The following is a 288,358-nucleotide window of genomic DNA, read 5'->3' as shown; positions in this document are numbered from 1 at the left end:
GAAAGAGGAAAGACTAGAAAGCATATCATTCTTAAGGCTGTTAGATGACTGAAAGGAATTTACATCTTTAAAGAATCTAGGACATAGTCTTGTTATTGTGGGGAGAATGCACAAACAGGTAGTTAAAATTTAAAATGGTAATGCAGCCAATGAAGTCTGTAGCACTTTTATATTATTTTTATAAAAAATACTGAAAACAGTATCTCTAAAGAAGAATGAAGTTCATCTTCTGAGAGGAGAGTATGTGTGACCTCAGTCCTCAAGAACTGCAAGTTTTTGGAAATCCATTAACCTCAGGATAAAATACAAATTCCTTAACTCAGACAATGAGAGACTTTGTGACTTGGCCTCTTCTCCACCTCCTCAGCTTTGCTCCTGCCATCCTCCCACATCTGCCGTGCTTTCTTCACTCTGGGATAGGTACGTTCTTGCACATTTTTTTCCTCTGTATATTTTTGCAAATGCTAGCCTTTCTGTCTTCTTGCAGCTCATTGTTTCGAGGCTGAGCTCAGGTGAGTGCCACTCTGTACAATTGTAGCATTCTGTATAATCTCCATCTGATAGTTTTCAAGAGATTTTTTTAAACATATTTGTTTTCCCAGTGTTAAGTGAGCAAGTGTGCCTATCCCTTTATCTGTAATAATCTGGTGTATAGTTTTTTACTTATAAAATATTTCCTAAATAAATAGTCGAGTGATGTCAAGGTTAGGAAATTCAAATGAATAGAAACAAAACATGTGTGCCCAGTTAATGGGAGTTACTTCCTTTTGTTATCTGTGGGGTGCCCTCTGTGTCCCCGCCTATTACTGGTTGAAACAGAATTCTTTCGATGTCACAAGAAAAGGAATTTCCTAAGACTCCCACAAGAGAATGAATGATACTTATTTCTGTGGAATTAAACCCCTGGATTTCAAAGGTCCCATCTCCCTACACCTCTGGCCGTGGAAAAAGTTCAATCTTGTCTTCCACAAGGCTAGTATTAAAGCCACTGCCCAGAGGTTCCTCTCCATATTAAAGCTCAGCCCAGTCCAGCATCTGGCTAGCTTAGTTTGTGTTCCCAGCTGCAGCCCATTGCATGTGGGGCGCGCATGGCCGTGGGCCATGAGGCTGCTAAGGCCACATGGCTATGGAGGTGTATGGGTTGGTGCAGCACATGGACCAGGAGAGTGCGAGGGAGCAGGGGCAAAGCAAGAGAAGGAGAATTCTCTGTCTGGGGATTATAACTGGGAGTTTAACCAATGAACTCTTCAGGATTTGGCTCACTTGCAATAGTTCTCCCCCTCTAGCCAATTATCTTTTCCCCAGGTTAGACCGATAGGCAAGCACCTTCCCTACATCACCCTAACTTCACTGCACATGCATCTGCTCCCCCCTTTGTTTGATTCCTTCCCCCAGTGATCTACAGGGACTGGACTGGTGATTCCCTGGGGAGTATGAAGTTGCAGCTTCCTGGTAAAGCTGCTCAGGTGACCATACTTAGAATGTCTGACCTTCCCTTTGCCCTCTTCCTATTATAATATTAGCTTGCTAATTATAACAATAATGCTTTCTCCAGCAGATAGGTCCTCCCCTACCTTCTATGAGCATCTTGTGCTTTTTCTTTGAAATGTTTTCCTAGGAAAAAAAATCAGTTCTATGAATACTTTCTTGTGTTCAAACATTATTCATAACAGAATGGTATATAGAGTTTTACAAACTGAGATGTCTTTGTCACACCCAGTGATATCAGCCAGGCTCACCTATGACATCAGTGAGTTTACTGTAGTTCATTTTCACATGGATGAGTCTAGTTATGATATTTAAGACTCAGGAGGAGTACAGACATTTTAGCAAAACACAGATGGAACAAGATTACAGGGCCTCACATCAGTTAATATAATCTGTGTTCTTACCAATGAGTTTTAACTGGCCTCTGTAAAATTGGTATTTGCTTACAATTTAACCAGGAAGGAGACTGGATATCCAGGCAAATGTTTACAGTGGACCAGCTCCTCACTGTTAATTATCAGAGTTCTCTTCAGACCTTTCAATTGTTGTTTTTATTAAAATGATGTGACACATACACCATGCCAATATCTATTATCATGAGATTTATCTTTCTAGTCAATCATTATTAAAAAAAGCTAATTCATATTAAACTTTGGCTGAAAAATGCATGGTTTCTATTTTTATTGGAAAAAGCTTCTCCCCATCCAGGGATGGGATCCTTTCATTTGTATTTTTAACACTTCCACATAAGAAACTTTTAATTAAAAAAAACAAAACTCACAAATGAAAAATTTTAGAATCCTGGCAGTACTCTGATTTTAACTTGCTTTACACTAATTTTTAATGCTCCCTTACCTATGCATTTCATATGAAGACTTTCAGGGTCATGTGATTAGAATTGATTATACTTCCAAAGGGAGGGAAGATCTTAAAACAAGACAACTTCAAGAGCTAGGAAATCATCTTGATACAAAAATATAAAATATACACAAATCACTTTAATTTGTGTCTATTTACCCTACCTATAATTTGTTTTTAATTGATGGATTTACCTATTTAGGAAGAGACCGTACTCTCAGTATTAAGCTTGATTTCTGCTTCTTCCTTTGACTCAGTGAGCTTAAAATCAAGTCACAGAACCTCTTTGTTTTATCTGATGTCATCATCCCTAAAGATTTTTATTTAGAAGTCTCTGAAATCAGTGGATTATACAATTTATCAGGTAGATTAAGTTATATTTCCCATGAGTCGTTGTAAAGACTCAGCTATAAAGCAATTTATTAAATTTTAGTTCTGAGAGAAATCTGTTCTTTCCAACTGTGAGGTTAATTTAATTCTAAACTTGAACATCAAATTCCACAGCTAATGAAACACATATAATTATGTTCTGATTCTGTGATTCTGACTTTATCAAGTCCAGTCTTTAGATTGGATGTTATTAGGTCCAATCAGCTGTATATGTTAGAGTCACATCATGGGATACAATCATGTTTAGAATTGATCATGACTATAATAAAAGTAACTTTGCAAACAAGGCAGTCAACTCTGAAGTTTCAGGAGCAGAGGAGATATCTGTTTAACTTTAAGGTTCTCAGCATAGCACCATTGGCAAATGGAAATTTATAATATAATCTTGATGGTTAGTCATTCAAATTTTATTTATTTATTTATTTATTTATATTTATTTATTTATTTATTTATTTATTTTGAGAGAGGAAGGGGGAGAGAGAGAGAAACATTGATTGCTTGCCCCCCACACATGCCCCGATCAGGGATATGTGGGGTGTGCCAGGTGTGAGGGATGCAGCTGATCGATGACTCTCTTTCATCATTGATGTTTCTGTCTCTCTCTCCCTCTCCCTTCCTCTCTCTAAAAATCAATAAAACAATTTTTTTTTTTAAAAAAAAAGAAAAGCAGTGTTTTGGTGTACTCTTTTTGAGTCTTTTTCAATATCTTCAGAAAGTGTGAATTCCTCTTTAATGGGTCTGATCATCTATACATTAACAATTTGGGGTGCTTGCATAATTTCCCACAAATTTTTAGGTGACCCTCAAGATTATGATTCCGTAGGTTTGAAGTTGAGGCCAAGAACTGCTTATTTTGGCACTATCGTGGAAGATCTTTCAAATAAAGCTTGGCTACTGTGTTTAGGTTCTTAAAGAATGTTGTTTATATCTCATTACTGGGCTTTATTTACTCACATGCCTGTTTTCCCTAGTCAATTATGAACTTACTGGGGGTCTTTTATCATTGCAAACACAGAACCTGAAACCTAGTAGCTAGTTAATACATGTTTATTGAATAAATGTTTGTTGATAAAGACACACATGAGGCTTGTGCTTCCTCTTTTGTTTATAAAGCCAGCATTTTAGGATATTCTAAAAGAACACAATGAATATATCATTGTTCCATTAGATGAGCTCATTATTAGCTTATGAGCAGTCCAAAATTCATGTTTTTCAAATTGTGTAGCTCTTAGCATATCTTAAAAAAATTACTACTAAACATCTTTTTTCCATGCATAATCCATAATTGTACACTAAACTATCATAAAGTATTTTTTTTAAAAGAGCACGTTAAAATAAGTAAGTCATAATAGATCCATATAATACATTTGCTTTATTTTTATGTGAGGTTTGTCCATATCAAATGTTCTCACCTATCCTAGCTTTCACTTGCATATATTTTCATCTGATCACAAGAGCATGTTTGCTGGGCAACAGAAAGAGAAAAGCCTTTCAAAACATAAATATATGAATTTCCCTAAGAGAGGAAAAGGCAATATTTGCTGCATTACTTAGGGAGTACAAAGAAAGCTAGAAAAGTCTGATCCACTTCTTTGCAGCTATGCTTTGCTATTCAAGACCATACCTGGACTAGGTAAAACTTCTTTGATTATAAACCTTTGGCTAAAAGGAAAAGTTGCTGCCTGTAAAAGCAGATTATGTCTTTGGGGATTTGTTTTGGCTATTTCAGTATTCAACAGATGCAGTAGCTTAAGCTTTATATTCTGCAAATAGCATGAAACATGTAGAAGCATTGCATTTCTTCTTATTGAAAAGTCCCACGGTGAATTTGGGTGTTAATGTATTTAGAAGTTAGCAAGGTGTCAGCTAGAAACATCTCCTTAAATCTCTTTGTTTTGTCCTAAAGCATAATTATTGTGGAGGTATGTTATGAGTGTTGTATTTGTATATTCTAGTTGCAAAACTGATATAATTTTGCAAATGTTTTACAGTCTCAGCTTGGAATACAGGCATATTTTTTCAAGTCTGAATTATCAAATGGCAAATATTTGTTGTAATAACTGCTTCATTTATATATAAGGTATACCCTGAGGAGAAACACACACAAACACGCATTCTTTACTTCCTTAAAATAAGTCCTCCTATCAATGGTGAAATAATTGTCTTCCTTTTATTAAAGTTTTATTAAACTGATAAATATTTTTGTGGCACAGTATTCATAGTTAACATTGTTAAGATAGTTAAATAGTAGTTGAACTACCTTCCTTCCGTAAACATCCATTGTCTCCACATGAAATTGAAATATGATTTTGATCAAAATGTTCTAGTACACAGCCCTAACAAAAAATATTTAAAGTAAGTGCTATTTTAATGGCTTTGAGTCATGTAAATTGTTTTTCATATCAAATGGCAATACTAGAAACTTCATTAAAGTCATGGTGATTCCCATAAAAATTATTTTTTAAAGACAGGCGCTGTATTTTAAAAAGCCATCCAGGAAAAATTGTCAAAGTAATTGTACTTATATTGCCAACACTGTCAATTTTTTCAGTTACACTGAAAATTAATTCTCTCTGGAACTTGTGGTAAAAAAAGAATATCTGTTGAATTTGCTAAAAACTGTATTATTATTTTGATTTTTTATGAATAGTAAAGACTGAATAAAACATTTCCTAAATATTCTGGGAATGTGTCAATATAATCATTATTAACTTTAATTAGAATAAGAATTTTTAAAAGCTTAATAGGTGAGCTCCCTATATCTTTAAAGCATTCTTTGTAGTTCTTCAAATAGATTTATTTTGGTGATCATAAGAAAATATTTTTTAAAATACCTGTCATGTGAACCGATTTTATTGGGTCTTTACAAGTAATTTGACAGAGAGGAGATCTGGTAAATAATTGTGAACACATGGACCATTTATTGAGGACTAAAGAACACATGATATAAATTCTTGACTAGTAACCCTGGTGAACAGTACCTGAGAAATAATTGAGTGATTGATATTGTTTTCTCAAATACAAACTTGCTTTTGTTAAAATAGATTGTTAAGATATCAGGTCATTTATTTATTGATTTAGAGCATTTTTCAAAGTTATGTTGTATATAATAAGTACTGTTTTCCACAATTCATAAAATCATATTGACTCTTTTCATTTATCATCTTATATTCCTTTAAGTTGAAAGCACAAATTATTGTCATTGAAAACAGCTTTAATAAGAAACTTAGAGGACTTGAGTTTATGTCCTGATTTTGCCGCTAACCAGATGTTGAAAATTTATAAATAAAGTGTAATCTCTTTCAGTCTCAGTTTCAACAACATACAAGATTTTATGGACTATATAATTTATAATCATTTTTTTCTTAAATATTTTTCAATCAACAGATATATGTATTGAATGCTTACTATGGGCCCGGTATCTATGTTCTGTGAGGCACATCCCTAGATACTGTGACTATGGTGATAAAGAAGATTAGATTCCCCAGCTATGAAGTTTACGTTCTTCTGGGGTTGACAATAAACCAATAAACAAATAAGTATATGATTTTAGACAGCAATAATTGTAACAGCAAACAAGGGAGAAAATAGCAAGTGACTGGGATAGGGTGCTATTAAATGGACATTTTGTCAAAGCCAGGTGAGAAGGATCCAGTCATATAAAGATAAGAGATTTCCCTGCAGGGGCCAGAGAAGTAGTTTGGGTTAGACGATGTTGCATTTTGGTAAGAGGTTTTGATTTTATTTTAAATGGCTATGGAAAGCCATTGTAAAGTTTAAATAAGAGGTGCAATGTGATTGAATTTATCTGGCAAAAAAATAATATTGTGACTGTGTGGAGACTATTTTATACTACATGTTGTAGCCGAATAACTAGTAGATACTTATGTATAGACATGTATGGATAGGAATATGTATATGCATATCTATATATGATGAGAAATCAAGTGAGTTATTGAATGATTAAGTCAAATTTGATTTGATAAATTAAATCAAAATGGTTCTGTAAAAGCCTCTCTCTAATAATTAAAAAAATACATCCATAAAAATCGAGTTGTATAAGAAGGGCGTTCAGTGAAAACCTAGTTGTTTGTGTAGGAAGATGGTGAGGTACTGCTCATAGTTAGAGGCTGGGTATTTGTCCGCCCGGCTTTGTAGGCAAGCAGAGATCACTAGTCATGATGAAGAGAGTGAAGATGACTATTTTACCAACAGCAAACGTGTAAGATGCTTTTATTCTTTTGAATCAACCAGGAGATTGAAGTTTTTAAGAGAACTAAGTCCAAACAACTGGAGTAAGCCTGTTTTAACAGAAGTCATAAAATAGAGCTATCAGGTCTCTAAGGAAATTTTCTATTCAGCAGCAAAGATGGCTTGATGCAACACTGCTGGTAAATGTTACTGGGACATAAGATCGCTTCATGTTTATAGCTGAATGAGTTACACACGCTTTGATTTTAGGTTATACATAGTTCTAAGCCATGTCAATTCTTTTGAGAGAAAGTGATGCATGAATAAGTAAAGTCTAGCTTCTAGTCTCTTGGGGTTTTGTGTTTTTTGTTATATGCATTAAATAATTTTTTTTGTAATTAGTTGTAATAATTTAGATTTACTTCAGAGGAGTGCTTGTCCTACTGACCTTTTTGAGCCTACAGAACGTGGTTAGCGGTATGTTTTTAAACCACCCCAACTCGCAGTGTGAAAGCCGCTCTCACTATTGTTCTCCCCAGTGTTGCTCCAGTCCCTCAAATTCCTTTCCACTCTCTCTTTATCTTCCTGTCTTACGTGACTAAAGCTGTCATTGAGTTAGTTTGGGCCCACATCATCTCATCTTTGTACAAGTGCCACCCAAGTGAGAGGACCTTCTATTCTGGACTGTACTCTTTAGAGAAACATCCTCTGACCCTCTGCCAGCCAAGCCCACATGGCTGAGAAATCCGCAAAGCTAAGGGAAATGTGCTTCTCTGGACCTTGTGTCCCCCGCTCTTCTAGACTATATCCCAAGAACCTAGGCCTCCTCTTTGGGTCTGTCTTCCAAGGGGGTGGGTGGATATCCACAGGACTGAATTATGGCCAAAACTTCTTTTTTCTTGGATATTATGGAAGTGGGTGGTGATGATAGGGGATGATTGTTTTTTTGTCTGAGGTCCCTTGTGAAGGAGACAGTTGAATAAGGGAAAAGAAGAGAGGCCTCCATTTATATCCTTGCTCTTGCCTACAAATGTTAGCGGCGGGTCTGTCTGAATAAATACAATCATTTCCTAATTAACCTTCCTCTCTCCAGTCACTTGCCTCACACTTCTTTCTCTAACACTTTTTTATTTATTTAAAAAAACAGATCTTTATTGATTTCAGAGAGAGGAAAGGAGAGGGGGAGAGAGAGGTAGAAACATCAATGATGAGAGAGTCATTGATCGGCTGCAGCCCGGAACCCGGGCATGTGCCCCGACCGGGAATCGAACCCGATCGCCTGGATCCCAGGTCGACGCTCAACCACTGAGCCATGCCCGGCTGGGCTCTAACACTTTTTGGAAGCTTCCCTTTAGTCACCGGGAAAGTGTAACCTTCGTGGATAGACATATAAGGCCTTTATATTATGTCCCAACTTTATCTCGTGGCCTCAGTATGCATCTCAATCTCCAGACATTCTACTTTCCATCTCTTATAAGAGTCATATAATTTTCCATATACATTATGCTCCTTCATATCTCTATGCAAAAAATGCATGCTTTTTTGCACTTCCTGGAAGTTATTTCCCATCTCCCCGCCTTTAAGAATATGTCCACTCTTTAATGAACACAGTATATTTTCTCTGAGTTTGAGTAAGGGGTGTATGGTATTTTTAAAAATAATTATGAAGTAAATCAGTCCAGTTCTCACAAGTATTAGTCAAATTAAAAAACAACTCATTCTTGAAAAAGGTACAAATGTAAAATTTTGAAAAATAACTGGAACTATGAGAAGAATGTTTACCAGCAAGTTCATTATTATTTTGGATCTTGAACTTGTGTTTTGTTTCGTTTTTCCTTAAAAATGATCTGTATATTGCATTGTGTGCCCACCCCCGAAGTAAAATCATCTTCTGTCACCATATACTTGGCCCCCTTTCCCCTTTACGACTCCCCAACCCCTTCCCTCTGGTGACCACTGTCCTGTTGTCAGTGTCTATGAGTTTCAGTTTTATATCCCACATATAAGTGAAGTCATATGGTTCTTAGCGTTTGGTTTTGTTTTCAATAGTGATCAGAATGGCGCAGTACTAGGAAGGCTCTGGAAAAGGATGCTGATTTTACTTTAAAGTGAGAATTTGGTGTTTATTTTATTATTTTCAGTAAAACTTCCTAAGTGTTTCAAACTTTTTGAAATAAAAAAAAGAATATGCTCCCTTGTTTCTCAGGATCCAGGTTAAATACAAACCCTTCTATGAGGTTTTTCTGTTTCCTTAAAGCTTGATTCGTGCTCCTCTGTACACTTTCCCACTTTACACCTCCTTTAATTCTAATACTTTTTATATTGTGGTGATTTTTTTTGGTTGTTTGAACATCCATTTTCTTTGCCAGAACCCTAATTATTCAAAGACAAAGGTATCCTTTATCTTTCTAAGTCTTTACACTGTCTCCTCCTCAGCATGCATCCTGGTTCCTATAGTAGAGGCTCACTGTATGTTTTTAGGAAAAAAGGGGAAGGAAGAATGGTTCATACCCCCTTTTGCCCTATTTGCCCTGTTCAGGCTATTACTGTTGTTCATTTTTTCTATTTCTTTGATTTAAATCTATCAATGTGGTCCTTCATTTTATTAATGGAGATGGAGTATGGCCCTGCAACACTTCTATTCCATGCAAATTTAAAAATAATTAAATGTTACTTTCTTAATACTCTCTACCTCATTTGTCAGAATTAATAGGTATAAAGAATTATTATGATGTAAATAACATGTGAATTAGGTTTTTTTGATAAAAGAGAGAAAATATTATTTGCCAGACTTTTTATTTTGCTTTGAAAAACTGTATACTATGCTCAAGAGCACAACACGAAATTTCATTTTTATAGTTAGTCAAAATTGAAGCTATAAGGCAAAGAGTTTCTGTATCCTTTGACCTTAAATAGAGATCCTTTATTGTGAGATGGGCACAGCAAACTCTAGAGACAGCCACACATTATTGTCATGTACATTCTGTAATTATCTGGATATTATTGTATTAGTAAAATAATCTGACAAGTCCCTAACATGCAAAATTTGAGAGAGTTTTAATATAGGAATAGATAGTTCCTAATTTTCTAAAGTTTTTGAGGTAAAACATACAAGAAAGCCATTATTAAATAATGGAGATATTAACTTACCTTCTTTACAGTTTAAAAATTTATGGGGAAATAAAAGAAGGCAAAAAACAAAACAAAAACCATGGGGAAACTTAGCAAGAACTGAGGGAACTGAATTTAGCAATACCTATGAGGTGCTGTATTAAGTTCTCTGCATGTTATTTTATTATTTCAATTCATCATCATTTATTATGATGATGTTATCCCCATGCTGCAGTTTAGAAAGTGATTACTTGAAGAAACTAAGTAATCTGTGCAAAATCACAGAGTTAGTACTTTTGGTATCAAGAGTCAAAGGTTATTTTACATGGCTAAGAAAGCCTGTTTTTAACCATTTTACTGTAAATCTTAGACTGCAGGTAGTAACACTACATGTAAGCTACACAAGTGTATGGGATGCTGAGAAACGGTTAAAGCAATCCGAATGTCTTCAGCCTACAAAAAGACAGATCATCCATCACCATTTTCTCTTTGAAAGCTGTTAGTGTATCTTAAAATAACAAAGTTAAGGATACTTCCTGGGGATTAAGGGCTGGCTAGAATTAAAGGCCAAATGCTTTCAACAACTTCTCCTAATCACAGATAAATCCTCAGGAAATGGCTTGTATCCTCATCATCACTGTTTAATTGAAAGTTCCTTACTTGAGTTTAATCTATTACCTCCTTAGGCTTTTAAAAATTATTAATATTGAGGCCTCCATAAAAACTAATCTTTCTCTGACTTAATATCCATATATTCCTCCCACTCCCACATATACCTTCCTGGGGAAAAATTACTTAATCCTAAAATATGTTATAAAATGTATATATTAATTCTTAATTGTAAAATATGACAATATTAATTTGTTACAATGGTATTTAAAGAAAAATGTGATATTTATACACTACCTCCCTTCACGCTATAAATGACATCATTGCCTAGTGCAGTGATAATATTAATTTCCTAATCATCTTGAATTTAAATCACTTCCCGTATATGATTTTATTTATAACTGTAATACAAAGAACTAAAAGAAGACAACAAGATTATTTACTTTTCCTTTTTTGGTAATTAAGCTCTGCAACTACTGAATGATTTGCTTTTAGTTGAACACTGACTGAAAATTCCATGCATGAGGAATGGGAATGCCTTGTTTTTAAACTACAGACAACCAGGTATTTCTTTCAGTCTCTCAGCAGCTAAATTTTCTTTTGGTATTTAAAAATGCAAGGCCATCTGTAAGTGTTTCCTTTGCAAGCTGGCTCATGTGAGAAGTGCTAACACAAGGGAAGTAGTATACATATACGGGTTGTTGCTTCAGGGTATCATTATTAATCGCTGCCTTTTATATGTATTCTTTAAAAAAAAAAGTAGGTTGTAATCCCTACCAGGGAATCCTGGGAGTAGATAAATAATGAGGCAAAGCTCAGGAAATGTCCGAGGAAGGTGCATCCTGGGAGTGTTAGTCCATCACTTTCAGGAAGTGACAGTCCAGCCCTCTATCCAGTTGGACTGCTCGGGCTTTCTCAATGTGGCAGGCTTCCTCCGATTCATGCTTCTGTAAGTAGTTATGGCTCAAATAGGAGGGGCTCCTCTAGCCTTCAAACTCCCCTTCTAGGAAAATGTTTCCATCATTCACCATTTCCTGCAATTGTTATACCTCAAGCTGAAAAAGCTGGGCCTGGCTGGGAAAAGGCGGGATTCTGGAACTCTCCTTTTCCTGCCTATCACCTGAATTAAAGCCAGAGGGAGGGGAAAGGATTTTGCACATCATGACATGTCCACTGAACATGGAATTTTCCAAAAAAGTTTTAGAAACGTACAGCTAATACCTGAATGGATGCTTTAACGTGTGTAGGCATAGAACCAACTGGGGAATGTAATATTTTCAAAATTCGGTTTATAGTGTTCCTGAAATGCCTTCCTCCACTCTGCCTTTTTACATGTCACACCATTCCAGGTCACTTTATTTGAAAACGACTGAACAGAGCTGGAGGAGAATGAGTCTTTGTTTTTCCTCTTGGTTTCCTCTTGCCAGATGGAGCCTGCTCAGTGCTGAGCTGATGGCCAGCTGCGCGGCCCGGTTTGGACACTTCCAGAGAGCGCTCGCGCGTTCCTCGGGCACCCGTAAACTCACTTGTCCTTTCTGCAGTAATTCGCCTCTAAATTCTTCCTGGTGATCTGCTGTTAGAGGAAGTCGCACAGGCTACTTTGGGGACATTTTTCAAAACTCTAGTCCCCAACTCCTATAAGGAAACCACACTGTTACGGTACCCAAGAGGAAAGGACTTCTATTTTCCAACAGTAAGAAAATAGGCTTTAAATCAAGGATGACCCTTGACCTAATGCCAATGTAAATATATAACATCTATGCCTTCTATTCAGAATAAAAATAGAAAATGATATGATTAAAGATTTTCTTTTTATTTTCACAGCAAGTGGAGATTTACTCTTGTTAACGTATATTTTTTTCATCAGCAATTTTCACATGTGGGCAAAACTTCAAAGGTCATATGTTAGTGTCCCTTTTTGAAAACAGGAAAAAAAAATCCTTCTTTCTGACTAATTTATACATTCAGTGTTGAGTAAATTAGAATTACCAATTATGCAAAAACATCAGAGAGAAAAATATAAACTTACTGATAGGCAGTTCTCAGACTGTTTTTTTTTAAGTTAAATATGGAAGCAAAAACTAATGAATGCTTAATAGAGTTATTTACATATTTTTTCCTTTTGCCCACAGCCCCATTTTCTTGATATTTCAGAGAGAGGATTAAAAAAAAGTCATTTGTCATGCCTCTTGTTTCCTTTCTTTCTTTATAAAATTAAAGTGTTTTTCCACACAAAGTTTTTCTGTTTAAGCCATTCTGGAGGGAACTTCAGTAGCTGTGATGCAACTCTATTTTTCAATGGCCCCTTTCTGGTTTTTCTTTAGCCACCAAGGAGATCCTCCAGGGTAACAGCCAAAATTGCTGCCCCAGTGCAACTGTCCAGCAGGGCGCAGTGGTTTCTTGGCTTTTGTTTTAGTTTTCAGGATATTTCCTGGCCTCATTGTGAGCACTTTTTCATTGTCAGCCAGCTCGTGAACTCTCAGGCACAGACATCCTCACAAACAAAATGACATTATGAAAAACAGGCCCCAGATATTGGCACATCAGCAAAACAGATGGGGAATTAGGAAAGAAAAAAAAGAGGAGGGAGAGAAAACTTCTTTGGAAAGGTTGGCATGGCTCTACTGTATACACAATGTTGATCCATTTTCTCCCACCTAAAGCTGTACAAATGTTAACCTAAACAAAGGAATTCTAATGTAATTACATTAAAAGAGAGCATAATGTATGAATCTGTGCAAGGAATTCAGTCATAGTATTTTAAAGAAGCTGCTTGGCAAATCTGGATTACTGATAATGAATTTATATTAGGAACTTCAAAGCTCAGTAAATTTAAGCAACTGAACCAAAAAATTTATATAAGATTTGTTTTATATATTAAATATTTATTTTGGTTAAAATCCTTAGTTTTCCTAATTAACCCAAATTTAGTGAGATTGCAGAATGAAAATGATAAAATTTCACCTCAGAGGTGACTACTTTCCTGTGGCTGATGTGACAATTACCATAAAATCGATGGTTTAAAAATACAGAAATTTATTTTTGCAGTTCTGGAGGCTAAAAGTCTGAAGTTAAGGTTATGGCAGGGCCATATTTCTTCCAAAGGTTCTAGAAGAAAATCTATTCCTTGTCTTTTCCAGCTTCTGGTGACTGCTAGCAATTCTTGGCTTGTGTTGACACATGTAATTACATGTAAGGTCCTGGATAATCCAGGATAATCTCCTCATCTCAGAATCTTAATTTAATTGCATCTGCAGAGATCCTTTTCCCAAATAAGGTACATTTACAAATTCCAGGCCATTATTCACCCTACTATAAGGAATCAAACAACTAAAGGTAGAATTAAAAAATGAATAAAAAGTGCTACAAAGAAGGGAGATATTTACAATGATTTTAATAATAGGTCCAGAGAAGTTATGGAAAAAAAGGGAAGCCAACACTTGAGGTGTTTTAGGCTGGTCATATGACAGTCTCTTAAATATAGTTTACCCTTTAGGTGTAAAGGCCATTCCTTAAGTAAGTGACCATTGCTTTCCAGATTTAACTTTTATTTTAAAACAGTGATCTCCACCTTTTTTGTGAATCAGGAATACTAGGGAATTTTTAAAAATATAGGCTTGTAGCTGACCAACTATTTCAGAATTTCTGAACATGGGTGGAGGACCTGCTTTTGTGAGTTCCCCCTTTTTTATTCTGATGAAAACAAAGTTTGAGTTTTTTGAAAGGTTGTATTTCTTATTTTAAAAATATATTATTTTTGTCATATTTTGAATCTTCAAAAATCTTGATTTATAGAGAACAGCTTTTCACTTAGAATTTGAAAATTCTATTATTATTTTTTTCCTTAATTTTCTCAATTTGCTGCATTTGTCCAGACTTACTTTCATCATATTTTTATGTTTATATACATTTATATATCTGAAATATTAATTGTTTTTCCCTTTAATATGTACCTCTATCTCTCTTTCATTTTCATTTACCTTAAAATTTATTTTATGTTCATCTACTTTTCTTTTCTGCTATGTTATTAGATTATAGGAAATAACACCTCACATGATACATATGTGAACATTTATATTTATTTAATGATAATAATGAAAGTGGAGTATGGAAGAACAAGTACATGGGTTTTCAGTATTTTCAGTGTATGAAATATAAATATATAAAACAAAAAAATGACTAATTTACTGTGTTGCTTCTATAAGTATGGCTGAGGCATGGAGTGGATTTGATTAATGGCTTTTTGGTTAAGAGACCGAACAGTAAGCAAACATTTAGATGGTAATATAAATGAACACACAAAAAATTCCCTGCAAACAAATAAGAATATCTTGAAAATAAAATAAAAAATTGGAAGAGATGGAAGTGAGGAGATAAAATGCATTTTCAGCTGAAAGTTAGCTGAATGTTTGCTGACTCCTAATCTAGCCTAAACCCATGCTTACTGATCCAATAGGCAAATAGAGAAATACAGTGTGATAATAATTACACCAGAAAAGGTTAAAAATAAGTGACTATAAAACAAGATTCCAGTTATCTTCTATCAAATATACAAAGATTAAAGTAAATGACTATTTAGAATTTCTAGTTATGAAAGCATTTAAATGAAATAAATATTGAAAGGCTCACTCCTACTTTTTGGCAGAAATATTATTGATACAAATTAGGGGGCAAAGCAATAATATGTATCTGTGGGGGAGGAAAGAATTCTCTATTCTCTTTGGGTCTCTGGTTAGACCTAACAATTAAACTGACATGAGACAGATGAACAAGAGAGAAGCATACAAATTTTGTTAAATTTTTACATGTACATGGCAGCCTTCACAGAAGAATGAAGACTTGACAAAATGATGACAGCAGGAAGCTTTTCTACCTTTTTGTCAACTTTGCATAATTCTGCATGCTCACTGTCTCCTCCCTGCCATTGCAATGAGAACCTATGCCCAGGTTAGTCCACTGGTGCCTCCAAAGCAGAGAAAATTACCTCAACTGAACTCAGCTAGAGTTCAGCAGAGAAAATTATTTCAACTAAATCCAAAGACCCTTAGCTGATCCCAAGCAGAATGAAAGAGCTCAGGTAAGGTTGTCAGAGCTGTCCAGCCGTGAGCTACTGAACTCTGGGATACACAAGAAATAAATGTTCATTGTGGATTCTGTTGAGTTTTTAGGTAGTTTATTATACATTGAAAGTGAAAGATTAGAAACATTTTAATAAGGAAATTATTCATACATTTAAGCACAAGAAAGCATTTTTTTTGGGGGGGGGAGAAAGCAAATAATTAACTGTGATTATTTTAGCTTTATAAATATGGGCAACTTTAATATTTTTCTTTATACTTAACTATATTTTAAAATATTTGTACAATAAACATGTATCATTTTCCATAAATAGAATTTTAAATAAAAATGATAGATAAAAATGTTATTTATCTTCTGTCATTACAAAGAGAATAAATTGCTGTAGAAACTTTCTTGTTATTAATCCAAATGAAATTTCTTCCTAAAAAATAAGGAATGATTCCTGAAAAGTGATAAGAATAAAGGCATATAAATCAACTATTCAGGATTATAACCTCTCAATTTAGTGGCTTTTACTGGTTAGATTTTGGGCATGTAAAAATATCAATGTAATGCTGTATATAATTTAAAAACAAACTTTAAAAGTAAACTTTATGTTTTCTTTTTCCTAGCCAAAATGTGAGTAATATGTTTCTTGCCTTTAAAAACTTTATCCAACTTTTTCATAGCTAAAGATCGTTTCCCAGGGACATTCTCTTAGAAAAAGTTAGAATAATATTTTAAATGCTCCTATGGTACTTGCTGAATGATATTTGAGACAAATTAGAACCTCTTTGCTTTTGATCTAAAACAGGCAAGATTAATTCATCTGTAGGTTTAAAAATTACCCTGGAAGGCTTTTAGGCTTTGTGGTAAGTTATTTTCACAAATTATTATTTCAAAGTCTGAGAATATTAGAAATTTATATTTTAGATTTCTCTTTTCCTCAGTCCCTACATCCAATCCATCAGCAAGTCATATCACTACGTTTTTGCACCTCCACTTTTATCATTATACTGTCAAAGTAAAATTTTTAAAATTAGATAAGGGACTTTTTTACAAACATCAAATGAGCACATGCCAAACATTTATTTAAATCATTAATGAGGGAATCAGCAGAAAGGTAAGTGGTTGAAGGAACATTTAAAGAAGAGAGTTTAATATAGACTGTTAAAAAAGGCATGCTGAAATAAGTTTGCAAATTTAGGGACAAAACTGGTTAATATACTCCGACAGGGCAATAAAATCACAACCTTTGGGATTGCCATTTTTCTGGAAAGAAATTATTTAGATCCCCAATAGAAAAACCTACAAGTGAACATGTAACCTTAGCAATTCTTATCCTTAATCAATAGTAAATAGCAAAGCAAGCACAGGTACCTACTCTAGGGATTTAAATTATCCTCGGGTGATCCTGTGAGACAGTGCCCCGATATGACACTGAAATTATAAGGAGCTATTCTATTGATTTAATGCCATTTTGGACATTGTTTCTTAACAGTTCCCTTTTTGATCACAAATCTCCAAAGAATCTTCTTCACAAAAAAGGCTGGTCTTCTTGTGTTTTGACCTGATTAACTTACACAGGTTAGTAGAAGGCATTAGCGAAGCATAGACGCTTCTTTATAATACAGTCAGTAAGTCTAGAGCCATTCAGTTTTCAGCAATTATTTTTGCCAGAGAATTAAATTCTATCTAGAGATTGCATAAGGAAAACATTAACATACCCAAAGAAATTGCATTAGATAAAATGTGCCCACGAATTCTTTTCTGCTTTTTCCATCAAGTCTTATTTCTTTTTAAAAAACTTGGGTTGGTCTTGTGACTTTCTTTAACTAATAAAATTCATCAGAAATGAGTGTTATGTATCTTTTCACTACTGGATCTCATTAGAATCATACCTATCTCAATAAATATTTGCTGCACAAATGAATAAAAACCCCTAGAAATTCAACCTGACCATATTGTCCAGTTGACAAATGAATTGTCAAGTCACATAATTTTCACTGAAAGGAGCTGGGTTTTTCCTCCATACTAAGGGGGTTCATTCCGTTTGCTTTTACCGTCCTGTCCTGCTGAGCGTGCCCTCTCCCAGGTCAGAATTCTTTGTGCTCGCTGCTCACACCACGGCAGCGGGTCAAGGTGAGTTCTTAACTGGTGGTGTCCCATCTTTTCAGAACCCTTCCTCATTTTTATTGCACCCCTCTGAAGCCCCAGAGCAGGATGCGTGATGAGTTCATCAGTAAGCCAACCTCTGCCTCAGTTTCAGCTCTGGGAGAGGAAGCGCGGAATGAAGATCATGGGGTTTGAAGTTCGACTCAGAAACTCTGTCGTGAGCCATAACACTACCCTTTAGCTAATGGCTGTGCGAATTTCTTTTTTTCTTTTACAATTTATCTTTATTGTTGAAAATGATTGTATTACACGTTCCCTGTCTCCCCGCATCGATTCTCTCCACCCGGCTCCTGCCCCCCAGGCCTTCGCCGCACTGCTGCCTGGGTTACGCGTGTATGGAAATTTTGATGGGCTATTTCTCTAGCCTCCATGTCCCCATATGGAAATTGGGGGAACATAATACTACCAAGTGAGGTGGTTGTGAGGATTAAAAGGAGCAGTGTATAGATAATTCCTATGTGTCAGCGCTAAGTAACTGTGGCTATTGTAAGCAGTGATCCCCCCCTCCCCAAATGCCATATTGTCTTTTACTAGACGTCTCCAAAAAATGTTGAGGATTTTAATGGTGAGACACGGGAGAGATTTGGGTTTAGGCGGCTTTTCCCTAGATAGTGAGCCATCTCCATCCCTTTCTAGGGCAAACTCTGCTTCCTTTAGAAGGAGACTCTTCAAGACATAAATGTTCAATTAACTCATTGTGGTTGACTAATCCCAGCCGAACGATCAGCAGAAATTTTGATTACTTTTCCAAGAATAGCTGCAAGTTTTGAATCTACAATAAATCATAAATTATTTAATTTGAAATTGCTTTTATGCTAGATATTTTGCAGTTCTGCTTACACTACATTGAAGCTTGATAGAATCTCTAGATATAATTTTTTAAAAAATGGAGCCTTTACCTCTCAAAGAATTTCTTACTATTATGTCAGTTAACATGTCTAAGAGAGAGTTAAATACAGGTTGTGTTTATAGAGCACTTTTTAAAACAATAGTTTCTTAGGCATTTTGGAAATGAAATACGAACAGGCCACCTTGAGTAAGTGAGGTGGAGATGAAGATGCTGGATAAGGGGTAATTTAAAGCATGTTGAATAAATAAATAGCAGAACAGGACAGATAATATTTTTTGGTCCTTGGGAAAATGTAATTGTAAAAATATTATTTTCAATTCCTGAAGTTTGTATTATTTGAAAGTGAACTAAAATCCTAGAACTCATTTCAGGTGATTTGGTTCATCTACCCTCAGCTCAAAAAGATGCTCTCACTACTTTTTCAATAGCAGATAAACACCTAATTAATTGAGATCTATATTCATAAATGGATGTTCTTTGGTCAAAGTCAGCTTCTACAAACTTTCAGCTAATTCGTTTATTTCCTATTATTATATTCTACAACTAAGAGCTTAATTTTAAGATTAGGTTTTATAGATACATACACATATTTTTAACCTTTTTAAAATAAATTTCAGAACATAGTTCAGCAGCACATTTGAGGTATTTACTATGGGAGTATGTTTACTTCACTTTAGAAAGTACTTCAGGCTCTTTGTTTTCCTGGATTTTATTTATGGCATTAAGGTTATGCTTTCATAATATAAGAGGTTGTAATTAGAATTAGAATGAATATAATCAGTGGTGGTACTCAGATCAAACTCATGTTCTTTCCTCAGTTATTTAGGGGGCTGTGCTATCCTGGAAATCACTTAACTCACCCCCTGTATTTGGTTTAGGAACAGCCTGGCATTGTTTAAAAGAGCATACCTTTAGAGTACTCAAATTTTCCATGAAACTGAATTTGCTGCATTTAAAAGAGTCAGCTGTTCTAGCTTTGTTTTAGCCGTCCTGGGCTGTGCTTACCCTGGTGGCAGGAATCACCTTTTAAAGGTCACTCAGAGCCAGTAAAATCCATTCAGTCAGTGCCAGTGGTATTTTGGTTCCTCTGTGACCTATCCCATCATTACTCAGTGCTATATTCTTGAAATCCATGATCCATTCAGTAATAATATCACATGGGGGGAGGGGTATTTCTTTTGGCTTTAACTGAATAGATTACAATTTATTGGTTTTTCTGTAACTGAAATATATTCTAAGAGGTCCATGTAACTAGGTTAGCTTTTTATCACTTCATCAACCCACAGTCTTCATGCATTTGCAGCATATGTAGTTTATTCTCAGTCATTGCTTATAGTTTTATCAGATCTTAAATGTTTAGAAAAAGTTATTTGCTTAAATTTCTAGTAAAAATGCTAATATTGTAGTTGAATCTAAAAGTTTTCTGATACTTAAAATCTAGTCATAGAATGAAACTATGTTCCATTTTTTAAAAAGTGAAGCCAAAATGAAAGAGGTAAACTACTAAGTAGAAGCTCAAGGTTGACTTTAGGGGAATTTTATTGACTTCCTAATTTCCACTGACACTTCCCCCTCTACCCCACCCATGCACACACACATACACACAGAGATGACTTCATCAATAAAAACAATTTACCTTTCCTTTTCTTGTGTAAGATATTAGGCAAAGGCAGCAGGAAAGCTAATCTCCTGATCTCATCCCCTCCCTAATCTGTTCCATATAAACATTTGGCAACTACCATTGATGTTACCCTCAAGTTCCTTGCATATGTTCTGAAGGTGTTGAATTCGATGAGAGATGATTTCTTACACCTTTAAATTTCTATACAAAATATCTTCATACAGTGGTATTGTTAAATATAAATATTAAACTATAAAATTTTCTTCAAATAGAATATGTATGTTTGTGTAGGAAGTGTGTAGCTATTATTTCAATGGTTTCTCATCATTGAAGTTGGCAGGAATCTCTTCCTAGATGCTGAATACAAACTAGTGTGCAATGTAATAAACATAGAAAACACAGTCCTTTAAGGATTTCACTCTCTTCTGGAGGAGAAAGGATAAATACTGTACATTGGATTTAGTAGATGGCAGTCAACTGGGCTGATACATATAAAACAGAGTTCCTGTTACATAATAGACACTTAATATGTATTTGTTGAATTATCTAATCTTTTTCGTCTTGTCAAAAATTTTTTGAGATATAATTGACATACAACATATTAGTTATAGTTGTAATATAATAAATGTCTTTTCTACTTACTTGTACAGAATATTGCACTACTCCATTGTTACAGTCATCATATTACAATTTGTTATATGTTTGTTTCTTGGTATCAATGACTAGATCATAACTCTGTGAGAGGTAAGAATCTGTTCTGTTCAGTGTTGCATCTTCCACACCTAGCCTGATGCATGTTATAGGCATTCAATCATCATTTATTGAATTGTTATATATAGGGCAAAGGTTGGCAGACTTTATGTAAATAAAATTTTATTGGAAAGTAGATAGGACCATTCGTTTATGGATTGTCTACAACTTTTTTTTTAATTTTAATTTTTTATTTTCACCACAACAGCAGACATGAGTAATTGGAGCAGACATTCTGTGGTCAACAAAGTCTCCAGTAATTGCTCTGTGGCCCTTTGCTGAAACGTTTGGGAATACGCACGTTTTAAATTTTTTCCTGAGTGAGCTTTGGTAATTTGTGTCTTTCATGGGATTTGTCCTATTAATCCAAGTAATCAAATTTATTGAGAAAGTTGTTCAAAATATTCCTGAATTACCCCTTTTAGTGTATGAGGATCTGCAGTGATTCTCCCTTTTTATTCCCGATATTGATAATTTGTGTTCTCTTTTTTTTTTCTTAACTAATTTGGCTAGAGATTTATCAAAAGTCTTGGTGTTTTCAAATAACCAGATGTTAACTTTATTGATTTTCTTTACTGTTTGTAAACTCACTGATTTTGGCTCTTTATTATTTTATTCCCTTTGCTTCCTTAGGTTGTAATTTGCTCTTCTACTTACAGTTTTTAAAGGATGTTTTCTTGATGAGAGTTCTCTAGGCTTCTTTGATCTGTGGTTTGTTGCTTTTCATTAAATTTTGGAAATTCTCAGACACTATTTTTTCAAAACAAATTTTTTTTCTCTTTTCATTCTGGGATGTCAACTGCACATATAATAGACCATATGATGTAGTCACACAGTTCTTGAATGTTATGTTCTTTTATCCCCCCCCCTACTCTTTTGCTCTTTGCGTTCTTTTATATTCTATTAACATTTAAATGAATAGACTTTGAGTAAAGCATACTTCCATCCACAGTGTAGATGGGTCCAATCCAATCAGTTGAAAGCCTTAAAAGAAAAGAAAACTGGAGTCCTCTAATGTAGAGGGAATGCTACTTCCAGACTGCCTTGGGACTTGAGCTACAATATTAACTGTTCCCTGGGTCTCCATATGCCCTCCTGCCCTGCAAATTTAGGACTTGCTAGCTCTCACAATTGCATGAGACAATTCCTTGAATTCACTTTGTCTCAGATACAAGTGTGTGTTTGTGTGTGTGTGTATCAACTATTGGTTCTTTTTCTCTAGATAATAATAATATAAGACTTCACACCTACCACCCAGTCACCAAAGCAATGTTACATGTTTTAGCTGTTTGTTATGGTAGCATTTCATTTCCAGTACCAATTTCTGTTTTATTTACCTATTGCTATATTAACAAACCATCTTAAGATTTAATAATTTAAAACAATACCATTTTTCCCCTCATGATTCTGTGTGTCAAGAATTTAGGTAGGACATAATCTCTGCTCCGTGATGTCTGAGACCTCAGCTGGGTGGCTCAAATGGTGATCAGACAGAGAATGGTTTGATAGGGGCCATGTGTCTGTGATCTCAGTTCTGAATGTTAGCTGAGTTTCTTGGTTCTCTTCAGCACGATCTCTCAATCTGTCAAATTTACACTTCTTCATAGCACAATAGTTCCAGGTTACTAAGAAGCTTCCAAAACACAAGCACTTCTCAAGACTCTGCCTCATATTTGCTGTGTTAGGCTGCTAGGGCTGCTATAACAAAATGCCACAGACTGGGTGACTTCAATAACAGAAATTTATTTCTCACATATTGGTGGAAGCTGGAAGTCCAAGATCAAGGTGCCTGCCAGGTTGGTTTCTCATGGAGACTCTGTCCCTGGCTTGCTGATGGCCAACTTCTCATTGTGTCTTTCCATGGAATTTTTTCTGTGTCCAAGATTCCTTGTTGTCTCTTCCTCTTCTTATAAGGACACCATTCCTATTGGATTTAGGCCTTCCCCTTATAACCTCATTTAACTTTAATTACCCTTAGAGGCCCTATCTCTCTATACAATCACATTGAACTTTAGGGCTTCAATTTGTGAATTTTGGGGGAAACACAATTCAATCCATATCATCTGTTAATGTTCCACTTGGAAAAGCAAAATACTTGATCAAGCCCACAGTCAGCATGGGAAGGATGACAATGGGACAGGAACACTGGAGGCATGATTCAGTAGGAGCCCACCAGTTGTCTATGAATTGGGGAAAGATGTATTTACAATGCAGAGAAACAGCTACTCTCTGACAATCATTTTTATTTTTATTTTTTACATCTTGCTCTTGTTGTCTCCTTTTCTATAACAGATGTCATTATGGCCTAGGTTACTTACCTTTTTTACTGTTTAATAAGATACACGTTAGTCTTCTCAGAGGTCAAAATCAGTTTACGAAGCAATTTATATAGAGAGGGGAGAAATGGAGGGGTTAATAGGTTATTTAAGGCCAAATTAAAAGCTCTGTTATTGCTGCTACAGCATTATGGAGATGGAATACATAAGGCTTAACATTTCATTAGCAGAAATTATCCTAAATGATTTAATCTAATGTTATGCTGCGGAAATTTCAGTAATTCTTATCAATGTCCTAGCCTAAGTTCTAGGAACTCATCTGTAATTAAGCAACTTGGGTTTATTAGTCATACATTGAGGGAGAATGCACACTGTGAGGGTGATGGGATACCGTGGTAATAGGGTATTGAAAAGGACCTGTTTTAGGATTGGGGCTTTGGTTGGGTGATTTTGGAAAGGATCCAAGGGGTTGGGGGTTTGCTTTAGAGTGGCTGTTGTCAGAAAGAGGAGACGATTCTATGACTGAGTTCCAAATAAATCTTATCTTTAGGGAGGGTCGAGGAGAGCAAGGCTAAAGCAGCTCTGGTAAAGCGCTCGCATTGGCTGGGAGTGGGGAATGTTTGGGACTTTGTGCTTGGACAGTGTTCATGTTTTCTCTGTGCTCAGATATGATCATGGAGTGGCCTTGTTTTTGCCTTGACCCATTATGGTCACAGGGCGGCCATGTCTGGTAGTGATGTTCTGTGTGATTGTGTTCTACAGGACAGAACCAAGGCAGTGCTGTCAGAGCCACAGCCGCTGCTGGGTGTTAGGGGCTGCTTTTCCTTTCTAGTTCTTGCTCCTTCATTCCGCCCTAGTTGGGGACATCATACTCATAGAAACTTCTTTTTCAGTATGTTAAAGTAACAATGTTTTCTATGACAGATAAGAAGCTCTTTGGAGACTACCTGCATTAGTTCCAAGTTTTATTCTCTTAATTCCTTGGCCTGGGCACAGAGTGAGCTTCATAGGATCCATGGAGGACATCCCTGTGCCTCTCTCTCATTCTGCAAGCACCTACACACATCTCCCCAGGTTTCCAGGAGGCAGACTCCGCCTCTGAGGCTCCACCCTCAGCTTGTCCTTTTGTGCTGAGTGCTGGAGATCTTTCCTCCTTGATTGCCCATCAGGATATACTTGCCCTGCCTCATTTCCTCAGTTCCCACAGCTGCATTAGAAATTTGGCTAACAAATCTTTGTGAAAGCTTTATTACTTTTTTAACACTTCATGGCAAATCCTGTCTCATTGTGGTTTCCTGGAAATAACCCTTGACTTCAAAATACTAAGGCTTTCTGGGACTGAAAGTTGTAGAGTTATGCGGGGCCAGATAGCCCTTTTCTCCCCCTCAAATTTCCCAAACAAAGCTGGTGGTTTCTACCTTGTTAGTCCTAGTCCCAGACCATTCCTCTTAGAAAGGAGAATGCTTCCTTGGTAATGTTCTGCCAGGCCTTAGGAAGCATGAACACTAGCAGCCTCATTTTGGGAGGGGTGTGGAGGACACTGTGCTTTGGAATGCCAGTTTCTGATAGAGGAAAGAATGTTTCATTATTTTAGTGCTGATTTTCCAACAATAGCCTAGCTCTCTCTAAATTACAACCTTTGATGTATTTGAGATAGGGAATTATTCTGATTTTAGTGCGAAGTCCAAATAGTTACATAACTCAACAGATGGTTATTATCATTCTCTTCACCAAAGATCTAACCCCTCATCAAAACGTAAGTGTACTGTGGAGAGAATTCAAAGAATAAAATCTCAATATTTGTAGGGAAATTAATTATTTTTATCAATATGCCCTAACATCAAAGAGGATTTCATACTCTTTCTGAGAGTACCACATGACCTTCATAATTGTTAGGTTTCTTCCCGGGGATGAAAAATTTAAATAGTTTTACTGCTAAGTAATGTATTTAGCTTGTGTGCTAGAATGATTTCCAGTGGCTGTTACAAGTTATCTCTTTGCAACACCAATGCAGAAAAAGGCTTTCAACGGCTGCTGCAGTAAAACAGATGAGGTGACTCCCATTACTGGAAATGTTGGCTTTATTGAAGGGTGATGGCTGGGTAGCTAACTATCACAGGATATATTAAAACATTTCATGTAATTCCTGGCATTCCTAGGAATGTCAGATGCCTTTACCTTTATAAAGAAACTTCCAATAAATAAAAATAGAGAGTACAGGAGAGTTAATTACTTAAATTTATTTTGAGTTTCAAAAATTTATTTTATTATTAACGAATGCAGTAAATCTGGGCAGTTTACTTAAGGGTGAGAAAATACAAACATCATAACACATTGGAAACAAGATAAAGCTCAAAACTAACCTCCTAGAAAAATGTGTGATGCCATGTAAATACATGCCCCAAATGCAGGTATGTCCCTATATTTTTCACTGACTTCAACAATATCAGTGTTACCAAGAAAAATCTGTTGATAAGCTTAAGAAGCTCTAATATGTCTCCTGTTTGAGCTTTATAAATAAATAAATCTAATTCTAGGGCAAGATAACTTTATGAATTGAATTTTGTGCTTCCCATAATCCATATGTTGAAGTTCCAACATTTTGTACCTCAGAATGAGACCTTGTTTGGAAATATAGTCAATTGTTGACATAATCAGCGAAGATGAGGTCATAGGACCCAAACCAGGACCCAGATGCTTTCTGTCTTGGTGCTCTTCCTGGCCCCTGAGGTTTGCCAGAGGTATGCAGGTAAACTAGGAAAAAAAAATCCCTGATTTGTGGTATTTGCTGATTTTTTGTTGTGAATACTCCATAATAGCTGATTTTTAACTACCAATAATTTAACTGCTGGTTTGCAAAATTCCCCCAAATTTAACACTGAAAATTTGGCATGAGCTTAGCTCCAGGACAGCACTGGGTGTTGCTGTCACCCCATGGTCACGCTTGTTCACCAGCAAGGCCACAGTCAGAGCCAAATGGCCCTTCTCCTAGCAGTGTGATCTGATGTTGCTCACACCATTTCTATTTCCATTCTACTGGCCAGAGATTAATCACATGACTACACCTAGCAGATAGATAGTCTAGAAAATATTGTCTTTATTGTGCTTAGCTGATTATGTACCTAGCTAAAAACCGGCTTGGTCCTTATGGAAAAAGGGAAGAAAGACATTGGTCAATAATAGCAGATTTTGCCACAGACATGCATTAAAATTTAAAAAAAAATAAAATTTTTTATTGATTTCAGAGAGAGGAAGAGAGAGAGAGAAACATCAATGATGAGAGAGGCATTGACCAAGCCCGCAACCCGGGCATGTGCCCTGACCGGGAATCGAACCCTGATCGCCTGGATCCTAGGTCGATGCTCAACCGCTGAGCCACGCCCGGCTGGGCTTAAAATTTTTAATGTTATTAATTTATAGTCATGACCATGAGAATCCCAATAATGACTGTAAGTTTATGTGAGTTAATATATGGCAGCTGTTCATTCAAGAGCTTTCCATTTCAACTAACAATGGAATGAGTAATGACCACAGTGTCTCATTAATTACAGGCAAAGAACAATGCAATGCTAACTTAAAACAATGACAAGGATAAATCACTGAGATATCTGAAACTAAATATGATCTTTGCACTAATCCATTACCATTACATATTTTTTCACAAGGTGGCCTGGTGGAGTTTTTAAAACGTTATTAAAAATTACATATTAATAGAATGGATTAAGAAAAAGTTGAACTTTGAGAAGTCTTTTCCTCTCCCCAGCTGTCTATTTACGTAAATAAGACAACAATAGCAATTGATAATTTTATATTCCTAAGAGTTCAGGTTAAAGAATGAGTAATCTATGAGAAACTGCCTGTAAATTACAGTTGAACAACTCGGCTGGGTTTGTTTATAAAGAAAAATAAAGGTGTCCACGGCAGCCAGTGTGTTTCAATAAGATTCTAGAGTTCATATGAAAAGCATATTTATATTATGCTCTTCAGACCACAAATCAAAATACCACCTCTATGCTAATCAGCGATAACACTCCTTACAGTGTGTTATACCCCTGCTTCCTACATAACACCGCCTGTCAGTCCTCTTTATGTTTTTCAGACAGAAAACATAACCTGAAGGTATGGCTGTGCTTACCTTTCCTTAGAGAATTGTCATAATTCTCAATCACATCAGATATTTGTTAGTTTATCTTTCAATTCTCGCCCCCCCACTTTATTGAGGTGTAATTGACAAATAAAAATCATATATATTTAAGATGTATGATATAATGATTTGGTATATGTATACATTATCTATACACTATGAAACGGTTACCACAATCAAGCTAATTAACATGTTCACCACCTCTCATTGTTACTGGTTTTGTATTTTGGTGTGGTGAAAACCGAAGATGTACTTTCTCAGCAGTATTGAGTATCTAACACAGTATTATTAACTATAGTCCCCCCCTGAATGGTAGAGTTGCCAGATCTAATTCATTTTATATCTCTGTTTTAATTCTATATTATTTTTAGAAAACATCATTTTTAGAAAATCCTTTATCACTTTTAGACACTTTATATCATATTTTCACTTCCTGTTAAGTGAATTAAAGCAAAACTCAAATCTTGCTCCTAATATAAAGGATTGATCCTAGAACAAATTTTATGTAGATAAATGTAAGATTTCTCAAAGTTCAAATTTTATGTAGATAAATTTTATGTAGATAAATTTTTTTGTGTATGAATTTTCTGCACTCCTAGGTTTTTATCACCCTGGGCCTATTCTGAGTCATCAAATTCTTATGGTTACCATTTTCTTTTAAATCCCCCCCCACGGCCTCTTTTCTATCGAGTGCCAGATATTGTATATGAAAAATGTTAGATGTGATGTTATGTTTTTATATCACATTATCTTTAGAGATGATTTTTCTTTTGCTTCTGGTAAGTAGTTATATTGTAGCTGGTTCAGCTTAATCCAATCAGACCCTGCTGATTCACCGGTGGTCTTGACTCCGTGAGAGCTAGTTTATTTATAGCTCACATTTACTCCTAGAATGTATTGCTTTGGGAGTACAAACGAAATACTCAGGCCTATAATAGGGCTCCTCTATCTTGGTTGATTCTGGGATCTCATTTTCATCTTTGGTATTATGAAATTACCCAGCTTCCTAGCCTGTCAGGTTTTTGTTCTTTTACTTTCTCAGACGCTGTTGCAGAACAAACAAATGCCTCCTTGGGATATTTCATCCACCTCATCCTAAACTCAGATCATCTGCTGCCCATTAATCCTCTCAGCCATTATGTGCTTTTTGGGATACTGAGAGGTAGAGGAGGGTAGGGAGAAACAGGAAATCTAGCCTCTGTTCCCTTGCTGCCTGGGAGAGTGTAAAAACTCTTTGAGGCCCTTCTGTCTCTATACTTCTCTAAGACTTTCCTTTCTCCTGCTCAGGAATCATGGTATAAATGGTGGTTCTCTATAAGACTGTAGTCTCTTGAGCAATTTGGGATGCTAGGCTACAATTTGCTCTGCTCTGGATTCTTTCAACCATATGAAGGAGAGATCTCTGCATCAGGGTTTCATTGTCTCAGTTAATGTCAGAGCTTAGCCTAGAGTTTATTTAGGCCATTAGGTTCATTCTCAGACTCATTAGTGTTTACAGTCCAGCTGTGTTCTCAATTTTCCCTTCCTTGCGCACTTGTCCAAATCTTGCCATGTTAGGACAAGGGAACAGCTCTATCTCCTCACTTACTCTTCTCACTCTGTGTTTTATGGGTTAAATCTATGTTCTATGTTCACAAATACTTTCACTCTTTTTTTCTTTTCTTTTTTTAATATATCTGTATTGATTTCAGAGAGAGGAAGGGAGAGGGAGAGAGAGAGAGTTGAAACATCAAAGATGAGAGAGTCATCACTGATCGGCTGCCTCCTGCACACCCCTGACTGGGAATTGAGTCCGAAACCCAGGCATGTGGCCTGACCAGGAATCAAACCTAAATCTCCTGGATCCTAGGCTGACACTCAACCACTGAACCATGCCCAGCTGGGCTCACTCTTGATATTTAAAGTCAAGTGGTTGAAATCACTAACAATATACAAATAACTTCTTTCTCTTTCAAAATCTCTTTTAATTGGAACACAGAGCTTTGAAAATACAGTCTGTTATAGTTTTATAAAAGTCAACTTAGGGGGAACAGTGCTCCACTGCTTGTGAGGCACTGCACTCTTCTAATATGTGAATTGTATTCTCTTGAATAAGGGACATCAAACTTGTTACTAAGTTGTATAATTATGTCCTTTGACAGTGTTGGTGATGAGATGGGACCTGAAGAGAACTGCTGTAGATTCTAAGGGCACCTCCTTGTTGTAGGTGCAGGTACCCACTGATCTGTTTTGGTTCACTGCTTCTTCGACCATTCTTCAGGATCTGTGGTAAGTTTCTCTCAGATTTAGCTTTGCTTATTTTGACTTCTGAGCTCTTCATGTTCGTCCTGTCTTTCCAGGACATGGGAGACTCCATATTTTCACAGTGAAACTTAATGGGCCACAACATTTGGGTTTGTGGCTGACCTCATCTTCAAGTTACATGCCGTTGGGAGGTCCTGACAGGTCTCAGGATCTGTGCACAGGCACCCAGAAACAGTAAATCTGGTTGAATTCAGGAGGATTATTTCAAGGGAAAATAGTGGGTATCCCTCAATCTAAAGAAAGCAAGATGATAGCTCTTAGAGGCTCACAAAACCTCTCGGTAAGTCCACAGTATAAATCATTGAAGGACTTGAGGAAATAAGACAAGAAATTCAGACTTTTTAAACCAAGGACACATCAAAATCTAAGTAGGCACAAGTCATTCTATGGAGAGCTATTAGGGTTCTTGAAACAAATACTAGATCTATTGCTAATGAGAATCTTGGAAGCCAAAGCCGAAAAATTTGTGGGCATATGCCAAGCACTTAAGAGGTGATCAAGTGCTTGCCAGCTACTCTAAGACTGCCATGCTAGGATGAGTTGGTTACAGAATGGGTTAGATCAACATGAAGTCACTTACTAACATCAATAAAATTTCCATGCAATGAGGTACACTGTAAAATACCACAAAAGCCCCAGCCCAGCAGCACATCCCTCTTTGGCTCCAAGAGACCCAAAGCTTAGCTAAAAAATGTGATCCTCAAGTATTAAAGAATTGAGCATACCACCTTCCAGAACACCTGCTTACTTTATGTCCAAGAATTATGGTCCTGGAAACTGTAGATATCTGCAAAAATGGCAAAATTTTACTAAGACAACCTAGAATTACAATGGCCATTATGGAGAAAGTTCTAATTAGAGAAAATCATTCATTTAAAAAGTGCGCTTGAGCCCGGCCAGGCGTGGCTCAGCAGTTGAGCTTTGACCTAGGATCCAGGCGATCAGGGTTCGATTCCCGGTCAGGGCACATGCCTGGGTTGTGGGCTGCAGCCGATCAATGACTCTCTCATCATTGATGTTTCTCTCTCTCTCTCTCCCTCTCCTTTCCTCTCTGTGAAATCAATAAAAAATATATTAAAAAAATAATAATAAAATAAAAAGTGCACTTGAGCAGTGAAGGCCTGGGCAGGGATGGGGAGCAGGGTGGAGGAGGTCAATGGGGGAAAAAGGGGGACATCTATAATACTCTCAACAATAAAGATAAATTTAAAAAAATTAAAAAATAAAATAAAAAGTGCACTTCAAAGTAAGAGTTTTCAAGTTAAACAAACAATATCTATTTTAATTGGCATGCAGAGGCCCCCCAAAGGCTTCAAGATTCCAAAATAACTTCATTGAAAGATTCTTAAAAAGCACTAATCAAAAAGTAAGGACTCAAGAGGTACCTAGAGATGGCTGGGCAGAAATGTGGGTTGCACTCCATTTGTGGCAGGGATCTTACCAAAATTTGCCAGTTCTCAGGGGAATTGTCTAAATCTTTCTTCCTTTTGACTGTTTTTGGGTGTTATCTCTGGATCATGCAAGGGTAGTGACTTTTGCAACCTCTTTGAGATACCTCTTGGTTCCATGGGGTTGTTCAGTACTGCCAAGAATATTTACTGTTCGTACCAGCTGGAACGTGACAAGATATTTGGATTTTTAAAAGTAGCTCTATGATCAGAAGTTGGCCAAACTGGAAGCTGATATTCAGAACCTGATAGAAACTTTTCTTATTCTGCTAAACTAAATGTAGTCAGAGGGAAAGAAAAGATTTCAAAAACAAATATCCAAACCTAGAACATAGGAATCTTTTGCTTTCCATCTTAAAGATCTCATCCCTGTTATAAAGAAGCAAATTGAATACAATGTAGTTGAATGGGTTGGTCAGTCCCTTCATGTCAGTCTTTGAGGAATTAAAAACAACTGTCCTTGTCATCAATTGAATCTTTGCTAGAATACAAAAGTAGCTCTAGCAGCAATTCAAAGCCCCTCTTATCCTTTTACCAATCCCAAAGGAAAACCTATCCATCTCAAAAAGGCTTGTAGGTATTATAAAAATTCTGGCCTTAGGAAACATACTTTCTTCTTGGAGGAACTTGTATTCTTTTCTTGTGCCTTGAGATGTAATTGTTTTACCTGGTCTTCTCTAGGAACTCCTATCTAGGCCATCTCCTTAAAATGCAGACTTCTTATTAAATGTCAACTGTAAATGAAAAATAAAAAAAGATCAAAAATACATAAGTAAAATGCAAACTTCAGGGAGGTAATTCTTAGGAGGAAAAAAAAAGGAAAAGGCTATTTGGAAATAAGACAAATGAAACATCTTAAGACTCTTCTCCATAAATTAGTAAAAAGTTCAAGCCATCTGAGCAGGTAACCCTAACTTATTCCATCTCCCAGAAACACGGTTTGGGTCCAGCTTTTCTTTTATTAACTAGTGAGTTTTACATTATTATACTTGTCTCATGGCTAAAATTTTAAAACAATAAGATCTCTGTTTACCTCTGTATTTTTATTTGTTTTGTATGTGTTATAAATGTGTGATTTAAAAAAATCACCAGATGGTATTGCCAAAATTAATTTGTAAAGTGTTCTATTTAATCAGCTTAAAGAAAATTGTTTATATAAATCAAGTAAACTCTCAAACATAGAAACCTAAATATTTTTTATGTTCACATGATCTAGGATAATCTTTGTTAAATAAAAGCTAGTTTAAATTTGTTTAATAAAAAGAGACATATTTAGACTTCGTAGCATTAAATATAATACTTCTATTCTACATAGATTTGCTAAAAATCAAATAAGGTCATGTTATCTTGGTTAGCTGTTGTTTAAGATGATGGTTAGCTGTTTAAGATGATGATTAGCTGTTGTTTAAGGTGATGGTTAGCTGTTTAAGATGATGGATAGCTGTCTCATGAAATTTTCATGGATGATCTAAACATAATTGTTAAGAATAAATAAATAGAAGTAAGATAAAAGTTTATAAATAAAATTTTCTATGTATATCTACTTTATTTTTTATAGGTTGGAAGTTTCTGAAGGCAGGATTTTAAAATTTTATTTTGTGTTTGTTACTTTATTTGTCGTGGTAAATCCTAAATAATCACTTGGTTACCATTCATTTCTATCCTTTCCCCCCCCCAAAACCCAAACTTTTAGATCACTCTTGTTAATTATTATCATGTTTATTTAATCTCCTTTATTTTGAATTGGTTCTTCAGCTTTTTACTGATTTTTGTGACATTGACAGCTTTGGAGAAGCTGCCTTCATTGTGTGGTTTCTGGCTTTTTGCACCAGAAAATACGTTGCCTAGGCACTTGTTGATTGACTAGAATTTCTTTAAAAGGAAAATCAGGGCTTTCAAATAAAACAACTGCAGGTAACACTTAATAGTCAGAGTTTACTGAGGTTAATGAAACATGAATAGAAATTTATACTATATTTTAAATAAATAGCAGAGAATATTTGAATTACAAGTAATGACATGAAAGAGACAAGAAAGACCAAGTTAATATTGAGAGTTAAAAGGGAAGACTATCAGATAATAGGGGGAAAGTTTACAAAATTTTGTTTTTCACAATTTTACCTGGGACCATCTCTGAGAGTCACCATGGTCCATATGTTGAAATAAAGGTGCCGTATTTTTTTCTTTTTATACCTGTAGATCAGGGCAGTGAGACTTATCATTTACCTCTGAATGACAATCAGGGCGATTTCCACCTAACTGTTCTTTCAGGAAGCAACTTTGCTTCATGGTAAACTATATAGTATAGAAATATAATATCAAAATATAAATTCAGGAACTGAATTTGAACGAATGCCAGAGTGGTATGGGAAAGAATGTTAGGATCAGACAGATGGAGGGACAGCAATAATAATAGCACTAATAACAGCGATTAGTAGAGTAATGACTATTTGTGAATCTTTTGCTTACATGATCTCATATAACTCTTACAACTCAGGGTGGGTTTTATTACACCTGTTTTCCAGAGGAGGAAACTGAGGTTTATAGAGGGTAAGTCAGTTACACAGTATCACACAGGTAAGAAAGGAACAGAGTCAAGATTATGTCATAGGTCTGTCTTACTCCAAAAGAGTCTCTTTACTACCAGACTAATATTGTTTCTCAGATGCAGCTCACACCAATGCTCTTTTTATATCTTTGAGCCTCAGTTTTCCTGGTTTTAAAACATAAATAACAATCCTCACAGAATAAAAGAATTGTAATGCAAACGGACTGGCTCATAATAGCCATACAGTATATCGCTCGTAACCTAGACTTCTCATTGTTAGTCTATTGCTAGAGAATTTTAACAGTCAAACATATTTAACTAGAGTGTATGTCTTAGGTATCAGAAATAATAGTCTACAAAATTTCCCAGCATGAACTCTCTATAACTTATCAGTGGACAGAAAAGGAATGTGTATTCAGTGCTTGATACTACCTAATTTTACCCAGGTCTCTCTTTGCTATTATAAACTCAGGATAATAATTCGGCCTTCCCCTTGAACTTTGATTTTTTTTCTTCATGTATTTTTAGGCTTCTGAATTAACTGGAAAATAATTAGTACAGTTTCTCTTCTCCACAGCCCTCATTTTGTTCACATTTCCTCTTATACCACCCATCTCCCTAGAAACAAAGCAAACAAAGGAAAAGCTCTTATTTTCAAAAAATTAAAATAAAAAAAAATTAAGATAAAAGTTGAGGAGTAAATGTGGGTTGTCCTGTCAGATGCTTATGTAACTAAGAAGAAAAACAAAGTCACCTCCCACTTAAGTTCTTACATTTCTACGTGGGCTGCTTGCCTCTCCAGGAACCTCCTGTGTAAAGCTGACCCCAAAGGCCTCGGCCGTGCGGACATAAAAACAATTAACCTTTAATTTTAAACATTTTTCCATTACACCTTTCTTTATCTTCTTTTTTCCTTTCCTTTATGTGAAATCATATAAGCTGTTGGGTTAAAATCATTTCACGTATTTAAAGTAAACAAAACTGCTCACTCTAGTCAAACATCCCTCAGAAGTTTCTTCCAAGGAAACACCGAACTGGAAAACCACACACCTTTATATGAGTTTGCAAATTATGATCTTAATACGTTTGCAATGATTTATTTTTCATAGTTTCTAAAAATTTTCTTAAAAAGATTTGGCTCAACTCAAAACATCCCTGTTATAATTAAAAAGGGAAGAAAGAAAAAAATACCAGTGAAGTCTGTTAAATAAAGTACCAGTTCTGGACTAAATCATTAGTCAAAAGTGTTCAGCAGATTTTGTTTGTAAAGCATGGTTATTGGTGCTGGGGGTGTAGCCGGGGCATCTGGAGTCATCAAAAACGGCTTCTGCAATCTATGCTCAAATTACAGCAATATTTCTTAATATCCTGGGGAACTATTTCTTTGACCTTTGTGTAGTATTAGAAACCTTTAGCTGTTTCAAATCAAAGTTGGCAAAAATAAGTCAGGGAAACAAGAAGGCCATAGTTGCTCTTTTACAACAGGACAGTGGCCCATATATTTTAAGGTTAAACAAAAATTTATTTTTCAGTATAAGAATAATGAAATCCAAAAACCACAAGATCAATTAGAAATTTCATGTCATAAGTTTGAAAAAAAAAACCTGTGATGGATTTATCATTTCATTACACAACATATTTTCCACCTCCAAAAACATTTCTTCTTCATAGCCAATTTGTAACTTACCCATCACTCCAGCTATCAGAAGAAGCTTTCTTCAGGGAACCACTATATAATTATGTTATGAAATGAGTATCCTGTCTGTAGTCAGATTGCATTTTACGCACATCTGAGGCTGGAAGGTAATCCTCTGATTATACATATGTATCCCACGTGCAACCACAAACTTCTACTACACCCTGGCTACAAGAGGCCAGGCTAGTATGCCCAGGTGCACTAATACTGGAGATGGCTGCTGTTTAATGAGCACCTGTTATGTGTCAGGCTCTGCGTAAGATGGTTTATAAACATTTTTAATTAGCTTTAAATATTGAGTATTGTTTTTCTAGTAAATATGCGAGAAAATTAAAACTTGGGAAGGTTAAATAATTTGCCAAGAATACAAAACTATTAAATGGCAATCCTGGGAGGGCTTGGCCACAGGAAGACCTGCACCACCGTCGCCTTCACACAGGTTAACTCAAAGACAAAGGCACTCTGGCTAAGCTGGTGGAAGCTGTCAGGACCAATTACATGGCTTCCCCTGGCCTTCCCCTTGGTAATGCAGCGGGGAACGCCCATCCTCCGGCACAGGGCCGGCAGGAAGACAACCAGCTGGATGGGTCCACGTCGTGGGCAATCACCACCAGCTGGGCCTTCTTGTTCTCCACCAGGGTGGTGACCGTGTTAACCCCTGCTCGAAGGACAGGCGGCCTCTTGGTGGGGACATCGCCTTTGCCAGCAGCTTTTTTCTCAGCCAGGGCCAACAATTGCTGCTTCTATTCTTGCTTCGTCTCTGGTCTGTACTTGTGGGCCAGCTTAAGCAGCTGAGTAGCTGTTTGGTGGTCCAAGGCCTGGGTGAACTGGTTAATGGCAGGAGGCACTTTCAGACGCTTGTAGAGAACAGCCCTTTGCCGCTGCAGCCCAATGTAGCGGGGCCATTTGACAGAGCGGGTGAGGTCCCTTTTGGGCTGGATGTCCTGTCCAATGCCAAACCTTTAACCTTTATCTGTCCTGATTTTATCTGTCCTGATTTTCTATGTAAATTTAAAAAGAAATTCAAAACGTTGTGATTATTCCGAGTAAGTATGAAATAAGACTAAATAGACTATTTTCTTCTTCTGGAATGGAATTACTGAAATGCTCACTGTAGAAAACAAGCATTAGCTCATAACTACATGAAAAGAGAGAGTTTTCCATGAACCCAATAACCCAAGGGAAGAGAAATATAACTGTAAGTCAAAGATGATGACATCTATTTAAAGTGATGCTCTCCAGTGGAAAGATCCTCATTAAGAATGAACACAATTTCACAATATTTCATGCAATCTCTATTTCTATTAGAGTTAGCTTTTCCTGCCTACTTTAGCTAATGTTGTGCTAATCTGTTAAACAATGTGTATTATCTGGAAGGTATTTATATGTGAAATTGTAGGTGATAAGTAGAGATTGCCCTTTGATATATTATGAAAATATGCAAATTTCATTATGTTTTTATTTTATTATTATTATTTTTTTAATCCTTACCTGAGGATATTTTTTCCATTGCTTTTCAGAGAGAGTGGAAGGGAGAGAGACAGAAAGAGAGAGAGAAACGTCGATGTGAGAGGAACATATCGATTGGCTGCATCCCACTCACATGCCCATCAGGGCCAGGATTGAGTTTGTAGCCGAGGTAGGAGCCCTTGGCTGGAACTGAACCTGGAACCCTTCGGTCAGCGGGCCGACGTTCTAACCCCTGAGCCAAACCAGCTAGGGCATAATTACATTTTTAAACATTGGGAGATATTTATGGTTGCCAGCTATGTTATAATATGCCAAGTTAAATTTGAATTTCAGGTAAATAATGAATAATTTTTAGTATAACTGTGTTCCAAATATTGCCTGGGACTTATGCTAAAAAATTAATTGCTCTTCATTTAAAATCAAATTTAACTGTGTATGCTGTATTTTTATTTGCTAAATCCAATAACCCTATATGCATATTATATGCTAAAAATCATCTCAGAGACAACAGAAAATAGCTTTAGTTTCTATTTATTTCATTAAATCTTAAAATGAGCAGTATAATGAAGAAATTCCCTTGAGAGTTAATATTCTCTTATCAAAACATAAGAGTAAATGCTTTATATCTGTCCCCAGTAACAGGTTAATATATACATAGTGAAGAAAAGTCACAAGAAACTTAAACTTTAAATAGATATGTATCATTATGTATGGTAAAGGAAGGACTCTAATATTACATATCTTTTGTATTGTAAAAAGATGCCCTCTAAAAATGAAATATATTTCAGGATTGAAGTTCTGGGGTCAAAATATGTTTGTAGGTAGAATGTAAAACCAAGGAATAAAGTATTGGAGCACTGTAGCACAACTAAACCGATCTACAATGATTATGTTTAAATTAGTAGCCACAGACCTGTCCTGATATATGTATGCAGAGAAAGGGAGAAAAAACACATTGGGTGTGGAGAATGTTAAAGGGCACTTGGGAAATGAGGGAGAGGGAAGGGTGAGTGGGCAGGAGAAAGCCTTTGCGGTGGAAAAGTAGACTCGAGGAACAGCAACACTTAAATTGGCAAGTTGGACTGAGAATGTTCCATTTGGCAAAAAAGGAAAGGATAATTCATAGAGTTTCTCCAGGTTGAAGAGCCAGTTAAGAAAGGCAGGCAGAAGGGTGAGGGAGGGGAGGGAGTGCAAATTCCAAACGGGCTGTGTAAGAGAGCAACACGGGGCGTGAGAGCAAAGCGTGCCGCTGCGGGTATGGTGGTTAGGAGGCGGGTTTGAGGGAGTAACAGGATGAGCTGAATGTGTCTTAAGCACACACAGCGTTAGTTGTTAGAAATAGTTCAGTAAGAGTATGGGATTGTTTTGGTCAGTTGACAGTTGCTATGTGTATATATCAAGTAAAATTGTTCAATGTGCAATAGAATATGAGGCTTCTCTAAACTGCATCTTTGGCTCACCTTCTTGCCCCTTGTTTGGGTGAAAGAAGGTGTGAGGAGGTTTTCCTCATTTATATACTTACTGTTTGTAGAAGAGGAACCCTATCTTGTAACCCGAATTATTGGCAATTGGCCATTTTGTTGTAAAAACATCTTTTGGACTCGTTCCTAGAAAAGCCATTGTACAGGTACGTCAGAAGACACGCACAAGGATATTTTAGTATCATGGTTTGCAAATAAAAACACCGGAAGCAAAATGAGCACTAACGAAATTAATTGAAAACCTGTGGTGTTTTCACAAAGTGGAGCGCTCGCAAAATGAATGACGTACTGGGCAGGGATGCGGCGGTGTCTCAGCGACTCCCCTTCCCCCAGGGCCCCGTCCTGCGGCTGCCAGGAGCACCGGCTGCGGTGGGCAGTGGCTGAAGCCCCCTCGGGGCTCACCCTCGGTCGGCACGGCGCTGTCCACGGGGCGGCCCACAGGGAAGGGGCTGCGACGGCTGGCTGCCTTCTTGCGGCTTCTGAAGGGTCAGCCCAGCTCCAGGCGTCCCCTGGCTGAGCCAAGTTCTCTCTGCAGCTCAGTGTCTCCCCTGCTCAGTTCTTTCCTCACCGCTTACAAGTGGGGTTCCTGACGGCACCTCCAGATGAACCACTTTCACACAAAATTTTCTCAACCTGTTTTCTAGGAACCTCTGGTAAATCTTTAGTAGGGGATAAATTATTGAGAATATAATTTATATTAAAAATGTACCTGTGCCCAGCTGGTGTGGCTCAGTGGTTGAGCATTGACCTAGGATCCAGGAGATCGCAGTTTGATTTTCCCATCAGGGCACAGGCCTGGGTTGTGGGCTCGAACCCCAGCGTGGGGCAGCCCAGCAATGACTCTCTCATCATCAATGTTTCTCTCTCTCTCTCTCTCCCTCTCCCTTCCTCTCTATGAAATCGATAAAATACATATATATTTTAAAAAATGCCTGAAACAGCAATTACCTAGTAACTATGTTCGAAGTATATGTGTCTCATCACAATATTTGACCAGACTTGATTTACTGAGGAGCTGACTAGTTAATCATGACAATGGTAGGAAGTGTCCCAGGATCAGAGACTCTTCCAGTGTCACTGTAACTTCTACTAAGTGTTTCATCTTTGATACTAAGTACCTTGTTTGTGATAGCTTAAGACTATTTCTTGCTCCAGGCATAACAAACAGAATTCCTGCTCTTCTTTTCCAATTCCTTAGAAGAAAGTTTCTTAATAATACTCTTTAATTGTTTAATAAACGAATGCTATTTCATGTGAGAAAGCCTGATTTATTTATAAAATACACTAGCCTCTGTTTATGTGATAGTTTAATGTTTAGTTGGGTTTCATGTTGTAATGAAATACTTCTGCTTTAACACTTGACAAAATTCTAACTTTAGATTGCCCTTATTTACTCCTTCCTAGAATCTACCAGTGGATAAAAACATGACCTTGTTTAATCATTTTTCAAATGGCAAAGTTTAGTGGGGATTGCACACTGGTGAAAAGCCCATTTGGGAAATGAAACCGATTGTGAAAAACCTGCCACAATTTGTTTTAGGCTAATGCCATTTCTTTATGTATTTATTTATGTATTTGTTTATTTATGTAACCCTCGCCCTTGGATGTGTTTATTGTTTTTAGAGAGAGAGGAAGGGGAGAGGGGGAGAGAGAGAGAGAGATCCATCAGTTGCCTCCTGGACATGCCCCAACCCCCAACCCAGGGTGGAACCCACAGCCTAGGTATGTGCCCTGACCGGGAATCAAACCCACAACCTTTAATGTACAGGATGGCACTAACCAATCTAACTACTGGCTCAGGGCTAGGCTAATGCCTTTTAAAAGTGAGGACTTTAAAACTGAATCATGTAGCCCTGGCCAGTTTGGCTCAGTGGTTAGGGCGTCAGCTCACATGCCAAAGGGTTGCGGGTTCAGTTCAGGAGCAGGTACCTGGGCTGTAGGTTTGATCCCCCCACTCCAGGCATGTGTGGGAGGCAACCACTCAATGTGTCTCTCTTACGTGATGTTTCTCTCTCTCTCTCTTCCCCTCTCTCCCTTCCACTCTCTAAAAATCAATGGGAAAAAAAAATATCCTTAGGTGAGGATTAACCAGGAAACAAACAAGTACAACTGGATCATGTAGATCCATTCTGAACTTTATTTATGGGAGGGTGAAATAATCCTACTCTGTGAGCCAGCGCCAGGGACTATGTAATATTAGTCTTTTAGTCACTCTGGCCCTTATTTGTCTCATTTACAAAGCCGGAAAGTGGGACGACATCACTTTCGTGGGTGCTGCAGCTCTGTGATTCTCTGATTTGCCTCTTTCTGCTTCATGAGTGTGACTCCAGTACGTATAAGCAAGAAGATATCAAAGGGATGCCCCATGTGCAGAACACTGTCAGCTCCTATAAGTTAATTGAATAAATAAAGGAGTACTTTAGAAGGGAATCAATGTAAGTTCTGCCTCTCTGTCTTTGAACTTGCTCTTCCCTTTGCTTCGAATTCCTTCCCCCAGTTCTTCATGTGACAGGCTCCTCATCACTTTTACTGCAGGTCAAATGTCACTTCCCCTATGTTGTCCTATGTGACCGCCTGTCCCAGGGATGTAGTGGGAAATCCTTTATAAAGGTCCAGTTTATCACTTGAGAGATAGGTTTGTAAGACTTCTGTAGGAGATTTATTTGTGAAAAGTTATATAATGATCCTGTTAATTATAAGCACTTTATTTTGACGTAATGAGTTAAATAGTATACTGGGGGGAATTGAACATTCAAATATAATGAGTTTAATTGATTAAAAGAGTGTTCTTTTGGGATTAAGCAATAATTGCAGATGTTGAGTTTACTGCTTAAAGTATGGGCTGATTCAGGGGACTTAAAATTGAAAGCATTTGATTAATTATTAAATACTGTAAAAATATAAAAAAATAATTGATTCATTTATTTTTTTGGTCAGACATGTGGCATTCATAAAAAAGATTATTATATCAGGTAAAGCTCTATTAAAGTAATAAATTTACTTTATAAAACTGGGGCAGTCACTGTGATAGAGTTAGTATCCTCTAGACTGCGACTTTCCTTGTTTTTGATGACTTTGGCAGTTTTGAGCAAGAAATTTTGTAGAATATCTCTCAATTTGGATTTGTCTAATGTTTTTCTCAGAGTTAGACTATGATTATGGGTTTTTGGGAAAATGGCCACTATGGTGAAATGCCATTTTCATGAGCTAGAATTTTGCATTCTGTTCATGATGATGGGACATCACTCTCTAATTATATGAAATTATGTTATACAGATGGTTGATTGAAAATTTGTTTTCTCTGTTTTGTTATTTTCTTTTGATAGGAAAATTTTGGTTTACATATTTATTTGTTGAATGTCTGCCTCCCAACAAAATAGAAGGTCAGATCCATGAAAGCAATTATTTGGCTATCTTGTCCATCACTCTATTTCTAGAGTCTTAAAGAGCATAGGACATCTAATAGGAGTGTGGGAGTGGATGAATATTTGTTGAGTGAGTGAATGTATTTGTGTGTAGGTAGCGGAATCCCATCTTAACTCCAGTTGAATGCTGTGGCTAATATATTGAGTAACACATTAAAGCAAGACCTCTAAATTTGGGTGTAATGTCAAGACCGAGTCACCCTTTGACCTTTAAACTATTATAAGTGGATAGATAGTAGTTGAGATTAGTCATCTACAGCAGTATCTTAATTTAAGAGATGTTCTTAGATTGGAGGATTCTCTAAATCAAGTTAAGAAGATCTGAATTTACTTAAATCCAGTCATGGAGACCACTATATTTCCTTTGGGAGGTTTATCAAGTCAGTATCTAACCAGAACAATGAAAAGAGAGGGAACATAATGCTAGAAATTGACTACTAAGATGTTAAAAGTTTGAAAAGGAAAAATATGGGTGTTAAAATTAGGAATAGCAGGATGATGCTACTCCATAAAACTGGAGAAGCAGCAGAGGAGCTGTCGTTACCTGTAGCCCATGGTCACTGTGCCACGGGGGCTGCTGCTCCTGGAGCTGGCCGCCTGTGCAGGAACCCAGGATTCTGCATTGCCTGTTGCTGCTTCTGTTTCTGCTGTAGCCACTGCTAGAGGCACTTTCAGAGCTGGAAAGATGGTCTCTTCTTTCTTCCCACCTTTCAATCTTCTGTCAGTGCCTCCATTGACAGGTAGTCATATCTGCAGAGGGAGTCTAGGCAATGTATTTATAGGCTTTTCTTGCCAGGACTAGAGAGAAGGCTTGGTTGAGAGATACCACAGAGGAATGACTAAGCTATAACAGATTTTATACTGTCATAAGGTCAGTAAATTTCACTGAAAAACTATTATAAAGAAGGTATATAAACGTATTGTGCTAAATGGAAGACCCAAAGTGTATACGATATAAGCCCTAATACTATAGGAGTTATTATAGTGGGAGCAGACATATATATATTGAAAAATATGCAAGGCAGGTGGTAACAAATATCCTACTAGGAGTATAAACAAAGTAGTAAGCCAGGGCAAGGAGAAAGTTATTAACTTTAATTGGGAGATTTCTGATGAAAAGGGTTGAACTAGGTAACTTAGTTGGCTTTGGTTCTTCTGGCTTTTGTTCTTGGTCTGGTTCTTCTGTCTCCTTTCGATGTAACCTTAGGCAAGATTTTCAGTGTCTTTGTTCTTCACTTTCTTTCTCCATGAAATATGAATACTGATGAAAATTATAGCACCAACTTCAGCAGATTATGAGAGTGTGATGGAGCCACTTACACAAAGCTGAAAGTAAAATATTATAACAGTCCTGGGACCAAATAAATATTTATAAATATAAATATAATATAAATATTTAGTTGTTTCTTATAAATGTTTTGATTATAAGAAAAAAAAAAAGGGCTTGGGTATTTTCCAGTCATCTGTGTGCTTCTAAATGGCCTTTGGACACAGTGCTTTGATTATTAAACCCAAGTATTCTACATTCCTGATTACTATAAGATTTAGTTTGTTTATTAGTAATTTTTCACAGCCCTGGTTTATAGAAATTATTTTACTTTCCCCTATTTCAGTGTGGGTCTGTGTTTTTCAAAAGATTTAGCCTGTTCTCTGCATTCAAAAGTTTAGTAATTCAAGTACATTTATTATTTTTTAAAATATTGTTGTGCACATGGGAATCATGCCCCATTAATTATTTGTTTATATTTTCAACATAATTGCAGTGAAAAAAGATTGTAAAAACTCTCACATCTCAGCTAACCTACATCTTAAATCTTAAACTCAACAGTTAGTCACAGAAATTAGTAGAGTTCTTGGAAATGTAAATGGAGAAATAAGTCCATTCCATAAAGAAAAATTCATATTTAAAAAAAATTAAATTTGAGTATCACCCATTTCAATGGTATTCGAGAAGAACAACTTTCAGTGACTTGGGACAGCATTTATAAGCAGGAATTTTTGGCCTTTAAAATATGAAGCAGTAAGTGAAAAAAACAATCACTGAAGGTTTAGATATGCTTAGCCTATGCTCAAATAAACGATTAGTGAAACAATGAAATAATGCTCTTTAAGGGGAATGGCAAATAAGCAAATACATTTATGAACAGGGTTGACTAATAATTCAAGCGTCAGCCCCTCTGCTAAACCCCCATGAATACTTTCTTCGTTGACTTGCTCAAGAATTGGAAGGTTCGCTTCTTTGTGATACTACCCTGCTTTTGAATTACCTCCAGCATACCACTTACCACATTTGTTTTATTTACTGTCTCTGCCTTCCTAAGGAGATCATCAAGGACAGATGTCTTTCATTCATTCACCAATTCACCCATCCATTTAAACATTCATCTGTTTTTTCTTGCATTCAGAAGATATTTTTTGAGTGCCTACAACAGACAGACCACTTGAGGCTGATTATGAACACTTTGTGTTTGAAGTCTCCTATAACTTACAAAATAGGTCCCAGGAAATAAGTATGGGAAATATATTTCAAGTAGTTGATCCATGACCCTCTATTTATATGTCCCACAGGTCTGGGTCTTAGGGAAAACAGTGGCCTCCATATTTCCTGAGATATACACATGCTAAGCTTCACCTCTACCTTCTGTGATTAGTTCTACCTTAAAACCACATGGGGAAGCTGTTCAGATCCGTCAACAACTTTGACACCTAGAATTCAAAACACAAACACTGGCTATAGAAAGCTTTTTGATATCAGAAACCAAAGGAATTGTTTATATTATAAACCTGGATCATGCCCTGCATTCTTACCATATGTATCTATTTGCTCTCAGAGCAAGAGGTTAAAGAATTTATACCAAATTGCATTGAGCATTTCTTTATTAATTCCTGATCTTGTCCTGCTGAATCTCATCTTCTCCCACTATGTTAATGCAGAGTGAACTCTACATTTTCTCATGCTCTCTCCTTCTAATATGTTGTTACAAATTATGGTGTCCCTTTGAGCTCCAGGTGCCTACAACATCAGTCAGATATAATGAGTGGAAGTAGCAATTTGATTTTGGCCCAACACTGAGAAGTGTGCCTTCAAAAGCACAGACATGGTATCCATAACCACCTTGTATAGTCGGCATAGCTGTATTTTATCAGACAAAAAAAATCTCATACATAAAGCCCCTAGACCATTAAATATCCAGTGGTTTCAGTAGATGTTAACTATAGACACTTTGTCTCCTTCTTACCCTTTTCTACTCTTAACAGAATGGGCTAATAGGCTTTTACAATAAATGTAGGAATTTAATTGTACCTTGGCCTTACAAGAATTCAAAAACCTATACTACCCCAAATCCTATCCCTATATAATAAAAAAAAACACTCATGGCAAAGAGTAGAAGGAACTTATTTTACAAAAGGAGACCTATGTACCAGACACTGATCTTAGACAAAATAAAATGATCCGTTTTGTGAATGAAAACGAATGGATATCAAAAGCACCTTTGAAGCATGGAGGCATTACTTAGAGATGTGGTCTCATTAAAATGAAACCTGGGAAATAAAATTTAGGACAATTCAGATAGACTAAAAAGTTTAGAAACCGCTGATAGATATTGAACAGAAACTGGCATGATTTGAAATGTTTTAACTGGGTTAAATGTAAGGGCTAAGGAACTATATGGGGAATATTATAAAATTATTAGTATAATCCAGATCAGAGCTATTGTGAAAAGTAGTTGGATTCTAAATATATTTTTAAGGTAAACCAGGTTTTGCTGATATACTGGATGTAAACATAAGGGAAATGGAAAAGTCGAGAATTACCATAAGGTTTTTGGCTTATGCAACTGGAAGATGGAGGTACAATATTTTAAATGGAGAAGATGGTGGAAAGAGAAATTTGGAAGGACAGCTTAGGATTTCAATTGTGAACTAGTTGAGTTTCTTACACAAGTGAAGATGTAAGTAGGCATTTGAATACAGGAGTCAATTTCAGAAGCATATTCTGGACCAGATATATAATATGAGAATTGCCAGAGTATTGGTGGTATTTAAATCCATATGACCAAAAAGATCACCTAGGCCATGACTGTAGATAAAAATAATTAGTGGATAAGGACTGATCCCTGTAGCCCCTCACTACTTAAAGAGAGGTGAGAAGAAGTCATCAAAAGTGACTGAGAAGGAGCAACCAGTAAACTAAGAGAAAAACCAGGGAGTGTGATGTCTCAGAATCCAAGAGAAGAACGTTGTCCAAGGAGAAAGGAGTGGTGAACTGTGCCAAATGCTGCTGTTCCATCAGGCACAGTGAGGAGAGACTGGTTCCTTAAATTATAATGAGGTCATCATTGTATGTCTTGAGAAGAACATTATTATAAGATTTAAACAACACATACCTATGGACAATTCTTTTCCATAGAATGAGCTATGATCTCAACAAATCTTTTTGTCATTTTCAAATATTCTGAGTAAGAGAACCTCTTTAGATTTTACTACAATCACTGTGTAGACTGTGGACTTGAGCTATTACAGTTAAGATTTTGTGTCAGAGAACAAACCTGTGTCTTGGAGAAAACTGCATTAACACAGTTTGTTTTTATCTGGTTAAGTTACAAATTGCAGTAACATGAAAAAGAAACACATTTGCTTGAAGGCTGACAACTGCATTTTTCCAATTTGCTGTAAGAAATATTTCTCTTTTAACTATTTTCCCTATGAACTTTAAGTTTCTTATAGTCCAAATTTATACTCAATATTCCCTTAGCAACTATTATAAATACAATTAGATAGGTAACTTTTTTCCTAACAATTAATCTACAGTTACATAAATCTGATTTATTAATGCAACTTTAAAGAAATCATTAGGTACAATTTAAATGGCATATTTAAAAATAGAGACACTATCTAGTGTATTCACTGCTATTAAAAATTTTTTAAATTATATGAAACAGAAAGTTATACAATTTGAAATTTAAGGGAAAAATCACATTATTTTAAATTTAATTTTAAATGCCAATTTTATTTCAGATTTTTAGTTTGTCAGGGCTATATTTATTTATTCAATCACATTATTAATAATAGATTAAATACATTTTCTTGTTTTTAGCTTCTTCTTTGGAAGACTTGGCTACAGGTGGAGAAATGAGTCCCTTAAATATTTTATACAAGAATAATATTTGTAGCCTCAAACAATGCTAAGATGTGTTTACTTTTAATGTATTATCTTATTTTTAACTTCTCCTACATTATGTTATCTATTGAATAATTGTAAGACCTAATAAGTGTGTTTCTCTGGGCAGCATTTTATAATGTTCCAGTTGACATTTGATTTTAAGTTCATCACCGGAGAAATCAATCTAGAAAGGTAAGGCCTTATCTCAGGGCTCCACCCAAAGCTACTGATGATTACATTTCTAAAGATTTCCTCTGCAGATTTTCCACTGCCCTCCCAGGAGCTCTGAAGCACTTGGGATGAGACACCGTTTCCTTTAGTTACGGGAAGTGTTGCTAAGTTGGGGCTTCTATACTTACCATGACATTTTGGTTCAGAAAGATAGGAGAAAGAAAAATAACCAAGGCTTTTGGCAGATGGTTTCTGCATGATTATGAAATGGTTACCTGAAAAGTGGTGTGTCCTAGGGGAATAGCAAGAGTGAAAACAGAATAATTATCATTGTTCCTAGACACTCTCGGCAATTTTTTAAATAGAAAAATTTCTAACATTATTTCAAATGCTATTATTAATAATACTATAAATAAATTATCACATAAAAATATGAGATTAAATATTAAATTATGGCTTTCTATGAATAAGACATCACCTGACCACTCCTAATTTCAGCTACTTCTGAGAAAGGCAAGAGAGGTCACTCAAGAGTGCAAAACTGACATAGCAACAAAGTTAAATTTCTCCCCTTTTGAATTCTTTATTTGCCCTAAATATACATAGAAACATTTCATTGCTTCAGGAAGAACTTCTATACAGAATTTGCAAAACCCAAGGCTAATTCTTTTGTTTTGTTGTGCACATGGTTTGTCAGCACATGTCAACACTATTTAGGTCACATTTTTTTGCCCAGGAAGCCATTTGGGTTTAATTTTGGGATTTCCAAAAAAAATTATTAGTAACAAAATAAACAAATTGGGAAATGACACACACTTTTTCTCATAAAAGATTAATGAAATTAGAGATGACATTTTAAATAGAAATTCAACTCATATAATTTTTATAGTAACATGAAATAACACTTATATTTTCACTGTAATTTTACTAAAATTTAAACATAAGTGCTAAAAGGGGATGATTGGGTATTTAAGTGGATGCTTACTTATTTAAACTCTCGATCAAGAGTTTATCCAAGGTAGCAAAAAAAAATGGAATTAGATCTACATAGGATAAGACCAGATTTTCTTGAACACAACTGAGTAATTATAGTAAAATGTAAGTAATTTTAAGGAAACCAAATGGTTAGAAATATATGAAGACAAAATAAAATTACTTATGGGAAGGACTACTTTATATGCTCAAAAACTTATTTTTTAACTTCTCCTACACTATATTATCACAGATAAGGTAAAATAAAATTTAAATCACAAAAGCATTAAGACAGAGAAATGATTCTTACTTAACTCAAGAACCAATGGAAACTTCTCGGCCATCGGTGCGATGAATGATACATTTGGCTAGAGATGGGTTACCTGATGAATTTAAAACAATCAGTAAAGTATCAAAATTGCCAGTTTATAGAGATATCATGGCCCTGAATTCATAAATTGATATACTTGGGAGAATTTCTATGGTTTTAGGAGCAGTTCAGGTATGTCTCAAGGGCATACTGGAAGGAAGTTTCATTCTCTTTTTGCTTATAGCATTTGGGTTCCCTTTTGCTTGGAAGGGAGAGATTCCTGACATACGCGTGATTCTCTCCATCATTTCTACTTTTGTTTTGGGTTTCATGACTTCTTTCACAGATTCCTCTGAAGTCTCCCTACTGATCTTTCCTATCCGTTCTGTCTTCCACACAGTTCTCAAAATAACACAGATTTGACTGTGTCCTGTCCCTGCTTAAAACATCTTTTCTGACTAAAGAATAAGGGCCACCATCTTTAACCTTGTGTGTGAACCTCTGCAAGATGAACCCCCCACCTAGCTCTATGACCTGATTTACCATCTTTTTTCCCTTCTCTCAATATTTGTGTATCAGTAGCATGGAACAGCAAGTGCATTAAATGCATTTCTGTTACACTGTGGTGTTTTTCAACACCCTCCCTATAGAATAGAATACCCTTTCGCATTGCTTGTTGCTGAGTCTAACCAGTACTATTCATCCTTTTGTTAAAAACCAAATTACCCTTATTAAAATCCCCCTGACTCACCTGGTGCTCTTTTAAACCTAGGGGAGGTGTTCTTACCCTTTGCTTCATTGTTTTTCTCACTGTATTAACCATATCATATTGAAAGGATGTGCTCATCTCCAATCAACCCCCCTTTCAGCACCACCATCCAACCCACTTATAAGACCATGTCTTATTTTTCTTTGACTCCCTAGTACCTTTGTAAGTTCTTAGCAAATAATGCCCAATAAATGTTTACTGAACAAATGACTGTATAACAGAAAAGCACCACCTTGCTACTTGGCTCTGACATTAAACAGAGACTATGGAAATATATTTCCATAGAAAACAGTATGAAAGAGAATGCATATTTCAGTAAACAAAGTACAGGATCAAAATAATTCTTTGTCAGGCTCATGGGTAAAAAACATGATTGCAGCCTCTTCTTTCAACCGCTTCAGAAACTGTGATATTTAATTCTACAGAAGAAGAGAATTTGGTGTACTCACACAGTGGGACAGAGGTTGAATTTGCACATCAACTTAAAAACCAAGTTTGCACAGACTTTCATTGTAGATAAATATTTCTTCAATATCCATCAATTAAAGTCAAATTGACACTTCTGTTTTCAATTCAGCTAATGTATTGCATTAACATTTCCTAACCTCATTATACTTTACTGACAGCCTAATGACTGCTGTATATCTCAATTTTGCAAGAACAGAAGCCTATTTTAATTTTTATTTGCTGTTTACGCCTTTCCATATGGCTGCAAGAAGCGCTTTTTCCCCTATTCCCCCAGTAGGGATTTTCCTCCCTCTTCCTCTCTATTTCTTTTGTTCACAGCAAAAACCAGTGCTGCCATCTCCCAAGTTTGCCCGCACCCTGCCCGTAGCACATTCAGTCCGTAGCCTCTCCTTTTCTCCGCGTTGTTTCGGCGCGCTGCAGACTGGGGTCCAGTGTCGAAGTTCTGGCAGGTTCCTGGGTAAGGTGAAGGAGGGAGAAACGCTTTGTGGTCGTTGTCCCCTTCTGTCCAATGCTACACCTCACTCTGGGGCTCTAGTTCTCTGCATTTTGATTTTTAGAAGTTTGTAGATGGATTAGTAAGACTCTTAAAGTCAACTGAAATCAAAACATCATTTTTTCCCTTTGACGTTGCAAACTAGAAATTTAGTCCAGATTCTCTGAGCTAAAGAAAAGTTCACCCCTGTGCCTTTTCCTAGCTGCTCCCTTTTCTCTCCTCACTCCCTTCAACAGCTGTCAAAGCATAGGCTCTGATCTCCTCTCCTTTATCTTTTATTCATTCTTTATCATCAATTTTATTGTGAGGTACAGCTACACAAAAAGAATGTAGAAAACATATACATTCATTTTGAAGAATAATTATAATTATAATTACCACCTCCCAAGTCAATATTAAGACATTGCCAAGCATCCTGGAAACTGCGGGTGCCTCTCTGCAATCACAAACCCTCTTTCTTTTTTTTTTTTTTTTTTTAATATGTCTTTATTGATTTCAGAGAGAGGAAGGGAGAGAGGGAGAGAAGGAGAGATAGAAACATCAGTGATGAGAGAGCTGTCATTGATCGGCCGCCTCCTGCATGCCTCCTACTGGGGGTCTAGCCCGAAACCCAGACATGTGCCCTGACCACGAATTGAACTGCAGTTTCCTGGATCATTGGTCATTGGTCAACTGCTGAGCCACGCTGGCCAGGTCCTTCTTTTCTTCTTAACGTTATCCACAAGTAGACTTTTTTAAAATAATAATTTTGTGACTTTATATTAGTTTTACGGCCTTACATAGATACATAAAAATATGGCTTAATTTTGCATATTTTTCTATTTTATACATATACAATCATAGAGTATGTATGTGTTTTTTACTCCATATAATGTATGTGACATTCATCAACATGTCTGCAAATATATAGCTATATTTGTTTATTTTTGCTTCTATACATTTTACTAATGGTAAACAAGGTAAATGTTCTTGTATATATTTCCTGCTTTATGTGCAAGAGTTTCTCGTGATTATTTACTTAGGGATAGACTTGCTGGCGTGTACCTGCTGCCTTCATAGAGAAAAACAAACTGGCTGTATGAATTCACAATCACACCAACACTCTGAGAGTGGCTGTTGCCAAATCCTCACCAGTACTAGCTTTTATCAGATTATATAACTTTTGCAAACCAACATTTGAAAACTAATGGTCATCTAAATGTGTTCCTCTTACTTCTTTCTCTGTGTTTTAATGATAGAAACAGAATCCACAGAGAATAGGAGACACAAAGCTCGGGTAGTGGGTTGAATTTTCTCCGCCTCAAAAGATATGTCTGCCCAGAACTTGTGAATGTGACCTTATTAGGAGAAGGGTTTTTGCAGGTGTGATTAAGGCAAGACTCTCGAGCTGAGGTTATCCTGGGTAGCATGGGCTCTCCATCCAATAACAAGTGTTTTTATAAGAAAAGAGAGGAAAAGGGGAAAAGACACAGAAGAAAAGACCACATGAAAACTGAAGCAGAGATAGGAGTTATGCAGCTCCAAGCCAAGGAACACCCAGAGCCATCAAGCAAGGAAACGTTCCTTTCTAGAAACTTCACAGGAAGTCCAGCAGTGGCAACGCTTTGATTTTGCACTTCTGGTCTCCAGAACTGTGAGAGAATAAATTTTTCCTATTTTAAGCTACCTAGTTTATTTCATAGAAATAAGGAAGCCATGCGTATTCATTTCTATTGCGGTTGTAACAAATTACCACAAATTTAGTGGCTTAAAACAGCAGGAATTTATTAACTTACAGTTCTGGAGGTCAGAAGTCTGAAATGGTTTTCACTAGTTAAAACCAGGGCATTAGCTGGGCTGAATTCCTTCTAGTTCTAGGGGAGAAGCTTTCCCCTTGGCCTTTCCCACTTCTAGAGGCTGCCCACAATTCCTTGGCTTGTAGCCTCTTCTGTCTTGAAAGCCAACAATGTCCAGTTGAGTCTTTCTCACTGAGAAAGGGAAGGAGACATGGTTCAGAACTAGCAGAGGAAATAACAGTGGAAATGTAAAAAGGCAGAATCCACAAAAAAAGAAGTGAGCCTGGGACCATGTACCCTGGCTGGAACCCCCCCCCCAACTCTGCTCCCCGCTAGGACCTCACACCCTCCTGGCTCCTATCCCAGGCTGCTGGAAGCCCTGTTCTGCTGCATAAGATCTGCCACCTATGTTTAAAGTAGTCTTTGTTCCCACTAATTGATTCCATGAAAATTGACTTTGAAAAACACAAAATCTTGTAAAATTGCTTGCAAATGAGTAAAAGAAAAATTACTTGCATACAATTTGTGTTACTTCTCTAAATCTGCAGTTCATACTTTCCCGTTTCAAGTAATTACTTCAATGTGTTTTATTCAAATGTGGGTACACGGCTGGCTTTGGTGATTTAGCTTAATTTGGTTCTTCATAAATTTCTTCTTTTCAAAGAAATAGAAACCTAACACATTCTGGATTTAATCGTCACAGGTTGCGTTGTTATTACCTCTAAGGATAGGGATAATTAGTGAACATTGTACCTGGGTGGTTTTTTGTTTGTTTGTTTTTGTTTTTCCTTTTGAGACATGAAACAAAAAATTAAAGAATGCTATTAGACCATAATATTTAATTTGAAAATTTAAACTACAAATAAGTATATAGAACAGTAATTGATGGAAGCATGGATAATGAACTCTCTAGAATCCTTTTGAAAGCAACCCAAAGCACAGCTGTTTAAATGAGTCACTGAAAATACACTCTGTAGCCGTATTTTCTTTTTATAAAAGAATGCTAGCAAGGAGGCAGTGCAACATAGGAAAAGTTTTCTCCTTACAACACATTTACACACATAAGATGCTTTGTCATGTATTATCTTATGGAATTCTCAAAGCAACTCTGTAATGTGCATAGAATACATAATATTGTCCTGATTTTATTAAAAAGAAAATTGGCCCAAGAGTATCCTAGAACTCAGGGAGATATCTTTTAAACCTTTGATTTCTGTGGTCTTTTAGACCATAATGTTTAACTTAAAGTGTTAAACCACAAATAAGTATATAAAATAGTAATGGATTCAGATCCTGACTTTGTAGATTTGAAATCTGAAAATGTTGGAAAAAGGGTATACCAGAATTAACGTAGGAAAAATGTCTTCCTTTTTTTGCAAGTTTTTGTAAGTTGGGGGTGGAAGGTACCTTTGAATCAAGAGCATTCACATGTGAGAACAAAGTAAGTGTGAACAGGCCATGGGGGAAGCCTTCACTGGCTATTCTCCCACCGGCGTCATTATTACTTTTTGCAGAAATGATACCTATACTGCAGGGAATGCTGAGATGCGAATGAATCACCTCTCCTGCCCTCTCGTGAACTAGGGGGAAGTTACATAATGACCCTAACTTGTCCTGCTACACTAGGACCCATCTTTTGGTGGGCTGGCCTCCATGGACCTGGGAGGCTCAGCCAGTGAAACTAGAGAGATGAAGAACTTGTGATTGCCAGAAAGCCAGTGTATACTCCCACTTACCCCCATCTTCCCCAGCACTCCCCAAAAATGTGGAGGAGAAAGAAAGATCTGTGTCCAAAGGATCAGTGGCAGTTGCTCAACTTGGTTAGAATTTAAAAAAAAATTGCTGAAGATAGAGCCCCCACTATAGACCTGGGTTGGTGGCAGAAAATCCACTGGTTCTTAGAGTCAATGAATACTAGAAGAGTAAGACATCAGATCTTTCGAATTCTAACTTGTTTTTGTTGTTGTTTTTCTACATTCAAAGGCTTTTTACACTATACAGAGTCTGAGGAAGATTATGTCTGAAATCAGAGGGAAATGAATATTTATACTGAACTAAGTAAGCCCCTGAAAATCAAGGATAACAAAAATCCTTTGGCACTACATTAAGGAACCAGTAGCTAATAAAAAGATGCACTGTGATAAAATCAATAAGGAGATTCAGAGTGAAAAAAGATGCAGTCTATTCAAATGATTCAGCTGCTCCGAAGGTCCATGGCATCAGGGATAGTAGATAAAAGGGAGTACAACCCTGGCTTTTCTCTGTCCTAAATATTTCAACAGGCACAGACACAGGGAGAATATTAATGTGGCTTTGACAGTAACAAAATGTGCTCAAGTGATGCTATAGAAACACAATTACAAGAAACTTCTTTAACAGCATCACTGAATAATATAGATCTGAGGATTCTACAAGTTTAAAAATTCATGGCCAGAAGTTTTAAAAGTTTTAATTTATTTTACAGTTCTTATTGCAATAAACATACTATATTTTCCAAGTCTTTTACAAATCTCATTCTACATATATTGACTTTTTAAAAATCCTCACCCAAGGATATTTTATTTTTAGAGAGAGAGGAAGGGAGAGAGAGAGAGAAAAAACAACAACATTGATGTGAGAAAGAAATATCAGTCAGTTGCTTCCCGTACACACTCTGACTGGGGATCAAACCCAAAAGCTAAGTATAGCTCTGACCACATTCAAACCCACACCTTTCCATGTACAGACAAAACTCCAACCAATTGACTTTTTATACCGCAAAATTTCAATCCTGTATATCATTACAGGATTAGAGAAATAAAAGCTCTAATCCAACAATTTGGAGAAAGTATTAAAATTAACTAGTATTGTTCTGTTTTTAAAAACTGATATTTTAAAAATAAAATTTTTAAGTAACAGAAATTAATTATGAGTAGTGGTTAAAAAAGTGTTATTTATCATTTAAGATATAGTAATATAAACTTTCTTCATAGGGTATCTATAAAGACTCCTAATACTCTTGACTTAGCTTCCTTTCTACTTGGATGATTTCATGTATTTCTTGTGTAGGCTACCGATATTTCCACTCTAAAAAATCTAAGTGAGTTCTTTTATCCTATATTTTTTTCTAGCCTTTCTGGAAAGTCCTCTCCTTTTCATCTCCTTCCTCATCTTAGCCCTGCCTTTTGCTTTTTCTCCACAAAATCACTCAGCTATTTGAAGTTCAGATCAATTTGTAGTTATAAAGTATTCACTGATGACTCACAGTTGATTTAATTCAACAGTAGTTGTGTGCACATTCTGTAATTTATTCCCTAATTATATCCGAATTATCACCATTTTATACCATCTTGCGCAGTGCTATAATTGTTTCTTGTGCCTGTACATCTTCTTTTTCAAATAAGATTATAAGTAATTAGAAGTCTGGGATTAAGTTAAGAACTTACCATGCATAGATAGACTCCTGTGTGATTTTTATATTTACAAATGTGCTTAACATATTACAGGAAATTTATTTTATACTGCAAGTGGTTCTTTATCTGTTCTGTGCTTCAGAATAAGTTCCTGCAACATACTAAAGAACATACTTTTGTAGAAAATTTATTTAGGAGGTAACATCAGAAAGATGGAAGAGTAGGAGATACCGGTGGTTGTCCTCCCACACAGAAAAACAACAATGAGACAGTTATTCATAAACAAATAGCCCCAGAAGGGCTCCAGAGTCTAATTAAAAACCTGACATCTTACAGGGGAACAAAAATGAAGAACAACCACACGAGAATGATCGCTGGGGTCATCAGCACGCTGAGACATCCGGAGATGGCTAGTAACAGAACAGGCGGGTGGGTGTCAGCAGTAGCCAGGCAGTGGATGGCACTGCAGTCCCAGGGGCCTGCGAGCCTTTGCTGCTGAGGACCTCAACAGCCCCCACGACAGCTTTCACAGTGGAGGACCCTGCAGTGCGCGTTGGCAGGACACGGGTGGCCTGCTGCCAGAGGACACCTGCAGCTTTCTCCACTGGGGTAACCAACAGCCATGCTGCTGCTCTCCCCCCCCGAAGACACTGCTCTTGCACCATCATGAACAGGGGCTGCCAACCTTCTCCCAGCCCCATGCGCCACCTGGGCCCCGGAGCCATAGCCACCCCATGAGCACCTGAATTACAGACCCTGGCTCCATGGTCGTCCCATGTGTGCCTACAACTGAGACACTGGAGCCCTGGCCGCTGTGAACTAGCCTGTATCCCAAACCTCAGGGTTGCTGTTACTCAGCACGTGCTTGTACTCTGGAGCCCAGCTCTGCAGCCACTCCACGGGTGTCTACGTGCCGCTCACTATTAGCAGTGCTGCAGAAAGGGCACCCACAGGGGAGACCTCGGGGCCACTGACAATGCAAGCAAGTTCACGAGCTGGAACCCTTGGAAATAACAGATCAGGGCAGAAATCAATGGAACAGAGGCTAGAAAAGCAATAAAAGATCAACTAAAGTAAGAGTTGGTTATTTTGAAAAAATAAAATTGACAAACCTTCAGCTAGACTCACTGAGAAGTAAAAAGGGAAGATTCAAAGCTATAAAATCAGAAATGAAAAAGAGGATATTTCAGCTAATACCACAGAAACACAAAGACTCTGTATATGAGGGTGGCTTACCTATAAGTCTTCATTAATACAAAGATTTCCATCTATACTAATATCATAACCCAATTATTCAGTCAATATTTTAAATTTTTATGATCACAGCATAATTCATCACAAATAACTATCCAATCATTGTATTTACTTGGTTTGTACATTATGCCTACATGTATATGTTAGAGATATTTTATATTTCTCCTTAAATTTTTCATACAAATATTATTTTACACAGTGTCTTCTGGGTATCTTCTTCTGGGTTGACAGTTGAAGATCATTAAAGAGCCCATTGATAAATATTTTGAGACCTTGTTCTTTGGTAGAATTCAGAATTTTCTTTTCTGCAGACTTGTGCACAAAGACTCCATCTAACAATTACTTATATTTTCTGACTGAAGGTTTAAAAGTCACTTGGCTATATCAGAGCATTTTCCTATAATGTATTCCAACTGTGAAAATGTACATGGCTATGGAATGATCTACTTAAAAATGTCACAAGTGCCCTGGCCAGTGTGGCTTAGTTGGTTGGGAGTCATCCCATGCACCAAAAGGTTGCTGGTTCAATTCCCAGTCAGGGCATATGTCTGGGTTGTGGGCTCGATCCCCGGTAGGGGGCATAGAGGAGGTGGGGACGTGCAAGAGGCAGCTGACCCATGTCTCAATGCTTCTCTTTTAATCTCCCTTTCCCTTCTTTTCTCTTTAAAAATCAATTAAAAAATCAGAAAAAAAAATCACAAGAAAATAATATCTGTGAAATCACAACTGTAATGTGCTGGTCATATTTTTAATATACACTAAGTAAATATAAAATTAGCATAATAATGTTCCTCCTTTTATCACCTATAATTATTTTACTTTTATTTCTATGATAACAGGCATGAAAGTTTGATAATTTTATTTCTCTGATAGCTAAAGAAATATGATGTGCTCACTGTATTCATTCAGTATTTCCCAATGAGACGTTCAAGCACTGTCCCAGTGATAACGTGGGTTCAAAACTTAAGAGAGATGCAGAATCAATCACAACAAGGAGGGCTTAGAGGTACCTCATCTGAGCCAGAAAAAGACAATTTTGCACTCCGTTTCCTTAGTGTCTTAGTTACTTAAGCTTGGTGGAGTGGCCTGCTATAAACTCTGGTTTGAGGGATTTGAGGACCAATTAATACTAAACTATTTGTCCCCAAGATCCATATAATGGAGCTGCTCCAACCCATGTGGACAGACAGCTTTACCCTTAGAGTGAGTAGGTAATGAAATATAAGAATGTGCTGGGTATTTTGGGAGAATGAGCATGGAAAGAGAGGAGTTTGGAAAAGTGCAGGATGTTTTTAAAGCTTTGGGACAAAATGAGTGCACTGTTTACCCTGGTGTAGGGGGCGGTAAGGAGGCCAGAAGGGGACAGGGAGAGCCGCTCAGATGAGCCTGACCTCGGGCTGGCTGCAGATCCTGCACCCAGGGAGCGCTTCTTTCAGATGTCGAGGATGCTCATGGTAGGCAGCCCAGTCTCTTCATGCTGGGGCTCTACAAGGGTCACAAAACTATCAGTGAGGGAGTGGGCACAGGCCCTTCTAACACGCAGATGCCGTAGCTGGAACAAAGCCTTGTACTGCTTGTGTCTGGAAAATGTGTATTTGTCTCTCTTTTCCTTGGCCAGGATAACCTAAGTCCTACACTGTAGATACCTGGCATTTCAAAGGCATTGGTGCTCTACTAGTACAGTGAGTTCTCATGGGAAAAGCAAAACACGGGCCCGGGGAAGGAGAACAGCCAGAGAAAATGATTACCAACTATTGTATCACCCTCTGAGTCAGGGAACAGGATGTCACATATGCGCATATACAGTGAAATTTGTATTCAACTTAAGCATTTGTTCCTTTATTATTTCAAGCATACAAACAGTAGAAGTTCATTTGCTTTTATTTTGCTATGTAGCAAAATATACACAGAGATTACTGAAAAGAGATTTAATCATGTAAATGTACTCGGGCAAAGTGTCATTAGAAATTTTGTTCCTTCTGAAAGTATGAGTGCAAAATTTTAGGAATTATATGTTGGGTATATTGTACTGGTCTTTGATATCTGAGTACTTTAAAAAGTATTTTCATGGTGAACAATGGTATTCATAATATTGTTTCCCTGGTTGTATCAAGAGCTTTTGTGCTTTTTTTTCTATGAGGTCAAAAGGGTCAACAGACTTTCTCTTTCAGTTTATAAAGTTGTGCATGCAGACTTTCCTGTCACTTAGAAGGACAGAATAACAGTGAATTTTTTCAGTTGAACCGAAAAAATCTTTGCTGAAAAAAATACTATATAGTGATAATGGTGACAATTTTTATAAAATTTGCTTTATTTCCTAAATACTTTAATTCCTAAATATTTCCTATTTTTGTTTGTGTGTTAATAATTTACTATAATTTATGTGAGCAAAGTATTAATTGGCAACTGTGTTCTGATGGCTATAAAATGTATGGAAATTCATTTTAGTTAAGCTTTTTAATTTTAATTTTTTGTTTCAAGAAATTAAGTCTCAGTAATTTAGGATATTACAGTTTTGTTGGAAAGATATATATATTTGAGAGAATATATATTCTATGTTTGAAATGAGTTTTTAACAGGTCTGTGAGTAGTTAGCTCTGTACGGAGCAGAAGGAAAAGCATCTGACCGAAAGCAGGGCTTCTACCAGAGGGTGTAGGAAGGTGAGGCGAGAGAAGCCTGTACAGTTAGATGATAGTCAGAGGAGATGAAATGTGTTCATTACATTTCGAATCTAGGTGGTCAGTGGCAATTTGAAAGAAAGAAATTTCTTTGATAGAAGAAATGTAGAGACATGATTCGAGGAAAGGAGATATAGACGATGCATATAGAAAACTCAAGAAGTTTGACTATGAGGGAAAAACAGATGGGAATATGATTATATGAATTGTATAACTGAGGAAGGTTTTTTTTTCTTAATGAAATAGGTGATACATTTTATGCAAAGGAAATAGAGACAGTAAAAAAAACAAGCAACCCCAAAATAACAGTGAAAAAGAAGAGATCATTTCAATTCTTTCAAAAAAACCAAAAAAAAAATAAACCCAAAACAAAACAAAACAAAACAAAGAACTTATTGTCTCACACACCACCAAGGTGGTCCTGGCTGCAGGAATGGCTGGTTCCAGATGCTCCAGCCGTGTCATCTTCTGGCTGTTTTCCCCTGAGAAGGCAACATTCTTAATAACCATGCTCCTACCCCTGCCATGAAGTGGTCCCCCTCAGCTCCAGGCTTACATCACCTCCCACATAAAGAGAACTGTTTCCCACTTTTTCCAGCAAAAGATTTGGTGCTACGTCTCACTGACCTGTTTGGGTTACATGCCCACGCTCGTGAAGTGAGTATACCCCATCCTCTGCATCTGCCCCCGGGGCTGGCCCTGGGCTGGTGCCGACAGAGCCACACAGGGTGGAGTAGGGCTGATTCCCTCAAGACTAACCAGTGGGCCATGCTGGAATGAAAGCAGATGAAATTCTGGGCCAGCCAAGTGAAAGATGCCCAGAAGAGATATTTAATAGAGCAAGACCACTGAGGCCATGGGAGGGGAGGGTCATCTGGCAGAGGGAAGAACAAGGCAGTGGGGGCCCTGCAACCCAGCCCTTGGCTAGAAGGACTGGACAGAGGTTGGAGAGCGGGCATTTGCAGCTGAGGCAATACTCCCGGCCCTGTGCTTGTGCAGTGTCACAGTGTGACAGTCCTTTGGTGGCAGCAGGGTGGGGAACTGCAAGGAAAACCGTGCCTTCTGGGGTTCACTTAAGACAAGGGTTGTGGGCAGCACTTTCTAATGAGATAAGATTAAGAGGCAGTATTTATGCTGAAATTAGCATCGGGAGAGCACCATGAAAAATTTTGAGAGGGAGGAGACTTGTTCATAAGGGGTACTTCTGTTTTAAGTTTTATTCTGTGAAGCATCATTTCCAAGTTCAGAAACGTAGGTGGCCTCTATTGTTATTAATTACCTCTTGAGAGCTGTGCCTGCTTCCTCCTATTAAGCGTATGTTTTTCTTGTGCTACTCTGTTGCTTAGACTTTTTTCCTGTGTTTCTTTCTAGTGCTTTCTCATTGAATTTTCTTATCGCTTCTCACATTTGTTTCCTTGTGATAGAGCAGGGCTCAGTCCTCCCAGTTTCTTCTGTAACTAGCTACACGATACTTCTTTCACTAAAGCATTCTTGTTTTTTTTAGCTGGGGGGAGGGGGAAGCAAAGAAAAAGTGTAAAAGTGTTTCTAGAGAGAGGGTGTGAATGGAAATAGTGAGGGCTGTATCAGTAGACCTTTATCACGTGTCATTTTCTTTCCTGCAATTTCACTGATGACATTTTTTATATCATTGGCAAAAGTTTAATAGACCTGTTTTTCCCCGATTGTTATACTTCAGTAAATTACTGGTTCAAGTTATATCAGCAATTTTCAATGGATGTGCTGCAAGAATTTTTAAAACCTGCAATACCTGACTATTTAGTCAGGGGCACTGACCTCTTTTCCCTTAGATTCTCAAATAAAAAAAATGAAAACAGCCAACACAACAATAGCCATCCAGTGTGAATGAATCAAAATTATAACTATTTTTTTGTAAGATCAGAAAAAAACAATTTTTTTTTGGTGTGCGGCAGAATTTTAGTAATTAGTTTATGTGTGTCATGAGATGAAAGAGGTTGAAAATCACTGATTATCCCATAGCTTAAAAAAGTTAAAGGTAAGGACACAATTCCCTAGTAAAGCCTGGGAAAATATGAAACCTTAATTTCAATGCCAAACAGGAGTATTTTGTGTGTGAAATAGGCAAGAGTTATTCTGTGACATGCAAAAATGAAATATTTTATATGAGCATGTCAAAAACCAGATTTTATAATAATAGCATAAACATTATAACATAAGTAGAGTACAAAAATATTGTGAGAAAGGTCAATGCCAATTAGAAATCATGAAGAAAGTTAACACATCCATGTAGATACTCTATTTCACTACTTTAGAAGATTCAGAGAAGTTATTTGATTTTGATTGTGTGGTCTTCCAAGAGCAGATGGGTGGTTTGTTTTGGAGAGTAGGCAAGATTTTATTACAGTGTCTCTCACAGGACATAATATAAGCTTTTTTTTTTTTTTTTTTTTTTGGTAGAAAAATAAGGCAATTCTTTAATAGAGTATATATTTATTTGAAAGTATCTGCAATTCTAAGAGTGACTATATTTCACAGTCATATAATATGTCTATTGAAAATAGTCAAGAAAAACAAATAATAATAATAATCCTCGCCCTTCTTATCACTTCTATTGCAACCCCTCACCAGATTCTTGATTCTCTAAAGAAGAGTGCTCTGATTTATTTATTCATCTTCAACATTTGGCACAGTGCCCATGAGGTAATAAATTTGCAACAAATGTTTGTTGAATAAATGAACGAAATTTGAACAAACTGTTCTAATTCAATTTGGCCAGTTCTAAATAGAAATTTTTGAGATTTGATTTTGAGCCTTGGAAAAAACTAAACAACTAAAACAATCTGTTTTCAAGTTTAATTTGAAAATGCTAATTACATAATTAGTTCCTGCTCAATTCAAGAAACTCCCTATTTTACCCAACAATGGTTACTTATTTCAAAAGAGGTTTCTGCACCACTTCCCTTAGAGTGAAAATCCTCACTGGCTGTTAAACTTTTCCTCCCTATGAACAATGTTATAACAATCACTGTACATATACATCTATGTATATGTCTCTTTATATTTCCAAGAGATACAGCCCTAGAAAGAGACTCCCTGGAAGAGGAGTGTCACGGATTAATGCTTTTAATGCACATGTAGTTTGCAGGGTCACTTTCTTTGCTTTTTCAACCATAAGGTAAGGAGGGAAGGAACCTAGAAGAAAGTTTATTACTGTCTTTAGGTTCTCAGCTAGAAAGTAGCACCCATCAGTTCTGCTCTGAGCTGCTGCTAAATTCTATGGTAAAAACTTGTTTGCCTGGACATTTCTGTTTGTATGTTTTTAATAGTGAATAATCCGCAGTGTGATGGGTTTAGAATATGGGTAAAGAATAGTACAAAATGGTTTTAATATATAAGAGTTATAATTTAAAAACTGAACTATTGTTATTAGGCTCCTTTTATAACTTTTCTTAAGTGGCTAAATTATCCAACTTCAAGTTTGTAGAAGTCTTCATGAAGGAATCCTATATTATTATACCCTTATATAGGTATTAATTACATTAAATGTCTCTGTGAGGAATATTTTTTTGTAAAAATCATATCAGAATGAAAATAAAGATTTTCATGATTTCGACCTACAGTTTTTTGACTTTATGATTGTGATGAAGCGACAGCATTCAGTAGAAACCGTATTTTAAATTTTGATCTTTTCCCAGGCTAGCGATCTGCGGTACAATATACTCTCCTGTGATGCTGGGCAGCAGCGACGAGGTGACTCTGCCCAGCGGCAGCTCCTGGAAGGGCTCTGGGCATGTTCGAGGTGGGCTAAGGCTAAGCTATGATTTTAGCAGGTTAGGTGTATTCAACGCATTTTCTACTTACAGTATTTCCAGCTTATGATAGGTTTATGGGCATTTAACCGCACTGTAAGTCAGGGAGCATCTGTAGTTAAAATCGGTGAAAAGACGTAGAACAGAAAGATGATTAAGGACGGTATGTCCTGCTACGCGTTACTGTATGAAATATGGAGCCATGACTCCAAGTACACTGGTGTCCCTTTATGCTTTCATGTTTCTCTTTGTAGTTGCCTTCTTTAGAGCCTCAACTAGTACTCAGGTAAATTAGTGCAAAATTACTGAGCGAGACAGTTTTATGTAACTCATGTAGCTGAACTTTTTTTCTTGGTATAGTCTGTTATTTTCACAATTTTTTGTAAATTTTAGCAGTTCAACAGGAAAGAATAAGCTTTACCACATTCAATTGAAAATAGAACCATTTCTAAATTAGTTTTTGGATTATTTTTACTGATTTTAATGAAGCACAGATTGTTCCTAGCCACATACTTGGATAAACTAATACACACAGCTCCATAATTAAACATTTATGGACAGATACCTTTGGTAATCAAGTTAGACTACAAAGTTTAATTTCAAGTGTTAATTTGTTTTCAAAAAATGTCTGATGGGTTTTTAAATCATACTTCCCACAGAAATCCTTAACATATATTTTATTGACCAAACAATAACATGTAATAAGTTTTTTATACTCCTATGAACTTTGTGATTATTAATTTCTAAGACTATCACACAATAAAAAAGCATAGTAATCACTCACATTCAATTGTTTCCATAGTATAAGGTCTTACTAATTGTTTCATATATGTAATAAAGATAATTAAGTTGGGTGCTTTTTGAATTTATTTTGTTACCTTATGTAATTTTTTTCAAAGAGGAGCAGGGAAACAAAGGAACTTAATCTGTTCCCTTTTCTCTTGTAAGTAATGAAACAAAACAGAGGTGCCGGGTGCAGCTAGGCAGCGGACGGGACAACGCAGCTGTTCCATCCCCAGTCACGTTGCATCTCCAGAAAAGACGCTGTGCGAGCTGGCGTGTGAGAATCCGCTGCAGTCCTCTGGAAGTTTTAGGGAACAAGCACTGTGTCACTTCTGACTTCCCAGGACAAAATGCCAAATACAGCCAACAGTGTTTGGTGTCAACCCCTCAGGAAAATGAAGGAGGAAATTTTGATGATAAAAGTATTTATTCCTCCAAATTATATTTGGGATGACAATAGGCATGGGGATAATATAAAAAGTTTAGAAACTTTGTGAAAGAATGTGGCTTGTGAAATGTTTAAGTCCAAAACTGTCAATTATATTATGATGTGAGACTAAAAAAGAACAAAGATATTATTTGATAGAGACATTACGCATTAATCAGTCCTGAAATTTAGTGTTCAAATATTCTTTAAAAATTTTTTGAAAAGAATAGAAACTATCAGAGTGCATCTTAGAAATAATATTACAATATTTTGTTTCACACAGATAGATAGATAGACATAGATATATAGCCTGGGTTGTAAAATAAACTATATTTTTATACTGGGTACTAGTTTAGTAGTTTAAGGTGTCAGAAAAAATTCAATTGATAATTTGTTTCATTTATGCATATACATATCAATTCAAAAGAAAAAAAGCTCATGTATATCACTCATGTGTTTTATTTATGTGACGGGCAAGCAGGTGAATTATGGCGTTTGCATAGAGAAGTGGTAACTAGTGTGGCAATCCATCTGTTCTGAATCCCAGTTTTATCCCTAAACGTAGACTGTCATACTGAGAGGAAAGGAAGAGACCTGAGACAGTCACCTTCATTATTATAGAGGGGTGGGCAAAAGGAGGTTTACGGTTGTCCACATGGAAAATAATACAATAATTAATAAATAGTAATACAGGAATAAACTCTGTGTTTCACATACTCGCAACTGTAAACCTACTTTTGCCTACCCCGGTAGAGCAGAAATCGCTCCTTTTTCTTACAAGCTCACATTCTGGTTCCCCAAAATATATACTTACATTTTATGTAACAGTGAAAAGACAGGTTGTTATACCACAAAAGGGGACAAAAATAAAAGTGTTTTTCAGAAACTGTTATCAAAGTTACTGTTGAGAGCACAATGCACAAACGGACAGCTTCAGGCTATTCGCTGTGACACGAAAGAAGGCCACAGAGAAAAAACAATTTACAAAGACGGGGCGCTTTGGAAGTTTAGAGTATATCACACTTTTTTGTTATTCTGGAGAAAAGAATGTACAACTTCAAAAATTGAAAAATTTAATATTTTGAGTCTAATAGAGTGATAAAGACTAAAGATGACATGCAGTTTTCTTGTGAAAGGAAACATTATTTAGCAAACTTCCCCCCTCCTTAGTTGCTAATGCGTCTCTTTTATCAGACAGGGAAGCACAGCTTACTGAAGGGTTTGCCTATTGGAACTGTTAGCTTGCTAGTGGTCTTGCTTCTCTCTCTCTCTCTCTCTCTTTTTTTTTTTTTTTAGAAAATACATAATTGTTACCTAAACTTGGAGCAATTAGAAAAATTTATACTGAAAGTATTATTTTTTAGAGAAAACTAATAATTTTGAAAATGAGGTATATCTTGTGATTGTAGACTTTCAAGGTCTCCACTTGAAATGGTTTTAATCCCAGAAAATACTGTCTTTCACACATAAAGTATTTCTGACCTTACGTTTACAATGTTAGTGGTAATGATAATATTGATTTTTATATTTTTAGCTATGAAATGGAGCATTTTTTTTATAAGAATAAATTTTTCCGTCTTCTGTTCCCAGTTGAGTAGTGAACATTGATTTTCAGATTTTTAGCTATGAAATGGAGTACTTTTTTATAAGAGTACATTTCTCCGTCATCAGTCCCCAGTTAAGTAGTGGCTAATAAATGCAAATCATATCAATTGCTGTTCTTGAGAAATGGGGGGGAAAAAAAGAAAGAAGTAGAAATCCACTTTTGCAGTGAGTCACTGGCAGAACTTAAAATTGCAACATATTAGTGATATTTCCTAATATTTTATGAGTAATATTTATTGTCCTTTAAGAGAAGTGTTTATTTATTAATTCTATACCTAAAATAAAAGCAATAAATTCCCCCTAAAATTAATACTGGGTACAATAAATTTCTTTTCTTTCAAGATAAAATCATGACAATTATGTATGAAATTTACCAAAGATAAAGAACAGTTTCTGAACCTCAGAAAGAAAAAAATGTGTTAAGTTGAAAAGGTAGCATGTTTAATTAGATGGCATTTTCATTTATAATTTAAAATCAAGTAAATAATGGTGGATAAAATTTAAAACGATGTAAGACAAAACATTATCATGCAAGATTTTAATCAAACCAGGAGACTTAAAGTATGGTGATTGGATATTTTTATACCTTACAATGTGATCACCCCAATAATTCTAGTAATTATATGTCACAATGTAAAGTTACCATAATTATTGACTATATTCCCCTTCCCATTTTCACTTCTCCCCCACCCCCTCCCTTCTGGTAATTCTCCCCTTTGTCTCTGTTTCTATGAGTCTGTTTTTGTTTGTTTGTTTTGTCTTTTTTTTTAGATTCCACATATAAGTGAAACCATATGGTATTTTCTTTCTCTGCCTGACTTATTTCACTTAGCACAATTTCCTCTAAATCTATCCATGTTGTAGCAAATGGCAAGGTTTCATTCTTTTTATGGCTGAGTAATGGTCTGTTGTGTAAATATAACACATCTTCTTTATTCATTTATCAGTGGACATGTAGGTTGCTTCCACATTTTGGCTATTGTAAATAATTCTACAGTGGACTTAGGGGTGCATATATCTTTTCAGATTAGTGTTTTCATTTTCTTTGGATATGTACCAAAACTAAGTAAAAAATAGGTTGTATAGTACGTCTGTTTTTAGGTTTTTGAGTAATCTCCACTGTTTTTCCTAGAGACTGCACCAGTTTGCAGTCCCACCAACAGCGCACAAGGATTTCATTTTCCCCACATCCTTGCCAACACATGTTATTTGTTGACTTTTTGATAATAGCCATCCTGACTGGTGTGAGGTGGTATCTCACTGTGGTTTTGATTTGCATTTCCCTGATAATTATCGAGGTGTCCCCTTGATCAAGGGAAACCAAAGCAAAAGGAAACAAATGAGACTACATCAAATTAAAGAAGCTTCTGCACAGCGAGAAAGAAACCTTAAACAAAACAAAAAGAAAACCTATTGAATGGAAGAATATATTCACAAATGATATTTTTGATAAAGATTTGATATTCAAAAATTCATGTAACTCAATAACAACAAAAAAATAAACAATTCAATTAAAAAACTGGGTGGAGGACATTTAAAAAATTTATTTCTCCAAAGAAGACATACAGATGGCCAATAGATGTATGAAAAGATGCTCAACATCACTAATCATCAGGAAAATGCAAACATATTATTTTCCAAAGGAGAGAAGCCTAAGGAATAATAGTGAGTGGGAATCAAATTATTACTTTATTCTTAGCTAAACCAGTGCCAATAAACCCCATCGCTAAGCACTTGTAGAAATAGAGCATTATATATCCCAACCCAATAGCCTATAATCACCTCTTCTTACCACTCCAAAGTCAATAGAAAAAGTGAAAAAAAATCCCCCAAATCACAAAGAGATATTAAAGTTCTCAAAATGAAACTCCTTTGGATGAATTTGCAAAGTAACTGGAGTCCATTGTTTTCCTCTCCCATATTGTCTTATTTTGTTCCTCTGAAAGATTGTCACTCCGATGTCTGGGTGGTCTGAATTCTTTCTACAGCATTTGCAGCATGGACACATTCATTGGAATGGGTGAACCCTTTCTAGTACATCCACATTTGATACATTCAATCCCTTTTCTTATGCTTTTTCACATTTCCAAAATTTCAAGAATACCCAGGTTCACAAAAATATGCCCATGCACAATAAATTTAAATTGCACCAAAGATAATATAACATCGTAGTAGCTAAACTCCAGCTCCATTATACCAATAAAAATAATGTACTCAGAGCCCAATTACCATGATGTTCAGATCCATTGTTGGTTTAGTCAGCTACAGACCACAGCTAAGGGTCAGAGTTATTTGGAAAGAGGAATAAACAGGATATACAGAGGACATGTAAAAAAAACCCTCAAACCCTAAGAGCTTCTTGGATTTTGCCTCTTTGGGATACTAGGAAGTCCATAGCAGTTGTCCAAAAGCCATAGTTTGTGGATTTAAACTACATTGGGTGCAGTCTCTCTTCATAAAGCTGATTGTCTTGGTATAGAAGTTGCAGGCTCTCTCAGCTTCATAGTGAACTCCACAGGGATTTCCCAAACTTAGGGACTCAGAGGAAAGTCCAATGAGAAGTAACATTAGCTCTGGCCAAAATCTTTCCATTTTTTAGGGTTTTAATCACCTGGGTCCTGATTAATTTTCACTATAACCATCTTTTTCCATCATCTGTTTGTTTTTTTCCTTCAGTTGCAGGGCCTCATTTTCAGAGAAAAATACCATTCCTCTAATCATATATAAATACAGGAAAAAAAAAAGAAAAAGGAAACAAGCAAGAAACCATCCAAAGCAAACCAATTTTGGAGCTCCCAATCTTGTGTCTCATCAATTTACATCACTGTAAAGATGCTTGTCCACACCTCATGAACTAGACTTCTGCTAAAGATTACTTCTTTAGTCTTAGTGGATAGCCCCATTGTTGAGAACACATTTGATACCTGTATTTTAGTGTGATCCTTCCTTTTTCTAGCAAGGCCTTTACTTCTCCACAAAGGACTCCAAAGTCCTGGATAAATGGAACTTCCTTTATTATCAGAATCCCCAGGCATCTAATCTCCATCAATTATCTTTTACTACAAGTACTAGCTATAATTACACCTGATAATACTAGCTATAACTCAGAGCTACTAAATACTTTTGAGCTTTAAATATACTCACGTAGCACTAGTACCCAGATAGTAGTCTCTGAATATCAGCTTTCGAGGTGCGCTCTTTCAGGGTCGTGGTCTCCACTGATTGCTTGGCGCCAGGGCAGGGGGTTATTTGTCAGTGTAGGCAACAATAGCTTCGCTTGTCTGGCTTTGCTGCTTTTCTGGGCCTGGAGCTGAAATACAACTGAGGCCTATATGTTATCTTTAGGGAGGAAAAGGTCAGGGGAGTCTAAACCACATGACTAGCAATATGAAAAGTCAGGGGTTCAAACCACATGACCAGCAATATGTTAGGGGAGGAAAAGTTACCTTGGGGGCAAGGGTTTTGTTTTCCCAGTTTTGCTCCTTCCTAGGCATCTGGGGCTTTTTGCCCTGGGGCTTTTCTGTACCTGGCCCATTGTTCTTGCTCTGCTCATGTCTGTCTAATGGCCTGTAACAATTCTGTCTTCCACATTTTTTAATAGCACTAGTAACAGAAGCTGATTTTGTTAAGGCATGTCTCTGTCTCTGGGAGGTCTAGTTGAAGCTACTTCTTTTATTTCCCTCTCTCTTTCTTTGAGCTTAATTACTATTATATTGACTCCCTTGAATTTGTATAATACTTAACAGTTTGCAAAGTATTCTCTCATATGTTTACTTGGTCTTTAAAATATATTTTGAAGTAGGTATTTTCTTTTCATTTTCCCAATGAGAGAACTAATATTACATATATAATTTTCCTTATAGTTTTTCCATATACATTTAATAACTTTTCCAAGGGCAAAAGGTACCTAATCAAGAAAAGGAGACTTCAATCCAAATTTTCTTAAGCAAATCCCAGCCTCTGTGTGTGTTCACTGAAGAAAGATCAAAGGGCAGCTGGGGGATTCATTGATGCCTGCATACTACCTTCAACAGAAATCTCTCTCTCTATGGAATTACAACTTATGAAGAACCAGGAAGGCTTCAGGATCCAACCCACTCATTTTACAGACAAAGAAACTGTTATAAACAGCTTGAACTGCATTACAAATATATGCCAGGGGGACAAAAATTTATTTTCCTAATTTAGTACATAAAAATCTAAGAAAAAACAAATTGTCCAATATTCTGATTCTGGTATATGACTTCTCTATTTTATAACTACAGCATATTTTAAATAATATATCATATATAAAATGTTTCTTAAACTTTAGTTATTCTTATAATTAGTAATTATTATTTTAGCTGATATTTCTAACCCTTCGTGAGTAAGTAAATACGAATGGCACTGAAGAAATAAAAATAAAACAAATCCAACTAATTATTGTAATTCATTGTGTCAGCATGCCAGTGGTGAATTCAACCCCCTTTTTTTCCTGGAGTACTTACTTGCAAAGAAGCTTAGGCAAACAAATAGGAAGTAAGTGTTATATGGAGTCAAGGCAGCTGGCATTATTAGTTAACAGTATTTATGGATCATATTAAAGCCAGTGGGAAGAAATGAGGGGTGGAAAAATGTCTTTTTTTCCAGATGGCTTTTGTAGCATAGCCTATCAGAATTAAAGCCTGATGATGAAATATGAAAGTGTACATTGAGGCCTAAGATTACCGAAGCTTTGAGTGGATAGGAAGATGTTCCTTAATAACTGGGCCCATTCTTTATATCATTTATCTAAGGAGGTATTATACCAGTTTGGGGAAAAACACACAGAAGTTAGCATCAAAATATTTTGGTTCCAATCTTCTCTGTGTGGCCTTGGGCAAGTGCTTTAACTACTTTAGGCTAAGCATCTTAATCCATAAAAGAAAAGAAAGAAAAATAAAACTAATAGAAATAATATATGCCCAAGGTTAGATGGTGGTTGTGAAATTACAAACTACTAATCATTTCCTAAATTTTAACTTAGTAAATGCTGTATATACAGGTATATAGTGAGTTAATATCAAGGATGAGTCTTTTCTGATCATTTTAAATCTATAATGGTAACTCCTGCTTCTGAAACTGAACAACAATGGGTCCAGGCTGCCTATCACTGCTTGAGCCAATTAAGCAGAGGCAGGGTTGAATCGTATATGAGCGTTTGTTCCAATACTGCAGGCAGTATGGGAGAGCAGTAATGGTCATCCATGAACATCTGCTCTGCCACCCCCATAAGCCAGCTGCTTATATTGGGTAGAAGGACAAGATTACATGGGAAAGTAGGAATCACAGGCATGGGGAGGTAGGCAAGGTATACTGGGGGTTGCAAAGGACAGGTGCCTCCAGGATTCCATTATTTTGGGAAGAAGGTTGTTAATCTTTCCATGATGATAGGCAGTTCTCAGAAAAGGAGAATGGACTGCACTCCAAGGGTAATTCCCATGTCCCAGGGTGTACAACTCCTAGCCAGGTTAGAAAGTGCTTTTTCTAATTAGAACAGAACAATCACAGTTAACAGAACATGATTAATGTTTCTTATAACTATAGCTAACAGTCACGGTCAACAAAGCATGATCATCATCTCTGCCCTAACACTTCTAGAAATAACTGAATAGCTGGTTTAAGTAACCCATTATAATAATTAAAAAGCTGAACTAAATATATGAAATAAATGTTCAGATTTTGAACAAAAAATTGTGAAACTATGATACCTTAGAAAAGGAAATGATTGAAATAAACTACAGAATAGTCAGTTTTCTGCCTGGAGGCACTTTCTGGATGTCAACACAGAGGGGGAGTATGGCAATCACGCTGAGCAGACAAAACAGAGAATGGCCATTTACATCTACAGAAGTGACTGAAATTGGCGGGATACCAGAGTAAAGAGAAACAACAGATGAACAGAGAGTAGGGAGTATTCTACCATTGACTTTATAACTTGCTTCAAGTATTTAAACCAATCACATACTATACGTGGAAAAAAAATCTATTTGAACAATTTTCTATTTAGGTATCATTGAAATATTTTTAGAATATCCAATTTTTTGATTCCTTCTGGATTTGGAACATCTAAATCTCATACTCCTCTCTCCTAGATTGACCTTAAGAAAATCTGAAAGCATTGCTTTAAAAAGGGATGCACAGTGTAAAAACACACACACCCAAAACAAACCCTAAGACATGTGTCCAAAGGATGGCTTTATCAATATGTTAAATAATCAGAATTCAGACATTTCTTATGAAAATACCCAAATTCTTATTCTTCATGTCTCTTAATGATACACTTTTGTGGAACAGTACCTAATTTATGTCCTGAGAATGAGTGTCATTACAAATGTCTGCTGCTGCTAATCTTTTATATATTCACCAGTCATAACACAAGTTGGCAAAGCTTCAATGGAAATACTAAAAAGTGGAATTTTTTAGCCTAATATATATATTCTGATTTTTCTGTTTTTGAAAATTTTTAAAAAATTTGAACAACTTCAAGTACAACAAAAAGTAAAAGAAATAACAAAATGAAACAAATTATGTAATACTGTGATTAAGAACAAGGCTTGAAGAGACAAAATGCATGGGTTCAAACTCAGTTCAGCCTTTATTTACTGTGCAATTTTGGGCAGCTTACTTAACTTAATTCCCTGCCTCAGTTTTTATTCTATGAAATCAAAAGAATATGGCACTTTTCTTATAGATTGTTATGATAATATATTCAAAGGACTTAGTGAGACTTTAATAAATAGCTGTTTATTATATATAATATTCAGTTTTGTCAAATCTTTCTATTTGGCTATCTTTGCTTCAGATCTCTGTCTCATTTTTTAAGAATTAAAATATGATAAGTAGTTCAAGGTCCCTCAATTTTTCCTCCTTTTTTGTTTCCCAGAGGTGATAAATAAAAATTTGGCTTTTATAATTCTCATGCCTGTTATTATAATTTTTATATATTTATGAAACTATAATTAATACATATATTGTTTTATATACTAAATTTAAAATTTCACATGTAATGCCAAGTTTAATGAATTAGGATGCTAATATTTCAAAATGCGTGTTGTTTAAATCACCCTTGAGGAAAACAATTGTGCAATTATACCTTCTATTGAACAAAAGTCCAACCTTTTATAATTTAATATATCAGATAAAAGATCAGACAAATAGCCTTAAATTATTTTTCAGAGAATATGTTATATCTTTTCATCCGTTAAAATATATCCCACAGTTATACAGTGATTACACTCTAAACACAAGGATATTGTAAATAACAACATAGTGCCTTAAAACTAAAGCATTTGTTTATAAATAAACTTGGACTAATAACAGTCGATTCTTAACAAGCCACAAGATGGGCTTGGGCTTAGAGGTGTTCATGAGGAACTGATGAGAGATTCAATATTCCTATGTGTAAAAAAAAGATCAGTAAAATACTATAATAATCTTAAGGAATGGCTGAGAGAAAAGGAGAGGGAGGGGAAGGGAGGAATGGGGAGAGGAAGCGGGAGAGGGAGAGGAGAAATAGCCTCAGTGAGCCGACCCAGAGACATCTTAGCAAAGGAGCTTCTGTTACTAGTGCTGTTCAAGATGCAGGGGACAGATGTCATGGGAGTAAGGCAAACAGTGCCTGAATGATGCATCAGTTCCACTTGATGGACCCCTAGGGCTTTCTTGTTCCTGTGTGAGAATGTGCTTCTGTGTCCATTCATCAAAGGTGGTGCTATAGCGTTTCATCATAACAGAAACATCACATTTTTCAATCAAGCTCTCATAGATTCTGTTATAAATGGTCTCTTCATAAGACACATATGGTTTTATGTTTCTGTTTCCAAGGTGTTCTTACGTAACTCACCTTGAATTGAATTTACTCTACTTTGCCACAGTCATGTTAATTGTCAGAAAATAGTTGCCTAATGAGGTCTTATGAATCAAACAATGAAATCTTACAGCCAACAAAGGCATTTATTTTCTCAATCCCATCCTATTAAATAATTGCTCAAAATTATTTTAAAATTAAGTGGTAATTTTGCTTCCTTCCATCTCCCCTTTATTTCCTTTCTCACTTTGTTATTTTCTGAAAACTATTTTGGACAAAGACCTGCACTAGGAAATTAAAGTGATTAAAAATAAAGTAAGTTATATAAATCATGTATTCAAGTGTATTTTAATTTAGAAGGTTCAGACAAGCACAAAAATAACTGTATATACTGCTTAAAGATGCTAAAAATCTTACCTTAGAATAAACAAACTCTTATGTGAACACTGTGAAGAGATAGAGCATATGCAGGAATAAATTTAAAAATTAAGAACGAAGTAAAATTAAAATAGTGCAGAAAAATTGATAGAAATTCAATTCATGGAGATGGAAGAGAAACAGAAACATGCATGATGATTTTAGAGGGGAAATGAAATCCATTTTGGCTGACATAAGAAATGTAAGGAAGGGTAGTCAGAGAGTAAAATAAAGGCAGGTCATAGGGAATCCTGAGCACCCAAAGTCTGAATTTTAGTAGGCAATGGGGGACGCAGGAAGAATTTGAGTAGTGTCATGCTATTAGACAAGCTTTAGGAAAATCTGATTTGAAAACACTTGAAATTTTCTTTGTGTTTTCTAAATTTGGCTATGGAGTTTTGTTGAGAGGTCTGAGTATTTTGTTCCTTATGTTGTTATTAATTTCTGGTTTTATCACATGGTGGTCAAACATGCCATTCTGGTCACTCACCTTGCTTTGCATTCTCCATTGTCTCATTGAAGATTCAATGTACCTTCTAAATAAGTCTCAGTTTTCCTCCCTTTGGACCCCTTTTCTAATTTCCACTCTCATATCATTCTCTACTTCAGTCTGCCAGCAAAAGTAGAGAGAGATTCAATATTAAAATGTTATTTGGATCATGTTACTCTTCCACTAATAATCATTTAATAACTGCTCATTGCTTAACTGCTTGTAAGTTTAAATCAACATTTTTTTTTTAACCAATAATTCAAGAACCTTTAGGATCAGACTCGTGCCCCTTTTTTCAGCCTTATTTTCCATGTCTCTCAGAATTTTTTGTCCTAATGTGAAGAAATCATTTCTTTCAGTGGAATGCCTTTATGTCTTTGAACTTGCCATTGTTTCTGCCCCAAATGTTTTAATCTCTTTATCTGTTTTTATATCTCCTGTTCTTCCTTAATAACACACTGTAAGTATCCAGGAAGAATTTTTTCTGACTTCTGTAGGCAAAATTACTTAACCTTATTCTATAATTTGTTCATATAACTCTCACCATTTTGCGTTTTGAAATGCAACAACTTGAGGCCCAATGTATCTGTTTCATTAGACTGTACATTCTTTGATTCAGTGCCTTCCTTACCACAGAATAGTATCAGGTATAGAACAAAAATTAATTTCTGTTGATTGGATGAGTGAATACATTATTCATCTTACAGAATAGTAATGAGAAGATAATAAAAATGAATATCTGTTGAGTATATGAATGGATAAATATCCATGGCATATTAGGGTGGGGTTTTTTTGCACATCCTCAAATAAGAACCTTACATGTGTTTATTATAATTAGTATATACCTATTTATGCTTTTATCTCAAATTCTCATTTAATTATAGATCATTTCTTACACTTGGCACAATTGAGGTGATCATGGAAATTGGATAACTTTTATTTCTACCATTAATTTAAATGTGGGCAACTACAGTGCTTCATCCTATAATTGCATATATCCAGCCTACTTAAATTTAGTAGAAATAGCAACTATTGCTATAGTCAGGGATATAAAAGGTGGAAGCACTAGAACTTAAAGAGTTCATTCTAGAGAGAGCTAAAATTGATTCATTGCTGCCAGGTCAAAATCATGGTACCTGTAGGTCAGAAGAGGGCAGCAAAGTGCAGTCCAGGTCAGAAATCTGGACCAGACAAAATGGTCTGAGAAGAGATGAAGAGCATGTCCGAAAGAACTCGGGAGGCTGAGTGCATAATTTAGCGATGAAAAAATGCAGGAGACCCATAAAACTAACCTAACATCTTTGTACCCAGCAACAGTAACCAATATAATAGATTAAAAAAAGAATATAACAATGGCATTGTTATTACCCTCATTACACATTTTAATCTTTGAAATAGTACAGCATAGTGGTTAGACACATGCTTTACAAAGTGATCTCCCTCAGAAGACTGGTACCCAACTGGCACCATACACAGTTATTAGAATATTATTGACTATATTCCTTATGCTATATTTTACATATCTGTGACTATTTTCTAACTCCCAATTTATACTTAATCTCTTCACCTTTATCACCCAGCCCCCCAAATCGCCTCCCATCTGGCAACCATCAGTTTGTATCTATGAGTCTGTTTCTGTTTTGTTTGTTTATTTTGTTCTTTAGATTCCACCTATAAGTGACACCATATGGTATTTGTCTTTCTCTGTCTGACTTATTTTATTTAGCATAATGCCCTCTAGGTCCATCCATATTGTCACAAGTGGTGAGATTTCATTCTTTTTATAGACAAGTAATATTCCATTGCATATATGTACCATATCTTTGATTGTCTACTGATTGGAACCTTGGTCTTAAAGAAAGCAGGTGCTGAGAGGCCTCATCTACCCCCCAGGCCTATCAGAAAATTGCCAATGCAGGGAATTTGCAGACTTTCTGCCAGTATAGTCACATTTACACAGGGCACAATCGGAAGGCCACTCTAGAAAGTACACATCGTAAGCACTTCCTTACCCATCTTCCCTCCTCCGCCCTCATCTTTCTCCTACTCTCTTTATTTTTTTGAGGCCTCATAGGCGGAAGACAAAATTTATTGTACCAAATGAAATTGTGATCATTTCCTTTTTACTCATAAACAAATTTTTCCTTGGCCTACATATAATATAAATATTTACTTGCTATTTGAGTCACATTACGTGCTTTCTAATTATTATTATATTTGTTTATCTTTTTCTATTTTAAATGTAATCAGTGTGTATTGCACCCAGTAAAGCAGCACATCTAAATCTTATTGGTACAAAGATCAAAAATTAATGTTGCTCAATTAGGAGATATAATTCTGTAAATACCTATAATTTCCACTTCTAGTATCTAAACATTGAAAAAAATATTTCCAACTGGAATTAAAATATTTTATACTTGATTCCTAACTTTTCTATAGAGCATCATATAGTAAAATCATGTTTTCTATTTCAGAAATACATAGTTAACATGGAAAGATAAATTTAAATGAAAGTTAAAAATTGACCTGAGGAATGAAAAGTATCCTGAAGTTTTTTTCATTTACATCCTTCATAGAAATTTTTAATTTTTTCTGTTAGTAGGAAAAAAATGGGAAATATTACAGATGTCATGTTGATATTACAAACAGATACCCATTCACTGCAATGTGTATTATTTTTAAGCTTTGATTTAGCAAGACTCCTTTGTATTTTTTCAAAAAATCATTTAGAATATGCGTCTGGACAACAACAGCTCCATTTAGAGAAAACACAAGTGGCCACCGAAGAGTGCTTTTTTGTGTGCACTAACTGCATGGCAAACGTCCAAAAGCAGCAGGCCTTTCTCATCTGTTTGCAAGCTGCCCTGGACCGCTCGATTCATAGAAATTCCATTTTCCTTTGGCAAAAAGCACACTTCTCCACGAGTTGAAGAGAAATTTTAGTGGCACTCAGAGGAGAAATAGCTACACAATAGTAAACCTAATAACAGTTTTATTTGGTAATAAGAATTTTACTTAAGAAAAGACAACCACAAATAGAGAGTGTTACTGAAGAACTCAGAAGAAGAAAATAAAAATGACTAATGTGGACTCATTTGAAAGCACAGTATCCATGTGATAAATGGATTACAAAATATACAGAGGACTCATCAACCACTGTCAACCTTTTGGAGAGATGTGCATGCACATGTGTGTACACACACACACACACACACACACACATGCACACTTCCTTTCACAGTGGAAATATTGTCCTTGTATTTAGTAACCAGTTTTATCCTATTGTTTTTGAAAACCAGGATGTGATTCATTCTAAAAATAGTTTTCTCCAGTATAAAATGTCTGAATAAAAATAGTTTGTTGTTGTAGTATTCAGGAAAGTCTAAAGACTGTATGTGTGTGGTGTGTGTGTGTTTTAACATTAAGCAGCCTCATAACATTGCTAAAGAGTCACTAGGCAGTAGAGTACTGTACATGGAGAAATCATTCGGTCTCTTGAGATGTTAAGGACACAAAGAATATATTCGTCCTCAGATACAATGATTGTCAGATTTAAATGTCTTTTCTGTTAACAAATAAACATAGTTTGCTTCGTTTTATGTAATACTTTTTAATAATAGCAACCTAGTCAGATTTTAAATAAATTTGTAAAATTTCATATATTTTTCTCTTTTAATGTATAAATAATATTGTATATTTTAAATGAACCAACATTCCACCAGGGAATGTTTCTACATTTAATGTTTTTCATTGTTGTTGTTTGTTGTACAATTTTGTAATGATTCTTTATTTTCAACAATTTTTAAATATAAGAGAAAAGACTTTACGGCAAAAAAGCGAAGAAATTAAATGAGAAATTGCTTATGTTTGTGAGTTCTTGTTTTTGTGTTGTTTTACTTTTTTGTTTTATTATTTTTTTGTTTATTTTTTAATGTTGACGTAATTACAGATGTCCCCTATTCCCCCCCCCCGTGTTCCCCCTCCACCCAGCCCCCCCCCCCCCCCCCCGGGCCTTCATCACACTATTGTCTGTGCCCATGGGCTATGCATATATGCATAGAAGTTAAATGAGATTGTACTTCTACATTATAGGAACAGAAAGTTTTGAGCTTTCTTTTCTGAATTCAATACTGTTAAGCAAAGTCTGAATGATGTTAGTTAGATACAGTGTCCTTGCAGTGGGAGTTTTAATAAAGTTTGTCATCTCACAGCAGTAATTATAATTTTTCTGAAAAAGACTCAACAAAGGTAATGAAATCATTGATGCCATTAAGATCTGAGAGTGTTGACAATGAAGCTCATCTTATTTTTAATAATTAAGAGTACACTAGTCTAGCAGTTTTAAGAGAATACTTGCTGATATTAACACAATAAATTATATTTGTGAGTGACAGTGCAATTCCAGAACATTTACAGGAATTACAATTTCATTCCCTAACCATTCATTCCCTAAATATTACAGAATATTTGAGACTAAAATATTTTGAGATTAAACTTCTTCAATGAAATTTATAATTGCACCAGTTCATACTCTTTTAACCATTTTTCTTGGACCCGTTCACAGGGAAGTTTTCTTTCATGAATTCCCTACTAGTGTAATTCAATGTTCAAGAATAGGAAGCGGTCATTAGGAGCAGGCCGAACTCTGTTATATATCAGAAGACCTGAAGTTTTCCTTGTCATGCTATCTTTGCAAATGATGATGAATATTCATTGTTAGAATATTCCTTAATCTAGAGAAAGATTTGCCAGGTGTGAATCTTTGCAAAGCACTTTAAGCCAACAGGAAAACAAAATTTATAAAGGCTCTATTTGTGTGTATCATAGGTATAAAGAGAAGGAACTAGGGAAAGTCTTGTGAGGGAGAAAAAGTGTTCTAACTCATACAGTTTAGTGGAATACTCACATAAAATTTTGATTCAACATTTTTATACCATTGCAACACAAGGAAAAAGTATCAATTGATAAAAAAGTATAGAGTTAAGCATAACACTGCATCTCTGCTTTTAGAATGTGAAAAACAAAACAAAACGTCCATCCTGGAATGGCTTTATATGGCTATTTATAGCTAGTATTAGTTTCATTGATATTTGTATTTTCAAGAACTACAGTTCGTCAGATTATCAGGGACAGGAAGGCATTTTCCTCTATTCCCCTTCCATTTGTCTGAATATTTAGGTACACACAGCCTTTGAATGTCCAAAATTAGACATTCTCACGGTCTTTCTTGGCATTTCCATGCTAGATGTAAAAATATCGACAGGAGGTATCTGTGTTCTTAATTTAACTGCTCTTTGTTTTGGTATTTGCCAAATCTCTTCCCATATACTTAAAAATTCATACAATACAAACATAAGTTGCCTCTGTGTTATGTTATGTCGCGTTATGTTGGTAGGGGCTGGGCTGCAACCAGAAACGTGACTTCTAATCCCGTTTTCATTTTCTGTTACTTTAAATAGTGGACATTTTCTCCACTCCAGATGCCGGCAGGATTCTCGAGCCGTGGTGTGGGCCCTAAGTGTACTTCACTAACTTTCACAAAGTCGGTACCACATACTAATAGCACAGGCCCCAGAGGACCTCCATTCAGATGCTGAATCTGTTGCCTCTTCATCTCTGGAAACCTCTGGAAAATACTTAACTACACTGTACCTTCTTTTATGCATTGATAAATGAAGATCATAATACTGTGCTCACTTCACAATGCCCTTGTGAGGACTAACTGAATTCATGTATGTAAAGTGCTCAAAATAGCTCTGGTCTATAGGAGCACTCCACAGAATGCTAGCTAGACCATGTCTCCGACTTCTGTTGTTGAGCCCGTGGGTCATGCGAGAACAAGTTAGGGGATGAAATTGTAATATCAGAGACACTGTGAAGATTATTTTGTAAAGTATTTAGAAAAGTACTGATATATAGAACATATTAAATAAATGTATTCACCTAAATGTATCTTTTCCTTAGTTCATAGATTTATAGAATATTTTTATTGATGAATAATTGACATATAACATTATATTAGTTCTTGCTGTACAACGTAATGATTCAATATATGTATATATTGCAAAGTGACCCCCAAAATAAATAAAGTTAATATTTGTTACCATACATAGTTACAAAAATTTTTTTATAACTACAACTGCGTTTAGATTATTTGATTATTTACTTTTTAACCAAATGAGCACAAGCTGAATGGCAGAGCGGCCAAGAAACTTGATTTTTGTAACTATTTGAGAAAAGTCTCTCAACTTTAATTGATCTAGAATTTTTTAATATATTGAATGTTTCTAGCCAGTCACATCCGGGATGAACGGTAGGTAGCTCTGCTGTGTCCTAACTAGCGATCCTGGGCAAGTTGCAAAAGCTCTGTGAATCTCAGTTTCTTCCTCTGCAAGGTGGGGACATAAGAACTGAAAAATGTATTGTGAAGATTAAAAAATATTTAGAAAAACGTAGCATGATGTCAAGCACACAGGGTACCACTAAACAAATGCTATTAACTTCTCTCTAATTTTTCCCCTCACAGTACAAATTATAATTTACTGTCCGGTTGGCCTCAGCTTTTCTTCTTGTTCTTACATGGCCATTCCTTTCCTATCAAGCCAGAGGAGGTGACATGCACAGTGACAACACTGGTGACACAAAATGCACTATACACGTGTTATAATTTTAAAATCAGCATTGATAGCATCTCCACTATGACTACTATCACGTTTGACCTTAGACCATCTGTTTTTCTTTAAATGTTCTCTCCCTATCCCTTCTCTTGTATGACTTCAGCAATCATCTTTCCAGACCCTTGGGTGTGAAATTTCAGTCTTCTGAATCTCTTTCTCTCCCTGTTTTCATAATTAAAACCTTGCAAAATATTTACCCTCTTCATCTGAGAAAATTTTTATTTAATTTGTCCCCTTTTATCTAATCTAGTAGGATAATTACTGATGAAAGTTTTAATTACATCATGCAGTTTTCTTTCAAGTAAATGCTGGTTTGTTTTTGGTGAAAACCCTGCCCCTAACCTGCAGATTATTTTATTCTTGAACTTTAAAGTTCATTGCTGAGGACCTTAAGGTCCTCAGATTCCTCTTTACCTATATGACTTTTCTTTTTCTACTTCAGCACACACACATTTTTCATTTAATTTATGTTAAAAATTGTATACTTTTAGAGTTCATTTGAATTATTGGCCATTTTGAACAGTAACAAGTTATATAAATATTATTTTAATTTATATTATTGAATTAATAATATTGTTTTGAAAATTGAGCAATATAAAACCCAACAATTTTTTATTCCTTCAAATCTAGCAAGTTCTAACTTGAGACATAATCATTAAAATATCATTTAAACATGTCTTAGAAACTGTTATCAAGTATAAATGTACATAGATATATGTATAATAATGTAAGAGCCATAGTTTTTAAGCAAAAATAAGTTATTATTTTAATACACATAAAAAAAACACATATACAGAAGGAAAGATGTTTTCTGGCTACATGTGTGTTTGTTTAATTTACTGGACAAACAGTGGCTAGGAGAAAGTACCATGTGATCTGTGACTCCTTTAAAATTGGGAGTGATTCCAATTTGATGAAAGAAGAAAGGAGGCAGGGGGAAAAGGAAAAGTTTAAAAAGATTATTCAAGGGACATTTGTCTTCTTTGCTAACATCCATAAACTTATGACATTCTGAGTTGGACTGAATTCAGCTGTTTAGAGGAAAGCAATTATGATTATTGTCTTCAAGCCAAGATAACAACACATCAATTGTGACTAGCCAAGAAGCCTGGATTCACAAACCGCCTTATATTTATTTATTTCTTCATGTTGGCTGTTTCTCAGGAAGTGACTTCAGTAAAGAAGAGCTGTGGTTCATTTTTCAAGTAAACTCTCAAATTCTGAGAAGGATGGGGTATATGCTATATTATAAAACTGCTCTTTCAAAATATGTACATGTGGATGCTCATTGCATTTAATTTGACTGACACTTTTTCAATCATTGTGCAAAATAAGGTCTTGATGACATGGGTAAATTTGATTTTTAATCTCACAGTTTTTGTTTCTGAAACATCATATTGATGTATATATAATACCTAGCAGCAAAGGATATGTGTATATTTAAAAATTTTTTTTTCCAATAGTAAATTTAATGATAATATAGAATACAAATTATCATTTCAGGCATCCTTAAGGGCAGAATTCAATGTAAAGTTTATATGAACAAACTGAAGGCAAGTCTTGATTTAGATGCTTTCGATAGTTGTAGATCTAATAGCACTTTCCCACAAGTTGTAGCTAATGCTAGAACTTCAAAATGATAAAGAATTTCTATTTTAAATGCTCCTTTACCTCTATTCCAAATACTAAATAAATATAGTCAGCAACACTTTTAAAAGCTAATTATTTTTTAAACATCCTGTTTTATTTTATACTCTATCTTTTTTTTTTTTTTTTTAATTTTAGTTCCCCAATGTACTCTTAATTATTGCCTTGGAATTATTTCATTTCTGATCTCATTCTCCCTCTCTCTCACCTGCTTTTTGTGTTCTAAAACTTTTGGGTAATTATAGATTCCTTGGAGAATCTAATGAATATTGTTGACGCTTTCTTCTAAAAACAAAAAAAATACTGCAAATCATTTCATGTCCTAAAGCCCATTCATGGTGCCCATATGAAGAATCCTTGTTTTTTCATCTCGCTCTTCTTTCTTATCTGTATACCTAAATGCATTTTAGTAGGAAAAAATGATATGAACCATAGTGTAAAGGGACGTGACAATCATGTTCACTGGAATTTACTTGACGACTATGCTTTTGCTTAAGGGCTTCTGTTTTACAGTCCTGGGGTGAGTTTTATGTGTATATTTACACTGCTGTGGAACATGTTACTTGGGGGTTTTCTATACAGTATTTCTAATACAAGTTTATTAAATTTGTGAAATTTGCTCTTTCCTCAAGATAGACAATGTGGTGATGTAACTGCATAAATAATATTTTCCCAATCTCTCAATCGACCCTTTAAAGCTTTCACACCTCACTCATTAGCTATTTTAACTACTGAATTTCCTAACTTCTTTCTTTTTTATTATACATAGTATACTGATTTCTATTTTATAGAAAATCTAATTTTTTTATTATAAGAATTTTTTGCAATACTTTTTAGAATTACAATGCTTTGCAAATCTCTTGGCCAATAGGGACCTAATAATAGAAGACTATAAATGCTGTGAGGACAGGCACACTATCTGTCTTTATTCACTACTGATTGCATCTCTTGCACAGTGCCTTGCACAGTATAGGGGCTTAGTAAATATTTGTTGAATAAATAAGTAAATTAAAAGAACTTGGTTACTAATCAGGAAGGATATTGCAATTGCTATTGAGTAGAAATAGATTATAGTAGTTCCTAGTAAACTCAGTGTTCCTAAATACAACCCTTTACACTTGCAAGGAAGTAGAACAGACAATTTAAATACCTACATCTTGCATAAAACTTCATCACTAAAGCTATAGATTTTATTCTCTAAGAGAGGCCAAGAGATTCTTCCTTGAGGGATATTTATTCTTTAAAACACAATTACAACATACTCATAATTTTCAAGCCAAATCATCTTTTTAAATTATACATGAATAGACTGTAATTTGTAGATTTAGCAACAGCAAGAGAAGCCATAACCAGCAATCTATCTTGAAGGCCTGCAACACTGAGACTAGGAAGTGTATCTAGAGTAAGAGATGGCATTTATGCTGATGCATCTACACATGCCTGTAAGGGTGCATGCAAAGTATATTAGTGATCACCATTTTTTAACATATAAAATGTTTAAATAAATTATTTTAAACAATTAAAATGACATTAGGTTTTACCTAACATTGGAACTAGTATAAGTTATTACTACACTAACCACTGTCACATTAAGCTGGAAAAAAAATATGAAATAATTTTAAAAGGTTTTTTGAATAAAATTTTCACATGTAAATGTTCATTTATGCATGCATAAATTCAAATTATTGTACATTTATTATATTAGGGATGGAGGCACAGATGGATAAAACAGTGTAGTGGAAAGACAGATACCAAAATCAATTACTACTGTTGCATGTAATCACTGATATAATCACTATGCGAACATGAATCCTTTGGGTGGGGAAAACCCAAGAACAACTACTTGCCTGAGAGAGTGAGGACAGGCCATGAATAAAACACTTGAACTGGCACTAAATGATGTGCAGGAGTTTGCCAAGAGGAAAAGATGAAGCAGAGTGTTCCAGATACGACGTCCTGAAAGCATGTTATGTGCTCCGGGTACCAGGAGAAGGTCAGTGTGCTTGACATAAAACTGTGGAGATGGGAGGCAAAGGTGGGTAGAAAAATAAGTTGTGGCCAGGTAACAAAAGACCTAATTAACATCCTGTGCAAAATATTTTCAGCTTTATACTACAGTAATAAAGCAGAGGTCTTAGGTAGAAAAATGAAGTGATTCAATTTGATCTGGGTAAAGACTATGACATGTTGCCATTTGGGACAACATGGATAGATCCAGAGGGTATTACGCTAAGTGAAATAAGTCAAGCAGAGAAAGACAAATACCATATGATCTTGCGTATAAATGGAATCTAAGAAACAAAATAAATGAGCAAACAAAACAGAAACAAACTCAGAGAGAAAAGATTGATGGTTGCCAGATGAAAGGAGAGTTGGGGGGGAAAGTGAAATAGGTGGGGGAAATTAAGAAGTACAAATTGGCAGTTATAAAAGTCACAGGGATCTAAGGTACAGCATGGGGAATATAGTCAATAATATTGTGATAAGTATGTTTGGTGTCAGATGGGTACTAGGTGTATTGGGGTGGTCACTTCTTAAGTTACAGAAATGTCTAGTCACTATGTTGTACACTTGAAACTATTATAATATTGTATGTGGAATGTAGTTGGAATTTTTAAAAATTATTTTTTTAAAAAATATTAAATGTTGGGAGCAGCATGTGAATAATTGCCTAAGAGAAAGGAGAGCTCAGCAGAAGGAGGTCAGATAGGAGGAAGAAATAATGCTCCAAGTGAAAAATTTTGGGGTGTGAACTAAGACAGTGGAAGACAGAATGATATTCCTGAGATATTGTGAAACAAATTAGGGGGCAATGGAAATTAATTCAACATTGATAGCCAGGAAAAGGAGTGCATCAGAGGATTCTTAAAATCTGAGCTTAAGCAAAGGTGGAAGATGACAATGTCATTAAATACAGAATACTAGGGACTATCACAATGAATAGGCATGGTAAGTATTCTACTTTAGACATATCGATGCGAGATGATTGTGGGATATTAGCTCCATATTTCCAATAGCCATTTTATTTTCCCCCCTCCCTCTCTCTGTTTCTCTCTTTTCTTCTTTCTTTTCTCACCCTCCCTCCTTCTCTTTCTGATTCTTCAATATAAATGTGACCATTGAAGCCATAACAGATTGATATCACCCAGAAAGAATGAATGTGATTGGAGAAGACAGTTAAGGGCTATCAGTAAATAACTTACATTTAAGAGATGGTTAGAAGAACAGTGGGTAAAGGTGATAGAGAAAAAATGATTGCAAAAGTAGGTAGGGAAATAAAAAATAAACAAGGTCTTATAAGTTAAAGAGAAAAGTTTGAAAAAGTCAACTTGTCAAACTTAGCAAATTCTGCAGAGGCTGAGGAGTAGGAGGACATTGGTGCCCTTGGTAAGAGCAGTAAGTGTGAAAGATTTTAGTTAATCCATTCATTCATTTATTCAAGAAGCATTTTCAAAGGGCTTGAGATACAAATGTACATTGAAGTAAAATAAGATTTCTATAATATCAATAATTTACCAGCAAAATAGTCCATTATAGGTAGATCATTATGGTCACATTTGGGCTTTCCATTGCAATACTGTCTCTAAGAATATTTCTATTAAAGATGAAGTTCATTATATGGCATTTATCCCCATCTGGTCCATAACTTCTTTTTAATGAATTAAAGACATGAACCAAACGGGGATTTCTATCAAAATGATTAATAAATATTTAGTTAATTGAAATAACAATTCTTTAGAAAATTCTCCCATTTATCCCCACCACACTCCCACTATCATCAACCACACATCATTATCTAAAATCCTTGGATCAAATGGGAATTGTATAAGTGAACTTTTTAATTTATCAATTAGAAACACAAATATTTCATGCTTATCTTAACTATTACTCTTAGAAACAAATTATACATCTAATTATAAACAGTATAAAAGACATAATCCTTCACTTTCTCAATAATGGTCACATGAGCCTTAGACAGATTACTTAATTTCATTTCAACTCTACAGTAGGTAAACTAGAAATTAAAATAGTGGCCTTGCAACATTACGCATTATGAAGAAACGAGTTAATATAAAAGAAATAGCTAAGAAAGAATTTGGCACATGGAATTTTCATAATTTATAACTACTGATATAGCATAAAGTATCTAGGAAAATTTGCAATACAAAGTAGCTATTTTACAAACCTAATCCTCAAATTGTGTTCATTAAAATGTCCTCCATTTCTTAGTATCACCCTGGACATTATAATATTGTTATTTTTGCCTTCTTGCTGAGGAGCAAAAGAAACAAAGATGCAGCAAGTGATGTGGCTAAGGTAGAAAATGACAGAACTAGGGTTTGCACAGTCACCTTTCTAACTCAGACTCCTGAGCAAGTAAACATTTTATTACATGACCCAGCCTGTTTCTTTAAATTTCCCCTCACTGCTTCCTCCATCTTCTAGTTTAATTTCTTTTCTTACATTTTTCATTTCTCATAAATTGTGACCAGGCATTCAGAAAAGCAGTTGATTTTCTGAAACTCCTTTAGTATGTGCTTGCTCCCCACATCAATACCTGGGAGGCCTCAGCTTAGTTTCACAAAGGGATTCTGTGCTGTAAATCCCCCCTAGGGACATCAATGATTTTTATTAGATTTATTAAGATTTTATTCATCTAACAGTTCCATCTATTTTCAACAAGACTAAGATTTTCTCCCTGACAGACACACGGGGTTATCTCTTTATTTAACTGAAAGCAATCTCCCTAAAAAGTTATCCCATGGGTAAGAACACATGAAATGATAATTAAAGCAGGAGTTAATAATGTAAGTTTCCATTTTCTTTTCACATGAACGGGAACAATCCAAGGCTGCCATCATTTACTACTTAATAAGTTCCTCCTCCCTTGTACACTTGGAAAAATTAGAGAATAATAGTTCTAGTACTTTCTGAGCTGCTTATGCTCTGAACCAGCATAAATCTTGAAATGCCTTAGAGCTCTGGAATGCTAATGAAAGCTTTCATTTATTTTGATTTTTAAAAAAGGGAAACTAAGAAATCATTTTCTTTTATAGTTTAGCATCTATATTTCAGTCATCCTCCCTGTTGCTTTTTCTGTCAGTAAAAAAATGTTTCTCAGTGAAATGACCCAGCCCTTAGCTTTTGAAGAATCTAAGTGGCTTCTTCCTTGGGTTCTCAGATTCTAAGTGCCTGCAGTCAAATTTGGCAGGACTTATCTAAATTCGATTTATTAAACCTAGTTGATTGCTGATTTTTCCACATATTTAGTGATGTAGCTCCACTCTGAGCTCCGGCAGCTGTCCACTATACTGAGAATATTGTTTGAGTAGACACATTTCTTTTTACCTGGCACACACTAATGCTGTTCTCCCACCCCTCTGACTCCCTTTATGAGCATATATCACCTCTTCTTTTAATATGTAAGCTAAGCTGGAATGAAATGGTTATATAGGCAAAGAACCTGTGTACACTGGGTCCAGGAGAAAGGGATGATGTTAGAATTCAGAATTGGGCACCAATTTCTAGAACATAGTGTGTAGGAAATATCCCATGGACCATCTTTTTTCCTTTCAACTGGTCTGTGCATCTGTCTCTTCTTTCTGCTAGGAAGGGTGCTGAATGTATAATCTAATCCATTAACACTTACAGATATAACTCAGGAACAAATGTTAATGAAAATTCCACAGTCACAAGGAGAGGCTATGCAACAAGAGAGTTTATCACCATACAACATTTTTGCCTGAGAAGAAATAGACATGTTCAGAGAAAATTAAAGATGCCAAAGGCAGGTAATTTAATTTGGAGCAAGACTAACTCTCAATTTTAAATGCAAAATCAACCTTCAGCATTTAAATCAATTATAGATATAAAGATTCCTTCACTATCCATCAGTTCATATCAAGACCTATATAATGGGATTAAAAATTTCCATCTTGGACAGGTTTCTGAAAATGAATATGAGGAACAGAATGAGTTCTCTATCATCACACTGGATCATTCACCACTCAGATGCGAGTCTTCACAGGCCTGGGAGACTTAGGGACACATTGAACTTTGAGGGATGCAAATCTGAAAATATTAAAACTAGACTATGTACAGCATCCATTTCAATCAAGAGACAAAGTGTAGCAAAGTAAGTAAGAATTTATTGGCCACGGCAAAAATATACTTAGGAGAGTGAAACAAGGAAGGGCATAGAAGTAGCAACAGGAGAGCCTAGGTTGAGCTGCTTTGGCTCACTGGGAAGCCAGAGAAAAGGGGGCCTTGGAGACAGGTTCAGGGGGTTAGCCTGGAATGAGCTGCTGCTGCCCATTGCGCCCCTGGTTGTAAGTCTCCTGGGGGTCCGTAGAGGGCAAAAGGGGGAAGGGAATATTTCAGGCATGCTCCCCTGGGGGAGAGCATATGTTGGGTCCTTCATCCTGAGCATATTTATCTCTCTCTTACAGGTGGAAATCTTAGGGGAGGTCTCAGGGGAGTGTTTCTAGAATATTCCTCAGCTTCCCAGGTGTGCTTTTTCAGGGTCATGGTCTCCACTGATTGGTTGGTGCCAGGGCAGGGGTGTCATTAGTCAATGCAGCTGGTCCTGAGGCAGCCATAGAGTCACTTGTCTGGCTTTGCTGCTTTTCTTGGCCTGGAGCTGAAATACAACTGAGGCCTAGACGTTATCTTTAGGGAGGAAAAGGTCAGGGGAATCTAAACCACATGACTAGCAATATGAAAAGTTGGGTTCAAACCACATGGCCAGTAATATGCTAGAGGAGGAAAAGTTACCCTGGGGGCAATGTTCTTGTTTTCCCAGATTTGCCCCTTGCCAGGCATCCAGGGCTTTCTGCCCTCGTGAGTTTCTGTACCTGGGTCATCGTCCTTGCTCTGCTCATGTCTGTCTAACTGCTTATAACATTTTGCCCAGACTGGCTGAATCAGAAACTCTGGGGATGGGGCCAGTAATCAGTGTTTCAACAAGCTGTCCAGGGGATTCTGATGCACACTCAACTTTGAAAACCATCGCTCATCTAGACTCTGTGTTTTCACTATTTTGTGCATTTTTGACCTGTTGGTCTTACGATGAAGCCTATGGATCTTTTGTGAGAATAACATTTTTAAATATCCATGACAAAATATATAGATTACTAAGGAAATAGGTATCATTTAATTTCAGTCATCCAAATATAAAAAACAAATTAGTGATACAATAATACATGCGCTTCTTTATTAACCCATACAACTAACAAGACTCATGGGGGATTCTAATAGCTCCCATAGGTATAAAATATTGGTGATCAAAAAAGTTATTTCCAGATATCTGCAAGAATCATAGTGTTATATGACTATAACTGTGATTTCTATTGGTGACATAGTTACGAATATTACTAATACTATTGTGGTTTATGCCTACATTCATGATTGAAGGAGATATTGAATTTCATCCAGCAGTTAATGAAAATAAAATTATGAGTTTTCTTTATTTCTAAATTCTTGCATGCCTTGAATTCTACCCGCAAACCACTAGGGAAAAAGAAGCCTTACCAGATGGGTGATTTCAGCCCATCTAAAAGATGCTTATCTTGTGATCTGATAAATATGATACAATGTAAAACAACATAGGAGACAGGATATGAATCAAATATGTTCTGGAAGCCATAGAATAAATTGCTCTCCTCCAGAGCACCTGTGACAGTTATAGCACAGTTGATTTAATTGTTTACTGGAAATTACCAACAGTGCTACATATTTTCCTGTTTAATCATACAAGACTTTCATCTTTATGATATTTTAAAATTTCTTTTAACATGCTTTGTAAATCTTTACCTGTCACTTTGTCTATTAATTTGTACTCCCAATTCTTCAGATCCTCTGAGAAGCATCTCGTTTTTAACTATTCTCTTCATGTTGTCACTGCGAGCCCTGTTTGAGACATGGATATTCAAAGATCCCATAAACAAGTCAAAGTCATGGAGCACGATTCAGGGCCATGACTCCCACTCAGTTCCACATTTCCTTTTCTGTGTCCTGGCCACAGCTGCAGAGAGGCAGGGAGCCAATGAGACCTGGCCTGGTCCTCATTTGAGATAAATGTGTGGTGATAAAGTTGAATGAAAAGAACAAAATAAAAAAAGGGTTCTTTCTATTTTAGCCTCTGATGGCAAACTATTCAAACCAGAAATAATCAGAGTATAGGCTCCAACCAGTCGGTGGAGACCACAACCCTGGAAGAGCGCACCTGGAAAGCTGATGAATATTCTATTGAGACCCTCCTCTGAGACCTCCCCTAAGATTTCCAACTGCAAGAGAGAGATAAATATGCTCAGGATGAAGGACCCAGCATATGCTCTCCCCCAGGGGAGCAGGCCTGAACCTTTCTCTTCCCCTTTCTGAGCCCTAAGGGACCCCCAGGAGACTTGCAACCAGGGGAGCAATGGGCAGCGGCAGCTCGTCTCTGACTTCCCAGGGAGCCAAAGCAGCTCAACCTCGGCTCTCCTGTTGCTACTTCGGTGCCCTTCCCTGTTTCACTGTCCTAAGCATATTTTTGCTGTGGCCAATAAATTCTTACTTACTTTGCTACACTTCAAGAAGACAAGGACTGAGGTCTTGTCACCTCCCTGGTAACAGTTTCAGAAGCCATTATTTTAAAATCATGTCTTTGCCTTTCCTTTTATTTGACAGATTTCTTTCCCCAGACTCTGACTAGCAAAGGTCAGTAACAGGTCTTCTAAGGGGCTTTCTTATATTTTCTTCTATGTTGTCTCTTATTGGTAGGAACAGTCTGATACCATTTCTACTATCAGACACTGACACTGATTTTTATTTATTTTTAATTTTTATTTATTTATTTTTTAATGTTCAAAATATTACAGATGTCTCTTTTTCCCCCTATTGACCCACTCCACCCAACCCCACCCCCCTCTCCAGTCCCTCTCCCCACATTGTCCGTGTCCTTGGGTTACGCATATCTGCCTATAAATTCTTTGGTTACTCTCTCCCCTCCACCCACCTGCCCTCCTCCATCCCTCTGACATTTGTCAGTCTGCAGTAGCTCACCATGATCGTACAGTGGTTAGTATTCTGCATTGTGACATTGATTTTTAGTCTTAACTTTATAATTTGGAAAGAGTGTGACATTGGCATCAATTTTCAAAGACTCAGTTTTATTAAAATCAGTTGATAATTACATTTGCCCTATTAACTCAAATATATTTTTAATAGATGAGAGAAGAGGAACAAGTATTTATTGAGTGACTACTAAGTGCCACGCACTCATGATATAGAGGAAGCAGTGTGATACAGAAAAAGAGGGTAACAGAACCAATTGGGCAGGTGGAGTGCAGCTATTCAGGGACCCAGAGGCTGGCAGTGACACGGAGACCACGGGAGGAGGAATCCACGAGCTTCTTAGTAGGATGTAGACATCTGCGAAAGATTAGTAGTAGCAGGAATCAACCAAAGTATTTGGTTAGAAGTGATGCCGCTGTAATAAGTAGTTATTAATAACAGGAAAGGAGCCAAGGGAAGGCCAAATATTATAGGCATGTCATTTGGGCAGCTTCACCAGGAAGCTAAAGCTTTACACCCCCGGGAGCCACCGGGCTGTTCCATAGGATCGCTGGGGGAAGGGACGGGACAGGGAGAACAGACGCAGGCCCGGGAAAGCTGGGGTGACGTCAGGAAGGTGCTTGACTGTCAGTCACACCTGGAAACAGGTCATTGGCCCGAATGGGCATGGCCTTTGCAAGGGCTCAAAATATGGGATATTTATTCCCCTGAACAAAGTAACTCACTCTTGGTTTCTCTTGGAGCTCTTGGCATGTTGTGCTTGACTCCTGGCCAGGGGGGCTGTCCTGCTCCTGTTCCCCTGCATTCGCCCACACGGCCCATGGTCCTGTGGACCCCCCCCCCACACACACACACAATGGACTCTAATGGACTGCAACCGGCCTGATGCTGAACGGGCCCGGCTGCAACATGCAAAGGAAACTCTGGACGCCGGCTTTGCTTCTGGCTTTGCTGAACCCCCGGCCACACTTCTTCTATGACTGGACTCAGGGAAATGGGCCTTTGGAAACAGAAGGATATGTCTGCACGAAAATAAAAATCACTCTTCCTCCCCTGCGAGTCTCAGAAAATTATTTTTCTCAAGATATCTTAAGAACTCCACCCCCAGCACCCAGTGGGGAAGAACACACCCCAGTTTCTCCGATGGCAGGAGGAGTGCTGAGTTTTCTCCTTTACCTTTTGCTTGGAGTGTAGAAATGTCTGCAGATGGAAAGTATAAGAAAGACGGAAGACAGCGCCAAACTGTCTAATGTGGAACAAGAGCTGCCCACATTTTTACAGGACAAAGAGGGAGGACGGTGTTTTCTGTTTTTATTTATCACACATAATATCACGTCTGGAGAGCTGAAGAAAACCAGAGGTGAGGACTTACACGGCTCTGTGCGGAGGGAGGAGCAGGGTCCTCTGCCCGGGGGCTCCGTCCTGAGAGCCAGTGTCACCAGACAGAGAACTGCCCCACCAGCCCTGCCGCTTCATTCAGTGTTCAGGAATGCACGATACTTACTATCACGTTAATGCCAGGAAATAAGGGATTTTAAATGACCTTTAGAACAATGGGGAAGCTGCTTTTAAAAATGTATCCGTGGAAGGCGTTTATGACTCCTGGCAGAACCCTACTGCAATTCCACTTAGCAAGTCAAAGATGAAGATGGTGAATTACTTTCAGGAGTGGCTAATGCTTCACAGGACCATGCAGGTATAAGATCTGATTGGTAGGGTTATTAGTATAATACTAGTGAAACTAGTTGTGTTCATGGTTACTGCTAAGATGTGACTGGTTGAAAATAACAGGTAAATGTGGGGTTCAGTATACCTAATAAGAGCATGAAATAGATCTATGGCAAAAAATGGAAAGGAAAAGAAAGACTTAACCATTTAATATGTACTGTTATTGGGGCCAGGGAAGTTTTAGAGTAGCACTGAATAATAGAACGTATCATTCATTATCTAAGCCAATACATGTTTATCTAGAAAAACTGCTCAGGTTCCTCCGTAATATCTCTGGAGCCCAAGGCAAGAGTACAAATTGAAACCAATATACTTGACATATTTCCAGCATGTAAAAGAAGCCACAAAATTATTAAGCAGCTTTCTATTTATATCTTTACAAATAAATATTCAAAATACCTGAGAAGATTAGTTTCAAATTTAGACGTTTCAGAATTCTCAGAGCCCTCGGAGTTTTGTGCAGGGGCATGCTGGTATGGCTGAGCTGTGCCTGGCCCCCAGCAGGCCTTTTTTATTCACCCTCAGCTCTGCCTTACCCTGCCAGGGCCTCTCATGTGGATATAAGTGCACATTTCAACTTGCGCATCTGAGTTGGTTCTGTCCACTTCTTAGTGTAAGCGACCACCCCAAGGCCACTCCCCAAAACTAGGAGTGGGCATGGAAGAGTCATGGCCCATCATCAGAAATGGCAATCTGGCCAAAAGTCTTACACAGGTCCTGGGTATACAAGCATATGGGATTTGGGCTGGATGCTCTGGGGTCCCAAGGTGGCCAGGATATGTGTAGAAAGGGAGGATTCAGCTTTAGGTGAACCTTTTTCTTGGCTCAAATAATTCTTCATCACATGGAAAGGGGTCAAGTTAGAGGAAGGCCAGAGTTGGGAGTCTCTAAAGTACCATTGTTATCAGAGAAATGCATGGATGGTCTTCCTCTGTTGCTAGTGGGAGTGGGGTCCTCATGATATTGCAAGGAAACTAACTTTCTGAGACTGGCATGGGAGGATGAGTGACATTTATTTGCATGGAATTACATCCTTGGGTTTTCAAAGTCCCATTTCCTTTAATCCAGTCCTGGAAGATGTGCCGCTGGGATTCAGCAGATCTAGAAGCAAAGCCAGCGTCCAAAGTATTTGTCCTGTGGTGGAATTGGGTTTACTTTAGCATTAGGCTAGTTGTAGTCCATTAGTGCGTTGTGTATGGGGTCCACATGGCTGTGAGCCATGGGAGCAGTTGCAGGAGCCTGAGAGCCCCGCAGTCAGGAGTCAAGCGCAACGTGCCAAGAGGCAAGAGCCTAAACCAAGAGAACAAACTCCTTTAAGTATCTCAAATCTTCCAGCGCTTGCAGTGGCCACATGTGCTCTGGCCAGTGATCTGTTCCCAGGTGTGACTGACAGACAAGTGCCTTTCCTGTGTCACCCAGACTTTACTGGGCTTGCGTGTGCTTTTCTCCTGTCCAGTCCCTTCCCCCAGAGGTCTGGGGAGAGTGGACCAGTGGCTTTATGTCTTCCTGGCAAAGCTGCACAAAAGAGTATAATACTTGACCTTCCCTTTGCTCTTTTCCAGTAATTCATAACTAGTTAATCACAACGGTATCACCAGGACTAGAGCGTAGCCTCGTTCTCATGGGTCAGAGGACAGTACTGCAAATGCTAAAGTGGAATAAGTGCCAAGACAACAGGCAATGAACCTGACTCCTGAGCAAACTGGGATGTGTGGCTACCCTAGATTCTGTGGAGCTCGCACAGCCTAGAAAAGTGTCCTGAGCGTATAGACCTGAATCAAACAGGTTTCCTGTAAAAAGAGCTCTTTGTATATCCTTGGAGATGCAGAGCATTCTTTTACAAACTTTGTGTGAGTGAGTAACAGTGAAAACAAGAGACAGATACAGCTGAGCAAACTTCCTGGACACAGAATCAAAAGGAAAGCAAGTGACTCTGGATGAATTTGGTACGTGAACACAAAGAAATACGAGTTTAAAGTGACCAAGGTGACCTCTGAAGAGGGAGAAGTTTGAAGTTTGTGAGGAAATTGGATGTTCTATGAAGAAAGATAAGACAGCCATCAGCAGTTGTCTGGAAATGGACACAAGCAGTAAGATAACATTCGTTGAATTCTTATTTCAGAAAAGGTAGCACTATCTAATTTACGGGAGAAATGTAAATTTTAGTTTTGTTATATTTTGTTTGCTTTATTATGGGGTAATAGGTAGCACACAGAGATCTTCTAATAAAATAATGGAGTGTTATGGATTGAATATTTGTGTCCCTCCCCAAATTCATATATTGAAGCCCTAACCCCTATTGTGATAGCTGGAGATGGAGCCTCTAAGGAAGAAATTATGGTTAAATGAAGTCATAAAAGTGGGCCCTTATCTGATAATATTCATGTCTCTATAAAAAGAGATACTTATAGCTCACTCTCTCTCCGAGTCCTCAAAGAAGAGGTCATGTGAGCACACAGCAGGAGGACAGCCGCCTACACGTTAAAACAGGAGGCCTCAGAAGGCAGGCTTTGATCTTGGTACCTTGCTGGCACCTTGATTTTGGACTTTCCAGGCTCCAGAACTGGGAGAAATAAATTTCTGTTGACTAAACCACCCAGTCTATGGTATTTTTGTTATGGAGCCTGAGTAGACAAAGACATGGAGTAAACAATAACAGGCTGGGGATTAAATATGTTAAAGTGTTTCTAGAAAATGTAAGACAATAATGGAATGGAATATAATATGTAGCCTGAGATAAGATAAAAAGAGGTCTGCAACTTCTACCTGGTTGTTACATGTGTATGTTGATTTGTGTACATTTGCTTTGTATGTTGCTACACTTCTGAATTCTCCTACGCTTAGGCTAGCACTCCAGGTGTGTCCATTCTATCACCAGAAAATCTTCGTAGTTTCCCCCTGCTTTCCATATTTTGTACCTCTATTTTGTTTAGTTGGATATTAAATAACAGTGGTGATATGTAAGCATTTACATGTTGGTCCTAACTCTAGGGACAAAGCTTCTAGTATTTTTCTACTGACATGATGCTGACTTTGGGGCTGAGGTATCTTTTATTATGTAAATGAGGTATCTGTAAATTCCTTATGTATTTTTATTTTTGAAAAATTAAATATATAGTTTAATTTTGCCAAATGCTTCTTCACCAACTTTGGAGATGACGTTTGACTTTTTAAAATTAATGTATAGTTGACATACAGTTTTGTATTAGTTTCACATATAGTGACTTGACATTTATATACCTTAAAATGTGATCACTACTATAAGTCTAATAACTGCCTATCATGCTAAAAAGTTATTATGATATTATTAACTAGATGCCCTGTGCTATACATTAAATTCCTGTGACTTATTTATTTTATAACTGGAAGCTTGTATCACTGATTCCTCTTCACCTTTCTTCACCCATCCCCCACCCCCTCCCTCTGGCAGCCATCAGCTTGTTCTCTTTATCTATATATTTTTTCCTTAATTCCATCCATATGATGTATTAAGTTAATAGATTTTCAAAACATTGATTTATTCTTGCATTCCTGTAACACATTTTACTTGGTTATGAAATATCTTTTAATATACATTGAATTCTGTTTCCCAGTATTTTATTTTAGATTTTTATCTAACATTATTCATAATATATTAACAATATTAGATTACAAATTTGATTTCTCACTTCATAAAAATAAGTTGGAGGGTTGGCTTTTCTCAATAAGTTAATTATGTCTTTTTCTTTTCTGATATTTTTGTCACTTCATAATCGTTGAGAGAGGTAAAGTTTCCTACTACTTTTGTGTTTTTGTCCAGTTCTCCTTATATCTCCTATAATTTCTGTTATATATTCATAACTGCACAGATTCATAAGTGTTATGCAATCTCTGGGACTTGCACCCTTTAGTATTATAAAATGCCCTTCCTTTTCTCACTTGATACCTTTTTTAGAAAACCTAAATTCCTCCCTGCCTAGTGTTAAGATCAGGACCATTACTTTTTCATTTGTTTGTTTGGATTTGTCTGGTATTTTCAGAGTTTCTTAATCATGTGTTTAGGATTGTATTTTGTCTACCTCAAAAAGATGCTTTTACTTGTGGTCCAGTTTGAAAATCTATTAATACATAAGTTAAACCCTCTGCTTATATGAACCAGATGCATTATATTTAATTCTGCCAAATTATTTTTGTCATTTTGTTCTATTTTTTATGGTTATTCAAAAAAATATTTTAAGATCATCCATTTCTCTGGAACCCACTCAGATCAGGATTTTGTCTCAACGAGTCCCCTGAGACCGCCTTTGTCGGTGTCACTAATGACACCCATGTTGCCAGAAACAATGACATGCGCCTGTTCATTTTGGCTGAGGCCTACCCGCATGTGACAAGGCTAGCTGCTCTGTCTGTTTTGAAACATTCTTTCCCGATTAGCTTCTGAGATAACTCTCACCCGGTGCTCCTTCTAGCACACAGAGTGCTCTGCTGAGCCCTTTTCACTGGCTTCTCTGCCATATCCCACCTCCTTAATGGTGGGGAACAGGACCCCAGAACTCAGGCCCTGAGTTTCTTCTCTCCTGTATTTACTTCTGCTTCCTGAGTGCACGCACCCAGTTTCAGTGTTGTCAGTGCTTTCAATGTGTCGACAACACTCATGTTCACACCTCAAGTCCACACCTGCCGCCGGGTCTTCAGACTCATGGGCTGAGCAGTCTGTCACACACACATCTCTGCATCGATACCTAATAGAATATGAATCTTCTATGACTAACACCAAGCTCTTGATTTCTCCAACCAATGTGCTTTGTCTCATTCTTTCCTCAGTTAATAAACAGTGAATGTGACTCCATTCTCCTCAATGCTCAAGGAAACAGAACAACAAAAAACAAAACAAAATTGAAACCATTCTTGACTCTTAAATTTATATCCAATCAAAGACCATATCCTGTTGGCTCCAGTTCTATGTATATTCAGAATTCTTTGACTTCCCACGACCTCTGCTAATGTGCTATTTTAAGCTCCCAACATCATCTCTTGCTTAGACAATTGCAGTAGCCTCTTACCAGTCTCCCCGATTCCACCATTTCTACTCTGCTTTCACTCTCGCCACCATCAGTCAGAGTGAACTTTTTAAACAGATATCAGATAACTTCACTCTTCTTTCCCAAGCCGCCCTGCTCTAGAGAATAAAATAAAAAATCTACACCTTGGCTTTCAAGGCCCTGCATGATGTGGTTACTAGTGAGCCTCTGGCTTCATCTATTTCTGTCCTCTCTTTTTATAAAATATGTTTTTATTGCTTTTTAGAGAGAGTGGAAGGGAGAGGGATAGAGAGATAGAAACATCAATAAGAGAGAACATTGATCGGCTGCCTCCTGCATGCCCCCTACTGAGGATCAAGCCTATAACTGGGGCATGTGTCCTGACTGGGAATCAAACGGGTGACCTCTTGGTTCATGGGCCAGTGCTCAACCACTAATCCACGCCGGCAGGGCTCTGTCCCCTCTTTAACTTCCACTCCACCACCTTCTTGAGGTTCCTCCAACAGTACTGCCATGGAACCTGTGTCCTTACTGGTCATGGTGCTAGTAATGCCTCCCATCCCAAATAACCACACAGCTCTCTCATGTCTCTGCTCAAATGTGACCCCATTGGGAACCCTTCCTGTTACCTGATCTAAACTAATACATCCCCTAAACAATAAGTATTTGCTGAACGACAGAATGAATTTCTTCGTAGATCTGGGGTTCAGGCAAGTTTTTTATCTCATCCCATGATATTTAAAAAAAAAGAATAAAAATGTAAGAAGAAAAAAATAAAGACAACCCCCTGGTGTTTGAGTTGAAATAAGTTGCTGGTTTGCTGGGTGTATCCTGCTTTTGTTTAGCACAGATGTGCAGCCAGAAATGTGGTGTTTGTGAAACCCTCTGAAGTGGGCAGAGATGTAGTTCCACTGTTAATGCTGTAGAGCTCTGGCCACACACGCAAGCAGAGTTCATGCTCCATGTGGGGACGAGAAGAGATAGAGGTGACTTTCTGTCATTGTATGTATTTATTTGGATCCTTTGTTCCTTGCACGCTGTAAGCTGTGGTAAATGTTTCTCGCTATTTAGCATAATGCTTACAGAATTTTTGGACTAAAGCAATGAGGAATTTTGATCCAAAGGATGAGTTGTCTCTCTGGGTCAAAGCCTGGGATGTTTTGATATAGTCTCCAATTGGAACATAAAAAAATTTATTTCGTACTTGGGAGAAATGATACCAGATTTAAGTCAACACTTTTTAATTCTCCATCTGCTCCTGTGAGCTATGTTGTAAAATTATTTGTGTAGCTTAAATTGTAGCTTTCATAGATTTAAAGCAAAGATTATGCAATGCAAAGTATTTAGTGGAGGCATGTCTATTTGAAAGTAAGGTGAAACATATCAGATTTTAAAAGTCTATTTAAGTTGCAAAATCTCTATGGAGGGACTCCATTTTATACTGCAGTGCTCCTAGTATTGTGCTTTTTAAATAGATGCTCAATATATCTTGTTGATTTAAATTTATTTTATAATGTATTTTATTCTAAAAAATTACTTTAAAAGACTCCTTTCTTTTCCGTTTTTCAATACAAAACTACCCAACGTAATATAATGAGGAAAGGAGGCAAAGCCTTGTACATTTCCCTCTTTATGGGAATCCCTTTCTTTCTGTCTAGGAAGGAATTTGCATACTTTGTCATTTATTTGGAATTTTCCACTAAGAGAGCAAATTCATAACATTTTAAAATAGAATTTATGGAATGACTTGTGGGTATATTGGAGACTTCAAAGAAGGTAATAGAGATACAGTCATTGATTTTAAGAAGTATGTCACTGATTGCTGTAAAGAATTATGTTTATAAATTAGATTATTGAGCATCGCAGTGAACATGAGTGAAAACCAACTTAACTCATAACTTTAACATTTTCATAGAATCGAAATATAGAGATATACATTAAGTAGGCATGAGTTGTTTTAATTGATCAAATATCTTAAGTATGTTTTACAGATAAAAGAAATGATTGTTTCTATTAGCAGATTAAAACCAAGAGAAAATTAAAACAAGTTCACATTTTTAAAAAAGTAGTAAGCAATAAAAACAGCACTTCAGCTACCACCAATTCTATGTACACTGGATTACATTTGAACAAACACTAAATTACAGAATAGATATTTTATGAACAAGTGCACTGGAAAATAACTTCAGAAAATAAAAAATGACAGATTAGAATATTCAAAAAATTACAATGTGAGTTTCACAAGCACTTGCAGAAAAATAGCAGGTCTACATTGTAAAAGTTAGAAATTCCCAAAATTATTTTTTAGATACCAAAGAAGTTTACTTTTAAAAATATCAATTTTAATTTTACTTTATGAGTAAGAAACAAAGGAAATCTTAATTAGAAATTCAGCTTTCTAATTAAGAGAATTCTAATATTTAAAAATAGTATCCCCAAAAAATATGGGTACAAAATTAACACTGATTAATTGAAGACTGTACAATAGATAAATCCTGGACATAAAAGAAATCTGATCTAAAGTTAATAAAATCACAATAAAAAATACTTGAAAATTGTAGTATAATTTTAATATAATGCTAGCTTATAATTTGACATTTTTTACTGTCATTTATGGTTGAGACTGGACAGTTTGTCTAAAAGAATGCTGAAATATGCAGTGTCAACAAAGGGTTCGAATCTGTCTTGGAATAATAAATAGCTAAAAGTGAGTTAATTTAAAGGAATTTGTATAATTTAGGCAGTAGATTGTCTAGAACAGCCCATGTTCCTTTTTCTGACAACTTGCTGTGAAATCCACAAATTTGAACTAACTTAATAAAAGTTTTACATGTATATGGGTAAACTATAAATGTATTGGTCAGACCATTTAACATGTTAATTCTTACAATTTTGATAATTATCCTGGAAAATTTCAAATGACTTCTGAACTTACCATCTATTGATGGTTTAAGAAACAACCCATGATGACTAAGTCACTAGTGTAATCCACTGAAAGCAACTGACACACTGTAAGCACACATACACATAGTGATGTCTCCTCCCAAAATGGACTTTTGCTAATTGATGGTATTTTGTTTGTCATAAATCAGGAAAAAGTAACATTAGGAAACTGAATCCCCATTTAACTGTCACTTTAATTCATTAGCAAGGCTTTCTTCCATCTTAATTCAATTATTCCTTAAACATTCTGACAACAATTCTTCCTCAATGCTATATTAAAATCTTTCACTGATTTCTATCATCATATATCGTAGCTCTATTAAAAGAGTATTATACTCTATTTGATATATATTGCATTCCTATAGTTTTTAAATAACTTGAAACATTTCAAAAGACATACGCCTTCATATAGTATAAGTCAGGAAATTAATATTTTAATGTGGTAAAAACCATAAGAGTAGCGAACTGGCATTTATTACAGTAGGAGTTGCTTAAATTTTCTGAATTAGAATGCAAGTTCATCGTCAAAATAAAAAGAGAAATATGTCAAACATACCGATTAAGTATGAAACACCAAAGTTAATATGTTCAATAAAACAATGGTCTTGAGTTTGTTTTTAATAAATATTTTACATCTTTTATAGATATTTCTGTTAGTTCTCAAACTTCTGATGCTGGCATCTGGTTGTCTTTAATATCTTTACCAAATATAAAATTCCAGACTCTATTTTATTATAAAATCAGCCCAGACACAGTATCAGATATTAGGATGCATACATTGTTACATTATGTATTTGTTTTTAAAAATCTTACCCAGATTGCATGTATCTGATTTGAGGCTATAAAATAGAATAACAGAGTATTTACAAGCTCATCTTTCACAACAATTTTTTTTACAAACTCCAAAGGAAATAAGAAACTCTTCATTGATATTCTTTATGTAAAATACTTGCTAATTTGTCTACACAGTAGAATGGAAGGGGCAACGTTTTTATTTACAGATACGGGGAAACTGATTCTCTCCCACTTATGTGGTAAGATAAGAAAGTAGCTGATAAAGTGTATTGTAGTATCAAGCAAGATGTGTCCCTAATGATACCAAAGTAGGATTCCATGTCATACATACTGTTTATGTCATAAAAACGGATATGACACAGGGTATGTGTGATGTGTCAGCAAATGAGTACCCAACAAGAATTCTGCTCAGATGCCTTTCTTGGGAAGGAGAGGGTAAGCCAACAGGAATAATCATCCCTTTATCTGGTCCATTTGAAAGGGTAAATACAAAAAGAGCTAGAATGCTCTCTGAGCAAAAAAAAAAAAAAATCAACTTCACCTATGAATATGTGATAAAGTTTTTAAATAAACAAATGAAAAGTTAATTTTGCATCCATTCCTATAGGCTTTAACTAGGTCTCTTTAGGCAACAAGAGTAGACTTATGCTGAATGTGTATATGAACTTTTACAGTCTCATTCATTTTTTAATGCATGCAGTGTGCTAGAACTGGTTGATTCCAACCACAAGAATTGATTGCGGTCACCTTTTTTTAATTCCACATTCAGTGGTGTCAAACTCGTAGCTTGAAATCAGCCATGGTAGGACTATTTACACCATAGAAACTGGCACACATTACAAATCAGAGCACCTCCCCCCCATAAAGCTAGTTGTTAAACATTGATCAACAAACTACTGAATTCATGTGAGGGACTCTTTGTGGCAATCAAGAAATTCACTTAATATTGAATTCTTCTGCTTATAAAATCATGGATCAACGTCCTCAAGTTAAGAGTGGAACAATATAGTCAAACAATGTTGCCTCTATTATAAAATATAATCACTCAACTTTTCTGGTTTTAAAACAACATTTTCAATATCATGGGTGCTTTTTCCATTTAAGTGTTCACTTGGATAGTCATTACTGTAACCTGTACCATCACTGACGGAGGACACTGTGTAAGATGCACTACGAAGAGCATCTGAGTGGGAAAAGCCGTTTCCAAACTGAGTTCTATATTGCTTCCAGTTTCTTCTTAGAATTGCTTGAACCTATCAATCAAAAAGAAACAGAAAGGACAAGAGCAATCCATTATTTAAAATGAAGATATTGTATAATAAAATAAGTTATATAGAAAGACTTTTTTTTTTTTAAAAAAAGGCATTGATATTAATTAGTGAATAATATTGCTTTTTAAACTTACTTTAAAAAATAAATTGAGTGAACCATCTTTATATTAGGAAATCCATTGCAATTACTTTGTAATTTTTTTTTTTTTTTTAGTATATCTTTATTGATTTCAGAGAGAGGAAAGGAGAGGGAGAGAGAGAGAGATAGAAACATCAATGATGAGAGAGTCATTGATCGAGCCCGTAACCCGGGCATGTGCTCTGACCGGGAATCGAACCCCAATTGCTTGGATCCCAGGTCAACGTTCAACCGCTGAGCCACGCCCGGCCAGGCTGTAATTTTAGATTCCATTAATATTTTCCTTTCCATGCCTTGTTTTTAAAGCTTTAATAATTAATATGAATGTATTGTAAAACAAATAGTTCATTCAAATGCACTTACAAACTTTTGTGTGCAACTTTGAATTTTATATCAATATCTTTATAAATAGAATGTGATGATAAGAGTATTAAAGAAGAGGGACAAGAGATAAAAGAAAAAGAGGTAGGGGTACAGGGGATATAAATCATCATCATCATCATCATCATGAGCAGCAGCAATAATAACCTTTTATTGAACAATTATCATATGCCAGGTATTGTGCTACATTCTAGGGGGCAAAAAAGATCAGGGTTTTTGTCCTCATGGAGCTTACTACCCAGAGGGAACAAAGTCTTGAACAAATAATTGCAAATGAGATGAGTATTAAGAAAAACTAGATAGGTAATAATATGGTGGCTTTGGTTTTAATTGAGCAGAAGACAATAGGGTGATTTTCTTTGTATTGAGTCAGTGGGTGCAAATGAGAATATTCAATTACACCTCCCACTCCATAACCTGGGCATTTCCAGGTGTCTGATGAGTGAGGAGACTGGCTTGGGGGCCATCTGTGTCTTGGTCAGGAGTCTGTAGCCACATTCCTGTAACTTGATCCGTGTCTTTCCAAAGCATGTATAGCTTTAAATTGTCTTCCTCAAGCTCTCTATTGCTCTTTGACCCTTTAATTACTTCCTCAAAGAGAATGTGAGCATCTAAAGGCAAATTTCTATAAATTTATGTACTATAAACATGCTCGTGCAATAATTAACTTTCTACTAATTATATAGAATTCCTCATTTTTTTACTCAATATTAATTTAAAATGGGGCTGGTTTATTTGTCTTTTCATTTTCTTGTTTAATAGATTAAAAAAACTTAATTCTCCTAATTACAATCTGTAGCCAATAGATATTCCCAGGTTGTCTGCAGCACTGTGGGAATCTTCAAAGTCTTGCTAGAGTCTCCTATACTCTATCACAATCTTATTTCATATTTTAGCATGTAAAAAACCAGAAGAAACAAATATAAAGTTAATGAATTTCTTTATTCAGAATTTAAATTGAGTTAGAATTTCCTGGTAGCCTTTCTCTATTCTGTAATTCACAAATTATATGAGAAATGCAAAAAATTGGTTTTAAAAGTTTTATTATTATGAAATTAGAACTTCAGGATTTTCAAGCTTATTTCTTTAGGTATGCTAACTATATCTGAAGGAAATAATTTGGAGTCATATAAATTTTTTAAAATAAAAGTTTTCATAGGACAATAAATATATTTATCTTGTAAATAATTATGTTTTGTTTCCCTTATGGTTTAGTAATGTATTTCTAAATTCTCCAAATAACATAGTTAATTAATTAAAAAATAGTATCTGCATATGTAATATCTTTAAGAACATAAGCAAATGAGAATGGCTTTAGAGTGTGACTTTTAAATAAACATTCAGAGGTTTAAAACAAAAATGACTTTTGGCCAATTATCTAGATATTTCTGATGGGAATTGCTTTTGATCCTGATTTTCATGCTAATTCATTACCCCTCACTGTTACTAAATGATGGACTGACTGAAGACATACACCATATAGTTTCTGGATGAAAGGAAGTAGAGTGCAACTGTGTACAAAATATTCTACATAAATGTTACGAAGAAACTGGCAGGAAGTAATATCTTAGCTGTGAATGTAGTACTTATAGTCTTAAAACGGAAAGCTTAAACTCTAAAAGCCAAAGTGGCTTTTAAAATATCTGACAGATTGCTCATTAACTGCTTTGATTAAGATCATCAACTCATTTCTTTCTTTTACCTAAATCATCAAAAAACGAACAAACAAACAAACAAAGTCCATGGAAAACCTGTTTCCCGAACTGTGGGGACTTATTTACTAAAGTTAAAAATGAGCTGAATGCCCAGTCGGCCTGGATTGGCTGTTGAGCATCGACCTAGGATCCAGGAGATCGCGGTTCGATTCCCAGTCAGGGCACATGCCGGGGTTGCTTGCAGGAGGCGGCAGACCGGTGACTCTCTCTCATCATTGATGTTTCTCTCTCTCTCTCCCTCTCCCTTCTTCTCTCTCTGAAACCAATAAAAATTTTTTTTTTTTTAAAAAGCCAAATTAAAACCTGTAGGCCTTGTAGACATCTGTTTGTGTATATTACTCTCTATAAAGATGTTATGCTTTCCATTTGCTTCCTTTAATGCAATATCACACCCATTCAAAAGAACATTAAGGTGGCCACTTTTAATAAACTTAAAAAAAATATATTTTTATTGACTGCAGAGAGAGGAAGGGAGAAGGATAGAGAGAGATAGAAACATCAATGATGAGGGAGTCGTTGACTGGCTGCCTCCTGGGGATGGAGCCCGCAACCCGGGCATGTGCCCTGACCGGGAATCGAACCACCATCTCCTGGATCTTAGGTCGGTCCTCAACCGCTGAGCCACACCAACCGGGCTTAGGAAACTTTTAATGAGAAAAATTTAATAGGGAAAGATAAGGAAAATTGCCATTGGAAGGGAAGATGGCCTGATGTTATTAAAGACATTAAAATTCTCATTGCTTGACATGAGAGTTATATAAATAGTAAGGCCAACTATTTAGAATATAACATTACAACTTTGCATACCCATTAGCACCTGATAAGGAACCAACTCTATACTCCTTACCCTAAATCAATTAAAAATATATTTAATAGAGCTTCATATAAAATTCTATCTAGTTCTCATTACAGAATTGGGTCCTGTTCTGTTGACTTTATAAGAAAGAACTACACTCAAGTGTTGCTAAATGTGTCCTTTAGACTGCGTAGGGTACTTCTGATGACTAGAGTTCCTAGTTTATGCAAACAGTGCACATTTTTGTCTGAGTGCACGAGAGATGAGATGAATGTGGCCTGAGTACTTGTCAAGCCACAGTTATTTAACTAGTGAGAAATGCAAATAGAAAATTTTGCCTAAAAAATAAAATAAATAAAATGTGAGAGTAAAACAAAAACAGATATTAAGCTAAAGCCAACTATTTGACCTAATGTGGAAAAAAAGGAAACTAACCCTTAGAAAATGATTTTAAGAAGTACATGACATAGTTGGAATCACACAAGATGAATTTGGAAGCTGCATTTTCATGTTATGAGAGTGGGAAAAACTAAAAGAGAGACAATAAAGGCGGGATTATAGTATTTCTTAAGATGAGAATGAATCATACGCAAAGAGGGCTTATATCTTAAGAGACAAAGAAAAAGGGACAGATATTGCAGATGTGAAGAACTGAAAGATTTGGCAACAACCTGGCTCAAAGATTTTGTATTATTGTAATTTTTCATTGCCAAAATTTTCTCAATTTTAGGACATGGCAGAAGATCAAGGTTGAGTCTTACTTACACAGAGAGAGTGCAACAAGTGTGTTAGACATTAGTTTAGATATTCCTTGGGCAGTTTTTCTAAATTAAAACTCTAATATGATTAATATTCCCATTTTTTCATGTATTTTTGAAAATGAGCTACTGGACAAATCTAATAAACCTATCATGTATTGGGTATCTTCCCAGGGTGAACCATGGTGCTAAAAACTTTATATTCCTAGCTTATATTAACCCATCTGAGATTGTGTGAGGAATTTGCTTTTATTTTTCTTTAATAAAAGTAGGCACTAAAACTTTGGTTGGTTCAGAGTATTGCCCAAGGCATCACACACACAACACAGTGGAATCTTTGGAGTTTAAACACATTACCACATCAATGCTTTTATTCTACACTGCTTCCTACCACAAAATATTTTATTATTGATTATGTTTTGTACATTTTCAATTTACCCTTCATAAAAATCATGTGTTTCTGCCAATGTAAAGATATATTTTCATATTTCATATATGTTCTTTGCATGTTGTCTGTATCTTCCTCATCTATATTTAATTATAAAATCTTATGTAAGCAGTAAACAGAATTGTCTAATTCAGTTTATACAATATTAAGTTTATAGTGGTATATAACAATTGTTATTTGAATTTTATTATAAAGAATGATTTATCTATTCTTCATAATTGCATTTTCTATCTATACTTCTCATTGACTTTAGAAAAACAGTCACTCTTGTCCTATGAAGAGCAGAAGAATCATGGAAGTACCACTTAGGTATTAAATATAGTGTACTGTTTGACACTTCTACATCCCATTATAAATAAATAACTATATAAAATAAATACCTATATTTAAAAATTAAACTTGAAGTTTTATGCTAAAGAGAAAGACGTAAAATATTACTTAAGCAAAAGAAAGCAACATTTAGTAGTTTTTAATATGTACATGATTTCCAATGTTGATTTGTTTGATAGGAATGTTTCTTATAAAGTTATGCTAACTGGCTCCATGTGTTTTCCATCTGAAACTCCATGATAAGCTTCATAGTTACCAAGTGTCCCCGTCTCACTCAGTTGCTGTCTGGATTTCTAAACTTTGTTGAATTTTGCCAAAATCCTCCAACAGGTTAAAGGTTGTCAAGCAGATTAAAAACATATAGAGCTAAATCAATATAACTCAAATTACTGAGCTATAACACTATTCGTATGCATAAGAAATATAGTACTACCAGTTTCCAAATTTCCTGAAACTTTTCAATTAAAAAATACTTGGATAAGAATCTTGAGATATTCAAGACTACATTGCTGCATTTCGAATTACAACATGATAGTTTCTTGAATTTTCTAATCTACTGCATCTCCCTATATATCTGAGAGTTTAATTTTAAAAATGCGTTTGTATCTACAGTAAAACTGTTTCCAAATACCACATTGTAGGCCAGGCAAAAAAACACACAAAAGAAAACAGCGGAAGGGGGAAAGTAAAAATGAGCTAATATTTTTTCATATTAGAGGTTATGCATGTCCTGTGAGGTTAGGGATTGCCTAGCACTGCACATAGGTCAAAGCCCAGACTTAACCGGACTAGTTTAAAAGGTAGGTCAAAACACTAGATCAATAAGTCACTTACGGAATATTTCAAAGTGAGGCTGAATTTGCCCTAGCCTTGAACTCCAAAATGACCCAAGCTTTTGGGAAGGAGAGTTACAACCGTGAAAAGAGATTCTATGGTTCTCCTTCCTGATAGAAACAAAATTCAAAGCAGCTGTTCCTAGGGAATTCATAATGCTGACTTTTTTTTTTTAAAGAAAAAAGATGTTGCCAATCTAAAACTACGTTGCCAATAAAACATAACATCCATCACCATACCTCTCCGTTAAAGAAGCAGAAAATTGTAGAGACCAAAAGACCCTGCAAAAGAAAAAGAGAATAATCTGATTCCAAACAGAAATGATACAGTACGTTATTTTTAACCAACTGACTGCATATGTCGCCCAAACTAAAACCAAAGCCACAGGTAAGTTGGCCACGAAGCTCCGTACCTGGTAGTGCATCAGGATGTGCATGATGTAGTCGTACACCTCCTCCGCCACCCGGCCCTCGGGCCGCCAGGGGAGCAGCACGAACTCGATGCCCAGCAGCGGCACCAGGATCAGCGTGGCCCGCACCGCCTTCATGTACAGGTAGGATTCCGCCTGGTGGGTCACTTTGAGCTTCGTGATGAGGACGCGCACAATATTTAAGAGGAAGAAGAGATTCACCTAGGGGAAAATGAAATGGCGTGTGCCAGTTATTTCACATTTACTACTCAAGAAGCACTCGTGTAGAATCTTTAATATTATAAATCTTAGAATATTTTCAGTAGATAAGACTATGATATAATTTGTATTTCTAGAATTGGGATTTATGAATTTACAGCAGTTTTAATGGACTTCGGTTTTAAAAAAGATTATGGTGGAATTATGGTGGAGCACACTGTTGAGGGATAGCTGAGTGTTTTTCTCAGCTCATTTTCTTATGCATTTTTTTTTTTCTATATTGTTTTGGTCCAAAACCTAAAGCTTTTTAAATATTCTCAGCTCAAACAATGGAAATATTTTTTAAAACAAATTCTAATTTATAATCATCTCCTCTGTATCAGTGTCCATATTAGGTACTTTCCGAATATATATTATACCATAATAACCATTTTCCTCTTTTTGGCTTATCCTTTCTGTATTTTGTTTTTGTTTGTTTGTTTGTTTTTTGTAATAAGAGTCCCCACATCTCCTCCAAGATAGTACTGTAATCCTCTATATCCTTAGAGTGGACTGAATCACTCATTGGATATTCAACCTACCTCATCCTAGAGATAAAAAAAAATTGGCATCCACAGGCTTTCTGTTACGTTAATTACTTTCTGTAATTGCATACTTATTGTGTGTTAACAACTTTCCCCAAGAGCAAACGTTCTTTTTGAAAGGGAGACATTAAACTTCAAAAATATAGTGTGAATAACTAAGTTACGCAGAAAATGTAGAGTACTGCTGAAATACCCCCTGGCCCCGAATATTACTTTCTCTCTTTCCTATCTTGAGCCAAGTCAGTATCTTTTACTTTTGTCTATTTTCTCTATGCCGGCTCCTTATACCTTCCACAGGATTATGGCCATTACCTCCAGAAGAGCCCCTTGGGGCTCTTAGGCTCTTATGCTATTCTTTCGTCCTTTTTTCTCACCCTGACTTTAGCATCTCTGCTTTTTTTTATAATCCAAAAATTTTCAATTACATACCAATATGTAATTTATATCCATATCCTTTAATAAATTAAAAAAATAATGATAGGATCTCATTTAATGTAGAAAACAATGAACAAATAACAGACATTTGCTGATTTAAGACGTGTGTTATGAAAATAACTGGGCATAAAAATATTCCACTACTATTTTTAGATAATTCAGTGGAACATATGCTTCAAAAAATACAGCTCACTCTAATCCTGATGGAAACACATCCATGAAAAGTAACACGGTTATAGACATAGGAATGTCTCGGCTAAAGACAAAAGCAGAATAAGCCATTTCAACAGCTGTAAGAATGACCTGACAAATCAGCATATCAGCTGTTATTCCACCCATACTACTACATTCCCTTCCTAAGCATTCGTTGCTGTTTGAAAAGTTTTGATTAAACAGACAGTACTACCATCCATAGAAAAAAAGATAGTGCCCTGTTACCTGCTTATACATTTAGAATATTGTATAATCGTCATATGCAAAATCATAAATTATAAAATCAGTGGAAATGTTGCAAGTTAGATGCCCATCATAAGAAAACTTCTAAATACAAAGTGGCTCTCCAGAATGGCAATTCTGGTTTAAAGTGTGCAACTAGAAACTAGAAAGTCATCCTACTTTAGTTTCTACCAATACTTCCATTTATTTTAAATAAAAACTAGAATAAGAATTTTAAATTTCAGATCAACTATACCTGAATCGCATCTGCGTTAGAGCAAAACTACTTAAGAAGAAAAGAATCCTGTTTTACGCCATCACTGACAAAGTTCACATATCTGGCAGGCACAACCGGATGTTTTCATGTCACACATGCCACCCTAGGGCCATGACGAGAAGCAGGGTGAATCAGCCGGTAGCAGGATTCCTAGAAGTCGCTGCTGACTGCAACAGCCAGCAATCACTTCACTATGCCCTGACGTGACCCAAGTATCTCTCACTCAACCCAACTTAAATGTATCTTCTTGAACTTCCCCTTAGCAGGATCTCAGAAATGCTGTAGCCACTCAAATATCACCCTGCTCAGGAGCAAATGTGACAGAGGAAGTCTGAGTGGAAAGAAACTGATTGGGGTTGAAAGCTTATTTATAAAAAAAACACAACCTCAGAGACACAGACAAGGGCATGGTCATTCCCAGAGGGAAATGGGGGTGGGGAGGGAGGAAAAGATAAAGGGGGGGATAAATGGTGATAAAAAGAGACATGACGGGGTGGCAAACACACGATACAGTATAGAGATGATGTGTTATAGACTTGTACACCTGAAACCTATATAATTTTATTAACCAATGTAGCCCAATAAATTCAATTTAAAAAGTTGTATAAAAACATGTGACCATATAAACAATTGTTAGAGCCACTCCCTAGACCTTGGGATTGACCAGGACCCGTCAGGGGCCCTGGAGCTTAAATAGAAACAGAACAGTTTATCCTGGTAGAAAAAATAAGCTGCTAATCTTTTTGTAGGCCAAGAAGATGAAAAAAGTTTTATGCAAACAATGTGAATTTTCTCTTCATTTTTACTGAGCAACTCGGGCTACATTCCTATGAGATACTTTATCCTAGTGGCACCATCTACTCTTCCTTCTCAAAGCTGATGTAGACAGGCTTTTCCAAGGATTGTGTTATTTGCTGTTACATTTTTCATTCTCTAGGTGCTTTTACTTCTTCCCGAACCTCTCTGATTTAGGCAGTGAATCACATGCACTCTGCACTGTCAGATCTCTTATAATAAAATTTTGCCCTGTATTTGCTCTGTAAGCACCTGGGTGGCCCAAACAACATATCTTAATTTTTTTGCACTCTCCTCAGAACAGAATTATGGTATCATGTAGAAATTACCAGTCAAGAAACGTTTTAAAGAATTTTTTGAAGGTTTATTATATTCTAGGCACTGTGTTAATCACTTAATAGGGCATATCTCATTTAATCCTTATAATGTCCTGTGAGGTATTTATTCTTATTACTCCATAACCACAGATGAGAAAACAAAGTCCCAGAAAGGTCAAAAACAAAACAAAACAGAACCAGCCCAGGGATCCACACCAGCAGTGGTAAAGCTAGGTTTCAATGCTAGCTCCTGTGAGTGAAAAAATACACGGCTAGGCTGTCTCAGGGTGTAGCTTAAACACAGTGTATCACACATGTCCCTAGTATGTGCAGGGAGGGAGAAAAGAATAAAACTTCTGCCTCTGAAATTTTCACTAGAGTCTCCATTAAGGTAAATTACCATTTCTATGAGACATAATAAATTCCATGTGTTGAGTTTTTGAACTGGCTGTCTTGTGTGGCTAGGCTCAAACCAGACATTTGACGACTGCTACATGCTTTATAGGTGCCAGACAATCACTTTTTATGTATTAACATTTAATTTCTTGTAAAAAAATTAAAAATCGCTATTATTACATTCTCTATTTTACAAATGACAAATGAAGGACTTGAGGCACATAGTGATTAGTTTAAAGGCCTAAGGGCACACAGAAGGTAAGAGCCGAAGAATTTAACCCTAGGCAATCAGCCTCCAGAATTCACCGCCTTAGTTATGACCCACTTTTTGAGAATGGCTTAACAATGATTTATTCTGGGATGGCTTGAACTGTGTTCACACATAACCATATACTAAATTGCAGCTAGCAAATATAGTAAAATAATAGAAAAACATTTGTCTAAAAAAAAAAAAAGAATGAAAACAAGGGTTAGGAAACTGGATTTTGGCTGGGAAACATAGCACCTTTGTCTATACATAATTAAATCAACTGTAATTACAGACGGTAATTACATTCTGTTCTTTAATGTATTATGAGAGAAAGCATATTAATTTGGATTTATTTCCCCATTGAAGCAATGTAATAAAAGCATTAAATGTGACTTCTGTTTCTTTTCAACCACACTTAAAAATGTGCAGTGCGCTTGTATTAAGTGATGATCATTATAACAGTAAAACAATTACTTTTAAGCAACGCTCTCTTTTTTCAAATGGAAGCCATTTCTTTATTGGGATATTACTCTCATTACCGACATAGCTGTGGAGCTTTTCTTGTTGGCTGTCCCCACTTACTGGATCCACACCCTGACCTTCTCTGTTCTGCTCTGTGCCCCAGGGAGCTCGGAGGCTCCTCGGGGAACTGTGTCATCACCCAGCTTCTTACCCTCTGACATTTGCTCCGTTTGGCCAAGGGGAGGAACCAGGGGATCGGAGCATGGGAAGAGAGAGAAGTTGAGTGTTTCTTTCTCTTTCCCTTTCCCCGCCAGGCTGTGGTTTTGGCAGCGTCTGTGCTCCTCTACCCCCAGGCCAGCGCTCCTGTTGGGCGACTCCTCCCCGAACTTGCTCAAATCCAGTAACTGCTCTGGCCCCTCTGCCGGTCTTGCTGTGATAACAACTTCCCATTGTTTGTCCCCAGTGCCTCACCGTCCCTTATGAATTAGTTCCTTTACCCTTCCTGCCAACAGCTAATATAATATAACACCTTCATCAAACGCTCTCCAATTAAACACTGAGAACACGTTGTCTGAGTCCTCTGGGAACCTGAAGGATACCACAGACCAGATGACTCAGGCAATGAAATTGAAATACGAACGCTAATGAAAAAAATGTGAATTTTAATGACGTACCAGTAAAGCAGCACAGATTGGGCCGTGGATGATGTAGAGGAGATGGGTATCGGAACTGATCCAGCAGCTAGGGGGCAAGACAGAGGAAGTATGTTCAAGATTTTGTTTTACTTAGTTCCAATGGAAATCAGAAAGAGATATTATCTTACTTGTCATTGTAATATAAGCTTCTGGCTATGGCATGTATACAAGCAGGAATCAGTGGAAATCCTGCAAATATCAAAGAAAAAAACCAAATAAGCATCTCTACAGATGGAGCTCCTAAGGCGTGTCATGAAATGTGAAATTCAGAGGTACTCTAGGAGCAAAAGTAACTTGTCACTTATGTCTATTGAGTAAATATAGTCAAGCAGTAAATATGGTAAAATATTAGCTATTTATATTTTCAGTTTTGTGTGTGCATCTTTTTTCTAATACATGCCATTTTGAATCAGTGGACCCCAGAGCCTAAATCCATAAATACGCTGCTGTCTAAGGCCCAAGGCTTAAAAGAAGTCCAGCATTCATATATTTTCTGTAAGGTGGAATTGGCCAAATTTGGTAGATGATCACATGTGGGAAAAAAGTGGGACTGACTGACCATACAAAGAAAAGAGAAAGAAAAAAACAGATGTTTTATGTATCAGAAATTTTGCATGTTTGAGCATTCTAAGTCAGATCTTTGGAAGAAATGTTTTATGAAGGTAACCCGAATGTACCAAAGACTGTGTGTGCGCACACATCGCTGTATATATCTGTGTCTATTGTCTGACTAGGTAGGTAGGTAGGTGGAGAGAGAGAGAGGTGGTAGAGAGGTAGATAGATAAAGTGCAATTTCAGTTATGTTTCTGGAAACTAGTCCTATTGAATTTATGTTTAGCGTTTTGTATTTTGCATTAGTTTTCTTATTTTTTAGGTGCTAGAGGTGCACGCTTGTTGCTTTGTGAGTAATACCGTGTCAGGAGATGATGTGGAGAAAACAGACGTTTTGCATGCTCTTATTCTATATCTGGTCCCTTATACTCTTAGATAAAATGACAATGCTTTCTTTTTAAACAAATATTTTCAAAATGGAAAATCAAAGCTGGCTAAGTCCAGTGTTCTCATTTTGCACATGGGGAAAAAGGAGACTCGGAGGACTTGATCTTAATTCATTATTCTAATTCTATTGTTTTAGTCACTGCATATTTAGCCAAGATACACACTGGAATATTACATAGAAAAAAAAAAAAAGCAGTGTATTAGTAATTGACCTGTGGCTACTAAAAACAATGAATCAGTGGTATTTTATTTCAATATATAAATTTACAGCAGTAAGCAAAGGTTAATCACCTAAACATTATTTAAAATGACTAATAATAAGTATGTTTTTATTACAGAGGAACTCTGCATCCTTTAAAAGATTTCTTAATAAGGTGAATCAATAGATATGTGCGACAGGACTTACCCCAGCCAAGTAAATAATACCACATTAAGTGTTGCTTCTCTGCAAACACGGCCACCACGATGAGGGTGTGTAAGTAAACACCCTCACAAAGCATCCAAAAGTAGTTACAGCCCATCAGGTAAAGGTGAATGAACTGGGACACTTTACAACCAATCTGTGCGAAAAAAAGAAAGCAGGCAATATTTAATTGTTTATGCATTCAGATACAAAGTCTAGTTTAGGTCGGTTGTATAGAAACATAGAGTTTTCTTTTCTCTACTCAAAATCTTATACACAAATGATTCAGATTTGTAAAACACCCGTCTTCATTCTCATCTGACGGTACCTCCAAAGTTTTAGCCATTGACTCGAGATTTATAATAGTGTATTGTACTGCCAAGGAAATGTGTATATTCCAAATCTCTATATTTAGTGGAGGTCTATTTTTCCAATGTGTTTTAGTTATTATGTAATTTTAAGTGTAAAAATTTTGCACATGAATGACTGCATCTATTTACATTTATTTTAATTATGTCTTTATGAACTCTTTCTTGTATTCTGTTGGAAAAAATCTTAATAATGATCTTAATTATAAAAGTGACTCATGAGCCCGGCCGGGCGTGGCTCAGCGGTTGAGCGTCAACCTGGGATCCAGGCGATCCGGGTTCAATTCCCGGTCAGGGCACATGCCCTGGTTGCGGGCTTGATCAATGACTCTCTCATCATTGATGTTTCTGTCTCTCTCTCCCTCTCCTTTCCTCTCTCTGAAATCAATAAAGATATATTTAAAAAAAAAAAAAAGAAAGAAAAAAAAAGAAAGAAAAGTGATTCATGAAAAGTGCCAAATACTTGGAAAGTCTTGCATATTACATGTTATCAGTGCAAATACTTATTAAACAATAACCTAATGAGCCTATACTTTATCTTATCCAAATATGGGGTTTGAGGTTTTCGTGTAGATACAAAGAAAAAAGTACTGTTTTTCCTTCCTCTTTTCCTGAGGTCTCCACTTTCTCTTCTCTACTCTTAAGGAGACAGAAAGAGGGAAGTTAAAAAATATCGGGTAAAGAAAACACTAAGGAGTAAGAGATATAGTTTACTCTCTTAACAAGGGAAATAAATTAAAAACTTTTCCAGAAATATGTGGCCAATTACTCCCATCAGCTCCAATTTCCAATCTGGAATTCAATAAATATTTAGTGGCAATTATCATCTTTTTCAAATAAATATTTTTTCACTAAAAAGAAAATTAGAAATGAAATACACTGGAAAGTAGATGTTGGGTTATCACAGAACAGTAACAATAATGTTTGCACATGAGTTAGCTAAAAAATATTTTATTATATATTTTTTTACTTAATCCTTAAAATAATTCTGAGGCATGAATTACTATTAATCACATATTTCATAGATTAAATCTGTACTTAAAAAGTTAAATGATTTCCTAATATTCATACATCAATCAAAGCTACATCCTGAACACAAGACCTATAATTCCAATTTTGTTTTCATTACTATACACAATGCCTTCTGACTAAGGACATTTATAAAACCAATTTTTTCATTAAATATATTTTCGGATTGCATGACATTAAATTTTAAAAATATACCTGATGTCATACATAACACCATATTAGCAAAATTCTCTCAAAGTTAAAAATGAGTTATTCCATTATATTACATAAAAAAGATAGACTTCAACTTCAAATTTTTACTTATATAGTTTTTAAAAATTCATATCTAATTGAGTTTTTAATTCCTAATTTCATTTTAAAAATTAACCCATAAACTCTTATGATAGAAATAACTTAAAGCATGCTTCAGAAAAATATCTTTATGCTGGGCATTGATGATAAAAATAGACAAATTTTCTTTCCAAGAATATATTAAAACTAAGTATATATAGTTTGCAATTTGTGTGTTAAACACGATGTCCGTGTATATAAATACAAGATTTAAAATCTCTTGCTCTGAGCCTCATGACAGAACTCTGAATCTCCTTGCTCTAGAGAAATTCACTATAAAATGGAAGGACATTGGCTGTTTTTTTAATATTGTTAATTATACCCCAGTGTGTTTCCTCACCCAGTGACTTTAGAGTGGAACATATACAAAATTAAGAAGTCCGGATGCACTTGTGCAAACAATGCAGGGAATTTTAGAATTTTGGAAATTACCCTAAAAACACACATAAAACACACATCAGAGTATTGTTTATTGACCCACTGAGTGAAAATTCCTTCCCTTTCCAGATTTCAGTAACTAGATAGCTTAATCTCTAAAAAAACCCCAAAACACTTTATATATACATATATATACCCCACCTCCAAAATCCATATAAAACTGTAGTATAGATATTTATAAACGTTATGAAAATATATGACTTTAAAAACTTGAATGTTTTTTATTAATGCACATATAAATTATATTTAGATATTTTAATTTAAATATAGCTTACAGAGATATATAGCTCACAAAAATATATACATTTGTATAAGTAAATTTTAGCTTATTTTTTATAAATATGTTATGACAGCCTCTGTGATTATTATTTGTGTATCTTTTGATACCGATCCTAAAAATTGTGCTTCCAAAGAAATTGTAAGGAAACATTTTATAAATGTTTGCTGAGACATGAGAACTTGGTAGAGTCCTTTAATAATTTTATGGTAATAAAATATAACATTATATAGGGGATGTATAATTCAGTTTTCTCTGGTTTTGTCAACATTTTAAAGTCAGCCAGACACCAAAAATATAATTAAAAATTTCCATTTCCATGTACTGTTTTTGCTAACTACACAGTTGATTGTTTTTTTAATTTGATTGAGTAAATTTTATATAGTCATAAAATCTTATGTCCTATCAGTAGCAGGACTCTAGCCATAAACTGAGGTGAAGATATGTATAACATATATAAATAACTGAAGCAAAAAAGTATTCTTCCTTTCAATATTCAATCATGTTAACTTGAGGAATACTGAGATTTATTTATCTTTCAAGATTGGAAAATAGCTACATATACTCTCTATATGTCAGACCTTAAAATATACTACAATATGAGTACTTAATTACATGCATAGTCCATATATCAGGACCTCTCACCTCTCCCATATCTTTCCCACTAACCCTTAGAACCTAAGGACACACCTCGTTTTACTTACAGGGTTTGTGGCCACTAAGGCCTGGTTGTTGGCCACAGCAGTGAGATGAATTATTGTTATGATAGAATTACAAATGAAGGAGAAGAACAGATTTTTGTGCAAAGTAATCCTTTGGCAACTTAGGCTCCTAAAAGGCAAAAGAAAACAAAGTGTGATGACATCATAAAATGTTTCCATATTTTTCATTAATAATCATTCAAATTAGATACATTCTTAATATGTAACAGCTGTTCCAAATTTGGAAGACGTATTTTTCCCCCCAAGATTCACTCATGATAAAATCTTAATTAGGGAAAAACCTATAATTTCTTAAAACACAGAGACAAATGAGTTGCTTCAGGAGAAGTAGACATACATAGGGATAGGAAATTTGTCTATACCAGGCCTCTACATAAACTTTTGTTAATCTCTCAATATAATTAATATTTTAATTCAGAAACTGAGATTTGGTGAAGGTGATTTTAAAAATGCAGCTAGCCTGGCTGGCGTGGCTCAGGGGTTGAGCATTGACCAACGATCCAGGAGATCTTGATCCAATTCCTGGTTGGGGCACATGCGGGGGTTGTGGGCTTGATCTCCAGCTGGGGGAGTGCAGGAGGCAGCCAGTCAATGACTCTTTCTCATTGATGTTCCTCTCTCTCTCCCCCTCTCCCTTCCTCTCTCTCTCTGAAATTAATAAAAATATATTTTAAAATATGCAGCTAATTAATTTTGAAAACTTTGGGTTTGTCTATCAGATTCCCACACAGATAATGTTCTTTTTACACCACAAATGTTGTTCTGTTTATATAGCATGTTTATAGCTATTTATGGTTGTTCTGTTGATATAACCTCTGTGTGGTGGTGCTGGTGATTATGCAGGCCAAACGTGAGAAAGATAACATTGTAAATAGAATAGTGAGTTGATAAAAATATAGACTTAGCAACCAATGAGGTTTTTTCAGCTTTACTGAATTTTTCTAACTGGTCCAGCCATAAATAAGATATGAGAATATTACTGTAAACTTTTACTGGCAGTCCTCATGTATAAAAAAATTAAAAGAACTGGCTGTATGGAATTCACATAGAAATAGATTTCAGGAAAAGTTGTCATTAATGACAAGTAATGCCACTCTTCAGATTGAATTCACATCCACTCTACAAGATTGTCCATATATGACTGACTGCCTTACCTATGCTCAAAGACCAATTCAAGTACCACCTCCAGTATGAAGCTTTTATTTGAAGGCTTATTATGGGTAAAGTTTTGAAATAAAAGAAAGGAACCCATTTGAGACTACTTAATATCAAAACAAACACAAACGTAGTAGGAATTCATTTAATCACAGGGATTTAAAAGCTTATTTTGTGTTTTTACATATTATGCAAATATATGTCCAGGATATTATAGTTAGGAGGAGATGACAAGGTTTTCCATATTTAAAAATGCAAAGTTTAGGCTATATTGTCTTCGAAATCTCTTCCAGCTATTGGTCTATGATTTTATATATAGCTCTAGTATTTTGAAGGACCCGTGTGAATTCAATCCAAATCAATTATTTATGGATTTTCAAAATATGCCTTTGACAGAAGTGAGTGCTATCAGGGGAGACTTCTGTGAAAGGTTTCTTGAACAAGATGGCCCTTGGATTGATAACTGCATGTAAGACAGTCATATGCGGACAAGTATGTGAAGTCCAGCTGGGGCCCATCAAATAGAAACAGCTGAGACCTGCTAGTATTTTTATATTGGGGAGTCTTTAATTGGACCCGACTGCAGTAATTGAGGAGAGTAAGAGACAGGCGGGGATCAAGCTACAGAGTATAGATGATATTTTATAGAAAGAAGAATCTTTGAAAGCTTTTGAACTAAGAGTGTCCTGATTCCAGCTATTATTTAAGGAAAGTCAACAATGAGGCAAAGATGGCTCTGTTTTCAATAAAAATGCCACAGCGATGACACGAGAGCTTTGTGTTCACTGACTGAAGAGAAATAATGAATGTGAGAAGGGATCTAGTAAAGAACATTCTTTTCTAATCATTTATATTATGTGGTTTATTTCTCATAATTTATCACTCTTCTATGATGAATATTATGAACATGTTATATATATGTATATATATTCTTATTTTAAATGCCTGCCTTGAGCTTTCCCAGTGTCTATGGAGTGCCAACTACTGTTTAGGGGAAAACTCCTTACCCATGAAAATATGTACTTTTTTAGTAATAGAATTTAAATAACTTAGCTACCATCATGGGGGAAAAAATAAAATGTTTTTCTTAACTGGGCTATGTTGTCATTTTCTGTTGAATATATTTATATCCAGGTCAATTGGTTAGGACATATGTACATAAACAACAAAATTCCATAGTTTTCATATTTTGGCAAAAAGACTAAGAGGGTTTGCTTAGACAGCAAATCAGAAATACTTGTAAAAAGTAAGTTGGAATGGAGAAAAACAAACATTAAAGAAGGCTTTCAAAACTAGCAAGTCATGAAGAGCTGAAAGATGAGCCGAAGAACATAAAACAAACAGTATTTGTATCATAACTGTTGATATTTATAATACTAATATGAAAAGATTGAAAATAAGTAAAATAAAATACTACCTATAGTTAGCTGAAAAACTATTTTAATTTTTCTTGTGTACAATTAAATATCCTTCTAGTCTCTATGATAATTTATATTTCTATTCCTTTCTGATTCCTCCTTTTCTAATGACTCTGCTCCCACCTCAATCTGGCTTAAAAGTTAAGGACTTAACAATGAACTGCTGTTACCTATTCTCTTCCAAAGATGTACTTATTGTGGGTAGTCACAGAAAAAATGGCTTTTAATTCTCTTACTATGTATTAAAAGGGTATACTGCATTTCTCTCTTTCAGACACAGACAATGACATATTATGGCAAAATTTTAAAATGATAAAATAAAATCCTATCATAATGAATTATTTAATATTAAAATCAAAAAAACACTTAAGAGCACTCATGAAGTCATTTAAATACAGTTTATTTTGATTTTTTTAAACAAAATTATCCAAATAATACTGTCAATGTAAATAATTTGCCCTATATAAGCTCAAACCAAATATCTGCTTTGGAAACCCTGATACCCAGTTTAGCTCTCTATATTTTTGTAATGAACTGGACCATTGCCAAATCATTTCTCTTTGTGTTGTGTAAATATGTGCTACTATCTACAGGATTAGCCAATGGCTATTGCTTTAGTTTCTTCCCTTTCTCCCTCCAGGTTCTGTGCAACTAAGCAGACAGATGTTCTCTGACATGTGCTTTCTATCAATGTCTAGTGGTAAAAAAGCCTCAGATTTTTCTAGTAATGCATATTGTTTTCTTCTAAACATATTCGTAAATACATGCAAGTACATTAGTACAAATAAAATAAATTTGTAAAGGAAAACCAAAACATGTACATGGAAAACACACTGGTTTGTTTTAATGGCACCCTACAAATATTCAGGTATTTTTCAAATGTTAACCTACAACCGGTTTCACTACTCTGAATTTTTAAATGTGCTTATTTTACTCAAAATATTTTTGAAAAATTGTTTTATAGGCTTAGAGAATATTTTACAAAAAACTCTCTCTACTTTGTTTAATTGTTACAATATCCCTTTCTATCCTAGCATAACCACAGAATAGAAAATGTAGTTTGTGGATCTGGATTGTTTTCATTTTATATTCTCTATACATAATTATTTTAGAAATTATTCCAATATGCAATTCTGACAAGTAGAGTTATAGAGACAGTTGGTGTAAATGTGTCAACAAAACCATTAGACTTCATGTGTAATGCATGTAATTCTATGCCTTTCAGTTCTCTTGTGCAACAATTAGAAGCAGCTCACATCAATCAGTACGTGCAGATCAGAGTGGGTTTTGAAACCTGACCTGAGAATGAATCTGGACTGTGCCTCCTATGAACAGTATGACTTTGGGCAAGTTACTTAAAAATTCTAATCCTTAGTTTCCTCATCTGTAATATAGAGATAACAACAGTACTTCATAGAATTGGTTGGAAGGTTAAATGAGACAAATCATGTCTAGTACCTAGCATAATACCTAACACATGGTGAACACTCAGCTAGTATTTTTTAAACATAGTTATCATCTGGCTGCTTTTAATTAAGTTCTCTAGTGTTTTTTTCTCTCACAAATAATAAAATAGCATCAAAGCTCACCTCAGTAATATAAAACTGCCCATGTTTTCAGTAATATAATGAAACAATAAATTGTGATCTATTTGTTATAAAACATAAGAATTTAACATTATAAAGACAGTTTCCATATAATTAATGCAGGACAATAGGTTGAGCAAGAACTAAATTATCTTCCCAAGGAATTTCCTCCTTCTCAGAGTTGTCTCCGAATTACCATTTCCATCGCCATGCGGACCTCAGGCATCAGCTACTCCATGTTCAAAGCCCTGCCATGGGTAAAATACTGCCTTTGTTTCCTATTTGGTTTGACTTGAGTTAGAAAGTTCCAAACTACTTTCCCTGGTACTAATCCTGAGCAATATTAGCCCCAGAAGGAGGAAATACAAGCAATATAAAAGTAGCCCAGTGTACAAAGTACTGCTTTCTTATGCTAGTTTATCTAATTTAATGACCGAATGCTCAGAAATGCTCCCAAGAAAACATGACCCGTGTATCTGAGAGGAAAGCTCGTGTCAGTCTGAACACTGTCAAAAACAATAGGCAGAAAGCAATAAGTGTATTAAAAGGCTAAGCAGAGTGGCTGTCTTTTGTGGCAAGGGTGGGGAGCGTCCGGCCTGGGGGCCCTATAAGGCCTGCAAAATCATTTGGTCTGGCCCTGCCAAGGCAACCGCAGACGGGACTCGAAATTCAATAAATCTAGGAGCTTTTTTCATGGCTAATTTTTAAATTGATAATTTGTATGGCCCGAGAATGATGTTATAAATATCCAAATGGCCCTTGGGAGAAAGAAGTTTCCCCACCCCTGACTAAGCAAACAGGGCCTAGGCAAATAAGATGTTAGAAAATAAACCCATGTTTTGAGAGGACAGAAAATTTAATTTTGACTTTAATGGAAGTACAAGTGCCTCTGTCTTCCTATAATATTTGTTCAGGTGTCTGATTTAGCATATAAGTCAGAGATAGGATCTAACAAAATGCATAACAAAATGAATGACATGTACCACAAGAGTTGAGAAAGCAAGGATCCTGGGAAGGCACTGAGATATATGGTATTTAAGGACCACTAGATGACTAGTTCTGAACTCAGCCTTATCAAACCTCTGACAGTGCCAGTTTGCCAGATCAAAAAAAAATTAAGCGAAAGTTTTGATTTGCCAAAACAGGGACATCAAGGTGTGATTTATAGAGTAAGACTCTGTTCTCTATGTTTCAATGTAGAATTTCTTTAAATAATTAGCTTTTTTTGAGATAGATTTAAAGATTGAATCATGAACATTTTCAGGAGAAAAATTATAGTTTAAAGAAGAAAACTATAATTGCGCTAATTCAAGAGATAAATGAAGAAACTGTAAATGTGATAAAAGTTCACAATATTGATTGAATATATTCAAATATGATCTAAGAAAAAATGTGAGAATTTGGGTCACTTGTCCTGAAAATCAAAAATATAAGCATTGAAGGATTATTTTATTAAGTTGAGAAAGCTTTGGCCTATCAATTGGATACATTTTTTTTGCTAAACTTTACTTAGAACCTTTTCTCAACTAGCTAGAAATGATATAATTGTCTGTATAGTTGTAAATATGCAACTTGGCTTTAAAATTATATGGAATTAGTGTCTGAAATGTCAGCAAAATTAAGATGGTAAATAAAAGAACCACTTTTCCTCATACAAATCAGATGTTATATGCATGCTTTTATGTGCACGAAGATGGAGCTCTTTGTCTGGGTTGAAAGAAAGAGCAAGATTTCCTATGCTCTCAGATTTTAAACAGTCATTAAAATATAATTTATAACTAATTCCAGTAAAGTTTATTTATTTTTTTTATCTAAAGAGTTCTGTTTTTTTCCCCCAAGGATCATTATGAGCTAGAGTCACTGTCTCTCAGGACTTGGCAAATCCCAAAGTTCTGTTTTTCTCTTCCCCTCCCTTTCTGTTCCTTTTCTTTTTATCTCCTGCTCTGACTCTTTCCTTTAATTGGCTGTAATATTAAACTGAAGTATATCTGGTAACTAGTGTTTCATGTTCTCTGTTTCTAATTTAAAGCATGGAAGAGGAGTATACTTTACTCTCTCTAAATAAAACATAACAAACTATATCCTAAATCAACTCTTTGTGTGGTTCTTGGTTTTTATTAGGATAGATCAATGGCCCTCAATTAACAAATGGGAAAAAAAGTTTTCTGTACCAAAGACTAAGCAAGAATGCAGTATGAAGAACTGGGTTAAGAAGCAGAAATAAACTATTGACAGATTTTTAAAAATATACACAGTGATTTTATGTGAAACATTAGTTCCTCTAGGAATTAGTTGGAAGAAAGCTAAAATTTCTATTGCTCTTCACTATATGAACATGCTTCATTGACCATTCAAGTCAGCATTTTCCTAGGTGGCCTTGGTTTTCCTTCAATTTAGCAGCAGTCTCTGATAATTTCACACAGATGCTCCTACTGATTAGCATTTTAAGGAGTCTCAGTCTGATGTGGGGACAACAAATGACAGACAAACACAAGGGACTTGTCCAAGGTCACGACAAGTCATGGGAAAGTCAGTACTAGAGATAAGCTTCCAAGTCAATTCATGTCTTCATTTCTCAAAAATTTATTAAGTGCCTACTATGTTCAAAGTCATGTGCTAAGCCCCATGATGTGTAAAGAAACAAAGCAGAGATCATTCCTGCTCTTACAACGCCAACTTTGGGACATTCTTTCCATTACTTCCCTTTTTAGTGGATAGTTGTTTTCAGTAGATAGTGGCTTTGTTATTTTAGTAGATAGTTCTGTGGAGTATATATTTAAAGTGTCTTAAAATCAAAGACTATGAATTTTTAATATGATTCAAGTACTGAGTAAGCTACATGAATTCTTGGGGGGATAAAAAGTTTTATTATTTTTGACTAGCTTAGCACATTTTTCTGATATAATTATACTAATCTGTTTTTTAAAAATTTTTATTCGTTGTTTACTTATTTTTCTATGTGAACATTACAACAGTTTCTTTATAAATGTGGTGCATAAAAAAACTAGAAGTGTGTTTTTAATTTTGTTTTTAAAGAGCCTAGGGATATGCTATGCCTATCAGGGTTAAATTTTTCTTTTCTTTTTTTTTTTTATTAATTTATCTTTATTGTTGAAAGTATTACAGGGGTCCCATTTTTTCCCCTATTGATCCCCTACACCTTGCTCCCACCCCCCTCCCCATGCCTTCCCCCCATTATTGTCTGTGTCCATGAGTTATGCATATATGCATATAACTTCTTTGCTTAATCTCCTCCCACCCTTCACCTACCTTCCCACTTCCCTCTGAGATATGACCGCCTGTTGAGTATCTCTGGGTCTGTTTTGTAAGATTATTTTGTTCATTAGCTTCTTCTTAAAGAAGGCCCTTCCACACTTCATGTAGTACTGGTTTGGTGGTGATGAACTTTTTTAGCTTTTTCTTATCTGTGAAGCTCTTTATCTGACCTTCAGTTCTAAATGATAGCTTTGCTGGGTAGAGTAATCTTGGTTGTAGGTTCTTGCTATTCATCAGTTTGAATATTTCTTGCCTCTCCCTGCCTGCCTGTGTTTCTGTTGAGAAATTAGCTGACAGTCGTATGGATGCCTAACTGCTTTTGGTAACTAACTGCTTGATTGTAACTGACTGCTTTTCTCTTGCTTCTTTTAAGATTCTCTCTTTGTCTTTAACCTTTGGCATTTTAATTATAATGTGTCTTGGTGTGGGCCCCTTTGGGTTCCTCGTGTTTGGGACTCTCTGTGCTTCCCGGACTTGTAAGTCTATTTCTTTTATCAGGTAGGGGAAGGTTTCTGTCATTATTTTTTCAAATAGGTTTTCAATTTCTTACTCTCTTTCTTCTCCTTCTGGCACCCCAATAATACAAATGTTGGAACATTTGAAGTTGTCCCAGAGACTCCTTGTGCTATCTTCATATTTCTGGATTCTTTTTTTCTTTATGCTCTTCCAGTTGGGTGTTTTTTGTTTCCTCACATTCCAAATTGCTGATTTGATTCTCAGCGTCCTCTAATTTACTGTTGATTCCCTGTAAATTATTCATTTCAGTTTGTGTAGCCCTCACTTCTGATTGATACTTGATCATGTCACTGATGATCTCACTAGTTTTCTTAAGAGTTATATTAAGATCCTTGAGCATCCTTATAACCATTATTTTGAACTTTGTATCTAGTAGTTTGCTTGGCTCTAATTCATCTAGTTTCTTTTCCAGACACTTCTTCTGTTCTTTCCTTTGTGACATGTTTCTTTGAATCCACATTTTGGGTGTTTCCAGGTGTTTGTTTCCATATATTAGGCAGAGCTGCTATGTCTCCTGGAACTGGTACAGTGGCTTTGTGTAGTAGGTGTCCTGTAGGGTCCAGTGGCTCAGCCTCCCCAATCACCTGAGCTGGGCCTTCTAGATGCTCCCCTGTGTGGGCTGTGTGCACTGTCCTGTTGTAGTTAAGCCTTGGTTGCTGTTGGTGTCACTGGGAGGAATTGACCCGAGGCTAACTGTCAGTGAGGACCAGCTGCAGCTACAGCTGAAGAGCTACTGTGCTGGAGACACCCCTATGGAGCAGACACCTCAGTGGAGCTTTGGTGTTCACCAAGTACGCCCCTTGAGTGTGTTACTCATGGCTGTGGTAGGGTTGTAATCCAGTGTGGTCGAGTCTGACCACCAGGTGCAGTGTCTCTGGGGCCTCCCGGGAGGTGCAGAGTCAGCCTCTGCCAGTGCCTTGCCCAGGGCCCCCCAGCATGAGCTACACAGCAAACCGTAGTTGGCTGCTACTTGTGCTGGGCTTGGCGGTGCCCAGGAGAGGCCAAGCTATGAGCCAATGCAACTGCCGCTAGTGCCAGGCCTGGGGCCGCTTATCAAGCCATCTGGGGCCCGCCGCTGCTTGCTTGAGAGATTTTAGGAAAGTCCTAAGCATGAGGCTCGAGAGGCCACTTGCACAGAAAAGCCCCTGGAAATGGCCTGGATGAGCTGCAGGTGGGGAGGGGCGGGGCCTCCAGGAATCACAGGGCGGGGCCAGAGGTGTGAGTCAGGCGCTGGCGATTCAAACATGGCGCCTGCCTGCCGGCTGTGTGCGGGGAGGACTCGCCAAGGAGCCATGGCCTCTGCCAGCCCTTCTGCCTGGGAGGAAGCTGCCCTCCACCTCTCGCCCGGATCTCAGGCAGGTTAGTTCCTCCCCGAGTGTCCCAGGTCCTTTCAGGCTGCTGCCCGGCGCTGGGCTCAGAGGGAGCGTCCGAGTGAGTCCGTGCCGGGCCCTTTAGAGGAGCTGCCGGGGCTCCCGCAGCCTCCGCGACCCTCAGCGACAGTCCCCGCTGGTTTCACAGCCCGGAGTTGTGGGGACGTCTCTTCCCGGCCCTGGAGCCCTGGGCTGGGGCCTGCTGTGGGGCTGGGACCCCCCCCCTCCTCTGGGAAACCTCCGCAGCTGAGATTCCCTCCCGGGTTTAACCCGCGGCACCGGGTGTGGGCCCACAGCCTCGTCTCTGGGATCCAGCCCCGACCCGCCTGCGTCTCCGCCCCTCCTCCCGGTCTCGGTGCTGCTTCAGCTCCCTGGCTGTGGGGCTTCTGTGCAGCCGGGTCTCAGGAGGCTCCGAGTGCTGGTGGTTCTGTGTTTTAGTTGTGATTTTGATGTGGTTGCGGGAGGCGGCGGGCGCAGCTGTTGCCTACGCCGCCATCTTGTTTCCTCTCCGCTAAATATTTCTATAAAAATCTTTTAGTGGGCTGATAAGAAAGAGTGCTAACTATGCCAATAATAGACAGTGTTTTCCAAACTAGACACTCTGCTTAATGTTGCATATATATCTCGGCATTTATACCAAATCTATGATAGAGATACTAATAGTATCTGAATTTGAAAGGTGTGAAATTGAGGATTAAGAGACAAAAGAACGTGTTCCATGCTATGCAGCAAGCAAGTGCCACGGTGAGAGCAGGTGTGTCTGTTTAGAGACTGCTCTTAACCACTCTCCTATAATAAAGACTGCCTAGACATATAAAAAAGTGTTTAATGCTATACTTGGGTCTTACTTCAAGAGGGTTTTTAATGTTTTACCTAAAGCTTGAGAATGTAAAATAAGAAAGAAAAATTCATTTGTAGCTTTGCTTCTTTCTGTTCAAATTCTCCATTTTTAAAAGACAATTAAAGTCCAATAAAATTACTAAGCCCAACAGAGAAGAAACGGATCAGGAGGAACCCTGCACAACTTAGTTAACTACTTAGAACATTTGTAAAATTAGGCATTAGAATAGATGCTCTCTTCGTTTTTTATGGTTTACACTATCTACCTGTTGAAATTCTACCCATCCTTTAACACTTGTTTCAGTGAGATTATCACCTCAGGAATCTTCTGATTCTATGAATCAGAAAGAGTCTTGCCTTCCTCTGTCTTTCCATCCAGAGTTCTTCTTACCTCTGCAATAACTTTTTAAAATCTTTGTATTGCTATTATATAGGGGCAATGTTAGATGACTACATAGTGTAGTCTGCGTACCTACTTGATTGATATAGTCTAATGATAAACTAATGGTAGAGTTTGTTTCAGCATTTATTGAGAAATTGCTACACACCAGGTAGTATTTGAGTCTTTGCTCAGTATTTTAAACAACATTATGATCAATTATAAAGATCAGCTAAAAATCAATATCAGGCTAAGCCTATATTATCAGTTAAGTGGTAATGGCAAGATTAGAATATATTCTATGTTTTTAATCACTGTATCCATTAAGTTTAACTTATGTGCAAAACCGAGTACATACCTGTTATGCTAACTCACCATTATAGGGTTTTTTTTAGGTCACTATAGTGAATGAACAGTTAATTGTATATTCAGTATAAACTTTAAGTATAAGTGATGTAATTAGGTGAAAACTTTTAATTTTAATTTCATATATTGGCAAGACACTCATTTGCTTTAACAAGATTTTTGCCTATGTAGCATGTTGGGTTTTTTAAGCATGGAATTTAGCACAGAGACACAGGCATACATTGCATACAGTGCTCTTGATTTTTTAGAAATTGCTCTTTGAAAAAACAGTCCTATTTATATGTGAAACATGAGAAAAATATTTGAGAGAAAATAGAATTTCTAGCCTCTCTTTTAAAATGAGATATGAGTCTGCTGATTGTATCTTTATTTTTAAAATATATCTTTATTGATTTCAGAGAGAGGAAAGGAGAGGGGGTAGAGAGAGATAGAAACATCAATGATGAGAGAGTCATTGATCGGCTGCCTTCTGCATGCCCGTGACTGGGGACCGAGCCTGCAACCTGGCCATGTGCCCTGACCGGGAATCTAACCAAGATCTCCTGGATCCTAGGTCAATGCTCAACTGCTGAGCCACACCTGGCCGGGCTGATTGTATCTTTAAAGCTAAAGCACTTAACATGTAAATGTAAGATTTCAATTTTTAACAAAGCACTTTCCATGTTGTTGCTATATACAGATGATGTATCATCAAATTGTACACTTGAAACATAATTTTTAAGCAACGTCACCCCAATAAATTTAATTAAAATATCATTTAAAAAAGCATTTTTATAGAGAAAATAAATTAATTCTGAAGTTTTAAATTATAAACCTTTAATTAAAAAATTAAATTTACTTAACGAGTATTTTGATATAATCTGAAAATTTGACAGACTATGGGCTGAAAGCTGGTGCTCTAGTTACATATGTACCTAACATCCAAGTACTTGATCATTTCTGGATTTGAATAATGTTGATGTGTTACTACTCTGTTTGGTTCTAAAGCTGCCAATGTTCCAAGACGATAGAAGGAGGAGGAGAATGACAGTAGTGATGAAGCAGTGACATACAGCTACTCACTATTCACATTGCATTCTATAACTATTGCTGGTGATCACAATTATGAAAACCATGTTAATGCATAAAATAATATACGCTTGTTTTGGAATTTACTTTCCTATTAAAAAAATCATTTGTATCAAGAAAATGGAGCTGACTCTCCCTCCTGCCCTCCCCCAGAAAGAACTGTTATTTCAAATAAAATTCAAGGCATAATTTAACCATTTCATTAACCACCCCCAAACCAGTAAAAATAACCTAACCATAACACATTGAGATTATTATTTTTAATAATATGTATTAAATGCTGTTGCTATCATTCACACAAAATATCAGTTCCTATAATGTACCATGTAAACTGATACTAAAATTGACTAAGAAGCTTAAAATTCAATTTAGAAGGCCTATAATATTTGACAATTTTGAAAGCAAATGCCCATAGATTTACATATTGATTTTGGCTCCATTCTTACTATATGACTTCATTCTCATATGTGTACTAATTTTGTAAAGTTGGGCTTAAGATTTTCATCAATCTCTCTTATATATTTTACAAAGTCAAGATAAAGTCAACATATTTCAAATTATTTTAAACATTCAATTTATTTTAAGCATTATAAATCGTCAACATTTCATATATTTTATCAGTACATAACATAAACATGCACATGACACTGCATTCACCAAAGACAATTGGTAAATTTAAAAAATATTTTATATGTACTTACTTGAAATAAAAGAATATGCCAAGTGAGATAAGCAGTGATGCAATAGATAATCCATGTCCAATTATAGTCAGGTAGAACAAATTCAGTGCAGTCTATAATTTGTAATAAAAAATTAAGGCTCATATCAATACTACAATCCTACATGTATAGAAGATCAAATTCAATAGAATACTATATATTTAAAAACATGTGATCTAATAACCTTATCATTTAGCTTACAAATCAATAAATAACCAAATACATCTGGAATGAAGAATATCTATGCAAATTTATACAGTGACATCAAAATTTATAAAGCATATGCCCCTTTTATTTAAGAAATTAGAAGTCACATGTTAAATATATGGACTAATTTTATTGATCTAGGCTGTATAATATATGAAACCAGCATTTTATATTTTTGGAAGACATGGATAATTTTCAATCTATCACTTTGTGCACCTTAAATCAAATGCTATTTGATGATTTTATTTTTTGTTCTTTACTTAAATGCCATATAAGGCTTTTTTCCCCAACTGGGCTTCTGTTTTTCCTCTAACAAATCTGAGGTTCTGAGACAAATCTCAAAATAGTAACTTGTAGGGGCCTATGATCTGTACAAATATGTTCTAACTTTATCCTGGTTTTGATATTTTCTCTTTGATTATTTTTCTGTAATTCATTTATTTGTAACTTACCATTTTATTGTATATTTTTATGAGTTTCTTCAAACTCTTCTTTGAATAAGCAAAGAATACATGATTTATAATTATAAAGATAGCTGACAGTTATCAAGTTCTTTACTATACTCATTTGTTTTCTAAGTGTTTTTCTTGTATTAAGTCAATTCTTATGAAAACCTTGAAGGTGGGTTCATGTAACCCCCATTTGGTACTTGAGGGGGCTGAGGCAGAGAGAAGTTATGGCTGGCTGAAGGTCCATAGTCGGTAAGGTGCAGAAACAGAAAGTCAAAGAGCAGGACTCAGTTTTAATCATTGTGACAAACTGCCTCCTTCTATATATACACACACATGTGCAAATATATGCAGACACTTTCTATCAAAGCTTTATTGTTGTGACAAACTGTGACTAACCTTGACTTAATATATGGTGTTAAAAGCAGGAATGTAAGCGAGAGGAACCTAATAGCCAGCCAGAAAAAAAGCCTTCTGCTGAGGGACAGAGAGAACTGTTTTAACCCTACTGGACTTATCTTTTATACTTGAGCAAAACTTCTAACTGTAATTCTAGGAATTCCACCGCAAATAAAATTTTTCTTCTTTCTTATACCTTTAAAGTGTTTTCTTTGGTAAACTTGAAATTCCAGTACTGAGTCATTGCCTTGTAAACACACTACTATCTGGCAGAATTTCCTCAGTGTAATGACAGAATCCATAGTAATTATTTCTACAAAGATATTTTTCTGATTATTCTTCTCCAAGGATATTATGAAAAGGTTTTAAAATGGAAGGACACCCTAGCTAAATTTTCTCCAATACTGTATTTTTAACTAACTTTTTAAATAGATAATGTAAATTAAATTTTATTTTATATAATTATTACATACCTTCACTCTCTCGTGTGTGTTAATATTACACTGGGTATAATTTGTCCATGTTCTATTGCTTTCTGGATGTCTAAACCAATTTCCATCTTGGTCACAGATCTTTGTAACTTTTTCTTGAAAATTAAAAAGAAAAAAATAAAATAATTTTGTTAACCTAAGGTTTATTAAATAGATGTCAAGGAGATTGTATGTAAATTTCTGCTATTACCTGAAGGATCGAAGTCTTGAAAGTAATCAGGGCAGTGCTGTATTGATTCCGTTCCCGCTGCGACATCATTCCAGCACAGCCATCCATCCCAGGTTCTATTGCAGTGAACGCCTGAGGGGAGAATTAAAGTTAGGAATTGCCCGCTCCCACTAGGTATACATGAAGACATAAAGTCTTAATTTTTTTTGAAAAATACATTTTATTGATTTCAGAGAGAGAGAGAGAGAGAGAGAAACATCGATGATGAGAGAGTCATTGATCGGCTGCTTCCTGCACGCCCCCGACTGGGGGTCGAGCCCACGACCCGGGCACGTGCCCTGACCGGGAATCAAACCGGGATCTCCTGGATCCTAGGTCGATGCTCAACCGCTGAGCCACGCCGGCTGGGCAAGACATAAAGTCTTCCTGGTGGTTCACAATGACATGGAATAAAGACTATCTGCTGAAAATGAAGGCATCATATAAAACCTACAGTCAGACGCTGCTTAATGACAGGGAGCCATTCTGAGAGACGCATCGTTAGAGGATTTTGTCGTTGTGCCCACATCACAGAGTGCACTTACCCAGGCCAGGAGGGGATGGCCCGCTGCGCACGAGGCGACTGGTGCACCACTGTCATTCATGCAGATCATTTTGACTGAAAAGGTACTATGTGGTGCAAGGGTGTACAGGAATTACTTGAATTTTTCACCACGTAATTATTAGAATAACTAATTTCTAAATTCAAATTAGAAATATCTGAATTTGTATACAAATATTTTAATACTTGATAAATCAACCCCTATTGACCTAATATCAAATAATCTGTCATTGTCTGACTTATTTTAAAGATATTTTTAACTGGATAAATACCTTATAGTAAAAATGTTCAAGCAGATATATCCAAATACTTCTCTAAAGATAAACAAATTATATTGTTCAGTTATATTAGGATTTTAAAAGATGACCAATGTGGGAAAACCACTGTTTTCTCTTTCTCACAAATTCATTTTGACAGTTAAAAATATTAATAATAATCTTCATTTAACATTTTACTTATATAAACACTGTACAGTGTACTATCAAATATTTTTCAAAAATTTTTAAGATCTCTGAGTTTAAAAATCTAGAAATATCTGAAGTCTTTATATTTTGCTTTGTTTTATTGTGAGTTTTGTATTTTATATTTGGAGATAACCATGTTTTTAGGGTTGCCAGATAAAATACAGGGCCTATTTTTGTTTTTCTGTTTTTGCTAAATCTGGTCACTCTCCTTGCGTTACTCATCTTTGTATCTTCAGAACTGAGGCAAATAATGGCACTTAGTAGACCCTCAATAAATGTCCCAAAAATATCTAAAGAATAACTTAATGGAAACAGAAGCACTTATACTTCATTAGCTTTGCTACCAAATGTACTATTCAAAGTATAAGTTATGCAAATAAAAAGTGTTCATTTTATTATGCAAACTCCTATCAAGCAGCTTGTTAAAAAATATAATTATGTAAACTGAAGATCAACTGTCACTTATTTAATCCAGGACACATACTTATTTGATATTTTAAATATCTTTATACCATAAAAATGTTACTAAAAATATCCCCATTGTACATATTAGAATTTTTTAAAAGAAGAAAGATAAATTATATCATAAAGTATTCTTCATAAATAAGTAATTAAAACTGCTCATATATCAGAAAAATTAGCAACTAACTCATTTTTAATAAGGGACCCAAGAAACCCATAATGATGTAATGGGATGGTTTTCTTTTAGAAACATATCAGTGCATTTAAAATTAAATAGTCATCTTTACCTTCTGTTTGTTGAATGGATTCTTGCATAATTTTCTGGTAACATTCATATTGAGCCGTCATAATTTTATTTCTAGTAACACCCAACGCATTTTGTTTATCTTGGCTCTCTTCTGATTCTGCTATGACAGGAATCTACGAGATTTAAAATAAAATTTCAGAATTGTGAAAATGTCTATCATAGGCAGTCTGTCACAGTGGAAAACAGTAAATGCAGAGCTTAGTCAACTGACTTTGGGGGAAATCCATGATTGGTAGTATTTGCCAATTTCCACAGTAAATGTCCCCTATATAATGTCCTATTTCAAGTGACGGACAAGACACTGGCAAAGGCAGAGCGGGGAAGAATAGTGGTTGGCTTTCGAAAAAAATACTTGCTGCACAAGAATAAATGAAATTTAAAACATCAAGAAAATTAATATTTTTTCTCTTGCTCTCGGGAACTTTATAGAATTGCATAAAATCAGTATCATTTTTATTCTTTTTTAAAATAATAACTCAGATTTGCACGCTGCCTGAGAAACGGTCACAGTTCCTTAAATTACAAAAATTGGATTGGCAATCTGTTACAAAATTACCTGCTGGAAACCACTGTTGGCCTGTGCAGCTCACTGACATGCTCAATACAGGGAGTCCTGTTTCTTGAATTCTAGTCTATTTACCTACGATAACATCTAAAAAGTGCAGAATTTGGACTGCTCCTAGACTTGAGAATGTTTTCAAATACTAATGCTGACAGGAATGTTGCCTTGTTTTTTTCAGTTTAGTTTTTTTCTATATTTTTCTTGAGTTTCTTTGTTTGAATCTTTGTGGGGTTTGCTTGGAAAACCACAGGAAAATTATTTGCTGGCACAGAATTAGAGGAGATTATGTCTCTCAGCTTCTCAATACACATAATGAGATAAGAGCACAGTCACGGTTTTAATGTGAGACATTCTAGGCCACAATCGGGGTGAGGAACGAAAACTTTACTTCGGCATTTCTTTCTTTCTCAAAGATTCTATTGGAAGTAAAGATGGTACTTTGCGCGAAAAGTTCTAATTAATACAGTCAGATTTTAATGTGAGACAGAGAAAAATAGAAACAAAATATTTCTGTAAATAAGCATAAAATTAAATGTGTAGGGCACATCATGCTCGAGTATATCCTTTCCAGTCGTCCTTCGTCTACTCCCCACTGCCAGCCCAGCATTCCCCTCCCCACAGACACTCAGAGGTGCCCATGGGTGTACACGCCCATGCACACACCTGCCCTTAACAGCATCGGGGCTGCCAGAAATGATGCATCCTTATTTGAATGAATGGATGCAGAAATTAATTTAAAATATAGTGCATGATTCTGAATTGCTTTTTAATCAATGTAAGTCAATCAGCTGGCAGAATGGGAGAAAAACCAACAGGTCAGGACCTGCTTTTTAAATAGGTCTAACTCAGAATCAACAGGCCTGGTTGAAAATATTTTATCTAGAGATCCAAGGTGGTGGTGGACTGAGTGGAAGCTACGCTGACACTCTCCCGGGACTAATCTGGGTTTACAACTAATAGAAAAACCTTCCTTAAAACCATCCTGAAATCCAGCTGAAGACGAGCTGGAGCGCACCCTCATAACCAAAGAGGAAAAGTGGAGACTGCAGGAGACTGGGAGGAATCTGCTATATACAGCTGTTTTATACCGACGTGCTAGGTTTTTCTTAATATATCTTTATTGATTTCAGAGAGAGGAAGGGAGAGGGAGAGAGAGAGAAACATCAATGATGAGAGAGAGTCATTAGGGAGAGGGAGAGAGAGAGAAACATCAGTGATGAGAGTCATTGATCGGCTGCCTCCTGCACGCCCCCGACTGAGGATCAAGCCTGCAACCCGGGCATGTGCCCTGACCGGGAATCGAACCCCAATCGCCTGGATCCTAGGTCAACGCTCAACCGCTGAGCCACGCCCAGCCGGGCCATTTATTTATGTATGTATGTATGTATGTATGTATGTATGTATTTATTTTAAGCTGATAGTTACTTCTTCCTCTGCTATCTTGCATATTTGTATTCATTTACTTTTCTCGCTTTGACATTTCCCCAGCCAACTACACCACCATCCCATAGTACCTGCTATGGGACAAAAAGCCTTAAAGTATACACTGAAAGGAAATACATCATTGCTGTGTTGATTGGACATAAAAATGTACCTGATTTTTACATCAAATAATGACATATTGTTTTGTTGGTGGTTCACCTTTATCAACTGTAGATGTATTGGAAGTTAAAATAGAAATAATCATAGCTAAGGAGATATATTAGAAAAAATTATGCTTACCATAAAAAAAATCAGGAGAAACAGAAAATACAGCATACACTTTTTCTCCATCCTTAATACCCAAATAAAATATGTTATATAATATAAATCAAACTGCAATAGAAAATGAAAAAATATAATACATCAATATTTATGAAAAATATACATGGTTCTCAACAGAAAATTTCTTTAAAATGACAATAATTTTGCTATAAGGATTTAATAGTCTTATGTATTACGACTTAAATTTAAGAACATTATGGCTTAAAATACTAATGAGATTAATTAAATACATTTTAATTTAGTATTACAAACTGGAAAGCTTCTTGCATATAGATTTTTAGTAATTAGAAAACATCTTATTTTCTTTTCCTTTACTAAAATTGGGATCACATAATTAAAGTATTAAAATAGTTTCACAAGAACATAAAAGCACCAATTTTGATGGCATATTTACTATAAAACTTACCTTTATTTTCTATAAATATTAATCTCATTTTTAATTTTCTGAGTCTTCAATAATTTAAAGGGCAAATTTTTCTTGGGCCAATTTCTTGAGACTCAATATTCATATTTCATTAAAATGGCCTTATAATTTAATATAAATTATTCTTCACTGAAGGATTAATTTTTTTAACCAGGAAATAAAAAATTCCCTAAGTCATCTCCATTATTAAATTTGGTTGCAGAACATGGACAATACCAAATGAAAGTATTTCTGTAAAATATTTCTAATGGTAGATATAATTCTGAGAAATTCAAAATGGCCTCTAAAACACCACCCCTTAGCTTCTTAATTTTAAGAAATAACATTGCTGGGGTAAAGTGTATAACACTTACTCCAAAGATGCCCGAGCAACCTACTCTGACAGCTTTTTATGAGATATGAACTATCCTGATCTGGTCATAAAATATAATATTTATTTAACTGAATGTGTAAAAACGTTTTTCAAAGGAGATAAAAAGAATTCCAATCAATAGTTTTTGTCAGTGAACTATGAACTTAGATTTCATTTTGTTAGGAAACTTGTCATACTTTTTATTAGAGGGCAAATGTTAGAATAAGAGTTATAAAAACCTTTCCCACATGTTTTATTTACTTTTTTTTTTTTTTTTTTATCATGTGCAATGAGAGCATGCCATTAACCAATGAATAGAATCTATGCCATTGCTTGCCTTCACCAATGACTCACCTGGAAGCAGCTTTTTAAAAATTGTAGCAACCTCCCAAATAACGTTTTCTCTTCTATCTGCTATCCTGAGTTTTTATTATTAGTTGATCTTAAGAAAAACATAACCAAAAAAATTAGAAACATATTAATTTTAGATATTAAAAATCATGCATGTTGTAACAGAAGGAAAAAAATTAATCAAGTTTTTACAATTCAGTAATTAATGAGTTGATATTTTAGTTTTTATTACATTTTACCATGAGAAAATCTAATTCTCCAAGACTTACATGCACAGTTGTCTCCAGGCTCAAATCACATTTTCTCTTGGATCATAATCAACATTGTCTTGAAGAACTTCTTAAATCCTCGGGTCATGACCTACAATATTGGTTGATATAATAATTCATATTTTAATGAGCCAAACTTATTTCCATGATAAACTGAAATTTTCAAAGAAAATATCACTATTAAAATGATATTTTTATTAAGCTATTCCAATTTTTTAGTTTCTTTTGCTTACATTATATTTGAGTTTTGTCACACATATATGTTGTTTTCTATTAGAGAAACATCAATTTTCTTCTATTCAGGATACCTGGGATACTGAAAAATCTAACTGAATATTTTACCTAAGTAAATTTCTAAGAACTACAATATGATAAAAAAAAATTAAATTAAACTATAGTTTAATCTTCCTTTGAATAACTTCATTTGTCTAATCTTTTATTGAAATGTGGCATGCTTAGTCTTAGTTACATGTATCTGTTTCCCTTGCTGGTATGGTTTCTCAAAGCAGAAACCATTTCTGATTGATTTTTGTATCCTTTGTGACTGGAACTTAATTTATACTTGCTGTATAAATGAATGAGAAAATGAACCAATAAACTACTTTAAGATTTTAAACTTAAAAACAAGAACACTAATTATAACTATTAGTTCTATTCATTTATTCTATTACAAGGCTTTACATAGTGTTTGAATCTGTACTGACAATAAAAATCTATACTGACTCTGAAAGTCATAAAAGTTAAGTCACACTTAAAACAGTATTTTACATTTTCTGTATTAAACATATATTACACAGAAATATAAAAATAAAATGTAATGAAATATTATTCTATTTGGAAATCAGATAGGTTTTTACGAAACAACGCTTTGATGATTTACACATTAGTATTAAATTACCTTTAATATGTATGCATGTTCAAAAACTGAAGGGAAAGGTGCTCCAAAAACATGTTTGGAGTTTTCCTAAACCCAACATATTTGAAAAGTGTTTTACCCAACATTAGTAGTTATTTTTGTTGCGTATCTAGTAGGCTTCACAATCAAAGTTCCAAAAAGTGTCTTAGTGAAACATCTCACTGTTCCTTATTAAATCATTCTGGCACCAGTATTTTAAGAGGACTTTATTCAGCTCACAAAATATTTATCAATGCAAGTAATTTCACTTTTATAGCTTTCCTTCTTCACCCTATTTCTAGTGATCTGGAAAATGGGCCACTAGGAACAAGGGTGAATTTTGCACTGTGTACTCTTATAGCACTCCTAATCAAGGCTGCAGGTCTTTGGCCCCTGGGTTTACCAAGGATGCAGCAGCAAGTCTGGGTGGCTTTGAAACACACAGTGAGCACCCATACTCCCGGTGAGATCCGGCAATGTCCATTGTACGTGGTGATCCAATTCACTTGAGCCAGCTACTCTACAAACTACCAATCAAATTTCCCTGCCAGCAGATGCATGCAGTGAGTAGTAGTTATAGAGGAATCACCCCTTTCAGCAAGAGTTCTCTAGATCAATAATGGAAGGATCATGACCAGACATGTAGATAACACCATTGCAGATACATCTGGAAGTTTAAATTGAGTTTCATATTGGTAGGTACAATGGCGTGATTCTTATCAGGAGATCTGTTTCATTGTATTCCTCGGTTTAGCTCATTGGTTCTTTGCATGCTGCCTCTAACATGTTTATTCAGCAAGTGGTTCTTTCTTCTGTATTTACCGTATTCTAAATTTATCTTTCCTAAAATACATCTTACAGTAACCAAAGCTGTTAAGCAAATCGTGGAAAATCTCTTTCAGATCTTGTTAAATTCTTTAGTGACCACTGATTTGCATGTTGCCTTGTGAAATGTAGTAGCTCTTACTCAATTTTGAGGAGAGATCAAGTATTTAATTAGAGGAGGTCAAGTTGAATGACTAAATCTACCAGTGGACTTTTTCAAGTGTGCTTAGGTTTGTGTAGTAGGAAAAGAACTTCCTCAAAACGGAGAACACTCATTTTAAACTCTTAAGTGTACTTGTAAGCACAATGGTACTAGTAGCTGTTACTGGCAATTTCTCTTTCTAACTGCTACCCTCATGGTTCCCATAAGGACTATTTTGTTTTCACTTCTCAAAATTAAACAAACTGGAAGATTTGGTTCTACTATTAGAAACAAAATAATTTTCTTTACTGTACTCATGGAATAAAAATAGCTTATTTCTAAACAGACCTTGTGCTTCTTGTCCAAAGAATCACCAAAAGAAGATAAAAATGATTTATTTAATCACAGAAAGAACTTCTAGAAATAAAGAATGTCTTAAAACTTCAAATAACTCCCTAGTCACTTGGAGCTTTATATAACATCATTCTGTTTTCATTTTTTCTAAATCGCCATAGATCTCACCACAAGATATTTTTCACAGATCTACATGTTCAAATTCATAAATTTTAACCAACCTTCTTGACTTACTTTAATGTAAAAACGTGCTTTATTTCACATAAAAATTGTAAATGAATGTGACAATCAATACTGATTTATCAGAACACAAATATATAAACCCTATAAAAGCACACCAGTGCCCTGCAAACCTGCTTCTCTCCTCAAATTTTTATTATTCCTGTGTACACGTTCCATTAATTTACTTTTCTTTATAATAAGTCTTATTTTTAGTTGAATCGTCTAACCCTAATACTAAAAGCACATGATCAATCCAAGATTAAGAAAAAAACACAACTTTCATCTTCCACTCCTCCATTTCCAAAATACCTTAGATACTTTAGACCCTGAGTTATATTATTTTCTCAATTTATTTATCCAGTCACTATAACGTTGGCTAACAGAAGCATTTCCAATACATAACTATCTTGCCGTTCGGTATCCTGAGCCTTTGTGTGAGCCAAGTGGGGCTGCTCCTATCTGTCCATGCCTTCACTGGTGGTATATTAGATAAGCTGCATTTCTTCTGAATCTGAACAAGGAACCAGCACTCTTCTCCATTCCAATATTCCCACCCGTATGGCATTCTCTCTGTCATTCTACACTATGTTGAATAGACTGTGCATCTGTGAAAAATGGCAAGTGGTTACCTTTCATTCTCTCCTCACTGCTCTTTATGTTTATTTACGTGGTAAAATCTAAGTCTTTGTACTAGAATTAGTCTGCAACATACTGTCTTCTAATAGAATCTTCGAGAAAGAAATACCAGTGTAAAATTTCCCCCCATCCCATATCATGGCCTAGAATGTCCCTAATACTTTCAAGACATAAAGCAGTAAGAAAAACAAGCATAAAGAGGCTTCTTTTTCTGAAGGATCTCTTACTGATGTAAGAAATTCGTACTGTACATCTTTGTTTATAACATCGCTTGGGGCTTGCATTATTTTTTAGGATCTTGAATAAACAAGCAACCAATCACTGATGTAGCATAAACCAGTGTTCCTCAAAGGGTTGAGTCCATAGACCACCCCCAATCAGAATCACCACCAGAACTTTCTGAACATGTTTGGGCCTCACCACCAACCCTCTGAATCAAAATCTTTAGAAGAACTGGGGAATCTGGAATTCTAGTAAACACCCAAGGACATTCTTGGCCTGTTACATTTTGGGAAATACAATTTAAAGACATCATCTTCACTGGGCCATGCTGAAACCTGGACACACTTATATTCTTTATATTATGACTCTAGGTGCTGGCCAGACAATTTTTGAAAGAACTATCAAGTATAAATCAAGCAAAATATCTTGCAATATTTCCATGCACAATTAATGTCTTAGAATTGCCAAAGCAAGTTATTCAAATATCTGTCCTACACTGTATAATGTTATGTTGTAATTAAGTGAGCATAATAAGAATAGGACACACATCACATCCATCTCATGACTCCTAACCCTAGCAGAGTGGGGGCAGAAAGGGTTTATAGAAAGTGTGTTTTGAGTAAATTACTAACTGAATGAATTTAATTTAGTTGAAAGATCATTGCCTGGATTCTACTCCAAGAAATTTAGATTTAGTTCATTGTGAATGGGGTCCAGGGGTAAGCTCTAGGAGATAAAGGTGGCCCGCAAGCTAATAATAGCCAGCAGGGAAATGGGGATTGCAGCTCTACAACTTTAAGGAATTGAATTCTGCCAGCAACCTGAATGAGTCTGGAAGTAGCTTCCCTCCCACAACCTCTAAAAGAGAACACAGCTCTACCAACACCATGACTTTGGCCTATGAGACTTGAAAACTAAAAAGTTCACAGAACTTCTGACAGATAGAACTATGAGATAGTAAATGTGTGTTGTTTTAAGCTACTAAATTTGTGGCAATTTGTTACAGGTTTAGTAGAAAACTAATACAAAAATTACCTAATCAAAATTACCTAATCAAAAATTACATTTTCCCATCAAACCCGAGTGGTTACTTTCTGCTTCCCAACTAGCCAGTCATTCATCTTAGAATTAATTCATTATAGTGCAAGACAATCACATTAGCTAGCAGAATTTCTTTCCAGTTCCTCCTAAATTGCTGTGTGATTTTGCAAAATTAATACAACTCTTTTCTGCTTTGATTACTCAACTAGAAGACAAGTGGTACTGAACTTGATCTTTAGCTCCCTGTTTTCTAATGCATACTTGTTAGGAGATATACGCTGGAGTCAGAGAAACATAACTTCAAACTCAAGTTCTTGCAACATTTAAACTCACTAAACATATATCCTGGCTTAAAAATGGGTGTATAAGTAAGTAGTGGCTCAATCAATATTGCCAAGAACTTTTATCATAACTCACCTTGTCAGATTGTTTGTGTTAAATTACTTGATAAATATAAAGGACTTATTGCATAATAAATACCTAGAAATCATTAGCTATTTCTGTGATCTTAACCTATGATTAACCTATGATTCTATGTTTCATGGCAATTATAATGCCAGTTGAATGAACCAAGGAAGTCCAGCATACATACTGACTTGGCAAAGGCCATACAGATGCTTAGGACTGACCCCAAGCTAAGAACTCAGATTCTCTGGGGTGCTTTGCCCTATAACATATTGACTCAGAGAATTGAGTCATTTATTTAGATAATTAAGTTTTAAAAAGTACAGAATAGGTTTCTGTTTTGCTTATCCACTTATTTTGCCTAGCCATCGAATATTTGCATTTGATTTAACTTTCATTCAACAAAAACATTTCTATTTCTTTCTCACAGTTTCTATTAATTCCTGCTCTTAGTAATGTGCTATTTGAGGTATATCTAGAGTGTCCCCCCAAAATGTATACACACACTTTAAATGATTATGAAGGCAGTGTTTATTATAATACATTTCACTTTGAAAATTGAGCTATCAGCTGTTAAAGTGTGTATATATTTTGGGAGGACACCCTGTATATGTATGTATGTATCTTACCTTAGTAAATGACTTGACAATTCAAATTTGCCATTCTGATAAGGTACCAAAATAAAAACCACACATACTGTCTCACTTTTGAGCACTTAAAAATGAATTTTAAATTAAGGAATACTTCTAGAAATTCAATTAGTCCCCTTACCCTATTTATTGAGTGTCTACTTTCACCAAGTTATGTAGGGAGATGGAAGAGAATATATGTTAAGGTTTCTCCCCTCAACAAGACTATCAAGTTGGAGAGCAGTAATGTTATGTTTAGGGGCTTAGTTCATTTTTTTAAAAGCAGTCCATAGGAGTCCTAAAGAGGAATGATTTCACCAACACTAGACAAGAAGTTAGTTCTGGACCTCAGACACTACTCTGTCAATGAGCTTGATATTGGTAGATGTATCTACCTGGATAGACTCCCCAGGTGCCTCTCATTTATAATACAAATGGGTAGGATAAGATAAACGTAAGCCTTGAGTAGATTCAAAATTTATATAAAAAGAAAAAAAAAAGGTTAGTATATAGGAACGGTTTTGTTCAAAGTATCCCAAATTCAAAATATCCTTGAAACCAAGTCACTCCTGACACTATTTTTTCTGGCTCAGGAAGACTTTCCCTCGGTCTCCTACTATCAATTTCATTGGAATCTAAGACAGTGGAAATTGGACCATTTGGCTAGATGATTTTTCTTTTGTCACATGGGATTTCAGGAAAAAGGTATCTAGGCCAAAAAAAATCATATCTTGATTCCACCTCTTCCTGTACTGCTTCTTCTTAGAGCTATTTTCACTTTTGAAAGGCCATTTGGGGAAAGCCTCATTTTCTCTTTTCCACTGCAGAAAACTGAAATTAGAAAAGCAAACATACTTCTTCATAAGCCCCCTTCCCAGACTTCTCAGAATGGAATCTGATCAGTTCATCTAGGCCAAACTAAGCTTATTGTCATCATCACTGAAGAACCCTATGCTCCTGGGATTGGAAACTAATAGTCTGAATTTTGGCTACATTGGCTTTTAATCTCTTTTGCATATAACAGAAAATGAGCTTGGTGAAAATTTAAAAATTATAGAGTGCCGGAAATAACAGGACATGTTAAAAAATGATTCAACAATGCATAAACTCAACAAGGTAATCAATAAAATAGAAAGATCATTACATTTCATTCATCAAAAACCTTTGAATGACCTAGTATATAAAAGTACATGTAATACTCAATTTAAAAAGTCAATTTAAAACTCTCATAGAAACTTCCACAAAGTATTTTATTTTTGAAGAGACACCTGAGTTCAGTTATAACTATTAAATTCCACATGCTAAGAAAATATACATTGTAAATATCATCCCATTGATTGATGATGCAGTTTTCCTTTTTCCAGAAAGATATTAAAATAAAGTAGCAACCAACTCACATTTAATAATTAGCATAATAGAGGGACAATGTGTGCTACCTCCCAATTCCAAGTAGAGGAAGTATTTGTATTGGTTACAAATATGAGTAAGGCTTCCTGATTTTTAAAACCAGCTCAGCCTCATATTTGCAAGTTAAACAACTACTGTAAAAATAGTTTTCTCAATTGCAAAATAGTTCCTAAACCAGAAGGCTAAATGAAATAATGTACATAAACTTTCAGACCTCAGTAAATATTAGCTATTATTATTATTGTTATTATTATATCACATTAAAATATTTAGAGATATAAGTAGGTCTATACATGTTTTAAGTTATTTGCCACAACTTCAATAGCATTATAAGTAAAATAAGCCTTATATTTCAAGGTGGTGGTCACAAGCATCTTGAGTCTTTTGTCCTCTGCAGAAACAATATGATTGTTTTTTATTGTCACTTAAGTCAGTTATGAAAATGTCAAGCAAAGCGAATGATGACAAGTATCTTTCAAATATGATGTAAATCAAGTTAGTATAACTGCATATTTTTTAGTACTGAGCTTATATAAACTAAAGCTCTAGCACATTATTTGTATAAATTATAATGAAACAGTCACATCTTAAAGACTATAATGTGTAATCAAATTAAAATCAAGATATAAAACCTTCCAAATTTGACTTTAATTTTAGGTTGACTTTAATAGCCTCTACTAACAATGAATTGGAAATAGCAAAAAAAAAAAAAAAAAAAATATTGACTCTATGCTTACTTGCTTATCTAATGAACATTCCAGGTTGAATAGTTGAATAACTATTAAAGAGATAATATTGTGATTTGGGACTTGATTTTACACTCTGAAATACGGAAATAATTTTCCCATTGTGGGCATAATTAACCATTTTCCGGTAATTTTGGTCACGCTCTTTATATGTGAATAAGGCAAGTGGCCAAATCTAAGCCCAATTAGTAAAAGGTGGGAGGGAGCCTGAAAAAAAATTTCTTTATACTTGATGGAACACTGTCCCTCCAGGAGATCTAATGTGGAAAGAATTTCTTGCTCAAAAAGCATAGAAACAAAATTCATCTTTCCAGCTCTTTGGATTAAGAGCTTTACACCTATTTCCTTTCCATAAAGTCAGGAGTCAGATTCTATGTGAAGAGATGTTTTCTTCCACAGACAATAAAATCAGAAAATATATAATTTGGCTGGAACTTTAATTTACATAACACAGTAGAAGTCCATTACCAAAGCTATGGTATTTTTGTTATTTGGAGCTTTCAATCTTTCTCAGAAAACTTTTATACAGCACCTACTAGCAAACCTCAGCATTTGGGAAGCACAGAAACTCTTGATACTGTTGATCCAGCACACCTTATCTCTTCTCACAAAATGAAGCTTTCTTTCCTATAGAGAATCTATTCCCTCTGGTTCAAGTGAGGCTGCCCTCCTGGTCACTGAGGTAGAAAGTGACTGAAATCTGGTCAGGCAGGCACACTCTTCTCATTTGGGATGGCTTAGACATGGAAATGCGGTCCACACTACACCATCAGAATGCTCCCTGGGACATTTCTGTTCCTGTTTTCAGGAAGAGTTTCTCTTTCTGCAGATCAAGTAGGGCCTAATAATCAGGCCATCCCCATGCTTCCTTTCTATCATATGGAGGAAACCTATTTTTTGAAAAATGAAGCCAAGCAGAAGCAATCAGCTGAGAGCTGGGGATTGGTGGGGAATCCTGTAACATTATTAGAGCCCTTGAACCTGGTCATATACAAAATCAGCTACAGTAATGGACTTTCTCATCAATGTAGCCATTAAGTTACATTTTATGCCTGAACAGGGCGGATTTGGAGTTTTGTCTCTTGCAACCAAAACATTTCTAACTAAAATTCTGAGAAATGCTGGTGTAGTGGGAAAATTACTAGGGTTCCATACTTCATTCTGCCTGGTTTATAGACACTTTGTCATATTCTTAGGTTAGTCAGTTAGCCAGGCCTCAGTTTCCTGACCCATAAAAGGATGATTTAAAGCTCCTTTACATTTTGTAATCTAAATATCTACAGATTATTTTCTTTTTCACCAAAGCAGGGCCTTGTTACTCATTCCCAAAGCATAGACCAAGCCCAGCCAATAGGAGTTCAGATATTAACTGCCCTCCCCCCCAGCCCACGAAATATATGGAGTGATTGTTTTTTTCTAAATTTAACATATATTTCAGTATATGCCTTCAGATAATCCACAACTATTATGTGCCTGTGGGAAAATAGTTATAGTCAGCTTAAAAAGTAAATGCAACTTTTAGATGAAAACATATGTGACTTTGGTTAAGTAATTTTTTTTTTTTAGATATGATGCTAAGAGTGCAAGTGACAAATAAATTGATTAAATTGGACTACATCAAAATTAGAAACTTCTGTGCAACAAATGATACCATGAAAAATATATAGAGGCAACTCACAGAATGGGAGAATATATTTGCAAATCACCTACTAGATAAAGGACTTGTATCTAGAATATATAAAAAAGCTTTCACTACTACATAATAAGGAAACAACCCAATTTAAAAATGGGCAGAGGGTCTATATAGACATTTCTCTAAAGAAGATATAAAAATACCAATAAGCACATAAAAAAATAATCAGCATCATTAGTCCTGGGGAAATGCAATTCAAAACTTTGGTAACATAGCACTTCATACACAGTAGGTTATTTCCAATATGAGTGATAGATAGTAATAAGTATAGGAAAGGCTGTGGCACAATTATAACCTTTATATTGCTGGTGGGAATCTAAAATGGTGCAGCTGCTTGGAAAATAGATGAACAGTTCTTCAAAATGTTAAACACAGAGTTACCATATAACCCAGCAATTCCATTTCTAGGTATATACTCAAGAGAAATAAAAACATATGTCCAAACAAACATTTGTACCTGGCTTTTATAGCAGCATCTTATTTTTAATAACCAAAAAATGAGAACAACTCTGATATCCATCAACTGATAAATTGATAAACAAAATATCGTATATCCACACAATGGAGTATTATTTGGCAATAAAAAGAAAGAAGTATTAATACACACTACTACATGGATAATAATACATGCTACTGCATGGATAATAATACATGCTACAACATGGATAAACCATGCAAACATTATCCTTAGAAAAAGAAAGACAGTCACAAAAGACACATACTATATGATCTCATTTATATGAAATGTTCCGAATAGACAAATCTTTAGAAACAGAGACCATATTAGTGGCTGCGTAGGGCTGGGGGAGTGATTGCTAACGGGTACAGGGATCCTTTTCAGGGTACAGGGATCCTTTTTAGAGTGGTAAAATGTTCCAAAATTAGATTGTAGTGATACTTGCACAACTCGGTGAATACACTAAAACCATTGAATTGTATTACTTTAAATTAGTGAACTATATAGTATGTGATTTATATCTTAATAAAGCTGTTTTTTTAAGTAAAGCAAAAAAAAAAAAAAAAAGGGAGGGCATGTGTATCTAAGGGAATATTTTTTCTGAGTAGAACATCTAGTTTTCTCTCTCTCCTTTGTCAACAGGCAAATAATGTTCACATTGTAAAACAAAACAGATTGACCAAAAATCTACCTAGCTTACAGAACATCCCATGGGTGTAAACTCTGAACTGATCCTCAATTCGACACATTTTCTCATACTTAATAACAACAAAAAGTAAAGTAATTCTATTTCACATGTTTGAGATTTGTAAGAAAAAGTACATTTTCATTGAAATTTGATTTCAGAACCTACTTTTTAATTCATACTGAAAATATTAAATTTCCTTTGAGAAATAAATTTTAGTTTATAAAAATATAGCCATTACATACAGTTGAGGTAAAAGGTATAGTAGTAATATAGAAAATTTTCCTTAGGTTTAGATAGGAACTCTTTTTTCCTGCCAGTGATTTCTTTCTTTTCCTTCCTTCCTTCCTTCCTTCCTTCCTTCCTTCCTTCCTTCCTTCCTTCCTTCCTTCCTTCCTTCCTTCCTTCCTTCCTTCCTTCCTTCCTTTCCTTCCTTCCTCCCTCCCTCCCTCCCTCCCTCCCTCCCCTCCCTCCCTCCCTCCCTCCCTCCCTCCCTCCCTCCCTCCCTTTTTCTTTCTTTCTTTCTTTCTTTCTTTCTTTCTTTCTTTCTTTCTTTCTTCTTTCTTTCTTCCCCTTCCCCCTCCCCTCCCCCTCCCCCTCCCCCTCCCCTCCCTCCCCCTCCCTCCCCCCTCCCTCCCCCCTCCCTCCCCCCCTCCCTCCCCTCCCCTCCCCTCCCCTCCCCTCCCCCTCCCCTCCCCTTCCCTTCCCTTCCCTTTTCTTTTCTCATTTCTACAATCTTTCATTTAATTTTTGATGAAAGTGGAAAATTGACAATTTGTATATAAATGTAAATATTTTATTCCATTTGTGACATATTTTAATTGTTATTGTAAACAATAACAACAAAAAACAATATGGGAATATTATCAAGAAAGTGAAGAAAAATTATTGAACTTTAGTTCACTCTTGGCAATTACCAGTATTAAAAATCTTATATCCCTTGGGACTTATATCTCAAAGGGACTATTTCCCTTGTATGGAGTTACTACTAGATAAAACAAAATGAAGGAAGGATGGAAAGAGGAAAGTGATGAAGGCAGGAAGGAAGGGAGGGAGGGAGGGAAGAAGAAAAGATCAATGTGTGTCTTTGGTAAATGAACACTTTATATAAAATTAACTCTATTTTCCATTATTTTTATAAAGAAGCAAACAGAATGTTGATAGCACTGAAATTTTTTTCTTTAAAGGATTTCTACTTTTTACAATCATTAACACAATTCTATCTTAGTATTTTTAAAATTTATTTATTTATTCATTTAAGCATATTTATTTAAAAACAAATATATTCCAAGAGCTATGTTAAGTACTCTGGATCCAGAAATGCTATTCTTTCTGCTTTCAGAGATAATCAAACCCTGGTAGGGGGAGAAAAACATGTAGAAATATAGATAATAAAATATTATAGGTAGTCAATAAATATTTTTAGTGTCTGATGAGATAGAATAATATATTTTACATGAGAGAAGTATTTGTGTGTGTGTGTGTGTGTGTGCATGTAAAAAGAGAGAGAATATGACATTTACATGGAGTTTCAAACAAATCAGTAATTTGAAAGTGCCAGGTGATTGAAAGATACAGGTACATAAGAAATGGAACTTCCCAGGCAGACGGGGAAGCAAATTAAAGTTGTTATGTTCTGTCATTTTGAGGAGTTTTAATTTAAGGTTCTAGAGTGGAGGTTTTCACCTTGAATGCCCACCCTGATTTACTAGCGGAGGCAGGCAGGGCTGCTGCACTGAGCAGTGCTAAGGATGAGACTGACTTAGAGTAAATTGATGCATCAATAGTGTCTGCAAGGGCACCTCCTGAGAAGGAATGACATGTATTCCGGATTTTGCTAATCTGGTTGCAAAAAGCAAACAAAAACAATACATATTGTAGGGGGATTAAGTAGTGGAGCACTATGACAAGATTTTCATTTTAGAAATAGAATGATTGACTCACAGATGGCAATGAAGACAATTGTAGAGAGGCAAATTAAAATACTGCCCTTTCTAAGTAAGTGAGGCAAGAAAATAATCATAAGGCCTGGAACCTGGGACTGAGAATTAAAATAATGGGGATGAAGAGAAATATTTAAATGCCAGAGATATTAAAAAGGTTTATTCTATGAGGATATGAGAACTTAGTGTTATGAGAAACCTAAACAGATTCCCCAGATTCTAACATGGGTATCTGCGTAAGTTTCAATCACTAATATAGGGGACATAGAAGAAGAAAGGGGATGGTGGGAACATATCAGCACCGATCAGACGTTTTGAAGAAGAAAATATCTGGGAGCGTTTGTCTAAATAGTTCTGGAAATCAGTAAGAAAGTGCCTTGAAACAGAAATTTCACATCCATCATCATATAATAGAACAGTAAATGGTGGCATTTTGTCCAGAAATACAGTCTATAATGGGAAGGGAGTAGACAATATATTCTAAAATGTGTGTATGTAAGTTGCATTAGAGCACAATTCAAAACATTAGTGTTTAAGGGATTAAAACTAAGTAAGAATGTGTGTTGATAGAGGACAGTGGTAGAGTTTCCTGGGGGCAAGGAACTAGAAACACAAATGATCAAGGCTTGTGTGAGTGAAGGTAAAGGTGCAGTCCTGAGAACAACTTGAGATTCTTTGGGGGATTAATGAGTAGAAACTTAAATATGTGACTTGAGACATTTGCTAGGCACACAGTCCTATGATGCATTCTACAAACTGCTTTAATTTTGTACATCTAAACTCGGCTTATTTTTAATTATTTACTCCTATAACTAAATCTGGACTGTAATTTAAAAATAAATTTTCCAATGCAAAAGGAGTTGCACAGGAAGATGCTCCTTGCTGAATTAAGCTGTGCTTAAGTGAGAACTGCAGCTTAAGGACAACACGTTCCCTGTGAAAAGAGATGGCAAATCCATTTCAGAGCGTCTAACCTTTATGGAGAGCTATTATCAACTCAAATGTATGTTTTTTCCTGTTTCACAAACATGTTCCCAAAAGACTTTTAAAATAGCTTTCTTTCCTGCTAAATTGTTGTGCCAAGCACTTTTTCTGAATTTCAGCCTTAACTGGACCAGGATGTGTTAAAGAAAAAATGCTCTGTCACGCGTTCCATGGTGTAATAAGCCTTAACAACAGTAGAACATTTAGCAAATTGTAATTAATTGTCCCTTCTCTTACTGAATCTTAAGACAGTGTATTTTCATGAAAATGCAAAATACCCTGAGGAAACAAAAAAAAGAAACTCTCCCCCAAAGTCACCATTTTAAATCTGAAAAATATGTTCACTGAAATAGAATTTTTTTCTTTTTTTAAAATATATCTTTATTGATTTCAGAGAGAGGAAAGGAGAGGGAGAGAGAGGGATAGAAACATCAATGATAAGAGAGTCATTGATCAAGCCCGCAACCCGGGCATGTGCCCTGACTGGGAATCGAACCCCGATCGCCTGGATCCTAGGTTGACGCTCAACTGCTGAGCTATGCCTGGCCGGGCAAATTTTTTTCTTAATAAAGAGAAAAAATAAAATCACTACAGAAAATAAGTCTTTTTTTTTTTTAAAGTTAAATAATCTAAAACAGGATAATATGGAATGGTTTCCTAGGTACCTAATAAGTTCATTTGTTTGTTTATTATTTATTTATTTATTTATTTATTTATTTATTTATTTATTTATTTATTTATTTATTTTGAGCAAAAGAAAAAAAAAATTACAGCATCCTGAGATCTGTACTGATTGCTTTGAAATGAATCCCATGTGTTGTTAGGGCTTGTTTCTCAGCCTGCAACTCGGTTGTAGTACTATGTGTGTCTGTCTTTCCATTGAGAAGTGTTTTCCCATCGAAAGTCTCTCTGAGCAGCCTAACAATAGCAATCTCAGAAAAAAGAAAAAAGATGAAAATAAATAAAAGATAAACACAGTCTGATGGACTTTGGTGGAGGCTACGGCTGGAAAAGTCACATGTGGCTTTCGAGGGCAGGAGTTAATACATCTCTCTGAACAGTGTGCTGCTCTTGGCAGCAGATAACAGCAATTTTTTAAAAATAACTGCAGGCCACTTGTCTTGGGAAGAAAAAAAAAAGACAGGAAAACAGTAGAAAGCAAGATGCAGGGCAGAGGACAGATTTTTGTGTGGATAGTTTTGGATACCAGGTGCCATATTTACTAAGAGAATGGAGGCAGAAACCTAACCTGCAACAGCTCTGTGGATTTCTGTAACTCTCAGAGGGGTACAATACCTGTATTTTAAATATATTGTGAATGTTAAATGCAATAACCTAAGACTCACCTACCACAATCTGGAAAGTGGTAAGTACTCAAGAGAAGTGGTCTCTCACCCCTGAAGCAGAAAGGGAAAGCCTTGGTTTGCTTAGATTGGTCTAAGTGACATGACATGTAATTCTGAGTAAAATTATATGTGAATATTTAACAGTGCCAACTCTCTCAGCTTTCTGTAAAGGAGGACTTTATCAGCCACAAGGCATAGGATTTAACATATCTAGGTGGAAGTAACAATGGGCACTGTCTCCAAAATCACTTATCAAAACCACTTTGCTCTGCACTTGCACAGATATATATATGGAGCTTTCCTCTAATGCCTCTAACAATGGCAATAAACCCCATTGCTCAAGTTTCTGCTTTTCTCTAGGTCGCCCAGGACAATGTTATTAAGGATAGGAAGTTTTCTAGGCTTTGTCACAAACACAGACCTTTGAAGAATTCTATATTTGCATAATCAACTGTTGTTTTTCATTTGCTTAATCAATTCCTGGAATAAGAAGACCAGGGAGCCTGGCCAGCATGGCTCAGGGGTTAAACATTGACCTATGATACAGGGATCGAGGTTTGGTTCTGACTTGGCTTGTGGGCTTGATCCCCAGTAGGGGGTGTGCAGGAGGCAGCCGATCAATGACTCTCTCATCATTAATTGTTTCTTTCTCTCTCTTCCCCTCTCCTTTCCTCTCTTTGAAATCAATAAAGAGATATTTTTAAAAAATTAAAAATAAAAGTAAAAAAAGAAAAAGAAAACCAGGGAGGCCAAAGGATCCATTAATCCATTATATGGAAATAGCAGGGGGTTATTGGAGATAAAATGTAAGTGGTTCAAGGAGAGAAAAAAACCTGCAGCAGATATTAGCTAAGCTTATTTTGTTATCCAAAATAATTAAAACATAATACATACATAATATAAACATAACACAGAATAATTAAGACAAAATGAAGTTAATGTGTTGATTTAATTAAAAAATTTTTTTGTTTCAAAACATAATGTTTCCCTTTAATATAAAATAGTACCAACATGGGGCTGTGACGCAGCTGAGTTTCATCATGGCCTTCTGTATGGTCAAAACTTAAATCTGGACCACTCCACTACCATTCCAGGAACAAAAAAAGTTGGTATGCTTGAATATGGCAAAGAAAATGATTTTTTAAGTTCAAAAATAATTTCTAATATTGTAAAACTGCACATATTTTGATTTAGTTCTCACGATTTTATAAAAATTATTTGTAAGAAAAAATGTACTTTTATAAAATCTTTAACTGCTGAAGACGTACAGAATATTCAATTCACAATTCAGACATAAATTTTCTGTTAAATATATTTGTTATGAAAAAAATGTTAGGACAATTCTGCCCCTGCATAATAGATCATACCAGTTGGAAGAAAAAAAGAGTAGCCTTGGCCGGTTTGGCTCCGGGGTTAGAGCGGCAGCCTGCAGACTGAAGGGGCCTGGGTTCGACTCCAGCCAAGGGCACGCACCTCGGCTGCAGACTCGGTGCCCAGCCCCGTTGGGCGGGGGCGGGAGGCAACCAATCGATGTGTCTCTCTCACATCGATGTTCGTTTCTCTCCCTCCCACTCTCTCTGAAAAACAATGGGAAAAAAAATCCTCAGGTGAGGGTTAAAAAAAAAAGTATAAAATAAAGAGGGTGTATGGATGTATTGGGGAACCTAACATTATTTGTTTATTTGTTTATACTTATGATCTTTTAAACTAAGCACTGGTTGTTCTACTGTGGTTGGTACTTAAAATAAGAGACTAAGTGTTTGAACGAAGGTGTGATTGTGCCCCTTTTGCAGAGCGTGTGTGTCTGTACGCACAGACATACACACCCATGCTCATATGTGTGAGAGAGAGATGGAAGACAGAGGCCAGGGTCTCCCAGTTTATTTCCTATTCAGGGAAGGAGTGTGGAGTCAACATCATTCAACAGCAGATGTAAGAAGAGCAGAATTTTAGAAAATGATGCTTTCTGAAGGATGTGATTCCTGTCTTTTCAGGACTTAACTTTGGCCCTACCACCCTCAAGGAAACTTCTCTGAGCTCCTTATTTCCTCAGTCTTCCCTCATGCTCTGCCTACATCACAGGCTGAATGCCTTTTAATGCACCCTCAAGCCGCACTTGACCACATAGACTTAGATCTGCTTTTTTACCTTCTGCACTAAATGCGAGAGCTACTTGAGGGCATTGGAGGGTGTTGCCTCACTAATCTTTAGTTCCCCAGGGCACTGCCTGGTGTGTCATAAAATTTTTAAATAAATAAATGGAATGATTATCCATTACAAAATATGTGCCCATAGTCATAATATTTAACGTTTTAATGATTTACAAAGACTAATGACAGTGAAATTAAGGTGTATTTAGGAAGAGTATAAGACTAGTTAAAATGGTTTGTGTTAGGAATACAGGGCAATATAATCTTTAACCGCCATTTGTAAGCTTCCTGCCACAAGAGAACAAACACCAGGAAGACTGTTGGACAGGACTTGCTGGACACCAGGATCAAACCATATAGGGAATTAAAACTGTCCTAAAGCAACTGATTGCACATCCACATTCTAAACCTACCAACCAAGCCCCAAGACCCACTGATGACAAGAACTGTCATGCAGTTTAGATGCCCTGACATTTTCTTCCCTAAAGATAGCATCCAGGTCACAGTGGCATTTCATCTCCAGGCCCAGAAAAGCAGCAAAATCAGACAAGTGACTCTGTGGCTGCCTCGTGACTGGCTTCATTAACTAATAAGCCCCCCCCAACCCTGGAAGAGCACACCTGGAAAGCTGATGAATATTCTATTGAGAACCCCCCTGAGACCTCCCCTAAGATTTCCACCTGCAAGAGAGAGATAAATATGCTCAGGATGAAGGACCCAACCAATATTCTCCCCCAGGGGAGCAGGCCTGCATCATTCCCTTCCCCCTTCTCCCCTCTAAGGGACCCCCAGGACACTTGCAACCAGGGGAGCAATGGGCAGCCGCAGCTCATCTCTGACTTCTCAGGAAGCCAAAGCAGCCCGGCCTAGGCTCTCCTGCTACTTCATCTATGCCCTTCCTTGTTTCACTGTCATAAGTATATTTTTTGCTATGTCCAATAAATTCTTTCCTACCTTGCTACACTCTGTCTCTTGATTGAAATCTTTCCTTCAATAAGACAAGAACTGAGGTCTTGTCATCTCCCCATTACATTAATACTTTTGAAGAAAACTCTTAAAAGATTGGTAGGTGATTACATGGCAACTAAAATGGGAAAGTTTTGAACATTTTCTAATGACCTGGGTTTAATTCTTATATAGTGCATGTTCAAAATTTTATTTTTGCCTGTTAATGTTAGAAATCTGTGCTAACATTGACTTTTATGTTCTAAGAGGGGAAAAAATCCAAATTTAAAAATAAAAGAATGAGAAGTCTTTGGGCATAAAGTGATGACTGAGACACAGTGAGCTATAAATATATACTGTTTGATATTAAAGCTTTCTTTAGCAATAAGCATGTATTTAGCTAAAATGTTGCATTTAAAAAAATTCCAGTAGCATAAGGTTGAATATGTATAACTCTAGGATTTCAATTGAACCAAATCTAGGGATCACAAGGAAACCTCCAGGCTGGTTCCATCAGCAGATGTGATCTAAGGCTTCTTGTGCCTCATGCATTAAGTTTATTAATATCCCAACCTCTGTGTGTTTCTTGGTTCCCTAACTAAACAAGTTTTATGTAATTTGAGCATAGCCATTTATCTTTAGTGGTCTCAGTTTTTTATTTTATTCTCTCTTCCTCCATGCTCTATACAGTTTGTAAGTCAAACATTTCATGGGAATATAGAATTTGTTTTTTCCTAAAAATTAAGTAGCAATTACAGTTTAAAGAGAGCACAAATAAATTAATTCAGAGCACATAAAATGTTTACAATTAATCTTGGCTTGTTCAAAGTCTTTTCTTTTCCTCTCTTTTTCTCCTTCCCCTCAGTTTTATCCCAGGACTGTGGCAGTCACTGTGAGCTCTTTTGTAAAGGAATGTTTTACATGTGAATGCCTTTAATTGACTCTGTTTACTAAATAATGGTGGATAATAGTTCCGAAGTCCCTGGGAAAGGATTTACAACATTAATGTCTTTTTCCTCCCCCACCCATAAAATCAGCTTTTAAAACTTGTTTTGATTTAGGAAATAACCTTAGTAGAGTGGTAGAGTGTCAGGATTTTCCTCTGCACCAATAGAGATATTACGGTAATCTAAGTATCTGTGAAAAGGAGGGAGAGAAAAGGGGGAAGGAGAGGTGGAGGGGCCAGAAGAGGGGGAGGAGAGAAGGGGAGAGAGAGAGAGGGAGAGAGAGAGAATATTTCACATTCCATATAGGGGAAGTAATGTGGGCAAAAAAGTAACAAAGGATGGGAGAAAAGCATGAATATCAAATGGGCATGATATTTATATATCAGAATTTCAAATTTCAAAGAGATTCAAACATTTATTCTGTTTTCCTTGACATCATATATTATTATATGTGATTCTTTTTAGCAGTTTTATTTTAAACCTTAAGGTAATTGCTATCTCTGTCTGATGGCTTCTCTACCTATAAATGTTATATCATATTTTTTACCAGTTAATTAAATTTTATCTGCCCCCTTCCCATATGAGAAAAGCAAGAGAATGTCATAGGACTATAATATTATTTTACATTATTATTCATCTTCCAAAAGGACAAGAGAGGTTTAGGGCAGACTAAGTGTCTAGCAAATAAAGAAAATTATTCTTACCTTCAGCGGCTGTGACAGAAAAATTCCCCAAAGTAATTGTTATTGGCCTGACCTTGAAATACTCTTCTTTATTTACTCTATACCTTGTGTTTTGAGAGCACCAGGACTGACATAAAAAACTGTGATTTATGCCTCAATAAATATAAAAAAAATACCAGAGAGGGAAACCTAGTGTAGCTTTGCTGAAATTTATATCTTGGGACAAATGAGAAAGATTATTTTTTATGGAGTTAGTCACTGGTTAAATCTGATTTAAACTGATACTATCTATGTATCTATGTAATTTAGGCAATCATTTTATCCCTCTTATCTTGATATCCATATAAAATGGGAATAATTATATCATATTTAAGGTTGATGTATTACATGAGAAATTAGTATGTAGTGAGCTAAGAACATTTTCTGAAACATTAGTAAGTACTCATAAATGTTAGTTATTATGATGATGCAAGTTTCTTACTGAAATGAATACCATTAATTGACACCCAGCAGGAGGAATGGAAAGCACCATAAGTTGGGACATCAGCACAGCAAATATTTCCATTTATGTGAAAATTTCACGTGTGGAAGGAGAGTTCTCTTTTTTACCATGTTTTATTAGGGTGTCAGTATGGGAAAGTCATAGAACTGTAGTTGCCCAAGAAAGTCAATTAGCATTTTTGTGCAAGGAGGTTTTTCAGTTCTTCAATGTTAGTCAACAGTAATTCATTCTTAAATATAAAAGTAACTTTAAATAATAAAGTTCTAAATAGATAACCACATTTTAAACCCACTGCTCACACATTAACGTAGGTAGCAGCTTGTCATAATGAACTCATTTAAAATTAACTTTGCATGAAGAGAGGTCATAATTATTAGCGGCTAAACCTGTAAGAGATTAAAAACACAAACTCATAATAGAATAAATAATGCCTAAACTCAAAGTGTATATGTGAATCTCGGCCAAAATGGCATCTGACTGGCACTTCATGCTATCTGCTGTCTTTAGGCCACCCTTGCATTGAATGCACAGATGAAGAAAAACCCATGGAAACAATGACATTTAAGAGAGATTTTTCTCAGGACTGTGGAGACATATAATTCATGCAGAGCTGGTCTGAGAAACAGCCAGTGCCTACCCAACAGACAGAAAATTGACGCACACATCTTCCCAAATTCATTAACATCTCTGAAATTTGTAAATGTACGTGTTTTTGTTTTTATTTTAAGGCAGCTAGAGAAATGTGTTTATTCTTTTTGTACTTTATCCCCCATTCATCCAGGAATTTCATTTCCCGTAAAACAAGAAAATAATTTTATTTCTTGATTGTTTGATTGATTGATTGACTTGGTTAGGGGTAGACACTGGGGAGCGAATCAAGTAGCAATGACAGTAATAGCAATATACTGAAGTTCCTGGAGAAGAGGTTGTTGTGCATTCTATTGGTCAAAGTGTGAAAGCTCCAGATGTTAGGATATGGGATATAGGATATGAGACGATTCCACACACAGGAAAATCTAGATAAATGCTTAGATAAATAGTTCCTAAATGTTGAGACTTTGGCTAAAGGCTATGCTTATATATTTGCCTTTGAACTGTTGACATGAAAAGGGGTTTTGATGAAATCCTAGAGAATATGGAGCACAGCCAAGGCCAGTTCTCAAACTGTGTCTATCAGCAAGTAAATCTATCTTCAGGCCATGATCAGCACACAAAATAAACACTTTTTTTTTTTTTTTTTAAGGGCATGCTTGAAAAATAGTGAAGCAAAAGAAAAGAGAAACAGATCCTTTTGGAGAATCTGAGGGAAACTAGAGATCTGCAAATATACTAACTAATACGGAAAAAATTTATGAACTCCTTTATCTAATAGTGTCTGTGACAAGAAACTAGTAGTGTTTCTGACATCAATTTCACACTGAGCCATAACAGAGTTTTTAAGTATAAATAATGTATGAACCATTCTTACTAAAAACTTCTTACTGAAGGGCTGATATGTAAGAAGCGCTTACATAATTTAAATTCTTGGGTTATTGGCTTATAGAAGATATAATTATGTTTTACTTAAGGGAATTGACTCAGTTATTACTGTGATAACTTTAAATTTTTCAAATTACTCTTACCTATTTCAACTCCATCTTCTTTGAAATAATTTCTTAGAAACTATTGGCATTATGGATTAAGCTGTTTTCCCGCCAAATTCATATGTTAAAGCCCTAACTCACAATGTGACTGTATTTGGACATAGGGCCTTTAAGGAGGTAATTAAGGTAAAATGAGGTTATGTGTGGGGCCCTAATCCAACATGATTGATGTCCTCAGGAGAAGACAAGAGACTCCAGGGATACTCACACAGAGAAAAGGCCAGGTGAAGATGCAGTGACAAATCTGCAAGCAAAAAAGGGAAGCCTCAAGAGAAACCAAGGTTACCACAACCTTGATCATGGACCTTCAGCCTTCAGAACTGGGAGGAATTTTAGTGATGTTGTTTAAACCACCCAGTCTGGCAGTTCTTTACGTGAACCCTAGTGAACTAATCCAGTTGGGTAGAGTCAGTCCTTAGAGCTTATCTCTAAAGTAAAACCTGGAGAAAAAGTTCCAAAAATTGTATAAATGGTATCATAAAAGTGATTTCATTTTAAAAACTTTCAAATTAATAAATAGGCCATTTCACTTATTAAAATTATAACAAAGAAATATATCTTAATTTGCAAAAGAGCAATTTATATTAACAAGAAAATATTTACTGTGTGTGAGGTTAAGAAGGTCTTCCTAAGATTAAACTAGAGATATAAATCTACCCCTAAGGATCTATGATATCTGCCTAAGGCATTATAAAGATGAATAGTATAATATTAAGCCATTAAATATAGCAGTTTAAATAATGCCATGATTAACTATTAGTTCTGGAAACATGTGCTAACCTTTTTAGAAGCAGAAACTGGCTCATATGCCAACAACCTCTGTTTGCTCAACTAATCATTGAACTGATGCTACTATCACATTGAATGGTACATTTCTATTAGAAATTACTCCAAAATCTATTAAATGAAATACATGCTAACATTTCTAAGACAGCTCTCATAATAAGAATATTAAAAATAATTTTTATGTAATGGTTGAAGTTAAAATCAAGTCTTTAATATTTCTTGTTTTTGAAAGATCATATCTTTCCCAGATAGTGAACATAAGAGAAGCATCTGTTTTTTGTATTGAGTCATTTTGATTAAAAGGTTCATTTTTTAATCTTCACCCCAAGATGTATTTTTATTGGTTTTAGAAAGAGAGAGGAAGGGAGAGAGAGAGAGAGAAACATTGATGTGAGAAACATCCATCAGTTGCTTCTCATGTGTGCCCCATCTGGGGATTGATCTGCAACCTGGGCATGTGCCCTGACTGGGAACTGAACCTGCAATCTTTTGGTGCCCAGGATGATGCTTCAGCCAACTGGGCCACACAACCAGGGCTAAAAGAATCATTTAATGAACTAGTTCTGGAAGAGATCAAAGTCCTTTCATGAGATTATGATATAATATTCATAATGTATGTCTTGGAAAAATCTCTTATTTATTGAACTGCTTTTTTTTCAAAGTGTAAAAATACCGTTAGGATGAAACTGGTTGAAAGTATAGCTCCAATAGACTCATAGTCATAATCACATCTCTTTTTCTTTTGAAAAAGGAAATAAATTAACCAATAGGGAGAGGCAGCTGTCCCTGTGGTGAAGATCATTATACAGCACGATGCCTTTGTCAAGTTTCACCTATTTGCCTATAGCTAAAGTAAAGCTCAGGGCAGGACAAAAAAATTATTAAAAGAATACATTAGAACGTATTATGAATTCTTGTCAACTACTGCCAGGAGGAAAATAAGTCATTAAGGACCTCATACAACTTAATTGGGAATCTAAATTTAATTGGAGATAATATTGAAAGTGCTACAGATGTCCCCCTTTTTCCTCCCATTGACCCCCTCTTCCTCACTCCCTCCACCTCCCCAGGCCTTCCCTGCTCTATTGTCTCTGTTCATGGGATTTGCCTATATTCTCATAAATTCTTTGGTTAATCCCTTCTCTCACTCCTCCCCAAGAAAGGTTTGAGGTAAGGGTTTCAAAGCTATTTGAGAATTTTCTCTGAGCACACTAAAGATGATCTGTGAATGCTTATTTACAAGAATATACATGTTGCCTTTCTTAGATAGAACTATCTGAACCAGGAATAGATTAATCCTTAGGATTACATAAGTCAGCAGCAAGACCTCCCATGTGAAATTAGCTATATTCATTTTTTCCCATTGGAAAATAACTTTATTACAAAACATCACATACTTTCTTATTGCCAGGTGACTCATGGGAAAGCACAAGCTGCTTTAAGCTAGGTAATCACACAGTTCACTTACTATTTTCGTAAATTCAAACACTTTGAAACCTACAATGCTATTTACATATTTATCTGAATCGTATCTAAATAATCTCTTGTTAGCCTCCAGAAGCCCCTGATATCAAGTCATATTGTCAATAATCCACAAATTTCATCTTAGCACATGGGACCTCCCATCCTGTAAAGTCCCAATTTTCTCTTGAAATCCGTAAAGGGACGCTTCACAAGCCGGTCTTTTTGGTAGGACCAATACACAGCACTCTTTCTCTAGCTCCCTGACCTCCTTTGTCTATACCCTCTGCCCTCAGAGTCACTGGAAGTGATCTCACTGTAGCCATTTCTTACTACTTCATCCTAAAAATTATATCACAAAGACAGTATCTCCTGGTGCTCTCAAAGTCTTAAACCCCTGGGGTGCCAGAGTCCTGTTGTGTGTACAGAACTGATAGAAACTGGCCTTTAACTTTCCCTCTGCTGTGCTGCCTCCTGAGCCCTAAGACAGCACAGTTCCTGTCCAGAGCTGACTAATTCTCTCATGAAATCTCTCCTCCAACTTCAGCTCCCTAGATTCTTCAGAGCAGCCCAGAGGACCAGTAAAGCATAGCACCGTGTCACCCTCTGAATCTTTATGTACTCATCACCACAGCTTAGGTCCCACAGGACAAAGCACAGAACAACCTCCTATTTTCTTTCAAAGCTCCTTCACATATTATCTCAAGTATATAGATGCTGGTGGGAGGCTAGTGGGAAATGGGGAAGAGGAGGGCTCTTTGGACCAAGCATCCCATTTGTTTCCAATAACTAATAAAAGGTGAGCAGAAACTGCCAGGAAGCCATTGAGGTAGCATTCAGAAATCTATTGCCAAAATATCAAAAATAGTATGAGCCAAGGTTAAATTTGGTGTTTTTAATAACAATTGACATATGAATTACAAAATAATTTAACTAGGAACAGCTATTTACGGTGTTTGAAGCACTGTCCTAGGCAGTATAAGCATGAAATCACATTCAGTTATAAGAGTAATGAATTATTACACTCTCCCTTCTATTTTTCCAGATTAGGAAACTAAAGCTCAAAGTCATCTCACAAGTGAAGTGAGCAAGCTAGGATTGCAGCTGTGACTCTCTGACTTCTAAAACATACATACTCTTAACCAGAACTACCTCTGCACCCAGATGTATTTCACTCCCCCAGATAGTCGCTGGCTGTAGATATTTATCAGTAGTATTTTGAAGTTTAGATGAAGCACAGGCCCCTGTAGAGTGAGACCATCACGGAAAGGCCAGCATTTGTGGAGAATTTGCTTACTATGAGCCCATCACCATGGTAGATCCTAGAGGGAAGATATTAAAACAAATAATCCTCACTGTTCTTTCACATTCAGTTTGGTTTCTTTGTTTATATTGAGCATTTAAAGTATACTTCAGAAAAAAAATGGACTGTATTAAATAATACTACACAACTTCTGCCTTGAAATTGCTCATTTTATGAGTAATCATAAGACTTGAGATCTTTCTGACTCCAAAAGTATCTCATTTGCAACATGATTTTTGGAAGATTGTACAGTGAGGTACCCCTTGGATAAGTCACACATGTATAACCAGTTAACAGCTTAGGAGAATGGATCATTGAAAACACTTTTAACTCAGTATTTTCTGTTAAAATTAATTATACACACAGTTAAGTACCGATATTTTTTGCATTTAATTCTGGTAGAAACGCATACCATTTGAAATGGTTCAAAACAGAACATCAGGACCCAAGGCTTAACTCACGCCATCTGTAGCATTAAATTTAGAAGAACCTAATAACTACTCATTAAAAATATTAACAATAACTTCTAAGAAGCAAGATTAGGTGGTTTGTGGCTATTTTATACAATAATCAATACAAGTGTATTGAACAGAAAGAGATACTAATTTTGGTTGTTATACCAGGTTACTATTTTGTTTCTTTTAACCAGTCTTTTAATTTGCCTGCTTCTCCAGTTTTCATTTCAACAATGTAGGGTCCATATAAAAAAACTGTAGGGATCATTCTAGTCCTACAAATTTATTAAGCTAATATATTAGAAGGTCAAATATAGGGCTTTTTAAAGCTTTGTGCCCAGAAATGGCACCAAAGTGTTCCAAGTTATAGAGTCCTGATAGAATTGAAATTAGAATTAACTTTACAATATTTACAAAGGACTTATAAGAGAAAAAAATGGCTCTTCCCTGTTCACTACTAAAATATTTCAAAGACATATTTGACCTTCAAAACAATTAAAGACAATAATAACAGAATGTAACAGAAAAATTGTTCTGGCTACAAAGATACAGTCATTTTCAAAACCAGCCACTACAAAGTGAGAACCAAAAAAGTATAGTCTTATTCCTTTTAATTTAATACATCTTTGTGAACAAACATACTTCTTTCTCTTCATTTTTATTGCAGAGATTTTTTTCTCAGAATGCATTTTAAGTTGAGCACGTGTGCTTCAAAGTACGTGTATTTATGTATGTATGCAAAGGGTGGGGCAAAAGTAGGTTTACAGTTGTTTGTATGGACAATAATACAATAATTAATATGTAATAATACAAGAATAAACTCTGTGCTTCGCATGCTCACAACTGTAAACCTACTGTTGCCCCACCCTGCATCTACGTTTGTGTTGATTCACATATACTTTTCCACCAAAGGTCATGTAGAATCTCAGATATTATAAAAGCACTCAAGAATGTTCTCCCCTGTAAAGAAAACAAAAAACCTATCTTAATATGATATTGTCAAGGGCTATTTTTATGATTTACTGTAAGGACAAATTCTAAGGTCTGCTATGATTCAGAAAACTTACTCATATGATGGGAAAATTTATCCTAAAGTATTTTGTGATTTTGTTGTTTATGTGTATTGTCATAGTTTCCCTGATATGGCAGATTATGTGTCAGGTCACCGTTTTTTGGATGTTTTAATGAATGTCCAAAGGCTTTAGGAAAATTGAAAGTAAAGAGGGAATAATAAACTTTTTCAGGAAATAAGCAACTAAGATTAGCATGCTCTATAAAATGGAATACCAAATGATTTAAAGATAAGAGTTACTAATTATATAGTAAATGTGAAAAACATGTTTATATGTGAGATAAAAAATAACAAATTCACTATGTTCATAATTTTTTCTTCAGAGCTAGGTACTTTCCTGCTTAAAGGCTAATTAACAATAGCCAAATTTGTTTAAAAAATGTGAATATGCCCAATGAGATAATTCTTTACAATGACAATTGATATTTATCAGTTACTCAAATTTCTCTTATTGAAGGTGATCTTTGGTGTCATATAGACAAAAAATTTAACAGAGGTGTTGCATTTTCATCTGGAGGTTTGGGAATCATGTAAAACAGGCCACAGCTATGAGTGGGTTGAAAGGCTTGCTCCAGTTAACTCATTGTTGCCAGCTCTATTTGGTAGGATTGTTGAACAATAGCTTTAGTTTCCTTTAAATCCAGGGTCTGGTTCTCATCTGCAGGAAGACTTTAAATTCAGCGTTTTAAAGCTACAAGTATTTGTGTTGTGTTTTCCTTTGTCTTATATCTCCAGCAGTCTCGGTGAGCAAAGAACTTTTAGCTACAGCAGGAACTGCCTGTAAAATACAGTAAGTGACTGTGCTTTCCTCATAGGCCACACCTTTTCTTTCTGCCTAGGGCCTAGTAATTTTTCCACTAATTTAGATAGACATTTGCTCGCTTTAACAGGAATCAATAAATGTAAATGTGTTTTCATTTTTTAAATAGCTAGTAGACATATAAATAATATATCATTTGGTATATTAGCAGGACTCTATATACTACTGGTATAAGCCACAAGGTAGAAATATTTGCCCATCTAGCCATTTATAAGTATATTATGACTGATGGAGTAACACACAGGAAATTAGGTAATCTCAGAAAGATATAAATATGGACACTTGATGAAGGGCTGGCTGGAAGTTAAGAGCTAGTAGGTTTATAACTCTTGTAGGTTAAATGAATTGTGGCATAGGCTGATTGATAATTTCACTTTGTCACATTCATGCTAGGGTATGCATATTTTGGGAAGAGGAAAGATATTGTCAAAATTGCTGTATTCCATTAAAAAAAAAACGAATTTCTTTTGATAGCATGCTTTAAAAAGGCCTAGGAGATAGGATAGGCGATAATAATAACATATATAAGTGAAAGAAGGTTTTTTGTGTGTGGGTGAGGCATTGTTTTTTGTTTTTTTTTGTTTTTGTTTTGTTTTTGATGTGGGGTTTTCTATATAGAGAAAATCTATACTCCACTGACTATTTCATTTGGAATATAATGGACTCTGGCTAATTCTTAATCATAAGTATGAGTCTCTCCTACTGAATAAGCTTTTCAAATGTGATTAAAAACCCTTCAAGATAAGTACTCTGTGTTCAACTGATTGCTTATTTTATGGGTCAGTGCAACTTGAAAAAGACTATGTAGTTTCTCCACATCTAATAACAACTTCATGTTTTAGCAAATGTATAATGTTCTTCATTATCAAAAATAAAACTTCATTATAAAAAAAATGTAAGCTACTTGTTAATAGTCATGTTCATATATATAAGTCATTACACATATGCTCCAGTTGCAAAGGACTTTTCTTAACATCCTGGTAATTTATTGTCCTTAATAACAAAAGAGAAGCCCTTTTGGTATCTTCTAACCCATTGCTTGCAAAGCCTTATATTTATTTGTTTATAAGTAGCACCAACAGCTCATTTCCATGTGAAACATGTAGTATCTAGCCCCATTGTCCCATATCCAATTATATTTATAGGCATCAAGTAATTTTTAATAAAGGCACATTTTTATTAATAGATGCAAAACTAAAATGTATAAAAATGCTTAATTGTCCACCGAATAATTTATAAATGTAATGTAATCAAGGTAATGAAAAATTCCAAAGTTCAACTGAAAACAAACAAATGGACCCAAGAATCCAAACTAATTTTGTTAATAAAATTTAATAAATATAACAAGTTACTTGAGTTTTAAATCAATGATAGAAAAGATGAACTATTTCATGAAAATTGTCCATCAATTTTGGGGAAAAATTTTATATGTGAGATTCAATTTTAGTTGTATTAAGATTTAAATGTGAAAATGGACCTATTAAGTTATTAGGAAGCTACAAGTTAATATTTTTACTATTTTGGAGTCAGAAAGAATTTTCAGTAAGATTATTAAACTTTAGTGATAACTTGAAATCCTTCTGTTGTCAAAATTCAATCTAGCCAGAGATATTCTCCTTATTTATTTCCCCCCCGCATACCTCTTATCCATCTGTCAAGTTCTAGAGTCTACTGGATGATTATGTAAATAAAACAATGCAAACCTATTCTAAGTTAGAGGAATTGAGGTATTACAAATCACATTATTTGTTACAAAGAACTTCAGATGAGATTTTATTTCTAGTTCCTATCTTTAGTTCAGAGTCGATACAGTCAGAGGTTCAGAATCTCAGAGAGCTTGAATGGACCTGAGAAGTCTTATAGTATAACCTGCTCGTTTTACAGATTTAGAAGGTAGAGTTCAGGAGAATTTAGTGATTTGTCTCATGTCCCACAGCAATGGCAGATGAGCTAAGAGTAGGAGTTCCCATACTAAATCTCATTTCTGTGCTTCTTTCATTAAGTTAAAATTAAACCATATATGAGTCAAACTAATATGATAGCAAACTGCAATTCTCATTCTCAGTTATATGTTTTAATCTTCCCAGAGATAATTTTTCGACCTCTTTCTTGCTGGAATTTGTCATACACATATCCACCTTAAACTTTAATTTTTAGAAATAAAATACTTTAAATTACAAAATGGGCAATTAACTTCTCACCAAATGTGTATATCTTACCAATACTCTGTGAGTCAGAGATCAATCTAATGAAGACAAAGCAGTTTAAATTTGGATCTTGTTTTTAAGCCACTTCCAATTTATCTCCTTCAAACTATCCAATGTATATTATAATTTATAAGTTGGAAAGATACTTAGAAAAAAATGTGTGTAATTCTCTTAATTTCCATGGAGATGACTGGTGCACAGATAGCGGAGGTCTAGTAAGTTCTTTGCTATACGTTTTCATTAAGAAAAATTGAGGCCTTATAAAAATTGATCTGGCATGACTTCACAGAAAAACATTCAGGAAGAGAAACCCAGCTGTCAGATATAAGTAGGCATTTAGAGCATTCAAACCTTGCTCTAAGGAACAGTGAGTCATATGAAATGCAATGTGCAAAGGAAGCTGACACATAAGAGAGAACAGTGATGAGTTCCCAAAGACATGCTGAGGGACAAAGAATAATTATAGAGGGTCTATTTTAGGGTCCAATAGAATGACTTGGGAACTTAAAAATCAGAAATTATGTCACTCAGCTTTGAATTTAAGATAAAATAATTTAGCAGCCTCTAACTTCATTAATGCTATTATACATTATTAAAAGTCTAAAAATAACTTAGGACAGGAAAGCTACTTTAATTTTGTAAGAAAGGGAGCTGTGAGGTATAATAATAATTGCATAAATAATATCTTATCTGGCATGCAACTATAATGCCAAGTATAAATAAGAAGACACCTCCAACTGCAACAGTAATATTTTTGGAAGCACCAATGTCCCTAAAGCTTAAATGCCCAGGATTTAAATTGAAACTACTTTGCCAAGGAGTTCTAAAAATAGTACTTAGAGCAACTTTAATCTTTAAAAGAGCTCACTTCCCATTTTCCTGGTCCCTTACTTGTAAATTATGTCCTCTAATATTTCAATTATGGGAAAGGTTCTCTGCCATTTATGGAAATATAACAGCCACTGTGTGAATCAGAAAACAAAGAACTCTTCAGAAGAAAGGAATTTAGTTCAAATGAGCAACAGAGCCTTATTAGTTTATATAAATTAAACATCATTTGTTTTCTATGTATGTGTAGAATCATATATATAGTATAGTTATCAAATTAGCCACAGACGTTATGTATGTGTGTATATACATACCTGTGTGTGTGATGTTTGTGGCTAAGATTACCAAATTACTAATATTATTAAATCTGATAGGACCTATTCAAATTAATTTAACACTCCTAGTCCTCTGGCCAATGGAACAAGAACAGGAGGTTTTAATCCATACCTGAAGGTCTCAAGGAAGTGACTTTGTAAGTTGAGAGATGTCCATAAGTCCTTCCTTATCAGTATTTTGTTAAACTGACTTCCAAAGTTTCCTTTAGTCAGAAGTTATTTGAAGTTGTTATATATAATTCTCAACTTTATTGGAAATCCAACATGTTACTTTCATTAGGTCATGAATGTTCTTTTGTAATATAAGCAATACCTGAAAATAGGGCCATCCAAAGTTTTGACAGGTGGCGGCACATTTGGTGGGTGTGTCATCGTAGTATCCTGGATGACAAGAGAACATTCCCGTGAATTTGGTTAAAAAGTTATCAGTGAATAGTGGGATTTTACAGAACTTAAAGTTATATATTTGTGTGTGTGTTTTTGTTAAAATCATAAACATATGTATTTTAAATGTAATTTTAATGGGAATTTGGGAGGAGATGCAGCAGGCACATTGAGGTGGCCACCATGCTCCCTGCACGTAAACAAGAACTTTGTTCCTGGAAACTCATTTCTCAAGAATGATGATAGTAAGGGCCATGAACATGCAAGATCTTGGCACTAAGACATGGATGCCATGAAATGTTCAGGAGAAAGGTTGTTCCTGGAAGAAAAGATGACTTGGTCAAAGTGCAGAAAGATGGTCAGTACGTTCAAAGAGGAATTAGTGAGGGTGAAAGAATGACAAAGACCTTGTCAAAGAGGGAGCCAGAGACTAGAACACGTCAGCAATGAGACTTAACTTTCCTTAAACATAGAGCATTAGTAACAAGTGAGATTTGTCCACTGCTAAACAAAGACTTCAAGGTTATAAATGTGTCTCATATGCATCTTTTCAGACTCAAATTAATGGCAAAAGCATGATAGAGGCATCATCTAGTTCACCTTGTTCTGAATTTACACAGTGTTTGGACTTGTAGAACTTCAAAAATGTCAAATTTGCATTTGCAAATTATTTATTGTCACTAGCTTATATTGGGATGTGAGATGCTTTTATTGAACTTACCCTTTTGAATTATCAGTTTGCTGCTACGTCTAATAACAATCTCTGAATTATTGCCGAGGATTTCTATGAAGTCAATAGAGCTCTTTAAGGGAACTCTCAAAAGCATTAAGAAGGCTTATGTGAAAAGCAGCCTCTGCAATCAAAGATTTTGTGATAAAAAATATTTTAATTACTTTGTAAATTTTAACTTCACACATTTTAATAATTATATATTATTACAAATTGTCTAGTATATATTTCAGTTAGGATCATAATCTGGTCATATTAAAGAGATGGGTGCTTTTACATCAACAAACACTCTGCATTATATTTAGAATCTGGATTTTTCTACAAGCAATTTTGAAAAAAATAAAAACTCTTGTCAGTCTCAGGCTTTACTGGCATACATATGACCTACAAAAGGTTCAAAGTTGAAATTTATTTTGCGTATTTTCCCAGCTTGCTGGAAAATGCCACTAGAAATAGAAATAACATGACATGTTATTGGTTTATTTTTCTGCATAGTTTTAGAGATTTCATTTGTCATCACAGCTGAAAATGATGTGAAAGAATCTTTCTACCCTTTTGGTGATTTGGAATAACTAGAAAAACAAATATGTCAATGGCTACTTCTGGCTATCAGAAAACTTGTTGATGAGTTAATTTTGGTTAGTAAATGAGTTGCACATATTAATAAGATAATGTACGTGTCATCATGGTCTTACTTCCACTTTCCTCCTAAAAATATCAGTATCTATAGTACCAAAAATGGATTAATATCTAAGAAGAGATGATACAAAGAAAACATTATAAAGTCTTAGTGAAAATCATAGAAATATCTAGAACAAACTAAAAAAAAATTAATTTTGTTTAAGCAATACCATTTGCTGAAGCGATTACACAATGAAATAAAAACCAACTAAAACTTAAAAACACAGAAAATAAATACAGCATATAAGAATACAGATAAACCCCCTTGATGTTGCCATAGTTAAGCACAACAATTAAGCTAAAAGAAAAAAATGCAAACAAGTATATTTATTAAGAGGAAATCAGAACCTTGAAGGAATATATTGGCTAAATTTAGCTAATTTACCTTCTCAGTTCTAAAAGCAATAAAACCTATTCTCTCCATTCCCTGGATCACCTAACCAAAAAAAAGATAGTCCTTCTCTTAAATCATTACAAGCAAAAAGTTGCTTAACCATAATTATACAAACTCAAGTTGCTGCTACCCAATTAGAAACAAATGTTTCAGAGGAAAAGTTTAATTCACTTTATATACAAATTTGCTGTGATCATAATCAGGGGACAGTGCAAATTAAAACCACAATGAGATTCTACATATACCCACCAGACTAGGAAAAGTTTATAAAGTTTAACAATAATTCAAAATATTGGAAAGGATGTGGTGCAATGAAAACCTCATACAGTGTTGGTGGGAGTATAAATAGGTATAAGAACTTTGAATTGCTTGGATCCTGAAAACCCACTGGCAAGTATATTCCTTAAAGATACGTGTAGCAGAAGTTACTGCAAAAAAAAAAATATATATATATATATATAATATATATATATATATATATATATATATAATATATATATATGTTCATTGCTTCATTGTGATAATAGCAATGTGGTGGAAGCAATCCAAATGTCTCTCAGGAAGGTAAATAGCTTGTGGTGCATCGTTCTATGAAGCTCTGCAACAGCGAACACAAAGAACCACAGCTACACACATTAGCAGGGATGCAGCTCCAAAACAGGCTGAATGAAGACTATATGCAGAATGATTCCACTTTCTTAACAGTAAAAATAAAAACAGCAAAACTAAATTGCTTAGAACTCATATATGTGTGGTAAACCCATAAAGTAAAGCAGGGAACACTCAGTACAAATTTAGGATAATAGTTTATTTCTGAGGATGTACGTGTGACAATCAGAGAGGAACGTGATGGACAAGCTAGGTGTAGGTATACAGGCATCTATTTATTGAAACCGTATATTCATGCTATACATAAACTATATGTATGAGATTAAAAATTTTTTACAGTTTTTTTTTTGTAGAACAGTATGAAGAGTATGATTCCTTACTCTGAAATTATATATTTGTTATGGATTTATAGATATAAATATAAAAATGCAGTGTATTTGGGATAGGTCAGGTTGTTGGGGGGGGGGGGGATGGAGCTGCCTGACACAACACCAATCCAGTTTGAAAGTTTACTTACTTTTGTCAGGATATTGTTAAGATCAGACCTCTTTATTTTTTAAAATATTTTTATTGATTTTTAGAGAGAGAGGAAGAGAGAGGGAGGGAGAGAAACATCTATGCAAGAACAAAACATTGATTGGTTGCCTCCTGCATGCTCCCTAAGATCAGACCTCTCAAGATTTCATAATTAAATCATAGTCATATGCACAGTATAAACCCTTAAAATTTTACAAATATGATTCAGGTGTATGAATTCTGTTTGGCTTGTCTGTTTATACAGAGGAAATTTTGGAACACCAATGATGAACACCGATGAAATAAGGTATGTGTGTGTTTTCCAATGAAAGAGGAAAGTGTCAGTAAAGTTGTATTTTGTGTTTTTACCAAGTTCTAAGACTTGAGTTAGGATGATTCAGATGGGAAAATGTGCCCCCAAATTGTAAAACTAATAATCTTTAAAGCTAGAATTAGAGGAGAAGGTAATATATATGTCTTGCTATTTATGTGTATTTGTGTTTATTATTTCATTATTTAGACATGTGCCTTGTTCACTTTTTTATTTTGTTATTATAAATTTGAACCTAATCATGTTGTGTTTTTTTCTCTCAATATCCAGAGTTCAGTAAAGAGAAAACTTTTGGGGGCATACAGGGGTCATTTAAGCATTACCTCCCTCTGTGTGCTGAGCATCCCTGATTTGATAGGTTTGAAATGAGCAAAGGGTTTTGCATTTTACCAAACAGCTCTGCTACTTTATTTATTATTATTATCATTTTTTTAATCCTCACCTAAGGATCTTTTTTCCATTGCTTTTTCAGGGAGAGTGGAAGGGAGAAAGAGAGAAACATCTCACATCGATTGGTTGCCTCCTGCATGCACCCTGACAAATCAGGGAATCGAGCCTGCAATCAAGGCACGTGCCCTTGGCCGGAGTTGAACCCAGGACCCTTGAGTCCTCTGGCCAATGCTCTAACCACTGAGCCAAACCAGCTAGGGCACAATGATGATTAATGGAGCCCAATTTCTGGGCTGTCTCTTGAAAAACTAGACAGACTAACACTTGCCAGTAGATCAAGACTGGATGAACTCTCCACTCTAAAGTCAAGTCATTATCTTGACCTGGTCCGAGCCTTAGAACGTCATGGTCACCCAGGAGGTGGTGTTTGCTTCTCACAACTTCGTCATAGACACTCCTCACCTCTTATCAGAAGGAATAACCCTTAGGCTTCGCACTCAACTTATTTCCCAAACAAAAGGGCAGATAAAGTTTTTCCTCTCCTCAAGGTTAAGTCAAGCAGCTGGAAGGCATTTGCATACTAACAATTTGTCCAGGTTGATGGAGCCAAAGTATCTCCACATCTTAATTGATGCAGTTCGGGACTGTGTTTTTATTTCTGGTAAATAAAACATGTCATATTGGACCAATTTATCTTATTTTATGGCCTCTCCTTTTCTCTTTTTTCTCTTTTGCTTTCTTTATTCTGTTCACTCCCTGACCCCCTTTTTTTCCCTGGTTTCTTTTACTTTTAAATCCCATCCTTCACTCTGGTTTTACTCAGTCTGTTTGCTCGGTAATCAATAATTACTAAGTTAACTACATTCTTACAGTCATAAATCTAGATGAGTATTTTTCTAAATCTTTGTTCTCTGTTTTTATAATTGGTCCTTAAACGCCCTAATCTTGTTCCTTTTATTTCTAGTTTCACCAACTTCTGGGTGAATCTCCAGACCCTTCAACTTGACCTTTACCAAGACGCTGTCACCAGACCTGTAATAAAATGAGGTATTCTGGCTTTACTCCAAGGCAGCAAAGTTCAGGGTGTGTAAAATTTTCAATTATATGTTTAGAAACAAGCAATGGAAAGATGTGGTACATGTAAACATGGGGAATACATCCGCTCCTTTCTAAACAAATGAAGTGAGGACCTCGTTAGCAAGAGGAATTAGTTGAAATAGGACTCATCAGAGAATTATTAATAACATTTGGTTGTGGGCAACATCATGAGTTACAAAATTGATTTATGGTCATAGTTCATGCTGTAGGTTAGCTACTTATGTCTCCAATGTCACTATCAATCTCCCAGAATAGAGATAGTTAATGCAGTCAAGGTGATTCAGAATATGGAAGAGCCGAAGAAGTGCTAAAACAAATGTGAATTTCATCTCCTTAAATCTACTATATGATGGAAAGAATATTGTAATAATTTGTGAAACTATTTTAAGTTGACAGCAACTTTTTTTACACTTAATTTAGTATCAGCCAATTATTCAGACTTCAAAACAGCCTTTTCATCCTACAAGTAACATTCTATTAGGAAGGGCTCTTGAGAAAGAATGTGTGGTGTCTCTGCTGAATCTAGATGAGAGTGAACAAATATTTTGGCAATGCCTTTTTCTCTGAACAGGACCACTGGGAGTACCCATTTGTCATTGGAGGGATTGATACTAGCTTAAAAAAAGATGAAGTGCCTCTGCTCACTATGAGAAATTAGTCATTTTTGTACTTCAGTTTTAAGTGCAAAAAATACAGTCTTGCTTCTTTCATTCAGCCCTATGCTTTGGAGATGCGCCCCTGTTACTGTGTGTTGCTGCGGTTCTTTGTTTTCATTGTTGCCGAGTTTCACAGTATGATGCACCACAAAGTATTTATTTTTTCTCTGTTTATCCTTGAATTAAAAATTCTATCAAGGCTTTTTTAAATGTGAAGTTTAAGTGCCTTTTCCACAATTTGTTCAAGCCCATTTGATTAGAAATTGTCACTCTTATCTTTTTAAAAATATTTTTAGTTTTAGCTTTACTGTTATTATTTTTGTCTATTTTAAGCAACTTGGGACAAAGAAAATGTTGTGTAGAATACTGGGTTGCAGTGCTATAGATAAACATGCCAAAAATACATTGAATGTAGACAAATTCTTAAAACAAAATACAATTTTTTTAAGGCATTAATATCATTTATGTTTTGTAATAATAACTTTATTAGAAGTATGCTATTCAATAATAAGCACATCAAATAAAGTCAGAAAGTTCAAGAAGTTACTTTATAATTTACTTTTATGTTTCAAGCAATACTTCATTTAGGACAGAAAGTTGTTTAATCCAAACCAGTTTGTTACTTATGGTTTAAAATTTAGTCAGCGTCTTATTACATAATATGTTGAAATTACAACTTTGACACATTTCATATACATATTTTTCAAACTCTATGGGCATATTTGAGAATCAGCCTTTTATTCAAAGGATATTTATCATTTCCCTGAATGATATACCTATCTGGGACCAGAGAAAAAAAAACTCAACTATGCCATTTCTAGGTGCATGAACAATTAGCACTCTGTTTTAGAAGAGAATTAAGTTAGCTATATTAGCCTCAAAGATATGGAGAATCTAAATTAGAAAAGAAAAATATTATTATACCTTGTGAATTGTGTCAATTCAGAAGAAATATTTTGTGATAATTCATCATGAGGCTCTCAAACAAATCATGATTTTATTTAATGACAAATATATATTCAACTTATAAAATAGTCATTTGGGCCCGGCTGGGCGTGGCTCAGCGGTTGAGTGTCGACCTGGGATCCAGGCGATCGGGGTTCGATTCCCGGTCAGGGCACATGCCCGGGTTGCAGGCTCGATCAGTGACTCTCTCATCATTGATGTTTCTATCTCTCTCTCTCCCTCTCTTTTCCTCTCTCTAAAATCAATAAAGATATATATAAAAAAAAAAAATAGTCATTTGGTTGTGAGCATGGAAACTTCCCAAACTATACAATGATGAAAGGCCATTCAGAGCTGGCATTATTTTTAGAATTACCTTTAAGTATTTATAAGTCAACAATTAAAAAAACTTGATAAGTTATAGGTTAACAAACGTGTACCTTATCAGTTATCAAACAGGTGTATAATTTTGGGGCAATTAAACAGAATTTGTATTCTATCATATTGCTTTTTTATAAGATTTATTTTCTTTCAATTTCACTGCTAAGTTTTCTTTTCCCTCCTCTTTCTATAGACTTTTTAGTGCTATTGTCCAGAAAGGTAACAAGTAATGGAGTAGGCTTTTGTTGGGAGGCAACGGTTGGCAAGTCTGCCAGTTTCAACAAAAAATTCTGCCAGTTTCAGCCATTGTTTGGCCATTTGGGGAAATGCTTCAAAATTTTGTGTTAAAATACTGAGAAACCTTCTCATGTACCCTAGTTTGAAAGGTCACTCCTTGGAATTCAGTGAAACCTGAACACTAAATACATTACACAGGCATCTTCGCTAATATATTTTCCTTTACAAAAAACAGTGAAGGGATAAATATTAGGTTGACCTAAGAATAATAAAATGGTAATTAGTTTCTGAATATTTTCTCTTTGGCAAAGTGTAGAGATTCTAATATCTCCAGAATTTCAGCTCTGGTGTCTGTTGTACACTGCATAGAAAACACATAAAGTCACCATTCAGTTTTCTGTGGGGACTACTATAAGAAGACATGTTCTTTCATTTAATCATTTTTAAAATTTTTATTGAATTTATTGGAGTGACCTTGGTAAATAAAATCATATGGGTTTCAGGTGTACAATTCTATAATCCATCATCTGTATATTGTATTGTGTGTTCATCACCCCAAGTCAAGTCTCCTCCCATCACCATTTATCTCCCTTTACCCTCTTTACCTTCTTCCACCCTCACCGCCCTTTCCCTCTGGTAATCATCATACTGTTTGTGTCTATGAGTTTTTTTTTTTTTTTTTGCTTAATTCTTTCACCTTTTTATTTTTTACCCAGACCCCCAAATCCCTTTCCTTCTAACAGCTGTTGGTCTGTTTTCTGTATGAATCTTTTTCTATTTTGTTTGTTTATTTTGTTCATTAAATTCCACATATAAGTGAAATCATATGGTCTTTTTGTCTTTCTCTTACTGGCTTATTTCACTTAGCGTAATACTCTCTGCTTCCCTCCATGGTGTTGAAAAAGGTAAAATGTCCTTTTTTTCGTGGCTGAGTAGTCTTCCATCGTATAGATGTCCCACAGCTCTTTATCCACTCATCTACTGATGGGCACTTGGTCTGCTTCCAAATCTTGGCTATTGTAAATAATGCTGCAGTGAATATATATTCTTTCGAATCAGTATTTTGGGTTTCTTCATATAAATTCCCAGAAGTGGAATTGCTAAATTTTAAGTACTTACCATGTGCAGACATTTATCTAGGTGCTTAGATAAATGCTTGTACTTGTAGAGCTTACATGTTAGTGGCATGAACAGAAAATAAACAATAATATAAAAATATATGTCAATTATAGTAGATGGTTTGTTGCAAGGTGACTGGTGTTATAAATAAAAGCTAGGACAAAATAAAAGAGCCTAGTATGAGCAAGATGATTGTGATGGCGTAGATCTTTAAAAAGTGATTAGGATAAGCCCCACAGAAAAGTTTATATCTGAGCAAAGTCTATACAGAGAGGTGAGGGGATTAGGCATATGGATATCTGGGAGAGGAGCATTCCATGCTCATTAAAAAAACTTACAACTAATTTTAAATCCTCTTTTAGATAATGTGCCTACCTTCCTTTAAATTTATGCCATTTGGTATCAGAAGTACTAGCAAAAAGTAAACTTGTGAAGGGTTCAACAAAAAGAAGAAGAGACACTAAAATCTGGCATCCAGGAACTATAGGCCCACGGATTTTAAAAAGGAGTAGCGATTTTTTTCGTATTCAGGTGCTGTCATGATGGGTGTGTAATGAATAGTAGAGACAAGCATGATAAACTTAGAAAGTTATGCAATTAATTTGTTCAAATAAGTATTCTCTCATTTTATATCAATAAAGTAATATGATACCCAGTGGTCTTTGTTGTTTATTACAATTTAATTTAATTCCAAAGAGCTGTTCAAATTGGAGTTGCTATACTGTGATAGCTCTCCAGATAGAAAAACTTAAAAATTGTACTTATAGACTGTTTTCCTTCCATGATTAAAACATGATGCAATTATGTCTGGAAGAAAAACATACACCAGGATGTAGAACAATCCTTGAAGTCTAAACAATTTTGAGTAATTAGGAGCAAAGTATTGTCTAAGTGTAACGATTTAACTTTTTTTTAAGCACATGTTATTTCTAGACCTACATCACAGTTAGACTTAAAGAAACCCTCTGAGGACACATTGAACTGGAGTCTCCTATTTCTAAGCTAAGAATACACTAGACATATGTAGCTTATTCAGGTCTTTAGCTTCAGAAACTACATATGTTAAAAGTTTTGAACATGCAGTCTTTCATGGTGCATATGGTACTAGAATTGAGACAGCTAAGAACTTACAACCTTGAACGTGCAGATTTTTATGTACTGTGGTTGTGAGAACTTGGTGAACAAACTTAGCTTTCAGGATTAATCTGAAAAATTGCACAATTAATGGATTTTTGAAAGGATATTTGAGTTATATAGAAACTCAAATATAAACTCTGTTAAGTTTGATATATTTATTTTCAAGAAAGTAGGCTGGAATTTGGTTCATTAAATATGCACAATATTAATTTTATGATCAAAAGACTTTGTGAGTCTTATTAAATAATTTTTGAGCTGATAACATGAAACATAGAACAGGAAATCCTTTTGGAAAAGGTATAATTAAGGAAGTTAACTATGGTGAAGAATTCAATTGATTAAAATGTGAACAATATTTGGAAAAATCATTTTATGGATTTCACTCCTGTCAGCTTGTTTTAGATGACCTTAATTCTTGCTCACATCTCATTTGAGGCCTTTTTGTTCAAATTTATGAAACCAAACATTTTTCAAAGCTTTATTGTTAAGAATATCACTTTACTAACCACATATTTTTGTCTTAAAATTTAACAATTTCTCATACACAAATATGATATTAGCATTGGATTTAGGTGCAAGGAAATCTTTCTGTTAAATTATGAGAGGTCAAAGTTATATTAGAATCAGTTAAAAGAAGATGTTTCTGAATATTTTAACCAAACACATAAAAGTGTGAGCTAAGTGAATCTATGAGATTCTTTATTTTTTTAAAATCTTTTATCTATAATTCAAGATTTCCAAATATACTAAATATATAGAGAAAATATCTGATTTGTCGGGTTTTGTCATTTTAGAAAACATGTTAGTGAAGGCATTCATTCAGTCTTGATCTTGTGACAAGATGAAAAAGAATGGCAGCCAGCAGTAGAGATTAGGAGTTTAGACTTCAGTGGGCACCGGCTTAAACTGAGGTGGAGGTGATGCTGTCCAGAGCAGTCATCTGTCCTGCTTACCTTGGACACCTAGCATAGGGTCTTGTGCATCGTGAGTGCTTGCTAAAATGAAGGTCATGCTGTTTAACCCTACCACCCCCTAAAGCAATCACGGCATAGTCATGTGAGTTAAAATACGACTGTTCTCCAACAGGATTAAATTCTGATGTGAACAGAACATTCTCCAAATAAAATATACTGATTTGAGAACAGATTTTAATTTGGTAAAAGGAAGAGTGATCCTGGAAGGTCTTATGTTTATCACGTAGAAGAAGGCATGCTACTCCTGACCACCTGAGACCAGAAGTGGCTCCTGTACGTTTAGCTTGCAGAAAGGCGAGGGATGGCAGGTGTGGGTGGGGAGATTTAGAAGGAGAGGGCTGCAGAAAGGGAGACAAAAAATTATCAGTTGCAGAATCTACCTACTGTAGAGTTTCTCCTTAGACTCTGCAGTGTTGCCCTCTGGTTGATGAAAAGAATCTTATAGGCCTTTTTTTTTTTTTCTGATGTCGTCTGTTTTTTGATAAGTATCTAAGGTGGCTGAAAAATATATACATATAGTTTACCTCATTCTAAAAGAATAACAGTCGTGAGAATTAATTAGCACAGGTTTTTAAATGTGAGTCTAAGAACTCTTAATGGATCCATCAAAAAGGAAGAGCCCTGAAACTCATGCAACTATACGTAAAATGTGAGTCCTTATGAGTGTAAAATAGTTTTTATTTTTCTTGAGAAAGTTTATAGTTTCCATTACATTCATAGTGTGGACCAAAATTGCTAAATATTTTAAACAAAATTTTAGAATCAATTATATTAATCCAAAACCTAAAAGGGTGTTTACAATCCTTTTGCACAGGCACTTTTCATTATATTTTTGAAATATCTAAGAATATGTAAGTGTCTACCATTTGGCAGTAGTAAGAAGTCCTTGTAATATAGACATTTTTTTGCAAAAACAAAATAGCCACCTAAATTTTGGAACCTTGTAAACTGAATTTAAATTGATTATTCTTAACGGTCTTTTCATTTTTAGCTTCTGCAGTTGTTTTAGTAGTCAGAACTAAAAATTTATGGAGAGATATCTAAATTTATCTTTAATGTACTATAGTCTACAAGCCCACATGAATAACATACATAAACTTACTTTTATTATCTTATGTTAGAAGAAATTAGTTTAAATTTGATCCATCGTTATCCTCATTTGACTTTGTGTAACATCGTAATAAAAGATCTAATATATATGATATATGCAATAGCACAACAAAATAGGATTTAGAGTCACAATAAACAGTTAAAATCAGAGCTTTGCCAATGATAATTGTTAGACTTAGGGCACACCATGTATTTCTCTGAGTTTCATGTGTAAAAGAATGAAAAATTAACAATTTCTGTTTAATATACCTTTTTAAATTGTTAGAATGAAGAGACTTTTTAAGTGCCCAAGTTTTATAGAAATTGTGATTAACAACATTATTTTTATTAGGTTCTGGAATATATTACATAGTGGCAAAAGTGTAATCACTCTAAAAACTGTAGCTAAACCACACTCGTTCACTCTCCCTGGCTTCTAAAGAGGTTGCATTCTAATTGTCTGTCTGTATGTTGATTGTGGACTGAGCTTTTACACAGAAACAAGTTATATCTTCAGTTCTGTCCACAAAAGATTTATGAAGAGCACTATAATTTGTTGAACAACTGCTAAGTGCCAAGTGCTGCGCTAAATATTTCTCATGTGTGGTTTCATGTATTCTTCACAAAACCTTGCAAAGCATTTGGATTATCAACATTTTAAAGATGAGAAAGGGGAACTAATAAGTGGTGAATTTGGGGCTCGTATGTCAATGAACTGAAGCCAAAACCCATTAAGTTTTACTTCTGCAATAGAGCTTATATTTCAACTGTTGTTTTTTATTTTCTTAAATTTTTTTGCAATTGATAAGAAAGGGGTGGGAAACAAGGACATAAAAATAATTTCCTGCTGAGCACATAAACTCATGGACTAGCCAGGAAACCTAAGATTTACTTTGCCATTGTTTCAATACAATGGGACATTTCTATAGTTTAACCTAAGGTTCTGGGGACAGCATCCATTCACACTAAGGTTGACCAGACCGGCTACCAATTGGAAAGGAAGCGGTGTGCTTAGGAGCATGAGCTCTGGAGCCAGGTGGCGCGGATTCAAGTCCTGACTCACTGGAGCTATGTGACCTTGGGCATGTTACTTAGGATCTCTGTACCTCAGTTTTGGAGTTTCTTATCTGCAAACAAAGATAATAGCCCTAGGGCTTTGGGGAAGATTAAGTGAGTTTATACCTGAATAATTAATAATGTACATGGCACCTGGCAAACCCCAAAACTAAATATTAATCTCAGCAGTAGCAAGCCACCCTTTAAAAAGGGGGTTCTCTTGTATGAGTACAGTGTGGGAAATGTACCCACTGCTGATAACAGGGAGGGCAGACTCTCCTGTTTGAGGCAAAGAAAAAAAAGTTATTTGTCCCTCAGAGATATAAAGATATATGCACCCACTAATGCTTTCTTCATCTAATAATGTTAAGGACCAGGGGGTAAAGCTGAAGATAAATACATATGTTTACCCAAATAAACCTAGTTCTAAGATATTTTAGTTAGCTAACTGAGGGTTTAAGGAAAGTATGTTTAATACATTTAAAATATAGCAATGTCCTTACTACATATGACATAAATGCTATTGCTTCAAACAGCTACACCTAAGTTTCTATAACACAAATGCGTAAGTTTTATTTTTTGCCTTAGCTAATAAAGTATAGTGGCTTGTTTTTAAAGAAGATTTAAAACCAAAAATTTTCATTGAAAGTAAATTCTTAAAGAAGACATATGTAGATTGACTAATAAAACACTTAAAAGTGTTACTCTGATATGAGGTTTCCATTATCCAAGTAAAAAAAAAAAGTCTCTTAATTTGCCTCACATTTGAAAGCCACTACAGAATTAAACAAACAAAATCACAGTTTTGTATTGGTGACACGCTCTTCCCACAGCCCTCCTTATTTTCTATTATGATGTTATATATTTTTCTCCAGTACTTAACAAAGTTCCAGTTTTCCTTCAAATTATCCTTGGAAGGGAGGCAAAATGAATGTTTATGCACAAATATCTGCATAAGGACTGATCTCAGGTTAATTAATGGATGCAGGTTCAAACTAATTCTCACCTATAAAATTTATGAAATCAGTACTTGGGATATAAGATCAATTTATCTTGGTTTTGATAGACAAAACTAAGCCTGTGTGCTCATGAATATGCTGATGGTCCTCCATGTGACTAAACGGTAAGGAGAGGGGCTCTCTTAAGAGCCGTCTAGTTGCTATTTGATTATATCACTGCTATTTAATACATAAAATGACATGCTCAGGAGCTGCTATGGTTTCATGAGAAACACAATTGAGCTCAGGTTAACCTAAACCTAATACAGAAATAATTACAGATTCATACAAAGTTTTATGCTATATTAACATTTTTAATTAAAAATATGTTTCATGTTAAGACAAATAAAATTTCTCTGAAAATTGGGCTCCATTCAATAACTTCAATAAAATACAGAGCTGTAGCCTCAATACCATAGGGTTTATTTATTCATTTATTAAGATTTATGTTGGGTTGAGCTGAATTGAGATTTTTGTTTTTTTAAGTGTAGTGAGGTAAAAAGCATCATACATTTATTTTAAACCATGAAGGAATAAGCAGATAAACTTTGTTTTACATTTTAAAAATAAATATACATGGGTCATTCTCAAAGATAGACCACATGTTAGGACCCAGAATAAATTCAATAAGACTGAAATCATATCAAGCATCTTCTCGGATTGTTAGGGGCAGAAATATTCATCATGCTCTGTTAACTGTGATTGTTCTGTTCTGATCTGAGAAAGCACTTTCTGACCTGGCTGAGAGCTGTATGCCCCAAGACATGGGAGTTAACTCTGGAATGTGGTCCATACTTCTTTCATCATCATGGCGAGATTAACAGCCTTGTTCCTGAAACAATGGAGTCCCGGGGGTGCCCACCCTTTGCAACCCCCAGCCCAAATTGCCTGTAACCTGTTAACATTATACCTTGCCTACCTCCCCATGCCTGTGATTCCTACTTTCCCATGTAATCTTTGTCCTTCTACCCAATATAAGCAGCTGGCTTCTGGGGGGTGGCAGAGCAGATTCTCATGGATGACTCCTGCTCTCCCATTCTGCCGGCAGTACTGGAATAAACGCTCCTATACGAGTCAACCTTGTCTCTACTGAATTGGTTCAAGTGGTGATGGGGAGCCCAGACCCACTGTTGTCCAGTTTCAGGATCACTGTGGCATGAAATTAGAAATCAACTACAGTAAAAACACTCAAAAACATTCAAACACATGGAGGAGAGTATTATATAAGTGAAATAAGCCAGTCAGAGAAAGACAAGTATCACCTGATCTCACTCAGAGTGGAATCTAATGAACAAAATAAACTGATGAACAAAATAGACCCAGAGACATGGAAGCATGGAACAGACTGAGGATTCTCAGAGGGAAGGTGGGGGTGGTGGGTGGGTGGGGAGAGATTAACCAAAGAATTTATATGCGTGTATGCACGACCCAGGGACACAGACAATTGTGTGGGGAAGGCCTGGGGGAGGTGCGGGGTAGAAGGGCCAATGGGGATAAAAGAGGGCATCTGAAAATACTTTCAACAATAAAGATAAATTTTAAAATAAATAAATAAATAAATACACTATGTGACTACTTTTGAAAACAATAATATATTGGTAAGTTAGTTTTGCATAATACTGTCTCTTTCAAATAAGCAAAATAATTTAAGGGAAAAAGGAAAAAACATGTTCTACAAAGATATTTGCAATTTATCATCAGATAAGAGCGGGAACTTAATACCCATCGACCTTAACTTGGTTCATAGCGAGTGACTCTATTTTACCTTTTAGTAGTAAGAAGTAAGGCTTTTATTATGTTTTAAAAATTTTAAGTCATTTCTCCTTTTTTCCTAAAGTAACGTCAAATTTAAAAAACAAACTTAGTTTGGAGACTCTCAAATATGGAAAAACGCAGGGATTATTTGATCTAATCTGATTTAATGAACAACATTATAATTCTAATTAGACATTTAAAAATAGCCTGAATTTATTGAGGAGACTTTTCTGTTTAAATTGGAATTGCAATAGAATGTATACAAATTTTCTATTATTTAAATGGATTTTGTTGATTTAATTGTCACATATCTAATTCATAGGTTCTTTTTTACTAAATCACGCTAACTCAATATTTATATTCCAAATTTTACAATTGAATGTATTTTACTTATTATTTCTTCAATTTTATGCTTTAAACTAGGGCTATGTATCTTCAAGATTATAAACCAGACTTATAAGTACATAAACTAAAATTAAGGTGTGAAAGCTATCCCGGATACTTTGAATTGCATAACTGCCACTGATGAAAGAATTTGGGCAGGAATGGTTGTCCATGTGAATAAATAGAAAAATGATTGAGATAGCTTGTTAGTATGCACACCTGATCTTGTATTTCTGGTAAATATTTTTTCCTCCTTAATTGCATCGGAACATTTTCTGACCTTAAATGAGGGTATTTCTTGAATCATGTAATGGTGCAGCATGGCAGAAGCACTTTGGTAGAAAAGAGAGCCTCCCTGAGAGAGTATAAACATTTATAGTTCACACATAGACTTCAAACCAGGCACAGACAAGTGTTTTAAATAGCTGCGCACTGATTTTCCATTTTAAGTGTATTCTCTGACAGACTGATTGGGCCAAGACAAAAGAGGTGCTACAAATATGACACTCTGTCTTTCTTTAGCACCACTGCAACAATACAGCTTATGTTTATGGGTTAAAAGCTTCTCTGAGTCCTAAACAAAGATAAGGAGGGAAGCCAAAGACCGCAAACAATATTCTTTGAATATATTTGTTTTCTGAAAAGTTGACACCGTAAGAGTTATATCTCTAAAAACAATTAGTTTTTCAAACTGCCTTCAAAGTCAAACAGAGTGTAAAATAAGCTTTGTTTAGTGAATCCATATTTTGATAATTTAAAAATTATTTTGCTAATTTTTCTATGAAGTTATAAAACACTCCTTAAAAAATAAGTTACTATCTAATTTTAACTATGTATATAAAAATGGAAAGCAAATTATTGTTATAATGGTTCCAAACGATCTGTTAGAAATATATAATAATGATACTACCTGAAGTCTCATGAGGTTTTACGTGTTTATCAGATAATTTTTCCACATTAACATAAAGCATATAAGGTCTTTTTTGTCTTAATATTATTTTGAATTTTTTACTGAAATTCAGACTTCTATTATACATGAAAAAATAATGGTGAAAATAGTTACAGGTGAATGTAAAGATTCTCATAAATATGCTAGGATGTCAACTCCACTTAAACCCCATTATACTCTAGGCATCACCAGTGAGTAAAACATATATACCTTGGTTGTTCTTTAACATAAATTTAAAATTACAGACCCCGATTTATTTTACTGTTCTATTTTTTCAGTGAATGGTTTCAATATATTCTAAACATTTACATAGCTTAACTAATAAAAATAACACTTTAGTATGTGCTAGATATATTTTCTAAAAAGACATTGTAGCAATAACCAAAGCAGATTTTTTGAAGATAATTGAATATTGCAGGTAAAACATAATTTAGCTCACATTTTTCATTCAATTTCTCAATTCTATATTTCATTTTACATATTTAGAACTGGCCTTAGACTCTGTGCATTGATTTTCTGATGCTACAGGCTAATATCATCTAGAAAAATAAATCAGTTCTTTATGGTTGAAAGCTCTGACATTCTCTTATCATTAAAAAAAAGCAAACACCAGAATAAAATAATATGAATTTTTATTTCAAACTTTGAAATGCTTATTTCTAACATTATTTTCTCAAATAATTAGTCTTTGCCTAATGACCCTCAATATTCATTGCCTAGTATTTTACAATAGTATTTTTTTAAAAATAAAGATGATAATTCATACTATTAATACAGTTACAAAAATTTAATTAAATTTTGCAGGAAAATTATGGGGTTTTGGTAGCAATGAAAAAAATTTAGAGAAGTTTAGGGAGTTCCAAACTTGATATTAATATAATACTTCCTTCTAAGAAAATAATGTAAAATTAAAAATAATGCTATTTTAATTTTTGTTACTAACACATGGCTTTGGCTTAGGCACTTAATGTGTTCTTTCCATTTCCTCTTCTAATTATCAGATGGCTATTTACAAGGTCACATTCTAAAAACACTTTTTCCATTCTACCCATGTGTCAGGGAACTCAATACAATTAATAATAGAAAGTAGACAGGAAATCTGCCACAATATTTTTAAAGAATCTCAAAAGTAAGGCTTAATTGACGTTTACATTCATTTGGAGAAATTTTGGGGGGGAAAATGAGTATAAAATTATCAGGGAGCTGCTCAGAATGAATTTGTAGTCCGCTGTTAATGTGCTAGATTCTGAGGGACTAAGTACAGGGTTTCTCCATTGAAGGGCATTGTGCAGAGTGTAATTTCATTTAGGTAAGAATATATATGCACATTTTGTCAACCAATGTAACTGAACCCAAATCTGACATCTATTTTTTTCTTAGCCACAAATTTATGGTACCTCTATACCAACAACTTATTAAGTAGACACTAGATTCTTCGTGTCCAGGACAGTCCGTCCGTACTGTTGAAAGAAGTATTAACAGATGTTTCATCTCTGCATTTAATAAGTTCTATCCTGAAAATTCTTTCTTTTAAAATATATACTTTAATTTTTCTGTCTGATGATCTGATATGCCCATTTGGGAAACCTGTGTTACTTTTCTTTACCCACAGTTGTCTCACTATCACACCCTCCCCTCAAAAGATTTCGGAGGAATACCAGATAAATTGAAGTGACACATTCTGTTAGCTCATAGGATTAGGGTCAATACAGAAATCTCGACATTCTCTCAACCCTAGCTGGTTTTTTCCCTTTGTAGCCCACCCCATTATCCAATACAGCGGAAACAGTCCAGGGTTAGCAAAAGAGAGTTTTAAACACATCTGGCAACAATGAACAATGAAAATTCCATTAGTCCAATAGTTAGAGATAAATAGAGGTGAAAGACAAATAGAAGGCAAATATATTAAATTCAAAGTGATTGCTTTCCTTTAAATTTCCCATTGCATTCGACCTCAGAGTGAGTAAAACTCTGAGACCCCAAAAGTAGTTATTCTTTCACCCCTTTCTTAGAATACTGATTATATGGAAAGTTTAAAGACCCTTCCTGGGGTTAAAAATGTTTTCCAGCTGTCAAAATTTAAGCTTAGCTATTAGTAGAGCTAATTTTAAAAGGCACTGTTCCCTGATAAGATATTTGTTTAAAAGTATGATTTTTACCCACTTAGATTTTTATTACTTGCTAAATTTATTTTCTAGACTATCATTGTACATAATATTGTCTAATAGTAAAAGGTTTTGTATATATTTTGGAGTAACATACTGTAGTTTCTCTAGTGTGAAACAAATGAGGATGTTTCAGCATTATTTCATCGTCCGTAAATTTCAATGGTAGAAACATACTCAAAGTGGACGAGAATACTACTCAGAATAAATATATTTATTTTGAATAATGTACTTACCCAGCACAGCTCCTAAGGAAACTCTTGGTGAAATATTCTGAGGAGGGAATTTGACTTGCTGAGACTCCGCAGAAGGGGGTGCCCCGCAGGCAAGGTGGGAGCCTTGCAGTGGGAGCCCGCGGGCCGGGGCGGTCCAGCCTGATGATCTGCAGCCGGATGATCTGGAGCCTGATGATCTGCAGCCGGATGATCTGGAGCAGGAGGTGCCGCTCTGCTGGAGGGAGAGGGCTGCTCTGAGCAGCCTGGAGGTGTTGGCACATTGTCAGTGCTCAGCAGCAGAGGGGACGGGGAGCTTCCTGTTACATCACTCCGACCCCGCCTGCAGTTAGTGTTAGGTTACTTTCTTTCTCAGCTCGCAACCCCGGCAAGCAGCTCCCTTCCCATTCGGAGGCGAGAGCGAGAGCGAGAGCGAGAGGCAGCCGGAGCAGGCGGGGATCCCGTGCCCCGGGAACGCGCTGCTAGCAGCCACACTGGCCAGGCCCCCTCGGCTGAGCTGCCTCCGTCGGAAGGAAGCCCGAGTGTCACACTCTGTGCCAAGGATTAAAGGAGTTAGGGGCATTTGTGTGTGTGTGTGTGTGCTGAATTGTATGTTACAACGTATCCGAGGAAATTATTTTCTTCATAAATGAACACAGAAAAATAATAACTGCACCCATCATAATTCTTTGATCCAAGTTTTATTAATTTGGAGTTTTGATAATCGGAGCTATTCCTTGATCAATTGTCCGCAATAAACTGAAGAAACTTTATTCTGTAGATTTTTTTAAACACTTTTTGCTTTGTTACGACACTAATATGTATGTATTTTTCATAAACAAAACCATTGTGTGTATACATATACATATTTAGAATTATTTTCACTGTATATAAAAGTATATGTATTAGAGAAAATAACCCTTTGAGAACATATTAATATATTTAAAATTATTGCAAATATTTTTAAATTTTGACTTATCATCTATAAAATTAAAAAGTAATTTATACTACATTTATACCTCAAAATGGCCTCAACAAAATGCATATAATTTATAAACATAATATGAAACAATTTAAAATATGTAACATACATTAATTTTTTTTTAAGTTTTGCTTCAAAAGATAATTCTATTCTAAATGTGTTTAACGAATCATTGGAAATAGGGACGAAAGTTTTAAATTAGAAATGTCTTTTAATAATATGGTACATATAATTCCTGAAACCTAAGCAGCATTAAAAATCGCTTAATCGCCCAGCCAGGCGTGGCTCAGCGGTTGAGCGTCGACCTGGGATCCAGACGATCGGGGTTCGATTCCCAGTCAGGGCACATGCCCGGGTTGCGGGTGCAGCCGATCAATGACTCTCTGGTCATTGATGTTTCTATCTCTCTTTCCCTCTCCTTTCCTCTCTCTGAAATCAATAAAGATATACTTAAAAAAAAAAAATCGCTTAATCAATCTCAGCATCAATTTCTCATCTGTAAACTAAAAAAGAGGGATCAAATAATACCGAAAATCCCTTATATCTCTAAGACTTTGAATCAACAAACTGTGTAGCATTTAGAAATAAATGATATTGTGATGTTCATTCTATTCTTGGTCAATTTGGGATCAGAGGCATGGAGAAATTGGTAAATTACTGCAATTCTGGACAAAACAAGATATTAAAACACTTCTTGTAAACTAACAAAGGAGGACAAGGCTACATAACTTGAAGGGATATCATGTTTCTGCAGCACTATGCTCCTAACATTTTTATAACCTGGATCTGTGGAAGAAACTTATTTTACAGTCTTTGATTTTAAGATCAATAGAATCAAGGTCAATAAAAATACATACATATAAAAATAGGATATATACTAATCTCCACCAATTATAATTAAAAGAGTTGTAAGAAACTGAGTTATACCTATTTTGTTAGTGGGAGATAGAAAATAACCAAGGAGTTAAATTGCCAGGTTATTGAATATTGTATTCCCAGGTAGGGCTCGGTTTGCTTTGCCTTGGGAGGCTGGTGAGATGTTATTTCATTTTAAGCTATTTCCTCCAGCCCCTGAGAAGAAAAGTCAAAGATGCAAATTATGGATGGCTCCAGAAGCAATGGCTCTTTGATCAGAATACCAGTGGGAGCAGCCCCAGGTGAAAGCTCTGCTAGATTCTGCTGTGGAGGGAGCACTCTGCTCGGAGCCACTAAGCAAGAAGCAGAAAGCCCTGGGCTTGGACCACGAGACATGAAATTTCAGTTCTGGTTCTGATACTTTCTAGTGGGACCTTTGACAAAACATTTTAGGTCTTTTTGTTCCCATCCTAAAGTTTGGAGCAGAATCGAATACTAGATTTTAATATCGGAATCATCTCTATCCATGTCTTCTCATCTCCATGCTTGATATAATATGTGAAAGACATCTGATCCCCTAGAAAGAGATCAATATGTAGTGTTGAATTTAAGCTATGAAAAACTAAAACTTTTCCTGTTCAGTTTGCAAAAACATTAACTTTCTCCCCAAAGATTAGCTGATTTTATTTGTCCAACACTAGTAAAGTCTAATGAATGAAAAAAAATCTATGCTATGAATTTACATCATAAGACGTTTAAATCTTAAATGTATGCTCTTTCCTACTATACATCAAGGCTATACTAACTGGAAAGCTAACAGAAATTATATAGTATTTATATAAAAATTATTGGCAGGCACATGTTTATAATCTATGAAGACTGGGGTAATTTTCATCACTATCATCTATAAGACTTATTTAGAAATAACAGGATAACTGCATTCCACTAATCAGATGCTTAAAAGTTGCCCTTTTATTAACTCTAGAAATAAATGGCATGAGGACTTCCAGGAGCCACTCTGGGTATGGAGGGACAAGGGAAAAAATATAATGCAAGCTCCTCCAGTACACAATGAAACATGGCAACAAGTATTTGGGAAAAGCAGAACAAAATAAAAAAGTATTTCAATAATCAATGAGGCCATTCTTAGACACTGTGGTATTAATATATTAATTCGGCCTCACATATTTCATATATGTATATTCCAGAACAGATTGAAGACACTAGAAATCATTTAATAAGTAGTGATTGAGCCTATATTTTGAGTTAGATACTATACTAGTTGTGTTGGTAGTTACAGAAAAATATAATTTGCTCTGCGATCTAGTTGAGAGTGAATATAATATTTTCTATTATTAAAACCAAAGGGTGGATTTTCCACTCTAATTGTGCACATAATTTATCACCTTGAGGGAAATCATAATGTTGTTTTAAAATCTTTACTATGAATATGAGTTGGAAAAAAGCAGAAAACCTTACATTTGAAATAAGTAATATTATATCAGGTCCATATATAGATAAATAAAACTATTTTACTAGCCTAATATAGAATTTCTTTTACTATTTTAAAATGTATTTCCCCAAGAGAGTCAAACAACATATCAAAAATAATTGGCTAAAAACCTGCCTATTTTGTTCATTGATTCTTAAGTTCTGATGGATTTGGATCTTCCAAGAAACTCATTTCCTCATAGATATTCATGAGTGTTTGAGCTCTCCTACCCCGAAAGGGGTACCTGTTAGTAGAATTAAAGAACTAGCACTGGCAAATGACATATGTCATGACTAATTAAAAATTAATATTTAAGTACAACAAAATTTAAGGTGCTCACTTAAATAAGGGTACAAAATAAACTTCTTCAGGGTAAACACTTCTAATTAGGGCGATCCTATGCCCCAGTTTGTTAAGGCAGACCCAGTTTCTATTTCCATGCTCAAAAATGTCCTGATTTGGATAAAAAAATTACGTATGGTCGCCCTTGCCATATTTATCCATACTGCACTGACAAGTGGTACATAAATACTGCGAATGAGTGAGCAATTTACTTGGGAAACTCAAATCTCCTTTCCCAGAAAAGTTTAAAATACTTCTTTCTATTTCTAGTCTAGTTTTAGTTGGCCTTGATAAAGATTCCCTTTCCATCTCTGTACATGTATTTCTTGTGGATTTATTCTGAAATACTTTTTATTTGCTGAATATCAATCTTGATTGTGACATAAATGATTTATTTAAACTTGTGTTTATGCATGTTGACCGAAGTAGCATTTGATTAAATGACTATGTCTCAGATTTGCTTGAAAATTTGATTATTAAATTCTAAAGCCAAATTAGTAGTAATGTTTTCCCAATACAGACTATTTTAATCAGTTATTGTCATATTTACATAACTTGTAAAATTATTAGCAATTTCGATTTTTCTCTTCAATTATTCATTCATGTTTAACATCAACCTATTTTTTACAGTGAAAGGTTTTAAATAAAAAGAGTGTGGGACTACATATATAATGTATATACTAAAATATAATACAATGTATTTGCCTAAGAATTCTTAATACCTTTGAGAAAGTATCAGATCCTTTATATATTTAGCTATGAGTTGGGTATCTATAGTCTCATCCTGCCATCTAGTGTTAAAGATTCTCAAATTACAGAAAGTTCCTCAACTGAAATCATAGCAAAATTCTATCTCTTTTTGAATAATGAAAAAAATCCCAACAACTAGGGAAGATTCCTAAGAAAACATTTTGGTGTACATGATAACTAGAGTCATATGTGCAGCTACTTATTGTAGACTATACAATTAAAGTGTCAATTTACATATAGTGAAAAAATAAACATCATAAAGTATTTAGATCCAAAGGCAAACAATCATTAAATAAATGTTAAAACCCAAGTTAAAAATTGCAAAATCAAATGACATCCCATCTTTTGTCTTTCAATACGCACTTAAATCTTTGAAATGATCTAAACCTAGACAATTCTGAAGCCCTTGGCCAGGCTAAAGTGGACAAACTCCTACACATCTGGGCAGAAAAACAAATCAGATCTTCAAAAGCTCACAACAGAGAGAAAAGTGTCTCTCACACTTAATAAATGAGGGCCTCACTATATCCAAATGTGAAAAATATTTGTTCTATCACTATATGCTAGAAAAAAAATCAATCATTGGCTATAATCCTGCTCTAACTTAATACAGCTGACATTTGAGAGAGATGGTATTTGAGTGCATATTAATTACCTGAGATCTATCTCTATAAACATATGTATCATCAGAAAGCAAAGCTTATAACCCGCGGTCATCCATAGACACATATTAATTGATCATATACCATGTGCCATGCATTCGGGTAGATATCAGGAATGCAAAGACTGGTAATAAGGATTTAGTTCACTGCTTCTAAGGAATTTACTTTTGACCCCCAGGTAGAGATTTTGAAAACTACTCTTATTTTGGCTTATACTGGTCAAATAAATACTCAGATCGCTAAGAAGTGATATGATCAGTGACTGAAACATAAGGCCTGAGTAGACAGGGAAGGCAGGATGGAGGGAGACCCTACTTCTTGTACAAAAGCATTTTCTCTGAAGATAATACTTTGGAACCTAAAAGTCAAGAGAGAGAAGACGTTGGGCAGGTTAAAAAGAAGCCTTGCCTTGGTGGGGCTTCCCAGAAGCAGGGCGAGAGGAGGGTTTGGGTGCCCCTGGTCACTGAGGGGGCGCTCTTTAGCTTTAGGGGAAAGCATTGGGGAGTGAATGAGAGCTGCTGGGCCTAGGAATGAAGGAGCAGCCACGGACCTCAGGGAGAACCTGGGAGTGGCTGAATTCATGGGCAGGGCTCCAAGTTGTCCCCCTGCGGCCAGGGAGCCTGTCTTTTGCAGCTCCTTGGTTGTCAGGGTTGCATGAGCCACCCTGGGAGAGGGAAAGGTGAGTTCCAGGGAAAGGCGCTACCATCAGCTGAGGGCAGTTTGGAGGAGAATGCAGCTGGGAGCTGTTGGCAGCCTCTTCTCTGAGCCTCTGAGAGAGGAGTGCACCAGCCCGACAGGGAGCCTGCAGGGGGCTGGGGATGGAGTCCCCTGGGAAACCCCGAGCAAGCAGGCAGCCTGTTCCCATTGCACCCACAGTTGCAGTCTGAAGACTAGTGGGCAGGAGGAGAGTCCCACGTGGACCCATCAGGACTCAGGAGGCCGGGCCTGTGAGTGTGGTAAGAAGTTGTATTTTATTTTATGGGCAAGGGCTTATGCCATCCAAATCAAGTTTGTGCTTTGTTCGGGTGTGGCTGGGTAGGCCTGGGGTGAACGGCCAAGTACAAAAACTTTTCCTGGAAAATATTTCTATGTCTTTTAGCAAAGTTATTTAGTTGAAGTTAATGTCCACAAGTGCTAATTCTACAAATGGAGGCTCTTTTTTTTTTTGGATTAATTGTAAGGAAACATAAAAACAAATTCAATCTGGGGTCGTGTTCATTAGTTTAAGTATTGAGCGCTATCTAGTAGTGCTTTCTGGGTTTCTGTTCTGTTTAAGGGGAAATTGAGGAAGAAAAATAACATTTTTTTGTTATGATTAGCATTTTTCCAGAAATATGCTGTTTTAGATGTTTTCTTGAACTCTGCGATGATTTTATTTCAACTTTTCAGATGAGGGAACTGAATCTTAGTAAGTTTATACAATTATAAGTTGGTAGAAATGGAACTTGAAACCTAAGTTGTTTGGTTTTTAAACCTGTCCTCCTTCTTTATAACATTATTTGCAAAGTATTTAACATGGCAAACTTATTCAGATATTTTTGGAGGAAAATTGTGTGGAATATAAGTAAAAGGATTATTGGTTCCTGGGGCTTCAGTTAGACAATTCCACATTGAGAGAAAGAAAATAGTGGGTACTTTCAAGATAGGAAAACCCAACACAGTGTTCAGCAAGTTTACATTAAACATCACCACTAGCTTGGCCATTTTACTGTTCAAATATATTTGTATTCTGGTTTCTATCTAGATCATATATTTCCAATATTATTCATATGTAATTGATAGTGTAAGTTTCTAATGTTTAGAAGGATGAACCAAGGAATATTGAGCATTTTTTAATATAAGATTTCTAAGAAACATATTTAAATATTTTAAGATGAGTTATATATAATGTGAAAGGTTAAGGTAGGTGGTGTGTGGAGGGGTTAAATAGCCGTCTCAGGTGAATAAAAAAATTGAATTAATTAAGGAAAAGGGGTCGGGGGATGGGGGTATCAAAAGGAGGGGCTACACAGCACTGAGTCAGTGGGTATCGGGTCCGCGATGGCAGCAAATACGTGCTTAGGACAGTGAGCCAAGGAAGGTGCGTAGACGAAGCAACAGGAGAGCCCGGGCTGGGCCGCTTGGGCTCCCTGAGGAGTCAGGGAGAGAAGGGGCCTTGGGGACAGGTCCAGGGGGTGAGCCCGGGACGAGCTGCTGCTGCCCATTGCGGGGTCCCCTAGAGGGAAGAAGGGGGAAGGATATGGCGGGGTGTCCTTTGTCCTCCGTATTTGTCTGTTTCTTGCAGGTGGAAATCTTAGGGGAGGTCTCAGGGAGTGTTTCTAGAATATTCCTCAGCTTTCTAGGTGTGCTCCTCCAGGGTCATGGTCTCCACTGGTTGGTGCCAGGGCAGAGGGCCATTAGCCAATGCAGCTGGTCCTGGGGCAGCTATGGTGCCACTTGTCTGGTTTTGCTGCTTTTCTGGGCCTGGAGCTGAAATACAACTGAGGCCTAGATGTTACCTTTAGGGAGAAACTGCTCAGGGGTCTAAACCGCAGGGCCAGTGATATGCTGGGGAGGGTAGGTTACCCTGGGGACAAGGTTCTTGTTTTCCCAGGTTCGCCCCTTGCTAGGCACCCCGGGCTTCCTGCCCTGGTGAGTCTCTGTACCCACGTTTCTGTACCTGGCCCATCTAACATAATGAACATAGGTTTTTTAGAGAAATTGAAAGACTATTCACTGATTTTACCCTTTCAGACCCATGTTAAAGTTTCCATATTAAAAATATCATTAGCTCCTGTTAGGCAATTATCTCAAAAACAAATTATTGAAAAATTTTCAAATTATTAAGTATGCATAATTTTTACATTTTCCCCAGTTAATCTTGTTAACAGTAAAACCACTGCGTATTTATGCTCTTCATTCTTCATTTTATAAAATTGTTACTTCAGCGAACAATATTTACCTAAAAGTTCCTACTTTAACTTTTAATTGCCTGAATAATTGTTACAGCTCAGAGAGACTGTATGTTAAAATTTTGGAATGTTAAATATTCAGCAACCTGTCACACCAATGACTACCATTTTGTCGACTATTTATTATGGAGCAAACACTGCGCTAAATTCTTTATGTGCGCTCCTCCACCCTCACCACTTTCCCCAAGAAGAGAGGCTTAGCAGCCCCAAGGCCCACTGAGCTCAAATCCAGGTGTTTTGAAGCCAAAGCCCGTGTTCATTACTATTGTGTTTGGTTTGGTGCTTTATTATTTTCGTCCACAATTCTTAAAAGTTCTTCAGTGGTTTCTGACAGTTTATCGACTGCCAGTAGAGAAAAGAAAAGCTGAGAGATGTACTGGATTTTAAAGATTTTCTCTGTAATTAAATGCCCCATAGAGTGTTAAATTAATGTGTGTGTGTGTAGCTTGTACAGAGAAAAGTAAAAGGAATATGCAGAGTTAAATAAAAATTTTCCTAAGATATACCTAGCTTTACAGCTTTAAAGATGTTCTCATTGAACAGTGGCAGATGCTTTGAGTAAAAAATGGTAATTGTTTATTTCTTCATCTCTGGGAGAGCAATTTCTTGGAGAGATGGATCATTTAGGTAGCTCACAGCTGTTCCCATTTTGAAACTCTCTGGAATTTTCCCCAGAGTGATTTACAAATTTTCTGGAACATTCTGTTGAGAGTGGGGAATATGTTGAAAAGGGGAAAGACTATTGGAAAATCAAAATTCTTGCTTTCTGATTCCAAACATTTAAAAAGAGGAAGGAAGTTGCAGTTTCCTCTGGCTTCTAACTTGACAGTGCCTGCAGCTGAAAAAAAGAGTTCCGTAAATTAGAATTACACCCTGTGTGAAAATACATATTAAATATGGATGAAAACCCTGAAGACACCCGGGTTTATAAGTGCCTTAGCCGATGTTATTGCATAGTGAGTGAACAGCAAATCGTCAGTAATGTTGATGAGAATGGATTAATTTGGGCTTCTTAGGATTTGCTTAAAACCTATTAGAGAACCAACTGTAGATTGAAATAAAAGATTTTGGTACTAGAAATAATTTTTTCTTCACTAAATTTTGCTAGCTCTTTAAGGAATGATTTAAAAAGAAATGAAATATTTTCAAAAGTGTTTCAAAACTTTTGATGAGCTTTAAACGCCTTGATGATTTAGTGTAAATCAGAAGCAGATGTATTATTTTCTAGAATGCACGTGATATTGAGGGAGGGAGAAGTTAATGGTTCAGGAAATGTGGGTTTTTTTTGTAATTGTAAACAAAACCCAAATGCTAAGGCATTCAGAATCTCCCAAAGTAAGTGGGGCCCCCCTTAAAGTAGTAACTTGGAAGCTTCTCAAAAAGTCACTTGGTGTTTGGGGATCCATCTGGCACTGAAAAGGAAAATCTGTTTCAGGTATAGTCAGATTGGACGTGGCGAATTGCATCAATATAGGCTAGTTTTGAAGGAATATAGTAGACCACAGAAAACAAACTATTCTTTAAAAAAAAATAATATATCTTACTGTTTATAGTGTAAAAAATAAAATCACTTGAGCAGTTTTCTGAATGACCTTTTAATTTTGAACACAGAATAAACAAAGTATGTCAATGCAGGTACATGCTGTATAATGTAATTCTATATAAAATTTACATTTAGATGCATTTGAGTATGCAAAAGAGAACAAAACAATACCACCAGAGGGCTTCTTATGTTTTTATTTTATTTATTTATTTGTTTGTTTGTTTATTTATTTATATTTATTTATTTATGTTTTTTACTGACTTTAGAGAGAGAGGAAGGGAGAGGGAGAGAGAGAAACATCAAGGAGAGGGAAAACTGCACGTCCCCTGGGAACGGGGACCACAACCTGAGCATGTGCCCTGACTGGGAATCCAAGCGGTGCAGTCCCCTTACACCAGCCAACTAAGCCACACTGGCCAGGGCGAGGGCTCCTTATTTAAAAACACAGTAAAAATAATATTCACATGCATTAAACACTGTAAACCATCTCGATGTGTGTGTTAAATTTGACTGAATAATGAACCGTTGAATGGTTGTTCGAGAAAGAAGTCAATTCAGCAGTGTGCTCTTTATATGTCCTTGGTGGCAACTTGCTACCCAAAGGAAGGAAGCTTTTACCCTTTATGGAAAGCTGTTGCTATGGGTGTGCAAATGAAAACAAAGGATTCTGATTTCCAAAAATCTCAAATTCCCCAGCAAAGACCCAACTTAAGGCAGTTACTTACATACTGGATATTTGATATCATGATATAAAATTTTTCTTAAGTGAACATATTGGCCCTATTTTGCAATGATATAATTTTTATGCTGTAGGATGAAAATGATTCGTAAATGTATGTTGGGAGTTTTTATATTCTGTCTTGCGTTCACCACAGCGCAATTTACAATAGCTAAGATCTGAAAATAGCCCAAGTGCCCATCAGTAGATGAGTTGAAACACAGCAGTTTTATAGTTTGCATCAGCTGGAGCTCGGCTTCAGATGAATGGGCTGGAGGATATCAGATTTTTCAGTAGAAAACCAGCATGAATAAACTGAGAAACTAAAGATATATTAAGTGAATAGTGAATACCCTTTATCCAAATTGAAAAAGTCATGAAAGAGGCAGTCAGTCCAATATGTATGTAAATTAAATTATGAGGAGTAGGGTTGAGTTAAGTGCCAAATAGTGAGTCCCTGAAGGATTTTGAGTGGTGGAGCAATATACTGAATGGATTCCTAGGAATTATCAACACTGAACTGAAGACGGCAGTAGAGGTAAAAAGTCTGGGAACTGGGTGAACTTTATGAAAAAGGAAGCAATAGTGTTTGGGGACTGATTAGATGTAGAATATGAGAGAGAATAAGAAATTAAAATTGGATGCAAGCTCTCAAGCCTGAGGAACAGCAGGATTTTGATACTGTTGCTAGAGAGTGGCCATTAAGCTAAACTAAATGGATGCAGTGGTTCGTTGTTTCTAGATGACAGGTTCAAATTTAAATGTGAAATGTGAGGTGCACAGTATAGAAACTGAGATGTCGAGGAGGCTGTTGAGATGCCAGACGGCGCATGGCTCAGCAGAGAAGGTAACGTATAGATGTGGATCTAGTGAATTAACTCCAGAGAAATGTTGGTTAAAACCCTGAGAGTGAGCAGTGCATGAATTTTCTAGTAGAATCTTCCTTCCTGACCATTTTCTTTTCCTTTTTTACAGAAATTAAATGCACTTTTTTCTTTCTTTCTTTCTTTTGAGCATGAATTATTGGTTGCATTGTGTGCAAAGTCTTAGTGATAAATGAATAGGTTTCAGGAGGTTTAAATATTTTTGCTATTTCTGGCAAGAAAAAAATTTATCAGAAGCAGAATTTCCTTTCATTTGCCATTAAAAACTTCCCTTTCCCACCAAGTTTCTTCTCATCACGATCTGTATTTAACACACAATTATTCAATCAATCATATCTTTATTGATATAATGGACCATTAGCAAACAAAAAAGAATGTTAAAGAAAATCAGGCAGGCACGTGACACAGAATTGACTCTTCTGTGTTCAAACCCATGGGGTCCTGGTTAGTGCAAGAGGAGGACTGTGTCTCGGGAGGGAAGCAGGAGATAGAATTCTACTAGTACCAGCTCTTTCCAAATGCACAAGGGAGAAATCTTTATCAGGAGAAGGTGCTTGTCACCATTTTAGGTGTGAAATCCCAAAAGGGCTTGTTTTTTTAAATCTGTACTTTTAATTCTGGGCATGAGCTATAAAGGAGACCATCACATACAAGTGTGAGCAAAACAAATGACAACATTTTTATGAAATAGGTGATCACCAAATAGAAAAATGGACTGATTTGATGTGGCCAGCAGTCTGGTAATTTGTAGTTAAGTGGTAAATAGAAAGGGGTCAAGGGAGTAAATAAATTCAGAGTAGTCCATTAATAAATTATAGTCCTAGAATAAACATTTTGGCTGGATTAGTAAAGGAACACTGATGCAAATGTGTTCATAGCAGGTGCTATATGCATAGGAAACTCATGAAAATATTAATTAAAAGGATTTTAGGCAAGAAAAATGGAAACCATAGGGAAATGCTTCACCTAAAATATTTTAGTAGAATTCAGTTGTAGTGATATGCTATTCCCATTGAGTGTTTTCTTCTTGTTTTAATTCTAATTAATCTTTGTCCGGATGCTTTTTTGGTGATACCTACAAAAGGAAAAGAGAAAAACTTTATGCGTGAAGACATGATTTGTTGTGTTACTTTATCTAAAATTTTCTCAAATTATCTTTTAATGTTTAAAACTAAAAAAAATGTATCTTTGTATAGAACAATCTATTTCTAAGGATGTCACTTTGCATATATGAGTTAGCCAAAATGGATAAACATGTTGTTGATTTTTATTATTTTCAGTTAGAAATGCATGATCCTTTTATTAAAAATGTGAACATGTGTCTGTGTATGGTTGGTGGAATATAGATGATTTTATCTACATATTAACACTATTCTATAAACATGCATAATTTTTATATTCAGAAAAGTAATATTTAATTTTGAGCATTATCAGAAAGCTTAAATATATTTGGTATAATCCTTTAAAATGAAAGTTTAGTATGCAATATTAAAAGAATAAAATGGTTTTCAAAAATTAATTCTTTTTCTATGAAGATATATTAAGGGGAGTTGCAGCTAATAGATCCAGAAATATTATCTTTATGTAGTTGAAAAGGGAACATTTATTAGCTAGATCATAACACTTTGTTTCTTATAATAAATAGAACTAATTTCATGATATCTTTTTTAGATTAAAATTCATTCATAATTTCAATACAATTGTTTTTTGAACACTAGTGAGTTAATTGGAAGAATGTTTTCTCTACCTTTTTTACAAGCCCTAAGACATGACTTTTCAGAAACAAAGTTGTTTTCATTCCCTCCGCATCCACTGTAATTAAATGTGAGGCATTTCCCAACACTCGAATTGTAGTAGAATCTCTTCTCATGGGCTTTGCACAGTCCTCTGTCTGCTGGGGTCAGACACCAGGAGGGGCCGTAAAAGCCTAAGAACATGAAGAAAACGTGGTAAGTCATTATATGGTAGTTAATTTGAGACTTTCACATTATTGGCTTTAGATGAGTTCTGTGGCCTTTTTATGTAAAACAGCAATCTGAATGAATAGTACTACTTAGTAAAATTCACGTATTTCAATTCTACAAAAATGCTAAAGCAATCTCCAAGTGTCTGCTATACTCAGACCTTTCTCCAACAAATGAGAAAGCAGACACATTTGCTAAAGGAAAGTGCTATGATTGCTCTTTATATGCATAAAAAGTAGTATGTGACAAACGAGTAAACAGTTTAACTTCTGAAAGTTTGTTAACAATATACATTTTTTAAAAACGATTGATATTTACATGTCATTTGTTCATGAATGATCAACTTTAAAAAAAAAGCCCTGATGAGCAAAATTCTTTTTTCTTTAAATCATTTTTTATTTTTCAACTACAGTGGACATACAATATTATATTAGTTTCAGGTGTATACTCCAGTGATTGGACATTGTATAACTTACTAAGTGATCATCCCGATAAATCTCGTGCCCATCTGACACCATACAGGGTTATTGGAACATTACAGACTGTGTTCCCTGTGCTGTGCTTTACATCCCCATGACTATTCCGTAACAACCAATCTGTGCGTCTCAGTCCCGTCACCTTTTCACCCAGCCCCCCTACCCCCATCTGGCAACTGTCGAAATGTTCTCTGCATTTATGAGCCTGCTTCTGTCCTACTTCTTCACTTATTTTGTTTTTTAGATTCATTTGTTGATAGCTATGGATTTATTGCCATTTTATTGTCCATAATTTTTTATCTCTTTTCTTCTTCTTCAATAAGACCCTTTAACATTTTATGTAGTCCTGGGCTCCTAAAGAAAGGGCTGGAGATGGGAATCTGCTTCTGGGCGAGGCGTGGAGTTAGTATTTACATGTGGCAAATCTGCAGAGCAGGAAAAGCCTGTGTCTTCATTCATTAACGAGGAGGAAGCAGCATGAAATGGGCAGAAACCCACGTTCCCTGTGTAGGAGGAGGGCAAGCCCTGGGCAAAAGTGCTCTGGGGAACTTTCCTTGTTCTGTGTGACTGGACCATTCTGATGAGTGTAAAATGTAGAAGGTGGGCTAGCAAGGTGTTTAAACTGAAAGGTCACGGGGAAGAGACGGTGAGGAACCTTGTGTGGACAGGGAGGCCTCCACAGACTGAAAAAGAAAACAATGGGTAGATATTTATTGGGTTGTATTTTTTGTCTAGATCAGTAATTTTCAACTGGTGTGCTACAAAATTTTTAAAACATGCCATACCTGAATGTTTGGTCAGGGGCACTGCCCTCTTTTCCCTTAGATTGTCAAATAAAAACAATGACAATGAGCACCACAGCAGCAGCTGTCCAGTGTGAATGCCCTGTACTGAACCGTAAACATAGATCATATAATAGAGCTGCATCTTATTGGTCACATCCCATAAGGTTGTGCCTGACTGATTAATTCTTGGTACCAGAAATCCTTATATAAAGTATAGGCACCTGATTTTTTAAAAAGTCACTTTGGAGGAAAAAGGATAGGTAACTACTATTATTTTTGTAAGTCAATTAAAATTATACCTATTTTTTGTCATATTGGCAAAAATGTATTTTTTGGTGTACTGCAGAATTTTAGTAACTAGTTTATGTGTGCCATGAGATTAAAAATGTCGAAAATCGCTTGTCTACATACTGCCTAATCCATGGTTAGAGTCCACAGTTATCTTCAACCAGGGATTTTTCTAAACAAGGCCACGAAGAAAAATTACAAAGCCATGGTAAAATTACAAATTATGAAACTCGTGAGTATAGCTTATTTTAAGATAATTATGTCATAATACATTAGCAACACTTTTCTTCATGTCATAATTGCCAAACTGGAAGCCTTATAATGGTTTTTTTTTGGTTCCTTGATCGGCTTTTAAGGTAGAGTGAGATTTTAATAAGAAAAAGGAGATAGAGGGGAATGTGGGGGAAGGAAAGTACAAAGGTGAAAACATTCCTGGTTGGTTTGGGCTACTTTGCAAATGCCAGGCTATCTGAAGAACAGCGCCCATGGAGAGTACCGTGGGGTGCAAGGCTGGAAATCGAGAAGGCCCTTGAATACCACTGTATTTGGATTTTATGATGTAGACATTAATGAAACACTGAAAGTATTGAAGGATGAAAGAGACCTGAAGCAATTCTTGATACATGAAGCAAACTCAACAAGGCATGCGTAGGTCGAATCCAGCCGGAGACTTGCAACAGAGAATATAAAATGACCCTAATTAAAGCAGTTACAGTGGGAATGGTTAAGTTAAGCACCAGACTGAATGTGAGGAGGGGAAAGAGCTAGGGAGAAGACAGTTCTACTTTTCTAGCCTGGTTCACTTAGAAGATGGAATGTTTTTTAATGTATTATGAAACAGTTTATAGGCATAATTTAATCATTTGTAATTTTATCTTGGCTTTCTTCCAGTGTGCCTTTACTTAAAAATTCCCTGAGTGGAAATGGAATTATGAACTATGCCCATGGATTAATCAGCACCTAGGCAAACGGGTCCATAGGATGTTAGATAGAAAGTAAATCCATGTTTTGAGAAGACAGAAACATTTAATTTGGACTTCAATGGAAGTACAATATCATCATGACTCTGTCTTCCCATAACATTTGTTCTGGTGTCTGACTTAGCATATAAGATAGGCATTGAAGTCATGTATGTGTCTGTCTCCCCCCATTTCACAGGCATGCCTGTAAAGGCCAAACCACCATCTATTTATTGTTCCCAGACTCCCAGCCCTCATGCCAATTCCAGTCACGGAGGAGGGACACAATATTTGTTGAACTGAACTGAAACTAACAAGTGTAACATCTCCACCTCAGGTTATAAAACAAAGTTGGAAATACGGGTTTGCAAGTCCTCTGATTAGAAATAAGATTCAAAGATACAAAAAAATTATTGGTATTTTATAATTATATTTTAATTTACAAGTGCTTTATGTTATTTGAGAGAATCATAATATTAAGTAATTAAATGAAGATACTTCAGATCAAGGTCACAGGCTTTAGTTATATTAAAAATTATCACTAATGAAATGTATATAAATAATACCTCTGATTATTTTGTTTCCTGCTGTTGACACTGGGTAATCATCATCATCATCACATAGAAAACCTCAAATATTAATACTTTTGAGCTTTATTGTGTGCTAAACACTGGGTTAAAACTTTTACATATGTCATCACAATCTTCACAAAATTTTTAAGACATATTACTCTCCACATACAACAAATGAGGAACCTGAGGCTGAGGGTCCTGTAATTTTTTTCAAGGCCACAGAGAGACTTGGCAAATAGCAGAACTAGAATTTAAACCCACATCTTTCTGCCCATAAAGCCAACGCTCTAAACCACTATGATACGCCATCTGAAAACTAACTAGAAAATAAAAATAACTAAGCAAAGATATTTTAATAATTACCAAATAAAGTTGCCTCAACTTCCCCTTCATATTGGATTCCCTGATTTTCTCTTCTTTGAAGTTCAAGATCAGAAAGCCTTAGGTGCTTCTCACCCTCAGTTACATGTATGAAGCTGGAATTTATCAAGTTTGAACAGGAGAAATATATCTAATCAAAACAGCTCATCAAGCAAGAAGGCTGGAAACAAGGCTTGGGAGTAACACTGCTGAGCCAAACGGTATTCAGAGAGCTCAGGCATTTGAAGGCAAGGATTATTGAGTTGTCATGTTCACAGTGGGCTGATTCTAGAAATAACAGACCCAGCTCCCTGGCTTTAATGAATTATGTGTTCCTATTTGCAATGGCCAGTCAGATTCATTTAATGGCATTAAGATGTGACAGAAAATTAGCAACCTCGTTCTGTTGTGTCCCCAGAAAAGATAGATTTGGGATTTTCCTAAGAAACACACATTTTATATCAATGCTTCTCAAATCCATTCCTGCAAAGATTATCCAGTACTCAAGAAAAAGGTCAGTCACTGAATTAATTACACACACCGCAGAGTAGCACAGGCTTTTCTAACTTATTCCTACTCCATTCCTAACTTGCCCTAGAATAGTCAATACCAAATTCACGTTACAACAGGGATTTTATTTTAGCAAAAAATATGTGCCATCAAATTAGTATGATTAATTTATTAGTTTTTAGTTTGTATTTTATCCATTTGTGCATAAGTTTTGATTTATGGTTATATAATAGTCACAGGCATAAGAAGTTTATTCCTACTATTTTCCTTGTTCATATAAAATTAGTGTCATTCAAGTTAACTTGGTTTACAGATTAGAAGTTTGTGATTTTTTTCTCCTTTAAAAGCATCTATATTATTTATGTTTTGGAAACATGTCTCTGGAGAAATCTTATGACCAGGGCAAAAAGTTCACCCTTGTTAAAAACCAGACATGGTCCAGGAAGAAAGGGATTAGCAGAAGGAGTCAGTGGTCACCGAGGGTGACTGTGCTTGGATGGCAGCAAGCTTGGCAGAGGTGAAGAGCTGTATTTTGTTTCTCACCAGCTCCCCTGCCAGGAAGTAGCGGGTCTGGTGGATCCTCTCCTCGAGGTCTTATCTATTTTTGGAAAGCCAGCTTATCTGAAAATCAACATGTGAAGCACCAGATCACCATGCAGGCATATTTAGACAGTAGGGGAAGTTTTTATGCTTGTTGGTCTGAGAACACATTATGGAAAACAGGATGCTTCTTCGGGACAGTGGAAGCGGGTTGTTGATGAAGTGCGGCTTTCAGAAGCATCAACAGTTCTAGTGGTTAACTGGGGTATGCAGCTTACGGTCTACCCGGGGGGGGGGGGGGCAAAATGGGGCTCACAGATGTGAGTATGCGGAACAGTTTATTCTTGTGTTATTATTAATGTATTTATTGTTGTATTCTTTATTATTATTAACCTACTTTTGCCCACCCCTGTATATAGCATAGCATAGCATAGCATAGCATATATGTTATGTTATATTATATTATTATATTAATTATATTAATTATATTATATTATATTAATTATATTATATTAATCTGATCTCTGTGATTATCTATTCATCCATCCCTATTTATTGATCTGATGTCTATGTCACCTGGTTTTCCTGAGCCAATATTAGGTCATGCTTTTTTTTTTTGGTACATCATATCCCAACATATATATGATTTAAAAAATTGAAAGATTTAAAAAATAAAACTACTTTACATATCCAATTACAAAGCCAATTTTCTGTCAATGCATACATATTTAAAATAGATAAATAACATTTTTTTAGCACCCCCTTCATTTTCATTAGTGTTTCAGCTTAGATTACACATGATTGTTGAAGTAATCTACACGTGAAAGATTGATGGTCTGACCAAAACAGGTAAGACTGAAAATGGAAGGGACAGGAATGGGCGTTTCATTGGAAAAGGCAATGGCATTTAATGACTGACTAGAAAAAGAGAAGTGATCAAAGTTTACCAAGCCCTCTTCTGGAATGATCGGAAAGATGGTGACAGAACTCAGAGTTTGAAAAGCTGGCAGTATTGACCGGGATAAAGAAAAATTATACAAACAAAATTCTTTTGGCTTTGCAGCCCTGCGATCCTTCTGCATGCCAATATCTCAGCTCAGATAATGTGCTGTCACTTGTGCACAGGGACGTGCTTACAGACTCTTTTGTGAAAATCTCTGTAAGAAAGAGTAAGGTTCAATCTTTGAGGTCACCTAAGTAACCTATTAATAGTGAAATATGGAAATAAAAGGAGAAAATTAAACTTCAATTGTGCTTAATACCCATTCAACTCTCTTGAATGGAGAGGGCTCACTGGAAAAATTATATTCTCAAGCTCATTTGCAATATTATGGAAGTAAAGAGTAGATAACAAGAAAGAATTACTAAACCATTTTCTAGTGACATAAACAATTATAGAATCTAAGGACCTCCGGCATTTTGACTATACCACATTGTCCAGCTCCCAGGGAGATGTTGCATGCCCTCCAGCACATCTCAAGTGCTTTTAGAACAGGGCTGAAAGGCCTGTGATGTAGAGAATTTAATCCCAGTCATTTTTGAAGACCTCACATTAAAAATAAACACTTTGCCCTTTGGGACAGCATGGAGGGACCTGGAGAGGAGTACGCTAAGTGAAATAAGCCAGTCGGGGAAAGACAAGTACCATATGATCTCACCCATAGGTGGGATCTAATGAACAAAATAAACTGATAAGAGATCCAGAGACATAGAAACATGGAACAGACTGACAAATCTCAGGGCGGGAGGGGTGGGGAGTGGGGGTGGGGAGGGATTAACCAAAGAATTTAGATGCTTATATGCATGACCTAAGGACACAGTCAACAGTGTGGAGAAGGCAGGGTTTGGGGGGGTGGATGCCGTGGAGGGGATCAGTGGGGAGAAAAGGGAAGACATCTGTGAGACTTTCAACAGTAAAGAAGAATAAACACTTTACAGAAAGAAATTGATACTTTAGGTTTCATAATTAATCTTGATTCTTAGGCCGGGTTGGGGGTGATACAGGAAGGTGGCGATGCGGGGTGCGGGTGGGGTTGAAATGAGAGGCCTGAGGCAGGGCTGTAGGAACTTAACCCTCCCCTCCTCTAACGCGACAACGTTTCAAGTATGGCGAGCTCTCGTGATGTGAGCTCTCGGATGTCATGTCTCCTTACGCTTTCCAGTCCTTCTCTGCACATGCTTCCAGGTCTCTGTGTGACTCCTAAGCTGTGGCATTCAGAGCTGAAGCAAGCCCCACGCTCGTGTTGAGGTCAGTGTGGGGCTGAGCTGGACACTGACATCCCTCATTCTAGATAAGTCACAGTCGACAATTTGCAGTGCTTTAAATTCATCTGCGCAGAAATTTTGTTTGCTTTCTGTTTGTTTGCTTGCTTATTTCTGTTGTTGTTGTTGTAAAGAGAGATGCTCAAAGACGTTCTGATTCTGAGCCCCATCGGATTCTGAAACATGGCCAGGGTGGAGAACCCCTGGCCCAGACACCGTGTCTCTTTCTAGCCTCAGGTTGCGATTTTAATAGCCACAGAATGCTTTCAGCTCATGCCAAGTTTGCATTTAACACTTTCACATGGACTATTTCTAAGCAACATCTCCGATTTATGAATGAGCGCATGCGATTTTTTAAAATTTAGGTAGGAGGAGCAGGATCCTACGTTTACTCTGTTAACTTTCAGTTTTTTTAGGTTGTTTTTAACTATTGAGATATTTGTGGTTTGTGGTTATGTTTTCCAGCATTTTTACTGTTTTACCAGTTCTGCAATTTTGTGGGCATATTTGCTATAATGATTGTTTAAATTTGAGTACTACGTTGACAGGGTAGAACCCAGAAAATAGATCTGCAGAAGTCCAAAAGAAAATTTCCTTCAAAGTGATACAACCTTTGGGGATGGTTTATCAACAAATTCCTAATCTGTCCTGGGACTAACACCAGAGACCTTGCCCAGTGCCTCAGGCAATTTAAGGGTACATTCGACTGCCTTTGAGGTATTGCTGCCACTCTAATGACTTACCACCAGACACAGAGGCTGATGATTTATAGAAAAATTTGGCATAAAGTATCACATGTAAGTTTCATGTGATATGGAATCAAAAGCCTACTTCAAAGCATACTTTAAAATAGATTAGGAAAATTATTGCTTTTATGAGATTAAATGTCTTAAACATGTTGACTCTCAGTGTTTCAACAGACCTATTGTTAAATAACAGAACAGGTATGATTTTTTTTAACAGAACAATTTTAATATACATTCTACTTTTATTGTTAACATGATATTTTTCTGGCAGCAATTTTTTAAAAATAAAATTCTTACCTAAACCTCTGGCAGCGGTGGTAGGCCGAGGTGTCAGGGGTTCAGTAGGCACAGGGTCAGGTTGGGTTCTGTCATCATTCGCTGGAAAATGTATAGCCAGTTAAAATATGGGACATTGTCACAAGCTCATAACCATATGCAAAAGCAAAGCAAGCAGTTATGTTAAGAAAAGTAAACTAGAAATTTTATTCACGTTTCTGTGTTAAATTAGCATACAGTGGATCTTTTGAAAAATTTTATATATACATATCTAAAATAAGATAATATTTCCATGAGTAACTTTGTAGTTCTTAGTAAAAATAAAGTCTAACAGTTAGTGTTAAGATCATTTAATAAATTTTATGGTCACATAAAACTGATTGATTTTAGGTGGAAGTTTCAAAAGAACTATTTGTCCTCAAATTGTTATAAACTTAAGGATTTCAGACTTAATACAGTATTCTCAGGAAAGAAAATTAAATAATGGGAACATTAAAAAATACAATGTTGTGTCTATGGAAACAATTTTCCTATTTTGTTAAATATCTGTACTTTAAAAAATTTCTTTAACATAGTGACTAATTTCTATCGGATTTAATAAATACAGATGTATCTCCGTTTGTATGGCTAACAAAAAAGCTGGGTAAACTTGAACATCTTGTAAGATGCCTTATTTTTTTTAAATGTCTATAAATGAAGTAAAATGACATGAGTAATAAACTTACATGCAACCTCACAGGCGTGCTTGCATTCTTCCAACGTTACCAAGTTGTTTATATTGCCAAGGCCCCCCATAGGAGAGTTTTTCACACTGCTTTGACTTATTGTTATGAAAATACCTGAGAATATGAGCTGGACAGAGCTTATATTTTTCTGCTTCTTCCAGAAAGCAGAAAAATGGCCTTCCTAGAAATTATAAAAGTATCAGAAAGCAAATTTCTTTTTTATAAACAATTTAATTATTTAAATTAAATGTATAAATACCTGGCCGTGTTGAAGTTATTTAAGGAGTAAACATAAAAAATTAGGGATAAGAGGTAAACATAGAACTTGACAACTACAATATTAAAATTATTATATCTACTGTGACATTTAGAATAAGGAAGATGCGACTATTATCACACATCGTTGCTACTGGAATTTCAAGTTCTAAATTCCTCACAGTAAATTAGTAGGGCATTAACGACCAGCTAGTCCATGATTTGAGAGAATAAAAGATATTGGGGTATTTTCCCCTTCGTTTGGAAGTATAAAATATTATGGCCAAAATTTGGTTTAATTATTCTTTCCGTTAAGTTTATGTGTGTCAGCCTTGAGGAAAGGTCTGTCAGTATTTCTCATTTTGGGGCGTGAGGCCCCCCGGGGCCCTGCACCGCGCTGCTCGGGTGGGAGTCCCCGTGGGAGAAGCGAGCGGCTGGGAGGCCCGGCCGCGCCCCGGCCGCCGCGGCGCCCGAACCCCGAACCCCGAGCCCCGAGCCGGGCTCGGACCCGCGGCCGGGAGAGGGCGCTCGCGCCCGGCTGGGCGGCTGAGCCCCGCCGAGGCCCCGCGCGGCCGCGGCCCCGCTGCGATGACGGCACGAGCGCCGTCTCACGCACACTTTGTGGATGGGAGAGCTGAACTTGTTTTTCAATGATCATGATCTGAAGATACGCTGAGTCTGGAGCGGTCAGTGCAAAGCTCCGCCGCGGCCCAGGGCCAGCCCGCAGCCGCAGCGCGCGTCCGCCTCGGAGGCCCGGCCCCTCTGCCGCAGCCGCGCTCGGGCTGGCTCGCTGCAGAGCGCGCGTTTCCTACTGCCAGTTTCACATCTGGAAAAGCCAGTTGCCTATGACAGAGGTTATGAAATGAAGCCTCCTACTTTAATATAGTGGAAAATATCTATTTTCTATAACTTCTCAAAGTACCAATTTAAAAGTTATTTTGTTTATCATTTATTGCCTCTTGTTTCTCACGATGAATGTTACTATTATTCCCATAGTAACAATTTGTAGTTAAGTTTAATATATGGGACAAGAACAAAAAAAACCCCAGTTCTTTAATTTGTCTAATACCTCTTTATAAGACAAATAAAATTACATTCTATTGGTATCATTTTGATTTGTTTTGGTTTTAGTATGTACTTCTTATGAAATTTTAAATCATCTTAAAGGATATAAGAATTCTGTGTTTGACAAAAGGGAGTAGGTAAAAATATTGCATATAAACCACAGAAAACAGGAGCAAATTAGAAGAAATTTTAAGAAATTATAAATAAGAAGTCCAACATCTGGAATTGCTATTATTTATATGAGCTCCTGTTGTAGGACATACATTTACTTTAGGACAAAGTCAGAATTGCGCACATAAAATATTTCTGCTTAGGCCTACAGTTTAAAACACTTATGGTTATAAATCTAGAAATTTATGCCCCATATTTCTCAGATAAGTAAATTAACATTTCTTTTGAATCTGCATATACAATCTTTGCTCTAAATTGAGGCTCAGTTAAAATTCACTAACGTAGAATGAATAATTTAAGTCATATACCAACTTCCACAAGCCACATCATTTTCACTCTTAAATTATGTTGGAGGCTGCATATTTGGAAATTGTCTTAACTAAGCTTGCTTTCAAAAAAAATTCATGCCCACACTCCTCAGATATATAAAGTGACATTCCTATTTAATTAGGAATTCCTAATTAAATTCCTATTTAATACAAACAGTAAATAATATTGATAAAAGCTATTATTTATTGTTAAATATCTCTACTTAATTTGCTTATGATTGTTGACAACTCAAAGACATATATCCATTCAGGGTAATATTGAATAAAATTTGGTAAAGCCACACGATGCTGAGATTATCCAGAAATAAGAGATCTGAAAACTAAAGTAAGACTGGCAACATCTACGTCACTGTTTGGGACATGTTAAAATATCATGCGTGTGACGCTGCATTGTGACTAATTTGATAATAAATATCATGCATGCTGTGTTAGAATGAGAGTAAACATAGTGTTTGAAGCCTTCCCTACCAAACACTAAGCATGTTATTTCTAGTTTTTCATTTTTATCTACTAACAAAACACCATTTCAAAGATCACATGGATTTAAGATGAACCTTGTATCAGAGAAACCTAAGAACTGAATTTGTTAGTGCCTTAAGTAAATTATACTATGAGCACACAAATGAATATTTACCATCGACCAATGCTTTCAGTGCCTTTTCATAATCTGCAAGAAAAAAAAGCGTATCATTGATCACAATCTATAAAATAATGTCATGAATTTCAATTTAACAAACTAGGATGATGTATTAATTATCATTAAAATTATTCTTATGAAGAATGTCAATAAATAAATTTCTTTTTATGTCCTCTAAGTATTAAATTATTTTAGCTATTGTAACCATGAAGCCATCTTGTTTTATCAGAATAATGTCTTAAAAGCTGTTAAAAGGCCTAACATGTTAAAAGGCCTAACACGTTCAAAATTTTGACCAGTAATTATTGGGAGTTTATCTCAATAAAAAGAGATAAAAGTACATACAATAAAAAAAAGAAAAAGAAAAAGAAAAAAGTCTTAATTAGATTAAAGCAGAATACAGTATTCAATAAAGTTTAATGAAAATAAATGATGTACTTTTAAACCTTATAACTTAGCAACAAAATGAAAAGTTGGGTTCAGTGAAATCTACATAGAGCAGCATGAATGATATTTCTTTTCTACATTATTTCAAGGTTCCAAAGAAAATGATTTCACTTTCTACATGCATTTCTGCTCTCTAATGCAGCTCAGAATTTTCTAATGAGGAGCTAGTGAAAGCCTCACATGGGTTCTCGGATTCATTATCCTGACCGTCAGCTATGTGATCACTGTATTGATAAAGTCTAAGTCCACGTGACTGACAATGTCTGTCCTGCCCACTCATAGCTGCTGAATTACACTCACTTCACTGCAGATATAAAACTTGTTCTGCCAACTTAAATGTTTTTCTTCCATCTTCATTATGAAGAACATAAGACAATAAATGGGGCTTAATGTATTTTATAATGACTGATATAAAAAAAATAGTGAACACGAATGCTGAAAATATGGAAAAAAAATGAAAAATTCCTAGAGATTTTAAAATGGTTTACACTTATTTTTCTCTAAAATTATCCAATGTATGATTAGATCTAATAGCCCTAAAGGCCTGTTATCTCCTGGGAGATAAGTGTCCCCAGAAACTCACCTACTACACATGTTTTTTTGCACTCTTCCAGGGTTTCAAATCGATTCTTATTTCCTCCGCATCCCCCATATATAAATTCTTCACATTGTTGAGTGCTACTGTTGAAAAAATAGTTCCTCAGAAATGCTCTGCATGGGCCAGTCTCCTCTCTATATGCACAAAATCGATGTACAAGCCTCAGCGATGGTAAATTAGACACTGCAAAGTAAAAATAAAAGCTATAACATATAATCCTTTACCAACATTGTAATAATGTTCTTTGTTTCCTTTTTGTTTCCTTTTTAATAGTTCCAACTTTAAGAAAAGGTCCAATAAAACAGGCTGATATAAGAAACCATAGAAAGTTATTCATAGCTATCAAAAAGATAAAGTTTATAAACTCACCAAATGAGACAGGTTTTAATAAGCAACTATTAAAGGAAAATGTAGAATAACTTTTCTAGACTTATTACTTAAACTTGTACCAGCTGACCGACGTGGAATTAAGTCGTAATTGTAAGGTAACTGATGTAGAGATCTCTTTTTTAATTCAGCCATTTTTAAAAAAAATTATTTTATTTTTCTATCACCATTTATTCCCTCTGTGCCCTCTTGCACCTCCGCCCCCCTCGCTGGCCTTGCAATCGCCACCCTGTGTCCAAGTCCACGAGCTCTGTCTTTTTTGTTTTGCTCAGCCCCTGCCCCCACACCAGAGCTGTCTGTCTGCTGTCTGTCTATGAGTCTGTCTCTAATTTGCTTCGTAGTTCAGCTTGTTCATTAAATTCCACATATGAGTGAAACCATGTGGTACTTTTCTTTCTGACTGTGATCCAGCCATTTCTAAGGGCCGTCATCAATAGATAGTTCTTCGAGTGCCCCTCCCTAATCCACAATTGTGTCGCTTTTTGCACATAAAACAACTCTTTAAATGCAATAGTGTGTTCATATTCATATACATGTATATATCATACTTATTATGAAAATTTCCTAATTATGAAAATTTTGGTGTTTGACCAATCTACCTATCTCAGGGTAAATTTATTTTGCTTATCATGATTTTTTTTTAGCAACAATTGAAAAAACATAATGCTTTTTATGTTTTAAAATAAAGTGAGGCAATTCTCTGGACTTTGAGTTATAATTTTTTCCTAAATATTCAGTCACTTAATTTTAATCACAAGAATTTTCTGTATCGGGGAGGAGGGATTTGTACATAAGAAAACTCAACTAAAATTTTTAAATTTGATTTTTATCAAGTCTAATAATATTAACAGAGGCCTAATCTTAAATAAATTGCATTTGTTTATGGAATACCAGTAAGAGTGAAAACTGTGATTGGTACAAAATGACTTAAACCAATTTTCCCTTTAGGGGGCAGCATTGTCCTATTAAATTAAAACTGATAACTAAATATCTTCAAAAAAGTGTTTCAAAGCACTATAAATAATTTACTTTGAAAAAAGAAACATGAATGCATGTCACTTTAATATTTTTATATAAAATATTTTTAAAACATGATATAAAATATAAGTTTGTAAATGTATCATCTTCTAGAAGGAAAACCAATTTTAAATTTCCTGTAGTTTTAAAACTGAATTTTCAAAAGAGAAAATATGCATATCATAAAAGTTGAATTGGATAATTTTATCAAAACTGAATTTTCAAAAGAGAAAATATGCATATTATAAAAGTTAGATTGGATAATTTTATCAACTCTCTCCTACCCTGCATATTTTTGTCAAATAATCAGTTGAATTAATGTCAAGCATTAGCCATATTTAAGTAATGTTAAAATTCTTCATAAGAAATTAACTGAAATGTTATTTTTAATTTCTTATGAGTCATAAAATGGTAAGTCGGCCTTGCGATCTTGGAATGGTTAAAATATGGCTTTTTATACATAAGTTGGTATTGTGCTGCTTGATTCATTCGACACCTTGGATGCACATGTGAATTTTATCTCACCCACCAATGCAGCTTTTAATTTTTAAAAATATGAGTATAATTTACAAAATACCACATCACCCTTTTGATTACTTTGATAACAGAACTGACTATTCTTGTCAATTAAAATAAATTGAACAGAAATTATAAAGCAATAAACTTTTAGACTTAAAATTTAATAAGGTAGATAACATGTAACAGATTTATAATAACACATAGATCTTTATCTACAAAAGACAGCACCAAGCCTAAGTTGCCATATGTATTCAAAAAACCTTTTTCTTATAAATCAGTAATTTTTGAGATGCATTCTCATTGATGATCCCTCTAGTTTTTACTCTTAATGTATTTTATAGTCCTTTATCATCACGCCAAATCTTTTCTTTTACATTTCCTGTATCAAGGATATACTCCCCCAAGTTCAACATGCTATATAGCATTTGTGCCATCAGGGGGCGGCAGTGCACCACAAAAATGAGAGTACGGCCTAGTTGTCATTATACTAGTAATAACGGCTGAATGTTTACTGAGTAATCACTGTTCTTCAGATATTTTGTAATTATGTCATTTAACTATCACAACAAACTTACGAGTTAGGCATTATTATCTCCATTTTACAGTTTATAAAATGGCATGCAGAAATTAATTGCTCAATTTGTGCCATAAATGATGACTTGAATCGTCCCCACGTAGTTTTACAGAAGGTATCTCGCACATTCTTAATAACTGCGTGATATTGCATGACTGAGATTCATAAATTGACACTTAGTTAAAGCATATAGACTTCATTATATAATTTCCAATCATTTCTTTTTCTAAAATTCATCTTATAGAAACTAAAAAAACTTTTAATGATGAAAGTAGGTGATGATTTTACACCAATGTCCTAAGGAAAACACTAAGAGCTGACCTTTATTGACTACATTTTATTAACGATCAGCTAATTTTTCACCTCTACATTCACATCTTGATGTCTTTTTCTTCATGAATCCTGAATTTTGCGCAGTGAGCTTGTGACCCACACTTGGGCGCAGCAGCCCTGAAGTGGGGGAGTGGGATCCCGTCTCGTTTTCATTTCTTAACTTGGATGAACCTCTTTGAGAGTCAGTGATCCTGTGTTGATGGTGCGTCGGGCACGGTGCTGGCTCAGCAGATACGATGGCCGTCAGTACATTCGGTGGCAGCGGCCCCCTCTTTCACGGGGGACTCAGATAGTCAGAAAGTTGAGGGTGCTGTGCAAGTGTGGAATGAGATACTTTAGCTTGTCTGAAGGGGTCCGGGAAAACTCTGCTGAGACTCGAAGGACAGACAGCGACGAGGATTGATCTAAAGCCGTGAGGCTGGAAAACACATCCGGGGAATGTCACAGGAATTTCACGTGATGTATAAAACATACAAATGTGGTTTATATTTAACCATTTTGGTCACTGACTTCTTGTATTTTATGTCTCTGTCCGAGGATCATAATCTTACTCTCCCACCCCCGTCCTGGGATGCTGGATGGAATGCGCATGATAACCTCGCGGGGCCTGTGTCCTTGACTGTTAGAATCCACACTGTCCTGGGACTTGTTTGGGAACCTAGGGCTTAAGGCAACGTACTAAGAATCTCCGTGTTTCTTCACTCCCTGACCAGAAGGTTAAATTTCTCGGAGAGGAAGAATGCAGACACGTGCTCTTTGCCTTCTCTGTGTCAGGAAGTGCGTCTGATGCTTTTTGCAATTGATATAACAATGGTGAGATCATGGATATTTGCATCACTTATTCAGAGATGAGGCCACTGGGAGTCAGGGGGTTTGTGTAACTCGCCTAATTTTGCAAAGCTGCTGTGGGGCGGACCTGAGCAAGCTTCGGTCTGTTTGATTCCACACCTTGTAAAAGATAACCTGCCTTTCTCTGCACACTCCCTGCTAATCTTTCTTTCGTCCAAAGAATTGTTTTTAAAACGCTTATCACCATTGTTTTTATCATTACAATTTCTGTGTTTTTGAGAAGTTTATTTCTTCCTCCCAGCAGGTTGGACTGATAAAAAATAGTTGGCCAATGACTTGTGAGAGAAGCAATGAAATCTTGTGTGTTCTACAAAATGATAGGATGTCATTTTAATGAAATAGTGTAATTCTTTAAAATGACCTTGGCATAATGTGATACGTGATATCTCCTGAACTGAATGGATTCAGATGTGGAAACATGGTATTACAAGATTAATTAAAAACAAAGCAGCCGAAACTGGAAAAGATGGCACAGCTGTCAGCTATGGTCTTCAAGTCTAGCTTTAAAATCAGTTCTGTTCCTTCTCCAGCGGGGTTTGGTCTGGAGAGATCCAGAGATTTTAAGCTTCGGCCTGGTCAGTGACAGGTCAGTCGCGGCTCCGTGGCTGACTGTGCCAGCGGCAACAATTTCAGGAGCCTCCGGTTGGCTGCCGAGCATTTGCTCCGTCTAATTGAGGGAGATTGGACTCGGCGAATATTGCAAACACCTGGACCCTTCGCCTCCCACTGCCCAGGAGGGGGGTGGGTGATTTTCCCCTGTGGGCTCTTATTTTCCCTCCCATACCCTTCTCTACCCGATCTCCAGAATAGTAGAACTCTAGCCATCTCTTTGGAGAAATGAACCAAATGAAGGATTGGAACTCATCTAAAAATGACCAAATTCCTCTTTTTATAAGACACATTATGGTTTTTATTTTATTAAGTAATGTGCCATATTTAAGAATTTGCATAACTTTATATATGGTCACTGGCATATATCAATAGGCCTTTATTGTGCATTTCTGGGTAGGATGTGAGTGACCCTGTTGATGCTAGCTGGGTTTGCCTCTCACCCCCTGGTGTGCTGGGCTCATCTAGTGTGGGCCTGCATGGGTCTCTGGGCTTCAAGAGGTGGGTCCAGCTCGTGCAGATCTTCCAATCCGCCCAAAGTGCCTCATTTTTAGCTTCAGGCTGAAGCAATGTAGCATGTCCCACTTGGCCACTTCCCCATGCCCAGCTCTCAATCGCCAGGCTCAGATGAGCTCCCTTCGTCTTTGTATCAACAGCAGTGCCCTGTGCATGTCTCCATCACTTTCTTTAACACACTGTACTGAAATAACCCATCTACCCTTCAGTCTCTTGTGTGAAACCGAGATTCCTGAGAACCTGGGGTCAGTCACCACTGCTTCCCTAGCACCTACCACAGTTGCAGGCATAAGTATTATTCAGTCTTTATCAATGAAAGTGCACTGAACCAAATCACTTTAAACAGCTGTTAGAGATATGAAATAAGGATGTATTTATAGAGATCTTAAACACACGTACAAGCTATCACTTTGTTCATAATCTCACTATTGCCAATGACTTGAGATTTCTATCAGTTTACTCATTTGCCACAAAATATTACTTAAGAAAGAAATCTATAATAATAATCGCTGTATAGTCTTTTCCTTGTTCTATTGTTTTATTGTCAATATTTTATGTCTGAACACAGAGCTGTATGGGATTAGAACTGATTTCTACTGCCCAGATCTCCTGGTGTCCCACCTGACTAGAGTCTCACATCGGGTTCGTCTGGGAAGTTCTTATTTTGGGAATAAAAGCAAAGAAGAGAGAATGGCTGAAACTTCAGAGGTCTGTGGTTTCCTTCTCCCTCTCACAGGGTGACATCAAAGGGTGACATCAAAGTTCATAGAAAGTTGTTTGTAGAGCCTATTGTTCCTCTCAATTTGTCAGAAATAACTCAGTGGTTAGTGTTATAGCCTGAAAAACAACAACAAAACCCCACATCTTTCTTGCTGATGTGACTTCTTTTTGTGCACTACGGCCTTTTGTGTTTGTTTTAACACCTCACATTACATGTAAGATATTGCCTAAAAAAAAAATGTCACTTTGATAAAACTAATTTTCCTATACAATGGAAAGCTCTATATCAAATTTTTGGATTCCAATTAAGAGCTTTGACTAGCATAAAAAATAAGAATGCTGCTAACGTTTTACCTGTAGTGTCTAGGTAGTCCGGATAGTCTTCATCATCCTCATAATCAACATTAAGACGGACAGAGGCACAACTAAGTAGCAGACACACAGATGCCCAGAAAATCTGTTTTTTCTTCATTGTATAAGTCACCTCTGCAACACAGAACCCGGATATATCTGATAAGTAACGAGCTGATGTGGGATCACCAGTGGACTAGCAGGAATCACATGCATGCCTCCAAATGTAAAGTTTGACCTCTAATGGGTATTCTCACATCTCTCTGTCCACTAATTTCATGACACACGTATTCAGTGAATATATCTAATAGTATCAAGTGCACAGGTCATATTTCAACCTTGAAAATACAAAGTAAAATGGCAATAATTGAGAGACACGGGTAATTGCTGGTCAACCTAGCTAAGTATGCATTAAGATCCATTTTCTTATGCAATTCTATTTGCCACATTTTTCTCATAGCTATTCTTCTTTCTCAGTAATAATTATATTTTAATTTATCTTGATTTTTTTATTATTAATGTAACTTTCAATTCCTGATCTGTCTTTTCCTTTGCTCTGGTTCTTCTCTTAAAAAGAGAAACACATTTTCCAAATTGTGACCTTTGTTTCCTTTAAAATATATTTCTGTTTTTATAACCAAGTTCCTAACCAGGCCTTCTATGAAATAGCACACAGAGCTGCCAGAAAAAAAAAAAGTCTAACATTCTAGCCAGACCTTTATCCCAGGTCTTCTACCCTCAACTTGGGGAGTTACCTGATTCAAATGAGTTTCACAAAGTGATTTTAAGTGATAAACTAACACACTGACACTCTAAGGGAAACAGATATCTGTAGGAGAGTCATATTTCCTATTTCAAAATGACTTAAAGATCCATAGCAAAAAAATAATGAAAAGGCATATTTAATTTTTTTTAAAAAAAGGCCATTTCTTCTTTGGATTCAAAGGTAAAAAAAAAAAAAGTGTAATGTTCATATAGCATTATAGGAAGAGAAAAAGGAAGGACCATGCCAGCCACTGATGCTGCCACCGGCAGGAAGGAAAGAGAACTCCCACCAGTGAACATTCACAAATGCAGGAACAGATGGTCCATCAAAGACAAGGTAGAGAATTCCGGGTTTATATATATATATAGTGAATACAGCTACAATACACACTTTTAAGGTGTGGGCAGCCATATAATAAATAATATAGTAATAAATTCCATTTTGCTTTAAGATTCATTAAAATCACTAATGAATTCTAACGTATTTTCCTGTTATGCTTTGGAAATGTTGAGGACAGGAACAATGCAAGGATGGGCAGTATTGTCACTTCTGTTTAACATCATATTGCAATACTAGTCAGAGCACTTAGGCAAGAAAAAGAAATAAATGTCATCCAAATTGGAAAGGAAGGAGTAAAACAATTATAACTTGCAGACGACATATGTAGAGAAGCCTAAAGACTGCATCAAAAAACTGTAACAACTAATAAATTCAGTAAAGTTGCAGGATACAAAATCAATACACAAAAGTCTGCGGCACTTCTATACACTAATAAACTATCAGAAAGAAATAAAATAGTAATTTCATCAAAAGAATAGAATATCTAGAAATAAACTTAACCAAGGATATGAAAGGCCTGTATATTGAAAACAATAGGATATTAACAAAAGAAATTGAAGAAGACACACATAAATGTCAAGATGTTCTGTGCTTGTGCATTGGAAGAATCAATGTTAAAATGTCCATAATACTCAAAGCAATCTATAAATTCAATGCAATTCCTATCAAAATTCTAATGCCATTTTTAAAAATGCAACAAATAATCCTATAATTTGTGTGGAATGACAAAAATCCCCCAACAACTAAAATAATCTTGAGAAAGAGACAAAACCAGAGGTATAATGTTCCCTAATCTCAAACTATACTACAAATCGATGGTGATTAAAACAGTAGGGTGGTGGCATAAAAACATAGGTTGATGGAATGGAATGGAGAGCCTAGAAATGAACCCCGACATGTGTGGTAAATTAATTCATGATAAAGGAGCCAGGAATATACAGTCTCTTCAATGCATGGTGTTGGAAAAACTAGACCACTATCTTACACCATACACAAAAATCAACTCAATGTGGATTCAAGACTTGAACATAAGACCCAAAACCACAAACCTTCTAAAAGAAGATAAGGGGAAACCCCTTGGATAGGTCTTGGCAATCTGACACCAAAAGCCACAGCAACAAAAGCAAAAATAAAGCAGTGGGACTACGTCACGCTATACAGCTTCTGCACAGCAAAGGAAGCCATGAAAAAATGAAAAGGTAACCTACTGAGTGGGAGAAAATATTTGCAAATCATATATCTGACAAGGGGCTAATGTTTAAAATACATAAAGAACTCAAGCAATTCAATAACAAAAATACAACCTGATTAGAAAACGGGCAGAAGAGCTGAATAGATATTTTTCCAAAGAAGACATAAGACAGGTGGGCAACAGGTAAATAAGACAATGCTCAGAATTATTAATCATCAGGGAAATGCAAATCAAAATTTTGCATTACAATGAGACATCACCTCACACCTGCAGAATGGCTATTATCAAAAAGACAAGAACGTGTTGGAAAGGATGTGGAGGAGAGGAATCTTCCTGCACTGTTGGTGAAAATGTAAACTGGTGCAGCCGCTATGGAAACCAGTATGGAGGCTCTTCAAAAATATAAAAAAAGAACTACCATATGATCCAGCAATTCCGCTTTTGGGTATTTATTGGAAGAAAACAAAAACACCAATTAGAAAAGCTCTATGTGCCCCTATGTTCATTACAGCATTATTTTCAATAGCCTAGATATGGAAACAACCTAAGTGTCCAATGGTGGAGAAATGGGTGAAGGAAAAGTTTTATATATATATTATTAAGTCATAAAAAAGAATAAAATCATGCTGTTTTTGACAACATGGATGGGCCTCAAAGACATTATGTTAAGTGAAATAAGCTAGAAAGGGAAAAAACAAATGTCATATGATCTCACTGATAATGTGGAATAAAAAAAAAGTCAAGCTCATAGACACAGAGAACAGATTGGTGGTTCCCAGAGGCGGAGAGTTGGGGGTGGGGGAAATGAGTGAAGGGGGTATACATTTATTTTTAAAAGTATGCACTTAGTGTAGTTTATGGATAGGTAGAGGTTAGAAAGAATTTGGAATACAGTTGAAAGATAAAAATAAGAAAGATTATTTTCACAAAGAAAATTCTGTGGTTTTGAGCCTGGAGATGTGATGAGGGAAAGTCTATGTCAGTTGGGAGAGTTATTTTTTTATAATTTGCATTTGGCAAGGTTAATGATCTGACAGTGTTTTGATAATTACGAAGCAAGGAAGAGGGATGTGTCACAGGATGCAAATTGCCTATCCACACAGTACCTACTATGCTCACAAGGACGATTATTTACATTTTTCTACTTTTGCCTATTTTTCATATTTCAAATTAGCAATCTTCTTCTCTGGCAAGATGAGTGTTTGGGTTAGTGTAAATGGTAATGTGAAATGGAAATAAAGAAAAGTTGCCAGTCACGGGTTCCCACAATTTAAAATGAGAGCAGCCTCTTATATGGATGACAAGCATTTTTAAGAAATTTCCCCCCCAAAGTATTATTTGCTATTTAACCATTTATTTATGATATTAATATTCTCAAGAGAATTTGTGGAAAAAAAGAGAAGTGGTCTGGATAAATCTAGAAAGTCAGGAGATCCAAGTCCACTGGAGCTAGAAATAGTTTGGTGATTTGTCTTTGGTGGCTGCACAGAAGAGATCAACTTAAAAGGAACGGCAGGTCTCGAGGTGGGTGAGAACTTACGGCAGGGTTTTACCAGCAGAAAGCTCATGGGTTATAGAGGGGACCAACAGCAGGCCAGGATCATAGTGTTAGATTTCTAGAGCATCGTCTTGGGAAAGGCGTGATACAACTAGTACACAGTTATTGACCTATCATTAGTTTTGGGGTACACTCTTCTTATTTTATCATCTTTAAATCTGGAAAATCACGTATTGTGTGTGTGTCTATATGATCAGCATGGTGCTTATGTAATTCAAACTTGATATAGTTCAGATTTTCTTTATCAATACTGTTGAACTTTTTTTTTTAATAAAAGTTTTACTATTAAACTCTAAACAAAATGAGTACTTTGCCATGTCTAAAAGAAAGTTCATTTTGGCTGCTTCTTTAGTTACTGTGTACCAATGAAAGACAGGAGAGACAAAAACCTGCCAACCAGGAAAAGAGAGAAAAAAAACAAACTTGAAGAATAATTCCAATTTTCTGCCCTGCAGTGGCTACTGTTTTTCTCGGCGTTTATTACTTCCATCCACTCAATTTGGCTGATCCCTAGGGGGCCTACCCTTCTGCCCACTAAAACCTGGAGCTTGATTTTATTTTTCCCCTACGTACTTTCTTGGCTGTTTCTGATTTTGAGAGTTTGCAGCACTCCAACACCAAGGAAAATCAATGAAGAAAGGAAACATTAGAATAAAACTACGATGGGAAGGCGAATGAAAAAGCCTATAGAGCTAATCATTTTCTATATTCCGTTTATGTTTTGAAGTTTGCTTTTCATAAGTAGTATTTTCAGTGGAAAATATAAATATTCACAATGACTGGAGTCTGGACATAGATTCTTCTTAAAAGCATTTCTTACTGGATTTCCAACCCTTGTTTCTAGATGGAGAGTTACTTAGCTTGCATAATCTCACTGAGAGGTTTGAAAGCCAGATTTTTCTCAGGAAATAAGTATTTTCTGAATAAATACATTGTGGGAATGCAAATGTTTAGGCAGTTTCCCCAGAGAGATGTAACGCTGTGTAACTGCACATTTGCCACGTACCAAATTCTAACAAGTCAGTACAGAGCTTTCTTTATCTCTTTGTTAACTTCCCCCTAGGTCCCACATTCCTGGGACACGCAGTCATTACTCTAAGCATTATTTGGCATCAGCATTATTTATCTATGACACTAAAATTAAAACACAACAATTCAATTAAAAAATGGGCAAAGGACCTGAATAGACACTTCTCTAAAGAGGACATGCAGATGGCTAATAGACATATGAAAAGATACTCAACGTCACTAATCATCAGAGAGATGCAAATTAAAACCACAACGAGCTATCTCTCCATGCCTGCCAGAATGGCACCATCAACAAATCAGCAAACCAGTGCTGGCGAGGGTGCGGAGAAAGGGAACCTAGTGCACTGCTGGTGGGAATGCAGACTGGGGCAGCCACTGTGGAGAACAGTATGGAGTTTCCTCAAAAAATTAAACATGGAGCTGCCTTTTGACCCAGTGATCCCACTTCAGGGAATATATTCAAGAAACCCAGAACATTAATTTGAAAGAATATATGCACCCTTATGTTGTTAGCACCGTTATTTACAATAGCCAAGATCTGAAAACGGCCAAGTGCCCATCAGCAGATGAGCTGTGGGACATTTACACCGTGGAATACTACGCAGCTGTAAGAAAGAAGGAAATCTTTCGTGACAGCGTGGATGGACTATGATGCTAAGTGAAATGAACCAGTCAGAGAAAGACAAATAACATATGATCTCACCTATATGTGAAATCTAATGAACAGGATAAACTGATGAACAAAACAGAAAGAGAGGCATGGATACGTGGAGCAGACTGACAGCTGTCAGAGGGGAGGGGATTTGGGGGCTGGATTAAAGATGATGATGGAGTTAAGCAAAAACCCAAACACCATGTATATATATGTACAACACATAGACACAGACAACGGTGTGGTAGAGCCAGAGGGAATGGGTAGGGGTGGGTGGAGGAGGGTGATGGAAAGAGACCTGACTTGGGGCGGTGAACGCACAGTGCAATATACAGATGATGGATTATAGAACTGTGCACCTGAAACCTATACAGTTTTATTAACCAGTGTCACCCCCAAAAGTTCAATAAAAAAGAAAACATTAAGTTTAAAAAAAAATTAAAATTAAGATAAAATATCATGAGGTCCCATCTGTATGGTATATATACCACATTTATTGTAAGAAATTATATAGAAAGTACAAATTATAAAACATTATTTTTGTAATGACTTGCTATTTTTTGAAGTGGTTTCTTATACATTAGATTACTTTATCATCTTCTTTGAAATTTATCTTTACTGTTAAAAGTATTACAGATGTCCCATTCCCCCCCCCCCCCCCCATTTATCTTGACAATAATTCGGTGCAGCCAATGGAGCAGGTATACTGAATCGGTGTTAGAGATACATGATTTATTTTCCAACAGTATATGCTTATGGCTCGCAGGTGACAGGCGGGACTAGATCCTGAACTTTTCCAAAGCATCCTTAAAATAAGATTTATGGAATAGAGACCAATCCAATTCAGGTAAATATAATAAAATATACTAATTACTTATGTCTTTCTATATAATTTCTCTTTAAAATATTACCTTTATTGTGACTTAAGGAAGACGATTAGGCAACATCATCTAAGGAGCTACTGGATAAAAATTGAATTTCCTGGTTGGCTAATCCTACAAATACAACTCAGTAACTAATATCGCTTCTTACTATGATCATTTTTATAATTTTTGATTCAGTGAGTTGCCCCAAAGTTTCCTACTCCTGGTTTAAACTCTATACATCATTAGCGATGATATTTATTATTGTGTAAATATTTCCACATCACTATCCATAGGAAGTTAGTTTTGGCCCAAGCCCTAGCTAACCATGTTAGAGAGGAGCGCCTGGGAACAGGGCACAGAAGCTGACCCAGCAGTCAAAGCCTGAATGAGTAGATTAGAACAAGCCTACTCAAGAGAACATCTTTAAAAGAGGCACTTGAAATCTGTTAAGTATCATGTTTTCTCTTTCCTCCCCAAACTTTAGAGAAAATAGAAACCACACACACACACACACACACACACACACACACACACACACACACACACAGGCCAGAGATGAAAAGGGGACATTCCTATTTTATTATAGCCCCATTTCAAACATGTCACTTTATTCCGCTCTTGAATTATCCAGGATTAATTTTCATATTGTAGATTGTCTTTGCTTAGATTTTCTCTTTAGATGACTGCTTTTAAGCCAGTTTTCTTACCATAGGGCGGTTAAGTTACAGCTTGTTATTTTAACATTAATAAATCATAATGCAAATAGCAGTTCCCAATAATCTTCATTGTCTTTTTTTTAATTTGTATCTCACACCCTAAAATAATGTTGTTATTCTCATTTGGTAGAGGAAGTAAATAGTGATTCAAAATGATAAAATAACTTTTCCAAGAAAACAGCCTGTAAGTGGCACCAAAACAATGCCTTTAATCATTGTTTTATACTGTCGGATAAAAAAAAGTGTTGGCAAAGAAAATTTAAATATTAGTAAAAATCGTATTTATACATTAACTCATGGATGACTAGTGTGATTTGTTGTCATGAAAGCGGTAAGTAAAGATCTGAAAACGGCACCACAGATTTGATTAAGGCAACCGCCATCCTAGGGGAGCTGTGTTCCCAGCCATTTGGTCGGGTAAGTTTCTTTGAACTCTGAGCACTCAATGCTATAAATGAAGTTTATGTTGATAGGCCAGCTAGTAAAAAAAATAATGAAGAAAAGAGCCTCGATGCTAAAGATAGGCAACCTTCAAGGATCTGGTCCAGGTTTAAGGTTTGGTGAGAAGGCTGAATTAGACCCAGCTGAAAGTGCCTTTTCTTTGCTTTCACTTCAAACCAGCCACGACTTAACAGGGATCTTCACCAGGCAAGGATAAAAGTGATTTTGTGTGTGAAGCTCATAGGAGCTGTCTTAGTCTACTGGGGCTGCCGTAACAAAATATAATATATACTCTTGCTCATTTTTGCGCAGCTAATTTCAAATAGACATAAATACAAATGAATAAATGAATTTCTTATTCATGCTATAGGAACGAACCTTGAAAACATTGTGCTAAGTGAAATAAGCCAGACAAAAAGGAGCAAATAGTGAGTAGCTCACCTTATATGGAATATATAGAACAGGCAAACTTACAGAGGCAGAAAGAAGATTAGAGGTGACCCGAATCTGGAGGGAGGCAGGAATGTTGAGTTACCGCTTAGTAAATGCAGAGTTTCTGTTTGGGTGATAAAACAGTTTTAAAATACAACTTTCCAGTTATTTCATAGTTAGCCCATGCAGCAAACTAGCTGAGAGAAAATTATCCCTGAATTTCGAGTTAAAAGAATTGATGTACAGGACAGTAGCTTCTGTTCTATACCATCTGATTCATGATTGCAGCTGAGGTATTACAGTAGAAAAGGGGTTAGGCAGTGAGGGTCTCTGTTATTTGCTAAATCTTTTCCTTTTTGTTGTGAACTTAAAAAGACATTTGTTTCTTTAAAGAGATTTATAGAGAACAATTGTTTTGGGGAACAGTGGTGATGATTACACAACACTGTGAATGTAATGAACACTGAATTGTACACTTAAAAATGGTTAAAATAGCAAACTTATTCTATATCTACTGTACCGTGATAAAATGGCAAAGAAACTATGAAAACGAATTTAGTTGGAAGAATTCTAGAACCACAATGATCTCTTTATAATTTCTTGATTAATAGAATAAAAAAGCACAACTATTATAATACTGGGATACCTATACTTTAAAAAATGAAAACAAGATATTCCTGATTTGTTTCATGATGGAAGTTGGAACATATTTTTACCTGATAGTGCTGTGTTAGAGGCTAATGTTTTTTGTTTATCACATCTTTTTCTTTTGATTTTGGTATCAGGTAATTCAGGCCTCACAGAATGAAATTTCAAGTATTCCCTCCCTTCTGTTAAATTTTCTAGAAAAGTTAATGTGAAATTGGTGTTATTTCTCCTTTAAATGTTTGGTAGAATTCACCAGTGAAACCATCTGGGGGTGAAGTTTTCTTTGTGGGAAGGTTACAGTTAAAAAATTCAATTTAAAAAAGTATAGGACTATTTATTTTTTCAATTTATCTTTATAAAAATGTCCCAATATTTTCCCCCATTGACCGGCTCTACCTCACTCCTGCTCTCTCCCAGGCCTTCACTGCACTATTGTCTGTGTCTATGGGTTATGCATATATGCATATAAATTCTTTGGTTAATCTCTTCCTGCTCCACACCCCCCTGCTCCCCCCCCCCGAGATTCATCAGTCTGTTCCACGCTTTCATGTCTCTGAATCTATTTTGCTCGTCAGTTTATTTTGTTCATTAGATTCCACATATAAGTGAGATCATATGATACTTGTTTTTTTCTGACTGGCTTATTTCGCTTAGCATAATACTCCCCTGGTCCCTCCACGCTGTCTCAAAGAGTCAGGAATTTTTCTTTTTTATAGCTGTATAGTATTCCATTGTATAAATGTCCCACAGCTCTTTTATCCTTAGTCTACTGATGGGCACTTGGGCTCTTTCCAGATCTTAGCTATTATAAATAGTGCTGCTATGAACATAGGGGTGCACATATTCTTTCTGATTCGTGTTTCTGGCTTCTTAGGATATATTCCTAGAAGTGGGATCACTGGGTCAAATGGCAGTTCCATTTTTAATTTTGTTAGATTGCTAGGGAATAAATAAAGCCTTTTGAAGTTGGCCTTTTCCCTCCAGTATTTGTTATCCTGTCCAATTATCTTTTGAATTTGAATAATATACATATAACTAAGATCAGGAATTTAATTCTTATGAATGGAATAAATTAGTGTTACGAAAACTATAGTTTAATACAAAAACAGTTTTCCAATTCACAGATTATTATTATTTTTTAAATTTAGCAACAATAGATGATTCCAGTTGAAATAGTTGTACAACCAACCAAAAAATAAAGGCTAGAGTTATGGACAATCAGACCAGTAAGCACCAACTGATGTCATAATTCATTTGAACAGTAGTCAGATTTCCCAAGGGAGTATTGATCTAGTTATTGAAGGTAAAACAAATACTTAAAGATACCAGCCTGCACCTTTACAAAAAAATTGTCCAACTCAGCATGCCTAATATCAAGAGGAAACAAATAGTAGTATAAATGTCATAAAGTTCTCCAACAAGATTCTATGGTCACCTGATGAAGACAAATTTGTTCTTTGCTTCAAGTATTTTAAAGCTTTACTCTTACATCTATGTTAACTATCTGTATTTACATTACTGGTTTTTAATCTGTGTAGATCTCTTTGAATATTTTATATCATTTTATTAGCCTATAGGCCCCAAATTAAAATTTCATGCTCTACTACATTTCCAACAATATTATTCAGTCTTTAGTTTAAGGACTAGATGAGATATATATAACATGTCTTAAAATAATAATGTACTAGAATGATGAATTTAAAAGAATCCTAAAAATGTTTTATGAAAGGATTTTGTTAGGTTAAAAACCTTTGCAATAACTCCAGATTGATAAATCTTGACCCTCTGAAGTAAATATTGTGCTTTTACACATAAAATATGACTCTCTGGGCTGTATGCTTCCTGCCTGGCTTTTGCCACTTGTGTTTATATTATCATTTTGTGACTAATTCCCAGAGCTCTTAGTTACAGTGTGGCTGTTGCTTATCTTATCTTTTTTTTTTTTTTACATGCAACTGCTTTTCGTCCTCATTTTTTGGTAATACTCTAATACAAATGAGGTTTTTACATAATTAAATAGCTTTTGTGGTAGTTCTGTGGTCATATATTTCTATAGTATGTGCTTTCCTTTGCTACCAGAAGCAAAGTTTCATCACCAAGAAGCACAAGACAGTATGTCATGTAGGTATATAATCTATTACTTTAATTTACATAATTGCTATACATGTAGACTTGATTATGTATATTCTTATTTAAGTATCTTAAAATATGAGCTGTGGTCTTTGGAGACTTGTAAAATATTTCCATAAAGAGATTTGTTAATGTTGGCATAAAATAATTTAGATGACAAGGATTCGAATGTTTACATCTCATTTTAAATATCATTAATGCTCATGAAAGAAGTTTCTTTAAACATAAGGCTCTCTGATAGTCTTTATTATATTTCTTTACACATCACTGAATAATAAAGGTAAACCATATCTTCAGAAAATTCAATTAGACGTAATTAGTGAAGGATTGCCACTACAAACTTAAAATTACAAAAAAGGCTACATCTGACCAACTTCTTACAAAATTGTTTATAATTTTAAAAAGCATATGTTGAATATATATTTGCTTAAGAACTAAATGCAAAGTGCTGAGAACTTAATTTTGCATTGCAGTATGAATTGACTTTGTTTACAGAAAAGAGCCAATTTTCCTTTTAGGGCTACAGACCATGGTCCTCCCCTACCCCTCTTTACCTCTCAGTAAGTACCCCGCTTTTCACCCCCCAAAAGAAATAAACGTCACTGCTCATGGGCTAGAAAGCATATTTCCAAGTACTCACATGTAAAATCTCTGAAGAAAGTTCTCGCAAAGATTGTTTTCAAAGTGGAGTTGAGGTTATGTTTTCCCTTCCAGGCATTGAAATGAGGATTGACCTTTCATATGTCTTCTTTTAAACAGTTCAAGAAATGGGGGCGTGGAGAATTAGGAAGGGAATGCGACCTGGGCCTCCGGGGAGGGAGCGAGGGCTAGGCTGGGGCCTGCGGTCATCCAGCCTCAGGCGCGCCTGCTGTCCCGTCGGAGAGAAAGCCCTGGAGACCTTTGCCCGCTCACAGGCGCTTGGGAAGGGCCAGGCTTCCTGTTTAGGTCTCTCCCACTGTCTTTAGGCGAATTTCCCCAAACCCCTCCAAAGCCTCTTCTGTTGTGGAGGAAGCAGCCAAAGGAAACAGCTTACACTAGGATTTCAAATTACTGTTTTTGAGTAACTACTTGTTTTGCTTTCCAGGATTTTTGGAAATCAGTTAAAAAACATACAACTGATTTCTTCATCCAGTTATATATTTTAAAATCACTGTATATTTACTATTACATTGTAATTTAATAAAATAGACTTTGCGGCTTATCTTTTTCAAATTATTTCATCCATATGGTTAGTATATTTACGAAAAAATTCTGAAGGTGCCCCGTTAGCGCCGCTCAGCAGTTGAAATCAACCTGGGATCCAGGAGATTTCAGTTGGATTCCTGGTCAGGGCACATGCCTGGGTTGCAGGCTCCATCCCCAGTAGGGGGCTTGCAAGAGGCTGCCGATCAATGACTCTCTCATCATTGATGTTTCTATCTCTCACCCTTTCCCTTCCTCTCTCTCAGGTCAATAAAGACATATTTTTAAAAAATATTTGAAGGCTGTTGAAGTCCTTCCTTCTGGATAGAGAAGCAATATATTGTATTATCTATTACAGAAGATCAGGTGGTAAACCCTGCCTCAGTTAGTTGTTACCTTTGCAACTTTAGTCAGTTATTTAAACTCTGTACCTCAGTCTCTGTTTCTCTAAATAATGATAATAGAAGTTCCTAGGTTTGATGTAAGTAATAAAAGGAATGATACATATAGATATATGTTTACATATAAATATGTGCAAAACACTTAAGAGAAGCCCACACAGATGGCAAACCTTCAATAAATGCTATCATGTTTATTGCTATTATTTATGTTATGTTATATTATTATTCTTTTATGCAATGTGTAAATATTTAAAGATGTCACTCAACATTGTTCTGTGTAGGTTGCTATCATTGAAGTTAACCTTTAGTATTTTCATATGGAATTATGGTCATGTCAGACTAAGATCATTAGAAATTGCTTCAGATGGCAGAGTTTACTTTTGCCATGAAGGCTGAAGTCATTTCATGAGCAAAATCCATTCATTTCTTGTTTTTTCCACCTTGGATTCTGTTTGTGACTTTAACTTTTCTTCTTTCCTCTGACTTCAGTGTAAAAGGTAATCTTTTCTTGTGCAGGTTTTTAATATTTATTGAATAATTATCAGGTGCCTGGCACATACATTATCTCATTTAATTCTCTAACATATGAAGAAGATTGTCTAGGTTTAGGAAGGAGGAGTGGGGTTTGAAGAGCTGTGATTCAAATCCTGGAGTTTGACTTCAGAGTGCAGATGCTCAAATACTACTCTAGGCTTCTCACCCATGATCTGGATTTCATACCATATTAACAGCAAGACTTTGCTGCATAATCAGTACCACATACCCTGCCATTCAAACACATTCCATGTTTCCTTCTCGCTCAGATTGTTGAACAAGTTGCCTGCATTTGGACTGAAATGGACAGTGATTACATTTTTGGCCAATCTACAAGCTCTCTCAGGTAGAAGTAAGCTCAGTCAATCAGATTTCCTTTTTTGGAAACTTGAACTAAGTTATAAAAAAATGTACATAGTAAATGCCAGGCTTTTAACTAAAAAGTCAAGATAAAGGGCTGACAGCCATAATGGTGTGTGCAAGATGATAATGTGGAGAAAGCTAGCTGAGAGAGAATGATGAAAGGAATAAATGAAAAAGAATGTATGACTCCTGAGAGAGGAAATAGAAAGAATAAAATTAAGAGCAAGACTGAGAACAGCAGAGATGAGGGAGCAATATCTGAGCTCTACAGTGACAGTTCTTCATCAGGCCTAGTTTAATTTTTCCTAAGTGCTCAAGAGTGTACGTACTTGTAATAAACCCCCTTTCCCCTAAAGTCATTTAAAAAAATCTCTTTCTTATTAGGTAAAGGACTCTATGTGAAAGATCTATAGCTAAGCTGAAACTTCCAAAGATTATTGATCATATTTAAGCTGCACTTGGCGTTAGTGAAAACCTTTTGCCGTGTGTTTCCGTGTAACGCACACCTGGGTGTTCCTGGGCTGGAGGGAACCTGGACTTAAGGGAAACTCTTGTTAGGGTAGGACAGCCTGACACTCCCTTACTTACGGCTCTGTGGACTCAGCTTTTCTCTCCCTGAGGCTTGCGTGAGCTCCTTTTTGAGGTCTTCTTACTAGTTGCCATTCCATGGTGTACAACTCAGTCTAAATTATTTGGATAAGAAGGATTTTCTCACCAGCAGTATGCCTATGTGACATACTATCTAAAATTTCTTTGTATTAGTCAGTATTGGGATACTCCAAGTAGTCACCTAATTCTAGATACTCTCCTTTTCATTCATCACCATCCTCTGTTAATTTTTTTCTTTCCAACTGTCACACAATTTGAATGTCAGACTCTTCCTAGGAGCTTGTTTATTTTTTGTCCAAGAAACAGAAATAGTCTTTTTTTCTTTACTTGCCCTATGTATCAAGAAACACTTCTTAATTAAGGATCATTAAAGATCTTGTCTATGAAAATACATCAAATGTTTCAAGTTCAGGTAACTATACAAGTGACAAAAATCTGGTAAGAAGTTGATTCCTTAGTGGATTGTGAGGAGAGTATGTCCTGTTGCAGGACAGACAGCACCAAAATTAGGAAGGATGTGAAAAACTAAATTATACAGAAGTTTGGATAAACATCCAAATCAACATTAAAGTTTATTATGCCAAACATTCTTGTCATGCATTTGTCTGGTCGAAAGAATGTGAGAGATTAAATATTTAATGTTTCCACCAATAACCTTTCACACTCAGAGTGCCCTGCAGCTTCACTCTTTGTCTCAGTCGTCATCTTTTTATCTAGAATCTAAACAATTTACTGCTTGCAATTAACCTTTCCAAAAGTAAATTTCTGAGAACTGATAATAAATGCAAACATTCCACATTTTCAGATTTCATATGTGAAAAAAAAATGGCATTCAGGCTTTATCAAGTTGTACTCCTGGAAACCCGTGTAATAGGTATGATATATACAAATATGGGTACAAAATTCCCCCTGTACTTATTTCATTACTAACAAAATTAATTGAGCTCCAAGACCCCTATTTTTGCTGATGTGGATAATGCAACCTTTCCCATTCTAGGCAGTTTACTACTGACTAAATTGCTGGTTGAAATTTGGTCACTTTCAGGTAAACCCAGGCAACTCAGATGTCCAAGGTCCTCACCCCTTCCCTCTCCCTGAGGCACCTGACCCCTTGGAAGTGTTGGGGTCTGGCATCTGGCCTGCTTGCTGTCCTCTGTCCTGACCATTGTCTGCTGAGAGCTCATTCAGCCTGTTGTGTATATTACAGTGGGGCCAAGATTTTGGAATTAAAAATAGGTTCTTGCTTTAGATCCTAGTTCTTGCAAATTTAAAGTCATAGCTTTTGAGAATATCTTGTATCCTGTGGATTGAAATATCCATTCAGCTAAATTAAATGAAACTTCTGCTCTTTGCTCTTAGCTCTATCCACCAGGGTAAAGAGTAAGGACAAGTGTAAATGGAGCGTGGCCAGTTTGGCTCAGTGTTTAGAGCGTCAGCCCAAGGACGGAAGGGTTGACTCCAGCCAAGGACACCTAGCTTGGATACAGGCTCGACCCCTGGCCCAGCACGTGAGGGAGGCAACAATGGATGTGTCTCTCACATCGATGTTTCTCTCTCTCTCTCTCTCTCTCTCTCTCTCTCTCTCCCCGTTCCACTCTCTGTGAAAAGCAATGGAAAAAATATATCCTCGGGTAAGGATTACAGAAAATAAAATAAAAATAAATGGGAAAAACATATCATGTAGTTGTAAATCAAAATACTACCTGCTAGAGTCCAGTTGCCTCATTTTAATCCAAATTCAGTATCATGCTAATTTCAACAACAATTGAGATGCCTATCTACAGTATTAAGTATGAGTTTGACGTCTATGTGATTTATATTTGGATAGCTTTTTTTAACCATTAAGTATCTCAATTTTCTTAATTTCTTCTTTTTTTTTTTTTTTTTAAAAAAAATCTTTATTGATTTCAGAGGGAGGAAAGGAGGGAGAGAGAGAGATAGAAACGTCAATGATGAGAGAGTCATTGATCGAGCCCGCAACCCAGGCATGTGCCCTGACTGAGAATCGAACCCCGATCGCCTGGATCCTAGGTCGATGCTCAACCGCTGAACCACGCTCAGCCAGGCTCAATTTTCTTAATTTCTAAATAAATATTTCCAAAAGAAGTCTATCTCATAAGGAAGCAAGGACAATGAGTTTATATGTTAGGGAAGAAAAAATATTTGGCTTCTTTTCCCACTCCTCTCTGTGGTAGATTATATTATTTGTTCAAGAATATTTGCTGCTCCTCCCTCTGGGTCCCTTCTTAGTAAACAGTGAGGAGAGTATATTTTTCTCCAAACTGACATCAGGTTTTGCTACATTACTCACTTCAGCTAATAGAATGAGCAGATTTGAAAAATAAGCAATAGCTAAGCTGATTTTTATGAGCTTTCTGGGAAATTTATTAATTTTATGGTTCAACTTTTCCCCCCCATGTTCTCTGCCAGATGACTCTCATGTCCCACATGAGAGTTATTCTTTCAAACAGGGTCACAATAGGGAAGAAATGGAGTACCAGCACAGATAACCCACAAAGGTGCTTGAAAATAAACCCTTTCTTGGTAAAAGCCCTGTTTATTTTTGAGATAGTTTGATATCAAGCCTAACAGTCAGAAATGAATAATATACTCCCTACCCACATACCTTCTTCCCTTGAAGATATGTTATCATGACTGCATCCATCTTATTTCATTATCTAACACTGGACACTGGACTAAATTGGACCATTGGACCCCATACCCACTGTCTCCCTGGTACCCAAACTTCCTTTTCTTTCTATGAGCTTCATTGCAGGATGTGAAGTAATTTGTGGAGGGTGCTTTCAGGAATTTACTGTTGGTAAGCAGTAAACAAAATAAAACAAAAAATAATTATATATTTTTAGTATAAAAAAATAAAAACAATAATTGATTTGAAATATGTTGCAAGTTAAAGTAAGTTCTTGTTAAACAATAGAGCAATAAATATAGGATTTTCAGCAATTTTATGGTCACACGCAAGCTGACTCCAAGTTCTCAAATTAGGTTAAACCAAAATAAATACTTGCCTGCAAACCTGAGTACTGGAATCATTATGCCATTTTTGTTTATCTGGTTCATATTTCTTATTAATAAGATAGTTCTTGCTAATTTTAAAATGAGAATGGTTATTGAGAAGTAGTGGAAACAGGTGAATCCGTGAAAGTTTAGTCATGGTTGAGGATTATTTAGCCCTCTCATGAGATTCTCCACAGAACTCTTAGTCATAACTTCCACTGCTGACAAGCAAACATCTTAAGCAAGTGGTTTTCCTTCATCAAACAAAACATCAGAAAAAAACCCAAAAAACTAAGAAAATCAAGAAAGCTAATGTTTGTATAATCTGTGCTGTCAGTGCGTTTCACAGCACAGTCTTGCGTCACTTCACAGCGGGGATACGCTCTGCGAAATGCATCATTAGGGGATTTTATCACGGGAACGCCCAGAGAACACGCACACAGGCGTGGATGGCACAGCCTGCTCCCCCGTGGGCTAGATGACCTAGCCTGTTGCTCCGGGCGGCGAACCCGCACAGCATGTTACTGCGCTGACTACTGTAGGCGGTTACACACAGTGGCAAATATTTATGTATCTAAACGCACAAGAGGTACAGTGACAATATGGTGCCCAAATTAAAAGTGGTGTGCTTCCATAGAGCGCTTGCCGTAGTGGGGCCTGCAGGACTGCAAGCTGCTCTGCGTGCGTGAGCGATCGCCGAGTGGCTGTGAAGGCCTATGGTATTACCCTGCACCCCTGCAGGCTTTGTAACACCGCACAAGAGCATCACCGCAAACACAAGCAATGCGCTGTGCTGTGATGTTATGAGGGCTGCAATGTCACTAGGTTACAGGAATTTTTCAGATCCATTATAACATATGGGACCCCCACGACAGCATGCAGTCTATTGTTGGCTGAAATGTTGTTATGTGGTACAGGACTATAAATTATAGCTACTTATTGATATATTTTTTAAATGTAATGTCCAAGAAGAAAAATAAAGCAAACTGAATTCCTAGCTATTTCTTTCTGAATTTCTAGAGTTAGATATTCTATTAGATAGCATGATGCGATTACATAGAACCTTCACTTTCATTAATGTGGTTCTTTCCAATTCACAGTTAGTTTATTTGTCTAACTCCTTCTGTGAGAATCTGGAAAGTATATCTATATCTCTAAAACATGAACAAAGAAGCAAATCCTTTTGCTTTTCATTGATGAATAATAAGGGTTTATTATATATCTACTGCTGTGAAAGAAGTCTATGCTAGTAACGAATCTGTTAAAAAGGTATCATACAATCTTAGGTCACAATAAAAAGTAATCTGCATTATCTAGCGTAATGAAAGTAATATTCCCACTGCACTTTGTATTATTTTCCTTTCATATCTGGACCAAATTTTAGGAGCGCAACCATGTTATTTAGAACATACACATTAAGATACCTTAAAAATACATGTCTCAAAAAAAAATGTTGAAGCAATACAGGTTATTTAATTTTAGGAAAAGAAGCTGAGAGGGTGGGGAGAAGTATAGCATATATTTTCTTAAAGCATTTAGTAGAGAGTTATGTGGAAAAGAGAATAAATATAATCTATTTTGCACCAGAGAGAACAATTATGTGAATGAAAATATTGGGAACACAGGTTTTTAGCTTAAAATCAGGATAACTTACCTACTAATTATAGTTTTAAAATGTGGGATGAACTGTTCTATGATAAGGATTGTGCCCATTCCTAGATGTAATGAGGGAGGAAGAGTGATATATGGAAGCTGTTCAGAATACACCCTGGCATTGGTGAGAAAACTGGACTAAAAGACCTGGAGAATTACCACCAATGTTCAGTCTTTGGAGTCCTCTCACCCCCTGATTAATAGTAAGAATAATGTAACTACACATATAAAACAATAATACAAATAACAAACATAACAACAGCACTTAATGTTTATTGAAGGCTTTCTTAATGCCAGCCATTATTCTACGTGTTTTATATTTTTAATCATCATGAAATAGATAATATTGTTTTCCCATTTAGAGAAGGAGATAAATAGTTCAGTCATCGTGCAAATTCAACGAGCTAATAAATAAGAGTGAGATTTGAATTAGAATAGCTTCAATTTTAAGCATACAATCTTAACTCTCACACCACACTACCTCTCTGTTTTAGACAGTGTGTTACCTTTTATATGTTCCTAATCCCATAACAACAGTATTTATTGTCCTTCTTAGTGAAATTAAAAAAAGTTCCCAAGGTCACATCTGTAATTTTGAATTTATGTATAATCTATAACCCAGATAGTCTACTTCTATTATCCTTTTTAGAAAGTACTCACTATATTGTGTACCAGTAGATATGTGTAATGATATCAAGTGTAATATTTTTGTAGAAATGTAAAATTGAAAACAATTTAAAAATTGATCAACATGAAATATATAAATAAACAGTAGGTATTCAGGAATATATATGCACATGGCTAGAACTAAAAAAATAAATCAGTAAGTAAAAAATGAAAAATAAACACAGTGTCATTTATGTAAGTTTGGAAATACACAAAAAATAGTACCGTATGTTAACTATAGCCATATATGTAGTAAAAGGACACACATTTATGTTAGGTGGTTGATCTGGAAAGGAGCCAAGAGGAACACAACTGGGAAAAGCTATAAAGAATAGCATGACCTTCAACTGTATTTGTAATATTTTGTATATTTTATATAAAAGTACTACAAAAATACTATATTTTATTTAAAGTACTATATAGCCTAATATGAATACTTTTATAAAAATACATATAAACTACAGAAATGTTAGCACTTATTAGTCATAGATGATCATTATTTGGATTTTGGTATTTTATTTCTTGTACTTCTTTTTACATTCATTCCAAATATTTAAATTAAAAATAAACTAGAATATAAACATCAACAAGAATTAGAGAAAGAATATTTTCTCTGTTCATTCTCTCCAAGATGTTTAATTTTTAAAATGCTAAAATCAGCATAAATGCAAGCAAAATAACAGTTTGACATCAAGGTGAAATTTAAAAAAAAGAGTTAGTTATTGAAACGTTCTTCTATTTGATCATTTTTATCATAACATGAATAAAGCACATAGTCTTATATTTTTATAAAACAAAGCTGTTCTCTTTTATAGCCTAGTTTTCAAAGTCAATATGCATGAAGGCAAAAACATATTTTCTGGCTAACTGCACTACCAGCTTTATAGAATCAATAACCAAAAAATATATTTTATTTTTATTTTTTTATTATTGTTTAAAATATTACAGATGTTCCTTTTTCTCCCCAATGACCCATTCCACCCTGTTCCTGCCCCCTTCCCAGTCCCTCTCCCCACCATTGTCCATGTCCTTGGGTTGTGTATATCTGCACATAAATTCTTTGGATACTCTCTCCCCCTCCACCCACCCGCCCTCCTCCATCCCTCTGACATTCATCAGTCTCATCTATGTTTCCATGTCATTGACTCTATTCTGTTCATCAGTTTATTAGCCAAAAAATATTAATATAATACCATGTGAGACTAAAATCACATTTCTAAATACTGTGATTTTTCTTTCCTATAGGCTTCCTCACAAAGGGGGTGACCACTCTTTGCAAGGTGTGTGAGTTTTAACATACAGCTGGCTCTTCAGCTGTGCCCCAGGAATGCTTGCCAACATATGTCTTCAGAATTTCACTCTCAGGAGCTGCTTTTTGCTCCATTTTTTTTCCTCATGAGGAAAACAGGCAATTAAACTTCATTTGGGGTAGGCCTGCTTAATTCTTTAGAGACAGAAACATCAACTCTGTTCAGTGGGAACTGCATGACTAAATAAACTGACAGTTATGATAGCACTCTAGGCGCCACTTAAGGTTTGTGACATCAAGTATAAATCTTTGAACTAATATTTTGTGGCAGAAGAGAAAGCACATGGAAGAAATTACTTGCGTGCGTGCGTGAGTGCGTGCTTGTGTGTGTGTGCGTGTGCGCGTGTGTGCGTGTGTGTGCGCGTGTGTGCGCTTTTCCCTCTCTGTGAAGTATTGGGATTCGAGATGTCTGGGAGACAAAATCTCTTGTTTCTTCCTGTCTTCCCCAGTTCTAGTGGAAGCAAACCTAAGGACAGGCCCTTCTTGTCCAGCTTGCTTTTTCATCCTTTTGAGGGACTTTTTTGAGGAAAACGTCCAGATAGAAAGAGGTAGCCTCCAAGGAGATGAAATTTGGTCAGCAGTGAGAGAAGTCTCTGACATTTGCCCAGTTTTGCCATGTATAATTGCTGCCCCATTACATTATTTTAAAGTCTAAGGTGGATCCCTTTTTCATAACGGTATGGATGGAATTATTGTAGAAATATATGAAACTTTGGGTGGGTGAACGCAAACAAAGAGAGAAAAGGCCGTGGAAAGGAAAGCAACAATGCTGAGAGTAAATGAACAGCCCTGTTCCTGACGGAAATTAACCAATGCTGAGCTCACCTGGGTTTCAATAAATACTCTCTTCCTTCAGGTTATCTGCCTACATACCCTTTGAAAGAATGTCAAGTCTCAGAGGACAGTGGGAAGGAATAGTCTTGACGTCTAGGCTTTCACAGCATTCAGGATCCTGCTGCTTCTGCACTGGAATGTTGAGCTTTGAAGTTTATACTTTTAACAATTTTGTGTTTTCTTCTTTAATCATCTAGGCTTTATTTGTTGTGCTTCTATTTATTTTCTATACTTAATTGTCTGGTCCTTTTGTTTTAATTATTTTGTAACACTGTTCTTCTTACTATATTATTATTAGTACTATAATAATGTTTGCATAATGTATCATGCCCATGAGTGCGAATATAGTATGGTGTAAACCAGGAAAGTTGGGTCTTTATTTACTTCAAGTTAATAAACAATAAGCCCTCTAGTCCTCCAGGATAGACTATCCTTCCATTAACCAAAATGGGACTTGGGGACTCTAAGATCGTGACACTGAGTAATTTAATAGGCCCACAGACAAAAATTATTTTCAACCTCAGTCCTACCTGTACTACTAGGACAGACACTGGCAAATTATGTGAAAAGTCTACATTCTCACACCACAATATTTCATTCTGAACCTTCCAGGAACATTATGTATATGCATACCTATTTTGAGTTCAGTCTCCACTACTATATTATTTATATTTCTTTATTCATTGGGTCTGAGGGGTAATTATTTGTACCCTAAATTATCTCTTATTAAGAATGCTAAGGGAGTTTGGTGTCAGAGAGAACAATCCTTATATCTCCATTCCTGTTGTTTAAGGCTATAGGCAGGGAGCTAATCCCTTGATAGGTCCCACCCTCAGAGAGCCTGACTGATAATGTGACCCAGCCCAGAATTTCAGAGTATGAGTCCAGCCACTAGCCTCATTCTTCCCTTTATTATAATCCCAGCAGTCTGGATAATAATTTTTCATTTAGAATATTTATTTTAATTTTATATCTCTTTATTAAATATATGTTTTCACTACTCTAAGAGAAACTGGGAAAACTATTGTTTGATATCATTTGAAATTTTGAAGAAAACTGGCTCACTCACTACGGTGGTTTTATAATTATCTATTTCCCTTTGTCAAATGATATAAGACACAGCTACAGAAGAAAGAATGGGTGGCAGACAGACTTGACTAAATTTTTGGTAAGAATCATAAAAATATTGCTAACAGATAAACTTTGTTTTAGAAATTTAAAAAGTTGGTTTTCATAAATTTGTATATTTTTATTAAAACATGTTACAAATTCCTTATGAAAAATTTCAAAGTGTATAAAATAAAATACCACACAAACATAGCTCATGGAAATATTCATTGAACACCAACTATATGCCAAACACTATTCTAGGACCTAAGGAAACAGCAAAGAACAAGATAGATAACACTTCTGTCTTGGAGCTTTCATTTTAATGCCATAAACTGAGTGCTACTAATGATCACAATTCTTGCTCAGTGACTAAGGATTATAGGAAAGAAAGAAAGAAAGAAAGAAAGAAAGAAAGAAAGAAAGAAAGAAAGAAAGAAAGAAAGAAAGAAAGAAAGAAAGAAATGTCTCTTCTTTTAAAGCTGTGTGGGGGCTAATAAATTAATATTTTTTCTCCCACCTTCTAAATTCTAGTGGGTTAATAATCAGATTAACAGAAGCAGATTAACAGGAGAAAAATCAAAGTTTTAATACATGTGTATGGAGAATTCACATAAGTGTGAAAATTCCAAAGATGGTGAGATAACATTGGGTATATAAGACATTTTTGGGAAAAAGTATAAAGGGGAAATGGGGTATTAGATTTCAGAAGTGAGAATGGAGATTTACAGGTAGTTGAGGAGCAGAACACACGTGGCAGGAAAATTCTTGCTAGGCAAATCAGAAACAATGGGGCACTGGGGCTATCTAGCTAACTGGCTTGGAGTCTTCCTGGCTAATGCTAGGATGAAGATTCTTAAAATCGTTAAACCAAGAATCTCCTCCTAAAGCAGGTTTTTCTGTCTGGATCTCCACTGCAGGAAAGGGGAGAGGTCAACAGTTCCTTCTGAGTATTGTTTCTTAATTAACATCTTAAAATCAGTATCCCAGAAGGGCAGCTTCAGGGTGGCAAAACTTGGGTTCCCTTCAGTCCTGCCTTTGAAACTTTAAGTTTCACATTCAGAAGCTATGTTGGTAGATTACTCCACATTTCATTGATCCAATCATTCAATCCAGAAAATAAATCAGTCCTGTTAAGCTGTTGAGTCTCATTTCAGGAGGCTGTGATGCATATGGGCTCTGAAAATGAGGCCTATATTGTGTAAGCAAGCAATCAGGTATTTAATAAGAGGTATGTCTATGAAAACAAGAGAATAAAACAAAGGTTAATCATTGGATCAGACTATAATCTCAGTTTCTGAGTTCTGAAGGCAGGCATTCAAGAAATTTCTAGACGTCTGTCTTGAATTATCTTCAGACAGAGTGAAAGCAGGCAGTGACAATCTAATAGACTGTACTGATCTGAAGTTGGAATGTCACTGATGATGTTATCAGGTGCTCAGGTAAACTCTGCATGATTTAGCGTCAGTCACTGAGATTATGTATGATCTTAAGTATGAGATTAAGTAAGGTTTCTTTGAAGTTTATGTAAAGTCATTTAGCTGCAATTTGTAACTGTCTCAGAAAAAAACGTTTTAGTTCCCAATTATTCCAAGGCAAAGGATGGGAGAAAAAAGAAATATTAATTCAGAGGATTGTAGTCAAATATTTAAGAAAACTAGAAAAATTAAAAATTCAGTCCAGTTTATAGGTGGAAAAAAATTCAGTCCAGTTTATAGGTGGACAACTAAACTAGAATCTAATATCCACAACTATTTATTATAGTTTCTATTGAAACACAATTTCTCTTTCTAGAATCACCTTCATTTTTGTCAAAGATAACCAAATTAAGACTAATGTATTGCATAAGTCTAGTTTGCATAAATGTTGTTATAGAGCACAAAGAGTTTTTCCATCTGGTGCTAGCAGAACCAGACAATAAACACTGAGAACTGCAGGGGAGAGATATTGGCTATTTATTCTGAATGGTGCCATCCAAATGAATGCGAAGCCAATGCTCAAAAAAACGAACTCCCTGATGACATGTAGGTTACTGATTATACAGGGCAGCATGGCTTAGGGGTTTGGGGTCGTGCTGGGAGATGACTGGTCAGAAGTGAGGTAAAGGTAATGAATTATTTCTTCAGGTCTTGAAGGCAGCTCTGAGGCTGGCTTCAGTGTCCCTCTGTCTGGTTTGATGGGAAAGTAGATAGGGGGCCCTTCTACCTTAGGGATCAACAACTAAAACTTAGCTTACGTTATATTATCTTTAACCTGACAGAGGTTCGAACTACGTGACCATTACTCATGGTCAGGCTGCTGTCTCTTGTTGCCTTGGGGGTTGCTGATTATCTAGGAAAAAGGTTAGGTCTCAGGGTTAGAGAGAGAGAAAGAGAGACAATTTCTAGAGCTGAGATTTAAAACAGTATTTACTCAAAGTCAGAAGGACCCTCAGTTTTAATACAAAAATAATAATGATTTCATAAGGAATCTCTAGACTGAACTTTAATTAGTCTCTCAAAGCTAAGAAGCCAAGCCACATAGTTCCCTTCACACTGCCTGCATTACCTATAGGCCTGGGCGAATTCCTCAGGGTCAAAGTTCCCCCCAATTCCTTGAGGTTCTTTGTCCTTTCCCAGGAAAGCAACCTTTGTTTCTTACCTGAAAAGACTGCTGTTTACCATGTGAACAAGGTACCATGCTGTTTTTCCAAGGGGCTTTCATCGACTTCCAAAGTTAATTTTAATTTCTTAAAGTTTTCTGTTGACATTGAGTCTATGCATGTCTCTTTCAAACATAACATTTCAGTCAAAGCCTTGGTAAACAAAACCAGTTTCCAATTGTGTTTAGTTATAAAGAGAACAGAATCTTAATGAATTTATGCAAACAATCATATTGCCATGAAAATGATAATATTCACTCATTAAGAGTTTTCAAATTCTGGAGGGATCGGGTAGGGAGAATAATAAATAAATGTTTCAATACTGCTTATGGTTACCAGATTTCTCTAAGAAAAAACAAGTTTCCTTATATCTAGGAAACAAAAAATATTTAAAAATCAGAAATATTTCAAAAAATGTTATAAAAATTATGGTCATCCTCAGTTCATTTAGTCTCAGATAAGTAACTCTTATTTATCTTTATCATTTGCCAGCATTTCATAAATCCAGTTATTCCTTGGGATTTTATGAATCGTCATCTAGTCAAAATATGATCTGAAAATTTATTCTCAGCACTGGTATTATAAAATAATTAGTCTTCTCCATGGATCTTTCTAAAGATAAAATATATTTATAAAAGCATCAGAGTAAAGAATTTATATGCAGACATGCATAACCCATGGACACAGACAATAGTGTGGTGAAGGCCTGGGGAGAGGTGTGGGTGTGGGGTGGAGGGGATCAATAGGGAAAAAAGCGACATCTGTAATACTTTCAACAATAAAGATAAATTTAAAAAAACAAAACAAAACTTTGCCAAAAATAAAAAAATAAAACAAACAAACAAACAAAAAATGACTGTCAATAAATGGCATGTTTATAGATCTGATTATAACTAAACTGATACATGTGATTTTCTGTAACATGACATTTGAAGACATCAACTCTGGGAGATTTTTATATAATCTATAGAGCATCCATTTTACTATTAAGAACATATGTATACAAATCAACTTAATTATTATTTCTTTATTAGGCAAAGCTTCTCCTTTACTTTATCATATCAAATAGGCCTAATAATCTAAAATCTTTCTCTTATAAGAACAAAGAGAACAAATCTTCTAGGTATTCCAGGGGCCCATTGGAATAACCCAAAGCCATTTCCAGGTTGAAAAAAGTCTTCTTTCAAAATTTAAACCATGGGAATTTTGTCAAACATACTGGAACAAAAAGATCATATATTATTATGAAACAGTATTAGGCTACTCATTTACTCAAAATAACAGTAAAAGGTATCAAACCTAAGTTTAGGTTAGCAAAACTTCAGTTCTTTGGATTGAGAAGATTGTTTTAAGTAATCAAAACCTGATTATGACAACACAGAAAGTTGCTTTAATAAAAAAGAAAATCTTTGTTTTCTAGGTAGAAAACTTTTCATAATATCTAGAATAAAACAATAAATACAAGAAAAACTTTGTCTTTTTAACAGACTGAGAAAACACACCAAACTCTAATTCCGTATCTATAAACATAAGTTCTTTCATTGGCAAATTATCACAATTTTTTAAGAAACATATTTTTAAATAAAATACAAGACATAATAGATCCAAATTTATCATTTAGTTTCTCTGTAAAAAGAGGTCAAATGTTGATAAACAGATTAATCTAACAATTAGTTTCAGTATTTTATGTTATTTCAAAATATCTAGATGTTCAATAATTTTCATCATTTACAGTAAAACTCTAAAGTTTCAAGTTACCAAAAAAATTTGGGATGCATTTACATGCACATATATATCATATAATTATTACTAAAAATTTACTTAAAACCTTTCATTTTATTTATATTTATTTATTAGTTTTTAACAACTTTGAGATTTCAGTCAATTATTTTCCAAGTTATTTTCTTGACAAATTTTGTAAAAGATAATATGAACTTATTTTGTAAACCCAGGTCAAACAAAAATACCATGCTCATTATTAATAACTCTAAAAGACATTTGGGGAGACCTTGAGAACCTAAGGAATTCATCCATATCTATAGGTGTTTTGGGCAAAATCTGATGGGAAGTGTGAGGCTTGGCTTCTTAGCATTGAGAGGCTAATTAAAGTTGAATGGAAAGATTCCTTATGAAATTTTAGCTAAGTAAGTTTTTAACAGAGCCCTTATGATCAATTGTTATTCTTATATTTATGCAAATAATCAGGCAATTTTTATTGAAACTAGGCTTATGCAGTAAATAATCTTATTTTCACTATCTTTAATAAAAATGAGGATGATTTTAGGGAGAGAAATTGTATTTTAATAGAAATTATTATATACAGTTGTAAATATTAGATTCTAGTTGTTGTCTTTAAAGTTTTATTTTCCACCCGTAAACTGGAGTGGATCCTACATTTTTCTAGTTTTCTTAAATATTTGGCAACAATTCTCTGACTTAAAGTTATTGTTTTCTCCCATCTTTCTCCTGGGAATTATTAGGAACTAACACTTGTTTTCTGAGATGACATGACACACACTTCGGAGAAATCACCACGACTGTTCACGTCTAAACAAGCCACATGGAGAACTTGTATGAGAATCTGATGACATTATCAGTGACTTTCAAACTTCAAATCAGTAGAGTCTATCAGATTATCACTGTCTGCCTTCATTCCAGTAAAAGAATCTGAGCCTTAAATCTAGAAATCTTCAGACAGGCTTACAGATTCCAAACTGATTTATAATTTGCTCTGATCATTAACCTTTGTTTTTTTTCTTTTGTAACAGACGTACATACCTTTTAATAAAGGGTAATAGACATACCCTTTATTAAATACCTGATTGTTTGCATACACAATATCAACCTCACTCTGGGAGCCCACTGGCATCACCACCTCTGGAAATGAGACTCAACAATTTACCTGCACTGACTTATTCTCAGGACTGAATAATTACGCTAATGAAATATGGAGCAATCTACCAATTTAGCTTCTGGAATGTGAAACTTAAAGTTTCAAAGTAGGATTGAAGGGAACTCAAGTTTTGCCCTTCTGAAACAGTCACAGGATGGAGACCGGGGCCAAGGGGGGTCTGCCCAAAATTGTCTGGAATGTGTAGGTTCTTGACTTCATGTAGGAAAGATTTCACAACAAAAGTCTAGGTGATTTTGAGAGTATGTTTATTAAAGCTGGGGACAGTGAAACAAAGGAAGGGCCTAAGAGAGAAGAGGCAAGATCACAGCAATAGGAATGAGCCTAGGCCCAGGAAAGGAAGTTACAGAGGCAAAAGGAGAATCCTTAGAGACAGGTTCAGGGGGTTAGCCTGGGACTAGCTGCTGCTGCCCCCTGCTCTTCTGGTTGCGAGTCTCATGGGGACCCCTAGGATTTAGGGGAAAGAGAGTAAAATTGCATATCAGAGCAAAGGAGGGGTTCAGGCATGCTGGGTTCTTTGCTTGAGAGTTCTTAACTACTTTCTAAAGGCGGGAGTTTGGGGAGGTCTCAGGGGAGGGTCTTAACAGAATATTCCATAGCTTTCCAGGTGTTCTTTAATATGCTGATGCATCAAAATGAATGTATAGGGGAGTTCGGGATTATTCTCTGGTCAGCTTCACTGCTTTACTTTTATCTTGAGTTTGTCTGGCTCTTAATTGGGTTTTTGTTATTTATTCCCCTGGCTTCATGCGTTCTGGGGTTTGGCTGGCACTAATGGCACTAACTGGGTCTCTGTTATTTCTCTCCTTGACCAGGGTGATTTAAGCTACTCACTCTCTGGTTGGGGAGGAGAGGTATAAACTATCTGCTCCTAAGTGTCCTTGTTAGAAAAGTAAGATCTTGCGATTTATTAGCAGGCTGTTAATTGCTTGGCCTTGTTTAATTATCTTGTCTTAGTTTCCCTCATTCCACCTGCCAAGGAATTTTCCTAGCTTCTTACTATCCTGGCTTAAAGCTGCCCCTTTGGGATATTGATTTTAAGCTGTTTATTAAGAAACAAGACTCAGAAGGCATCTTTGGCCATCACCCCTTTCCTGTCCTGGAGATTTGAACAGAGAAACCTGCCTTAGGAAGGGAGTCTTGGATTAATCATTTTAAGAATCTTCACTCTAGCAAGAAGACAACAAGCCTGTTAGCTGGATACCGACTGTGTCCCATTGTTTCTGAGTTGCCTAGCAGGAATTTTCCTGCCATGTATGAGCTGCTCTTCCTCAGCATTTGTAAATCACTCATTTTCGCTTTTGAAATCTATTAACCTGTTCCCCCCTTTACTCCTTTGTCCAAAAATGTCTTAGGTACCCAATGTTGTTGCGTCACTGTCTTTGGAATTTTCATGTCCTTTGTGCAAGTATTAAAAATTATGTTCTCCTATGAATCTGTCTCTGTTAATTACTTTCTAGCCAAGCTAGAAGAACTTGGAAGGTGGGAGGAAAAGTATTAAATTTTTTTAGGTACCTCACTACTATTCTGTTATATCTCTTATAAATAATTGTTTTGATCATTAAACAATCATCTAAAGTAGCTATTGTTACTATTTTAAATTCAAAGGAATCTGAACATTGGAAAGTTAATTCAGTTGGACAGAATTTAGCACTTATGGATAGTGAGTAGCAGTTCATAGTGTAAAACCCAAATCTGTACTAATCCCTTGTCTGTTATATTTCTAGTGGACACACTGCATTAACATCTGCAAGTGATTAGAAAGTAGAGAGGCAATGGCCTTCTGATTCCCATTGACAAGGCCTGTCATCACGTAACTCACTCATATTCTCCCCTCTTTTATCATGTTTTATCTTTCTAACACAAGGGTCTAAAGTAAGAAGTATTTGGTTGGTTGAAGTGTTTGAATGGGATAATTCTGGAATGTAATCAAAATTGTCAGGAATAGCAAGGAAATGGTAGTACTCTGAATACTATCTTCTTTCAAATTCCATAAAAATGATTCTTTTCTTTCTCATAGAGAACATGGAACCATTGTGGCTAATTACTGCCCTCTCTTGACAACATGTTATATAAGTCTTAATCTCTGTTTTAGTAGTTTTTAATGTTAGAGTTACAAGAAATCTCATTTATAAAGATGAATAATTAAACTACAGAGAGTTGAAGTGCCTTGTCCAAACAGCCATAGCTGGTTAATGAGAACAGAATGAGCCCTCATGTGTCATGACCTACCATCAATCTTGTGTTAACTAAATTAAAAACAGTATTTTTATTTTGCTTAACAATATTTTCTACGTTATGAATCTCAAAAACAAACTTTATAATTGTCAGAGAAATTCAGAAATTATTTTATGTTTTAAAAGATTAAATTAAACATTTGCCAAGTTTAAAAATAAGTCATATAGTACAGAAAAGTGAGACAAAGGCAAGAAACATCTTTCTTTCACTCTCCACCTGATTCCACTTCCCCAGGGGCCACCTTTAACTGTTTCTTTGTCATTCTAAAAATTATATATATGTATATATTTTTTCAAAGTTGAAGTATAGTTCTCCAACTTTTAAAAAATTTAAAACATATATTTTAGAGTTTTTTCCATATTACCATACACAGGTATAGCTTATTTTTCAATATGATTTCGTTTTATTCACAGTTTTGAAGATTAAAGGCAAATTTAGATGTTGTTAATTTAGGTTTGCCTGATATTTCCTCATAAGTAATTTAAGTTGTGTGTCTTTTCTTGGACTGGTCTAGTGTAAGACTTTTATTCTCATGTCATTCCATTAGGGGGCACCTGATTTTGGCTTGCCAAATTACTGATTAGGGGTATTAATTTTGATCACTTGATCAAGGTGTTGTCTGCTGACTTCTCCATTGTAAGCTACCCCATTTTTCTGCTACTGTGCACAGCGATAATTTGAGAGGCAGAAGTGCTCAGCTAAGACACAAAATTAAAATAATTACCTAGTCAAATCCTTTCAGGTAGCAGTAATGAATAGGTTTTAGATGCTAATTATTATTTTCCCAATAGTGCTGATTGTTCATTTCCTGGCTTCTCCTTTAATTACAATTTCTCTTTTCGGAGGAACACACAAATTAGAAAGGTATTTGCAACACTTGCACATGGAGTGTTAGGAGTGTTTTAGTATATTAAATAACTCATGTAACTCTGAAATTTGTTATAAGTAGGTCTATACCTAACATGCAAAGAGTAATAATAATTCTTTTCACAGGCAACTAGATGAACACTGAACACCAGAAGACAGTTTTATTTTTCTTAAAACATTTAATAAGACAGTCAGATTTTCAGATATTATATTAAAATTTTTATTTAAAATTTTTTATTTAAAATTTTTATATTCATTAAAAATGTGCACTTTGCAATTATATTTTATTAAATAATTTTGAGCACTTTAGAAAAAAGAATTTTTGAAAATATGAGCTTTTTAAATAGTAAGATTTAATTTAATTTATATTTTGGACAAAATATTATAAATTGCATATACTTAAAGTAGAACTAGGCCCGGCTGGGCGTGGCTCAGCGGTTGAGCGTCAACCTAGGATCCAGGAGATCGAGGTTCGATTCCCGGTCAGGGCACATGCCAGGGTTGCTGGCTCCATCCCCAATGACTCTCTCATCATTGGTGTTTCTATCTCTCTCTCCTGCTGCTGCCCTCTCTCTGAAATCAATAAAGATATATAAAAAAAAGTAGAACTAAATTATGTGACAATCTTGATTATAACATAATTATTGATTATTAATTTTTATCAATTAATATTATTAATTTGCTGAAATGAAGGCGAGAAAGACCAATGTACGGAATACATATATAAATACTTATGAATTATGTATGTATTTAGTTTACTATTCATTCAAGCATCACTGGCCAATTAACCAAAAACCAAAATATGCACAATAAAAATTCAATTGATGTGCCTTGGTAGTCTGTCAACTTTCAGCCATGGCTTTACAACGTATCGTACAATTTCATCTTTATGAAGTATATTGGTCTAAGTAGGATAGGTGGTCCATGTACCAACTATTGACCACCTATTACAGTCACTACTGAGCATTAACAGTAAACAACACAGATAAACAATCCTGTTTCCTTCAAACTTATGTTTCAGTACATTTTTCATCAAAGAGGTCAGGGCACATATTTTGGAATATGACATAGCTTTTGCCCCTGTAATGACACACACAAATGATCCCAATTTTCCTCATTGGCATGATGAATTTTGATTGAATTAATATGTAGTTTTGCTAGTATGTAGTCATAACTGCAGATGAATTTATCGGAACACTTGGAGAAAAGGTCTGGTCATGGGGAAAATGTTTAGGAAACAAAAGAAAGAAGACGACCACTAGGAAAATGTCAGTGCAGCCAATAATATCCTCAAAATTTAATAAGTAGAATTGAAAGAAGAACAAGAATATATAAATTTAAACTGAGTTTTGTATCTGGCTAGAGTGGTATTCTAGAAAGTAAGCAGAATGATCTTGATTAATTGGTACCATAACATGTAATGAGCAATCATAAAACCACATCCTCTCCATGCCCATGGAAACAGTGACAAACAGCTGCTGTCTATTTTGCACACACAGAAAAGCAAGGTTAATTAAAAGTACTGTACTTGGAAATTCAGTTCCATTAACAGCAAAACCAATTCAGGAAAGGGTATTTTCATGACACGATTTTTTCTGAGTTCTATTAGGATTGTGTCAGATCTATATAATAGTGTCTCACAAGACAGTTTAGAAAGTGGGGTGCCTGCCAAAAACCCGCATGGACTGAGAATATATATTTCTTCATCTTCCACAACAGTCATTGTTCCTTGATGTGGAAGTCATTCAGAACCCAGGTGACATTCATTGTAACCAAAGTCAGGCTAAACAAGGAAAAGCAGAAAGACAGCACTAGCTTTCATTCTCATAACCTGTGGACACAGAGGTTGGTCTGGGGAAGGCCTGGGGATAGAGTGGATGCAGGGGGGAGGGGATCAGTGCGGGGGAAAGGTGACGTCTGTAATATTTTCAACAATAAAGATTAAAAAAAACTAAGTAATGAGATGCATAAATGACAAATCAATATAGATTTTTCATGTTTATCTTAAAGTCACAGGGTGCACCTTTCCTTTCACAAAAATGGACAACTGAGCAATGCATTTCCTTTAGCATGATATTTCAGGCTCTGTAACCTATATGTCACTAAACTAGAAATAATCTTCAGTATTAACATTCCTTCTTGGCATGCATGTTAGAAAATCTTCCTGATATTTGTTCTATTCATGTTGTGGTGAACAGCATTTACCACTCATAATCAATAAGGACCCCAATTTATTTTACTCCAATCCATGTTACAGTCTCTCTTCCTCTTTAGAAGTAGTCAAATTCATAAGATGAGATGAAATTTTCCCATTTATGATGTTCTACATCGCTATATATAATATTTAAACACATAATTTATACAATTGGTTTTTTAAAAATTGTACATAAATAGTATTATACTCCACTTATTCTTTTGCAACTTTCTTTTTTCACACATTATAATGCTTCTGAAATGTACATGTTTATCTGTGTGGCTCTACTTCCTTCACATTAGTTTTGATATAATTAAAAAATACAATTTATTAAAAAATACAATTTATTAAAAAATACAATTAATTTTTTCTACTCCTCCACTGAGGAACAGTTAGTTTTTTATTGAATTTATTGTGGTGACATTGGTTTGCAAAACTATACAGGTTTCGAGGAGCAGTTAGTTTGATCAGCGCGCTTGCACTGGTTTTTGCTTCAGTGAACAGTCTTACACGTGACACCTTGTACAAATGTAAGTGTATCTTCAGAATAGACATGTAAATGGAATTGCTGAGTTATAGAATAAGAAACAGTTCTTTATACAAGATACTGCTAAACTGATCTGCAAAGCAGTCTCTCCACAGCACTATACAATGTGAGTACATATTTCCTCACATCTTTGCCAAGAAGTGTTGTCAGAATTTTTAATTTCTGCTAAACTGATAATTAAGAAATGATGTCTTATTACTGACTTGAGTTCTCAGACCTCTTATGAGGAAGTGTTCATGTTTATTGTTTTACTCTTCTGAGGAATGCCTGTTTTATATCCTTTGACCATTTAAAATATTTGGTTTTCTGTTTGTCTTGTTCTTGTTTAAACAATAGATGTTTCTTACGTATTCTAGACAAAATGTTCCATTGGTTATATAGATTGAGATATCTCCTTCTCCAAATATGTCCTGTCTTTTCATTTTGTTTAGAGAGTTTTTGTCATATGTGGATTAATATTTAAGTATGTAAATATATCAATCTTTTCCTTAATGGCTTATGCTTTTAAAACCTTATTTTAAAAAGTCGACCTACCATAACGTAATAAATACATTACCCTACATTTTCTTCTAAAATTTTACTTTTAAATATTTATCTTTGATATCTTCATCTTTGTCTTCTCTTTCAAACATTTCAAAGTTCTTTTGCTATTTTTTGCCCTTTCAATCTTCTATATAAAGTTTAATATTGATGTGGAGATTTCTTTAAAAATTCATATTGGCAGGAATTTCACTGGATTACTAAATCACTTTTGGAAGAATAAGCTTGACTAGTTAGAGGGGCTGAGCTTTAGTGACCTGGTGGATGTATTGACCTTAGGTAGGAGACAGGCAGCTCTTCCATTAAAAACAGAAGGAAGGGCTGAGTTATATAGTTGCAAAACACAGGCAGATAATATGGTGGGTGTATACGAAGCTCTCTTCTCTTAGCTTTCATTTTCTCAGTGAAATAGGAAGTAAAGGGAACTTGCCGCCCTGTGCTGCATTATGAGTTATATCTCAAGTTCTCATACTCAATTCACTAATTCTCCTTGTGACTAATGTGCTGTTTGTCTGACTCAGTAATTCTCAATCGCAGTGATTACATTTTAATTTTTGAAGTTCTACTTGATTTTCTTTCAACTCTGCCTTTTCTCATAATTTGATGTTTTTTGCTTTATGCTTTTAGTTTCTTGTTTTGTCTATAATAACTTTAATCATATTTTCTGGTCTCTTTTTTCCCCTTTTTTATGTATTTTTTCCTATTTTTTGAACTTTGTAGAACTTTAATTATCCTGTTAGCTTGGTATGCTGTTGATCATTTATGATGCTAATAATTTGGGAAATGTACTCACTTTCGCAGGTAGATTATTTGTGAGAGTCGTTTTAAATTGTGTCTCTTTTCAGAGAGGCTGTGCATTTCATATGAGTATCCCAAATAACTGCTATTATCCCACCTGGAAACTTTTTGTCAGCCTTTCTAAAATTGTCAAAAATGCATTAAGTTTATTAGAACAACGCAACTTACTGCTGTTACTGGAAAGTTGTTACAAAAAATATAAAATCTATGATGTAAAGTAGCATCATTGAGTAGAGCAATACCTGCAAAAAAATCCATGATGGTGATGGTTTCACCTATTTTTAAGCTTTTTTTTTTTCATTCCTCCTGACATTTAAAAATCATCAGAATTGTGCAAATTTGATCTCAAACTCACTCAAGGAGCATACTCATTGCTTTAAGTTATCAAGAGGAACTTGTTTCTTGATCTAATCCCAGCAAAATATACTTATGATCTGCTTGCGAGGTGGATATTTCCCCAGTTTTCCCTTTCAGCAGTTGTGTGACTCTTCGGAGTCTTAGTTCCAAGCAGGTGCCTCAGTTCTAACCCTGTTTCGTACGGACTCAAAGCTTATGTCTTATCTCCTTGGGTATATAAAACCAAAGTCAATGTCCAGCCACAGCCACAAGATCAACTCAATATTTTTATTTGTTTTTCATGCCTGGGGTGTTATCATTCTTTCCTGTAAACAGAGCAATACATTTTATTTTAAAAAGTTGTATTTTTATTTAGCACTTTGAGGCACTCGTAGCAGAAAGGTTTTATATTAACTTCTACCATACTGCCTCAATTGGAATGTTTTTAATTGAATTGCATTAATTCAGGAATTTATATTTTCCCTTCAAAACAAGAGGCTTCAACTACAAGGGCAAAAGCAAGTTTTTGAATACCAACTTAAGGTTAATGTATTTGTAATATTTCTCGAGTCCCTACTTCAACAATTTACTCTTTATTCTCAATAGAAAATCTTATTTTGTTGGGGTAAAGGAGACTGCCAAATAGTGTGTCATCAAATTTTCTGTGCCCCACTAACAATCTTTTCTATATCCATACTCCTTTTTTCTAAGTTGTGGGTCATGTTCTTAGATTCTGCTGCATTAACAGAATCTAACATCTACTATACAGCATGTAGTTATCAATACTGTATTGTATACGTAAAATTTTGCTAAGATAGTAACTCTTATGTTGTTTTCTTATCACAAAAAGTAAATGATAATAATAATCTTAAAGAGGGTGAGAGGAAACTTTTGGAGGTGATGGATATGTTTATGGCATAGATTGTAATGATGGTTTCATGGATGTATGTCGTCAAACTTATTGAGTTGTAAACATTAAATCATACTATAATAAAGTGGTTTAAAAGAGAAAAAAATATTTGTTACAGTGTTCTAAATGGGTTATAAATCATTGAGAGAGCTATAAAAAGATTATAATGTAAATTTCCAATAGCAGGACTGCTGCTGACACACCAACAGCTCCTTCCACTGTGAGGAATGTGTTGCGTTGGTAAGTTGTCTCTATAGGTGCTGTTTCCAGACAAATGCCAACACATACCCCAAAATGGTACTAATACACCTGCTGATTTCAGAACCATCCTGCCCTTTCCACACTATGTGCCACCCACAAAAGATCCCTGTAATAGTAAAGATCCTCTGCTTCCCTCATCAATAACCCCAGTTCTGATTCAAATTTCAGGACTGAAAAAAAAAAAATTTCAGGACAGCATTTGATGATGAAGCTTGATACACGCTTGGTATTCTAGCTATGAAATAATCTGGAATTTGTCTTAAGCTTTTCTGCCTCTGCAGTGTAGAAAGCAACACTAAAAGGAAGCTAGAATAAATATTGAGTAAATCCTCAATATAACCCCTAGAAGATTTTATTTGGATTCAGTGCTTATTCCCTTTCACATCCTCAAATATCTTTCATTAATTACTCCTATTCCTTCCTCGCCACATGTGCTCTTTCTGTACCTGAATAACATAATCAAGTTTCATCCATCTTAAAGAAAAGAGGAAACTCTTTCCTAGCCCTGCACTTTGTTTAGTGCTCTACACTCTCTCCTGCATTTAAATACTCTTGAAATTGTTCATAGTTGTTTTCTGCACTTCTACTTGTCCCAGTCTCAAGTCCAGTCACAGCAAACTTCTTTCTATCCACACTGTTCTAGAGAAGCCACTCATTCTAAGGATTGCCATGCCCCCCTATTTGTTAAGTCAAATGGACATTTTTCTTTTTTTTAATGTTTTTATTGATTTTTAGAGAGAGTAAGGGAAAGGGGTAGAGAGAGAGAAACATCAATGAGAGAGAAGCATCGTCGATCGTCTGCCTCCTGCACGCCCTTGGCTGGAAATGGAGCCCACCGGCCCGGCACGTGCCCTGACTGGGAATCGCACCGTGACCTCTCGGTTCCTAGGTCGACGCTCAACCATTGAGCCACATGGCTGGGCCAAATGGACATTTTTCAATGACTATCTTCATCTCCAGATATTGACCTTTACATACAACTTGAGAAGGCTCACTGTTTCTTTCTAGAAATTCCCAAATGGTTTTCTAAGTCTCAGTTTTGTTCTGCAGCTTTTCTTTCACTAATTGCTGTTTTTTTTCAAGTTTTTATATACATGTTTTTCTAATCTAAACCTCGGTTATCACCTTCATATCTTTGGTATCAAATATACCACATATGTATTGAATCCCAAATATTTTTCTCTATATATACTTATCTTCTAAACATAAATGTTATATATATAATTATATACTAAATATATTCACTTGGCTATTCCAGAGACATTTCTAGAGCATCATTTATACAACTGAACTATATCATTGATTTCCTAAATCTATACTTCTTCTTTATACCCTAAAGATTTTTCTTTACTCTTCTGTCTCCCTTATTACTGTGGATTATATCTCCTAAATAGTATTTTGGTCTTTTTCATCTCCTCCGTTCTCACAGTTACCACCTTGGTTCTCCATTTTTTGTTTAACTATTGCCATATTGGTTTCCCTAACTGTAATCTAACTTTCTCTAATATAGTTTTCAAATTGATATCAATATGATCCTTTAAAAATAAAACTCTGATTATAATTCTTATGTAAATATTTGATGCATTAATTTTACAAGTCTCTATTAAACACTTACTATGTTCCAAATACAATGCAAGACAGGCATGGCTCCAGTTGTTTCAGATTTTATCATCTAAAATAACCACTCCTGTTACTATATGGCACCCAGCCTGAGTTGTTGTTTAATATCCCCCTCCCTTCTATGATAAAATTATTTTTTAAATGATCATGAAGTTAAATTATACACAACACTAGAGACACTGGATATCTTTACATAGATTCAGACATTGCTGCAATTGCTTCCTAGTGTTTGTTTGTTTAATTTTTCCTCATTGAGCTCTACTGGACTGATAAGAAGAGTTACTTATGACCAACCCTCAAAAGTCTCAAATAACATCACTTGTGCTGCATTCTGTTCAACAAAGCAGTCACAGAAGTCCACACAAAGGCAAGCAGAGGGTAAAAAGTTTCCTCCTCGATGGGCGAGTTACAAAATTCTGAAGAGCATATGGGACTAGAAATATTATTGCAGCTGTTTTTGAAAAAAACACAATCTGCCACGGTGGCATATATGTTATTAAAATTCAGCAATAACTGCAAAAATGGTTTAGAATTAGACCAACAAAATATGTTTTTCTGGGAGGAGTATTTTATCACTGACATAGTTTAGAATTGCTGTTGCATAATAAAAACCGACTAAGTTGATTTTATTATTGTTTTTAGGTTCTGTAGAGAAAGCACATTCAATTACTGCCTATGCCCGTGTAGTCCCCTTGCATCGTCTTGACCTTGTTAAGACATTAGCCCAAATGCCTTCGGAATAAAATAGATTCCCAGTATTTCCTTGAAGTACTTCATAAATCAAGAATTTCCTTTGTCTCATACTCCTAACTGTACCCTGTATTCTAGGCATGCTATTTTACAGGTCTCAAAAAAAAAGGAATAACTGACTTGTATGCCCCCTTTTTATATACACTTCCCTTCTGCATAAAATGAACACTGCCTCAGCTCTTGCTTATCAACTCAGGCTCTACTCTCCAGGAAACCTTCTTAGACCACCCTCTGAGACCTGGGACCATCCAGTCTCAGACATTGATGCCTCTCATCTGCTAGGGAGTTGAGTTGTGACTCAGTTCACTCTGTCCAGTGCCTAAGTCCAAACTCCTATGCAGGCTTCTTACTTTTCTAGACCTCAGGTCACTCCAAGATCAAAAATTGGAGTTAGATTCATGCCTGCTAAGATCCACATTAGGACAAAAGAGTTCTTGGCTTGTATATTAGCAAATTTGTGCATTTGCTCCATAGTATTGAATGGAGACTGGAGCTGTGTAATTCACACCACTTTGCCTAACACTAGCCCAAACGTATTAATCTACTTTACATATATATAGTCACTATCCTTTTCAGAATGACTGTGGATAAAAGAAAATCTTCAGTTTCTGTCATCAATGCATTCTCATGTTTATAAATTTCACCAGGAAAATGCTTCTCAAATATAACATAAATCCTTCAGCCTGGTTCTCTATGCTCTTTAGAAGTAAAATAGTCACCATTCTATTTGGAAGAAGCTTTCGTGTACTCCAAACTATTATCCAATCTTGCTCAGGATCTTCAACAGAGAGAATAAATCCAGATTGCTTAATCTCCCATCACTGGTCTAATTTTCTAGCATTTTAGAATGTTATTTAATCAATTTCCTTCACATTCAGTGGATTATCTTCTTTTACATCATTTTTTTTCAGACCATAAATGTATATGGAACATGTACTTAGTATAACTGATTATTTTGTGACTCCTACATTCAACAGTCCTGGTTATGTGCTTAAGTAACTTGCTCCCCTGTGGAATTCCTGTGATGCATCACCAAATGAAGCTTTGCTTTTTATTTGCTCTTCCTTGGGTTATTCCTTCCTGTCCTTGCACATACCTAAGAATTTGCTGTCTGTGACTTGCACAGTTTGTTTTTTAAGTTATTACTAAATTTCCTCTTTTGTTTCTCGTTTCTGAATCAGTGAACCAGAGTGAACTATGTTCTAAGGTGGGAGACCTCATCTCCCTGCAGTCTGAATCCATATGCGATTTATAGCATCTTTAAGTTACTGATGAAGACATTTGACAGATATCAGGTAATAGTAACAATACATACATAAATAGTCTGTAACATATGTAAATCTTTGCACACCAAGCACCATATAAGTTAAAGTCATAAATCAAAGTGTCTATATACACCTGGGTACTCATAAATCAGTCTGAGTCTTCCAAGAACCAAATGCCAAGAATAGGCAGACAAAAAATTCCCTGAAGGTCACACCGGTGAAGGATAGGTGCAAGGGAGAAGGCAAAGAGAGCATTTAGACCATGAGGTGGGTCTAACACCTGTGGAAGGAGAGAAAGTAGGAAAATTTGGGCTTCCAACTGCAGCACAGCTCTGAGAAAATTATCCACTAGGCTGATGTGAGAATGCTGAGCAAAGGGTGAAACGTCCCAGTTCTAGGGCTCTAGACTCACAGCATGTTTACTGCCTAACAGCAGCTGGAATGCCCCACCGATCAAAGTTACAGCAGCTGAAAGATTTCAATCAGTTTTACACTCATAGTTTAGAGACATATGTGTGAGGTGGCTCCATGTCTAACAGGACCTACAGACCAATATAAATTTCTTAAGTAAATGGAGTAATTATAAAGTTGATTAAATATTGATTTAAAGAGGAAACCTTAATTTTTTCAAAAGTAGAAGCTTTACTAGCCACATTCTCTGATTGAAATTTTTATAAAATTGGAAATAAAAAGGGAAAAATAATTCATAATGAAGAGTTAATAATATAAAGTGTCTCACAAAATGTATCTTCAGCCCTAGCCAGTGTTGCTCAGTGGTTAGAGCATCAGTACAAGGACTGAAGGGTCCCAGGTTCGATTCCAACCAAGGGCACATGCATTGGTTGCGGGCTTGATCCGTGGGCCCATTTGGGGCTCCTTCAGGAAGCAGCCAATCAATGTGTCTCTCTCACATCGATGTTTCTCCCTCTCTCTCTCTCTCCTTCCACTCTTTCTGAAAATCAATTGAAAAAATATACTCAGGTGAGGATTAGATAAATAAAAATAAAATAAAATAAAATAAAATAAAATACATCAATAAGTAAAGTATCTTAATGTTATAATCAAATTCCGCATGAATAACATGTTTCTGTAAGTGAAATAGTTGAAATAAAATCTGTTTCCCTGTTATTGTCAACTGTTAGGAATTTTCCTGTAAGACCAAAGGAAATGTTATATCCCTCAGAGAGCTTTCAAGTATTTAAGGGCAACTATTATTGCTTTTCTTTCTTGGTTCACACTCTCTTCAGTCCTCCTATTACCTATTTCAACACTTTGTCTCTTCTCAAGATGCTTTAACTTGCCAATGGCCCTTTTAAAGTGAGGCAACAAAAACTGGACACAGTACTGCAGTTGCAGACTTACACACCGGAGCTCACAGTTGGTTCAGTTCCTCCTTCTTAAAATAAAACAGAATACAAATAGAAATTAATAGAAATTAAGGCAGACAAAATAAAAACCTCTGTCACAGAGAGGTTATATTGAATTTCTGGCCAGCTAAAAATCTCTCTAACATTTACTTTCAGTGTGAGCGACTGTCAAATCATATCTCCCTCATAGTATATTTTTGTGATTGATGCGAAATTTTGTATGTACCCCTGTTAGTGTCAGAGTGGAGCAGTTTATTTTTTTTGGCCTATTATGATTGTATTAAAATGTGATTTATTTTTTTGTATCCATGCACTCACTCTTCCCACTGTGCTTTTAGAAATGTTGAGTTGCAAGGTCAAGTTTTCAATGTCCCATTGTTTTAATAAAAATACTGAATAATGCAATGACAAAAACAGAGCAAAGCAGCATGACTGTGAAGTCCTCTCATCCCAAACACACAGAACCCAATTTAATTTTTGCAACTAAAAATCATATAGCTCCACATTCACTCTTTCACTCACTATTCACTACTCCACACAGAAGGGGTGGATGAACGTAGGTCTACATTTGTGAGTAAGGGGAACAGAGTTCATTCTTGTATTATTATTTACTTAATTATTGTATTAATTATTATTATTATTAATCTACGTTTGTCTACCCCCATATATTCAATGAGAATCATGAATAATGCCATGAAATATCTTGGTGATGACCCACCACTCAGTGAATGAGATTAGGGAAACATATTGATTTTTAATTTACAAAATATAAGTTTCTTCCAAACTTATAGACATGCTTCAAGTAACACCAAGAATTCATCTTGTAAATGTTAATGTTACTTAATTGACTGTTTTTTGAAGTAGACTTTACTTTTTAGAGAGTTTAGATTTACAGGAAAAATAAGATAGTACAGATAGTTTCCATATTATCCCACCCAAGATGTTTCCATTATTACTAACAGCATGCATTGGTGTGGTACATTTGTTATATCTGATGAACCAATATTGATACATTTATTATTAAATTCTGCAGTTTACATTAAGTTTCACAATTGTATTGTACAGCTCTATGGGCTCTGACACATGCATAATGTCATGTTTCCGTCATTACAGTGCCATACAGAATAGTTACACTGCCCAAAAATCCTTGGTGCTTCAACTATTGTACTCTCCACTCCCTGACCACACCCTGATAAATAACCAATGAGCTTTTTCATCTCTCTATAGTTTTGTTTTTTCCAGATTGTTATATAATTAATATCACACAATACATAGGCATTTTAGACTTTTTTAATTCCCCCTTGGAAATATGCATTTAACTTCCCTCTGTTCCTTTTCCTGGCTTGGAAGCCCCTTTCTTTTTATGGCTAGATAACACTCTGTTGTATGGATGTGCCATAATTTATTCATCCACTCACCTATTGAAAGACATTTTGGTTGCTTCCAGTTTGGGTGATTATGAATAAAGCGGCTATAAATATTTGTGAACAGATTTTTGTATGGACATAAGTTCTTAAATGGGTAAATACTAAGGAGCACAATTGCTGGATCATATAATAAGACTGTCAATTTTGTAAGAAACTGCCAAACTTTGGCAGCAAAGTGGCTGTAACACTTCGTATTCCCACCTGCAATGAATGAGATTTCCTGTTGCTCTGCATCCATGTCAGCTTGTGGTATAATCAGCTTTTTGGATTTTGGCCATTCTAATAGGTGTGTAGTGGTATATCATTGTTGTTTAAATTTGCAATTCCCTTATGACATGTAATATTCTGTTTTAAGAGGTCTTAGTATATGTTGGATACAAGTCCTTTACCAAACATATGTTTTGCAAATAGTTTCCCTCAGTCTGTGCCTCTCCAAATGATTGGCTGGTTTTTATTCTCATCCATTGATGTTCTTATACATTCCTAGAACAGTTAAAACAAGCAAAAAAAAAGTGCAGTTTAATATTTAATATCTTTCTTTTTCTTGTATGGCAAATCTAAAAAAATATTTCTTGAATAAATCTGAGCTGTCACTGGATGTCACTGCTGTTTTACCAAATGTGGCTATTTTGTTCATAAAGACAATAATTTAGAATATTTTCTAAATGAGCACTTTATTTAAAGAAGCAAATACACATATTAAGTACCTGTCATTTAGGTTTAGGTCCAAACTATATAGGACATCAAGAATTAGGGAAACATACTGATTTTTAATTTACAAAATATAAGTTTCTTCCGAAATTACAGACATGCTTCAACTAACACGAAGAATTCATTTGAAACATGTGAACTCATTGCTTTACATCTTTTATTATAAAAGTGACTTCCTGGACAAAAATAATTCAGGGATATTACTGATTAATAGTATAGCTATGAAAATAGCATGTATTTGTGTGAATGATATGAGAGAAATGGAATGATTTAGTGGGTTACTAAGACCTGTTAAAGAACCTCAACTGTTACAGCTACTGTTTTATATCATTCTAATTGTTGGATTCATACATTCTAAAATCTCCTGTTTATCTAGTGTCCACCCCAATGGTATAAGAATATAAAGGAATACCATGCTCCTATTACACTTTCTTCTAGCTGATCAAGCTACAGAAAATTTTCGATGCTTGTACACTCTTTAAAAAATGAGTTTAGTGAAAATATTCACATTCCTAATGTTCTCAGTATAATATATTAAGATACATGTGACATAAACTGCTTTTTCCTTTATGTTCTTCAGGGGAGAAGCATCAATTTTACTTAATTTGCATATGCAATAATATGCAAGGGAATAGGGTAACCTATGGGGGATTATAGTAAAGAAATCAAACAAAAGGAGTAATCTCTTAAATTCTAAAGTTAGAACAAAGCTTGTCTATATCTTCAAAGAGTAAGATATTTATATTATGGTGAGCTTTTAACTTAGAACTCAGAATGCCTTAGGATGAAAATTAATATGAAACTTTTGGTTTAGAAATATAAAATGCTCTATGACATAATAAATGACTGGTGGATATAAAACTGTGTTGCATGTAAGAGATGTAAAGAGACCTGATTTAAAACATACCAGAATAACTCCTGCTTACATGCCTTCAGAAAACAGCAGTCTCTTCCTTGAAATTAGCTTTATTTCCTTCAGGATAACTCTCATTCCTTTGATTCTCTGATCAAAATCAATGAAAATCTGAAAAAAAAATTATTCAATATCCTGTGCTGGAAGGCCTCACTAGTTGACATCAAATCTTAGTGTAGAGTGTATTGTCTTTGGAGTTTGACAGATATGTTTTAATCTTGCCTCCACCACTCAATAATTCTGACACCTCTGGCAAGTTACATAACCTCATTGAGGTTGAAGTTGCTCATCTATAAAATGAAAAGGCCATATCAGGTTTGATGCCTAGCTCTAACATTCACCAGCTGTGTGATTTTGGTCATGTTATCTCAACTCTCTGTCAGTCAAGTTTCTTATCTGTGCAATGGTGATGTTGATAGTACTTCCTTCCAAAGTCAGACTAACCAAGTGGCTAATAAAAGATCCTTCCAAGATCTTGTACCTCATTATATATTCATAATTGTGTATTATTTTTTGATCTTCCAAATTAAAATCTTCAGGTCCCAGAAAATCTGGATTCTCTTCTGCCTACTCCCTTAGGCACTATTAGTATTGTTATTGTTTTTTGTAATTACTACTATCTTTTAGGATTAGATAGCATTATGTATTGTGTCTGGATCAGAGTAGGTGCTCAATTAAAGGAAACTTTAATAATAATATTAGTAGTTATTGTTACTCTACAAAGACAAAGTCATCTCATCCACCCTGATTGTACAATTATTGAATGTCCAATTCATGATACTTAAGTTATTTACCAATAAAAGTTCTTAGTCTAGTTAACTCTCATTTGCAAAAATATCTTTGACTATACCAATGATATATATTTTGTTGGCTAATGAAAATAATAATGGTTACTTTTACTGTCATTACAGCTAGCACTTAGAGAGTGCTTACTTAGTGCCAAGCATTCTTTAAGTGCTGCTGATAATAATATTAGTAATAGTAATTCATCCATACTATTTTAAATTTTCATGATGATCTCCATGAAATTAACAATGGAGTAAAATGAGGCATAAATTATGAAATAAGTTCTACAGCTTGAAGAAATAGAGCTAAGATGTGAATGCAGGTCTTTTGGACTCTAGAGTCTATATTAAAACACTAATCTATAATTCCACTTCATATTGATGGGGAACCTAAAAGTATAACTATATCAGACAGAAGCATCAATTTATTTAGTTATGAAATGTCCATAATCTTTTGCTATTTCGCCTACTCAGCATTCATTTCCCCATTCAGCAACCCTGATTTCCTTTTCAGGTGTTAACTTCATTTTCACTTTGGATGGACTTAGTGGAACTGTCAATCAAGATGCCCTGACCTCCTCTAAAGTCCATGTTAAAATCTAATAAAGCAGTGGAAACTTTCTCATGGAAAAGACTCAGTCCAATTGACTCTAAACCATGACCTTTAGCTTCTAAGAAACAGTTTTGTAATAGAGATCAGATTTTCAAACCCAGTACTGATTGGACAATCAGAAAGCAAGTCTTTATAACAGCTTTCAACCTGCATGAATAATAACAGCTATAAAAGACACTCTATAATCATAAATTATCTGTGGCATAAAAGGAAGTGGAAAGTGAGACTCATAATAACTATTTCTGTTAAAATATTCTTGCTTGCCCCGCTGGACGTGGCTCGGCAGTTGAGCATCAACCTATCATCTAGGAGATTGAGGTACGATTCCTGGTCAGGGCAAATGCCCAGGTTACAGGCTTGATCCTGAGCAGGGGGCATGCAGGAGGCAGCCGATCAGTGACTCTCTCATCATTGATGTTTCAACTGTCTCTCTCCCTCTCCCTTCCTCTCTGAAATCAATAATCAATATATTGTTGCTTAGAAAAGTTAATCTGACTTAGATGAATGAAAAATGTCATGGTTTCCCCTTATAGTCAAAAATAATAAAACCAAGACTAGAAATAAGTTCCAGTCAGAAAGTAAAAGCTACCTTATACTGAAGTGAAGGCTATCTTCTATAATGTCACATAGTTCATTTAAATAATGCCATGTTTAGCCCTGGCTGGTGTGGCTCAGTTGGAGCAATTTCCTTTGCATGGAAAGGTTGTGGGTTTGATCCCTGGTCAGGGCACATATGGGAGGCAGTGGATGGATGTCCCTCTCTCACATAGAAGTTTCTCTCTCTCTCCTCCCCCTTCCCCTTCCACTCTCTCTAAAAAAGTCAATAAGAAGCATATCCATGGGTGAAGATTAAAAAAAATAATGCCATTTTTATGAATTACTAAGTTTGTTTAGGTCCCCACATCATTAATATAGTATACAGCACCAAAACTGTACAATAATCTTGGACAGCATAATCCACTGGAAACACATAGAATAAAAGAGAAAATTCCTCTAAGTAATCATAGAGAATTCCTATGTCATGTCTGACTGATGTAAATGAACAGTGAAAAAAAGATCTTTAATAAAACTGTGTGAAGTGTGAGCTTCATAAATGCTGAAGCCAAATTCTTTTAATCACTGTGAGGTTTCTAAAGGAAGATCCCAACACCCTTGATTAAAGGAGGCATGCTTCAGCAGGTCCACAGGGAGCAGCCAGCCTTGTGGCATTCCACAACCATGCATGGGTTATCTTACAGCACAGTTTATAAATTATTTACATAGAATTTCTGTTAATAAAGGGAATTTTATTTGGTAGCAAACAGTATTGACTTATGGGGAGGTATTAGCACTTTTCATCACCTCCTCTTTTTTTTTTTTTACCTTCCACAAATACAAATTTATGCAATAGTTATCTGCAGAGTAGAATAATTATTTTTTTTCATGTTCAACAACTAGATTTATCTCCCACGTAATGTTCACTGGCTTTTAGTGACCTGGAGAATGTTTAGAAGTCACTAATAAGCAAACTGCTTTTAGTAGCCACACCAATGGCCTATATGCCTGATGGAATAAACTTGAAAGGGCAAGTGGTAACCTCCTAGTAATGCCTGTTAAGGGACAGAAGAAAATCTATTTCACATTTGGCCTCAAACATTTCTTGGGGCTCTAGAGATTACTCTCTTCTTTTGGTAAATGGTATTTTAGAAGATATAAAACACAATCAGGAATGAAAATCAAATGCAAAATAACAGAGCATTAATAATGTTTTATTTTTAAATTTGTCTAAAAATAAACTGCACCTTATATTTGTTCACCTATTTTGTGCCTTTTCTTTGTATGATGTATATATGTTTGTATGATGATACAATGTATGAATACATGAGCCGTATACCTAGTGGACATAGAATTAATTTTGATTTGTGATTTGCCACTCCCCTGTAGTCTGCAAAGTTTTTGTTGAGAAATCAGCTGACAGTCTTATGGGGGCTCCCTTGTAGGTAACTAATTGCTTTTCTCTTGCTGCTTTTAAGATTCTCTCTTTGTCTTTAACCTTTGGCATTTTAATTATGATGTGTCTTGCTGTGGGCCTCTTTGGGTTCCTCTTGTTTGGGACCCTCTGTGCTTCCTGGACTTGTAAGTCTATTTCTTCCCCAAGGTAGGGGAAGTTTTCTGTAATTATTTTTTCAAATAGGTTTTCAATTTCTTGCTCTCTTTCCTCTCCTTCCGGCACCGCAATAATACAAATGTGGGGCCTCTTGAAGTTGTCCCTGAGGTTCCTATGGTATCTTCATATTTCTGGATTCTTTTTTCTTTTTGCTCTTCTGGTTGGGTGTTTTTTGTTTCCTCATGTTCCAAATTGCTGATCTGATTCTCAGCGTCTTCTACTCTACTGTTGATTCCCTGTAAATTCTTCTTCATTTCAGTTCCTGTAGCCTTCATTTCAAATTGGTACTTTTTGATGTCATCAATTTTCTCAATTATTTTTGTCATACTCTTACTAATATACTTGAGCATCCTTATAACCATTATTCTAAACTTAGTATCTGTTAGCTTGCTTGGATCTATTTCATTTAGTTCCTCTTCTAGAGATTTCTTCTATTCTTTCCTTTGTGACATGTTTCTTTGCCTCCACATTTTGGCTGTTTCTAGGTGTTTGTTTCTATGTATTAGGTAGAGCTGCTATGTCTCCTGGAATTCGTAGAGTGGCTTTGTGTAGTAGGTGTCCTGTAAGGTCCAGTGGCTCAGCCTCCCCAGTCACCTGAGCTGGGCCTTCTAGGTGCTCCCCTGTGTGGACTGTGTGCACTGTCCTGTTGTAGTTGAGCCTTGGTTACTGTTGGCATCACTGGGAGGAACTGACCTCCAGGCCAATCAGCTGTGAGGACCAGCTGCAACTACAGCCAGAGAGCTGCTGTGCTGGAGACACCCCTATGGAGCAGGATTTACTTCAGTGGAGCTTTGGTGTTCACCAAGTGCGCCCCCTGAGTGTGTCACTTGTGGATGTGGTAGGGTTGTAATGCAGCGTGTTCGAGTCTGACCACCAGGTGCACTGTCTCTGGGGCCTCCCAGGAGGTGCAAAGTCAGCCTGTGCCAGTGCCTTGCCCAGGGCCACCCAGCATGAGCCACACAGCAAACCGTAGTTGGCTGCTACTTGTGCTGGGCTTGGAGGTGCCCAGGAGAGGCCAAGCTATGAGCCAATGCAGCTGCTGCTAGTGCCAGGCTGGGGCCACTTATCAAGCTGTATGGGGCCCGCTGCTGCTTGTTTGAGAGATTTTGGGAAAGTCCTAAGCGTGAGGCTCAAGAGGCCACTTGGACAGAAAAGCCCCTGGAAATGGCCTGGATGAGCTGCAGGCGGGGAGGGGCGGGGCCTCCGGGAATCACGGGGCGGGGCCAAAGGTGTGAGTCAGGTGCTGGCGACTCAAATATGGCGCCTGCCTGCCGGCTGTGCGGGGAGGACTCGCCAAAGGAGCCATGGCCTCCCCCAGCCCTTCTGCCCGGGAGGAAGCCGCCCTCCGCCTCTCGCCCGGATCTCAGGCAGGTTAGTTCCTCCCCGAGTGTCCCGGGTCCTTTCAGGCTGCTGCCCGGCGCTGGGCTCAGAGGGAGCGTCCGAGTGAGTCCGAGCGCGGGCCCTTTAGAGGAGCTGCTGGGGCTCGCGCGGCCTCCAAGACCCTCAGTGACGGTCCTCGCTGGCTTCACAGCTTGGAGGTTGTGGGGACGTCTCTTCCCAGCCTGGAGCCCTGGGCTGGGGGCCTGCTGTGTGGCTGGGACCCCTCCCTCCTCCGGGAAACCTCTGCCGCCGAGATTCCCTCCTGGGTTTAACCCGCGGCACCGGGTGTGGGCCCGCGGCCGTGTCTCCGGGATTCAGCCCCGACCCGCCCGCGTCTCTGCCCCTCCTCCCGCTCTCGGTGCTTCCTCAGCTCCCTGGTTGTGGGGCTTCTGTGCAGCCGGGTCTCAGGAGGCTCTGAGTGACGGTGGTTCTGTGTTTTAGTTGTGATTTTGATGTGGTTGCGGGAGGCGGCGGGTGCAGCTGGTACCTACGCGCCATCTTGTTTCTCCCTTCACAAGTGAACCCTTAAAACCAGGTAAGCTGAGAAACTGTTTAGTTGTTCTGTGAATTTTGATACCTGAGATTATTTCCTGAGAGCACTGGAGCGATTTAAAAGGCTGTGTTGTCGTGGAGTTCAGAGACTCTATGCTCTTTCTCAGAATGTCTTCCTTAGCGTCTTAGACAGCATCTGGCATGTTCCGTGGCACGAGTGAGCACTAGGTAAATGTGTGTTGTTGCTGTTGTTGTCATCACTGTCACTCTCCAAAAGCGTAAAAGACACAAAATTTCTGTAACTTCAGAGGTAGTTTTTTATAGTTTTATTTTCTTTTCCCTCAATTTCTGATATTATTAGAAACACCACTAGAGAAGAAGATGTTACTTTATGTTTCCATTTAATTTACTTTTTCCTTGAATTCTGGGCAAACTCAAGAGAGAATCTGAGTTGTTATTCTGTGTTGAGACTTTCCAAAATGACCAAAGCAGGCCTTAATTTGTATGCAGGGGCAGGTTCTTGGGACATTTGGAAATATAGCCTCACAACTTTGAGTGTATGCACCAGAATAAAAATAAAAATGTATTGTTTGAGGGAGCAAGTCTTTCTCTTGTCTGAAAAGTGAAATGTATTGTTTTTGAAGTTCAGTGAGTAACGTATTTCTATGGTGACAACTTCTGGGAATGCTATATTTTACCAAAATCACTGTGACAAAATTAAAATTTCTCTATTGTAATGCCTGTGATTTGGGAACCTGCAGTAGAGATTTATGATGTGGTCATGGGAATACAACATTTGAAAATTTAATAAAAGCAAGATTTTAACAAGTTGAAGAAGTAATCAACTAGACAGGTTTTCTTTTTTAGTTTAGATGTTTATTGATTATTGCTTAATCAATGACTAATATTCTGTCATACACTGATAAATTCTCTCATCCAATGAAGAACGCACTTTGCCGGTAAAAGTGCTTGAGGAAGCCTAAGTTGTTCTCATGTGTTCAAGATCATAGTCATTAATTATAAGGGCTAATTTTTGATGTATGAATTCTTTTATTTCTAGTTCCCCATATTAGTTTTTGTTGAAATATTAAGTGAAGTAGACTATATGGACTAAATCAGGAAGGATAGCTGCTTGAAGCACAGGCTGCCTTGCCAAAGTAAACAGCTGTTAACCAAGCATAACAAAGAGAACTGAGTAGCTCCAGTGATGAGAACAGCAAAACTAAAGGCAATATAGTGTGAAATTAAAAGTTAAGCTGAGTAACTAAGATGGGCAGAAATGGACTTCTTTTTAAATGAGAGTAAAATCAATTAAGGCCATCTTCTTGTTGACAACAAACCCTTTTTGCATACTGCTGGCCATGTATTTCTGACTCTCCCCTAAAGCCGGAGCCTACAACTGTGATGTTTTTGCATCTGTTCCTGGAGTTAACATCCAAAGCAGAGGGTTTTACAATATAAAGTAAATTACAGCTCCCCCATTTTAAGGGAAAGTTGACACTCACAAAGTTGCCACTAAGTCATGTATCAGAGACAGGTTTGGGAAAAGAGTAGACACCCATCCCTCTGTGCTTAAGTGTTTTGGCATCAAATACCCACAGTGTCGGGAGGGCAGAGCTGGAAAGGAGGTGACATGGGCATAATTGGAATGTGTTGGAACAGGTACACTATCCTACTTCCTGTGTGACTTTTGCCATTCAGGTGTGACAGCCTCCTGTGGGAATTCTATTATTCATGTTGGAAGTGCCCCAATGGCACTCTGCTTTTTGTATTGTGAAATGACAGTGATGGAGATCATTAACTGACTTTACATACACTACTTGTGACTAAAGAGCAGAGTAGAACAAAGGGGTTATACAAGCACAATAACTAGATGCATTTCCTCATTAATTACTTTTCTGATTCTTTTTCTTCCTCTTTTGGAAAGGGGGGTTCATCTCAGGGTTCTGTGTGGGTAAAACAAAATGAGATAACATAATAATCTTTACTGTTTAACATTTGGGGCCTTTGTTGAAATAAATACATGTATGCTTGGATGTATTTGTAAGATGTATTTGCATTGTGGATTGATCACATTCATTTAAATGCATTTTGAAAGAGTTTTCTGGCACATTTCAAGTATAAGTATAATGAAGAAAAGCATAAAGGAGAGGAAGACACACAGGTAAACTCTTTTCACATGATCTTTAGAAGGTGTGTGATTAGGTCTTCCGCATACCAAAGGGAAACATTAACTTCGATCACTGAGCCTTTTTACTTGAAGCCATACTTTTCCCCTTGTATGTTGTTGCTGGCACAGTAATCATTCTGACTTTGTAGCGTGGCTCTGCACTACTCTCAACTCACCATCACCTATCAATGTGATGGGCATTGGTTTGTAACTATGGGCCACTTCGCCACTCCCTAATTTTAGCTTTGACTAATTCCTTCTGTGTCCATTAGCATTCACCTAGAAGGATGGATTCTTTAATATCTTACCACAAATTATTGTTATGAAGCTCCTAATTAATGATCAACAGTGATATACAAATCTGCAAAGAATCCCAATTTTTAAATGTATGCATGAGTAAGTAAATAATTCTTAAATATTAGATCACAATATTTTTATAGAAATAGAATTACTGAATAGATAATATAATTTAGATGTATTACAAACAATAAAAATATGCTTACCCATGGCCTAAGGAAAGGGTAGAGAAAACTAATACATGAGTTTTTAAGAGATTATGTATGGTTCAGTTTTATGGCTCTCTAGTTTTACTGATTAAAATATGAGGAGCCATATATTTCATGAGTAATTTGATGACTGTGAACATTATAAATTTCTCTCAAAAATGTGTTAAATAACAGTGAATAACATGAAATATATGGAGGCAGTGGAAGGCATGGTGTGTAATAACAGTATGAAGATTGAGTACCTTAGTGAAGGATATGTTCTAAAACCAAAATTTACCGAGACTAAATCTAACAAAAGATGTGTATGATTCCTACACTGAAAACAACAAAACAATACTGAGAGAAATTAACAAGTCCTAAATCAAGTTCAGAGGTTAAAAGTCTCAATGTTGCTAAGATGTCAGTTCTCCCCCAAACTGATGTATAGATTCAATGCAGTTTCAATAAAAATTCCAGCAGACTTGTGTGTAGAAGTTTATAAGCTAACACTTAAATTTTATGGAAAAACTAAGGACCCTGAATAGCCAAAATAGCTTTGAAAAGAACAAACCTGGAGAACTTGCTCTACCATATTTAAGGCCTCCCAAAAGCTGCAGTAATTGAGACTGCTAGGTACTGGCAAAGAGAAATCAGTGGCACAGAACAGGGACTCTAGATATGGACACACATACATTAGTGGATATACAGTGAGGGTGCTAAGAAAATTTAATCAGAAAACTCCTTTCAACAAGTGATGTTGAAGTATAGTAGCACCTACCTTTCAGAGTTGTTGTGGATGTATTATTTACCTATTGTGTATAACAAATCACTCTAAAATTCAGCAGCTTAAATACAAAAGCATATAATTCCTGGTCCTCTGGCTCAGGGTTGCTCACTAAGTTATAGTCAAGTTGTTAGCCAGAGCTGGAGGACCCACTTCCAGTATAACTCATGCCTGTTGGCAGAGCCCTGCCTTCTTGCTGTTGACTAAGGGCCTTAGTTTTTTTCCTTCTAGGCCTTTCCCTAGAGATGCTCACAACACTAAAGCTTGTTTACTCTGAGTGAGTGCATGACAGAGAGAGACAGAGAGAAGAAGAAAGAGAGAGAGAGAGAGAAAGAGGGAGGGAGGAAGGGGGAAGGAGCAAGAGAGGAGAGAGAAGGTGAGAGAGAGAGAAAGACAGAGGCTAAAATGGAAACCTTAACTTTTTATAATCTAATTGTGTAAAAAATAACATAATTTCTTCTGCTTGAGAGCATTGGTTACACAAAACAAACTTAGGACAATGTGGGAGGGCATTTCAAAAAAAGTGTGAATATCAGGGTTGTAGACACCACTGACAACCAACAGTTCCTGACACAGCAGAAGCACCATACAAATGTTACTTTTCCTAGTAGGACTATACCAATTATTTATTTATTTTTAATTATATCTTTATTGATTTCAGAGACAGGAAGAGAGGGAGAGAGAGATAGAAACATCAATGATGAGAGAGTTGTCATTGATTGGCTGCCTCCTGCATGCTCTCGACTGGGGATCGAGCCCACAACCTGGGCATCGAGCCCACAACCTGGGCATATGCCCTGACCAGGAATCTAACCATGATCTCTTGGATCCTATGGCAATGCTCAACGACTGAGCCATGCCTGGCTGGGCTATACCAATTATTTTGATTATTTGGTGACAACAATACAATAACACATTCAGGGTATTATTATAGTGTTTATGACATATCTGTAATTATGATTTTTTTCTTCTAACATCAATTGAGCATAATTAGTAGTTAGATGTTGCTCCAAAGTTTTAAGTTCACTAAATCAATGTAATTAATGTGGAGAAACCATTTCACAATTTACTGTAAAATTGTTAGAGTGTGGTTATTGAATGGTGCAGGTACTGTCATTTCATTGTCAATGTGAATTCAGATAATTGTCCTCATAATTACAGGCTGACCCTGATTGCATTACACTTTATATTGAATCTTTATTCTTCTAGACTCTGATAGATAATGCCATGTGGCATTTTCCAGTTTCAGTGTCAGCAAGTAGAGCCAATGTGCCAGGTGCAAGCTGAGATGATGTTTCAATACATAACAATTTGGATGCCAAAGTTAGTGCTTTGCTTCCTCTGGGTCAGCTCATCTTTCTGACATTGAGCTGTTACTGGCTCAGTGCTCTGGTGATATGAGGTCTTCAAAATAAATGGAAGACACTTAATTCTTGCTGCACACACATATCTTTGTGCAAAAATGTTGTTAATTTTATTGCTGCTTAGTATCTTCCTTTTCAAAGTCAGAAGCATGACCTCTTAGAATTTACATAGGTTAAATGAGTGGATTTACAACATCTCTGTATGTAATAGAACTAATAAATTAAGGAATCATAAAACTTTAGATTTGAAAGAGAAAACTGGTCCAAAGGTAAATGAAGTGTTTCCTCAGAATGTAGTTCTATAGGATGTTAATAGCTATTACATGATGTCATTGCCACTTGTAATTTCTTGACAATTTCCTTTCACAATAATCTCCTAAATTCTCTTCAGAAAAGTATCTTTCCCTCAAGGTGCATTAGCCTAGTATCCCTAGAAAATAGAGCCTGAGGTAAACTTTTATGCTTATTAGTGAATGCCATTCAATGAAGAAAACTTGGGGGGAAAGGAAATGAGACAAAATGGAGGAAAAATAAATACAAGCATTTCCAGCTCCCAAGAAAACCCAGATGTTGGCTTGGTCATAAAGAATAACCTGAGAGAGGCAGTGTAAAACCACTGCTCACTGAACAACCCTATTTCCCATATCTCATTAGATAAAGTCCATCCATGGTGTTACTTCCTCCACATTTCTGAGTTGTGTTGACTGTATTATATTGACAGCATCTGGGGGATAAGAGATTTTTCTTTGCATAGTATTCCATTGTGTAAATGTACCAAGGCTTTTTAGTCCATTTGTTTACTGATGGGCACTTGGGCTGTTTCCAGATATTGTAAAACAACGCTGCTATGAACATAGGGGTGCATAGATTCTTTCTGACTGGTGTTTCTGGCTTCTTAGGATATGTTCATTTGCTTTTAAAGAAAAGCCTACATGAGTACAATGTATGGAATCTTTTCAAATATCTAAATTTGGAAAATCTTTGCAATATGTACCGGGAGACTGAATTAAGACCCTCTCAGGATATTATTTTATGGAGGAAAATTGGCCTGAAGAAGACATAGATTTATTAATGCTAGATTGATTGTTTTCTAAGTCATTCAGCAGACATACACCATGAAGTACAGAAAGCTATATATCATGGGGGTGAGAAATTATAGTTAGTACAAAAATAAGGAAAAGTTTATGCTGTTATTATTGGGTGATTTAGTTATCTGTTTAATTCTATACCAGACCCAAACATGTAGGGTATTACAAATGTTTGCAATCTGTATGTAGTTTTATCTATCTGACTGTATGATATTATAAGGCAGGTCTTTGTTGACACACTAAGAATGAGTACTTTGTCATAAGAATAACTTGACTCTTAGTTGGCAAGTTTGCTGTGCTATGTGAATTAATTTCAGAAGGTCTGGAATTAGACTTAGCTCTCCTACTGAAATAAGAAATACACATGTATGACACTCCCTCTGTTCAAGTTATGCGACATACTGATTGATAGTGTTGCTTTGTGACCATGGGTCTGAGGAGATTTGTGGGGGTTTGTACTAGCTTGCCAGCACTGTTTATCGATTATAATGAGACATGGTTTGAATTTGGACTCAGTGAGATCCCTGGAGAACTCTGCTGTTGAGGCTGCTTACTTAGCAGGATATGTCTATAGGACCCACATTTGCTGAGTATATATCAGCTTCTTGGTTTTGAGGCATTTTATGCCCATCTTCCCTCTATTGTGTGATAATGGTTTCCTTTTGCGGTTACTTCTATGTCCTTGAAGGATATATATAGCATCTGCTATGCTGACTTCATGCCAGATTCCTACACACTTGGACCCCTTTGCGCTGCCTTTTTAAAACCTGAGTGTGACTCATCTAATCTCGAGATCTTAACTTTCACTAGATAACTTTACTAGCATTAATCCTATGGAGAATAAAATCATGTTTTTCTTAAAACTAATTAGAATAGAAAAAACAAAACTAAACAAAGACTTGGCTATTTATGTGTTACTGTGCAACACATAACTTCTTAAAGGTGCCTAGAATTAATCACTTTGCTATGCTAAGGCATCTGTTAATATCAGAAACTAGAACTTGTTGATTTGTGATTGGAGGACTCTGTTAATTTGGGATTTTGAATCATATAATCTTAAAACGGGAAAAGCCAGTTGTATTGATAATTCCTAAAATAACTCTTATAGTTAAAAAGTCAGTCTAAAGTTTGTACATTTGAATTATCAATACAAGAAAAAAGAAGGCCTTCATAACACTTATCAAAATGTTTGTCGAGTAATTGTTTGTCCTCTCAGTGAATTCAATGGGGAACATATTTAGTGCTCTGAAACTGGTTCAGATCTGCTAATTAAACTTTATTCTAACATCTGATTTATATTTAATTTAAACAGGTCTATGCAAACTTGTATATAACATCACTTCATATGAAGAAGTCCTAAAATTGTTTTCATATCCTCAAAATCAGTTAAATTTAAATAGATCACAATGAATATATATGAGAGTAAGAATATCTAAAAATAATTTTGGGACAAAATTGATACGAATTTATTCAAAACAAAGGAGAGATGTTTAAATTATTGCTATTCTTCTTAAACAGAATAAAAGAGAAATAGGTGCAGTATTAGGCAATTAGTTAAAAACATGCTTAAAATTCACTCATAATTATTTCCTTTGAGATGATTTTCTATTTATTAGTTAAAGCTTCTAGTAGTCTCATAAAGAAAACAAAGTAATCAATCAAATTCTTTTTAAAATTGCATAATTTAAAATACAGTTTCTTTGATTAAATCTAGAGATTCATATCAAATGTAAAAAGCTCTCACTGAGTTTTTCAAAGGGAGTTGATTGAAAGAATGAGGATTACAAAGTGGCTTAGCTTTATTTCATGTCGCTTTTAAGAACTAAATTATTTTTTTGAAATTTCCATATTTTTCTACATTCCTCAGTTATCCTAGTTTCTAAATTGTTGGTGAAAAAAGACTTTTAAGGACAAATATCTTTATAGTTTTGTTAACTCTTCTTGACAACTACTTCAAACCGTACTAAGCATGCCTTACTAACAGACATTTCAAGCTATTCCATGCCCCAGGCACATGCAGTACTTTTTAAAGAAATAGAAGGAAAAAAATAGAAAGAGCAAAAACAAGTGAGTATAAGTAAAACTAAGATCATAAGAGAGAAGAACTTTTGAAATCATAGGTGACACTACAGGAAATTTCATTTTAAAACAGTAGAATCTGGCTATATTTGAATGTCAGATTTATTTCTGCTAAAAGTTTCACGTATGTTAGCTTCTCCCAGAAGCCAGTCGGTCTGAAGTGCATATTGTACAAACAAAACCAAGGATCTTCAGAAAGAGGCGGCTTTTTGCTCTTCTCCTTTGCAGGCCATAAACTGACCACTGCGTCTTGGATTTCTAGCTGATTCCTCCAGAGTGGCCCAGGCTCCTCCTATAATGCAGAGTAGAGGGGGAGCCGGCACCTTGCACACACAAGCGCAGTCCTGCCCCCTCCCTGCATACCCTGCTGAGGTGTGTGCCTGAGGAGTGATTGCCTTTGCTTCTTTCCCCACCCTTCCTCCTCCTCTTCCTCCCTGTACTTCTTACTGTAATCAGATCTAATCAACTGGAATTGAACATTCTATTTCTTGGTTAGTACTGTATTGAATCAGTTCTGAGCGATCAATCCATGTTGATTCACGTACTGAAGAACTTGTCATCACCTTGCTTGCTAGAAAATTCTGGAGCTGCCACATCATCATTAGAGAATTCAACTTCAGTGAGTTGAAGATCAGCTATTAAAAAAGACGGGAGGGTTATACGTAAACAATGGGTACTCAGAACTCATCATTATCCAAGAGACAAGGAGTAGACCCTTTCATCCACTTCATATGGACTCTCAAAGCTCTGTAATCACCTGCTGTGATTCCTTCTTCCTTCAAGTTCTTTGTAACCTGATGCCACCTGTATAAAAACCCTGGCTTACGGTGAGAGGTACTGAAAACAAAGACAGGAAATCGGAGGATACTTTTGATCGGCTTTAAGTTGTGTCTGGAGGACTACTTATGAATGTAAATTATTTTAAAGAAATTTAATCCTAAATCATTTTTTAAAAATTCTACTCCTGAATTAAAAGTGACATAAAATAAAACAAAGAAAACCTCCATGTTTTAAATGGAATTACTCACCAGTAATAGGTAAATATAAGGTCAAGAGTGGTGGAATACCAAATCCAAGATCCAAGATAATAACATTGAAAGGGAATAATAAAAATTATAAATGCTTTGGTTGTCATTTAACCATATGTGTTTTAACTGCTTAAATTCAATTTATTTTTCCTCAGCGAAAACTGATTACTTCATTTAGTGTAAATTAGCATTTAAATAAAACAAACTATATAGCTATTATTAGATGAAAGTTTACATTCACTCTATCACCAATTTCTATGATCTTGGTCTCTCTACTTAACTTTTTTATGTGAAAGATTTATCATAATTTAAATAAAAATTCGGTATCATTTTATAGTAGTGGCATGAATATTCACAAAAATCAGAAGTATATTAAATCAGTGATTATGAATATAAATATTTTAGATAAAATAATTTATATAAATAATAAGTTATAATAAAGAAAAACTTACAAATTTACATATTTATAAAAATTCAAATTTGTATGAGGAACTATGTTCATCATCCATATTAATGTGAAGCTGAGAGACAGTTATTGTAAATAACCCAGCATACTCAGAATATTTTCCTTGATTGTAAAAAAGGCTATAATTGCTCTTGAAATATAATTGTGACAGGAGGCATTTTTCTATATGCATAAGAAGTTAACTCATAGATCATTTATACTTAGCCACACAGTCATGAGTCACGAGTCACTTGCAGCTGACTATGAATTTTACATTAATCAGTAAGGACACATTTTCAAAGCTCTCAAGAGGAACACTCATGATACATCACATTTTTAATTGTGATATATCCAAATCCATATTTAAGTGACCGTTAAACTTCCATCATGTTCCAAATCCATATTTTAAAAAATTGTTTTCATCATATAAATAGTACGTTGTACCCTTCAACATGCCTAACCACAAAGAATGAGATATTATTGAAAAACAGATGATTGGGGGGTATTAAAATAAATGAAGTACACTTTTAATCTAATTTAAAAGTATAATCTATAGGGGTGAGCATAGCTCCTATTTAAAATATATATGTATGTATATTTATAAACCTTATTATATTTGTGTAGATTCTTGTTTCCTAAAGGTAGCATTTAATAAAATATTTCAGGTACAGTTTGGGACAAAAAAATGCAGTGATTTTTCTTTGGAAAGAATAGTGCTTAAATAAGTGAGGTATAATATTTATTTTCCATTTTATCATAGTTTCCTAGGCTGATTATAATGTAAAGAAATGTTCTAAATAAGATTTGGGTAGAAGAAGAAATAGAAGTGGTAGGAACAAAGGATATTCTTGGAGGGATGAAGTAAAGATTTTTTTAAAACAAAGCACAGATAGCAAAGAATTATTTCACCTTCCAAGTTATTTTATCAAGTGATTATGTGTTTACTTAGCTCAACTTTAAAATCCCTAGGGTTTCCAGAACTGTGACAAATTTTATGGAAATACACTAAAGTCAACAAATAATTTATTAAAGTAATTACTTGAGTAATTGTTAGAAGTGAACTCGACCTAAAGGAAAACTCTAGGTATACTAAAAACAGTACATTTTTACCAATCATAATGTGGGTGGTACTGTCAGTTTTATTAACCGAGGCTGTAGTATATTTCTTACACATAATAAAGCAAATGAATATTTTGCTGTCACTGAAAGCAAGGGTTTTTAACATAGAAAGGACAAGATACAGAGGTAAGATCAATGAGGTTAAGAATAATTTTGAGTCCAGCCGGGCATGGCTCAGTGGTTGAGCGTCGACCTAGGATCCAGGCAATCGGGGTTCTATTCCCGGTCAGGGCACAAGCCTGGGTTGTGGGCTCGATCCCCAGTCAGGGGTGTGCAGGAGGCAGCCGATCAATGACTCTCTCACATTGATGTTTCTATCTCTCTCTCTCCCTCTCCTTTCCTCTCTCTGAAATCAATAAAGATATATTTAAAAAATAATAATAAAAATTAAAAATACGAAGAAAAAAGAAAGACCAATCCAGTACAATGAGTATTCCTAGTATCGAGATTGTGCTCACTACCATTCCTCACTAAAAGGATATAGAGTTCCCTCGATAAATAGCTGATTCTAGGTCTGCAACGGAAATTATAGAAACTGAACTATTCATATCAGGTTGAATCATGAGGAAGTTACAAAAGATTACTATTTAAAAGGATTCTACCCTGGCCAGTGTGACTCAGTGGTTGAGCACTGACCCAAACATCAAGAGGTCAGAGGTTCTATTCTGGTCAGGGCACTGCCAGGTTGCAGGCTTGATCCTCAGCAGGGAATGTACAAGAGGCAGCCAATTGATGTTGATGTTTCTCTATCATCGATGTTTCTCTCTCCCCCTCTCCCTTCCTCTTTCTCTAAAATCAATAAAAAAATTCTTTAAAAAAGAGGGAGGATTCTAGAAGCTAACTTGAGGAGCCTCCCTATGACGAAATTTGGGACAGTTTGGGCATCTTAAGAATAATAACTGTAATGAGCTAAGCACATTATATCTATATTTCAATCCATGAATTTATAATAATAAAAACATCCTCAGTGGTCACCCATTGAAAACGCTAGTAAACCACTTCATTATTTTGAAAGAATTGACTTGTTTTGTTTTTTGCTTTTTTAATTGCCTTTTTATTGCTTTTCCGATGTGAACTATGTTTTAGGGCAAACAAATACTTGATTAGAAAATGTTTATTTTTATAGACATATTTCAGCTAATAAAAAAGTGATTATAGATTTATATATCCTATATCCGCTCATTGATTTAGAAACCAAACCCAAGTAAGTCATGCTAGTCCCTTGGCCCACAAAAATTATTCAAGTCTCTATATCTTCTTTATGATCTATCCCTTATCTAATGTTATGCCAATTGGCTTCCCCTGTTTTATTATGGTGTACTCTGTGACTCTAGTGCTACACTTCATATATCTTTATATCTCAAACAGTAGTAAAGAACTATAGATAACAGATACTCAATAGATATTTAATTATTTTAAATTAAAATTTAGTTTCAGGTCTTTTGAAGAGAGAAAGATAGAATTTCTTTTTTTAGGATCATAAGAAGACACTCATATTTTAACACCATGTTTATCTCAACCTAAATACCTCCCATGTGCCATGTGTAGAAAATATTAATCATTTGATAAACACCCTTAATTAATTAATAGCAATTCATTCTTTGTTTAAATGAAAAATTTATGCAGAGGTTGTTATGATAAGCAAAACAATTTCATGATAATCATAAGTTATGTCATTCACACAAATTGCATATTAAAAGGAGAAATGATGTTTTGTGGAAATAATTATAACCGTGACAGTACTGATCTTACTGATCATTCAAAGTTCAATTGTCTAAGTTTCTTAATTTTAATACCATTATTAGTCTAATGAAAAATTAGCTTCTATTTCACACAGTATATGCACAACTTTATTAATCGGGCAAAATTATTTTGATAAAATAAATGCAGAGCTAAAACACCCTTTGGGGAAATTTCACAATAGGTTTTGTGAAGACTTAATGGCCTGTCTGTAAAGTCAGATAAATATCAACACCTTTCTCTTATCAGAAAAAACAAAGTATTTAGTAACTTATGGTGCAGTCTACTCACTTTCCCTTCACTTTCAGCAGTAAAATATGTGAAATAAAATCTACCCTTGATGAAACCATAGATCGAGGTTTCAAACACAGCTCCTAAAAACCCACATAGTCATTATGATTAAGCATACACTTTCAGAAAGTTTATTAAATACAAACAGTGTAGTGTAGTGTTTATGTTTTTCTCTTGCATGATACCATTATATTATTATACCAATACAGTTTTATGACCATATTTAATAAGTGTAATGAATTTTTAGAACATAAAGCAAAAGACCAAAATGATTTTAAAAATATATATTCAACCTTTGTAAAAAGAATAAATACAATAAAAAAACTAATACCTATTCTTTCATTTATGCCTGAAAAAAGAGCTGACTCTGAAATACTGACAGATTTGACCTAGTTATGACTCTGGAAAGGATCATCTGTGTAAACTCTGATTTCTTTTAAAGGAGCCAAATTTGAAATCAATTAGTTATTTAAATAATTAACAAGGTAAAATCACCTTAACAGTGTAGGTTTTCCTTATACATTTTATGAGTTTTTAAAAAATGATCTCAAACTTATAGAAAAGTTGCACATGCCATACAAAGGACCTTTCCCCTCTAAACAATTTAAGACTAAATTGCAAAGCCAAAGCCTTTTCAGCCTGAAATACTTTCTTGCAAACAAGAATGTTGTCATAAGTAACCATATTACAACTATCAGAAGCAGAAAATTAATACAGACACACTACTATCATCGAAAAATTGTCCCATTCAGGTTTCACCAAATGCCACTGTAATACCTTTTAAAGCAAAAACTTCAGTTCAGGATCACAAATTGATTTTAGCTGTCATGTCTCTTTGTTGCTGGTGGAAATAGGGTTCTTTCACAGAGTCACGAGAAAAGTATTTCAGGGACCCGCACATAGGAGGGTGAGGTGTAGTGGTAAGATTCACTGGAGCAAAAATGAAGGACTGCCCCCAGGTGCCTGGTGGCTTACCCATGACTCAGCTCCATCTCATTATGGAATAAGTCGTGGCCTGGTGAGCATCAGTGCCCACCGGGAGGGTCAGGACCCAGAACTGTAAAGCCGTCACCCTGGGCTCTGGTAGTCAGCACAGCCTCTGCTCCCAGCTGAGCTCCGGCAGGCACTGCTGCACGGAGCTCTGCACTTGGGCCTGTGCTTGGAACCGTGCCTGGAGCGGAGCTAGGACCCACACAGCTGCTATGGAGAGAGACTGTGCAAACAAACCAACCCTGGCTACTGAGAGAGGGGCCTTTATTAAGCTTTAATTATGTTACCTCTGGCTTGGGAGAGAGAGGCGTTCTTTAAAATTAACCAATCTTTTCCTAATCCTTTGTGGGATTGTGCTGGGTCCTTCCCCTGTCCAATCTGGTCTTTTCCCCAGGTTTTCCAGGCTAGACTTTGCCCCTTTGTGTTGTCATTTTGGCTCCTACTGCATATGCCTCCAAGTTTTGCCTCATCATCTGACTTCTTCTGTGCATGTGATTACCTCCCCCTGCACCATCTTGGCTTCTACTACACGTGCACATAGCAAAGGAATTTCCCCTCCTGTTCTTCTTCCTCCCCAGGGCAATCCAGGCTAATGGCTGGTAGCAGATTTCCCTGCCCACTTTGGGAATTAAGTCTCCTCAGTGGAGAACGCAGATGACCCTTGGGGAGAATGTGAATGCTATGGATTCCTAGTAAATCAGGATTAATATCCAATTCCATTTGCTCCCTTCCATAACTGACTAGTTACCTACACTAACACCTTTACGCTCTCTTGGTCTCTTGATTCCTCAGTCTTTCCTTGACTACTTTGACCTTGCCATGTTTGAAGATTACAAGGCACTTCCTTTGTAGAAGATCTCTCTGTTGGTGTTTGTCTGATGTGTCCTCATATTAGATTAGGTTTCTTAATCTTGGCAGGAATATTATAAAAATGATGCTATGTTCCCATTGCATCTTATCATTTGGTGATAATTTTAATGTTTCCTATTAATTATTTTGTTTTGATAAGAGCGTGAACTCTGGTCTAATTGACAGGAAAATTTTCAACATTTCATTGTTACATATACTATTTGCTCTAGGATATTTGGACCCACATCATTTGATACCTTTATAAGATTATGACATTTGCATTCAATTTATAGCATGCTAAGCAGTTTTAGCATGAAAAGATATTGGAGTTTTCAAGTATTTATTTTCATGTATTGGGTTCATGACTCTTGTTCGTTCTGTTGATATGGTGAATAACATTGAAGGAGTTTGCAAATTAACTACGTTTATATTACTGCAATAGTATCAAAGGGTTGTGATTCATTGTCTCTTGTATGCATTACTAGATTCAATTTGCTAGTGTTTTGGTTTAGAATTTTTCATATCTGTATTTGTGAGAGAGACTGGCCTAAATTTCCTTATAATCTCCTTGTCAGAATTTGATGTCAAGGTTGTGTTTGCCTTATATAATGAGTTTGGAAGATTTCCCTCTTCCTATTCTCTGGGAGAATTTGTATATGATTAGTAGCATTCACTTATGAAACCATATGGCCTGAGGTTTTTGTGAGAGGTTTTAAATTACTGATCCAAGTTACTTGAAATCACATTGGACTGTTTCCCCTGTGTTTAAAAAGAAAAAGAAATAAATAAAAGCAGATCTTTATGCAAATACTTAGATGAAGGTAATTTAATTAGTAAGGTATCCCATAAAACAGAAGTGAGGAAATAAGACAGGAGGAAAGTCAATGTAGATTTGCATAATCAAGTTGTTATCTAGCCTGAGTACCTGGAGCTTGGTTTCCTGGAATATGAAGTAAGTGTGAAGAATGCACCTCAGAATTGCTGCCTTAGTCCTGGATGTGGAAATGTTCCTTCATTAACTATCATGCAACGTTGGCCAAAGGTACCCCATGAAATTTTAACTTCCTCAAATTTCTATTTCTGAGTTGTGATAGACTTGAGAACCTAGAGAAGGTCAACCAAGTGGGGGTGAAGCAGAGCAGAAGTGTTTAAAACAAACATTTTTATGATTTTCTATTTTATCTTATGTCTGTTTTACAATAATAGAACCAAAAGAACAAACTTTGGGTATTGTTAATTTTCTCTATCTTATGTTTATTTGGGATTTCAATAATTTTGTATTTTATTTTTATTATTGCCTTCCTTGTATTTCATAGTGTTTAATTTTTGTTGTTCTCAGTATTTGATAATTAGATATGATTTTCAGTGTTTTTGTTCTCATGTAGTCAGTAAAGGTTACACAATTCCCTTTAATCCTACATTAGTGCTGACCCTTCTGTTTTAATGTGTTGCATTTTAAGCATCATTCTTTTCAAAATACTTTCTATTTTCCATTATGATTTCCTTGTTGACCTGTGGATTTTTATTTCGAAGTGTATAACTTAACTTACAATGTTTGGGGTATTTTCTTGCTATATGTTGTTTCTGAGTTCAAGTTTAATACTATTTTGGTAAGAAAACATACTCTTTATAATTTATTTAACATCTGCTGAGGCTTGTATTCTGGCCGGCATTTCATCAATTTTGGTAAATGTTCCAGTGCTCTTGGAAAGAGTAGGCCTTCCGTAGCCACTTGGTATTGTAGTTTATATATGTCATTTAGGTCAATGTGATTAATTTTGTTCCTCAAGTCTTTTATATCCTAGATGATTTTTGTCTGTTTGTTCCCCCAATTCCAGAAATAAAAAATGTTGTTTTCCATTATGATTGTGGGTTGGTGTCCTTCTCCTTGTAAATCTTGTTAATTTGCCTGCATTATACATTTAATATTGTGTTATTAAGCACATAATGTTTTAAGACCCTTTGCTATTATCACAAATTCCTCATTATTGCTATTAGTTTTATTTAAAACCTATTTTTACCTGATATTGATGTAACTACGTCATCTTTCTTTTGGTTGATATTTGCATGCTTTTTAAAAAGCTTTTTACTTTCCATATTCCTGTATTTTTTAATTTAATGTGTGTCTATTATAAGCAGCATGTTAAATTTTTTAAATCTGATAATCTTTGGCTTTTATTTGAAATACTTGATTCACTGTCATTTCTTGTAGCTGCTAGTATATTTGCTTAAACTGAACATCTTATTACATTTTTGCTGTTGATCCATCTGATTTGTATTCTACTTTACCTCTTTTATCACCTTTGTTATATTAATTATATTTGTTTTTCCCTCTATCATCTTGATTTTTTAAATATTCTTTAGCAATTTTAATGATTATATTAGAGATTATGTCATATCCATGATTTATTCAAATTTATTGTATAATTTGGTATTTTATCACTTCTCAGACACAGCATAGACACTGTAACATTTTACTTCAACATATCCTGTCATCTTATTAAAATTATTTTGTGTAATTTAAATTTTTAATAGTCACTGAGGAGCAGAAATAAGGTTTTCCCAGTTTTCTTTACTTGAATTTCTAAATCTCAAAATTGTGGTAAAATAAAATGTTTTTGAGTTTTGTTTTCTTTTGTTTTTAATGCAGCAATACGTATCTGGCACAGATTCCTGATACCAAAGTGGTGTGTTGCCATAACAGAAATCTGAAACATGGGACACTGAGTTTGAGACTCAGTGAAAAGGAAACCTGGAGGAGCCCACAGGAAAATTATTGAATGCTGGGAGGTGCTCAAGAAATTTCTTGGTTAGCTTAAATGCAGTGCAGAAATAGTTATCAGTAATATCATAAATGGGATTGTGACAAAAATCTCCATACACTTCGTTGTATTGGTGTCTATAGGACTGTACTATAATTTCATTTAATTAATGGATCCACATGAACTGATCTCATTTTCAGTACCAAATCAGAACATACAGGGTGTGGTAAAGTGGGTTTACAGTTGTTCTCAACATAATACAATAGTTACTAAATAATAATACAAGAATAAACTCTGTATTTCATGTAGTCACAATTGTAAGCCTACTTTTGCCCCACCTAGTACATTAGGCTTTGATCAGCATGAAGAGAACATAAAACTAAGTTGGCCATTTGCCCTGTGGTATAATTTCAAGTTCATCAATCTGTTCAAATTCATAATTATTAATGCTATATCTTATCCACATTTCTAGTGTTTTAGTTTTCCCTTAAATAATTGAGGCCAAATAATGCCATGCAATCAATAAAAAAAATGAAAGAGGTTACTGAAATAAACGACCCTTTAAAATCATTTCTCTATATATTTCATACATTAGACAAGTGAATTCTTAGAAAATGGAATCTGAAACTTTTTTTAAATTACATAAATATTTTTAAATTGTTCTTTTGCAGGAACAATGTGAATACTTTTGAACTGTTTATTGACATTGGTTTCTTTTAAGAATGGGTGGATTCAGGTATATATGTTAATAATATAATGAAAACACAGACAATTACTATACTCACTCCTTGTGGAATAGTGAGAAAGTTGTGTCTTGATAAATAAAATAAAACAAACAATTATAAAAGCAATAGCATTATTTTAGAAGAATGAAGAAGAAAGTACTGCTTCCAAAGATACAGGGTATTACAAAAATTTAAGTGGAGAGTCTATTAGAACTTTAGAAGAAAGATGTATTGTTTTAGGAAAGGAATTGTGCTTTAAAAATTACTTATCTTCCGCTATCTGAA

At 35.7% G+C, this 288,358-nt stretch overlaps 2 protein-coding genes across 7 annotated transcripts; both read right to left on the bottom strand.

The window, feature by feature from the left end:
• Window positions 1–100,747: 100,747 nt before the first annotated feature.
• On the bottom strand, window positions 100,748–189,319 carry CALCRL (calcitonin receptor like receptor). 5 transcript variants are annotated; one of them, XM_081142109.1, is made up of 17 exons: window positions 189,003–189,273; window positions 170,894–171,026; window positions 170,102–170,169; window positions 139,020–139,110; window positions 138,754–138,841; window positions 137,582–137,674; window positions 135,278–135,410; window positions 133,485–133,595; window positions 133,277–133,389; window positions 131,731–131,822; window positions 119,038–119,164; window positions 115,895–116,048; window positions 114,618–114,678; window positions 114,469–114,535; window positions 109,628–109,846; window positions 109,455–109,496; window positions 100,748–103,796 (listed from the first exon to the last, which is right to left on the bottom strand). In XM_081142109.1, the coding sequence occupies exons 6-17, from the start codon at window positions 137,630–137,632 to the stop codon at window positions 103,572–103,574; spliced, it is 1,395 nt and encodes a 464-aa protein (XP_080998235.1). In that variant the 5' UTR covers window positions 137,633–137,674; window positions 138,754–138,841; window positions 139,020–139,110; window positions 170,102–170,169; window positions 170,894–171,026; window positions 189,003–189,273; the 3' UTR covers window positions 100,748–103,571. The 5 variants fall into 5 exon arrangements, with proteins under 5 accessions (XP_080998235.1, XP_080998236.1, XP_080998233.1 ...); XM_081142110.1 differs by lacking the exon at window positions 170,894–171,026 and adding an exon at window positions 163,921–164,090; XM_081142107.1 differs by lacking the exon at window positions 170,894–171,026.
• A 10,882-nt stretch (window positions 189,320–200,201) lies between these two features.
• Window positions 200,202–231,644, bottom strand: TFPI (tissue factor pathway inhibitor). 2 transcript variants are annotated; one of them, XM_081143207.1, is made up of 7 exons: window positions 231,407–231,644; window positions 220,001–220,132; window positions 214,108–214,305; window positions 213,075–213,107; window positions 209,917–209,997; window positions 201,905–202,084; window positions 200,202–201,232 (listed from the first exon to the last, which is right to left on the bottom strand). In XM_081143207.1, exons 2-7 carry the CDS (start codon window positions 220,116–220,118, stop codon window positions 201,144–201,146), a joined length of 699 nt encoding a protein of 232 aa, XP_080999333.1. In that variant the 5' UTR covers window positions 220,119–220,132; window positions 231,407–231,644; the 3' UTR covers window positions 200,202–201,143. The 2 variants fall into 2 exon arrangements, with proteins under 2 accessions (XP_080999333.1, XP_080999334.1); XM_081143208.1 differs by lacking the exons at window positions 200,202–201,232; window positions 201,905–202,084 and adding an exon at window positions 202,578–203,280 and having other exon boundaries at window positions 231,407–231,532.
• Between the last annotated feature and the right edge of the window lie 56,714 nt (window positions 231,645–288,358).

Source organism: Miniopterus schreibersii, assembly GCF_964146895.1.
Source record: "Miniopterus schreibersii genome assembly, chromosome: 7".
In the NCBI taxonomy this organism is placed as follows: Eukaryota; Metazoa; Chordata; class Mammalia; order Chiroptera; family Miniopteridae; genus Miniopterus; species Miniopterus schreibersii.
This window is presented reverse-complemented; position numbering and strand designations above follow the sequence as displayed.

What these genes read in the sequence shown, in the direction of transcription:
- TFPI (XM_081143207.1), bottom strand. Translation starts at nt 220,118, where the DNA reads ATGAAGAAAAAACAGATTTTCTGGGCATCTGTGTGTCTGCTACTTAGT. An exon ending in ACTGAAAGCATTGGTCGATG is followed by an intron (nt 209,998 to 213,074) that starts GTAAATATTCAT and finishes TACATTTTCCAG; the next exon opens with CGAATGATGACAGAACCCAA. An exon ending in CACCGCTGCCAGAGGTTTAG is followed by an intron (nt 202,085 to 209,916) that starts GTAAGAATTTTA and finishes TCATGTTCTTAG; the next exon opens with GCTTTTACGGCCCCTCCTGG.
- CALCRL (XM_081142108.1), bottom strand. Translation starts at nt 137,632, where the DNA reads ATGGAGAAAAAGTGTATGCTGTATTTTCTGTTTCTCCTGATTTTTTTT. An exon ending in TCAAGACTTCGATCCTTCAG is followed by an intron (nt 133,390 to 133,484) that starts GTAATAGCAGAA and finishes TTAATTTTCAAG; the next exon opens with AAAAAGTTACAAAGATCTGT. An exon ending in CAATCTGTGCTGCTTTACTG is followed by an intron (nt 109,847 to 114,468) that starts GTACGTCATTAA and finishes ATTTTCCCCTAG; the next exon opens with GTGAATCTCTTCTTCCTCTT.